Source organism: Leptodactylus fuscus, chromosome 4 (assembly GCF_031893055.1).
Source record: "Leptodactylus fuscus isolate aLepFus1 chromosome 4, aLepFus1.hap2, whole genome shotgun sequence".
NCBI classification, from domain to species: Eukaryota; Metazoa; Chordata; class Amphibia; order Anura; family Leptodactylidae; genus Leptodactylus; species Leptodactylus fuscus.
Genome location: NC_134268.1, coordinates 134,742,515 through 135,030,872, shown reverse-complemented (window position 1 = coordinate 135,030,872; position 288,358 = coordinate 134,742,515). Strand labels below are relative to the sequence as shown.

General features: G+C 41.3%; 3 protein-coding genes across 3 annotated transcripts; 2 read left to right on the top strand and 1 right to left on the bottom strand.

The window, feature by feature from the left end:
• Nucleotides 1–69,667: 69,667 nt before the first annotated feature.
• On the top strand, nt 69,668–153,947 carry NR4A3 (nuclear receptor subfamily 4 group A member 3). Its single transcript, XM_075271132.1, has 8 exons — nt 69,668–69,904; nt 72,295–72,441; nt 97,940–98,775; nt 126,965–127,094; nt 127,453–127,625; nt 135,954–136,156; nt 142,153–142,331; nt 150,461–153,947. Exons 3-8 carry the CDS (start codon nt 97,942–97,944, stop codon nt 150,712–150,714), a joined length of 1,773 nt encoding a protein of 590 aa, XP_075127233.1. The 5' UTR covers nt 69,668–69,904; nt 72,295–72,441; nt 97,940–97,941; the 3' UTR covers nt 150,715–153,947.
• Nucleotides 153,948–159,934: 5,987 nt separating this feature from the next.
• Nucleotides 159,935–215,038, top strand: STX17 (syntaxin 17). Its single transcript, XM_075271160.1, has 8 exons — nt 159,935–159,986; nt 168,050–168,206; nt 182,894–182,959; nt 200,046–200,241; nt 206,097–206,194; nt 206,650–206,700; nt 212,645–212,731; nt 213,618–215,038. The coding sequence occupies exons 2-8, from the start codon at nt 168,054–168,056 to the stop codon at nt 213,852–213,854; spliced, it is 888 nt and encodes a 295-aa protein (XP_075127261.1). The 5' UTR covers nt 159,935–159,986; nt 168,050–168,053; the 3' UTR covers nt 213,855–215,038.
• Nucleotides 215,039–229,566: 14,528 nt separating this feature from the next.
• On the bottom strand, nt 229,567–250,505 carry ERP44 (endoplasmic reticulum protein 44). Its single transcript, XM_075271145.1, has 12 exons — nt 250,328–250,505; nt 243,375–243,447; nt 242,202–242,241; nt 240,560–240,675; nt 239,746–239,930; nt 236,845–236,960; nt 236,659–236,716; nt 235,251–235,367; nt 234,588–234,699; nt 234,241–234,382; nt 231,361–231,463; nt 229,567–229,978 (listed from the first exon to the last, which is right to left on the bottom strand). The coding sequence occupies exons 1-12, from the start codon at nt 250,382–250,384 to the stop codon at nt 229,874–229,876; spliced, it is 1,224 nt and encodes a 407-aa protein (XP_075127246.1). The 5' UTR covers nt 250,385–250,505; the 3' UTR covers nt 229,567–229,873.
• Nucleotides 250,506–288,358: the final 37,853 nt, after the last annotated feature.

The following is a 288,358-nucleotide window of genomic DNA, read 5'->3' as shown; positions in this document are numbered from 1 at the left end:
TCTAACCAGCAGAGTTGTGGGAAAGCAGGGTGGAGGGAGCCTCTAACCAGCAGAGTTGGTGGAAATCAGGGTGGAAGGAGCCTCTAACCAGCAGAGTTGTGGGAAAGCAGGGTGGAGGGAGCCTCTAACCAGCAGAGTTGGTGGAAATCAGGGTGGAGGGAGCCTCTAACCAGCAGAGTTGTGGGAAAGCAGGGTGGAGGGAGCCTCTAACCAGCAGAGTTGTGGGAAAGCAGGGTGGAGGGAGCCTCTAACCAGCAGAGTTGTGGGAAAGCAGGGTGGAGGGAGCCTCTAACCAGCAGAGTTGGTGGAAATCAGGGTGGAGGGAGCCTCTAACCAGCAGAGTTGGGGGAAATCAGGGTGGAGGGAGCCTAGTATTAGCAGAATTGTGCAACGCTTATGGTGGATGAGTATGAGGATGCGGAGGAATTGGAGAGGTTGAGTACAGACATGGAGTTTCATGTTGGGGTGCTTTACACAGGTGGGCACAAAAATGAAGGCTCTATCCAGTGGTGGTTCATTTTTATCAAAGTGAGCCGGTCGGCACTCTCAGCTGACAGACGGGTGCGCTTGTCAGTGATGATGCCACCGGCTGCACTGAACACCCTCTCAGATAGGACGCTGGCGGCAGGACAGGACAGCACCTCCAAGGCATATAGGGCAAGTTCAAGCCACAGGTCCAACTTCGACACCCAATACGTGTAGGGCGCAGAGGGGTCAGAGAGGACAGGGCTGTGGTCGGAAAGGTATTCCCGCAACATGCGCCTATACTTCTCACGCCTGGTGACACTAGGACCCTCCGTGGCGGCACTTTGGCGAAGGGGTGCCATCAAGGTGTCCCAGACCTTAGACAGTGTGCCCCTCGTTTGTGTGGACCGGTGAGAACTTGGTTGCCTACTGGAGGAACTGCCCTCCCTGCTGCCAACGTCACATGCTGGAAACATCTCCATCATATTCTGCACCAATTGCCTGTGGCAAGCATTGATGCGATTGGCCCTCCCCTCTACCGGAATAAAAGACGAGATGTTGTTTTTATACCGGGGGTCAAGGATAGCAAAGATCCAGTACTGGTTGTCCTCCATGATTTTGACAATACGCTTGTCGGTTGTAAAGCACCCCAACATGAACTCAGCCAGGTCTGCCACAGTGTTAGTTGGCATGACTCCTCTGGCCCCACCGGAAAGTTCAATTTCCATTTCCTCCTCATCCTCCATGTCTACCCATCCGCGCTGCAACAATGGGACGATTCGAAGTTGCCCGGAAGCCTCCTGTATCACCATCACATCATCGGACAACTCTTCTTCCTCCTCCTCCTCCTCCATTAAACGCGATGAAGCGGACAGATGTGTGGACCTACTCTCCAGCTGTGACGGATCGGATGCTATCCCTGACTCCTCTGTGTGATCTGAGTTATCCCTGATGTCAATCAGGGATTCTCTCAGAACACACAAGAGCGGGATTGTAAGGCTCACCATCGCATCCTCAGAGCTCACCCTCCTTGTGGACTCCTCAAAGACCCGTAGGATGTCACAAAGGTCTCTCATCCATGGCCACTCATGGATGTGAAACTGAGGCAGCTGACTTCGTGGCACCCTAGGGTTTTGTAGCTGGTATTCCATCAAAGGTCTCTGCTGCTCAACCACTCTATTCAACATCTGAAACGTTGAGTTCCAGCGTGTGGGGACGTCGCACAAATGCCGGTGTTGTGGCACATGCAGACGTTGCTGGAGAGATTTTAAGCTAGCAGCGGCTACTGTCGACTTGCGAAAGTGGGCGCACATGCGCCGCACTTTCACCAGTAGCTCTGGAACATTGGGGTAGCTCTTTAGGAAACGTTGCACCACTAGGTTGAAGACGTGGGCCAAGCATGGAACATGTTGGAGTCCGGCAAGCTCCAGAGCTGCTACCAGGTTCCGGCCGTTATCACAAACGACCATGCCTGGGCCCAGGTGCAGCGGCTCAAACCATATTGCCGTCTCATCGAGGAGGGCATCCCTCACCTCGGAGGCAGTGTGCTGTCTGTCCCCCAAGCTGATCAGCTTCAGCACAGCCTGCAGACGTCTACCAACGCCAGTGCTGCAACGTTTCCAACTCGTAGCTGGGGTCAATCTAACAGTGGAGGAGGAGGCGGTGGCGGAGGAGGAGGCGGTGGCGGAGGAGGAGGCGGTGGAGGAGCAGGAGGAGGGGGGTGTTCTTCTCGTGTCCCTGCCAGGAATGTTAGGCGGGGAGACGAGGTACACCGGGCCAGTTTGGGAAGCAGTCCCAGCCTCAACTACATTCACCCAGTGTGCCGTCAGTGAAATGTAGCGTCCCTGTCCGCATGCACTTGTCCACGCGTCGGTGGTCAAGTGGACCTTTGTGCAAAGCGCGGAACTAAGGGCCCGCCTGATGTTGAGTGACACGTGCTGGTGCAAGGCGGGGACGGCACACCGGGAGAAGTAGTGACGGCTAGGGACGGCATAGCGAGGTGCCGCAGTTGCCATCAGGTCCAGGAAGGCGGGAGTTTCAACAAGCCGGAACGCCAACATCTCCTGGGCCAGCAGTTTAGCGATGTTGGCGTTCAAGGCTTGCGCGTGTGGGTGGTTAGCAGTGTATTTCTGCCGCCGCTCCAATGTCTGAGAGATGGTGGGTTGTTGTAAAGAAGCGCCTGATGGTGCCTTTGATGGTGCAGGAGAAGGAGATAAGACAGGAACAGGGGAGGATGAGGAAGAAGTCAACAAAGTGGCGGAGGCAGATGAAGTGGTGTCCTGGCTCGTCCTCTGGAGTGCATCGCCAGCACAGTCAGCAGTGGCAGTGGCAGAGGCAGAGGCAGTGGCAGTGGCGTGAACGGCAGGCGGCCTTTGTCCTGCCGTTGCTGCCTGCCACTGATTCCAGTGCTTGGATTCCAAATGACGGCGCATTGAAGTGGTGGACAGGTTGCTCTTCTCAGAGCCCCTAATCAATTTCGAGAGGCAAATTGTGCAGACAACACTATATCTGTCCTCGGCGCATTCCTTGAAAAAACTCCACACCTTCGAGAAACGTGCCCTCGAGGTGGGAGTTTTTCGGGGCTGGGTACGAACTGGAACATCTTGGGAGATTCCGGGTGTGGCCTGGCTTCGCATAAGCTGCTGACCTCTGCCTCTGCCTCTAGCTACCCTTTTTGGTGCTGCACCTGCCTCAACATCCACACTACTTTCCCCGCTTGACATCCCCCCTGTCCAGGTCGGGTCAGTGTCCTCATCATCCACCACTTCCTCTTCCAACTCCTGTCTCATCTCCTCCTCCCGCACAATGCGCCGGTCAACTGGATGCCCTGACGGCAACTGCGTCACATCATCGTCGATGAGGGTGGGTTGCTGGTCATCCACCACCAAATCGAACGGAGATGGAGGAGACTCTAGTGTTTGAGCATCTGGACACAGATGCTCCTCTGTTAGGTTCGTGGAATCGTGACGTGGAGGGGCAGGTTGAGGGACAATGAAAGGAGCGGAGAACAGCTCTGGGGAGCAGGGACAGTTGGGGTTATTGTTCTGTGAAGCTTGGGAATTTTGGGAGGAAGGAGGACAAGACTGTTGGGTAATAGGAGGAGAGGAGGCAGAGTCTGACTGGCTGCTGGACAATGTGCTGTAAGCGTTCTCTGACAGCCATTGCAAGACCTGTTCCTGGTTCTCGGGCCTACTAAGGTTTGTACCCTGCAGTTTAGTTAATGTGGCAAGCAACCCTGGCACTGTGGAGTGGCGCAATGCTTGCTGCCCCACAGGAGTAGGCACGGGACGCCCTGTGGCTTCACTGCTACCTTGCTCCCCAGAACCATTCCCCCGACCTTGCCCACGGCCTCGTCCACGTCCCTTTCCGGGAGCCTTGCGCATTTTGAATTCCCAGTTAGAAATTGGCACTATATACCAGTAGCAAAAATTGTGGGTGCACGTAACCCCAATATATTCTTTGAATTACCAGTCAGAAACTGGCACTATATGGCAGTAGCAAGAAATGAGGGTAATTGTAACCCCAATATATTCTTTGAATTCCCAGTCAGACAATGGCACTATATACCAGTAGCAAGAAATGAGGGTATTTATAACCCCAATATATTCTTTGAATTACCAGTCAGAAACTGGCACTATATACCAGTAGCAAGAAATGAGGGTATTTATAACCCCAATATATTCTTTGAATTACCAGTCAGAAACTGGCACTATATGGCAGTAGCAAGAAATGAGGGTATTTATAACCCCAATATATTCTTTGAATTACCAGTCAGAAACTGGCACTATATGGCAGTAGCAAGAAATGAGGGTATTTGTAACCCCAATATATTCTTTGAATTCCCAGTCAGACAATGGCACTATATACCAGTAGCAAGAAATGAGGGTATTTATAACCCCAATATATGCTTTGAATTCCCAGTCAGACAATGGCACTATATGGCAGTAGCAAGAAATGAGGGTATTTGTAACCCCAATATATTCTTTGAATTCCCAGTCAGACAATGGCACTATATACCAGTAGCAAAAATTTTGGGTGCACGTAACCCCAATATATTCTTTGAATTACCAGTCAGAAACTGGCACTATATGGCAGTAGCAAGAAATGAGGGTATTTATAACCCCAATATATTCTTTGAATTACCAGTCAGAAACTGGCACTATATACCAGTAGCAAGAAATGAGGGTATTTGTAACCCCAATATATTCTTTGAATTCCCAGTCAGACAATGGCACTATATACCAGTAGCAAGAAATGAGGGTATTTGTAACCCCAATATATTCTTTGAATTCCCAGTCAGACAATGGCACTATATACCAGTAGCAAGAAATGAGGGTATTTGTAACCCCAATATATTCTTTGAATTCCCAGTCAGACAATGGCACTATATACCAGTAGCAAAAATTGTGGGTGCACATAACCCCAATATATTCTTTGAATTACCAGTCAGAAACTGGCACTATATGGCAGTAGCAAGAAATGAGGGTATATGTAACCCCAATATATTCTTTGAATTCCCAGTCAGACAATGGCACTATATACCAGTAGCAAGAAATGAGGGTATTTGTAACCCCAATATATTCTTTGAATTCCCAGTCAGACAATGGCACTATATACCAGTAGCAAAAATTGTGGGTGGACGTAACCCCAATATAGTCTTTGAATTACCAGTCAGAAACTGGCACTATATGGCAGTAGCAAGAAATGAGGGTATTTGTAACCCCAATATATTCTTTGAATTCCCAGTCAGACAATGGCACTATATACCAGTAGCAAGAAATGAGGGTAATTGTAACCCCAATATATTCTTTGAATTCCCAGTCAGACAATGGCACTATATACCAGTAGCAAGAAATGAGGGTATTTGTAACCCCAATATATTCTTTGAATTCCCAGTCAGACAATGGCACTATATACCAGTAGCAAAAATTGTGGGTGCACGTAACCCAAATATATTCTTTGAATTACCAGTCAGAAACTGGCACTATATGGCAGTAGCAAGAAATGAGGGTATTTGTAACCCCAATATATTCTTTGAATTCCCAGTCAGACAATGGCACTATATACCAGTAGCAAGAAATGAGGGTATTTGTAACCCCAATATATTCTTTGAATTCCCAGTCAGACAATGGCACTATATACCAGTAGCAAGAAATGAGGGTATTTATAACCCCAATATATTCTTTGAATTCCCAGTCAGAAACTGGCACTATATACCAGTAGCAAGAAATGAGGGTATTTGTAACCCCAATATATTCTTTGAATTCCCAGTCAGACAATGGCACTATATACCAGTAGCAAGAAATGAGGGTATTTATAACCCCAATATATTCTTTGAATTCCCAGTCAGACAATGGCACTATATACCAGTAGCAAGAAATGAGGGTATTTGTAACCCCAATATATTCTTTGAATTCCCAGTCAGACAATGGCACTATATACCAGTAGCAAGAAATGAGGGTATTTATAACCCCAATATATTCTTTGAATTCCCAGTCAGACAATGGCACTATATACCAGTAGCAAGAAATGAGGGTATTTGTAACCCCAATATATTCTTTGAATTCCCATTCAGACAATAACACTATATACCAGTAACAAAAATTGTGGGTGCACGTAACCCCAATATATTCTTTGAATTACCAGTCAGAAACTGGCACTATATGGCAGTAGCAAGAAATGAGGGTATTTGTAACCCCAATATATTCTTTGAATTCCCAGTCAGACAATGGCACTATATACCAGTAGCAAAAATTGTGGGTGCACGTAACCCCAATATATTCTTTGAATTACCAGTCAGAAACTGGCACTATATGGCAGTAGCAAGAAATGAGGGTATTTGTAACCCCAATATATTCTTTGAATTCCCAGTCAGACAATGGCACTATATACCAGTAGCAAGAAATGAGGGTATTTATAACCCCAATATATTCTTTGAATTCCCAGTCAGACAATGGCACTATATACCAGTAGCAAGAAATGAGGGTATTTGTAACCCCAATATATTCTTTGAATTCCCAGTCAGACAATGGCACTATATACCAGTAGCAAGAAATGAGGGTATTTATAACCCCAATATATTCTTTGAATTCAAAGTCAGACAATGGCACTATATACCAGTAGCAAGAAATGAGGGTATTTGTAACCCCAATATATTCTTTGAATTCCCAGTCAGACAATGGCACTATATACCAGTAGCAAAAATTGTGGGTGCACGTAACCTCAATATATTCTTTGAAATACCAGTCAGAAACTGGCACTATATGGCAGTAGCAAGAAATGAGGGTATTTGTAACCCCAATATATTCTTTGAATTCCCAGTCAGACAATGGCACTATATACCAGTAGCAAAAATTTTGGGTGCACGTAACCCCAATATATTCTTTGAATTACCAGTCAGAAACTGGCACTATATGGCAGTAGCAAGAAATGAGGGTATTTGTAACCCCAATATATTCTTTGAATTCCCACTCAGACAATGGCACTATATACCAGTAGCAAGAAATGAGGGTATTTGTAACCCCAATATATTCTTTGAATTCCCAGTCAGACAATGGTACTATATACCAGTAGCAAGAAATGAGGGTATTTGTAACCCCAATATATTCTTTGAATTCCCAGTCAGACAATGGCACTATATACCAGTAGCAAAAATTGTGGGTGCACGTAACCCCAATATATTCTTTGAATTACCAGTCAGAAACTGGCACTATATGGCAGTAGCAAGAAATGAGGGTATTTGTAACCCCAATATATTCTTTGAATTCCCAGTCAGACAATGGCACTATATACCAGTAGCAAGAAATGAGGGTATTTGTAACCCCAATATATTCTTTGAATTCCCAGTCAGACAATGGCACTATATACCAGTAGCAAAAATTGTGGGTGCACGTAACCCCAATATATTCTTTGAATTACCAGTCAGAAACTGGCACTATATGGCAGTAGCAAGAAATGAGGGTATTTGTAACCCCAATATATTCTTTGAATTACCAGTCAGAAACTGGCACTATATGGCAGTAGCAAGAAATGAGGGTATTTGTAACCCCAATATATTCTTTGAATTCCCAGTCAGACAATGGCACTATATACCAGTAGCAAGAAATGAGGGTATTTGTAACCCCAATATATTCTTTGAATTCCCAGTCAGACAATGGCACTATATACCAGTAGCAAGAAATGAGGGTATTTATAACCCCAATATATTCGTTGAATTCCCAGTCAGACAATGGCACTATATACCAGTAGCAAGAAATGAGGGTATTTATAACCCCAATATATTCTTTGAATTCCCAGTCAGACAATGGCACTATATACCAGTAGCAAGAAATGAGGGTATTTGTAACCCCAATATATTCTTTGAATTCCCAGTCAGACAATGGCACTATATACCAGTAGCAAGAAATGAGGGTATTTATAACCCCAATATATTCTTTGAATTCCCAGTCAAACAATGGCACTATATACCAGTAGCAAAAATTGTGGGTGCACGTAACCCCAATATATTCTTTGAATTACCAGTCAGAAACTGGCACTATATGGCAGTAGCAAGAAATGAGGGTATTTGTAACCCCAATATATTCTTTGAATTCCCAGTCAGACAATGGCACTATATACCAGTAGCAAGAAATGAGGGTATTTGTAACCCCAATATATTCTTTGAATTCCCAGTCAGACAATGGCACTATATACCAGTAGCAAAAATTGTGGGTGCACGTAACCCCAATATATTCTTTGAATTACCAGTCAGAAACTGGCACTATATGGCAGTAGCAAGAAATGAGGGTATTTGTAACCCCAATATATTCTTTGAATTACCAGTCAGAAACTGGCACTATATGGCAGTAGCAAGAAATGAGGGTATTTGTAACCCCAATATATTCTTTGAATTCCCAGTCAGACAATGGCACTATATACCAGTAGCAAGAAATGAGGGTATTTGTAACCCCAATATATTCTTTGAATTCCCAGTCAGACAATGGCACTATATACCAGTAGCAAGAAATGAGGGTATTTATAACCCCAATATATTCGTTGAATTCCCAGTCAGACAATGGCACTATATACCAGTAGCAAGAAATGAGGGTATTTATAACCCCAATATATTCTTTGAATTCCCAGTCAGACAATGGCACTATATACCAGTAGCAAGAAATGAGGGTATTTGTAACCCCAATATATTCTTTGAATTCCCAGTCAGACAATGGCACTATATACCAGTAGCAAGAAATGAGGGTATTTATAACCCCAATATATTCTTTGAATTCCCAGTCAGACAATGGCACTATATACCAGTAGCAAGAAATGAGGGTATTTGTAACCCCAATATATTCTTTGAATTCCCAGTCAGACAATGGCACTATATACCAGTAGCAAAAATTGTGGGTGCATGTAACCTCAATATATTCTTTGAATTACCAGTCAGAAACTGGCACTATATGGCAGTAGCAAGAAATGACGGTATTTGTAACCCCAATATATTCTTTGAATTCCCAGTCAGACAATGGCACTATATACCAGTAGCAAAAATTTTGGGTGCACGTAACCCCAATATATTCTTTGAATTACCAGTCAGAAACTGGCACTATATGGCAGTAGCAAGAAATGAGGGTATTTATAACCCCAATATATTCTTTGAATTACCAGTCAGAAACTGGCACTATATACCAGTAGCAAGAAATGAGGGTATTTGTAACCCCAATATATTCTTTGAATTCCCACTCAGACAATGGCACTATATACCAGTAGCAAGAAATGAGGGTATTTGTAACCCCAATATATTCTTTGAATTCCCACTCAGACAATGGCACTATATACCAGTAGCAAGAAATGAGGGTATTTGTAACCCCAATATATTCTTTGAATTCCCAGTCAGACAATGGCACTATATACCAGTAGCAAGAAATGAGGGTATTTATAACCCCAATATATTCTTTGAATTCCCAGTCAGACAATGGCACTATATACCAGTAGCAAGAAATGAGGGTATTTGTAACCCCAATATATTCTTTGAATTCCCAGTCAGACAATGGCACTATATACCAGTAGCAAGAAATGAGGGTATTTGTAACCCCAATATATTCTTTGAATTCCCAGTCAGACAATGGCACTATATACCAGTAGCAAGAAATGAGGGTATTTGTAACCCCAATATATTCTTTGAATTCCCAGTCAGACAATGGCACTATATACCAGTAGCAAGAAATGAGGGTATTTATAACCCCAATATATTCTTTGAATTCCCAGTCAGAAACTGGCACTATATACCAGTAGCAAGAAATGAAGGTATTTGTAACCCCAATATATTCTTTGAATTCCCAGTCAGACAATGGCACTATATACCAGTAGCAAGAAATGAGGGTATTTATAACCCCAATATATTCTTTGAATTCCCAGTCAGACAATGGCACTATATACAAGTAGCAAGAAATGAGGGTATTTGTAACCCCAATATATTCTTTGAATTCCCAGTCAGACAATGGCACTATATACCAGTAGCAAGAAATGAGGGTATTTATAACCCCAATATATTCTTTGAAATCCCAGTCAGACAATGGCACTATATACCAGTAGCAAGAAATGAGGGTATTTGTAACCCCAATATATTCTTTGAATTCCCAGTCAGACAATGGCACTATATACCAGTAGCAAGAAATGAGGGTATTTATAACCCCAATATATTCTTTGAATTCCCAGTCAGACAATGGCACTATATACCAGTAGCAAGAAATGAGGGTATTTGTAACCCCAATATATTCTTTGAATTCCCAGTCAGACAATGGCACTATATACCAGTAGCAAGAAATGAGGGTATTTGTAACCCCAATATATTCTTTGAATTCCCAGTCAGACAATGGCACTATATACCAGTAGCAAGAAATGAGGGTATTTATAACCCCAATATATTCTTTGAATTCCCAGTCAGAAACTGGCACTATATACCAGTAGCAAGAAATGAGGGTATTTGTAACCCCAATATATTCTTTGAATTCCCAGTCAGACAATGGCACTATATACCAGTAGCAAGAAATGAGGGTATTTATAACCCCAATATATTCTTTGAATTCCCAGTCAGACAATGGCACTATATACCAGTAGCAAGAAATGAGGGTATTTGTAACCCCAATATATTCTTTGAATTCCCAGTCAGACAATGGCACTATATACCAGTAGCAAGAAATGAGGGTATTTATAACCACAATATATTCTTTGAATTCCCAGTTAGACAATGGCACTATATACCAGTAGCAAGAAATGAGGGTATTTGTAACCCCAATATATTCTTTGAATTCCCAGTCAGACAATGGCACTATATACCAGTAGCAAAAATTGTGGGTGCACGTAACCTCAATATATTCTTTGAATTACCAGTCAGAAACTGGCACTATATGGCAGTAGCAAGAAATGACGGTATTTGTAACCCCAATATATTCTTTGAATTCCCAGTCAGACAATGGCACTATATACCAGTAGCAAGAAATGAGGGTATTTATAACCCCAATATATTCTTTGAATTCCCAGTCAGAAACTGGCACTATATACCAGTAGCAAGAAATGAGGGTATTTGTAACCCCAATATATTCTTTGAATTCCCAGTCAGACAATGGCACTATATACCAGTAGCAAGAAATGAGGGTATTTATAACCCCAATATATTCTTTGAATTCCCAGTCAGACAATGGCACTATATACCAGTAGCAAGAAATGAGGGTATTTGTAACCCCAATATATTCTTTGAATTCCCAGTCAGACAATGGCACTATATACCAGTAGCAAGAAATGAGGGTATTTATAACCCCAATATATTCTTTGAATTCCCAGTCAGACAATGGCACTATATACCAGTAGCAAGAAATGAGGGTATTTATAACCCCAATATATTCTTTGAATTCCCAGTCAGACAATGGCACTATATACCAGTAGCAAGAAATGAGGGTATTTGTAACCCCAATATATTCTTTGAATTCCCAGTCAGACAATGGCACTATATACCAGTAGCAAGAAATGAGGGTATTTATAACCCCAAAATATTCTTTGAATTCCCAGTCAGAAACTGGCACTATATACCAGTAGCAAGAAATGAGGGTATTTGTAACCCCAATATATTCTTTGAATTCCCAGTCAGACAATGGCACTATATACCAGTAGCAAGAAATGAGGGTATTTATAACCCCAATATATTCTTTGAATTCCCAGTCAGACAATGGCACTATATACCAGTAGCAAGAAATGAGGGTATTTGTAACCCCAATATATTCTTTGAATTCCCACTCAGACAATGGCACTATATACCAGTAGCAAGAAATGAGGGTATTTATAACCCCAATATATTCTTTGAATTCCCAGTCAGACAATGGCACTATATACCAGTAGCAAGAAATGAGGGTATTTGTAACCCCAATATATTCTTTGAATTCCCAGTCAGACAATGGCACTATATACCAGTAGCAAAAATTGTGGGTGCACGTAACCTCAATATATTCTTTGAATTACCAGTCAGAAACTGGCACTATATGGCAGTAGCAAGAAATGACGGTATTTGTAACCCCAATATATTCTTTGAATTCCCAGTCAGACAATGGCACTATATACCAGTAGCAAAAATTTTGGGTGCACGTAACCCCAATATATTCTTTGAATTACCAGTCAGAAACTGGCACTATATGGCAGTAGCAAGAAATGAGGGTATTTATAACCCCAATATATTCTTTGAATTACCAGTCAGAAACTGGCACTATATACCAGTAGCAAGAAATGAGGGTATTTGTAACCCCAATATATTCTTTGATATCCCACTCAGACAATGGCACTATATACCAGTAGCAAGAAATGAGGGTATTTGTAACCCCAATATATTCTTTGAATTCCCAGTCAGACAATGGTACTATATACCAGTAGCAAGAAATGAGGGTATTTGTAACCCCAATATATTCTTTGAATTCCCAGTCAGACAATGGCACTATATACCAGTAGCAAGAAATGAGGGTATTTATAACCCCAATATATGCTTTGAATTCCCAGTCAGACAATGGCACTATATGGCAGTAGCAAGAAATGAGGGTATTTGTAACCCCAATATATTCTTTGAATTCCCAGTCAGACAATGGCACTATATACCAGTAGCAAAAATTTTGGGTGCACGTAACCCCAATATATTCTTTGAATTACCAGTCAGAAACTGGCACTATATGGCAGTAGCAAGAAATGAGGGTATTTATAACCCCAATATATTCTTTGAATTACCAGTCAGAAACTGGCACTATATACCAGTAGCAAGAAATGAGGGTATTTGTAACCCCAATATATTCTTTGAATTCCCAGTCAGACAATGGCACTATATACCAGTAGCAAGAAATGAGGGTATTTGTAACCCCAATATATTCTTTGAATTCCCAGTCAGACAATGGCACTATATACCAGTAGCAAGAAATGAGGGTATTTGTAACCCCAATATATTCTTTGAATTCCCAGTCAGACAATGGCACTATATACCAGTAGCAAAAATTGTGGGTGCACATAACCCCAATATATTCTTTGAATTACCAGTCAGAAACTGGCACTATATGGCAGTAGCAAGAAATGAGGGTATATGTAACCCCAATATATTCTTTGAATTCCCAGTCAGACAATGGCACTATATACCAGTAGCAAGAAATGAGGGTATTTGTAACCCCAATATATTCTTTGAATTCCCAGTCAGACAATGGCACTATATACCAGTAGCAAAAATTGTGGGTGGACGTAACCCCAATATAGTCTTTGAATTACCAGTCAGAAACTGGCACTATATGGCAGTAGCAAGAAATGAGGGTATTTGTAACCCCAATATATTCTTTGAATTCCCAGTCAGACAATGGCACTATATACCAGTAGCAAGAAATGAGGGTAATTGTAACCCCAATATATTCTTTGAATTCCCAGTCAGACAATGGCACTATATACCAGTAGCAAGAAATGAGGGTATTTGTAACCCCAATATATTCTTTGAATTCCCAGTCAGACAATGGCACTATATACCAGTAGCAAAAATTGTGGGTGCACGTAACCCAAATATATTCTTTGAATTACCAGTCAGAAACTGGCACTATATGGCAGTAGCAAGAAATGAGGGTATTTGTAACCCCAATATATTCTTTGAATTCCCAGTCAGACAATGGCACTATATACCAGTAGCAAGAAATGAGGGTATTTGTAACCCCAATATATTCTTTGAATTCCCAGTCAGACAATGGCACTATATACCAGTAGCAAGAAATGAGGGTATTTATAACCCCAATATATTCTTTGAATTCCCAGTCAGAAACTGGCACTATATACCAGTAGCAAGAAATGAGGGTATTTGTAACCCCAATATATTCTTTGAATTCCCAGTCAGACAATGGCACTATATACCAGTAGCAAGAAATGAGGGTATTTATAACCCCAATATATTCTTTGAATTCCCAGTCAGACAATGGCACTATATACCAGTAGCAAGAAATGAGGGTATTTGTAACCCCAATATATTCTTTGAATTCCCAGTCAGACAATGGCACTATATACCAGTAGCAAGAAATGAGGGTATTTATAACCCCAATATATTCTTTGAATTCCCAGTCAGACAATGGCACTATATACCAGTAGCAAGAAATGAGGGTATTTGTAACCCCAATATATTCTTTGAATTCCCATTCAGACAATAACACTATATACCAGTAGCAAAAATTGTGGGTGCACGTAACCCCAATATATTCTTTGAATTACCAGTCAGAAACTGGCACTATATGGCAGTAGCAAGAAATGAGGGTATTTGTAACCCCAATATATTCTTTGAATTCCCAGTCAGACAATGGCACTATATACCAGTAGCAAAAATTGTGGGTGCACGTAACCCCAATATATTCTTTGAATTACCAGTCAGAAACTGGCACTATATGGCAGTAGCAAGAAATGAGGGTATTTGTAACCCCAATATATTCTTTGAATTCCCAGTCAGACAATGGCACTATATACCAGTAGCAAGAAATGAGGGTATTTATAACCCCAATATATTCTTTGAATTCCCAGTCAGACAATGTCACTATATACCAGTAGCAAGAAATGAGGGTATTTGTAACCCCAATATATTCTTTGAATTCCCAGTCAGACAATGGCACTATATACCAGTAGCAAGAAATGAGGGTATTTATAACCCCAATATATTCTTTGAATTCAAAGTCAGACAATGGCACTATATACCAGTAGCAAGAAATGAGGGTATTTGTAACCCCAATATATTCTTTGAATTCCCAGTCAGACAATGGCACTATATACCAGTAGCAAAAATTGTGGGTGCACGTAACCTCAATATATTCTTTGAAATACCAGTCAGAAACTGGCACTATATGGCAGTAGCAAGAAATGAGGGTATTTGTAACCCCAATATATTCTTTGAATTCCCAGTCAGACAATGGCACTATATACCAGTAGCAAAAATTTTGGGTGCACGTAACCCCAATATATTCTTTGAATTACCAGTCAGAAACTGGCACTATATGGCAGTAGCAAGAAATGAGGGTATTTATAACCCCAATATATTCTTTGAATTACCAGTCAGAAACTGGCACTATATACCAGTAGCAAGAAATGAGGGTATTTGTAACCCCAATATATTCTTTGAATTCCCACTCAGACAATGGCACTATATACCAGTAGCAAGAAATGAGGGTATTTGTAACCCCAATATATTCTTTGAATTCCCAGTCAGACAATGGTACTATATACCAGTAGCAAGAAATGAGGGTATTTGTAACCCCAATATATTCTTTGAATTCCCAGTCAGACAATGGCACTATATACCAGTAGCAAAAATTGTGGGTGCACGTAACCCCAATATATTCTTTGAATTACCAGTCAGAAACTGGCACTATATGGCAGTAGCAAGAAATGAGGGTATTTGTAACCCCAATATATTCTTTGAATTCCCAGTCAGACAATGGCACTATATACCAGTAGCAAGAAATGAGGGTATTTGTAACCCCAATATATTCTTTGAATTCCCAGTCAGACAATGGCACTATATACCAGTAGCAAAAATTGTGGGTGCACGTAACCCCAATATATTCTTTGAATTACCAGTCAGAAACTGGCACTATATGGCAGTAGCAAGAAATGAGGGTATTTGTAACCCCAATATATTCTTTGAATTACCAGTCAGAAACTGGCACTATATGGCAGTAGCAAGAAATGAGGGTATTTGTAACCCCAATATATTCTTTGAATTCCCAGTCAGACAATGGCACTATATACCAGTAGCAAGAAATGAGGGTATTTGTAACCCCAATATATTCTTTGAATTCCCAGTCAGACAATGGCACTATATACCAGTAGCAAGAAATGAGGGTATTTATAACCCCAATATATTCGTTGAATTCCCAGTCAGAAACTGGCACTATATACCAGTAGCAAGAAATGAGGGTATTTGTAACCCCAATATATTCTTTGAATTCCCAGTCAGACAATGGCACTATATACCAGTAGCAAGAAATGAGGGTATTTATAACCCCAATATATTCTTTGAATTCCCAGTCAGACAATGGCACTATATACCAGTAGCAAGAAATGAGGGTATTTATAACCCCAATATATTCTTTGAATTCCCAGTCAGACAATGGCACTATATACCAGTAGCAAGAAATGAGGGTATTTGTAACCCCAATATATTCTTTGAATTCCCAGTCAGACAATGGCACTATATACCAGTAGCAAGAAATGAGGGTATTTATAACCCCAATATATTCTTTGAATTCCCAGTCAGACAATGGCACTATATACCAGTAGCAAGAAATGAGGGTATTTGTAACCCCAATATATTCTTTGAATTCCCAGTCAGACAATGGCACTATATACCAGTAGCAAAAATTGTGGGTGCACGTAACCTCAATATATTCTTTGAATTACCAGTCAGAAACTGGCACTATATGGCAGTAGCAAGAAATGACGGTATTTGTAACCCCAATATATTCTTTGAATTCCCAGTCAGACAATGGCACTATATACCAGTAGCAAAAATTTTGGGTGCACGTAACCCCAATATATTCTTTGAATTACCAGTCAGAAACTGGCACTATATGGCAGTAGCAAGAAATGAGGGTATTTATAACCCCAATATATTCTTTGAATTACCAGTCAGAAACTGGCACTATATACCAGTAGCAAAAATTGTGGGTGCACATAACCCCAATATATTCTTTGAATTACCAGTCAGAAACTGGCACTATATGGCAGTAGCAAGAAATGAGGGTATATGTAACCCCAATATATTCTTTGAATTCCCAGTCAGACAATGGCACTATATACCAGTAGCAAGAAATGAGGGTATTTGTAACCCCAATATATTCTTTGAATTCCCAGTCAGACAATGGCACTATATACCAGTAGCAAAAATTGTGGGTGGACGTAACCCCAATATAGTCTTTGAATTACCAGTCAGAAACTGGCACTATATGGCAGTAGCAAGAAATGAGGGTATTTGTAACCCCAATATATTCTTTGAATTCCCAGTCAGACAATGGCACTATATACCAGTAGCAAGAAATGAGGGTAATTGTAACCCCAATATATTCTTTGAATTCCCAGTCAGACAATGGCACTATATACCAGTAGCAAGAAATGAGGGTATTTGTAACCCCAATATATTCTTTGAATTCCCAGTCAGACAATGGCACTATATACCAGTAGCAAAAATTGTGGGTGCACGTAACCCAAATATATTCTTTGAATTACCAGTCAGAAACTGGCACTATATGGCAGTAGCAAGAAATGAGGGTATTTGTAACCCCAATATATTCTTTGAATTCCCAGTCAGACAATGGCACTATATACCAGTAGCAAGAAATGAGGGTATTTGTAACCCCAATATATTCTTTGAATTCCCAGTCAGACAATGGCACTATATACCAGTAGCAAGAAATGAGGGTATTTATAACCCCAATATATTCTTTGAATTCCCAGTCAGAAACTGGCACTATATACCAGTAGCAAGAAATGAGGGTATTTGTAACCCCAATATATTCTTTGAATTCCCAGTCAGACAATGGCACTATATACCAGTAGCAAGAAATGAGGGTATTTATAACCCCAATATATTCTTTGAATTCCCAGTCAGACAATGGCACTATATACCAGTAGCAAGAAATGAGGGTATTTGTAACCCCAATATATTCTTTGAATTCCCAGTCAGACAATGGCACTATATACCAGTAGCAAGAAATGAGGGTATTTATAACCCCAATATATTCTTTGAATTCCCAGTCAGACAATGGCACTATATACCAGTAGCAAGAAATGAGGGTATTTGTAACCCCAATATATTCTTTGAATTCCCATTCAGACAATAACACTATATACCAGTAGCAAAAATTGTGGGTGCACGTAACCCCAATATATTCTTTGAATTACCAGTCAGAAACTGGCACTATATGGCAGTAGCAAGAAATGAGGGTATTTGTAACCCCAATATATTCTTTGAATTCCCAGTCAGACAATGGCACTATATACCAGTAGCAAAAATTGTGGGTGCACGTAACCCCAATATATTCTTTGAATTACCAGTCAGAAACTGGCACTATATGGCAGTAGCAAGAAATGAGGGTATTTGTAACCCCAATATATTCTTTGAATTCCCAGTCAGACAATGGCACTATATACCAGTAGCAAGAAATGAGGGTATTTATAACCCCAATATATTCTTTGAATTCCCAGTCAGACAATGGCACTATATACCAGTAGCAAGAAATGAGGGTATTTGTAACCCCAATATATTCTTTGAATTCCCAGTCAGACAATGGCACTATATACCAGTAGCAAGAAATGAGGGTATTTATAACCCCAATATATTCTTTGAATTCAAAGTCAGACAATGGCACTATATACCAGTAGCAAGAAATGAGGGTATTTGTAACCCCAATATATTCTTTGAATTCCCAGTCAGACAATGGCACTATATACCAGTAGCAAAAATTGTGGGTGCACGTAACCTCAATATATTCTTTGAAATACCAGTCAGAAACTGGCACTATATGGCAGTAGCAAGAAATGAGGGTATTTGTAACCCCAATATATTCTTTGAATTCCCAGTCAGACAATGGCACTATATACCAGTAGCAAAAATTTTGGGTGCACGTAACCCCAATATATTCTTTGAATTACCAGTCAGAAACTGGCACTATATGGCAGTAGCAAGAAATGAGGGTATTTATAACCCCAATATATTCTTTGAATTACCAGTCAGAAACTGGCACTATATACCAGTAGCAAGAAATGAGGGTATTTGTAACCCCAATATATTCTTTGAATTCCCACTCAGACAATGGCACTATATACCAGTAGCAAGAAATGAGGGTATTTGTAACCCCAATATATTCTTTGAATTCCCAGTCAGACAATGGTACTATATACCAGTAGCAAGAAATGAGGGTATTTGTAACCCCAATATATTCTTTGAATTCCCAGTCAGACAATGGCACTATATACCAGTAGCAAAAATTGTGGGTGCACGTAACCCCAATATATTCTTTGAATTACCAGTCAGAAACTGGCACTATATGGCAGTAGCAAGAAATGAGGGTATTTGTAACCCCAATATATTCTTTGAATTCCCAGTCAGACAATGGCACTATATACCAGTAGCAAGAAATGAGGGTATTTGTAACCCCAATATATTCTTTGAATTCCCAGTCAGACAATGGCACTATATACCAGTAGCAAAAATTGTGGGTGCACGTAACCCCAATATATTCTTTGAATTACCAGTCAGAAACTGGCACTATATGGCAGTAGCAAGAAATGAGGGTATTTGTAACCCCAATATATTCTTTGAATTACCAGTCAGAAACTGGCACTATATGGCAGTAGCAAGAAATGAGGGTATTTGTAACCCCAATATATTCTTTGAATTCCCAGTCAGACAATGGCACTATATACCAGTAGCAAGAAATGAGGGTATTTGTAACCCCAATATATTCTTTGAATTCCCAGTCAGACAATGGCACTATATACCAGTAGCAAGAAATGAGGGTATTTATAACCCCAATATATTCGTTGAATTCCCAGTCAGAAACTGGCACTATATACCAGTAGCAAGAAATGAGGGTATTTGTAACCCCAATATATTCTTTGAATTCCCAGTCAGACAATGGCACTATATACCAGTAGCAAGAAATGAGGGTATTTATAACCCCAATATATTCTTTGAATTCCCAGTCAGACAATGGCACTATATACCAGTAGCAAGAAATGAGGGTATTTATAACCCCAATATATTCTTTGAATTCCCAGTCAGACAATGGCACTATATACCAGTAGCAAGAAATGAGGGTATTTGTAACCCCAATATATTCTTTGAATTCCCAGTCAGACAATGGCACTATATACCAGTAGCAAGAAATGAGGGTATTTATAACCCCAATATATTCTTTGAATTCCCAGTCAGACAATGGCACTATATACCAGTAGCAAGAAATGAGGGTATTTGTAACCCCAATATATTCTTTGAATTCCCAGTCAGACAATGGCACTATATACCAGTAGCAAAAATTGTGGGTGCACGTAACCTCAATATATTCTTTGAATTACCAGTCAGAAACTGGCACTATATGGCAGTAGCAAGAAATGACGGTATTTGTAACCCCAATATATTCTTTGAATTCCCAGTCAGACAATGGCACTATATACCAGTAGCAAAAATTTTGGGTGCACGTAACCCCAATATATTCTTTGAATTACCAGTCAGAAACTGGCACTATATGGCAGTAGCAAGAAATGAGGGTATTTATAACCCCAATATATTCTTTGAATTACCAGTCAGAAACTGGCACTATATACCAGTAGCAAGAAATGAGGGTATTTGTAACCCCAATATATTCTTTGAATTCCCACTCAGACAATGGCACTATATACCAGTAGCAAGAAATGAGGGTATTTGTAACCCCAATATATTCTTTGAATTCCCACTCAGACAATGGCACTATATACCAGTAGCAAGAAATGAGGGTATTTGTAACCCCAATATATTCTTTGAATTCCCAGTCAGACAATGGCACTATATACCAGTAGCAAGAAATGAGGGTATTTATAACCCCAATATATTCTTTGAATTCCCAGTCAGACAATGGCACTATATACCAGTAGCAAGAAATGAGGGTATTTGTAACCCCAATATATTCTTTGAATTCCCAGTCAGACAATGGCACTATATACCAGTAGCAAGAAATGAGGGTATTTGTAACCCCAATATATTCTTTGAATTCCCAGTCAGACAATGGCACTATATACCAGTAGCAAGAAATGAGGGTATTTGTAACCCCAATATATTCTTTGAATTCCCAGTCAGACAATGGCACTATATACCAGTAGCAAGAAATGAGGGTATTTATAACCCCAATATATTCTTTGAATTCCCAGTCAGAAACTGGCACTATATACCAGTAGCAAGAAATGAGGGTATTTGTAACCCCAATATATTCTTTGAATTCCCAGTCAGACAATGGCACTATATACCAGTAGCAAGAAATGAGGGTATTTATAACCCCAATATATTCTTTAAATTCCCAGTCAGACAATGGCACTATATACAAGTAGCAAGAAATGAGGGTATTTGTAACCCCAATATATTCTTTGAATTCCCAGTCAGACAATGGCACTATATACCAGTAGCAAGAAATGAGGGTATTTATAACCCCAATATATTCTTTGAAATCCCAGTCAGACAATGGCACTATATACCAGTAGCAAGAAATGAGGGTATTTGTAACCCCAATATATTCTTTGAATTCCCAGTCAGACAATGGCACTATATACCAGTAGCAAGAAATGAGGGTATTTATAACCCCAATATATTCTTTGAATTCCCAGTCAGACAATGGCACTATATACCAGTAGCAAGAAATGAGGGTATTTGTAACCCCAATATATTCTTTGAATTCCCAGTCAGACAATGGCACTATATACCAGTAGCAAGAAATGAGGGTATTTGTAACCCCAATATATTCTTTGAATTCCCAGTCAGACAATGGCACTATATACCAGTAGCAAGAAATGAGGGTATTTATAACCCCAATATATTCTTTGAATTCCCAGTCAGAAACTGGCACTATATACCAGTAGCAAGAAATGAGGGTATTTGTAACCCCAATATATTCTTTGAATTCCCAGTCAGACAATGGCACTATATACCAGTAGCAAGAAATGAGGGTATTTATAACCCCAATATATTCTTTGAATTCCCAGTCAGACAATGGCACTATATACCAGTAGCAAGAAATGAGGGTATTTGTAACCCCAATATATTCTTTGAATTCCCAGTCAGACAATGGCACTATATACCAGTAGCAAGAAATGAGGGTATTTATAACCACAATATATTCTTTGAATTCCCAGTTAGACAATGGCACTATATACCAGTAGCAAGAAATGAGGGTATTTGTAACCCCAATATATTCTTTGAATTCCCAGTCAGACAATGGCACTATATACCAGTAGCAAAAATTGTGGGTGCACGTAACCTCAATATATTCTTTGAATTACCAGTCAGAAACTGGCACTATATGGCAGTAGCAAGAAATGACGGTATTTGTAACCCCAATATATTCTTTGAATTCCCAGTCAGACAATGGCACTATATACCAGTAGCAAGAAATGAGGGTATTTATAACCCCAATATATTCTTTGAATTCCCAGTCAGAAACTGGCACTATATACCAGTAGCAAGAAATGAGGGTATTTGTAACCCCAATATATTCTTTGAATTCCCAGTCAGACAATGGCACTATATACCAGTAGCAAGAAATGAGGGTATTTATAACCCCAATATATTCTTTGAATTCCCAGTCAGACAATGGCACTATATACCAGTAGCAAGAAATGAGGGTATTTGTAACCCCAATATATTCTTTGAATTCCCAGTCAGACAATGGCACTATATACCAGTAGCAAGAAATGAGGGTATTTATAACCCCAATATATTCTTTGAATTCCCAGTCAGACAATGGCACTATATACCAGTAGCAAGAAATGAGGGTATTTATAACCCCAATATATTCTTTGAATTCCCAGTCAGACAATGGCACTATATACCAGTAGCAAGAAATGAGGGTATTTGTAACCCCAATATATTCTTTGAATTCCCAGTCAGACAATGGCACTATATACCAGTAGCAAGAAATGAGGGTATTTATAACCCCAAAATATTCTTTGAATTCCCAGTCAGAAACTGGCACTATATACCAGTAGCAAGAAATGAGGGTATTTGTAACCCCAATATATTCTTTGAATTCCCAGTCAGACAATGGCACTATATACCAGTAGCAAGAAATGAGGGTATTTATAACCCCAATATATTCTTTGAATTCCCAGTCAGACAATGGCACTATATACCAGTAGCAAGAAATGAGGGTATTTGTAACCCCAATATATTCTTTGAATTCCCAGTCAGACAATGGCACTATATACCAGTAGCAAGAAATGAGGGTATTTATAACCCCAATATATTCTTTGAATTCCCAGTCAGACAATGGCACTATATACCAGTAGCAAGAAATGAGGGTATTTGTAACCCCAATATATTCTTTGAATTCCCAGTCAGACAATGGCACTATATACCAGTAGCAAAAATTGTGGGTGCACGTAACCTCAATATATTCTTTGAATTACCAGTCAGAAACTGGCACTATATGGCAGTAGCAAGAAATGACGGTATTTGTAACCCCAATATATTCTTTGAATTCCCAGTCAGACAATGGCACTATATACCAGTAGCAAAAATTTTGGGTGCACGTAACCCCAATATATTCTTTGAATTACCAGTCAGAAACTGGCACTATATGGCAGTAGCAAGAAATGAGGGTATTTATAACCCCAATATATTCTTTGAATTCCCAGTCAGAAACTGGCACTATATACCAGTAGCAAGAAATGAGGGTATTTGTAACCCCAATATATTCTTTGATATCCCACTCAGACAATGGCACTATATACCAGTAGCAAGAAATGAGGGTATTTGTAACCCCGATATATTCTTTGAATTCCCAGTCAGACAATGGTACTATATACCAGTAGCAAGAAATGAGGGTATTTGTAACCCCAATATATTCTTTGAATTCCCAGTCAGACAATGGCACTATATACCAGTAGCAAGAAATGAGGGTATTTATAACCCCAATATATGCTTTGAATTCCCAGTCAGACAATGGCACTATATGGCAGTAGCAAGAAATGAGGGTATTTGTAACCCCAATATATTCTTTGAATTCCCAGTCAGACAATGGCACTATATACCAGTAGCAAAAATTTTGGGTGCACGTAACCCCAATATATTCTTTGAATTACCAGTCAGAAACTGGCACTATATGGCAGTAGCAAGAAATGAGGGTATTTATAACCCCAATATATTCTTTGAATTACCAGTCAGAAACTGGCACTATATACCAGTAGCAAGAAATGAGGGTATTTGTAACCCCAATATATTCTTTGAATTCCCAGTCAGACAATGGCACTATATACCAGTAGCAAGAAATGAGGGTATTTGTAACCCCAATATATTCTTTGAATTCCCAGTCAGACAATGGCACTATATACCAGTAGCAAGAAATGAGGGTATTTGTAACCCCAATATATTCTTTGAATTCCCAGTCAGACAATGGCACTATATACCAGTAGCAAAAATTGTGGGTGCACATAACCCCAATATATTCTTTGAATTACCAGTCAGAAACTGGCACTATATGGCAGTAGCAAGAAATGAGGGTATATGTAACCCCAATATATTCTTTGAATTCCCAGTCAGACAATGGCACTATATACCAGTAGCAAGAAATGAGGGTATTTGTAACCCCAATATATTCTTTGAATTCCCAGTCAGACAATGGCACTATATACCAGTAGCAAAAATTGTGGGTGGACGTAACCCCAATATAGTCTTTGAATTACCAGTCAGAAACTGGCACTATATGGCAGTAGCAAGAAATGAGGGTATTTGTAACCCCAATATATTCTTTGAATTCCCAGTCAGACAATGGCACTATATACCAGTAGCAAGAAATGAGGGTAATTGTAACCCCAATATATTCTTTGAATTCCCAGTCAGACAATGGCACTATATACCAGTAGCAAGAAATGAGGGTATTTGTAACCCCAATATATTCTTTGAATTCCCAGTCAGACAATGGCACTATATACCAGTAGCAAAAATTGTGGGTGCACGTAACCCAAATATATTCTTTGAATTACCAGTCAGAAACTGGCACTATATGGCAGTAGCAAGAAATGAGGGTATTTGTAACCCCAATATATTCTTTGAATTCCCAGTCAGACAATGGCACTATATACCAGTAGCAAGAAATGAGGGTATTTGTAACCCCAATATATTCTTTGAATTCCCAGTCAGACAATGGCACTATATACCAGTAGCAAGAAATGAGGGTATTTATAACCCCAATATATTCTTTGAATTCCCAGTCAGAAACTGGCACTATATACCAGTAGCAAGAAATGAGGGTATTTGTAACCCCAATATATTCTTTGAATTCCCAGTCAGACAATGGCACTATATACCAGTAGCAAGAAATGAGGGTATTTATAACCCCAATATATTCTTTGAATTCCCAGTCAGACAATGGCACTATATACCAGTAGCAAGAAATGAGGGTATTTGTAACCCCAATATATTCTTTGAATTCCCAGTCAGACAATGGCACTATATACCAGTAGCAAGAAATGAGGGTATTTATAACCCCAATATATTCTTTGAATTCCCAGTCAGACAATGGCACTATATACCAGTAGCAAGAAATGAGGGTATTTGTAACCCCAATATATTCTTTGAATTCCCATTCAGACAATAACACTATATACCAGTAGCAAAAATTGTGGGTGCACGTAACCCCAATATATTCTTTGAATTACCAGTCAGAAACTGGCACTATATGGCAGTAGCAAGAAATGAGGGTATTTGTAACCCCAATATATTCTTTGAATTCCCAGTCAGACAATGGCACTATATACCAGTAGCAAAAATTTTGGGTGCACGTAACCCCAATATATTCTTTGAATTACCAGTCAGAAACTGGCACTATATGGCAGTAGCAAGAAATGAGGGTATTTATAACCCCAATATATTCTTTGAATTACCAGTCAGAAACTGGCACTATATACCAGTAGCAAGAAATGAGGGTATTTGTAACCCCAATATATTCTTTGATATCCCACTCAGACAATGGCACTATATACCAGTAGCAAGAAATGAGGGTATTTGTAACCCCAATATATTCTTTGAATTACCAGTCAGAAACTGGCACTATATACCAGTAGCAAGAAATGAGGGTATTTGTAACCCCAATATATTCTTTGATATCCCACTCAGACAATGGCACTATATACCAGTAGCAAGAAATGAGGGTATTTGTAACCCCAATATATTCTTTGAATTCCCAGTCAGACAATGGTACTATATACCAGTAGCAAGAAATGAGGGTATTTGTAACCCCAATATATTCTTTGAATTCCCAGTCAGACAATGGCACTATATACCAGTAGCAAGAAATGAGGGTATTTATAACCCCAATATATGCTTTGAATTCCCAGTCAGACAATGGCACTATATGGCAGTAGCAAGAAATGAGGGTATTTGTAACCCCAATATATTCTTTGAATTCCCAGTCAGACAATGGCACTATATACCAGTAGCAAAAATTTTGGGTGCACGTAACCCCAATATATTCTTTGAATTACCAGTCAGAAACTGGCACTATATGGCAGTAGCAAGAAATGAGGGTATTTATAACCCCAATATATTCTTTGAATTACCAGTCAGAAACTGGCACTATATACCAGTAGCAAGAAATGAGGGTATTTGTAACCCCAATATATTCTTTGAATTCCCAGTCAGACAATGGCACTATATACCAGTAGCAAGAAATGAGGGTATTTGTAACCCCAATATATTCTTTGAATTCCCAGTCAGACAATGGCACTATATACCAGTAGCAAGAAATGAGGGTATTTGTAACCCCAATATATTCTTTGAATTCCCAGTCAGACAATGGCACTATATACCAGTAGCAAAAATTGTGGGTGCACATAACCCCAATATATTCTTTGAATTACCAGTCAGAAACTGGCACTATATGGCAGTAGCAAGAAATGAGGGTATATGTAACCCCAATATATTCTTTGAATTCCCAGTCAGACAATGGCACTATATACCAGTAGCAAGAAATGAGGGTATTTGTAACCCCAATATATTCTTTGAATTCCCAGTCAGACAATGGCACTATATACCAGTAGCAAAAATTGTGGGTGGACGTAACCCCAATATAGTCTTTGAATTACCAGTCAGAAACTGGCACTATATGGCAGTAGCAAGAAATGAGGGTATTTGTAACCCCAATATATTCTTTGAATTCCCAGTCAGACAATGGCACTATATACCAGTAGCAAGAAATGAGGGTAATTGTAACCCCAATATATTCTTTGAATTCCCAGTCAGACAATGGCACTATATACCAGTAGCAAGAAATGAGGGTATTTGTAACCCCAATATATTCTTTGAATTCCCAGTCAGACAATGGCACTATATACCAGTAGCAAAAATTGTGGGTGCACGTAACCCAAATATATTCTTTGAATTACCAGTCAGAAACTGGCACTATATGGCAGTAGCAAGAAATGAGGGTATTTGTAACCCCAATATATTCTTTGAATTCCCAGTCAGACAATGGCACTATATACCAGTAGCAAGAAATGAGGGTATTTGTAACCCCAATATATTCTTTGAATTCCCAGTCAGACAATGGCACTATATACCAGTAGCAAGAAATGAGGGTATTTATAACCCCAATATATTCTTTGAATTCCCAGTCAGAAACTGGCACTATATACCAGTAGCAAGAAATGAGGGTATTTGTAACCCCAATATATTCTTTGAATTCCCAGTCAGACAATGGCACTATATACCAGTAGCAAGAAATGAGGGTATTTATAACCCCAATATATTCTTTGAATTCCCAGTCAGACAATGGCACTATATACCAGTAGCAAGAAATGAGGGTATTTGTAACCCCAATATATTCTTTGAATTCCCAGTCAGACAATGGCACTATATACCAGTAGCAAGAAATGAGGGTATTTATAACCCCAATATATTCTTTGAATTCCCAGTCAGACAATGGCACTATATACCAGTAGCAAGAAATGAGGGTATTTGTAACCCCAATATATTCTTTGAATTCCCATTCAGACAATAACACTATATACCAGTAGCAAAAATTGTGGGTGCACGTAACCCCAATATATTCTTTGAATTACCAGTCAGAAACTGGCACTATATGGCAGTAGCAAGAAATGAGGGTATTTGTAACCCCAATATATTCTTTGAATTCCCAGTCAGACAATGGCACTATATACCAGTAGCAAGAAATGAGGGTATTTATAACCCCAATATATTCTTTGAATTCCCAGTCAGACAATGGCACTATATACCAGTAGCAAGAAATGAGGGTATTTGTAACCCCAATATATTCTTTGAATTCCCAGTCAGACAATGGCACTATATACCAGTAGCAAGAAATGAGGGTATTTATAACCCCAATATATTCTTTGAATTCAAAGTCAGACAATGGCACTATATACCAGTAGCAAGAAATGAGGGTATTTGTAACCCCAATATATTCTTTGAATTCCCAGTCAGACAATGGCACTATATACCAGTAGCAAAAATTGTGGGTGCACGTAACCTCAATATATTCTTTGAAATACCAGTCAGAAACTGGCACTATATGGCAGTAGCAAGAAATGAGGGTATTTGTAACCCCAATATATTCTTTGAATTCCCAGTCAGACAATGGCACTATATACCAGTAGCAAAAATTTTGGGTGCACGTAACCCCAATATATTCTTTGAATTACCAGTCAGAAACTGGCACTATATGGCAGTAGCAAGAAATGAGGGTATTTATAACCCCAATATATTCTTTGAATTACCAGTCAGAAACTGGCACTATATACCAGTAGCAAGAAATGAGGGTATTTGTAACCCCAATATATTCTTTGAATTCCCACTCAGACAATGGCACTATATACCAGTAGCAAGAAATGAGGGTATTTGTAACCCCAATATATTCTTTGAATTCCCAGTCAGACAATGGTACTATATACCAGTAGCAAGAAATGAGGGTATTTGTAACCCCAATATATTCTTTGAATTCCCAGTCAGACAATGGCACTATATACCAGTAGCAAAAATTGTGGGTGCACGTAACCCCAATATATTCTTTGAATTACCAGTCAGAAACTGGCACTATATGGCAGTAGCAAGAAATGAGGGTATTTGTAACCCCAATATATTCTTTGAATTCCCAGTCAGACAATGGCACTATATACCAGTAGCAAGAAATGAGGGTATTTGTAACCCCAATATATTCTTTGAATTCCCAGTCAGACAATGGCACTATATACCAGTAGCAAAAATTGTGGGTGCACGTAACCCCAATATATTCTTTGAATTACCAGTCAGAAACTGGCACTATATGGCAGTAGCAAGAAATGAGGGTATTTGTAACCCCAATATATTCTTTGAATTACCAGTCAGAAACTGGCACTATATGGCAGTAGCAAGAAATGAGGGTATTTGTAACCCCAATATATTCTTTGAATTCCCAGTCAGACAATGGCACTATATACCAGTAGCAAGAAATGAGGGTATTTGTAACCCCAATATATTCTTTGAATTCCCAGTCAGACAATGGCACTATATACCAGTAGCAAGAAATGAGGGTATTTATAACCCCAATATATTCGTTGAATTCCCAGTCAGAAACTGGCACTATATACCAGTAGCAAGAAATGAGGGTATTTGTAACCCCAATATATTCTTTGAATTCCCAGTCAGACAATGGCACTATATACCAGTAGCAAGAAATGAGGGTATTTATAACCCCAATATATTCTTTGAATTCCCAGTCAGACAATGGCACTATATACCAGTAGCAAGAAATGAGGGTATTTATAACCCCAATATATTCTTTGAATTCCCAGTCAGACAATGGCACTATATACCAGTAGCAAGAAATGAGGGTATTTGTAACCCCAATATATTCTTTGAATTCCCAGTCAGACAATGGCACTATATACCAGTAGCAAGAAATGAGGGTATTTATAACCCCAATATATTCTTTGAATTCCCAGTCAGACAATGGCACTATATACCAGTAGCAAGAAATGAGGGTATTTGTAACCCCAATATATTCTTTGAATTCCCAGTCAGACAATGGCACTATATACCAGTAGCAAAAATTGTGGGTGCACGTAACCTCAATATATTCTTTGAATTACCAGTCAGAAACTGGCACTATATGGCAGTAGCAAGAAATGACGGTATTTGTAACCCCAATATATTCTTTGAATTCCCAGTCAGACAATGGCACTATATACCAGTAGCAAAAATTTTGGGTGCACGTAACCCCAATATATTCTTTGAATTACCAGTCAGAAACTGGCACTATATGGCAGTAGCAAGAAATGAGGGTATTTATAAACCCAATATATTCTTTGAATTACCAGTCAGAAACTGGCACTATATACCAGTAGCAAGAAATGAGGGTATTTGTAACCCCAATATATTCTTTGAATTCCCACTCAGACAATGGCACTATATACCAGTAGCAAGAAATGAGGGTATTTGTAACCCCAATATATTCTTTGAATTCCCACTCAGACAATGGCACTATATACCAGTAGCAAGAAATGAGGGTATTTGTAACCCCAATATATTCTTTGAATTCCCAGTCAGACAATGGCACTATATACCAGTAGCAAGAAATGAGGGTATTTATAACCCCAATATATTCTTTGAATTCCCAGTCAGACAATGGCACTATATACCAGTAGCAAGAAATGAGGGTATTTGTAACCCCAATATATTCTTTGAATTCCCAGTCAGACAATGGCACTATATACCAGTAGCAAGAAATGAGGGTATTTGTAACCCCAATATATTCTTTGAATTCCCAGTCAGACAATGGCACTATATACCAGTAGCAAGAAATGAGGGTATTTGTAACCCCAATATATTCTTTGAATTCCCAGTCAGACAATGGCACTATATACCAGTAGCAAGAAATGAGGGTATTTATAACCCCAATATATTCTTTGAATTCCCAGTCAGAAACTGGCACTATATACCAGTAGCAAGAAATGAGGGTATTTGTAACCCCAATATATTCTTTGAATTCCCAGTCAGACAATGGCACTATATACCAGTAGCAAGAAATGAGGGTATTTATAACCCCAATATATTCTTTGAATTCCCAGTCAGACAATGGCACTATATACAAGTAGCAAGAAATGAGGGTATTTGTAACCCCAATATATTCTTTGAATTCCCAGTCAGACAATGGCACTATATACCAGTAGCAAGAAATGAGGGTATTTATAACCCCAATATATTCTTTGAAATCCCAGTCAGACAATGGCACTATATACCAGTAGCAAGAAATGAGGGTATTTGTAACCCCAATATATTCTTTGAATTCCCAGTCAGACAATGGCACTATATACCAGTAGCAAGAAATGAGGGTATTTATAACCCCAATATATTCTTTGAATTCCCAGTCAGACAATGGCACTATATACCAGTAGCAAGAAATGAGGGTATTTGTAACCCCAAAATATTCTTTGAATTCCCAGTCAGACAATGGCACTATATACCAGTAGCAAGAAATGAGGGTATTTGTAACCCCAATATATTCTTTGAATTCCCAGTCAGACAATGGCACTATATACCAGTAGCAAGAAATGAGGGTATTTATAACCCCAATATATTCTTTGAATTCCCAGTCAGAAACTGGCACTATATACCAGTAGCAAGAAATGAGGGTATTTGTAACCCCAATATATTCTTTGAATTCCCAGTCAGACAATGGCACTATATACCAGTAGCAAGAAATGAGGGTATTTATAACCCCAATATATTCTTTGAATTCCCAGTCAGACAATGGCACTATATACCAGTAGCAAGAAATGAGGGTATTTGTAACCCCAATATATTCTTTGAATTCCCAGTCAGACAATGGCACTATATACCAGTAGCAAGAAATGAGGGTATTTATAACCACAATATATTCTTTGAATTCCCAGTTAGACAATGGCACTATATACCAGTAGCAAGAAATGAGGGTATTTGTAACCCCAATATATTCTTTGAATTCCCAGTCAGACAATGGCACTATATACCAGTAGCAAAAATTGTGGGTGCACGTAACCTCAATATATTCTTTGAATTACCAGTCAGAAACTGGCACTATATGGCAGTAGCAAGAAATGACGGTATTTGTAACCCCAATATATTCTTTGAATTCCCAGTCAGACAATGGCACTATATACCAGTAGCAAGAAATGAGGGTATTTATAACCCCAATATATTCTTTGAATTCCCAGTCAGAAACTGGCACTATATACCAGTAGCAAGAAATGAGGGTATTTGTAACCCCAATATATTCTTTGAATTCCCAGTCAGACAATGGCACTATATACCAGTAGCAAGAAATGAGGGTATTTATAACCCCAATATATTCTTTGAATTCCCAGTCAGACAATGGCACTATATACCAGTAGCAAGAAATGAGGGTATTTGTAACCCCAATATATTCTTTGAATTCCCAGTCAGACAATGGCACTATATACCAGTAGCAAGAAATGAGGGTATTTATAACCCCAATATATTCTTTGAATTCCCAGTCAGACAATGGCACTATATACCAGTAGCAAGAAATGAGGGTATTTATAACCCCAATATATTCTTTGAATTCCCAGTCAGACAATGGCACTATATACCAGTAGCAAGAAATGAGGGTATTTGTAACCCCAATATATTCTTTGAATTCCCAGTCAGACAATGGCACTATATACCAGTAGCAAGAAATGAGGGTATTTATAACCCCAAAATATTCTTTGAATTCCCAGTCAGAAACTGGCACTATATACCAGTAGCAAGAAATGAGGGTATTTGTAACCCCAATATATTCTTTGAATTCCCAGTCAGACAATGGCACTATATACCAGTAGCAAGAAATGAGGGTATTTATAACCCCAATATATTCTTTGAATTCCCAGTCAGACAATGGCACTATATACCAGTAGCAAGAAATGAGGGTATTTGTAACCCCAATATATTCTTTGAATTCCCAGTCAGACAATGGCACTATATACCAGTAGCAAGAAATGAGGGTATTTATAACCCCAATATATTCTTTGAATTCCCAGTCAGACAATGGCACTATATACCAGTAGCAAGAAATGAGGGTATTTGTAACCCCAATATATTCTTTGAATTCCCAGTCAGACAATGGCACTATATACCAGTAGCAAAAATTGTGGGTGCACGTAACCTCAATATATTCTTTGAATTACCAGTCAGAAACTGGCACTATATGGCAGTAGCAAGAAATGACGGTATTTGTAACCCCAATATATTCTTTGAATTCCCAGTCAGACAATGGCACTATATACCAGTAGCAAAAATTTTGGGTGCACGTAACCCCAATATATTCTTTGAATTACCAGTCAGAAACTGGCACTATATGGCAGTAGCAAGAAATGAGGGTATTTATAACCCCAATATATTCTTTGAATTACCAGTCAGAAACTGGCACTATATACCAGTAGCAAGAAATGAGGGTATTTGTAACCCCAATATATTCTTTGATATCCCACTCAGACAATGGCACTATATACCAGTAGCAAGAAATGAGGGTATTTGTAACCCCAATATATTCTTTGAATTCCCAGTCAGACAATGGTACTATATACCAGTAGCAAGAAATGAGGGTATTTGTAACCCCAATATATTCTTTGAATTCCCAGTCAGACAATGGCACTATATACCAGTAACAAAAATTGTGGGTGCACGTAACCCCAATATATTCTTTGAATTACCAGTCAGAAACTGGCACTATATGGCAGTAGCAAGAAATGAGGGTATTTGTAACCCCAATATATTCTTTGAATTCCCAGTCAGACAATGGCACTATATACCAGTAGCAAGAAATGAGGGTATTTGTAACCCCAATATATTCTTTGAATTCCCAGTCAGACAATAGCACTATATACCAGTAGCAAAAATTGTGGGTGCACGTAACCCCAATATATTCTTTGAATTACCAGTCAGAAACTGGCACTATATGGCAGTAGCAAGAAATGAGGGTATTTGTAACCCCAATATATTCTTTGAATTACCAGTCAGAAACTGGCACTATATGGCAGTAGCAAGAAATGAGGGTATTTGTAACCCCAATATATTCTTTGAATTCCCAGTCAGACAATGGCACTATATACCAGTAGCAAGAAATGAGGGTATTTGTAACCCCAATATATTCTTTGAATTCCCAGTCAGACAATGGCACTATATACCAGTAGCAAGAAATTAGGGTATTTATAACCCCAATATATTCTTTGAATTCCCAGTCAGAAACTGGCACTATATACCAGTAGCAAGAAATGAGGGTATTTGTAACCCCAATATATTCTTTGAATTCCCAGTCAGACAATGGCACTATATACCAGTAGCAAGAAATGAGGGTATTTATAACCCCAATATATTCTTTGAATTCCCAGTCAGACAATGGCACTATATACCAGTAGCAAGAAATGAGGGTATTTGTAACCCCAATATATTCTTTGAATTCCCAGTCAGACAATGGCACTATATACCAGTAGCAAGAAATGAGGGTATTTATAACCGCAATATATTCTTTGAATTCCCAGTCAGACAATGGCACTATATACCAGTAGCAAGAAATGAGGGTATTTGTAACCCCAATATATTCTTTGAATTCCCAGTCAGACAATGGCACTATATACCAGTAGCAAAAATTGTGGGTGCACGTAACCTCAATATATTCTTTGAATTACCAGTCAGAAACTGGCACTATATGGCAGTAGCAAGAAATGACGGTATTTGTAACCCCAATATATTCTTTGAATTCCCAGTCAGACAATGGCACTATATACCAGTAGCAAAAATTTTGGGTGCACGTAACCCCAATATATTCTTTGAATTACCAGTCAGAAACTGGCACTATATGGCAGTAGCAAGAAATGAGGGTATTTATAACCCCAATATATTCTTTGAATTACCAGTCAGAAACTGGCACTATATACCAGTAGCAAGAAATGAGGGTATTTGTAACCCCAATATATTCTTTGAATTCCCAGTCAGACAATGGCACTATATACCAGTAGCAAGAAATGAGGGTATTTATAACCCCAATATATTCTTTGAATTCCCAGTCAGACAATGGCACTATATACCAGTAGCAAGAAATGAGGGTATTTATAACCCCAATATATTCTTTGAATTCCCAGTCAGACAATGGCACTATATACCAGTAGCAAGAAATGAGGGTATTTGTAACCCCAATATATTCTTTGAATTCCCAGTCAGACAATGGCACTATATACCAGTAGCAAGAAATGAGGGTATTTATAACCCCAATATATTCTTTGAATTCCCAGTCAGACAATGGCACTATATACCAGTAGCAAGAAATGAGGGTATTTGTAACCCCAATATATTCTTTGAATTCCCAGTCAGACAATGGCACTATATACCAGTAGCAAAAATTGTGGGTGCACGTAACCTCAATATATTCTTTGAATTACCAGTCAGAAACTGGCACTATATGGCAGTAGCAAGAAATGACGGTATTTGTAACCCCAATATATTCTTTGAATTCCCAGTCAGTCAATGGCACTATATACCAGTAGCAAAAATTTTGGGTGCACGTAACCCCAATATATTCTTTGAATTACCAGTCAGAAACTGGCACTATATGGCAGTAGCAAGAAATGAGGGTATTTATAACCCCAATATATTCTTTGAATTACCAGTCAGAAACTGGCACTATATACCAGTAGCAAGAAATGAGGGTATTTGTAACCCCAATATATTCTTTGAATTCCCACTCAGACAATGGCACTATATACCAGTAGCAAGAAATGAGGGTATTTGTAACCCCAATATATTCTTTGAATTCCCACTCAGACAATGGCACTATATACCAGTAGCAAGAAATGAGGGTATTTGTAACCCCAATATATTCTTTGAATTCCCAGTCAGACAATGGCACTATATACCAGTAGCAAGAAATGAGGGTATTTATAACCCCAATATATTCTTTGAATTCCCAGTCAGACAATGGCACTATATACCAGTAGCAAGAAATGAGGGTATTTGTAACCCCAATATATTCTTTGAATTCCCAGTCAGACAATGGCACTATATACCAGTAGCAAGAAATGAGGGTATTTGTAACCCCAATATATTCTTTGAATTCCCAGTCAGACAATGGCACTATATACCAGTAGCAAGAAATGAGGGTATTTGTAACCCCAATATATTCTTTAAATTCCCAGTCAGACAATGGCACTATATACCAGTAGCAAGAAATGAGGGTATTTATAACCCCAATATATTCTTTGAATTCCCAGTCAGAAACTGGCACTATATACCAGTAGCAAGAAATGAGGGTATTTGTAACCCCAATATATTCTTTGAATTCCCAGTCAGACAATGGCACTATATACCAGTAGCAAGAAATGAGGGTATTTATAACCCCAATATATTCTTTGAATTCCCAGTCAGACAATGGCACTATATACAAGTAGCAAGAAATGAGGGTATTTGTAACCCCAATATATTCTTTGAATTCCCAGTCAGACAATGGCACTATATACCAGTAGCAAGAAATGAGGGTATTTATAACCCCAATATATTCTTTGAAATCCCAGTCAGACAATGGCACTATATACCAGTAGCAAGAAATGAGGGTATTTGTAACCCCAATATATTCTTTGAATTCCCAGTCAGACAATGGCACTATATACCAGTGGCAAGAAATGAGGGTATTTATAACCCCAATATATTCTTTGAATTCCCAGTCAGACAATGGCACTATATACCAGTAGCAAGAAATGAGGGTATTTGTAACCCCAATATATTCTTTGAATTCCCAGTCAGACAATGGCACTATATACCAGTAGCAAGAAATGAGGGTATTTGTAACCCCAATATATTCTTTGAATTCCCAGTCAGACAATGGCACTATATACCAGTAGCAAGAAATGAGGGTATTTATAACCCCAATATATTCTTTGAATTCCCAGTCAGAAACTGGCACTATATACCAGTAGCAAGAAATGAGGGTATTTGTAACCCCAATATATTCTTTGAATTCCCAGTCAGACAATGGCACTATATACCAGTAGCAAGAAATGAGGGTATTTATAACCCCAATATATTCTTTGAATTCCCAGTCAGACAATGGCACTATATACCAGTAGCAAGAAATGAGGGTATTTGTAACCCCAAAATATTCTTTGAATTCCCAGTCAGACAATGGCACTATATACCAGTAGCAAGAAATGAGGGTATTTATAACCCCAATATATTCTTTGAATTCCCAGTCAGACAATGGCACTATATACCAGTAGCAAGAAATGAGGGTATTTGTAACCCCAATATATTCTTTGAATTCCCAGTCAGACAATGGCACTATATACCAGTAGCAAAAATTGTGGGTGCACGTAACCTCAATATATTCTTTGAATTACCAGTCAGAAACTGGCACTATATGGCAGTAGCAAGAAATGACGGTATTTGTAACCCCAATATATTCTTTGAATTCCCAGTCAGACAATGGCACTGTATACCAGTAGCAAGAAATGAGGGTATTTATAACCCCAATATATTCTTTGAATTCCCAGTCAGAAACTGGCACTATATACCAGTAACAAGAAATGAGGGTATTTGTAACCCCAATATATTCTTTGAATTCCCAGTCAGACAATGGCACTATATACCAGTAGCAAGAAATGAGGGTATTTATAACCCCAATATATTCTTTGAATTCCCAGTCAGACAATGGCACTATATACCAGTAGCAAGAAATGAGGGTATTTGTAACCCCAATATATTCTTTGAATTCCCAGTCAGACAATGGCACTATATACCAGTAGCAAGAAATGAGGGTATTTATAACCCCAATATATTCTTTGAATTCCCAGTCAGACAATGGCACTATATACCAGTAGCAAGAAATGAGGGTATTTATAACCCCAATATATTCTTTGAATTCCCAGTCAGACAATGGCACTATATACCAGTAGCAAGAAATGAGGGTATTTGTAACCCCAATATATTCTTTGAATTCCCAGTCAGACAATGGCACTATATACCAGTAGCAAGAAATGAGGGTATTTATAACCCCAATATATTCTTTGAATTCCCAGTCAGAAACTGGCACTATATACCAGTAGCAAGAAATGAGGGTATTTGTAACCCCAATATATTCTTTGAATTCCCAGTCAGACAATGGCACTATATACCAGTAGCAAGAAATGAGGGTATTTATAACCCCAATATATTCTTTGAATTCCCAGTCAGACAATGGCACTATATACCAGTAGCAAGAAATGAGGGTATTTGTAACCCCAATATATTCTTTGAATTCCCAGTCAGACAATGGCACTATATACCAGTAGCAAGAAATGAGGGTATTTATAACCCCAATATATTCTTTGAATTCCCAGTCAGACAATGGCACTATATACCAGTAGCAAGAAATGAGGGTATTTGTAACCCCAATATATTCTTTGAATTCCCAGTCAGACAATGGCACTATATACCAGTAGCAAAAATTGTGGGTGCACGTAACCTCAATATATTCTTTGAATTACCAGTCAGAAACTGGCACTATATGGCAGTAGCAAGAAATGACGGTATTTGTAACCCCAATATATTCTTTGAATTCCCAGTCAGACAATGGCACTATATACCAGTAGCAAAAATTTTGGGTGCACGTAACCCCAATATATTCTTTGAATTACCAGTCAGAAACTGGCACTATATGGCAGTAGCAAGAAATGAGGGTATTTATAACCCCAATATATTCTTTGAATTACCAGTCAGAAACTGGCACTATATACCAGTAGCAAGAAATGAGGGTATTTGTAACCCCAATATATTCTTTGAATTCCCACTCAGACAATGGCACTATATACCAGTAGCAAGAAATGAGGGTATTTGTAACCCCAATATATTCTTTGAATTCCCAGTCAGACAATGGTACTATATACCAGTAGCAAGAAATGAGGGTATTTGTAACCCCAATATATTCTTTGAATTCCCAGTCAGACAATGGCACTATATACCAGTAACAAAAATTGTGGGTGCACGTAACCCCAATATATTCTTTGAATTACCAGTCAGAAACTGGCACTATATGGCAGTAGCAAGAAATGAGGGTATTTGTAACCCCAATATATTCTTTGAATTCCCAGTCAGACAATGGCACTATATACCAGTAGCAAGAAATGAGGGTATTTGTAACCCCAATATATTCTTTGAATTCCCAGTCAGACAATAGCACTATATACCAGTAGCAAAAATTGTGGGTGCACGTAACCCCAATATATTCTTTGAATTACCAGTCAGAAACTGGCACTATATGGCAGTAGCAAGAAATGAGGGTATTTGTAACCCCAATATATTCTTTGAATTACCAGTCAGAAACTGGCACTATATGGCAGTAGCAAGAAATGAGGGTATTTGTAACCCCAATATATTCTTTGAATTCCCAGTCAGACAATGGCACTATATACCAGTAGCAAGAAATGAGGGTATTTGTAACCCCAATATATTCTTTGAATTCCCAGTCAGACAATGGCACTATATACCAGTAGCAAGAAATTAGGGTATTTATAACCCCAATATATTCTTTGAATTCCCAGTCAGAAACTGGCACTATATACCAGTAGCAAGAAATGAGGGTATTTGTAACCCCAATATATTCTTTGAATTCCCAGTCAGACAATGGCACTATATACCAGTAGCAAGAAATGAGGGTATTTATAATCCCAATATATTCTTTGAATTCCCAGTCAGACAATGGCACTATATACCAGTAGCAAGAAATGAGGGTATTTGTAACCCCAATATATTCTTTGAATTCCCAGTCAGACAATGGCACTATATACCAGTAGCAAGAAATGAGGGTATTTATAACCCCAATATATTCTTTGAATTCCCAGTCAGACAATGGCACTATATACCAGTAGCAAGAAATGAGGGTATTTGTAACCCCAATATATTCTTTGAATTCCCAGTCAGACAATGGCACTATATACCAGTAGCAAAAATTGTGGGTGCACGTAACCTCAATATATTCTTTGAATTACCAGTCAGAAACTGGCACTATATGGCAGTAGCAAGAAATGACGGTATTTGTAACCCCAATATATTCTTTGAATTCCCAGTCAGACAATGGCACTATATACCAGTAGCAAAAATTTTGGGTGCACGTAACCCCAATATATTCTTTGAATTACCAGTCAGAAACTGGCACTATATGGCAGTAGCAAGAAATGAGGGTATTTATAACCCCAATATATTCTTTGAATTACCAGTCAGAAACTGGCACTATATACCAGTAGCAAGAAATGAGGGTATTTGTAACCCCAATATATTCTTTGAATTCCCACTCAGACAATGGCACTATATACCAGTAGCAAGAAATGAGGGTATTTGTAACCCCAATATATTCTTTGAATTCCCACTCAGACAATGGCACTATATACCAGTAGCAAGAAATGAGGGTATTTGTAACCCCAATATATTCTTTGAATTCCCAGTCAGACAATGGCACTATATACCAGTAGCAAGAAATGAGGGTATTTATAACCCCAATATATTCTTTGAATTCCCAGTCAGACAATGGCACTATATACCAGTAGCAAGAAATGAGGGTATTTGTAACCCCAATATATTCTTTGAATTCCCAGTCAGACAATGGCACTATATACCAGTAGCAAGAAATGAGGGTATTTGTAACCCCAATATATTCTTTGAATTCCCAGTCAGACAATGGCACTATATACCAGTAGCAAGAAATGAGGGTATTTGTAACCCCAATATATTCTTTGAATTCCCAGTCAGACAATGGCACTATATACCAGTAGCAAGAAATGAGGGTATTTATAACCCCAATATATTCTTTGAATTCCCAGTCAGAAACTGGCACTATATACCAGTAGCAAGAAATGAGGGTATTTGTAACCCCAATATATTCTTTGAATTCCCAGTCAGACAATGGCACTATATACCAGTAGCAAGAAATGAGGGTATTTATAACCCCAATATATTCTTTGAATTCCCAGTCAGACAATGGCACTATATACAAGTAGCAAGAAATGAGGGTATTTGTAACCCCAATATATTCTTTGAATTCCCAGTCAGACAATGGCACTATATACCAGTAGCAAGAAATGAGGGTATTTATAACCCCAATATATTCTTTGAATTCCCAGTCAGACAATGGCACTATATACCAGTAGCAAGAAATGAGGGTATTTGTAACCCCAATATATTCTTTGAATTCCCAATCAGACAATGGCACTATATACCAGTAGCAAAAATTGTGGGTGCACGTAACCCCAATATATTCTTTGAATTACCAGTCAGAAACTAGCACTATATGGCAGTAGCAAGAAATGAGGGTATTTGTAACCCCAAAATATTCTTTGAATTCGCAGTCAGACAATGGCACTATATACCAGTAGCAAAAATTGTGGGTGCACGTAACCCCAATATATTCTTTGAATTACCAGTCAGAAACTGGCACTATATGGCAGTAGCAAGAATTGAGGGTATTTGTAACCCCAATATATTCTTTGAATTCCCAGTCAGACAATGGCACTATATACCAGTAGCAAGAAATGAGGGTATTTATAACCCCAATATATTCTTTGAATTCCCAGTCAGAAACTGGCACTATATACCAGTAGCAAGAAATGAGGGTATTTGTAACCCCAATATATTCTTTGAATTCCCAGTCAGACAATGGCACTATATACCAGTAGCAAGAAATGAGGGTATTTATAACCCCAATATATTCTTTGAATTCCCAGTCAGAAACTGGCACTATATACCAGTAGCAAGAAATGAGGGTATTTGTAACCCCAATATATTCTTTGAATTCCCAGTCAGACAATGGCACTATATACCAGTAGCAAGAAATGAGGGTATTTATAACCCCAATATATTCTTTGAATTCCCAGTCAGACAATGGCACTATATACCAGTAGCAAGAAATGAGGGTATTTGTAACCCCAATATATTCTTTGAATTCCCAGTCAGACAATGGCACTATATACCAGTAGCAAGAAATGAGGGTATTTATAACCCCAATATATTCTTTGAATTCCCAGTCAGACAATGGCACTATATACCAGTAGCAAGAAATGAGGGTATTTGTAACCCCAATATATTCTTTGAATTCCCAGTCAGACAATGGCACTATATACCAGTAGCAAAAATTGTGGGTGCACGTAACCCCAATATATTCTTTGAATTACCAGTCAGAAACTGGCACTATATGGCAGTAGCAAGAAATGAGGGTATTTGTAACCCCAATATATTCTTTGAATTCCCAGTCAGACAATGGCACTATATACCAGTAGCAAAAATTTTGGGTGCACGTAACCCCAATATATTCTTTGAATTACCAGTCAGAAACTGGCACTATATACCAGTAGCAAGAAATGAGGGTATTTGTAACCCCAATATATTCTTTGAATTCCCACTCAGACAATGGCACTATATACCAGTAGCAAGAAATGAGGGTATTTGTAACCCCAATAAATTCTTTGAATTCCCAGTCAGACAATGGTACTATATACCAGAAGCAAGAAATGAGGGTATTTGTAACCCCAATATATTCTTTGAATTCCCAGTCAGACAATGGCACTATATACCAGTAGCAAAAATTGTGGGTGCACGTAACCCCAATATATTCTTTGAATTACCAGTCAGAAACTGGCACTATATGGCAGTAGCAAGAAATGAGGGTATTTGTAACCCCAATATATTCTTTGAATTCCCAGTCAGACAATGGCACTATATACCAGTAGCAAGAAATGAGGGTATTTGTAACCCCAATATATTCTTTGAATTCCCAGTCAGACAATGGCACTATATACCAGTAGCAAAAATTGTGGGTGCACGTAACCCCAATATATTCTTTGAATTACCAGTCAGAAACTGGCACTATATGGCAGTAGCAAGAAATGAGGGTATTTGTAACCCCAATATATTCTTTGAATTCCCAGTCAGACAATGGCACTATATACCAGTAGCAAGAAATGAGGGTATTTGTAACCCCAATATATTCTTTGAATTCCCAGTCAGACAATGGCACTATATACCAGTAGCAAAAATTGTGGGTGCACATAACCCCAATATATTCTTTGAATTACCAGTCAGAAACTGGCACTATATGGCAGTAGCAAGAAATGAGGGTATTTGTAACCCCAATATATTCTTTGAATTCCCAGTCAGACAATGGCACTATATACCAGTAGCAAGAAATGAGGGTATTTGTAACCCCAATATATTCTTTGAATTCCCAGTCAGACAATGGCACTATATACCAGTAGCAAGAAATGAGGGTATTTGTAACCCCAATATATTCTTTGAATTCCCAGTCAGACAATGGCACTATATACCAGTAGCAAAAATTTTGGGTGCATGTAACCCCAATATATTCTTTGAATTACCAGTCAGAAACTGGCACTATATGGCAGTAGCAAGAAATGAGGGTATTTGTAACCCCAATATATTCTTTGAATTCCCAGTCAGACAATGGCACTATATACCAGTAGCAAAAATTTTGGGTGCACGTAACCCCAATATATTCTTTGAATTACCAGTCAGAAACTGGCACTATATGGCAGTAGCAAGAAATGAGGGTATTTATAACCCCAATATATTCTTTGAATTACCAGTCAGAAACTGGCACTATATACCAGTAGCAAGAAATGAGAGTATTTGTAACCCCAATATATTCTTTGAATTCCCAGTCAGACAATGGCACTATATACCAGTAGCAAAAATTGTGGGTGCACGTAACCCCAATATATTCTTTGAATTACCAGTCAGAAACTGGCACTATATGGCAGTAGCAAGAAATGAGGGTATTTGTAACCCCAATATATTCTTTGAATTCCCAGTCAGACAATGGCACTATATACCAGTAGAAAAATTTTGGGTGCACGTAACCCCAATATATTCTTTGAATTACCAGTCAGAAACTGGCACTATATGGCAGTAGCAAGAAATGAGGGTATTTATAACCCCAATATATTCTTTGAATTACCAGTCAGAAACTGGCACTATATACCAGTAGCAAGAAATGAGGGTATTTGTAACCCCAATATATTCTTTGAATTCCCAGTCAGACAATGGCACTATATACCAGTAGCAAGAAATGAGGGTATTTGTAACCCCAATATATTCTTTGAATTCCCAGTCAGACAATGGCACTATATACCAGTAGCAAAAATTGTGGGTGCACGTAACCCCAATATATTCTTTGAATTACCAGTCAGAAACTGGCACTATATGGCAGTAGCAAGAAATGAGGGTATTTGTAACCCCAATATATTCTTTGAATTCCCAGTCAGACAATGGCACTATATACCAGTAGCAAGAAATGAGGGTATTTGTAACCCCAATATATTCTTTGAATTCCCAGTCAGACAATGGCACTATATACCAGTAGCAAGAAATGAGGGTATTTGTAACCCCAATATATTCTTTGAATTCCCAGTCAGACAATGGCACTATATACCAGTAGCAAAAATTTTGGGTGCATGTAACCCCAATATATTCTTTGAATTACCAGTCAGAAACTGGCACTATATGGCAGTAGCAAGAAATGAGGGTATTTGTAACCCCAATATATTCTTGGAATTCCCAGTCAGACAATGGCACTATATACCAGTAGCAAAAATTTTGGGTGCACGTAACCCCAATATATTCTTTGAATTACCAGTCAGAAACTGGCACTATATGGCAGTAGCAAGAAATGAGGGTATTTATAACCCCAATATATTCTTTGAATTACCAGTCAGAAACTGGCACTATATACCAGTAGCAAGAAATGAGGGTATTTGTAACCCCAATATATTCTTTGAATTCCCAGTCAGACAATGGCACTATATACCAGTAGCAAAAATTGTGGGTGCACGTAACCCCAATATATTCTTTGAATTACCAGTCAGAAACTGGCACTATATGGCAGTAGCAAGAAAAGAGGGTATTTGTAACCCCAATATATTCTTTGAATTCCCAGTCAGACAATGGCACTATATACCAGTAGCAAGAAATGAGGGTATTTGTAACCCCAATATATTCTTTGAATTCCCAGTCAGACAATGGCACTATATACCAGTAGCAAAAATTGTGGGTGCACGTAACCCCAATATATTCTTTGAATTACCAGTCAGAAACTGGCACTATATGGCAGTAGCAAGAAATGAGGGTATTTGTAACCCCAATATATTCTTTGAATTCCCAGTCAGACAATGGCACTATATACCAGTAGAAAAATTTTGGGTGCACGTAACCCCAATATATTCTTTGAATTACCAGTCAGAAACTGGCACTATATGGCAGTAGCAAGAAATGAGGGTATTTATAACCCCAATATATTCTTTGAATTACCAGTCAGAAACTGGCACTATATACCAGTAGCAAGAAATGAGGGTATTTGTAACCCCAATATATTCTTTGAATTCCCAGTCAGACAATGGCACTATATACCAGTAGCAAAAATTGTGGGTGCACGTAACCCCAATATATTCTTTGAATTACCAGTCAGAAACTGGCACTATATGGCAGTAGCAAGAAATGAGGGTATTTGTAACCCCAATATATTCTTTGAATTCCCAGTCAGACAATGGCACTATATATCAGTAGCAAAAATTTTGGGTGCACGTAACCCCAATATATTCTTTGAATTACCAGTCAGAAACTGGCACTATATGGCAGTAGCAAGAAATGAGGGTATTTATAACCCCAATATATTCTTTGAATTACCAGTCAGAAACTGGCACTATATACCAGTAGCAAGAAATGAGGGTATTTGTAACCCCAATATATTCTTTGAATTCCCAGTCAGACAATGGCACTATATACCAGTATCAAAAATTGTGGGTGCACGTAACCCCAATATATTCTTTGAATTACCAGTCAGATACTGGCACTATATGGCAGTAGCAAGAAATGAGGGTATTTGTAACCCCAATATATTCTTTGAATTCCCAGTCAGACAATGGCACTATATACCAGTAGCAAGAAATGAGGGTATTTGTAACCCCAATATATTCTTTGAATTCCCAGTCAGAAACTGGCACTATATACCAGTAGCAAGAAATGAGGGTATTTGTAACCCCAATATATTCTTTGAATTCCCAGTCAGACAATGGCACTATATACCAGTAGCAAGAAATGAGGATATTTGTAACCCCAATATATTCTTTGAATTCCCAGTCAGACAATGGCACTATATACCAGTAGCAAAAATTGTGGGTGCACGTAACCCCAATATATTCTTTGAATTACCAGTCAGAAACTGGCACTATATGGCAGTAGCAAGAAATGAGGGTATTTGTAACCCCAATATATTCTTTGAATTCCCAGTCAGACAATGGCACTATATACCAGTAGCAAAAATTTTGGGTGCACGTAACCCCAATATATTCTTTGAATTACCAGTCAGAAACTGGCACTATATGGCAGTAGCAAGAATTGAGGGTATTTGTAACCCCAATATATTCTTTGAATTCCCAGTCAGACAATGGCACTATATACCAGTAGCAAGAAATTTAGGTATTTATAACCCCAATATATTCTTTGAATTCCCAGTCAGACAATGGCACTATATGGCAGTAGCAAAAATAGTGGGTGTATATAGCCCCAATTCTATTGCTAGGGGACTTGCAGGGTATTTCTGGGGTGAAGGTGGGGGGGGCACACAGTTGGAACGGGGATTTGGGGTGTATATATGGGGTATACGGGAATACACTGTCAGTGTATTCCATTCAGGATCCTGGGAAAGCTGGGTTGCGGCGATTGAGCCTGTCAGTGCCACGTTACACTGACAAGCTTCTCCCTGGAATTTAGCTCTTATAAGAGCTGTTGCTTGTCTTCTCCTTCCTATCCTAGCCTGTCCCTGCCTACCCAGAATCTAACCCCTAGCTAACTGGACGGAAACCTCCGTCCCCGGTGAATTGCAAGCTCAGAATGACGCGAAGCTGGGCGTCGCTGTTCTTTTAAATTAGAGGTCACATGTTTTCGGCAGCCAATGGGTTTTGCCTACTTTTTTCAACGTCACCGGTGTCGTAGTTCCTGTCCCACCTACCCTGCGCTGTTATTGGAGCAAAAAAGGCGCCAGGGAAGGTGGGAGGGGAATCGAGTAATGGCGCACTTTATCACGCGGTGTTCGATTCGATTCGAACATGCCGAACAGCCTAATATCCGATCGAACATGAGTTCGATAGAACACTGTTCGCTCATCTCTAGTTATCAGCTGCTAAAATGTGTATACATTTTTTTGGGACACCCTGTATTTTTGGATCTGTGCCAGAAAGCTGCTATTGACTGATCAGTTTTGATCGGCCAATAGTAGTGATTGCCATTGCGGGGAAGGGAACACAATTTCCCTACAGACATGGTGCCTGGATTGTCTGCTGTCATGGACAGCCGCAATCCTTTACTGGGTACCGTGTCCATAACAGTACGTCGCTAGTCACTGAGGGGCTAAAATGTTTGGGTTCAAAACATTAATAGCAATCCATAACCATAATTCCAGCAATCAGGTTTATCAAGTGCTTGTGTGAGTATTGTATCGTCTTTGTTTATTTTGTTTTGGTTTACATCTGCATTTGGGATTCCATTCAGGGAGTCCACTTGGGGATTTCCGAATGGAAACCTATACGCATAGAAAAGCGGACACCTGGAAAAACACGCGGGGCCCCATAGACTATAATAGGGTCCGTGTGGTTTCTGCAAGAATCATGTGGAGAGAAAAGTGCCCCAAGCGGACTCCCCGAACAGAATCCCAAAGGCAGATGTGAACTGGGCCTTAATATGAGCAGTGCAGGATATTGGAGCTTTGCTCTCATCTAGTTCTTCTCACAGTGGGCAATAACGCCCCCTTGTGGGCACTGGAGGCCTACCAGGTGCGGTAAAGGGCCCAGAGAATATTGAAGGGTGTTGAAATGGTTTAGAGGAGTTATGGCTGATTTATGTTTTTCTAATATTTTAAAGTGAAATAAAAACCTACCTACTACACTACATCGATTATTTTATTATTTTATTTATTTACTTGAGTAAAGTTGAGCCTTTACATTAGATTAGTTTTAACCCCTTAACGACCGGCCCATAGTAAAATTACGTCGGCACTGACAGGTCCTTCCTGACTGCCCTATAGTAAAATTACGTCGGGCAGTCAGGGAAGGATTCCCTGTCAGTGCCGACGTAAATGGAGCGGATCTTAGCTGTACCTGACAGCTAAGACCCTTCTCCATTACCCCCCATCGGAGGGGTCTCCGATCGGGGTTTTTTAACCCCTTCAGTTCCATGATCAAACATGATCACGGAACTGAAGCGGTTCCGTGATGCTGCCAGTATGATCGGCACTCCCCGCGGCGAGATCGGGGGGTGCCGATATGAAAAACATGCAGTCTGGGGTCTGGCCAGTGACCCCAGACTGCTAAAGACCCCCAATACCTGGTTGATCCTGCCCGGGGTAAGAGGAAGTCAGACGCAGGCAGCCCCTGCGACTGACTTCCTCTAGACGCTGCAAGACACTGACAGCTGTGTCCTGCAGCGTCTAATAGAGAATTAGTGATGCTTTTATCAAAGCATCACTAATCCAAGTGTCCTAAAGGGACACATGAAAAAGTAAGAGAAAAAAAGTGAAAAATAAATAAATAAAGTTTATAATAAAAGTGAATAAAGTTATAAAGCCCCAAAAATGCCCTTTTTTATAGAAAATGAATTATATTAAAAAAAACCCTAAAAATTAATAAAAACAATGCATATTTGGTATCACCGCGTCCGTAACAATCTGTACAATAAAACTGAAGCAACATTTAATGTACACGGTGCACGTCGGAAAAAAAAAAAAGGAAAAAACCCGCCGAAAGTAGTGATTTTTCGAATCTTACCTTACAAAATATGCTATAAAAAGTGATCAAAAAGTCATATGCACCCCACAACAGTACCAATAAAAAGCACAGGTTGTCCCGCAAAAAATAAACCCCCAACCAACACTGTCAACTGAAAAATAAAAATGTTACGCCTCTCAGAAGATGGCGATGCAAAAATCACTGATTTATGTCCCCAAATGTGTTTTTATTCTACAGAATTAGTATCACATAAAAAAATAATACAAATGAGGTATCGCCATAACCGTACCGACCCGCAGAATAAAGGTCACATGTTACTTATACTGTACGCTGCATGGCGCAAAATTAAAAAGGTAAAATGCAATGCCAGAATTGATTTTTTCTTTTTTAAATCCAGCAAAAAAGGATTAATAAAATGTATTCGATAAGTTGTAGGCACCCAAAAATGGTGTCATTACAAAATGCATCTCATCCCGCAAACAGCAAGCCCTTATATGGCCATGTCACCATAAAAATAAAGAAAATATAGCATCTAGCAATGTGAAGGCAAAAAACCCCCAAAATCGCCAAATTATTAGAACACGACTGGCTGCATCAGGAAGGGAATATATAAGCTGTGCGAGCGGATATCAGGGGATACCCCAGATTTACAGCTTATGAGCGAAAAGACACCAGAAGTGACCCCCAAAGTGACCCCCAGAGTGACTCCACCAATCATAGGAGCTACTGGGACATAGTAGGCAATTTGGTGTCTGCAATGTCCTCCGCACCGCTTACATATTCCCTCTTCGCCATCCGCTGTGCAGTCACGTCTGGGATACTAATACTCACTACACCCCCTGAGAAATTCTTTGAGGGGTGCAGTTTTCAAAATGGGGTCACTCCTTTGGGGAATCCACTTTTCTGGTACCTTACAGGCTCTACAAACATGACATGGCGTCCAGATACCAAACATATGAATCTGTGCTCCAAAAGCCGCATCGTGCTCCTTCCCTTCTGCGCCCTGCTGTGCGCCCAAACTGCAGTTTATGCCACATGTATGACACATGTATGACACTGGTGTATCCGGGATAACGGACGTAATGTCATATGTGGGTATAAACTGATATTAGGGCACAGCTGGACACAGAAGGGAAGAAGGGTTATTGGGTTTTTGGAGCGCAGACGGTTTGGTTTTTGGATGCCATGACACTTTTGCAGAGCTGAAACACCAGTAAAGTGGAATCCCCTGATATGTGACCTTATTTTGGAAAGTACACCCCTGAAGGATTTATCCAGGGGTACAGAGAGCATTTTTAACCCCCAAGTGTTGCTATAACTTATTATCCATAAATGAATACGAAGCTGATTGTGAGAGGTGAAAATGACAATTTTTCCAGGAATCCGTCCTTTCAGTGCGTAATATATTGTGCCCGACTTGTATCAGAGATGAACGCTCTGAAAGCTGTTGTGCCCGGGATACCCACTTACCAGTTTTTGGAGTGTGGTCTAGTTTATAAAATGGGGTCATTTATTGGGGTTTTCAATTGTTTTGGTAACTCAAATCTTGTTTGAATGCGCAATGGGCCTAAAATATCTGCAAACAAAATTTGTGTCTTAAAATCCAGTTGGTGCTCCCTTCTTTTTGGGCCCTACCGTGCGTCCGTACATAGAATTAAGGCCACAAAGTGTACATTTTTGAACACAGGAGAAATGAGGTCATCTATTTTGGGGTGTTTTTCTTCATTTTCATGTGATATGTGCAAAAAAACTGCCTATAAAATGACACTTTTGTGTAAAAAAAATGTGAAATTTTTTTGTTTGATGCAAATTTTCTCAAAACTTATAGGGCTAAAGTACTCACTATACCCCTCAATGAATACCTTAAGGGGTCTAGTTTATAAAATGGGGTCATTTATGGGGGGTTTCAATTGCTTTGGTAACTCAAATCTTGTTGAAATGTGCAATGGGCCTAAAATATCTGCAAGCAAAATTTGTGTTTTGAAATCCATTTGGCCCTCTCTACCTCTTGGGCCCTGCTGTATGTGTGTACATAGGACGAAGGCCACAAAGTGTACATTTTTTAACACGGGAGAAGTGGGGCGATATATTTTGGGGTGTGTTTCTTCTTTTTGATGTGTTGTGTGCAAAAAAACTGGCTTTAAAATGACACATATTTGAAGAAAATGAAAATTTTATTTTTTTCATCATTTGTAATAATTCTTGCAAAACAATATTTGTTTGATCAAAATGCTCACTAAACCCCTCAAAGAATACCTGAAGGGGTCTAGTTTTACAAATTGGGTCATTTAATGGGGGTTTCTGTCATTATGCCACCTATTCCTGTCTGCAAACATCGCTTGGTACAGGAAAAAATCACAAACTCAAAATTTCCAAATTTTGCTTATAAACTTGATAAACTTCTAAATTGTCTAAATTACTCAAATATGTTAAAATTATTTCAAATATGCTTGAAACACAAGGAATATTTAGAAATATATAACTACTAACTTTTTTGCCCTGTATTATTGTGCATATGTGAGATATCGCAGCTGAAAATGGAAAACATTGAAAAATTTTAAAAATTTTCCGCATTTGCGAGTTTTTTAATAAATTTACGCAAGTTATATCAGTCTAATTGTACCTTCTCAGTAAAGTACAACATGTCACGAAAAAACAATATCAGAATCGCTTGGATGCGCTATACTGTTACAGAATTATTCACTGATAAAGTCACACAGGGCAAATTTCCAAAATGTGGCTTGGTCATTAAGGTCCAAAACAGGCTGGTCACTAAGGGGTTAAAATTTAAATTGAAATGTTTGTTTTAATTTGAATAAAAGTTTTTTAAATATTATTTATAAGGTTGTGTTTTATTGCTCTCATTAGAACAGTCTCATTTAAAATGTAATTTGAACTCAGAAACAGGATAAGACTCATATGGCACGCAATCATTAAATTAAAGTAATGATTGCGATTGTGATTTTTAAGATGTGGTAAAGATAAAAATTTTGGGGGGCTAGAAGATAATTGATTCTCAGAGTGGGCATAAATAATAATATGTCAGCATGGGATAACAAAATAAAAAACATTTCAAATTTACTGTATATGACAAATCTGCTTAGTCTTAGGGTTAACAATAACTAATGGATCTTTAAAAGGGGATTTATTAATGGTACAGGGAAATACACTAAAATGATACCTAACTAAGTGACAGGAACAGAGGGAAAGATACAGGTTAAAGGTAGGGTAGGGAGTACCTAAATGTGTATATGTCTTTATACTACTCACACAAACTGCCGTTGTCCATCACTGAAACACCTGCAAAATGCCAAAAGGGTCATTCCATGTCAAGTGGACCAGTGCTCCCCACTCGACCATCTCCGATATTGCTGAAAATTTATATGGATGTACATGTATGTTTGAAACGAGGTTCTGTAAATTTTTAGGGCCAGATATCAAATACCTGGGGCACTGTTGACCTTTCACTGGAGGTTCCACCAAGACCGCGGCTTCAGCTAAAAGGATTTTGCAAACTTTGGCACATAGCCATTAGAGTTCTATACTGGCTATGATGCTGAAATTTGACATACTAGCTCAACTTTTGCTGCTAAACACGATAAAATTATTACCGGCTATCACAAAACAATATATCAGCCGCAATTTTGTGTCAAAGTAGCTTGAAAATCACGCCGCATGACATTTATGCCAAACTTTGCCCAAATATAACTCAAGACCAAAAACCAATATTAACTGGTTCTTTGCCCTGTACACCAAACATCTACATGACTTCGCATTGCTGCAATATCATGGTCAAAGCATATGTATTTGAGGGCCTTTCATGGGGCACAGGCAGTTCTATATACTGCTGGAAAGCCGACAGTGTGCTGAATTCAGCACACTGTTGGCTTTCCCGATCTGTGCCCCAGGTAAAGAGCTTTCGGTCCCGGGACCGTAGCTCTTTACAGTCAGAAGGGCATTCCTGACAGTCAGTGAGGTACGTTCTTCTGCAAAAGCAGCGCCTATCACACTGTACAGTGTGAGCGGGGAGGAACGCTCCCTCCCTCTGCTCCATAGACGAGTATTATCAGGAGGGGAGGGGGCGTTCCTCCCCGCTCACACTGTACAGCGCGATAGGCGCTGCTTTTAAGAAGGACGTACCTGACTGACTGTCAGGAACGCCCTTCTGACTGTAAAGAGCTATGGTAACGGGACCAAAAGCTCTTTACCCGGGGCACAGATCGGGAAAGCCGACAATGCGCTGAATTCAACGCACTGTCGGCTTTCCAGCAGTATATAGAACTGCCTGTGCCCCAAACCATGAAAGGTCCTCTTTAAGTGCATTTGCCAGGTGGAGAATATTCCAGTTCTCCATGGCACTGATATTGGGCAAGCAGACATAGTAGCTGGGGGAAAAAAAGGGAGAATTGGTAATTGATAAATATTTTATCCCTAATTTATATTATGCGGCTATAGTTATGTAATAGTGGCCAATCCCATCAATGTTAACCTGCGTGCCAACATGAAATTACTTATCACTTTTTTTGGTTTTTGAAATAGTGTTTAGAATTATTTGCAGTATTCCAGGGGGCAGGGAGCATTATCCTGGTGAAATAGGCCACTGAAATTAGGGAATACTCAGAGTCAAACTGAGGTTCCTTGGGCAAACCAGATAAAATGTTTCTGGGGCGCACCCTCTAGGACAGGGGTAGGTTACCTTTTTTGCACTGCTTGCCAATTTAAATTAAAAACTCAAATATGAATTACTTGGTGTGCTACACAATAATTGTAACAAAAAATAAGAAGAAAACTCCTGACTTATGTTTCACCTTTTTCAACAAAGTCTTCGGGGTGCACGATCTTTCGCCTTCGGACTCTGAAGGCTGTATACATATAACAGATCAGTTCAAAAGAAGACTGTTCACTCTCCGAACTTGGATAAAATATAGCTTTTAATTCATCTTATTAAAAATTGCAGAAGACAGTACAAAGCAGTACAAAATATGTGAAAAAGTAGGAAAATACAGAAAAAAGTGTCTAAAACCTCGGGGTATATATATATATATATATATATATATATATATATCTACCACAAACCAGAACATAGACGTTCTACCATAAGATAATCTGGACACATATGTATGCTGCTATTTCCTGGTACACACTGTACTTTCCCATTAGAAGCAATGAAAGTTCATGTGCAGCCGCGAATTAGTGGTAAATGTATGCGTCAAGGAGCATCATATGGCAGCACCATTAGGGTGGTGACATATTAGGTATTTAGATGTAGCTATAGCACCATCCAGTCTTAGGCCATACTTTCATCTCAATGTAAAGCTGCATTTGTCATGCAAGTGCATTCTGCTGCAAATTCGGCCCCACCTTGGATGACACACTCATTGGAGTGCATGCAGCTTTGGTCATTTATTCATTTAAACCTCAGCTCATTTGTGTTTAGGAGTCCAGTGGGCGGTCCTAATCAGTAACTGAAAGTCTTCTCTGCATAGGTCCACTCATTGGATTCCTAAATCCATATAAGCAGCGGAACATCCATTGACGAGCGGAACATCAGCCGTCATTTGACACCCTTTCATATTGTAATGTCTTTTAGCTCACATCAGCTAGGTCTGAATGTGACAGTAACAGCTATCGGAGATTTTAAGTGGCTCGTGAACAACTGCTTCATAATTATATGTCACTGCCTTTAATAATAATTGTGGGGTTGACAAGTTCTGTATTCACTTCAAGCACAACTGACTTCCTGAAAAGCAGTTCCATGTAAAATCCCCTCCAAAGACAAGGGGCAGTCCCTGCATTTGGAGAAAATAAGGTTTAATCTCCAGGTGTGCCAAGTCCTCTTCATTGTAAGGACTAGCGTAGCTAGTAGAGATGAGATGAGCACCCATAGGAATGACTTTGCCGGTGGCCGTCCGCTTAACCCCCTGTGTGCCGTTGTGCCGCAGTGTCCATTCATTACTATGGGTGCGTGCTATTCGAAATGGGAGTCGACAGAGGTGAAGCCACCGAAGAAAGACGAAGAAAGAAGGGGAGGATCCAGCAGAAGATAGAGGCGGCGCAGGATCCTGTTCTCAGGCAGTGGTGGGGACGCCCTCATCGCATTTTCAGCGCTGGGGCCCGCCCCCATCGCTGCGAGATAACTAATTTACATACCGGTAAAATCGGTACTACTAAGGAACGGCGCGGCGGAGATCCCATCTAAAGGTCAGAGACGAATAGCCTTTCTAAAGGCTATTCCGACGTGTTAGCCACAGGAAAAAGATTTTTAATGGTAGAATCCCTTTAAGGAAGGACTGCGTTGGTTTTTGCAGGCGGAATCCGCCTGAAGGAAGCTATTTTTCCACTAGCGGAAAAAAAAGCTAGCGGAACCCATAGAACTCTGTGGGGAGGCGTTTTTTCCACGTGGATTCTGACACGGATTCAGCGCCAAAAAACTCAGTGTGAATGGACCCTAAGGGAGATCTGTGAATACAGGTCCCAGATGAATGCAAAATCGCAGTGAAAAGACAGACCATTTCATCTGTTTTTCATCGTGGCTTTTCCCGCTCCCATAGTGCTGTAGATGATTAATAGAAGCATAAAAATGATACTTTTCTTATGTTTCAGTGCCCCAGGGTTGCATAGAAAAAGTACTTTATTTAGATGAGGATCTTGGGGCAGAGGGGTTTTTTCTTCTATTAGGCTGGGGGGTTTTTGGTCCAGATTTTGACGTGGAGGCCACCTCAGAATCTGATCCAAAAAAACGGCTAGCTGCGACTAGATGCTGGTGCAGTGCATACAGTGCGGCATTCCATTACAGATTAGGCCCAAATGAATGGGACTAGTCAGGAGGGAGTCAGCGGCGGAATCCACCTCAAGAAAGGGCATTTCGCATTTTTTTTTCCGTGAGCGGGAACAAACTGCTTGCGGAAAAAGGAACCCACTGAATTCAATGGGAGGCAGGTTTTTGAGCCGGACTTTCACGTGGATTCCCGGACCGAAAACCCCTGTGTGAACCCAGCCCCACTGAGCATTATTGCATCATCACTAAACACATCCATCCTCCATTCAGTTCATCCTCCTGGGCAGTGTGAGTTAAAGGGATTGTCCAGGATGCTACTAATATTCTAAATGTGAAAGTTTGTGTGTTTGGATGTTCGTGTGTTTGTTACTCAATCACGCAAAAATGGCTGAACAGATTTGGATGAAATTTGGCACATACATAGATTGTAACCTCGATTAACACAAAGGCTACTTTTTATCCCGGTAAATGACATGGCTTCATGACTGTTATGAATTTATGTTCATGTACTATATTAAACTGCTCTTGCAGCAGCTTATCTCAGGTTCTGATAAAGCCAGTTCTGTTATCTCTATATGTAAACACTCAGCTAACCCTCAGTGTGTGTACATGCATTTGCATATTATCTGATCTGCTACAGGAAGTGCTGACACACTGGATAGGAAAACACCTTTAAACCAAATTGGCAGTTTGACAATTTTAAACATGCCGGGAAAAAGAAAATCTAATTTGTCACAAATGAGAGCTATGAAGGTAGCCAGAAGTCAACAAAGTTCTCCTCAAACAGAGCTGAGGGGGATCATCGATGCCAACAACACATTATATGGCATCCAAGCGAGCTGCTGAGATGCCGGAACAATCACAGGCAAGGTGGGGCCACAAGGTGGCTCAGTGGTTAGCACTGCAGCCTTGCAGCGCTGAGTCCTGGTGTTCAAATCCCGCCAAGGGCAAAAAACCATCTGCAAGGAGTTTGTATGTTCTCACAATCTACAAAAAAAAACAAAAAAACCCCAAACAATCACAGGCAAGGTGCAAAGAACAACTTCAGTGCCAAGCCAGCTTGAGAGCTACCAAAACGCAGGAGCATGCAGATCATCAACACCAACAATACGCTCAATATTACACATAGGTTCCCAGCAAGCTGCTGAGATGCCAGAACAATCACAGGCACAGCGTGAGGAAAGAGTTCAGCAGCAGGACAGATGGACAGCTGCTGAAGCAGGCGGATCATCAACGCCAACAATACACTCATTATATGATGTCCCAGCGACCTGCTGAGATGCCGGAATGATCACAGGCATGGTGCGAGAAACAAGTTCAGCGGCAGGCCAGCTTGAGAGCTGCTGAAACGCAGGAGCATTCGGATCATCAACGCTAACAACACGCTCATTATATGGCTACCCAACGAGCTGCTGACATGCCGGAACAATCACAGGCACAGTGTGAGGAACAAGGTCAGCAGCAGGCCAGCTTGAGAGCTGCCGAAATATAGCTGCTGAATATAGGCGGATCATCGATGCCAACAACACACAGATGAACTCACGGGCAGAGGTTAGTAATACAATATTTTTAAGCTAAGTTCCCCATGTCCCCCTCCAACTTTGTAATATAGTTTTGTCTAACATATTGTATATTTTGTCAGTAATATATTAAATTTTTAACCTTTCCACTAACGTAATGGGTCCTTGGTACAATCCATATCCCTGACCTGTTACATCATTCTAAAGGCCTCGCCAACCCCCCCCCCCCCCCTTCGTACTCACCTTATCCTGTGGACCTGGGAAGACACAACATCTTCGCAAAGCCCCCACCTTTCCTCTTCCGTGTGCCGCCCCACACGCACCCGCAATAGTGCCTTTGTGCTGGGAAGCCAGCACACTCTACCTCCCAGCTTGCACTTTTGAAAGTGAAGTCACACCCGGTACCACGAAAGACCGCCTATACTTTTGCGGGCATAGTGAAATACCGGCATGAGAGGGAAGGCTGGGGAGATGTTGGCCTGCACAAACGTGAGTAAACCACACTTTTGCATTAGCCAGATTCTCTTCCAGCCAGCAAGGAAGGGAAAGGGGGTGAGTGAGTGAGATGGAGTGAGGCATCATGGAACTTGAAACAATTAACAGGAAGACAGGGATGTAAACAAATGCAGAGAATGCAAGGAGCTCACAGAGAACCCCAGAAATCACTCAAAACACTGTTAAAGGTATTTGGTTGCACATATTAACTTATTAATAGCACTAACTAACCTTGCCCTGGGGAACAAGCTGAGGCCTGGTTCACATTTGCGTTCGGTATTCTATTTGGGGAGTCCGCTTGGGGACCCCCTTCCCAAACGGAATACCGAACGCATTGACAAGCGGTGAGCAATGAAAGCTCACAGACCCCATAAACTATAATGGGGTCCGTATGTTTTCTGCGCGGTGTCCACACGAGTCATGCGGAGAGGAAAGTAGTTCATGAAGTACTTTTCTCTCCGCATGTTCTGTGCGGACACCGCGCGGAAAACACACAGACCCTATTATAGTCTATGGCGTTCTTGTGCTTTTATAAGTTCACCCCTTGTCAATGCGATGGAATATTGAACGCAGATGTGAACCATGCCTAAATGCATCATGAGCTGTAGGACCAGACTGTGCATGAGGTATGTTTGTATGTTTTGCGGGGCTTTATTTTTATGCTGTGTTTTAATTTTTTTTTATATCCAGGAAAATATAAACAAAATAGGAGGGAAATTGTGTCTGGTTTTCAATTTATTTTATTTTTTTATTTAATAACACAAAGTGTCACTGAAAAACTTTATAATATAGTTTTTCCTCTCCTTTACGGTAATTTTTATTTTGTATGGTGTCGTCAGGGGTGGGGCTATAACCTTTAATAACGGCGTTTTATTAGCGTATTATTAATTTTTTTACTATTATTTTATTTACATTTTTTTAAACTTTTTTATTATATTTTTATTTTATATTTTTATCAGATTGTGTCCCCATAAGGTGATAAGAGACCTTTGGGGACATCTGATCACTTTTTTTGGTACTGGAGGCTGATTTCTCCTATAACTGGGGCTGCAACATTTAACCCCAGATGCAGGAGGAATCCAGCCTCCTGCACGCTGTATACACAGCTTACTGAGCTGATCTGGTCCTGTAGGACCCAGCAGCTCTTGCAAGATGCTGCTCCCGGCGGATCACGTGACCGCCGTGTCAGAGGGCAGCCGAATTATGGCAGCGTCCTTAGCTGTGTATACAGCGCTCATTGAGCGCTGTATACACAGCGATCGAGAAGGCAGGGGAGGTAATAAATCTTCCCTGCCATCTCTCTGGGAGCTCCAGCTGAAGTTACAGCCAGCTCCCAGCTTCAGTAGCTGCACAATCTCTGTGCAGCTACTGTGTTCTGACTGGACGTACAGGTACGTCCTGTCAGAACTAGGCAACCAATATCCGGACGTATATGCTCTATGGGCGGTCCGGAAGTGGTTAAAGTGATCCTATCACACAAACATATTTTTTTCTTAGTAACACATCGGAATGGCCTTAAGAAAGGCTATTCGTCTCCTACCTTTTGTTGTCTTCTTTGCGCCGCCGTTCCGTAGGAATCCCGGTTCTTGTCGGTATGCAAATGAGTTCTCTCGCAGCACTGGGGGCGTCCCCAATGCTGCCAGAGAACTCTATCCAGCGCCGCCTCCATCTTCGTCAGGAACGTCCTCTTCATCCGGCGCAGGTCTCAGACTTCTAGGCCTCGGGCAGAGCAGACTGCGCATGCCCACAGGCCACAAGAAAATGGCCACTTACAATACTGGGTAAGCGGCCATTTTCTTGTGGCCTGTGGGCATGCGCAGTCTTCTCTGCACAAGGCCCGAGGCTTAGCAGTCTGAAACCTGCGCCGGAAGAAGAGGACGTTCCTGACGAAGATGGAGGCGGCACTGGAGAGAGTTGTTTGAGCGCTGGGGCCCCAGTGCTGCGAGAGAACTCATTTGCATACAGACAAGAACCGGGATTCCTACGGAACGGCGGTGCAGAGAAGACAATGAAAGGTAGGAGAAGAATAGCCTTTCTTAAGGCTGTTCCATTGTGTTACTAAGAAAAAAATGTGTGTGTATGCTAGAATTCCTTTAATTATTACACCTGGAAAACCTGTTCCAGAAATAAATTTTATAGGCTAATATTGATATTCACAACATTATCTATTTTAGGTCTAAATCTTTAATTGTACAGGGTAGGTTCTCAATTGTGTTGGCTCTCCATTGTTCTGGTCAGTTGGAGGATCAGAACAACGGAGATGTGGACCGCTAAAATAGTGGTTGCATTAGGAGCCCGAAGGACCTCATGGACTATAATGGGATCTGTCATTTTAAAACTGAAACAAGTGGAAAATAAAAAAAAAACTCTTTGGCGCAGACATGAGCACAGCTTACATACACAGGGTGTATGCATACATGTGGTAGATACGTACAGAATATTTTGTTATAAATTGAATCCCACCACTGTATATTGGAAAGTGTACAAAAACCAGTTGGTAAAGGCAGAATAGTCTCTGTATAGAGAATAGAAATCTGAAGCCATATCTAAGCACTAGTCACATTGGTGGTTCCCCTGGTCGCATCTAAATAAAAGCTATGTATCCTTGTTACCACAAGTTCAGTCCCTGCAGTACATGTAATCACCTACCAGTGCAGTAAGGATGGGGCCACCATCACTCTCCTGCTCCAGGCCATGCCCTAGGTGTTCTGCTATTAGAGTAATCATTACATAACAGGACATTTCCTCTCAAACGAGGACTAGGAAACAGAAGACACATTGCCATCACTCTTGTCTTCACGCTCGTTCTATAAATACAGATGTACAACTATATTTGGTGTCCGGATCTCCCTCGGCCTCCCACAAATAGCCCCGCATGCCTTCTAGTGAATGATTCTGTGCTATCTCTAGCTCCAGTCAACTAAATTTAGCAGGGACAGCTGACGTCAGCACGTGCTTCCCTGCGTCACAGGCCGGCTCAGGCAGCCCCGCCCTTGGAAGAAATGACAATACAGGCCGTGTGAGGATTGGTCCTGTGACAGCAGCATGGTGTCACATGCTCGTGTCACTGATCGTTATTGGAGCTTTCGGACTGGAAATAACTTTCTGTTTCAGGTCGCCGCCGGTGCGGATTGTGTTAGCAGTGCTGCCGGCTCTGTGTGACTCTACAACTATTGCCGGTTCTGGGGCAGATTCTTCAACTCTTATAAATATTACGTCAGGGATTTGTTTGCCTTTCCATTACCACATTGAGCCTGTTGTTTCCGTGGACAGTGCCTAGATTCATGACGTCACAGCTTGAGTGTAAGCTCATCAGAATGGATATTGATGACGTCTCGATTTACCTCAGTATAGTAGTGTGTATTCCCTGAGGCTGAGGCTGTCATGTAGCAGGTAGAGCAGACATATTTGTGAACTAGAAGATTAGGTTAAAAGGCTTGACCAGGACATGAAGGGGTTTTCTGACCTCCAAATCGAGTTTTTTGCACTGATAATCTATCCACAGGATAGGTCATCATCATGGGATCCAGGGTCAGCTTGAGGTGCCTATGGCCCACCCAGCATCTTCCTGGTAATAGTCTATACCCAGGAGTGAAGCAACCTAGCCCCCCTGCTGCCGGAGGTCAACTACAGAAAGGCGAGCCCCCCCAACCCGGCTGGCTATCTTTGGCTGCGTGATGTGTCCACCCACCCACCACCACCATGGGCAGATCAAAAATGGCACAATGTTAATAATTTCTATGAAGCATCTGTCCAGTGACTGTTCCCATTGAAAACTTCCTTGTGGGGTGTATTTTCCAAACTGGGGTCACTTTTTCCGGTTTTCCACTATGAAGATGGTTTATCCCTTTCACTGCCAGGGCTCTCTGGAAATGTTGCACCTTCAGTAGCCAGAGCAATTTTTACAGTTTTGAGATGGACAAACAAAACCTAGATTGCAACATTAAAAAATCATGGTAACCCCCCCCCCCCCCCCATACCTATATGTTTTCTTAGGGTATGTTCACACTGAGTTTTTGGCAGGCGGATTTTGAGGCGGAATCCGCCTCAAAATCCATCTGCAAAAATGTCTCCCATTGACTTCAAGCTAGTAGCGGAAAAAAGAAGCGACATGACCTATCTTGTCGTGGATTCCACGGCTGAGTCAGCCGCAGCGTCCGGGGCTCAACACACGCTCCTATTTAGGCCTATTCATTCCACCATGTGAACGAGCCCTTACAGTAGACACCTGCAGCATAGTCAGAATGCCACTTGGTACTGTATACGAAACGACACATTCATGCATTTTTTATTTGAAGTCAATATTTTATAAAACAAAAAATGCAAATAAATGTAAATTAGTTGTTAAAAGTGAAAACAAAAAGTTATATGCACCAAATTTACTAAAAATAAGAGTTCAACATGTGAAGAGTTCATTTATATCACTGGAAGGAACAAAAATCCTCTTTGAGGCTGAGGCCTCACATTACGGAAATACAGCTTTTTTTGTTGCAGATTTTGTTACAGTTTTTTTGAGCCAAAGTCAAGAATGGCTACAAATGGAATGGGAGATATAGAGGAAGTTCTTACAGTTCTACCTTTTGCTCAATCTACTCTGGGTTTTGGCTCAGAAACCCGCAACAAAATACAACAACAAAAAAAAAGCTGCATTTCTGCAATGTGGAGCTTTAGCCTGAAGCTAGAAATGTTTAAAAAGTATCATTCTATAAAATGTAGGGATTACACACTGTGGAAAGCAAGTGAACCCCTAAACCCTATATATTTTTAGAAAGTAGACAACCTGAACATTATATATTTCTCAATAGGTTATCAATAGCCGCATCCACCTTCATGTAACTTTGAGACAAACGCAAATAATTTTTTGCACTATGACATATATTTGCACCTAAAACTCATATTCAATCTTACATACAGACACAAAATACATTAAAAAAAAGATCAAGGTGTACACAATTTATATGTACCACAAACATTACACTACAACAAGAGCTCGTAAAAAACACTGGTAGAGAAGACAAGCAAGATTTTGCTGTTATTCACTAAAATTTATACTGCACCTAAGCAAACTATGACTGTGATACCAAACTCTTACTTTTTTGAGATTACTCAGCATACTGTATATTAAAACCAAATTTAATATTTCCTATATACAACCACCTTCATGCAACTTTGCAGAAAACAGAGATTACAAACATAAATAGCACAACAATTTAAATTTGCCACTAAAGTGCTGGCTCATGCAATCCCTTTCTGCAAACAAAATGTGTAAATATTGATCAGAGTCTGGGTTACATGGTCTCGACTCATCTGTTCCACGATCTAGAGCAGTCTTTCTCAAAGTGGGCGATAACGCCCCCTTGTGGGCGCTGGAGGCCTATAGGGGGCAGTAAAGGGCACAGAGAAGATTGGGGGGCGTTGAAGCGGTTTAGGGGGGTGATGGCTAATTTAAAGGGGTGGTATCATAACAATGATTCTATCTATACTGCTTGATAATGTGGATGTAAGACTTTTCCTAAATGCACTTCAGCAAAACTGCTTTGTTTGTCCACTATCTTACTTTATTCACTTCATTATGGACACTAGCACCTGGCCCCCTGCTCATTGCTGAGGGAGCCACATGACGTAGCTCCCTGCTGTGTGGGGGCTGAGTGTACGGAGCCAGCCTGTGTCTGCACCACACATACACATCACCTAGCTCCCTGCTGTGAGATAGAGGGGGGGAATGAGTGCTGCTTTCTTATATAAAGCAGTCTAAATCCTACTGGGCTAAAGGACCTGGTCTCTCTGTTCACTAGGATAAAGCTTTATTATATAGAGCAGGCTGCTAGTGGGCAGAGGAGCCAGGTCCTTTAGGAAACTCCGTACAAGGTAAATCCAAGTCTACAGGACCTTTTGATGACATCACAGGCCCTTCAGTCATCCCATAGGATCACGCCATGTGGTGGGCGGAGCTACATGCTAATTTGGGGGGGGGGCTAATTGACGCGAGCAAACAGGAAGAAAAGATTTTTAGGCAGCTTAGAAGGCAGATCAAGCTTCATGAGGCTACCCCTTTAAAATTGTTTTTTTGCTTTTAACACAAACTTTACCGCTTTTACCACTTTACCGAATTTTGGCTACAAAAGCCAATCCCGCAATTGTACCCTGGATTGTGGCCCATCGTTCAACGATTTTTGATAGCATTCCCATCATTGTATTTGTGTGAACGTGAATTTAGTGCTGTGGCAACGTTGCTAACTAAAAAGAGAAATCGGTTGCAGATTACCGAACGCAGTGACTTACGGCTGTTTTTGAGTAAATTTGAACCTGATATTAACAAACTTGTTAAAAATCATCAAATTCATCCTTCACATTAGATTAGTTTTAAAATTAAAATGTTTGTTTTAATAACATGAATAAGAGTTTTCCTAATATTATAAAATGGTGTTTTACATTACCCTCATCAGAAAGTCTTATTTTCACATGACACACATAATTTAATTATTAACATAATGACTGCGATTGTGATTCTTAAGATGTAGTAATGTAAAAAAAAAATTATTTTTTTTGGGGGGGCGCTAGAAAATAATTAATTCTCGAAGTGGGCGGTAGACAAAATAAGTTTGAGAACCTCTGATCTAGAGTCTGGGTTACATGGTCTCGACTCATCTGTCCCAAAATCAGCAGTAGCTGTCAGTCTCATGAGGCACAACATTGCAATATTTTTTTCTTTCCTTCACAGGTTTGAGAGGACTGGCAGAATGGCAGTGTGAGTGTAAATTTTTCATTGGGCTTTTTTTCTTTTTTATGCTAAGTCAAATTTGCTGAAAAATTTCAATGATTAGTCTTGAGCACTGAAAATGAAAGAGTTATTCCTCAGCATGCAGACTGCTCCATTTTCAATGCTTGCAACTGCCACAGTACTTAAAGGGGTATTCCCATGTCGCATACTCACCAGTCTTCGTTGCTGTAAAATCTTGTCTTTCTGCTTTGTTGCATCATTGGTGGGCGGGGTTACATATGCAAAGCCAGTGGCGAGATGCCGCTGGCCCTGCGTGCACGCTCATAGATGGGTGAGACCAGTCTAGCCTTCACAATACCAATACAGACCCGGCATCCGCTGTAATAGAGAGGCGGATGCCGGGGAGTGTAGACGCCGGCACAGATGCCAGCAACATCGCTATGCTTCTGCCCTGCAGGAAGCCAGCAGCGGCAGGGGCGATGCTGTTATTTTTTAATTAAAGGCATGATACTATTTAAAGCTCACAAACGCACGTTGGAAATTCCGGTCTTTGGTAGGCATATTCATTATTATTTTTGCAATATATTGTGTTCAAAGTCTTTCATTTGTTAATCTTTGTGCCATGCCTCACTTGTAATGTCTTTTCAGCTTTGCACTCACCTCATTATTTAGCTACCATGCTTCCACTTGTGTATATGGCTACATGTGTGTATTCTCTTATGCACCTACACTGAGTTCTATCTCTATTTAGAGGTATTGCTACTATATTTATTTTTATTTTTTTTGCACATACTTTTCAGCTAGCTGACACATTATAATAATATTACTGTTTTATACACTTTGTTACACTTTTGTCTATTGTTGCCTGCCACTCACCGGATTTTTGTGGTGTGTTGGTCCTCCTATATTTAGCCAGTATTTTTGATATTTATATGAACAACAATTTTGGTGTTTTTTTATATTTGATTATTAAATACAATATTTTTATGGTGACCCTGTCTTTTGACAATTTTTCTTTACAGTGCTTTTGGCCCTTGGAGTGAGTAGAGCCTTTAAAATACAGTGCTTTTGGCCCTTGGAGTGGGTACAGCCTTTAAAAAGCAGTGTTTTATGCCCTTTTGGTGAATAGAGCCATGCAGCAGCAGTGTTTCATTTTTGGGCCCTTGGGGTGACTAGAGCCATGCAGCAGCAGTGTTTCATTTTTTGGCCCTTGGGCTGACCCCTAAAAAAATTATATTTAAGCCCCTTGGGGGTGAGCCCTAAAACATTGATTTTCAGGCCCTTGGGGTGAGCCCTAAAACATTAATTTTCAGGCCCTTGGGGGAGCACTAAAACATTAACTTTCAGGCCCTTGGGGGAGCCCTAAAACATTAATTTTCAGGCCCTTGGGGAGAGCCCTAAAACATTAATTTTCAGGCCCTTGGGGTGAGCCCTAAAACATTGATTTTCAGGCCCTTGGGGGAGCCCTAAAACATTAATTTTCAGGCCCTTGGGGGGAGCCCTAAAACATTAATTTTCAGGCCCTTGGGGGGAGCCCTAAAAAATTATTTTGCAGGCCCTTGGGCTGGAGCCGTAAAAAATTGAGTTGCAACCCCCTGGGGGGGGGGGGAGATAATGGAAATATATATATAATATATATGAAAAAAAAATTTTCACATGCAGAAATTTTGGAGTTGGAGGAGGAGGAGTATGAGGAGGAAGAGTAAATTGTTTGCTGACTGAATCTCTCCAGTACCTGGGCTCTGGAGTGGATACCCAGCTGGTTATCCACGTCCTCACCCATGTCCCCTGCTGCTGCTGGCAGCCCTTCTCCAGTACCTGGACTGTGGAGTGGATATACAGCTGGGTATCCACATCCTAGCCCATGTCCCCTGCTCATGATGACGAAGGACATTCATGGCATCCTCTCTACAGTAGCTGGACTGTGGACTAGACACCCATCTGGGTATGCACGTCCACGTCCTCTGCTGCTACTGACTAGAGGAAATGCTGGCAGCCCCTCTCCAGTACCTGGACTACACACCCAGCTGGGTATGTACGTCCACGTCCTCGCCCACATCCCCTGCTGCTACTGACAAGAGGCAATGCTGGCAGCCCCTGGAAAAAAGAAGCGACATGACCTATCTTGTCGTGGATAATAAGGATTACAATTTAAATTTTCAGAAGCAAAACAGTAACAATGCAGTTACATGGGCAGTACGGTAGCTCAGTGGTTAGCATTGCAGCGCCGGAGTCCTGGGTTCAAATCCCGCCCAGGAACAACATCTGCAAGGAGTTTGTATGTTCTCCCCGTGTTTGCGTGAGTTTCCTCCGGGTATTCTGGTTTCCTCCCACACATCAAAGACATACTGATAGGGAATTTAGATTGTGAGCCCTATATGGGACAGTGACTGTCAATGTCTGTAAAGCGCTGTGGAATATGATGGCGCTATTTAAGTAATAATAAATAAATAAAATGACAAGAATTTGTGTACGGGATGCATAGAGCGTTTTTTTTGCGGGGTCAGGAGTACTTTTTAGTTATACCATTTTGGGAAATGACTATAAATGGTTATAGACCATCCACAATAGTAACATTGCTATGACAGGCCTGGGAGCATTCAGTAGGCTCCCAGCTGTCATAGGAACACGTCAATTTTAAAGGTATGGGGCTGCTGGGGACTGGCCATGGGGGATATTTTAAAATTTTGGGGGTGAAAACTTTATGCCCAAGATCAGAGAACACTCTGATCGTGGGCGTTAGCTCCGATGTCTCTGCTGTATGTTACAGCGGAGACCAGGTTGCTATGGTGACCGCTCTTAAGTAGAACGGCCACCATTATCCTTATAGACCCGGCATCTGCAGTAATAGCACAGTGGATGCTGGGGAGGGTTTTAGCTGCCGGAACAAGTGCCGGAGCCCGCAGCATCTCCACACTCCTGCCGCTGTAGGAAACCAGCAGCGGCAGGAGCATGGCAATGTTTGCAGTTCCGCTCCTCCACCCCCCTTATAGTCTGAAAAATATGGTAAAGGTATACACATACATAAGTAATATACACTTATGTATCTGTACGGAAAATCCGTGGCAGGAACGCATTGCAGTTCCTCCCGCAGAGCTTTAAACAGAAAGTTTGCAGAGTCCTTTCCGGTTTTGGAAATTGCAGTTGGGCATGGGACATTTTCTTAGTCCCGGAAAACACCTTTAACCACTTCTGGGGTGCCCATTGGGTTTTTATATCCGCACAGTGGCTTCCTTGTTCTGCAAGGTACCAATACATCCGTGCAGTTTTCAGCAGCTGCATGAAATAGAAAAATAAAAAAATAAAAATTTAAATAAAGTAATTTAAAAAATTTATAAAATAATAGAACCTGTAATAACATGCCCCTATTACAGGTTCTAGCCACACCTCCATTGACACCATACAAAATAAAAATTACCGTAACGGATAGGAAAAGCTGTTTTAGGCCCCACGGGGTGTCCCACAGCAAAAAAGCAACACATTACAGTTCTTCCCGCAGTGCTTTAGATACTAAGTTCACAGAGGTTTCCTCAGCGGCTTTTCTGTTACAGTTATATCTATGGGGAAACCGCCAGCGTTTCAGTAGGCATAATTGACATTGTGTGATTTTTTTTTACCTCAAAGTGGACATGGGAATCGCTAGGATCCCATCCATTTTGCCCTAACTGTAAAACGCTGCAATTTTTCCCGCGGTGTTTCCACTGTGGGCAAATTGTGGCGTTTACATCCTGTGGGGCCTTATAAAGTTTTCTAGTACCACTTTATGCGATTAAGTAAAAAAAAAAATTAAAGTGAAAAACAGACTCTTTATCCCTCCTCTTTTGTTTATATTTTCCTGGATAAAAAAAAAAAATTAAAACACATGCAAAATTAAAAACAACATAAAAATAAAGTCCTATGTGTCACCCAAAAAGATTATATATATATATATATATATATATATATATATATATATATATTTGAAATTTGGTTTGTTTCTTATATTTAGTTTGTTTATGATAAAAACATACGCTGGTAAGTGTTGCCTCATGGGACCAGATTGTTTGATTGTGCTTTATAGACTTTCTCAGTCAATATATCTACACATGCATATTCTTATATCCTGTGCAAACGTGATTTGGGACAAAATGTAATACATTTTTGAATAAAAATGTGGCTGCATGCTGCCTGAAAAACCTAAAATTCCTGCCACTAGGTGCCTCCCTTCTAGCTAATTTGTGGTTCGTTCCATGTTGCTAGCCATGTCCATCCATAGATACAGTGGCATGCAAATATTGGACACCCCTGGTCAAAATGACTGTTATTGTGAACAGTTAAGGCTAGTTCACATGTAAATTATGTGTGGCTTAATTTGGTTTGGAAAAAAAAACGCTTCCTAATTAGGAAGCAGTTTTTGGACATAGACGAAAACGCTTCAGAAAACGCCATGGACGGTAAAAAAACATGTCGCGTTTTTTGGTCACGTTTTTAATAAAAAAATTAAAAAAATGCGCCAGAAACACAACGCTTTTTTTGCAAAAAACTGCAACGCGTTTTCCGCTTCCCATTCACTTCTAATGCTTTCCTCAGACAGAATCCGCCTGAAGAAAGGTCAAGTCGCTTCTTTTTCCGCTAGCGGCAAAAAACTGCTAGCGGAAAAACGAACGCTAGTGGTCTCCATAGACCACCATTGAGGCTCTGGGGCAAGCTTGGGGCCTACTTGAGTGACGTCACATGACCCGGCCTGCGTCGTTATGCGTTGCGACCAAAAATGCCCAGTCTACAACGTTATAAAAATATTTTTCCCATATGATGAACGCCAAAGTGGGAATATAAAATCAAAAGAGTCGAACTACTGTTTTTTTTTTGCTATTTTGCCTGTAATAAAAATGTGGGTAAAAAAGAATCAAAGCAATAGACATTCCCTAAAATGGTATAACTAAACTAAACTAAATGTGGCCCTGCACAATAAGACACCTTATTCATGCTCCTCCTACATGTCAATCATAGCATGGAGCAAGTGGGTGATGGAAAACAATAGTTCTTTGGTGCAATGTGCACATTGGTGACATAACCATTGCACCAGACATATCAGAGAGAGAAAGCTCATCAGAAAACAATGCATTTTATTCACATTCACCCCAACTCTCTGCCTGTGACTATAGTTCACTATGGTCTGTTGTTGATGAATGGCCACCATAAGGCAGCAACATCTTCTCTTAATCCCAAACCTATCAGAGTAAAGTGTAAACTATACAGGAGCATTGTAAAGCTAACATCAGTCATACACATATAGAGACAGTAGTACTGGGTACAATACACCAGGATAGCGCCGCCAGTGACTTAGCTGCAGTTACATAGCACTCATGTTATCTCTCCAAATGAAACATCCTCCCTCTTTCGGTTTGCCTAACTCTCCAGACAGCAATCTAGAGAATGACTTTTCTTGGCAGAGAATGGCAGTGTGGAGCAACAGCTACTGTATCTCAGCCCCTCGGCTGGCACACACTGACTGTATGATAAGGGAAGACTACCGCCCCTCACACACCGCTCCACGCGCGCGGGAAGGAGGAGGCCCGTGACGTCAGACTCCCATGTTGTCACTATTGACGTCTCGCATTCCTGCCCCTCCACGGGGAGACTTGGAGCTCCTCTCTTAAGAGATGCTCACACACACTGAGGGAAGTGTGTCCGTAGCGCCGGCTCAGCCTCGGCAGCGCCTCCATCTCCAGCACGGCATGAGCCTCTTATACACCTCACTCTTCTGACTATGGCAAGCAGTCTGCCGCACAATATGACTCGTCCATCATAGAAAAGCCGGGACGCTCGTTCTGTTCATTGGAGACAAGCTATTTCTTTCCACAAGCCTTCTCCAGAGTGTTGTAAAGACGGACTCTTCACAGCAACCAAGTAAGTATTAGGTGTGCGGCACCAACTCATTTATTAGCCTGAGGAACTTGTGCAGCCCCACTTTCTGGGAGAAGATGGGAGTGAAGGTGATGCCAACACGCTGCGGTTGCTATGGTAATGATACTGCTGTACTGATGTGTGGCAGCCTGCTATTATAGGCTATGTGCCTGCATGTGTGCGGACTGCCAGTGACAGCTGATGGCTAGAGCTGGACCTGAGTATATAGCTGTGTGTGTGAGAGAGTAGAGTGTATATGAAGCTGGGTGTGTGTGAGAGTACACAATATATATGAAGCTGGACCTGAGCATATATCTATGTGTGTGAGAGTAGAGTATATATGAAGCTGGACTTGAGTATATATCTATATATGTGTGTGAGAGAGTAAAGTATATATGAAGCTGGGTGTGTGTGAGAGTACAGTATATACATATGAAGCTGGACTTGAGTATATATCTATATATGTGTGTGAGAGAGTAAAGTATATATGAAGCTGGGTGTGTGTGAGAGTACAGTATATACATATGAAGCTGGACTTGAGTATATATCTATATATGTGTGTGAGAGAGTAAAGTATATATGAAGCTGGGTGTGTGTGAGAGTACAGTATATATATGAAGCTGGACTTGAGTATATATATATGTGTGTGTGAGAGAGTAGAGTATATATGAAGCTGGGTGTGTGTGAGAGTACAGTATATACATATGAAGCTGGACTTGAGTATATATCTATGTGTGTGAGAGTAGAGTATATATGAAGCTGGGTGTGTGTGAGAGTACAGTATATATATGAAGCTGGACTTGAGTATATATATATATATATATATATATATATATATGCGTGTGAGAGAGAGAGTAGAGTATATATGAAACTGTGTGCGAGTACAGTATATATATAAAGCTGGACTTGAGTATATACTTATTTGTGTGAGAGTACACAGTATATATGAAGCTGGACTTGAGTATATAGAGTATATATCTATGTGTGTGAGAGTACAGAGTATATATTAAGCTGGATGTGTGTGAGAGTACACAGTAGATATGAAGCTGGACTTGAGTATATATCTATATGTGTGTGAGAAAGTACAAAGTATATATGAAGCTGGACTTCAGTATATATCTGTGTGTGTGTGAGAGAGTACGTCATAGATTGTAAGCTCTTGCGAGCAGGGCCCTCAGTCCCATTGTGTGAAATGACTTTCTTTGTTATGTATCTTTCTGTCTGTATTTGAACCCTACAAATTGTACAGCGCTGCGGAATATGTTGGTGCTATATAAATAACATTTTTTATTATTATTATTATTATTATTATTATTAGAGTACACAGTATATATGAAGCTGGACTTGAGTATCCATATGTGTGTCAGAGTACAGAGTATATATGAAGCTGGATGTGTGTGAGAGTACAGAGTATATATGAAGCTGGACTTGAGTATATATCTATGTGTGTGAGAGAGTACAGAGTACCGTATATATGAAGCTGGATGTGTGTGAGAGTACAGAGTATATATGAAGCTGGATATGTGTGAGACTACATAGTATATATGAAGCTGGTCTTGAGTATATATATCTATATGTGTGTGAGGGAGTACAGAGTGTATATGAAGCTGGACTTGAGTATATATCTATGTATATGAGAGTAAATAGTATATATGAAGCTGGACTTGAGTATATATCTATGTGTGTGAGAGAGAGAGTACAGTGTATATATGAAGCTGGATATGTGTGAGAGTACACAGTATATATGAAACTGAACTTGAGTATATAGAGTATATATCTATGTGTGTGAGCGTACAGTGTATATATGAAGCTGGACTTGAGTATATATATGTGTGTGTATGTTTGTGTGTACAGTGTATATGGAAAGCTGGGCACTTGGCACCGGGGTAGGACGGCAGTATATCACTGATATATATGATATATAGATGTTATTTAGCACCTCATGACCCTACAGTATCACGTGTATAGACTCCGTTGTAATTCTAGCTGAGGTGACCGCGGCTCAGAGCTCCACAGGCGATGGCGCGGAGTGTGACACCTGCCCCTCGCTTAGCCCTCAGCCACGCTGTAACTAGGAGTATGGCTAAAGTCTCCATGACGGTTCCTTTGGTAACCAGAGGATTTCATGGCGGCTTCTTTGAAGGAAGAGAAACAACTGGTTAAGTTTAAGGATCAGCGTGGTGTCCAAGTAAATGCCGCACATGTAATGTGTCTAAGCAGAATGACATTTAGAGCTGCGTCTTCTACTGACTTGAACATAAGATGACAATGGATTCTACATAGAAATTCTAGCTAGTTATACTGATGTAGTAAGCTAGAAACTGCTAAAGGTAACAGCTGTGGTATATGGTGGACCTTAGAACTCCATTGAAGTGTGACATTTGTTTCTAAAGCCTGCAGGTCCAAGGAGCGGCCATCACACAGCTCTGCTGTATCCATTCCTGAAGCAGGTCCTTCAGATCTAGAGCTCCCTGAAGGTGATTTTCTAGCCAGTCAGCCAAGTACTTCTTCCACCATTCAGCACCAAAGATACCATCCAGGTAACTGCTATTCCAGTATTCCTAATCTCTAGTATTCTAGTATCTCTAGTATTCCTAATCTTGAGCAGGCGTAAGAGAGTTTTCTGATGGTGTGTTCATCATTTATACCTCATCTTATACCTGAATACATACATACATGCATCTATCTGTCTGTCTATGCATAAGCTTCTATCTATATATACAAATATATATACTGTACATATTTATATGTAGAGTGTCAGCATTAGGAAATTTTAAATGATCATATATTTGCTAGGCATTATGTATTAAGCAAGAATTGTGAATTATTTTGTTAAATATACATTTATTTGTGTTTTAGAGTATTCATTTGACTAGTATGAGCATATGCTGATATTATTATTTGTAACTGTAAGAGATGCAGATCTACCAGGCATGGAATATATCCAATGTTATACCATAGTTATTAAAACTTTCCAAATACTGTGAAGTAAATATTATCATATACACTATGAATTATTACTCATTTAAGTTTGTATATTTACCTTGGCAGTTTGGCATAATTTTGGCCGTTCTTTCAGCTCCACATCTCTTGGAATCTAGTGTCAGGAAATGATAAAGGCAGATATTTAATACATCATACATGCACTTGGTTTAGCACCTTGGACAGAGACTTTTTGGGTGAATTCACATGTGGCAGATTTGTTGAATATTTTGTTCAACTGATCAATTCCATTCATCTGAATGTTTTCTGTAAGCCCCATTAGAATGTATGGTACAGTCACGTCAACATCTGCAAAATAACAACTGCTGTGTTTGAATTCACCCTTTTTAGTTCCACATTCAGTAAGTAAGAGGTATTGGTTAATCTGTTATAAATTGAGCTTTGTTTCTTAATTAGCTATCTTTAGAAGGTTAAAGAAAAACATCTTTCAAAACCATTGAAAGATGGAAAATTGGAACTGCAGTTAACTAAAAATCCCAGAGCTCTGTTATACTCATGGTGGAGAAGTATAATCACACCTGAACTTTCCGGTTTTGTAACATCCCATGTAGGGTTATAAAATCTCTTCATTTATGAAAATTTGAAAATGGAAATAACGAACAGGTCTCCATTATTGTATATAAAATACAAATGAATGTTTAAGTATATCAAAGTATAAAATTTATATTGTCCATGCCACTGTTATGTATTCTCTCATAAGGTAAAGTTTTGCTTTTCAAGCATACTTTACAAATACAGTATATTTTTCAGATATTATATGTATATTCTGTGCCAAACTAAATATTTCACACTATAAAAAAATAAGTCAAATTAACTGTAAAGAAAAATCCATTACTAAATATACTAGTAAATGTGTGTGGAGGGTGGGGAATGTAGAATGCTTAACCCTTTCCCGACATTCGTCATAATAGTATGGTGTATGTCAACTATTTAAATATGGCGGCTTCTCAGGAGCTTAGTGGCCTGCACTGATTACGGACATACAAATGGTGATATTTGCAATGCATTAGCATTGTAATGCATTGCATTAGTGATCGGACCCCTGGGGATCAAGACCGCTAAAGGGTCTAATAAATGCAATATACAGTGTGTGTGTATATTTTATATATATATATATATATATATTTTTAAAAAGTCAGAATAAACACAAAGAGGTAAAAATTCAAATGATTGCCGCTTTCTCTAGAATACATATAAGAGTTAATATAAACTGTGAAACACATCCACATTAGGTATCCCTGTTCCGAAAACACCTGGTCTACAAACTTAAAAATGTTTTTCCTGTATGGTGAATGCTGTAGCCGGTGAAAAAAATAAAAAATGCAGAACCACAGTTTTTTTTGCTGTTTCACCTCTGATAAAAATTTGAAATAAAAGGGATCAATGCATTAGACATTTCACAGTTGTCCTAATATGGCAACTTTAAGAAAAATTTTTTTTTGCAAAGTTTTGGATTTTTGTTAAGAGGTCCAAAGTAAATAAAACCATATAAATTTCGTATCCCCAGAATCTTACTGAAACATAGAAAACAGGTAACACCTCATTTTGGCTGCACAGTGAACGCTGTGAAAATGAAGCCTGTAAGAAAGTTGCACAAATGCACTTTTTCTCCAATTCCACCCCATTCAGAATTTTTTTTCCAGTTTCCCAGTACATTGTACAGAATAATAAATGGTGCAATTATGAACAAATTTTTTTCCATAAACTTTAAGCCCCATATGGCTCTGCAAATGAAAAGATAAAAATTATGGGGTTTGGAAGAAGGGGAGTCTTCCCCAAATCAAAAAAAGGAAAATGTCACTAGCGGGGCGTTAAAGGGGTTAAAGAAGATATGTGGCACTAAGCATTTTGTACTTGGTGTCAGATTTTCTTTAAAGAGGATGTAACTTTACTTTCTTTATTAAAAACTAGATACTAAATACTAACAGATTTCTGATTTGTTTATATTATTGTTTTATTGGTATATTTTTATATTATATTTTTGTATTCTATTTGTACATGGGGCATAGAAAAGTAAAAAAATAAAATAACCAAGAATTCTTTAAAAATAAGTTTAGGATTCATTAAAGGGGCTCTATCACTAGGAAAAGTCATTTTTAACTAATCACACCTTTGCATAGCCTTTAGAAAGGCTATTCCACACCTACCTATAGTATGTAGATTGCCTCAGTGGTTTCTGAATAAGTCCGTTTTTATTCATATGCTAATTAGACTGGTGCACGATAGATCGTGCACACCTCTCCCTATTGTTTTCTATGGGAGACTGCTGCTGCTGATGATGATGACTCAGCTTCCTGTTTGCCTCACACACATAGGAGATAATAGGAGAGAGGAGGCTGCTGGGAACTTCCTGAACTGGCTGGAGGCTCATTAGCATATGAATAAAAACGGACTTATTCAGAGACCACTGAGGCAATTTACATACTAAAGGTAGGTGTGAAGTAGCATTTCTAAAGCCTATGCAAGCATGTGATTAGTTAAAAGTGACTTTTCCTAGTGATAGAGCCCCTTTAACATAAAAGCTTTGATTAAAGCGTACCTCCAATTCTAAACAATTTTGCATAAATTAATAGTTCAGTTGAATATAAGAAACTTTGCAATATATCTTATCAAAAAAATGTTTCCTCTCCACGTTTCCAGTTTTTATGTTCTACATGTCTAGGAAGAGGGGAGGAGTAGGTTAAGGTTGCTGGAAAAGACGCTCAAATAATTACTGCTGCTACGCTCTGCCTCTTTGTGCTGTTTTGACACTGCTACACTAGATAACAGCCTATCAGTGCACAGAATGAGACAATGAATCAATGAACCTACTAGCAGCAGCTTCCTACTGTACCTCTCCCTTCTCCATAGAGGTCTGTATTAGCAGTGAGATTGAGGGACACTAAACCCAGAAAAACAAGAACGAAACAGAAAGCAGCATACATAGTTTATCTCTAGTTATCTGTTCTGAACAGTTTAGCAGAAATCTTGCAGACATAGATTGGTCGGGCAGTGTTTCCTGCCTCTCTGCACTGCCATTACCACCTACAAGCATTGGCATCACATCACAAGAAATTCATGAGGTGTGGGGCTTATCATGATGGGGGGCATGGCTTAGCACCCATTAGTCTAATGTTGTAATGGAGTACATTTGATTGTAATGGAGACACTGCAGCTCCAGGACATGAATTACAAGTAGAGTGGAGGATTACGTGTGTGGTTCCCAGCTTTGTCAGATTCCTGAAAGGCAATGATAGCTAGCTGTGTCATAGCTTAGGTAGATTTTTCTTCAGCAGCAGTTTGTAGTACAGCACTGACTGATATGTTACCAGATTTCTTGTAACCCTAAAAGACACATCTGTCAAGTTAAGGAACAATTATGGAGCAAAGAGGAGGGTTTTTTTAGCTATATTTAGTACTCTGCAGTCTTTAATACAGCGTCACTTAGTATGCTACCCAGCTTTCCCAGGGCCTTGAAAAGCACATCTGATATTAAAACGGTACAATTATATGGAAAGGATGATTTAGATAAATGTAGTATTTCCTATCACAGCTCCACATGCTATACACAGCTTTCCCAGAACCCTGAAATGCAAATCTAGCAAGCTTTGGCATGATTTGGGAGCAAACAGGGGGATGTTTAGGTATATTTAGTATTCAGCAGTCTATATTACTACATTACTTAGCATGGTACCCAGCTTTCCCAGAACCCTGAAAGGGTTATTCTGACAAGCTAAGGTACGATTATAACACAAGAACATAGATGGTATGTAGGGAAGACAGCATATAACATTCCTTATTACAGCTCCACATGCTATGTTACCTAGCTTTCCCAGGTGTCTGAAAGGCAAATCTGGTAAGCTCTGTATCAAGGAGATTTTTTTTTTATTATAACACTTTATTTATTGCTTAGGAATCCATATTATAGCAATACCTGGTATGCTACTCGACTTGGTATTCAGAATATGCATTGGTTGTTACTCAGCTTTCTAAAGCTACTGAAAGATAAATATACATAATATTGCATGGATATAGTAAAGAGGGGTATTATCAAAGCATAACTACAATTTTTTGGAATTCAGCAGTTTGGGAAAGTTAGGTGACCTTCTCTGTGGAGCTGTACTGGGTTGTATTGTTGTGACTGTGTGTTTGTGAGGTACAGCCAGCTGGTGTAACTGTACGCTACTGCTGTCACCATTACTGCTGGTACTAGTAGTTCTATTGTTTGTATCTATTTCTTACTGACAGTTTTTGGGGGGATTTCCTTCAGCAAAATAGCCATACTCACTGTATAGACAAAAAGTGTGCAGCCTAAACCCCGCCCTCTCCTAAATTTCCTGACTTGTGTGCGCTAGCATTACAGGGGAGAAGGAGGGGCCAAAACATGACCGCTGCCATAGATACAAAAACACAGCTTTTCTTATTTATTCTTCACGCTGTGTAATTATAATACAAAAGAAAAGAAGAGGAAGAAATCAGATAATGTGACGAGTCATATTCTGAAATATTTCTTTTTTATTTGTTTGGATTCTGGGTTAGTACTCCTTTAATCGGAGATGAAAACAGATCTTAATAAGATATATTATAAAGTTTTTTTATGTTCAAATGCGCTATTCATGTATGAAAAGTTGTTTATAACCTGAGGTTTGCTTTAAACCTTTTGCTGCCCGCGGTTTTGGGATATTCTGCACCTCTGGTAGCCAGGACAATTTTTGAGTGTTGAGATGGACAAATAAAACCTAAATTGTAACATTAAAAAATTACTAAATCACCCATTACCTGTATATTTCTAACAAGTAGACAACTTTAGCATTGTCAAAATGTCATTTGGTACTGTATACGAACAGGCACCTACATGCAATTTTGATTTAAAGTGTATGTTTTATAAAAAAAAAAAAAATGCAAATACATTTACATGGGTTACTAAAATTGGAAACCAAATAGAACATGTGCAAAGTTAATTCATATCGCTAAAGCCTACACCTGCTTGCACATATCTTCATAAAATCACCAGAGCTGAATGGAACAAAAATCTACTTTGAGGCTAAGGCCCCACATTGCAGAAAGGCTGCCTTCACACGGAGTTTACGCTCTGCTCATTCAGACACATAAACATGTGAGAAAGTGACCACTGTAAAACAGAATCCCATAGACTTCAATGTGTGCCGGTCTTACGCGCGCTACACATTGAAATCAATGGGAGGCTTTTAAACCCATTGATTTCAATGTGTAGCGGGCATAAGACCGGCACACATTGAAGTCTATGGAATTCTGTTTTACAGCGGTCACTTTGACACGTGTTTACGTGTCTGAATGACCGGAGTGTAAACTCAGTGTGAAGGCAGCCAAACACAGGGTTTTTTTGTTGCAGATTTTCCTGTGTTTTTTTTTGTTTGTTTTTTTAAGCCAAAGCCAAGAATGGCTACTAAAGGAATGAGAAACATATAGGAAGTACTGCTTCTGCTCAATCTATTCCTGGCTTTGGCTCAAAAAAACACAGTAAAATCTGCAACAAAGAAGCCGCATTTCCACAACATTGGGCTTCAGCCTGAATCTGGAAATGTTAAAAAAAAAAAAAAAAAAAAAGTATCTTCCTGTAAAATGTAGGGTGTATGGATAACACACATTGAAAAGCAAGTGCACCCCTAAACCCTATATATTTCTTGAAAGTAGACAACATGAAGATTACATGTGTCTCAATAGGTTATCAATAGCCTTATCTGAAACGTAACTTTGTGACAAACAATTTTTTGAAAAAAATGCACCATAAGAAATATATGAGCTAAAATTCACACACAAAACATATATGAAATAATAGATCAAGGTCTACACGATTTCTATACACTGCAAACATCAAGTACAAGAGCTGGTATGCTCAAAAAAACTGATGAACAACAACAAAAGCAAACAAAGGCTTAGATAAAGGTGAAAACCCAATTGCTGATAAGGAAAAATTGTCAAAAGACAGGATCACCATAAAAACATTGTATTTATTAATAATCAAATATAAAAAAAAAAAAACCAAAATTGTAGTTCATATAAATATCAAAAATACTGGTTAAATATAGGAGGACCAACACACCACAACATCCGGTGAGTGGCAGGCAACAATGAACAGTAAAATATAAACATGCAAAAGTGTGACAAAGTGTATAAAACAGTAATAATATTATAATGTCAGCTAGCTGAAAAGTATATGCACAAACAAACAAAAAAAATATATATAGTAGCAATACCCCTAAATAGAGATAGAACTCAGTGTACTGTAGGTGCATAAGAGAATACACACATGTAGCCATATACACAAGTGGAAGCATGGTAGCTAAATAATGAAGTGAGTGCGAGGCTGAAAATACATTACAAGTGAGGCATGGCACAAAGATTAACAAATGAAAGACTTTGAACACAATATATTGCAAAAATAATATTGAATATGCCTACCAAAGACCTGAGTGTGGCTGTATTTAGCCATTATTTTTGATATTTATATGAACTACAATTTTGGTGTTTTTTTTTATATTTGATTATTAATAAATGCAATATTTTTATGGTGACCCTGTCTTTTGACAATTTTTCCTTATCAAAAAAAAAACTGATACAGAAGACAAGTAATACTTTGCTGTCATTCACTGATGTGTTAAAAATCTATACTGCACATATGAAAATATGACCATAATACCAAAATCTAACTTTTTTGAGATTGCACAACATGCTGTATATAAAACACAATATTTCCTATATACAGCCACCTTTAAGCAACTTTACAGCAAACAGAGATTACAAGCAAAAATTGCACAAAAATTCAAATTTGCCACTAAAGTGCATGCTCAAGCAATCCTTTCTGGAAACAAAATGTACTTTCCAAAAAGCTGCAAGATATGAGGAATTCATACATTATATATACATACATCTATTTTATTTATTTATTTATTTATTTATTTATAGTTGCAGGTGTTAAAGAAACACCAAAAATCGCAGAAATGCGGCAACCGAGTGCATGCAAATTAAATAGGGGCTTACATAAAAATGCAATTTTCCATCCCTCTATAAAAACTGTAACTCTAAGGGCTTGTTCACATCTGCGCCTGGGAGTCCGTTTTGCAGGTTTCTGTTTCCTGCACAAAACAGAGCAGGAGACTGAAACCTGCAGGACTCTTTCAAACGCATTCATTTGAATGGGTTTGAAAGGTGTCCGTCCGTGAGCGCCAGTGAGCGTTTTATGCTCTCAGCGGCGAAACAGTTTTTTTTTAAACGGACACAGAGTCGGACATACAGTACTCTGTGCCGGGTTTAAAAAAAACGGTTTCACCGCGGAGAGCATAAAACGCTCACTGGCGCTCACGGCCAGACTCGGCATGACAGGTTTCCGTCTTCTGCATGCAGAAGACAGAAACCTGAGAACGGACTGCCGAACGCTAGTGTGAACCCAGCGTAATGAATAATTATAATCTCTATACATAACTAAGGTAATAACTAGGGCTGGTTACAGATTGGTGTAACATGGCCGCTTTATTGCTCACATATTATGGACACATATTTCTAGGCCTGATGATCCAGTGGAAGTCAAGGTGTTTCATTTGTACTCTGGGTGCAAACAAAAAAACACCCACTATTATACTCATCTGAAAGCTGCCAAAACTGGGATTTTATATGGTGAAATTCAATGGGTAAAAATGTGTTATCTGACTGATGGAACTTTCCCACCTGTCACCCACATGTTTTATACATTCATCTAGTAATAATCGTTATTGCTAATATTTTAGCGTGTAACAGATATCGCTAGAGAGGCGATCAGCGTATTTTACTCTATAAAGATCTGATATGGACAGGACAGGGACAGTGTCAAATGTAAACTTTATTGATGACTTTGTATATGTATTGTTTAAGTCTTTGCCACAACTCTTTTAGCGTTGCTATCTGTATGGTGGTAAATGTCTGGGCACAGTGCCAATAAACTTAATGGTTATGTTCAGAGGTATTACAGAAGAATACTCCTCTGATTAGGCTCAGAGGGGTATTACATTATCTGTCTATGTGACAATCATAGACCAAAAGTACAGTATGTTCTGTGGTTGATAGGAGAGGGGATAACATGGACAAAAGTCCCTGTTACTCCTCCCTCTGGGGTCACAGGCAGGTTATGCACAGACAGTGATGATTTATCATTGTCTCTGCCACCATTAAGTAAGGCTCCTGTTTACTGGCCCCCACAGCGTGACATTAGGTCACTACTGACTACTGGATTATTCTAGCAGTAAAGATAAAAAATTCACTTACCCATCCCCACTCCTGCCTACAACCGACTTTGGAGCCTGTTGCTGTCTAATACGTCCAGATACTGTACATTGTCAGTAACATCCAGACGTTGTTCAGCATCGGGACATAATGTGGAGCGCCCCCTGGAAGCTGAAATGGAAGTGGCCATGTGCAGGAGTGAATATCGGCTGTTACCTGCTGGAGTAAAGAAAACAACAGGTGGCCAGGCCTCCTAATCTTATACACCTCATAGGATCATAGCATTGGCTACCATATTAGTTCTGCCACTGATCCTAAGGATAGGTCATTAAAAGGAGTCTATCATTGGATTAACACATTTTTCATTAAGCCTTTAAAAAGGCTATTTTAGGAACGTACTGTGCCTGTGTGGGATTTGGATCTTGCAGAAAATTCTTGTGAGATCCAAATCCTGGGCAGGCATAGTACTCCAAAGAATTACAAGAGTGTACTGCGCCTGTGCAGGATTGGGATCTTCACAGAACATACGTGTTGCTGGTGATGCAGTGAAGAGGTTGAAGAAGATGACTCTTTGTTGAAATAAGGGGGTGTCTCTGAAAGCAGGAGGAAGCGGAATTCTGCCAATGACAGTGCTGTGCTCGGAGCACAGAGGTAACACCACCTGTGCTCTGAGCACAGAATTTGCATAGCAGAAAAAACACCTTACAAAAAAAGGAGAAGAAAGGTAAAACTAGAATATCCTTTCTAAAGGCTATTCCGACATATGCTTAGTGAAAAATATGTTAATCCAATGATATAGTGGCTGCACTCCCTATGAAGACTCCCTAAGAGGGATGACATTGCGCATCCTTGCTTGCCAAGCGGCATATTCTAATTGACTTGCTTTACTGGGAAAAAGCGAATGAATGGACCATTCTTCATATGCTCTCTGCTATTGCTGACCCAGCAATTACATGCTATTTTTTTTTTAATATAGATTATGAGCACTACATAGAGCTCATAATGTACATTTTTTCCCTATCAGCATGTCTTTTTTTTTTTTTTTTTTTTGGAATATGGGATGGAAATCCATACAAACACGGGGAGAACATACAAATGCCTTGCAGATGGTTTTTTGCCCTTGGTGGGATTTGAACACCAGGACTCCAGCGCTGCAAGGCTACAGTGATAAACACTGAACCACCATGTGCCCCCCCCCCCCCAATTACATACTAATTGACCAATTTGGCAAGTCGTGTGGACTTCAACTGTCTATTGGGACTGCTTTACAAATATCTGTATCATATGCGTCTTATGTGCCTGATGAAGGGGTTCACCTGAAACGTTGTACTGTACTAATAAAGAAATGATCAACTGAAGCATTACCACGGTCTGGAGTGAACAGATTTGGATGAAATTTGGCACATAGATAGTTTGTAACCTCGATTAACACATAGGCTACTTTTTATCCCGGTAAATGACATGGCTTCATGACTGTTATGAATTTTTGTTCTCCTACTATATTAAACTGCTCTTGGCAGCAGGCTGATGAAGCCAGGTCTGTTATCTCTCTGTGTAAATACACAACTAATCCTGAGTCCATTGTGTACATGCATTTGCATATTATCTGATCTGCTCCAGGCTGTATGCTGACACACTGGATGGGAAAACACCTTTGATCCAAATTAGCAGTTTGCCAATTTTAACCCCTTAAGGACGCAGGGTACTTTGGGCCTTGAGGCTCAGACCCTGTTTTTCAAATATTGTCTTTTACTTTATGTGAGGATAGCTTCATAATGCGTTTACCTATCCAGGTGATTCCAAGATTGTTTTTTCGTGACACTTTGTACTTTATGTTGGTGGTAAATTTGGTCATTATACTTTGCGTTTGTTTGTTAAAAAAAGACAATGTACTGCAAATTTCATAAAATTATCAATTTTGAAAGTTTCTGTTATTCTCGTGAAAACACAGACAGTCCTATCACACAAAATTCTTCCTAATTAACATTTCCCATATGACTACTTTATATTGGCATTGTTTCTTCAATGTCCTTTTACTTTTCTAGGAAGTTAGAAGGCTTATAACTTTAGTAGCAAATTGTCAGATTTCAAGAAAATTTCAAGATTTTGTATTCTAGGGACCTATTTAGTTGTGAAGTGACTTTGAGGGGCCTATATAATAGAAAACACCAATAAATGACCCCATTTTTGAAACGGTAGTCTTCAAACTATTCAAAATTGTATATAGGAACTTTATTAACCCTTTAGGTGTTCCACAGGAATTAATGCAAAATGAAGGTGAAATTTCCAAAAGTCACTTTTTTATGCACATTTTCCATTTCAAACCACATTTTTCCGTAACAATGAAGGGGTTAACAGCAAAACATACCATAATATTTATTTCTCTGATTCTGCAGTTTGTAGAAATATCCTATATGTGGCCCTTCTGTGCAATGTGACTCAATACGTGTCCTCAGAAATCAAAGAGCACCTTTAGGGATTTCGGGCAGCAATTTCATTAGGATGGTTTTTAGATACCATGTTGCATTTACAGAGCCCTAGAAGTACCACAATAGCGGAAACCTCCAAAAGTGACCCCATTTTGGAAACTGCACCCCTCAAAGAATTTATCAGGGGGTGTAGTGAGTATTAGTATCCAGACGTGAATGCACAGCGGATGGTGAAGAGGTAATATATAAGCTGTGCGGAGGACATTGGGAGCACCAAATTCCCTACTATGTCCCAGTAGCTCCTGTGATTGGGGGGGGGGGGTCACTTTGGGAGTCTCTTCTATTGTTTTTTTTCTTGTAAGCTGCAAAACTGGTCTGTACCCTGATATACGGTCGCACCGCTTATATATTCCCCTCCTGACGCATTTGGCGATTTAGTTTTTTTGTTGTCTTCACATTATTCAAGCTATATTTTTTTATTTTTGTGTTGATGTGGCCATATGAGTGCTTTTATTTTTCCGGGATATGATGCATTTTGTAATGACACCATTTTTGGGTGCCTATAGCTTATTGGCTATTTTTTATTAACTCTTTTTTTGCTGGATAAAAAAAAAATCAATCAATTCTGGCATTGCATTTTACTTTTTAAATATTTTTCCACATGGTGTACAGCATAAGTATCATGTGAACTTTATTCTGCGGGTCGGTACGGTTACGGCGATACCTCATTTATAGTTTTTTTTATTCGTTCGTAATTTTGCCGAACAAAAACCCATCTGGGGACATAAATCAATGTTTTTTGCATCGCCATCTTCTGAGATGCGTAACATTTTTATTTTTCGATTGACAGAGTTGGTTGAGGGCTTATTTTTTGCGAGACAACCTTTGCTTTTCATTGGTACTATTTTGGTGTACATATGACTTTTTGATCACTTTTTATAGCATATTTTTTAAGGTGAGATGGCAAAAAATCATTATTTCTGGCGTTTTTTCCCCGTTTTTTTTCTCGACATTTACCATATAGGTGAAATAATGTTTTAGTTTTATGGTACAGGTTGTTACAGACGCGGCGATACCAAATATGCATTGTTTTTATTATTTTTTAGGTGTTTTTTTTTTAAATAATTCATTTGCTATAGAAAAAGGGAATTTTGGGGCTTTATTAATTAATTTATTTATTTCACACACTTTATTTATTTTTTACACTTTTTTCACATTTTTTATTTGTCCTATTAGTGTACTTGAACCAGCAATACTCTGGTGGTCCAGTACTATAGCCTGCAATACACATGTATTGCAGGCTATGTAGGAAGTGTGTCTCTGCAGACGCAGAGACACCCTTCCGGGCATCACGGCAGGATCACCAGGTAAGTGGGGGTCCTAGCAGCCCGGGGTCACTAACCAGACCCCGGGCTACATAAAATTCATCAGGGCACCCCCCGATCTCGCTGCGGGGGGTGCCCAGGGGGGGTGATGTGACAGAACACGCTCTCGATGTCGTGGACATGTGTCTGCGGCATCGGAAGGGTTAATACCGCCGATCGGAGCGGAGCTCCGACCGGCAGTTCACATGGGCAGCTCGTCCTGGCCCTCGGCTGTGTAATGCAGCCGAGTGCCGGGTGTAATGGCGCAGGTACAGCTTCTGTGCCGGCGCCATTACTGGTCAGTAATAGTACGCGAACGTGCTACTTGCCAGGACGTACTATTACTGACCAGAGCGTTAAGGGGTTAAACATGCTGGGAAAAAGAAAATCTAATTTGTCACAAAATTCTAAAATAACGAGAACTATGAAGGTAGCCAGAAGTCAACAGATTTCTCCTAAAGTGGAGTTCAGGTGGATTATCAACGCCAACAACACAATCATTATATGGTGTCCCAGTGAGCTGCTGAGATGCCAGAACAATTACAGGCACTGTGTGAAGAACAAGTTCAGTGGCAGGTCAGCTTGAGAGCTGCCGAATTGCCATGGACGCCAACAACACGCTCATGTGGCATCCCAGCGAGCTGCTGAGATGCCGGAACAATCATGGCACAGCACAAAAAACAAGTTCAGCAGCAGGCCAGCTTGAGAGCTGCTGAAATGCTGGAGCAGACGGATCATCCACGTCAACAACATGCTCATTATATGGCGTCCCAGCAAGTTGCGGAGATGCCGGAACAATAACTGGCACGACATGAGGAACAAGTTCAGCAGCAGGACAGCTTGAGAACTGCCAAAATGCCGGAGCAGCCACATCATCAACGGCAGCAATTTGCTGAATATAGGTGGATCACTGACGTCAACAAAATGCAGACAAAGTCGCAGGCAAAGGCTAGTGTTATATAAATTGAAGTCAAGATAGATTACCAATATCTTAGTCCAGGAAAACTCCTGTGAGAGGAAACCTAGCACCATGAAAATGCTGTGTAATCTGCAGGCATTATGCTAGAGAGCAGGTGAAGCTGATGACACTGATATAATTTTTGGGGGAGGAAGGGCCTCAGACTAGTATAACTTGTCATTTATCTATTTATTTCTTTGTCTTGTTTCTTAGAAGGCATATTGGAGTCCTATCTGAAGTATGATCGATATGTTGCTGAGGTTCAGCAACATATCGATCATACTTCAGATAGACTTCGAGCCAGTTGTAATTGCACTTGAGAAAGGGCCTCTGCCCGAAACGCGTTGTGCTAAATAAAGTTATTGAAGATCTTTTGCAACCTGTTTGGTTTGTGCGTGCTCCAACTCACTCCTCATCACCCGATTGGTCCAGAACCCTGAGGGATTCTTGTTGTTTGATGTTTGCGCAACCTCGGTTAGCGTAAGGGGAAAAGCTGCTGCCGCCACTGTTCAGTTAACTAGATGTCTATATGGTGTTGTGACTTATCACAACACCTGGAGGTAAGAGGCCAATTGTTAACTCATCTTACTTCACATCACTATTGTTGAATACTACACCATATCGGTGCTCGGTGTCTCTCCTTTTTATTTTGTACATTGCACTTCATGTCAGTAGAGAATTTTGTTTAGGAAATTTTGAAAAGATAACAATTTTCAAAATGTGAAACGTTCTTCTTTTTAGTCAAATGGTCATACCACCCAAATTAGGTAATACATATTGTCTATCATATGTTTTGTGCTGAGATTGTCTGTTAATCACCCATGATTTTATTTTGGATGCTAGAATGCTTACAAGTCTAACATTAGAACCCCCCCTCCTTCCCATAAATCACACCATTTTTACAGTGGCACCCCCTCAAATTATTGAAAACAACATAGTGAAGGGAAGGAGTACCACTGAGCTTTTGAAGAGATTCTTCTGGAATAGTTTTCAGGTGCCATGTACCATTTGCAGAGGTCCTAAAGTATTAGTACAACACTGGTGTAGCTCTACGACTCCTTCCCTGATGGAGTGGCTCTAGGAGTTCCTCCTTATCAGGAGGATGGAGGGCCTGGTCATGGAAGACTCTCCCGATCCGTCCAAGTTTGTTGCCCTCTGGCGGCCATGGGTTGTGTTTCAGGATTCATCGGAGTTCTCCTCACTTTTTGTGTGAACTTCCGAACCTCGGATCACCCTGCCCTGGTGCTCTGGGGCTCTGCCCTCTCCCCCTTTCCTGCAGCCTGTTCTTTGTTTCTTGTTGCATCTCTTGTGCCTTGTCTTCCCCAGTCCTGTGTTTTCCCCATGTTCATGGTGTTGTTTCCTCCCCTCCTGGTTTTCCCCCGGGTCTTCTTGACTTTACTGTCTTCACTCTTTCCTTTTTATTTCCTGTTTGGTACAGTCTGGGGGGCTCCCTGGCTGATTGGTTTTGTGACAACCCTGTCGGGGCTTTAGCAGCTTTTGTGTGGGCATTTTTTTTAACAATAAAAGGTACAACAGGTTTGATAACCAGCATCATTTTTTTTAAAAAAAGAAAACAAACAAAAAAAAGAGAGCACACCACCAGGGGTACAGTGCAAATGTGATAATGAAATCAACACAGTTCATCAAAACAAACAAAAACACATTGCACAATCAGAAAGACAAGGGGGACACCAGTAGACAAAGACAGGACAAGAAAGGAGACAGAGTGAGAACACCTGTAAGGAAAGATTGGGAGAGTTCAATAGACCATTGATTCAAATAGTCTGAGTTGCCCAGAAAGCGTCCCACAGATTCCAAATGATGTGAAACTGCTCCTCCTCATTATTAAGGACAGCGGTTAAGTATTTCAGAGAGTGCATATTCCTGATCCTGCAGTATAGTTCTTCTAGGGATGGCATTTTGCCTTCTATTGTTATGTTTTGTTTTATTTATTGTAAAAATTCAATAAAAATTGATTACCCCTAAGGTATTAGTACAATGGAAACCCCCAAACATGGCCCCATTTTGGAAACTACATCCATCAAGGAACTTTTCAAAGAGTGTTATTTGTATTTAAACCCCAGCTGTTATACAGATTTTATTAACATTGGGACATGAATAAATGCTTTCTTTCCCAATAAAACTTCAATTTAGCCACAAATTTTTCGTTTTCACAAGGGGTAAAATGTGGTCCACTGTTTAAAGGGGTTGTCCAGGATAAGATAAGAATTAACCCCTACACTAACCCCCCTCCTTCCCCCGCCTAACTTGTAATTTACTTCAATTAAAAAAATCTATAACTACCGATATCCCTGTATTGTCCCAAGGACACTTTCTGATCTGTTTCACCGCTTCTGAAATGGAACGTCCCATCAATACTTACCAAGCCTTCCTGTGTCTGGGAACAGCTCCTTCCCTCTTCCTTTTTGCTAGTAGTGGGCAAAATAGTTTAGCTAGGGAGACGGGGCAGGGTGGGGGGGACTATTAATGGACGGGATAGCTAAGATAGGGAGACGGGGGGGAGGGACGAGTAGTGGGCGGGATAGTTTAGCTAGTGAGATAAGAAGGGGGAATGTAATGGAGTGAGAGAGGAGGTTGCGGCTGAGTGAGAGGGAACTAGTGTAGATGCTACATAGGAAGCTGCACAGCAGGAAGCTACACCAAGTAAACAAATGCAGAGGATGCCAGCAGCAACCAGAGACACCCAGAAATCGCTCCAAACACTGTTAAAGGTATATGCGTGTACTTATTAACCCATTACTAGCACTAACAGACCTTTCAAAAAGAAATGTGCAGCAAACTGTTACATAGTTAGTATGAAAAAAGTCATACCATATATACTCGAGTATAAGCTGACCCGAATATAAGCCGAGGCCAGTAATTTTACCACAAAATACTGGGAAAACTTATTGACTCGAGTATAAGCCGAGGGGTGGAAATGCAGCAGCTACTGGAAAATTTCAAAAATTAAAATGGTCGGAGTTTTTGGGTGCAGTAGTTGCTGGGGAAGGGGAGGGGATGTTTTAGTTGTCTGTCTGCCCCTTCCCTGAGCTTGAGGACTGTTTTTTTCCCCCCAGTTGGAATTCAGCCTGGCTGAATATAGGGTATCTGCAGTGCTCCTATTAACCCCTTCCTGACGGAATGGGAGCACTGCAGATACCCTATATTCAGTAGACCGGGCACTGTCAGACACAGGGATACCTAATGTGTATGCGTTTCACAGTCATTTTCTACTCTTATATGTATTCTAAGGAAAGGAGTGATATAGAACTTTTATTTATTTTATTTTTTATTATAGTTTTTAAAGCTTCTTCTTTTCACTATTTTATGGGAGATTCTATACATTACTATTGCGGCTGGTCATAGTTCCCCCCACCACCAAAAAAAATTAATTATATATATATATTTATTTAATTATTTTTTTTTTGCTTGACTCGAGGAGGGCTTTTTCAGCACAAAAACTGTGCTGCAAAACTCTGCTTATACTCGAGTATATACGGTAAGTCCATCAAGTTTAACCAGAGGTGGGGAAGGGCATGACATTCTATACATTTCTATAGGCATCAATGTAAAATGAAAATTGACATTTTCAATATTACAGTGCCAAATATGTTCATGCTCAGCTTGTGGTACTGTGAAAAATCAGCAATCCATTTATTATGCTCAGTTTCTTTCTTTTTATAGAAACACCCAAATTGGTTATTTACAATGCATTGGCTAGCATTTACAGAGGAACTGAGATAAGAATAAATAATTGACCTCCAAAATATGACCCCATTTTAGACACTATACCTTCAAGGGTTATTTCTCAAGGGGAGTTATCATCATTTTGAGTCCAAGAGAGCAAATTGAAATTGAATATGTTGTGTCTCCTCCTAAAACTTTATTAAGTCAAAGTCAGGAGTGGCATGAAAAGGAAGGGAAAAAATGTAGGCGTTTTTTCTTAGACATTTCCCTTCTATTAAATCCACTCCTGATTTTGGCTTAAACAACCGTAGCAAAATCTGCACCAAAAAACGCTTTGTTTCTGCAACGTAGAGCCTTAGTCTAAAGCAGCGATTCCCAAAGTGATCCACGGGAGACTCGATGGGGGTCTACGTTGGCATGAAAAAAAAAATGGGGGGGATTCACAAGTTGTAAGTGGGGTCAACGAAAATTTACCTAGTTTCGATAGTAAAAAACAAAAATGTTGGCTTGGCTTTACCTATCAATGTAGGCAGATAATACACTACTCAAAAAAATTAAGGAAGCAAAAAATAATTCCAAAATTTTGGGTGATTTTTGACAGGCTGTATTTCGGTGAAAAATGGTCCTTTTGAGACTTAAAAAAAAAAAAGCATTTTGAAGCTTTAAAATTCTAATTTTCATTTTTGTTTTGGTTAAAAACTTGTAGGAGCTACGGTTCTCTTGTAATCCTTACAGATAACACAAAAAGCTAATTTTGCAATTTTTTTACTTTTTTTTTTTTTTTTTTGGTCCACGGGCTTGAAAATTTTTTTTTTTCAGTTAGGACGTCCTATGGATCAGATAGCCTGTTTATTTAGCTTTCATTTCCTTTTTTTAAAAATCTCCCTTAATTTTATGAAAAGAACACAAGAAAGTATGCTATTTTTCTTTTTACCACTCTGAATTTAGGTTTTGAAAATCACAGCATGTCAATTATATCTAAGGAAACACTGGCGGGTTCCCCGTAGATATAATTGTAACAGAAAGTCCACGGTGGAAAACTCAGTGAACTTTTTGTTCAAAGCGCTGCAGGAAGAACCGCAATGTATTCAACCTGTGGTCGTTCCCGCAGCGCTTTAGCGCGGTGGTTCCTGCCCATGGGGCCTTAGCCTTTGTCTCAACCAAGCAAAACAGTGAGTTTTTGTCTGTAGATTTTGATGCTTTTCCGTGGCGTTTCTGCGGAGTTTCTGCAACACATTTATCATGCTGCGTTTTTACTGCGGTTTTCACACTCTCCATAGAAATCTATGGAGGGAAAAACTCAGTGTTTCCGCAACTATAATTGACATGCTGTGTTTTTCAAAAACGCAAGCGTTTTTTTTTCCTCAGTGTGGGGCTAGGATTAGATAAAATTGCATTCACTATGCTGTTACTGTAAAACGCAGCGTTTTTTTCTGCTGCGTTTCCGCAATGCCCCAAAACGCTGCGTTTCCACCCAGTGGGGCCTTCGCCTAATGGTACCTTTTTGAGATGCTGTACACTTTTAGATGTGATTAGCTTTCCTCAGCAGTTGTAGGTAGTTGGGCTGTGGTCAAGTAGGAAGATGCACTCCTTATCCAGTATTTAGAAGTGATGCTGACGTGTAAATTAAAAATGTACTTTAAAGAGGACCTATTACCATTGAGTATACTAACCTATATTCCAGTGGTGGGGGTATACTTACACTGTGGTCCAAATTATTATCCTAGTTAAATATTTGTAAGATTTCAGTAAACAGCATTTACATTTTAGTTAAAGTGCTTTTTCCACATTATTAAGCAAGTTACAGATTTCTTGCTGTATGGGGAGGCAAGAAAGGCCTTTCTGAAGATGAAAGGTGTCAAATAGTACAATTAATATTTTATAGAAACTGAAGTGAGATGAAGAACTGTTGGAAGATATTTGAGTTATTTACAGTACAGATGGATTCAATGTGATAAAGAAAGTTTTTGTCAGACAAAAGGGCAGCTGCAAAAAAATGCCACTGATGGGCATCCCATGGGTATGGGTAGCCCATGAACATTTGAAACTGCTGGTGTTTCCAGAGTGTGTGCTGGATCCTTCCTTCATAGTCTGGCAGTTGTGCATAAACCCATAGTTCAACCAAGCTTGATTACATGAGGCGGTGGACTGATGTTTTGTTCCAAATAAGGGGAAGTGAGAGGATATGTCTCTTTGGGGTTGCCAAGGGTGTCAAAATGAACTCTGAATGTTATATGGAGCTTCTAACAGCATTTCCTGTCATGGTCTAAAAACAAGAATAAGCCTACTGAAATCAGATAATTTTTATGCAAGACAATGCAACATCCAGTGCTGCAAAAAAAACGACAAACCTTTGACTCCACAGTTTCTATGGGTAGGAAAGGAAATAAAATCTGCTATGCACTGCATGACAGCAGTTTGAGCCTCTTGTCAGCAGCAGCGTTGTCATTGTTGCTCCATGGGTATGTTCACTATGGCTTGCCATTGAATTTGAGGCAGTACTGTTAGGGTGCATTCACACAGAGTTTTGTGGCACTGATTTTGCCACAATAACTCGAGTAAAGAATCAGCACTGAAAAAAAGACTTCCATTGACTTCAATGGGTTCTATTTTACGCGCGTTAACATTTAAAGCGATCCACACCCTGTCCCCTCCATATATCTCTGACCTCATCTCCCGCTACCTGCCCACACGTAACCTCAGATCCTCCAACAACCTCCTACTCCGCTCTGCTCTCATCCGCTCCTCACACAACCGCCTCCAAGATTTCTCCCGTGCATCTCCCATACTCTGGAACTCCCTACCAAGACACATAAGACTGATCCCCACCATCACAGGCTTCAAGAAGGCCCTGAAGACTCACCTATTCAGGAAGGCCTACAACCTCCAATAACACTATCACCACACCACCATCTGAACTGTCTCCCCCCTCTCCTTCTGTCTCTACTCCCTTCCCCCATAGATTGTAAGCCCTCACGGGCAGGGCCCTCTACCCCACTGTGCCAGTCGGTCAGTGTTAGTATTATATCTACCTGTATATTTTGTGTATTGTATGTAAACCCCCAAATGTAACGCATCATGGAATTAATGGTGCTATATAAATAAACAATAATAATAATAATCTGCAGTGCTCCTCTTCCGTCGGAAAGGGGTTAATAGGAGCACTGCAGATACCCTATATTCAGCCAGACTGAATTCCAAGTGGGGGAAGAAAAAACAGTCCTCAAGCTCAGGTAAGGGGCAGAGAAACAGACAACCAAAACACCCCCTCCCCTTTCCCAGTATCTACTGCACCCAAAAACTCTGACCATTTTAATTTTTTAAATTTTCCAGTAGCTGCTGCATTTCCACCCCTAGGCTTATACTCGAGTCAATAAGTTTTCCCCGTTTTTTGTGGTAAAATTAGGGGCCTCAGCTTATATTTGGGTCAGCTTATACTCAAGTATATACAGTAGTAAACACAATTAAGAAATAAAGGTGGTACATTTGCTTTAACCTGCTAGGAGTATCAACATTTATTTATTTTTCCCCTTGCTTTTAAGAGTCATAATTTTTCAATTTTTTCCATCATACTAGTCATATGAGGGAATGCTGCTGTGGGACAAGTTGAATGTTTTAATGACACGATTGAATTTTACATATAAATGAGATGGCAAAAAAAATCTAGATGTATAATGGGAAAAAATTACAAATCTGCCATTGTTTCTTTGGGTTTTGTTCTTACACATTTCACTATGCAGTAAAAATAACATGTTATCTTAATTCCATGGGTTGGTACAATTACAATGATTAAAAAAAATGAAAAAAGATTTGCTTTGCATCACCTACAGCTTTTTAATTCTTCTTTGTAAGGGCTCTATGTTTGCAGTTGTATTGGTAACACTATGAGATATTTACAGCTTATATAAGTACAGTACATAACATAAGTACAGTATATAAGTAGCCTTGGCATGTTCCTACACAGTGACGCTGATCAATTAACCCCTTAGCGACCTTTGACGTACTATTACGTCATGGACGCGAGATACTTCGCGCACCATGAAGTAATAGTACGTCATGGTGATTCCGCCCGCAAACATGACCACCGCAAACAAAGGGTGCCGCGATCTCTCCCCCCCCCCCCCCGGCACCCCCCGCGGTGAGATCGGGGGGTGCCGGTATCTGTAATATGTAGTCTGGGGTCTGGTTAGTGACCCCAGACAGCCCTGAGCCCTCACTTATCTGGTGATGCTCCCGGCGTCTTCTGGAAGTGAGTCTGTGCTGTCCGCACAGCTCACTTCCTGTTTCTAGAGTGAGACACGTGCAGGCTGTCACTGCAGCCTGTGTCTCAGTCTATAGTAGAGGATCAGTGATGCAATCATCACTGATTCAAGTGTCTCTTAGGGACACAAGAACAAGTAAAAAAAAAAGTGTAAAAAAAAAATAAAGTATTTGAAAACAATTAATAAATTTATAAAGTCCCAAAAATCCCTTTTTTCTATAAAAAATGAATTATGTAAAAAAAAACACAAAAAATTAATAAAAACAATACATATTTGGTATTGTCGCGTCCGTAACAACCTGTACAACAAAACTGAAACAATATTTAATGTACACAGTGAACGGCGGGAAAAAATAACGGAAAAAACCCGCCGGAAGTAGTGATTTTTCGCCATCTCACCTTACAAAATGTGCTATAAAAAGTGATCAAAAAGTCATATGCACCCCAAAATAGTACCAATAAAATGCACAGGTTGTCCCGCAAAAAATAAGCCCTCAACCAACACTGTCAAGCGAAAAATAAAAATGTTACGCCTCTCAGAAGATGGTGATGCAAAAATCACTGATTTATGTCCCCAAATGTGTTTTTGTTCTGCAGACTTAGTATCGCATAAAAAAATAACATAAATGAGGTATCGCCGTAACCGTACCGACCCGCAGAATAAAGGTCACATGTTACTTATACTGTACGCTGCATGGCGCAAAATGTAAAAGGTAAAACTCAATACCAGAATTAATTTTTTTTCTTTTAAATCCAGCAAAAAAAAAGAGTTAATAAAATGTAATCAGTAAGTTGTAGGCACCCAAGATGGTGTCATTACAAAATACACCTCATCCCGCAAACAACAAGCCCTTATATGGCCACGTCAGCAGAAAAATAAAGAAAATATAGCCTCTACCAATGTGAAGACAAAATCCCGCAAAATCGCCAAATTATTAGAACACAACTGGCTGCCGCAGGAAGGGAATATATAAGCTGTGCGAGCGAATATCAGGGGACACCCCAGATTTACAGCTTACGAGGGAAAATATACCAGAAGTGACCCCCAAAGTGACCCCAGTGTGACTCCCCCAATCATAGGAGCTACTGGGACATAGTAGGGAATCTGGAGTTTGCAATGTACTCCACAAAATTTACACATTCCCTCTTCGCCATCCGCTGTGCAGTCACGTCTGGGATACTAATACTCACTACACCCCCTGATAAATTCTCTGAGGGGTGCAGTTTTCAAACTGCGGTCACTCCTTTGGGGAATCCACTTTTCTGGTACCTTACAGGCTCTACAAACATGACATGGCGTCTAGATACCAAACATCAGAATCTGTACTCCAAAAGCCGCATCGCGCTCCTTCCCTTCTGCGCCCTGCTGTGCGCCCAAACTGCAGTGTATGACACATGTATGACACATGTATGACACTGGTGTAACCAGGGTAATGTCATATGTGAGTATAAACTGATATTAGGGCACATATATGACACTGGTGTACCCCGGATAACGTACGTAATGTCATATGTGGGTATAAACTGATATTAGGGCCCAGCCGGACACAGAAGGGAAGAAGGTTATTTGGTTTTTGGAGCACAGACTTAGACGGTTTGGTTTTTGGATGCCATGGCACTTTTGCAGAGACTCTAAAATTTCCCCTACAAAATGGGGTCACTTCTTGGGGAATTCCAGTTTACTGGCACCTCCAGGGCTCTGCAAAAACAACATGGCACCCAGAAAGTCCCTCTAAATCTGTACCCCAAAAGCTAAAAAGCACAGTGCTCCTTCCCTTCTGAGCAGCAGGCTGTGCCCGAGCAGCAGTTTATACCCACATATATAATTTTTTTGTCCCTCGGGATGGCCCACTTAATAGTTTTAGAAGTGCAGGTCTCTGACAACACAAAGTGGGTGCAATGTATTGGACACCAAAATGGCATATTTCTTTAAAAATTTCAATTTTTGGGAAGCATTTTTAGTCTCAAAATCATAATACCACTTGATACATTCCTTGACGGGTGTAGTTTCTAAAATGGGGTCACTTTTGAGGGGTTTCTATTGTATTGATACTTTAGGGGCTCAGCAAATGCGACATGGCACCTCAAAACTATTCCAGCAATATATGCCCTCCAAAATCCAAATAGCGCTCTTTCCATTCTGAGCCCCAACATGTACCCATGTAACTACTTGCAAAAATTAAAAATATGGCGCTAAATGGACGATTTATTGGAAAAAAAAGTAATTTTTTCATTTTCACATCTCAGTGGTAAAAAAATCTGTGAAACACCTGTAGGGTCTAAGTGCTCACTAAACCCCTTGATAAATTCCTTGAGGGGTCTAGTTTTCAAAATGGGGTCGTTTTGGGGGGTTTCCACTGTTCTAGCACTTCAGGGGCTCTCCAAATGCAACATGGTGCCTGAAACAGATTTCAGCTAAATTTGCCCTCCAAAATCCCAATAGCGATCCTTCAGCTCTGGACTTTACAGTGTGCCCATACATCACTTTACATCCACATGTGGGGCATTTCTGTAGTTGGGGCAAAGTGCTTGACAATTTGTGGGGTGCATTTTCTCTTTTAACACCTTGTGGAAATGCATAATTTGGGGTTAAAGCTACATTTTATATCAAAAAATGTCACTTTTCCTTTTGTTGGGCCTATTCTGTTACACTCCTGTAGGGTCAAAGGGCTCACTAAACCCCTTGGTAAATTCCTTGAGGGGTCTAGTTTCCAAAATGGGGTCACATTTTGGGGGTTTCCACTGTTTTGGCACATTGGGGGCTCTGCAAAAGGGACATGGTGCCTGAAAAGTATTCTAGCAAAATCTGGCCTACAAAATCCAATTAGCGCTCTATCCGTTCTGAGAGCGACCGTGTGCCCGTACATTAGGGTACCAGCACATATGGGGTATTGTCGTGTTCAGGAGAAATTGTGTAACAAAATGTGGGGTGCAGTTTCTCCTTTAACCCTTTGTGAAGATGGAAAATTTGGGGCTACAGTGACATTTTATTATAAAAAAAGTAATTTTTCATTTTCACATCTCAATGGTAAAAAAATCTGTGAAACACACGTAGGGTCAAAGTGCTCACTATACCCCTTGATAAATTCCTTGAGGGGTCTAGTTTCCAAAATGGGGTCACATTTTGGGGTTTTCCACTGTTTTGGCACCTTGGGGGCTTTCAATCGGGGCATGGCGCCTGAAAAATATTCTAGCAAAATCTGGCCTACAAAATCCAATTAGCGCTCCATCTGTTCTGAGAGCGACTGTGTGCCCGTACATTAGGGTACCAGCACATATGGGGTATTGTCGTGTTCGGGAGAAATTGTGTAACAAAATGTGGGGTGCAGTTTCTCCTTTAACCCTTAGTAAATTTGTAAGTTCTAGGGCTAAATGAATATATTAGTGACAGAAATTGAAAAATGTAAATTTGACCTCCATTTTGTTTTAATTGTTGTGAAATGCTGAAAGGGTTAAGAAACTTTCTAACTGCTGTTTTGGATTCTTTCAGGAGTGCAGTTTTTAGAATGGGGTGACTTTTGGGGGGTTTTATTAGAGAGGCCTTTCAAGTTCCCTTCAGAACTGAACTGGTCCCTTGAAAAATGTGTTTTGGAAATTTTCTTGAAAATTTGGAAAATTACTGCTTGACTTGTAAGCCTTATAATATCTGAAAAAATGAAAGGGTGATTAAAATTTGATTGCTACATAAATCAGAGACATTGTTAATTATATTTATGAAAAAATTCGGGTAGTATGACTTTCTGTTTGAAAGGCTTGCAATTTCAAAGTTTGAAAACTGCATTTTTTTCAAAATTTTCACCAAATTTCCTATTTTTTCATAATTAAAGACAAAACATATCGACGAAAATTTACTACTGACATGAAGTACAATGTGTTACGAAAAAACAATCTCAGAATCACTTGTGTAAGTTAAAGCGTCTCAAAGTTATCGCCATTTAAAGTGACACATGTCAGGTTTGAAAAAAGAGGCCTGGTCCTTAAGTCACTTTTGGGCTGTGTCTCTAAGGGGTTAAAGATTGTGCTGCCCTGTCTTTAGTTCAATACATATCTGTGTAGGATGTATGTTTACAACTTTATTTTACTGGCTATTTGTATTTACTGGCTATTTTTATTTTTCTACAGATATGACCTGTGTACAGTATAATCCTACTCCACCTGGCTCTACATATGTGACCCAGATTTTTGGTCATGCTTCTGAATTCAGTGTAGACATGACAAGCTCTTCAGCTACAAAATGTAACATTGAATTAAGCAGCTCCGAGATTACAGCTTCAGCAACAACATCTTTGCCAAGTTTTAGCACTTTTATTGAGGGATATTCTGGAAGCTACGAACTCAAGCCCTCCTGTCTGTACCAAATGCAAACACCTGGGCAGCGGCCACTGATAAAAATGGAAAGTAGCCATTTGGCCAGCTACCAAAGTTCAATTTCTCCACAAACACAAGATGTTATGCCTAGCACTTCAATGTATTTCAAATCATCACCTCCATCATCTGGATTTTCAACTCACCAATCACCCCAATGGGAAGAAGCACTCACCTTGTCAGGTACACATTCATGTATGACACCCAGCCACTTGATGGATGCCTCACATAAAACTGTTTCTCCTCGATTTCCAGTTTTTCATTTCAAGAATTCTACTTCACATACACCACTTCCTAACCCCTCAATGTGCTATGATTCTTCTAATAATATGTCAGGAAGTTCTCAAGGAGATGCAGCTCAAATACCAGTGGAATCCATACCGTTCAGTTTGCCAATCACAAAAGTGTCAAGTCTTGTGTTTTCCCCACTTTCAACTGGTCAAGCTATGAACATGGTAGGAGAGGGAAGTATTCCATCACCATCTAGTAGAAGTTCATCATCTGGGGAGGGAACTTGTGCAGTATGTGGAGATAATGCTGCCTGTCAACACTATGGTGTTAGAACGTGTGAAGGATGTAAAGGTTTCTTTAAGGTAAGATAACGTTTTATACTATGCATGCATTAGAAAGCTTGTATTGATACAATTGGGGGTGTGTATAGATAGATAGATAGATAGATAGATAGATAGATAGATAGATAGATAGATAGATAGATTACAACTAACTATTTAGTGTAAAATAGTTAATTCAGTCAAATACAAACATGTAGTATCTTTTTGACCTGAAACCTACAGAAATCGTGCCAAGATTGGAGGTTAGTTCATCTGGTGAAGACTCCATTGGCAATGACTTATGTGAGTTGAAAGCAATACGTAGCAACAAATCAGGGAATAGAACTGATAGTTAATCAGAAAAAACTTAAGGGCTGGCAGAGTTCATGCAATACAATAAACTAAGTAGAAAGGATCAAAGGCATGCAGCAGACAGATGTGTGCATTCTAAAATGGATAAAGCAATGGGCTCCTCTATTATAATATGTGGATGTGTCTAAGTAATCGTAAATGAATAATATGAAAAGGTTTCCGCCGTGTGAACAAAACCTTTCTTTAGTACATTACTTTCCGCTACTGATAGCTAATAGTTTGATAAATTAATAATCTGTAAATTATCTGTTGTTAGATTATAAGATTGTGCCATGGAGCCATTCCAAGGGTCCGTAAGTGGTAAACTTTGCACCTTCTTTTGTATGGATTGTTGGATAGTAGCCCCCAGTGGCGTAGTGTGTGTATTCTTAGGTTTAAGCCTTCTCCAAATTGTCCGCCATCTGTATCACTGGTCTCCAATAAAAAATCAATAGTACTGGAATCCTTAATAGAGATGAGCGAACACTAAAATGTTCGAGGTTCGAAATTCGATTCGAACAGCCGCTCACTGTTCGAGTGTTCGAATGGGTTTCGAACCCCATTATAGTCTATGGGGAACATAAACTCGTTAAGGGGGAAACCCAAATTCGTGTCTGGAGGGTCACCAAGTCCACTATGACACCCCAGGAAATGATACCAACACCCTGGAATGACACTGGGACAGCAGGGGAAGCATGTCTGGGGGCATAAAAGTCACTTTATTTCATGGAAATCCCTGTCAGTTTGCGATTTTCGCAAGCTAACTTTTCCCCATAGAAATGCATTGGCCAGTGCTGATTGGCCAGAGTACGGAACTCGACCAATCAGCGCTGGCTCTGCTGGAGGAGGCGGAGTCTAAGATAGCTCCACACCAGTCTCCATTCAGGTCCGACCTTAGACTCCGCCTCCTCCGGCAGAGCCAGCGCTGATTGGCCGAAGGCTGGCCAATGCATTCCTATGCGAATGCAGACTTAGCAGTGCTGAGTCAGTTTTGCTCAACTACACATCTGATGCACACTCGGCACTGCTACATCAGATGTAGCAATCTGATGTAGCAGAGCCGAGGGTGCACTAGAACCCCTGTGCAAACTCAGTTCACGCTAATAGAATGCATTGGCCAGCGCTGATTGGCCAATGCATTCTATTAGCCCGATGAAGTAGAGCTGAATGTGTGTGCTAAGCACACACATTCAGCACTGCTTCATCAAGCCAATACAATGCATTAGCCAGTGCTGATTGGCCAGAGTACGGAATTCGGCCAATCAGCGCTGGCCAATGCATTCTATTAGCCCGATGAAGTAGAGCTGAATGTGTGTGCTAAGCACACACATTCAGCACTGCTTCATCAAGCCAATACAATGCATTAGCCAGTGCTGATTGGCCAGAGTACGGAATTCGGCCAATCAGCGCTGGCTCTGCTGGAGGAGGCGGAGTCTAAGGTCGCTCCACACCAGTCTCCATTCAGGTCCGACCTTAGACTCCGCCTCCTCCGGCAGAGCCAGCGCTGATTGGCCGAAGGCTGGCCAATGCATTCCTATGCGAATGCAGACTTAGCAGTGCTGAGTCAGTTTTGCTCAACTACACATCTGATGCACACTCGGCACTGCTACATCAGATGTAGCAATCTGATGTAGCAGAGCCGAGGGTGCACTAGAACCCCTGTGCAAACTCAGTTCACGCTAATAGAATGCATTGGCCAGCGCTGATTGGCCAATGCATTCTATTAGCCCGATGAAGTAGAGCTGAATGTGTGTGCTAAGCACACACATTCAGCACTGCTTCATCAAGCCAATACAATGCATTAGCCAGTGCTGATTGGCCAGAGTACGGAATTCGGCCAATCAGCGCTGGCCAATGCATTCTATTAGCCCGATGAAGTAGAGCTGAATGTGTGTGCTAAGCACACACATTCAGCACTGCTTCATCAAGCCAATACAATGCATTAGCCAGTGCTGATTGGCCAGAGTACGGAATTCGGCCAATCAGCGCTGGCTCTGCTGGAGGAGGCGGAGTCTAAGGTCGCTCCACACCAGTCTCCATTCAGGTCCGACCTTAGACTCCGCCTCCTCCGGCAGAGCCAGCGCTGATTGGCCGAAGGCTGGCCAATGCATTCCTATGCGAATGCAGACTTAGCAGTGCTGAGTCAGTTTTGCTCAACTACACATCTGATGCACACTCGGCACTGCTACATCAGATGTAGCAATCTGATGTAGCAGAGCCGAGGGTGCACTAGAACCCCTGTGCAAACTCAGTTCACGCTAATAGAATGCATTGGCCAGCGCTGATTGGCCAATGCATTCTATTAGCCCGATGAAGTAGAGCTGAATGTGTGTGCTAAGCACACACATTCAGCACTGCTTCATCAAGCCAATACAATGCATTAGCCAGTGCTGATTGGCCAGAGTACGGAATTCGGCCAATCAGCGCTGGCCAATGCATTCTATTAGCCCGATGAAGTAGAGCTGAATGTGTGTGCTAAGCACACACATTCAGCTCTACTTCATCGGGCTAATAGAATGCATTGGCCAGCGCTGATTGGCCAGAGTACGGAACTCGACCAATCAGCGCTGGCTCTGCTGGAGGAGGCGGAGTCTAAGGTCGGACCTGAATGGAGACTGGTGTGGAGCGATCTTAGACTCCGCCTCCTCCAGCAGAGCCAGCGCTGATTGGCCGAATTCCGTACTCTGGCCAATCAGCACTGGCTAATGCATTGTATTGGCGTGATGAAGCAGTGCTGAATGTGTGTGCTTAGCACACACATTCAGCTCTACTTCATCGGGCTAATAGAATGCATTGGCCAGCGCTGATTGGCCGAATTCCGTACTCTGGCCAATCAGTGCTGGCCAATGCATTCTATTAGCTTGATGAAGCAGAGTGTGCACAAGGGTTCAAGCGCACCCTCGGCTCTGATGTAGGAGAGCCGAGGGTGCACTTGAACCCTTGTGCACCCTCAGCTCTGCTACATCAGAGCCGAGGGTGCGCTTGAACCCTTGTGCACACTCTGCTTCATCAAGCTAATAGAATGCATTGGCCAGCGCTGATTGGCCAATGTATTCTATTAGCCTGATGAAGTAGAGCTGAATGTGTGTGCTAAGCACACACATTCAGCTCTACTTCATCGGGCTAATAGAATGCATTGGCCAGCGCTGATTGGCCAGAGTACGGAACTCGACCAATCAGCGCTGGCTCTGCTGGAGGAGGCGGAGTCTAAGATCGCTCCACACCAGTCTCCATTCAGGTCCGACCTTAGACTCCGCCTCCTCCAGCAGAGCCAGCGCTGATTGGCCGAATTCCGTACTCTGGCCAATCAGCACTGGCTAATGCATTGTATTGGCTTGATGAAGCAGTGCTGAATGTGTGTGCTTAGCACACACATTCAGCTCTACTTCATCGGGCTAATAGAATGCATTGGCCAATCAGCGCTGGCCAATGCATTCTATTAGCGTGAACTGAGTTTGCACAGGGGTTCTAGTGCACCCTCGGCTCTGCTACATCAGATTGCTACATCTGATGTAGCAGTGCCGAGTGTGCATCAGATGTGTAGTTGAGCAAAACTGACTCAGCACTGCTAAGTCTCTGCATTCGCATAGGAATGCATTGGCCAGCCTTCGGCCAATCAGCGCTGGCTCTGCCGGAGGAGGCGGAGTCTAAGGTCGGACCTGAATGGAGACTGGTGTGGAGCGATCTTAGACTCCGCCTCCTCCAGCAGAGCCAGCGCTGATTGGTCGAGTTCCGTACTCTGGCCAATCAGCGCTGGCCAATGCATTCTATTAGCCCGATGAAGTAGAGCTGAATGTGTGTGCTTAGCACACACATTCAGCTCTACTTCATCAGGCTAATAGAATACATTGGCCAATCAGCGCTGGCCAATGCATTCTATTAGCTTGATGAAGCAGAGTGTGCACAAGGGTTCAAGCGCACCCTCGGCTCTGATGTAGCAGAGCTGAGGGTGCACAAGGGTTCAAGTGCACCCTCGGCTCTCCTACATCAGAGCCGAGGGTGCGCTTGAACCCTTGTGCAGCCTCGGCTCTGCTACATCAGAGCCGAGGGTGCGCTTGAACCCTTGTGCACACTCTGCTTCATCAAGCTAATAGAATGCATTGGCCAGCACTGATTGGCCAGAGTACGGAATTCGGCCAATCAGCGCTGGCCAATGCATCCCTATGGGAAAAAGTTTATCTCACAAAAATCACAATTACACACCCGATAGAGCCCCAAAAAGTTATTTTTAATAACATTCCCCCCTAAATAAAGGTTATCCCTAGCTATCCCTGCCTGTACAGCTATCCCTGTCTCATAGTCACAAAGTTCACATTCTCATATGACCCGGATTTGAAATCCACTATTCGTCTAAAATGGAGGTCACCTGATTTCGGCAGCCAATGACTTTTTCCAATTTTTTTCAATGCCCCCAGTGTCGTAGTTCCTGTCCCACCTCCCCTGCGCTGTTATTGGTGCAAAAAAGGCGCCAGGGAAGGTGGGAGGGGAATCGAATTTTGGCGCACTTTACCACGTGGTGTTCGATTCGATTCGAACATGGCGAACACCCTGATATCCGATCGAACATGTGTTCGATAGAACACTGTTCGCTCATCTCTAATCCTTAACTGTAAGCTGTTGCTTTGTTTGGGGCCTTGTTTAGACGGAGTACGTCTACGTGTATTGCCACTATGTTCCACTTATAGGCTTGTTTCTTGTCATAATCCTGTCTATCCCATTGAAATTTTTGTCTCTTTTTATTGATAATTTCAGTTTCATATTTATTTAGTATGTCTTTCAGTTTGTGCTGAATTGGTTTGACTAATTTATTTTTGGTTAAAAGAATTCAGTTAACTTGCCATATTTTTAATATGTTCCTTTGTGTGGATTAACAGTTTTTTATCGTGTTTAAGCCACTTATTAATGATAATGCTAGAGCATTGTGTCAGGTTTGCCTCCCAAATCTTTTTGAAGTTTGCATCTACTTCCCAGGCTGGAAATATTTGTACCCTTAACCCTCTAGAAAAAATAGATAATGTAGTATATTCTTCCAGACTTCTCTTTGTGTTGTTCTATTTTGCTTTTAGATTAGAAAACTTGGTATTTGAGATTGGGCTAAAGAGAACATGTCAGAACATTTAGTGGTCCATGTTTGCGGCTAACGTAGTAGAATCTGTGAATAGAGTTGGCAGAGCTGACATAGTAGGTGGAGAATGTGACAGCACCTCCTTCTCCCGCTTTTGCCTTCATTTCTAATGGTCATTAATAAGTTTACAATAAGGTGAAGAGCATTATTCTCTTCAGGTTTTCAGAATGTTGCCTCTAAAAGAAAAACATTTTTCCAGTCCAAAAGTGAAGAAACTTCTCCGCAGTATTTTTTTGTTTGTTTTTTTTTAATATGAAATGGCTTCACATAAAAAAGAACTTGTTTCTCGTCAGATCATTAAGACATCAGAGACAGTGGAGATGACCGCTGTAAAGCCAGAGAATAAAAGATTAGGTAGGGGAACCTCTAGGTGTTGCCTGTACACATAATGAACGGTGATGCTTTATTGGACTCTCCTTTAGAATTATTTTAGGAGAACTCACCCCGTTGTAGTAAACTTAACCAATTGTTCTTGAAAGTGGAAACAGAATTTCTAACTTTATTGATGTGATCAACCTGCGCTTTGGATAATTTGCCAGAATTCAGCTGTAAACTGCACAACACTGTCCAAGATGATATGTCTGTAGATCGTGTAGGCAAAAAATCCTATTAATATTATAAAGGTGAAAGTTTGTGAGTTTGGATGTTTGTGGGTTTGTGTGTTTGGATGTTTGGTTGTTTAGATGTTTGTTCCTCAATCACGCAAAACCCGCTCCACCGATTTGGCTGAAATTTTCCACAAACATAGTCACTACACTCGATTGCGCAATAGGCTACTTTTCATCACAATAGCGCACATACTTTTTTCCCAGGACCCCCACAAAACCCAAACTCACATCACTATTTCTGCAATCTCACACACTTTGCACCATAGCAAGCCACAAAATTCATATTACCCTCTACAGCAGAGGTCAGCAACCCCTGGCACACATGCCAAGAGTGGCACTCCTGCCATATTTCACTGGCACACCAGCAGCACAGGACCTGCAAGAGTTAAATGAAGTCCGTGCTCTGCTAGAGTTCAAGCATAAGGACACTCCCCTTTGAGAGGGGTGCAGGAAACCCAGGGGGTGGAGCTTAATCGCTCAGCAGGTCTCTGCCTGCTATAGTTGTCTGCATCCTGCAAACATTCCCCGAGGAGGAAAGGAAGCTGCGAGCAAAGTGAAACTGAAAAACACACAGGTACATAGGATTACTGTTCTCATTAATGTCAGGCATTTGGAGTTATTAGTTTAGTCTTAGTAACTCCATGTGCCTCACATTAATAGGAATAAACCCCATCATGTCCCTCATATTAACCCCTGTGTGCCCCATATAAGGGTTACTAATATGTGAGACATATGGAGGTACTAATAAAAAACCTCAATAATGAAGATACTTAACTATTACCTCCAAGTCTCTCACATATCAGTAACTCTTACACAAGGGTTAATGTGAGGGACATGATGGGGTTAATTGCTATTAATAAGAGGCACATGGCGTTACTAAACTGTCATGCACAGGGCCAGACTTTATGTGGCTGCTCAAGAGTATCCTGTGCCCAAAACGTACATGTACTGGCGGAAAATAACAAATCATACAATGTCGTATATTGAAGTATATTAACCTGAAATACCTCTGTCCCAAAGACACTATGTACAGTTTATACCAACACCGTATAACAGCTGAAATACAAATTATTCAACACAAAAGTCTCATGTGCTCTCAGAATTACAGCAAAAACAAGATACACAAGTTACATTTCATATCCCATACCTTATACACAGTACGAAAACCTTACCCGCGCCTGTATTTACCCACTTCTACAATCACCCCGGACGAAGTCGCGGGTACCAGCTAGTGTTGTATAAAAAGAACAATTGGACTACAAAGAGGAGACCTCAAAGAGGAACAAAGTGCCATTGCGGAAAAGTGGTATACTACTAAAAATATGGTAGTATTGTTATAAAGTGCATAGTGATAAGTCCAAGGGTAATCTGAGACTAGTACTCACTGAGCAAAATGGTAACAATGTTTTGAACTTTTGACTTTCAGGCTAAATATCTCACCATCCACTACAGCTTGAATTGTGAGACTACTATCATTATTTAGACAATCATCTTGGCTATCTCACACATAAATTTGACTGTCAATTATTTAGCATATGATTAGTTATGCAGAATCCTGTCATGTAACTGCATTGTTACTCTTAAAAATCTTAACTTTTATTATTTAACACTGCCTGAATATTTCTGGGCATGCTCTCGATCAGATTGAATCATATGTCAACCGAAATATGATCCCAGGTCTCTACATGTTCCCAATGATGGTGCATACTGGTTAACTCACTTGGGTATGATTACTGCTTTTTCATCAACTCTACCTACAAGTATTTAATTGTGTTGAGGTATGGGGACTAATCCAACACCTTTATTTTTTGTGATTCAGCCATTTCTTTGCTAATCTCTAGGTATGCTTTGGGTCCTGCTGGATCACTATGTCATCCTTATACCCATAGTGCTCAAGTGTACAAAGTAACTCATCTTAGAGGATACTCGCATATAGCTCAGCATTGAGACCACCATTGGTCCTGGTCAAGTTTCCAACTCCTTTGGCTTTGAAACAACCCCATATCTTTAGGCTTCATCCACCAAGGCAGTTCCTTCAATTCCTCAATCCGTTAGCCCCCTTTTCCCTTCTAGAACCATTTTCTCCCATCAGAGCCTAGTCTATTGACTTTCGTCCCATCACTCCAAGTCACTTGTTTCCAATCTTCTACTGATCACTTCTTTGCAAATTCGAGCCGACACTTCTTATAACAATATTGTAATTGAGGCTTCACCTTTTTTCTGACCATCATTCCAGACTTGTGTAACATGCGTTGCATAGTGCTCCACAGCCATGACTCCAATATTTTGCCTGGATGTCTTGGCTCTTGAATGGATGGACTTTATTTTGTATTCTTCCAACTGTCATGGTACTCGTGTTATGCAGTTTGGCAATTTTCTTGGCCAGGAGACCGCTATCGATGAGCTAGATGATGTTGTTTCTCTTTCATGAGAAATCTTCATGATTAAGGCCCCGTTACCACGGAGTAACGCGCCGCTCATTTGGACATGTATACACGTGTCAGAGCGAGGCGCTTCAAAACAGATCCCATTGACTTCAATGGGTGCCGGCTTACGCACGCTACACATTGTAATCAATGGGAGGCTTTATAACCCATTGATTTCAATGTGTAGTGCGCGTAAGACCAGCACCCATTGAAGTCAATGGGATCTGTTTTGAAGGCCCCCGCTCTGACACGTGTATACGTATCTAAATGAGCGACATGTTACTCCGTGGGAACAGAGCTTAATTCTTTATTTGAACCAGTGACCTTTCGCTTGGGAATCACAATAACACACTGAGCTATTCGGGAATGTGAGAGTAGGTTGCAATTTGTAGTATAGAAGAAGAAAAAGACTTCTCCACCACCAGCGGCAAAACAGTAACAATGCAGTTACATGACAGGAATCTCCATAACCAATAATATGCTAAATAGTTGCAAGTTACATTTATGTATATGATAGCCAAGATAATTGTCTTTAAAATTATGGTAGTCTTGCGCATCTATTGTTCATCACTGTAAGTTGCAATATTCCATGAGTTTTCTGATTCTCTTGTTCTGTGCACAATTAGAGCAAACTACCACAAAGTATTTCACATTGCAAGCCAAGAACGGCTACCAATAATGGTGGGAAACACAATACAGGAAGCATTAGATTGCCTATATACCATGAGGTCAGGGCCAATTGAGTACAGAAGATTCTTCGCTCCATTTGCACTTCCTTGTTAGATATAACTTATCCTTGACAGGTCAGTTCAGTCTTCTCAAAATTAATTTTCTTCAACATAGCATAGAGGTAACATGTATCCAGTGAATTGTAAGTCAGGAGAAAACATCAAAATATCATCCACACAAACATGGAAAATCTCAAGCTATTTCATCAATAAACTGCTGAAAGATAATTAAGGTGTTAAACTGAAACTGGAAGGGCATCACTCAATACCAAAAATGTCTATCATGAATATTAAAAGAAGGTTTGCATTAATTGCTCCTATGTTTGTTTTATTAAATTGTAAGTCACTCTGAGCTTCAATTTAATGAAGATATTTAGCCCTCAGATCCTATCCTATCCTAAAGTATAGGAATCAGAGGAAGTGGGTACTTATTTGTGGGTTTATTCATACCCAGTAGTCACTATATGGACACAGTGATCTATCTTTGTTCTCAACAAAGAAAAACTCCGCTTCTAAAGAAGATTTACAAATAAAGTTAGAATAAAACCTGCCATAAGGAGGAAAAAAGCAGTGGGGCAGTCATAACATTAATGTGGAGGTAAAGTTTGCTGCTTGTATACTGAAACCATCAATATAGTCAAAATATGGTTAGGCAATCCAGACAAACCTTGTACTACAGGCTATGAGGTGGATGGATTCCTGGCAAGCAAAATGTGGTCACAGTGTTTTCCCTTGCAGGTAATATGACTGGTGTTCTACTCCATGACCAGTGCAACTTCTGTAGCAATGGTAGTTCTAATAGAAGACCTTTGCAGAACATAGAAAGCAGGGTTGTGGAATCGGGACCACTTTTGGAAGACTTCAACTTTAAAATAAAATTAATACCATAATTATTTTTTATTTATTTATATATATATATATATATATTTATTATAATTATATTATACATTTTTTTTAATTCTGTAAATTAATTAGGTAGATTGTTGCATATTCAATCAACAGCTTTTTAATGCTGCTCTGGTTATAGATTCAGAATTTGAGCAGGAGTCGGACTCAGGCTGGAAAAATAGAGAATTTGGAGTTAATGCTTTGGCCTACCCACTCCACAGTCCGGATACCCTGTTTCTCCATAAACAAGCCCTAGTTTGATTTTGCAGGGTTTTTGGAGTAGTCTTGAAATATAAGCCCAACTCCAAATATAAGCTCTAGTTACAGTCAGTGCCTCATGCATTAGGATACAGAGGCGGAGAATAGGCATACCGTAGCTCCCAACCGTTCTTTACAAGTGTCCCACTACCTCCCGTTATGTCAGGTGCAAAATCTGCTTACCTGCTCCTGAGTTCCGCTCCCAAGTCCCACTTCCTGCATCCCGAGTGCCGCTTCATGGCTGATGCTATGCTGTGACCAAACGGCAGGTGTCACCCCTGCTGCTCCCACAGATGCAGTCACTCCACTACAGCACTTCCTCCTTAGCGTAAAGGAGAGCATAAAGGAAAGGAGATAGAGAGTGCACTGTGCCACTGCCACACAAAGTGTTTAGTGAGATTTTGTGTAAGACCCATTGACAATGCAGCATCAATTGTGAATGCAAGATAGGGTTATGGTTACTAACCCTAACTATTTTCCAAGATTTGCTTGGAGCGGATCAGAAAAGATTCTAATTCGATCTGGTGCCTGAAAAATAATACGTATCCTGAAAATAAGCCCTAGCCTTTTTTTCAGAGAAAAAAACATTATAAGAACCTGTCTTATTTTTGGAGAAGCACAGTAGAAAAAAAATCTACTCTTTGTGGTTTGTTTCTACATGTGGGTTAGAGGAACAAAGCAGAAGGCAGGGATAGCTGTGCCATTAACAGAAGCATTGAAGACAGGTCTTTCCAAAGGAGCTATTGGTATTGGTGATACTTAACCCCTTATGGACCAGGCCATTTTTTGGTTTCGCATTTTCGTTTTTCCCTCCTCACATTTCAAGAGCCATAACTTTTTCATTTTTCAGTTCACAGAGTCACATGATAGCTTATTGTTTGCGGGACAAATTGTACTTTGTAATGACACCATTCAATATGCTGTGCAATGTACTGGGAAGCTGGAAAAAAATTCAGAATGAGGCGCAATTGGAGAAAAAATGCATTTGCGCCATTTTCTTATGGGTTTAATTTTTACAGCATTCACTGTTTGGTACAAATGACATGTTACCTGTGTTCTACGTGTCAGTACAAACGCGGTGATACCAAATTTATATAGTATTTGAAATTTTTTGATACTTTTAAAAAAATGATAAACTTTGCAAAATAGAAAAAAAAATTTGTGTCATCATGTTCTAACACCTGTAACTTTTTCATATTTCCATGTATGGAGCTGGTTGTGGTGTCTTTTTATGCGGGACAAGATGACGTTTCTATTGATACCATTTGGGGAAAGATCCGATGGTTTGATCACTTTTTATTCAATTTTTTATAGGAGGCAAAGTGTTGAAAAAAACGCTTTTTGGCTGTTTTTATTTTTTTTGCCGCTACGCCGTTCGCAGTACGGGATAAATGTTTTAATATTCTAATAGTTCAGGCATTTTGGAGCGCAGGGATACCTAATATGTTTATGTTTAATGTTCTTTAATTACTTTTATAGCTGATCTAGGGAAAGGGGGGTGATTTGAACTTTTATATTTTTTTTATTTTTTTAATACTTTTAAAAACTTTTTTTTTTCTTCTGTTACATTTATGATCAGACCCCTTAGGTACCTTGAAACCTAGGGAGTCTGATCGCTCATACTATTCACTGCAATACTACAGTATTGCAGTGAATAGGAAAATCGCAGCACTTCTATTAGACGATGCCTCTGGCATCGTCTAATAGATCTAGTGCAGAGACAAGCCTGGAAGCCTTCAATAGGCTTCCGGCTGTCATAGCAACCGATCACCGCCCTCTTGTGACGTTCAGGAGGGCGGCGATCGGGGAAACATGGCGGCGCCCATGCCGCCGGCGCCGTTTACACACTGCGGTCACTTTTGACCGCAGTGTGTAAAGGGTTAACAGCAGCGATCGGCTCGGGCACCGACCGCTGCTGTTAGTGGCAGGTCCTGGCTGTATTATACAGCCGGCATCTGCCGTGTATGGAGCGAGCTCAGCGTGTGAGCTCGCTCCATACATCCCCATGCGACCCATGACGTACAGTTACGTCAAGGGTCGCTAAGGGGTTAAAGACTAAATACTGATTCAAAAAATTCCCAGCAGATCCAGAATCCGGGTTCAGGAAAACCTCAGGTAACAGGAATCAAGAATTTTTTTAGGTGGAATAGTTTTCGCCTAAGAAAGCTCCTACTAGCCTTAGATGCTGGAGTTTCCCCAGTTTATAGAACAGTCAGAGGGAAAGTGAGACCTTTCTAAAAAAAAAAAAAAAAAAAAAAAAAAAATTCTGCCCTGAAAACCCTGTTAAGGGTGCATTCACACTAAGTATACGCTGAGCTGATTCTGAACGTAAAACAGGTTCAGAATCAGCGTGTACAAAGATCCCATTCATTTCAATGGGAGCCGGCATATGTGCGCACCCCATTGAAATGATTGGGCTGCTTTTTTCCCTATGGTTTCAATGTGATACGATCGTATCACATTGAAACCAATAGGGAAAAAAGCACGTATGCCGGCTCCCATTGAAATGAATGGGATCTGCTTTGTACGCGCTGATTCTGAACGTGTTTTACGTTCAGAATCAGCTCAACGTATACTTGGTGTGAATGCACCTTTAGACAGGGGCCCCACGTGACGTAAACGCCGCGATTTGCCCGCAGCAGAGACGCTGCAGGAGAAATCGCGGTGTTCTACAGTGCAGGCAAAGTGGATGGGATTCATGTGAATCCCATCCCCACTTTGCGGAAAAGATCGCAGCGCGGACGCCAGCGGCTTTCCCGTAGATATAATGTTAAGAGAAAATCTGCAGAGGAAAACTCTGTGAACTTTCTCTTAAAAGTGCTGCGGAAAGAACCGCAATGCGTTCACGCAGTGTTTTCTGGCTTCTTAGTTAGTTATCCTGGGTACATTAATTTAGTTTCAAGCTGTGCAAAGTATATTGGGTACTTCTCCTAGGATTGGGGGTATTTTGGGGATCCAGTTCTGGTTGAATTTTCCCTTGTAAATTGTAAGCCTGCGGTGTAATCTATTGTACACTCAGACAGCTTGTACAGTTCCCTTCCCAGAGATGTAGTGCTTTGTGGAGGGGTTGTGTCACATTGTACAAGGTGTAATTTTTGTAATTTGGTGATGTAATCAAGGCTTATTTTTTGCGGAATGAGATGCATTTTTACAAAATTTTATTAACTCTTTATAGAGAGGATAAAAAACATCAATACTGGTATTGCTTTTTAACATTTAAAATGTTTTGCTGTTCATCATACAGTATAAGTAATGTTATCTTTATTCTATTGGCCGGTGCAATTTCGAAAATAACTAATTTAGTTTTGTTATGTGTTACTAGTTTTGAAGAATTAAAACTCATTTGGGTAAAAAAATCTGCTGTATTTGGTTCACCGTGACTTTTTGATCATTTGTTTATTCCATATTTTGTGAGATAGCAAAAAAGCCTCTGTTCCATACCGCATTTAACCATATTGGATAAATAATGGTTCAGTTTTATTATACTGTTTGTTACGAATACTACAAAAGCAAATATGTATATTTTATTATTTTTTATTTTTTGAACATGGATTCAGGACTTTTTCTTCTAATTACAAAAGTAAACAAACTTGTTGGAAGATGGCGTCCATCATTTTGTTCACATTAGTGTCAATGGAAATGGACACAGACTCAGTTTCTTCTCTGCAACAGTTGATGTAATTTGACTTACTCCGCAGTGTTTGCGCATGCATAGTTTTGTAACCAGTTGCTATTTTAATATCAGTCCTCTTTGATGTACATGCAGGTTTGTTTTTCTTCTTATCTTTTTTTGTTGACACTTTAGGAACAAGGTTTTGGTTAATTTAGTATATTTAGGGGAGTGCTATATTTAATTTTATTGTTTTCCGCATGCATGGTTTATACTAGGTTTGCTCTTTCTCTGGGCCTGTGTTCAGCACGCATCTTCTATACGACCCCAATGGAAATATATGCGCATCTTTTCAGAATTTTGCCCACTTCCTGCCCCTGGGCTTATGATGCAGAATACTTGTATATTACATGTGATCCTGATGCTCTATTGTAATTGGATTCTGAATTACTGTTGCTTGCAAAATTAATACCCCTTGACCTTTTTCACATTTTGTAACCTTACAATCAAAAACTTAAATGTATTTTCATGATAGACAATACCCAAAGTAGCAGATAATTGTGAAGTGGAACGAAAATGATACATAGTTTTCTCTCCTTGCTCGATCTGTCAGTTTAGGTGGATGGCCATATCTTGGTAGGTTTGCAGTTGTAGAATTCTTTTTCCATTTTTGGATGATGGATTGAACAGTTTTTCTTGGGATGCTCAAAGCTTGGGCTATGCTTTTATAAAATATACCTGCTTTAACCACTTCGGGACCGCCCATAGACTATAAACGTCCAGGAAGTGGTTGCCTAGTTCTGACAGGACGTACCGTACGTCCAATCAGAACACAGCAGCTGCATGGAGATCGTGCAGCTACTGAAGCTGGGAGCCGGCTGTAACTTCAGACGGAGCTCCCAGAGAGATGGCAGGGAAGGTTTATTCCCTTCCCTGCCTTCTTGATCTCAATGAGCGCTGTATACACGGCTATTGGCACCGCCATGATGCGGTCGCCCTCTGACCTGGAGGTCACGTGATCCACCGGGCTCAGTGCCTTACAAGAGCTGCTGGGTCCTACAGGACCCAGATCAGCTCTGTAAGTGTAAAGAACAGTGTGCAGGAGACTCCTGCAACTGAGGCCAAATGTAGCAGCCTCAGTTATAGGGGAAATCAGCCTCCCTAACAAAAAAAAAAAAGTGATCAGATGTCCCCAAAGGTCTCTTATGACCTTATGGGGACACAATCTGAAAAAAAATGAAAATAAAATATAATAAAAAAGTTAAAAAAAAGAAAAGAAAATAATTTTTAAAAAATAAAATATTATGCTAATAAAATGCCTTTGTTAAAGGTTGTAGCCCCACCCACGACGACACCATACAAAATAAAAATTACCGTAACGGAGAGGAAAAACTATTTTATAAAGTTTTTCAGTAGCACTTTGTGTTATTAAATAAAAAAAATAATAATAACGTGAAAACCAGACATAATTTCCCTCCTAACAAGCCACTGAGGCTTTCATGGAAGAGATGTATTTATTTAGAGACTAAATTACACACAGCTGAACTCTATTAACTAATTAAATGACTTCTGAAGTGCGAAAATCCAGTGCGATTGTGCGCACTGGATTTTATTTAGGGGTATCAGTGTATAGAGGGATGAATACTTTTGCACATCACAATTTTCAGATTTTCGTTTGATTAAAATTTTGAAAAATATGTATAATTTTCATTCCATTTCACAATTATGTGCTACTTTGTGTTGATCTATCACTTAAAAGTTAAGTTTGTGGTTTTAAGGTGACAAAATGTGAAAAAGTTCAAGGAGTATGCATACACACACTTCTGACACTTCTTCCTGACGAAGCCGTTGTGGCGAAACGTTTGTTGGGGCACTCTCATTGTGATTGGTCAGTATCTCACTATATTAAGTTATGTATTTATTTTACGTGGTTTTGAGAGTCTGTCTGGGCACTTTAGGCATTCACCTCATTGCATGTTTGTTTGGCAGCTTACATACAGTCCTATGAAAAAGTTTGGGCACCCCTATTAATCTTAATCATTTTTTGTTCTAAATATTTTGGTGTTTGCAACAGCCATTTCAGTTTGATATATCTAATAACTGATGGACACAGTAATATTTCAGGATTGAAATGAGGTTTATTGTACTAACAGAAAATGTGCAATATGCATGAAACCAAAATTTGACCGGTGCAAAAGTATGGGCACCCTTATCATTTTATTGATTTGAATTCCCCTAACTACTTTTTACTGACTTACTGAAGCACAAAATTGGTTTTGTAACCTCAGTGAGCTTTGAACTTCATAGCCAGATGTATCCAACCATAAGAAAAGGTATTTAAGGTGGCCAATTGCAAGTTGATCTCCTATTTGAATCTCCTCTGAAGAGTGGCATCATGGGCTACTCAAAACAACTCTCAAATGATCTGAAAACAAAGATTGTTCAACATAGTTGTTCAGGGGAAGGATACAAAAAGTTGTCTCAGAGATTTAACCTGTCAGTTTCCACTGTGAGGAACATAGTAAGGAAATGGAAGACCACAGGGACAGTTCTTGTTAAGCCCAGAAGTGGCAGGCCAAGAAAAATATCAGAAAGGCAGAGAAGAAGAATGGTGAGAACAGTCAAGGACAATCCACAGACCACCTCCAAAGAGCTGCAGCATCATCTTGCTGCAGATGGTGTCACTGTGCATCGGTCAACTATACAGCGCACTTTGCACAAATAGAAGCTGTATGGGAGAGTGATGAGAAAGAAGCCGTTTCTGCACGTACGCCACAAATAGAGTTGCCTGAGGTATGAAAAAGCACATTTGGACAAGGCAGCTTCATTTTGGAAACAAAAATTGAGTTGTTTGGTTATAAAAAAAAGGCGTTATGCATGGCGTCCAAAAAGAAACAGCATTCCAAGAAAAACACATGCTACCCACTGTAAAATTTGGTGGTGGTTCCATCATGCTTTGGGGCTGTGTGGCCAATGCCGGCATCGGGAATCTTGTTAAAGTTGAGAGTCGCATGGATTCCACTCAGTATCAGCAGATTCTTGAGAATAATGTTCAAGAATCAGTGACAAAGTTGAAGTTACGCCGGGGATGGATATTTCAGCAAGACAATGATCCAAAACACCGCTCCAAATCCTCAGGCATTCATGCAGAGGAACAATTACAATGTTCTGGAATGGCCATCCCAGTCCCCAGACCGGAATATCATTGAACATCTGTGGGATGATTTGAAGCGGGCTGTCCATGCTCGGCGACCATCTAACTTAACTGAACTTGAATTGTTTGTCCAAAATACCTTTATCCAGGATCCAGGAACTGATTAAAAGCTACAGGAAGCGACTAGAGGCTGTTATCTCTGCAAAAGGAGGATCCACTAAATATTAATGTCACTTTTCTGTTGAGGTGCCCATAATTTTGCACCGGTCAAATTTTGGTTTAATGCATATTGCACATTTTCTGTTAGTACAATAAACCTCATTTCAATCCTGAAATATTACTGTGTCCATCAGTTATTAGATATATCAAACTGAAATGGCTGTTATAAACACCAAAATATTTAGAACTAAAAATGATTAAGATTAATAGGGGTGCCCAAACTTTTTCATAGGACTGTATATTTGTTCACGTATATTGGGGGAATAGGTATATAATGAATGAAAAAAAATAATTCCAAAGTGCTTCTTTAAGTCTGCTGGTCCCCTTTCTGATAAGCTGCCATGTTTTTCCCCCCTCCAATTCTAGTGCACATAAGCCAGAAAGTTTAGGAAGACAGAGTTGGGTTTAGACTGCAGTTTTTGTTTGTACGGTGAGTGGGGCTATTTTGTTCAAAGAAATCCCTTTAGTAAAGACAACAAATAAATGAAATAGATACGATAACAGTGTCAATAGTAGTACCAGCAGTAATAACAGTGCCAGCATTTGTAGTACCAATAGCGCCAAGAGTAGCATTAATGGTAATGAACTGTTGTGTATACACAGTGACACCAGATGGCTGTATTTACTAATTTACAGTGAAAACAATACAGACCAGTACAGCTCCATTAACTTTTGCCAAACTGCTGAATAGCAAATATATGTAGATATGCTTATGCCAACATATTCTGTAGCACAGTCACTGTCCCATATATGGCTCCCAATCCTAATTTCATATCAGTATGTCTTTGAAGTGTGGGAGAAAACTAGAGTAAATGGAGAAAACCCACCGAAACTCCTTACAGATTTTGTCCTTGGTAGGACTCTAGCGCTGCATGGCAACAGTGCTAAATGAACCAGCATCCTGCATTACTACCGTGTTTCTCCGAAAATAAGACCGTGTCTTATATTATTTTTTTTCTCTGAAAAAAAGGGCTAGGACTTATTTTCAGGGTAGGTCTTATTTTGCAGGCACCAGGGCAAATCACAATCTTTTCTGATTCCGTCCAGACGACTCTAGTAAAATGGTTAGGGTTAGTTCACAATTGATTGTGCGGTGTCAGTGGAAACGAGCAAGAGTAGCACATGATGTCTGGTCACATACATCAGTGTCATCACATGACATAACCTAGTGCTTGAGGGGCTGACTATACCTAGGGCTTATTTTTGGAGTAGAACTTATATTTTAAGCCTACTCCAACAATCCTGCAAAAAAAGGTAGAGCTTTTATATATATATATATATATCATACCATATTTGCTTTTCAGGGTCAGATAATGTTGTAATAGGAACTACTGAATAATAAATGAAGTAGCTGGGTAATTACCAAGTAAAGCAGTAATATGGAATGCTGATACTAAATATACTATATAAATTCCTCTGTCTACTCCCAAATCATGCCAAAGCTTGTTAGATTTGCCTTTCAGGCTGCGATAGGGAATACTGAATACTATATCTATATAAATCTCACCCCTTTGCTATATAATTGTCCCATACCATGTCAGATCTGTTTGTTAGGGTCCGGTGAAAGCTGCAAAGCATACATGGTAATGCTATAATAGGAACTGCTGAATACTAAGTATAGTAATAAAAAAAATCTTCCTTATTGTTCCAAAATAGTGCCAGAGTTTGCCAGATCTGCCTTTCAGAGTCCTGGAAAGGTGGGTGACATACCATATGGAGCTGTGATAGTGATGCTCAATACTAAATGTACTTAAATATATCCTCCTGCTGGTTACCAAAGCTTGCTAGATTTACCTTTCAGGGTTCTGGGAAAGCCGGGTCACTTACCAGACAATTATGTAATAGAGGCTGCCAAGTACTTAATATACCTAATAAGTTCTAGCTCCATAATTGTTCAATACATTTCTAGACATTCCTTTCTAGTTCCCAAGAAAGCTGGATAACTGGCTATGGTAAGTGTAATAGAGACCACTTATTCAAAATTTACCTAAATAAACCCCCACCCTCTATTGTGCTGTGTCATTTTAAATTTCCTTTTCAGGATCCTTGGAAAGCTTGGTAGTATATGACATATTGCTGTTATAGGGACTGTTGACAAAAAGATACATTACAGAGAAATAGTCACTTCACACAATGGGACTGAGAGCCCTGCTCGCAAGAGCTTACAATCTATGAGGTAGAGGGGGTGACACAAGAGGTAGCAGGGGCAGCACCAGAGGTAGCATTGCTTATGCAGTGATTGGACAATTTTGTAATAGAGGTTACTGTCATTACACAAACATAAAACTGTATGAACCATCACTAGTCATGTCCTTTAACCCCTTAACAACCGGCCCATAGTAAAATTACGTCGGCACTGACAGGTCCTTCCTGACTGCCCTATTGTAAAATTACGTTGGGCAGTCAGGGAAAGATTCCCCGTCAGTGTCGACGTATTGGGAGCAGATCTTACCTGTATCTGACAGCTAAGACCTGCTCCATAACACCCCCATTGGAGGGGTCTCCGATGGTTTTTTTTTAACCCCTTCAGTTCCGTGATCAAACATGATCACGGAACTGAAGCGGTTCCGTAATGGTGCCTGCATTATCGGCACCCCCTGCGGCGATATGCAAAACATGCAGTCTGGAGTCTGGCCAGTGACCCCAGGCTGCCTGAGTCCCCCGTTACCTGGTTGATCCTGCCGGGTACTAAAGGAAGCCAAGCGATGCCTCTGCATCGCTTGGCTTCCTGTTACAGACTGGAGACACGTGCAGCCTGTGTCTCCAGCCTGAAACATTGATTCAGAAATGAAATCATTGCTGAATCAAGTGTCCTAAAAGGGACACATAAAAAAGTGGAAAAAAAAGTGAAAAATAAATTAATAAAGTGTTTGAAAAAAATGAATAAAGTTATAAAGCCCCAAAAATCCCCTTTTTTCTATAGAAAATGAGTTATGTAAAAAAAAAAAAAAAAAAAACCCTAAAAATTAATAAAAATCGCCGCGCCTGTAATAATCTGTACAATAAAACTGAAATAATATTTAATGTATATGGTGAACGTTGGGAAAAAAGCTGGAAAAAACCCGCCAGAACTAGTGATTTTTCGCCATCTCATCTTAGAAAATATATTCCATAAAAAGTGATCAAAAAGTCAAATACACCCCACAACAGTACCAATAAAAAGCACAGGTTGTCCCGCAAAAAATAAACCCCCAACCAATACTGTCAAGTGAAAAATAAAAATGTTACGCCTCTCAGAAGATGGCGATGCAAAAAACACTGATTTATGTCCCCAAATGTGTTTTTGTTCTGTAGAATTAGTATTGCATAAGAAATAATATAAATGAGGTATCGCCGTAACCGTACCGACCCGCAGAATAAAGGTCACATGTTACTTATACTGTATGCTGCATGGCGAAAAATTTAAAAGGTAAAACTCAATGCCAGATTTTATTTTATTTTTTTTTAAATCCAGCAAATAAAGAGCTAATAAAATGTATTCAATAAATTGTAGGCACCCAAAGATGGTGTCATTACAAAATACTTCGCATCCCACAAACAGCAAGCCCTTATATGGCCACGTCACCAGAAAAATAAAGAAAATATAGCATCTAGCAATGTGAAGACAAAATCCCGCAAAAATCGCCAAATTATTAGAATACAACTGGCTGCGGCAGGAAGGGAATGTATAAGCTGTGCGAGCGGATATCGGGGACAAGCCAGATTTAGAGCTTATGAGGGAACAGACACCAGAAATGACCCCCAAAGTGACTCCCCCAATCATAGGAGCTACTGGAACATAGTATGGAATTTGGTGTTTGCAATGTCTTCCGCAACGCTTATATATTCCCTCTTCGCCATCTGCTGTGCAGTCACGTCTGGGATACTAATACTCATTACACCACCTGAGAAATTCTTTGAGGGGTGCAGTTTTCAAAATGGGGTCACTCCTTTGGGGAATCCACTTTTCTGGTACTTTACAGGCTCTACAAACATGACATGGCATCCAGACATCTGAATCTGTACTCCAAAAGCCGCATAGTGCTCCTTCCCTTTTGTGCCCTGCTGTGCGCCCAAACTGCAGTTTATGCCACATGTATGACACATGTATGACACTGGTGTACCCAGGATAACATAGGTAATGTCATATTGGGTTTTTGGAGCACAGACGGTTTGTTTTTTGGATACCATGACACTTTTGCAGAGCTGAAACGCCAGTAAAGTGTAATCCCCTGATATGAGACCTTATTTTGGAAACTACACCCCTGAAGGATTTATCCAGGGGTACAGAGAGCATTTTTAACCCCCAAGTGTTGCTATAACTTATTATCCATAAATGAATATGAAGCTGATTGTGAAAGATGAAAATGACCATTTTTCCAGGAATATGTCATTTCTGTGCGTAATATGTTGTGCCCGCCTTGTATCAGAGATGAACGCTCTCAAAGCTGTTGTGCCCGGGATACCCGCTTAACAGTTTTTGGAGTGTGTATCTCTGCTGACATAAGTTGGGCACAACATATCGGGCACTAAAATGGCGAATCTCTGGAAAAATTTAATTTTTAACTTCTCATTACCAGCTGCGATTTCATTTCTGGAAACTAAATAAATGCAACACTCAGGGGTTAAAAACGCTCGCTACACCACCTGATAAATCCCATCTGTGGCCTAGTGTCCAAAATGCGGTGACATGTTTGCGGATTCCACTTTATTGGCAATTCAGGGGCTTTGCAAAAGTGACGTCCAAACGCCAAACTGCGCTCCAAAAATCAAAATAGTGCTCCTACCCTTCTGTGCCTGGCTGTGCCCAAACAGCTGATTCTACCCACATATGGCATTAAGTCCGTTATCCAGGGTACACCAGTGTCATACATGTGGGCATACACCGCCTTTTGGGTACACAGCAGGGCGCAGTTGTGAAGGAGCGATATGTGCTTTTGGAGTGCAGATTTAGATTGTTGATGATTGGACACCATGTCACATTTGCAGAGACCCTAAAATTGCCTCTACAAAATGGGGTCACTTCTTGGCGAATTCCAGTTTACTGGCACCTCCAGGGCTCTGCAAAAACATCATGGCGCCCAGAGGGTCCCTCTAAATCTGTACCCCAAAAGCTAAAAAGCGCAGTGTGCCCAAGCAGCAGTTTACACCCAAATACATAATTTTTTGCCCCTCGGGATGGCCCCTTAATAGTTTTAGGAGTGCAGGTCTCTGCCAACACAAAGTTGGTGCAACGTATTGGGCACCGAAACAGCATATTCCTTTAAAAGTTTAAATTTTAATTTCGTACATTAATTTTTGGGAAGCATTTTTAGGCTCAAAATGATAATACGCCTTGATACATTCTTTGATGGGTGTAGTTTTTAAAAAGGGGTCACATTTGAGGGGTTTCCATTGTATTGATACTTTTGGAGCTCAGCTAATGCGACATGGCATCTGAAAACTATTCCAGCAAAATCCACCCTCCAAAACCCAAATAGCGCTCTTTCATTCTGAGCCCCACCATGTTCCCATACAGCAGATTTTGACCACATATGGGGTATTGCCGTGTTCAGGAGAAATTGTGTAACAAACTGTGGGGGGGGGGGACCTTTTTCTCTTTTAGCCCCTTGTGAAAATGAAAACTTTGGGGATAAAGTGAAATTTTTGTAATTTTTAACCTACACATCCCAAGGTTAGTAAAATCTGTGAAACAGCTATATAGGGTCAAAATACTCACTATACCCCTCAATGAATACCTTAAGGGGTCTAGTTTATATAATTGTGTCATTTATGGGGGTTTTCAATTGTTTTGGTAACTCAAATCTTGTTTGAATGTGCAATGGGCCTAAAATATATGCAAGCAAAATTTGTGTCTTGAAATCCAGTTGGCCCTCCCTACCTCTTGGGCCCTACTGTATGTGCGTACATAGGACTAAGGCCACAAAGTGTACAGTTTTTAACACGGAAGAAGTGGGGTGATATATTTTGGGGTGCGTTTCTTCTTTTTGATGTGTTGTGTGCAAAATGACTTGTGTCCTTTAAAATGACACATATTTGAAGAAAATGAAAATGTAATTTTTTTCATCAGTTGTAATGATTCTTGAAAAACAATATTTGTTTGAGCAAAATGCTCACTAAACCCCTCAAAGATACCTGAAGGGGTCTAGTTTTACAAATCTGGTCATTTAATGAGAGTTTCTGTCATTATGCCACCTATTCCTGTCTGCAGACATAGCTTGGTACAGAAAAAAAATCACATACTCAAAATTTCCTAAATTTGCTTATAAACTTGATAAACTTGTAAATTGTCTAAGTTACTCAAATATGCTAAAATTATTTCAAATATGCTTGAAACACAAAAGGAACATTTGGAAATATATAACTACTAACTTTATTGCCCTGTATTATTGTGTATATGTGAGATATCGCAGCTAAAAATGGAAAACATTGAAAAATTTTCAATATTTTCAGCATTTGCGAGTTTTTTAATAAATTTACACAAGTTATATCAGTCTAATTTTACTTTCTCAATAAATTACAACATGTCACGAAAAAACAATATCAGAATCGCTTGCATGCATAATACTGTTACAGAATTATTCACTGATAAAGTCACACAGTGCAAATTTCCAAAATTTGGCTTGGTCATTAAGGTCCAAAACAGGCCAGTCTCTAAGGGGTTAACATGCAGATGGTACCTGGACATATAAAGTTAGTTAAAAAACGGCATCATATCGTGTGGGTGAATGTGGGAGCGTGAACAGAGAAGGGTTAATTTTAGGGATTCTAGTTACAGTACAGAAGGGTTTACATTAGGAATTGTGATAGGCCTGTCTGAAAAGATGTGTCTTTAATTTGCACTTGAAGCTGTAGAAATTGGGAATTAATCTGATTGTCCGGGATAGAGCATTCCAGAGAAGTGGTGCAACTCGGGAAAAGTCTTGTATACAAACGTGGAAGGTTCTGATAATAGAGGATGTTAGTCTAGATATACCGAAAAAAAGCCCCCTCCTTGCTCTGTAATTGTTCCTTAATGTGACAGATGTACATTTTTGGGTACTGGAAAAGCTGGATAACATACCAGTTAGTGCTGTAATAGGGACTGCTGAATACTAAATATACTCAGGTAAACCCTACTCCTTGCTGCATAATCATTCCTTAACTAGACAGATGTATGTTTCAGGGTTCCAGGAAAGCTGGGCAACATACCAGTTAGTGTTATACCAAATTAAAATCTGCCTTTATAAACCCTATTTTGTTATTATAAAGCTAGCTAGTTTTGTCCTTCATGAATCTGGGAAATCTGGGTGGTTTGCACAAAATAGATGAGAACAACAAAGCTTAGCATAGACAGATTTGAAGTTCTTCTTGATACTGCAAGAGAAATTAATACTGGCTGTCATGTTCCCTTGATGATTACGGCTCTTGGGGTCCCACTAGCCAGACATCCTGATCAACTCTTTGGGATCTTTCCAATCTTTCAGCTCCACCTTAAAACATCCACTTGACAGTAGGGAAACTATTTAATATATCAGGCACCAGAAAATTAACAACATTGATTTCTTGAGTGGTGTGGGGCAAGATTTTTGTCTCTGTACTGTCAAGTAGGTGGAGCAAAACTGGAGCAGGCAAAGGGGTGTGTTTCAGGATTCCTTGTAGTTTTTAGCATCTGTTAATAGACAACCCTCAACTGACTCCAGAATGGGAATTTTTGATCTTGCCCCTACCCTTCTGAAGAAACATAGTTAGTTTTGGTGTTTGATATGTTATGTAAATGAAGTCTGTCAACAGGAAAAGTGGTATTAGTGGTAGACTAATGACAGCACCTTGTAGGGTGGCTTCCACTCTTTCCAAAGATGCCTTTCTTATCCTGCATTGCATCTTCATTTTCATGAAAATCAGTGTTTTATTCTCATCCAGAGTAGTTGAAAAGGGCTTTAGGGGCGTGTCTTCTGCTTAGGCTTCACTCTCTGCTGCAGATACTGTGTTTCCCCAAAAGTAGGTCATGCCCTGAAAGTAAGGCATGGGGGGGGGGTGTTGAATTGAATTGAATAATATAAGGCACCCCAAAAAAATAAGGCATGCCCAAAAATCATTGCAGCCGGCTGAACACTGTGCGATGTGCTCCGTGTGCACAGGAAAGTCGGCTGCTGCCTCTGCTGTTGTATCCATTGTCCCTGCTGCTATAGGATGAGCTGGGAGATGCCTGCTGTGCATATTCTGTGAGGAATCAGCTCTCCCAGCTCATCCCAGAGGCAGCAGCCGGCATACAGCAGAAGCAACCGCCGGAAGCTTCGCTAAGCCACACCCACCGCTGACGAACAGCAGCACCAGCGTTACTATGAAGATGGGGAAGGTAAGTAGTATACCTCTCCCCCTCCCCTACACTACCTACAACCGGCAGTCATGCCGACGCTCCGCTAAGGAAGTGCCGGCATGACTGACGGTTGTTATAAGACGTCCCCCGAAAATAAGACAGGTCCTATATTTAGGACGACAATATAATATAAGACACTGTCTTATTTTCTGGGAAACACGGTAACCAGCCTTGGCAGGAAAGGACACGCCCTAAAGCCCCTTTTAACTAATTTGCATAAGAATAAAATGCTGCTTTTCATGAAAATGAAGCTGCTTAGAAGAATTAGAAAGGCATCTTTGGAAAGTGTAGAAGCCGCCCTACAAGGTACTGTCATTAGTTTCATACAGACGTAGTTGCTTACAGACTCCCTTTAATTTCTGTAATGTCAGACGGGCAGTGTCAGGCAGGGGCCATGATTCAGAGCTCCAATTAGAGGCAACCATTGTCAGTGCTCAGAAACACACCCTTTGTCTGCTGCAGCCTGACATCGCCCTCTTGACAAAGAAGAGCCTAAATAGTAGATCAGGCACCAAAAATAACAGAATTAATTGCTTGGAAACAGTTTCAGGCTGAAGAAAAAAAGTCCAACTATGCTAGAATCAGTATAGCAGCACCTATTAAAGACGTAAAGAGCTGGACTTTTAGAAGGTGGTGAAGGTCCTTTTTAAGATAAATTATTTAGAATTTGAGCTAAGGCCCCACGTAGCGTCCTGCAGCAAAAAAGCGCTGCAGGAAAAACCACGGCAGCAACGCGTTGCCTTTTTTCCCATAGCGCTTTTCACAAAAAGTGAAACTTCCTGTTTCAATTATACCTATAGAAAAACCGCCAGAGTTTCCATAGGTATAATTGACATGCTACCATCTCCAAAACCATAATGATTATGGAAATCGCAGCATGTTTGCTGTGTGTATTTTTCCACAAAGGGAGGATGGGATTTTCTAGAATCCCATCCACTTTACTGTGACTGTAAAATGCTGCGTTTTTTTTTTTTTTTTTTTTTTTTTTTTTTTTGCTGTATTTATGCCTTTCGGGGCCCCGGCCTTAAAGATGAAATTAAGACTTCAATGTTAATTTCCAGAGGAAAGTTCCAGAACTGAGTGTTTGTGTGATCAACTCATGAACATTACATATTTGTATATTCTGAAAGGAAACAAGGAAGATTCCATTTTAAGTGACTAGATATTATAAAAGCTGTAATAGACTGAAATACAGAATATAATACATTTTATAACTTTTCACTGTACAATGGATACGATTTGGTTGCTGAAATTAGAATGCCCCTAACAAAAAATGAAACAGAAACAGAGATGTCACTGGAAAAGCTACTGCCTGTCAATTTACCATCACAAAATAAAGAAGCAGCAGGGTGCAGTATTCCAGGAGCAGAAAACAAAATCATAGCTTCACATAGGATGAATTGTAAAACTTTTTGCATTTCAGTGTTTTATTTTTGTTCACATCTGTATTCGGTATTTCGTTTGGGAAATCCTCTTAGGGCTAGTTCACACGGGGCTCCACGTGTATATATTATGTCGCAAATTAGGTCCAAATGTATGGACCGGAACCTTGTGCCGCAGACGCCGCGGCTGATTCAGTCGCATAATCCGCGGCAAGATAGGGCGGCTCACTTCTTTTTTCCGCTAAAAGTTAGCGGAAAAAAGAAGCGAGCGGCTCCCATTAAAGTCAATGGGAGCAGCGTATTTTGAGGCGGAGTCCACGTCAAAATCAACTGCCAACTTGCCCTGTCTACAGTAGTTGATGCCTTTTTTAATGGCTAACTTAAAAAAAAAATTGATGACATATTTCGAGCTTTCGGGACTACTATAAAAAAAAAAAAAAAAATCATATCCACTGGCTAACACGGTACAAGGATATTTTTTCTTATACAACTTGCCCTATGTGAACTAGCCCTTAGGAACCTCCCGAAAGGAAACCTATACGCTTTAAGACGCGGTTAGCTAAGAAACCCCCCATAGAAACCCCATAGACTATATTGGGGTCCGTGTGTTTTCCACTTGGTGTCCGTAGGAATCATGCGGAGAGAAAAGTACTGCAAGCAGTACTGTGCTGTTTAATGTTAGAATTTCAAAATAATAATAAAATTACAAAGAAAGTATAGTGAGTAGATCTTTCTTTGCCTTTATTGTCTATATAATAGAAATTTGTATAGGCATTGCATAATTTATGCATTTATGTGTGAAATATTTGTTGATATACTGTTCTCATGCCACTTTGCCAATTTTATGCTCAAAGGAAAGGTTTGTAGGATTAGAATTTCAAATGTTATCATAGAGTGTGTGATCATTTCATGTATTAAATTTGTTGTTCCAATGACTTCAAACTCATTCTTGATAATTTCAATGACAGCCGCTAGGCCTGATACATTTTATCTTCCTCCAGGCTACTGTGTTGGGAAATTAATTTTATCTAATAATACAAATTGCATTGCTTGCTTATTAAGTTGTAAATTGCATGCCTTGTTTTGTTAGTGTCTTCTGCTTCTACTTCAATTAGAAAAGCATTGTGTTTTCTATATTTCTCAGAGGACAGTACAAAAAAATGCTAAATATGTGTGTTTGGCAAATAAAAGCTGCCCTGTGGACAAAAGACGAAGAAATCGTTGTCAGTACTGCAGATTCCAGAAATGTCTCAATGTTGGAATGGTTAAGGAAGGTAAGGGTTCCCTGAAATTTTATTCAGCTAATTGCAGAACTCTATTTATAATGTTTACCATTATCTTCCTAATTCAATATCTTTATATTGCATTTACGTAGCTTTCAAAAATAATAGTTCTTTTTACAAAAATAAGTAAAACACAGTATAGCTACATTACAAGTATTATAAACTTTGTTTTCTACATACTAAAGACATAGCAATATGTGTATCAGAATCTTAATGTAACATTACTATTAGCATAAATGTATCCATTATTTATGAAGTGCTGACATATACGTGTATTTACCTTTTAGTAAGCTAGTGTATCATATTTAAAGGTCTTGATAGCACTTGTTTTTTTCATGTATTCGTTCAGTGGTAAGAACAGACAGCCTTAAAGGTAGAAGAGGAAGACTGCCTTCTAAACCAAAAAGTCCTTGCCATCAAGAATTAACACAACCAAATCTACCCTCTGTCCCAGTCAGCATGATGGATGCATTGGTTCAAGCGATAGTAGATTCTACTCCAAGTGAACTTGACTACTCCACAGTAAGAAATCTTTCACTATTACAATGTGGTAAAATGATAAATTGTGAACCACATTCAGGAGGGGGTTCAGGGTATAAATGGGTAGTTAAAAATCTGTTGTTGATTGTGATGTGGACACATTTATCAGGAGTATGTCACATATTGCTGAGGCATAACTGCTTTTCTGTGAATAGTACTGGATTATTTTAATGTTTCAGCTCTTAATGAGGTAAAAGCTTAGTAACATATGTTCAATTTACATACATAAATAGACTTGAGGCTCTTATTTCTTTGCCAACAACTTCTTAAAGAGAGTCTGTCAGCAGAATAGTCTTTGATAGCTGGAGTTCTTGTTCACAAATGGCTTTTTCTGCTTTCTGATCATTGCCACCACTGCTGAGATATTAGCTTTTCTTCTGATATGCTAAGGAGTGGTATGGTGCAACAAAGGTATCACCAATGCTCTCAGTTATTTCCTGCACCCAGTGCCTCCCTGCTATAATATACACTGCCTGGCCCTGTCAATTATAGGTGGAAGGTAGTTCTTACTTGCGAAATAGTAGCATATCAATAAAAAACTGATATCTCAGGAACAGAGGAACTGTTCAGGGAGCAGAAAAAAGCATTTTATTCATGTGAACTTCAGCTATCTGAGGGACTGTTCTGCGACAGCATAGGTCACAATAACTCCTCAACAGGCATCATAGAAAGGCCATTTTGGGCTTTAAATATTTCATGCATGTTACTACTCATTAGACTTTTCCTTGCACTTGCTGACATTAACAATTGACACAACTAGACCCAGCATCAATGCCTGAGATATCTCTGATTGCAGGCACTTTAACTCCTTTGATGCTGTGGTCAGATGTGACCAAGTCAAAGGGGTTAAGTAGACTTGATCTGAACCACTGGCTACAACCCGGAGATATCTCCAGAGCCTTTTACTTGCCATGGCCGCTAGGAGTCTTCTAAAGGTTCCCGGACCTGCCATACCAATATTACTATTGAGGCCACACATTAGTAATACAAGGATTGTACCGTAGACAGCAATACAAAAAATTTTTTAGAAAAAAAATTAAAAATAATACATACAAAAATTTACATAAACACTAGGCATCTTCATGTTACAAAAGTCCCAAACTATTAAAATAGAAAATTATTTATCCCATACAGTAAATGCCCTGGCTGAATAAAAATTGTAATGCCCAAATTGTTATTTTTATACTAAATTACATGGGTTATCCAATTCATTTTTATTGATGGCCTATCCTCAAAATAGTTAATCAATTCAAGATCAGTGTGGTCCAACATCCAGGACCCCCACTGATCAACCTCTTGAAGGGGCTGTGACTGCTATGACCTCTTCACTCCATATATGGAAACTGCAGAATTACTTCTGCAAGATGCTGTGATTAGCATTATAACCAATTTACTGCTGACAGGTAAATGTAGATACTAGTAGTGATATAATGGTGTAGAGTCACATACACATTAAAAGGGTTGGCCACTTTCAGACCAATATTGAGAGTCAAATATTATAGATTATATAATAAAAAGCTATACAATTCTTCCATACACTTTATCAATTCCTCATGGTTTTCGACATCTCTGCTTGCTGTCATTCTTTCTCTTACTTCTAGTGGATAACAGTCTGACCATGGTCATGTGATTTATGGTCCATGGTCATGTGATGGATATACAGACAGACAGATGTCTGATTACTGTGCTGTGACTATAACGAGTGGCACCTGTGTGTTCATCACATGACCATGGACTTGTATAACATGACCATGGTCAGAGTTATATCCTCTAGAGCAGGGCTCAGGAACCCCTGCCATGTGTGGCATATTTTGCTGGTAATTAAATGAAGAGGGAGTGTCTCTTTAATGCTCTACTACAGCAGTGGTATAGGACACTCCCCCTTCTCTTGTTGCCCTCTTGGCCCACCAATGAGAGCGGGGAGGAAAGTCCAGGAGGCAGAACTCATTACTGTACAGCACAAGGACCCTGCCTGCTACAGTGATGAGCTCCTGCGGTGTGCATCTTTGCAAAGAAGAAGAGGAGAGCTCCCTCCAGAATAGTGAAAGTAAAAAAAAAAAAAAACAGGTACATTCTGGAGTTACTATTCCAATTAATGTCAGACATTTGGGGTTATTAATTTAGTTTTAGCAACTCCATGTGCCTCACATTAATAGCAATTAACCCATCGTGTCCTTCCCGTTAACCCCTGTGTGCCTCACATAAGGGTTACTAATATGTGGGGGTACTAATTAAGGACCTCAATAATAAAGTTGCTTAATTAGAACCTCCATGTCTCAATGCACAGAGAGGTTAATGTGAGGGACATAAAGGGGTTAATTGCTATTAATATAAGACACATGAAGTTACTAAATTGTAATGCTCATCACCGTACTTTTTATATGCAATTGTGGATAGAAGTACAGACCCATACATTTCAATGGGCCAATACACATAGACATCATTTTTGCAGCAGTGTATCTTTGTCAAATTGAAGAGCTGCTAAATATAGAGCAGGTCATATCTCTGTCTGCATTTGTAGCCCTGTCAAATCATTTTTAATGTATAAGTGAGTGAAAACCACATCCATTCCATTTGTGTGCTGGAGGCCTAAAGGTTTTTCTTTTCGGGTGGTGACACACTCTGTATCTAGATGTGACTAAAGTCAAATTCAGTCCACAGATGCCAGTGCTTTCACTTTTGAGGTACGTGTGACACTCATTCATTCTTGGCTGCGGTTTTGCTGTTACTACACTTCCAGGAATCAAATGTAGCTGAAATTAATCCATGTTTCACTTACAGAAAAGTCAAAGTACCAGCGACCAGGTAATGGATGCAGCATCCAGGTACATTGTGTGTCTCCCCCCTACAGGTGTTACCTCACTCTGCTACCAGTCACATACATTTACCACTAATTGTAGTTACACATGTACTTACATTGCTTCTAATGGGAAAGTACAGGTGCACAGTATGACAGCACCCCTGTGTTATGGTTTGTGCTCAGGGCCGGCTCCAGGTTTTTATGGGCCCTTGGGCGACAGAGCCTCAGTGGGCCCCCTTGTAAAGGAGGCGGGGGAGTCGAGACACTGTGCGTTGCAGATGAAGCAAGTGATGTCACGCAGGAGTGTGGCGTCACCAACGCCATACCTCCCAACTTTTAAAGAATAGAAAGAGGGGAAAAATGTGCGGCACGCTCTGCGCGCCGCGGCAAGTTTGGCTCCACCCACTTTTATGTTGACTCCGCCCACTCATTCATTTATCATGTGCTCCCACACAGTGTAATCCTCCTACAGTCACCCGTAAATTATATGCCTCCCCTCCATCTCTCCCCCAGTTTCATATACACCCTTCCTCTGCCCCCAGTTTCATGTCCCCCCTCCACCTCTGTCCCCAGTTTCATCACGTTCTCCCCCTTCATCTGCCCACAGTTTCTTGTCCCCCGTCTCTGCCCCAGTGTCATGCTGTTCCACCCCCCCATCTGCCCCAGTGTCATGCCGTTCCCCCCCCTCCCCTTCATTTGCCCCCCAGTTTCATTCGGCCCCCTCCATCTCTGTCTCCAGTTTCATGCTGTTCTCTCCCCACCCCCTTCATCTTCCCCAGTTTCAAACTCATGCCGTTCCCCCTCCCCTTCATTTGCCCCCCCCCAGTTTCATTGGGCCCCCTCCATCTCTGTCCCCAGTGTCATGCCATTCCCCCCTCCCCTTCATTTGCCCCCTCAGTTTCATTGGGCCCCATCCATCTCTTTCCCCAGTGTCATGCCATTCCCCCCCTCCATTTGCCCCCCCAGTTTCATTGGGCCCCCTCCATTTCTGTCCCCAGTGTCATGCCGTTCCCCTTCTCCTCTTCATTTGCCCCCCCAGTTTCATTGGGCCCCCTCCATCTCTGTCCCCAGTGTCATGCCATTCCCCCCTCCCCTTCATTTGCCCCCCCAGTTTCATTGGGCCCCCTCCATCTCTGTCCCCAGTTTCATGCCGTTCTCTCCCCACCCCTTCATCTTCCCCAGTGCCATGCCGTTCCCTCCCCTTCATTTGCCCCCCAATTTCATGGGCCCCCTTCATTATGTTCCACCTTAATATAATACAAAACAAACACTTACACTCACCTTCCATCGCTCCCCCGACGCTCCTCTCTCCGCTCTTACTCCATTCACATAGGCGATTAAAGCAGGAGCTGTGAGCGCAGCTCCTGCTTTAAAGCCGCGGCCCGGCTTGCGTGTGTAGGCGCGATGTGATGACGTCATCGCGCCTACACACGCAAGCCGGGCCGCGGCTTTAAAGCAGGAGCTGCACTCATAGCTCCTGCTTTGATCGTCTATGTATTCAGCTCATCGGCGTCAGTCGGACGCCGATGAGCTGAAATTGGGACAGGCAAGTGCTGGGGCGGGCAAGTGCCGGGGGGCCCCCAGAGGCTCTGTGGGCCCCGGCACTTGCCCGACTATGCCGTGCGCTGACGCCGGCCCTGTTTGTGCTATATGACTTTAGTATAGGGGTTGTCAGCCTTGTAATTATTGCCCAGCACTCCGAGGACCTCATTTTTGATTTTTTAATTTATTTAATTGTCATGCCAAGCTAAAAAGGTTGCCTACCCTTACACTAGAGGTCAGTAGAATAAATGACAGCAGGCAGAGATCTAGAAAACTGTGAGGAATTGAAACAGAAAGTATATTGGAAAATTTTACAGCTTTTTATTACAGAAAACAATGACATTTGTCTCTCAATATTGCTCTGAAAGTGGCCAACCCCTTTAACCTCGTAAATTAATGGCTAATCCTTATGACTGCAACCCACTAATTTATAGAAAATCTGTCACCAAGAAGAAAATGCTAAACGTATACATCATTTGATTCTTGTTGTGCCCCTAAACATTCTGGTGCTTTGTTTTTTAAAATCTGTTCACCCATTCAAATGATATGGTCCTTGGAACAAAGCATAAGCTTACCACCCATTTGGAGAATCAGAACTATAACCTTCCATGGATCAAAAGGAAAACACCAAACTGATTAGGTTGATAGATGATGTATTAAATGATCTTTTATTGTGACATTATTATGACATTTATTATCATATTTAGCATTTTGTACTTGGTAACAGATTCTCTTTAAGAGCTGTCATAAAACTGCACATTGCTGTCCTATTCTGTCCTGCATCTCTCAACAGTCAATGCTGCTGCCAGCCTTACTACTGAGAGAAGACATATTGACTTGATGCTGCTTGTAACGTTGTGTCTCCTTCCTGTCTGTGACATGCTTCTAGCACAGGGGTAGGTAACCTTTTTTGTTCGGCGTGCCGATTTAAATTTAAAAAATCAAAGATGAGGTTCTTGAGTGCTGCGCAATAATTTTTAGGCTGATGACACCTACAGTAAAGTCATATAGAACAAACCGTAACATAGGGGTGCTCTCATACTGCTCTCCCAGTCACATACGTTTATTGTTATTTGCCTGTACTTTTCCATTAGAAGTGATGTAAGTACATGTGTAATCTACAACTAGTGATAACGTATGTGACTGGTAGCAGAGTGAGTTAACACCAGTAGAGCGGTGACACACTATGTACCTGGAGGCTGCATCCCCGGTCGCCAGTACCTGCACTTTTCTGTAAGTGAAATGTGGATTAATTTCAGCCACTTTTAATTCCTAGTGGCGCAGTAACAGCTAAACCACATCCAGGAATTAATGGGTGTAACACACCAAAATAACAGTGCTGGTGCCCAGGAACACCTGGGTAAATGGTGTCACTACCCAAAAAGAAATACCCTAAGGATGAGACACTGCATTACGGAAATGCAGGGTTTTTTTGTTGCGTAATTTGCTGTGGTTTTTTTTAGCTCCCTTGAGAACAAGGGAGACATATAAGAAGCTTCCTAAATATTTCCCATTCCTTTTGTAGCCATTCTTGACTTTTGCTCAAAAAAACCGCAGCAAAATTTGCAACAAAAATGCTGTTTTTCTGCAACGTGGGGCTTCAACTTTAGGCCTCCTGCACACAAATGACACGGATGTGGTTTTTACTGATCTATGGATTAAAAATGAATTGACAGGGCTGCAAATGCAGACAGCTATATGACAGGTATATGACAGGTGTGGGAAAGGTATAGGACAAATATAGGACCTGCTCTATATTTACAGCTCTCCAATTAGGCTCAGACACGCAGCCGCAAAAACAGCATCTATGTGTATGGGCCCATTGAAATATACAGGTCCATACTTTAATCCACAATTGTGGATAAAAAAACACAGGTACATGCTGGAGTTTTATGTCTATTAATGTCAGGCATTTGGGGTGATTAATTTAGTGTTAGTAACTCCATGTGCCTCACATTAATGGCAATTAACCCCATCATGTCCCTCACATTAACCCCTGTGTGCCCTATATGAGGGTTACTAATATGTGATTTCTGTTGGGGTTGTACCCCTTACCTCTCATTTTGCGTTGCGGCCCTGCGTGGCCCGCTTGTTGTTGTTTGGGATGTGTTGTCCCCTTTATTTGTTTGTTCTTCCTGCTTATGTCTATTACATTGTTATATTTAAAACCTTTAATAAAAATTGATTACACCTAAACTATATTTTGGCCCTCCAATGGTCCGAGGGACAGTGAACTGGCCCACTGTTTAAAAAGTTTGAGGACCCCTGAGCTACAGAGTCAGAGAAAACTTTATATGTCAACATGACAACTTGAAAGCAAGAATAGCAAGTGGTATTGCAGTGCGACAAATACACACCAGGAATCCTAACAATACCATACTGATGAAAAGACAAATCAAAACTATGGTTTTATCATCAGAGCGGAACAATAGTTTCTGACTAGGGTTAGACACAGACACAAGTTTGGCTGAGGCCTGATATAAAAATATGTAGGTTGGGATCTTTAGGGGAGGTCTGAGGGGCTGGAAAGAGAAAAGCTATTAGAGGTCTAGAAATAAATGTGGATGGAAGATCTGGAGAGAAATGTTTAGATGATTGGTGATGGTGAATATATATTAATGCTTTCTCAGTATTGAATTCTTATTATTATTGTTACTATGTGGGCTTGTTAATGTCGGGGTTTGTTGTGACATTTATTGGTGGGTATTGAGGATATTGCTATGTGGCTTATGGCTTTCTTATTTTTCTAGTCATTGTTTTATTTGTGGTTATGAAGTTATTAGGTTTTGTCTCAACTCCTCACTAAACAATTCATTCTGTCTATAATATACTGTCACTTTATACACATTGTTGGAATGATTTCTTTGCTGAACATGTCCCTAAAACCCACTTGAGGATTTTGTTGTTGTTCAATATTACAATTATCAATATTGCCAATAATAATATTTCTTATACAATGCAATGTGCATAGTGAAAAGTTTGTTGTGTTTGTCTAATGTGATAAAAACAGTGGGGCAGACTTACTATTATTGTTTTGGCACATTTTGTTGCACACATTTGTACATACTAAAGGGGTTGTTCCATGAGGTAAAGTGAAAAGGAACTCTTGTGCACTCCATATTCAACCTGAACTCAGCTTCAATGGGAGCACCAGAGATAGCCAAGTGCTGTACTTCGGTTATATTCGGAGATCCCATTTGCTTCCGCCGAGTGTTTTGCTTTTGCTGCCTCCAGTTCTAACATTGACATCCCGTCCAGTCCTGCCGACATTCAGTCTGACTATGGTCAGGTTGAATGTGGAGCGCAATAAAGGTCTTTTTCACTTTAATTTGTGCGCCACACATCCTTTCCCATTAAGCTACACCAGTAGGTCATGCAAGGATCAAAAACATGCCTTGACATGGTGCAATAGAACTGATGACAGGCCTGGGAGCCTTCACTAGGATTCCAGTTACCATGACAACAGAACAACACCCAACACCTATTAATTTGCATGAGTATAAAGCAGTTTAAGTCTAAGGCTCCATGTAGTGAAACGGAGCAAAAAAAAAAAAATGCTGCGGGAAAAAAATGCTGCATTTTCATTGCATTTTTGCAGAGTTTACCTCAGCGGACTTTCTGTCCTTACTATACCCATATAAAAAACGCTAGTGTTTCAGACTCACAGGTTATAATTTTCTAGAAAGCAATAAAAAATGTATGTTTATTGATGTACACTTTCTTGGTGTATGCTTGCCACAATGTAAATGCCAGGGATTTTTCAAGCTGAAAATAGTATATAATGTTGAGCACTTTGATTGAAGTTGATATCACATGCACACAAAAGCTAACATAAATGAAAATGGTTAGTCATAGGTGTTTATATAAGGTTTTCCTATAAAATTTAGTAATGTGTTATCAATTATCATAATATACTTAATTACACACTGTGCAAATCACTAAATATGAATTTATATTTTTGCATATAGTTCTCTGCTGATAGTGACCAAGCTGCCTCAAGCACTGATGTAGAACACGTGCACCAATTCTATAGTCACCTTACTGTCTCCATTGAAGTTTCCAAAAAATGGGCACAAAAGCTTCCTGGATTTTCAGAACTTTCAAAAGATGACCAGATATTATTGATTGAAACAACATTTCTGGAACTTTTTGTACTGAGACTTTCTATAAGGTAATCTACATTAATTGTTTAAATATTGTATAAATAGGCACTGCTATTCCAATAAATGTTATATAAATGAATAGTACAGAAACTTTGTAATATATCTTATCAGACAGTTTCCCTACACCCTCTCCTAAGTTAACTTTCATTATGACTAAATATCTATGGAGAGGGGAGTTCCTTAGTCTGATGCTAATGCTATATAGACACTTTCTATCGCATTCAAAGCACTTTACTCAGATCCTGAGTCCTCTCCATACTTTCCCATATTACCAATGGCGTACTATTAGGGTCCATTTACATGGAGGAAAATGGTGAGGAATTTGGTGTGGAATTTCAGCACTGAAAAAAAAAAGCCTCCCATTGGGAGCCTTCACACGGAGTTTACACTCCGCTCATTCAGACGCGTAAACACGTGTCAAAGTGACCGCTGTAAAACACAATCCCATAGACTTCAATGTGTGCTGTTTTACACGCGCTACACATTGAAATTAATGGGAGGCTTTTAAACCCATTGATTTCAATTTGTAGCGCGCGTGACTTCAATGGGTTCCTTTTTCTGCTAGCTAGAGTTGCCTCTCAGTACAGTATAATGTCCCTTAGTGGTCCCTCCATACAGTACAATGTCCCATAGTAGCCTCCATACAGTATAATGGGCCTGAGTGGCCCCGCCATGCAGTATAATGTCCTTGAGTGGCCCCTCCATGCAGTTTAAAATCCCAAATGCATATGGATTTTCTTACAATATCAGGTTGGGCCGAATCTGCATTTGTCTGGGGTTCAGCCAAACCCGATGTTTTAGGGGGTTTGTAACACACAAATTACAGTTATACTTTGAGTTATACCTTCAGTTACACCTTCAGAGTATAATTAGCAGAGGCCATAGTGCGGTAATCAAACATAAAAACAGTGTTACGCTTGATTCACATCTGCGTTTCGTAATCTGTTCGGGGAGTCCGCATGGGGAACTCCCAAATGGAATACCAAACGCATTGGCAAGCGGTGTGCAGTGAAAGCACACAGACCCCATAGACTATAATGGGGTCCGTGTGCTCTCCGCTCGGTGTCCGCACGGAACATGCGGACAGAAAAGTATTTTGTGATGTTCTTTCATGATTGCACGATTCGTGCAGGCAGCATGCAGAGAGCACATGGACCCCATTATAGTCTATGGGATCCATGTGCTTTCACTGCACACCGCTTGCCAGTGCATTTGGTAGTCGGTTCAGGGGGTCCCCATGTGGACTTCCCGAACAGATTACGAAACGCAGATGTGAACAAGGCATTACCTGTTCTGGGCTCTGAAACTTCTCCCTATGCTGCTCCAGCCTACAGTATAGCCACACGTATAGTTTATTATTACTGTTTAATTAGTTGCTCAGATGAGCAGGATTTTAGTTTTTTATTATTCTGCCTGAAGTTAAGGCTGCATTCTGTTTTGCTCATTTTGTGTCTGAAGTCAAGTTTTATTTACCTACCTGTTTTTTTTCTAAATAAACCTGTTTCCTGCAAGATTTGTGTCCCTGTCTCTGACTGGTTGGGTCTGCACCACTGCTTCTACCAAGCCACCTGTCCCCACAGTTTATATATTTCACTTTTTTAAGGTGCAAGGTGACTTACATAAATATAAGGCTCCAAAGCAATAATAAAAGAGGCATATTTGTAAACTAGAGCCTGCAGAAGAGAAAACTGTGAAACATTGCAGAATTACAGAAGACAACAAAAAAACAATGAAAAATTATTGAACAATGTTTTTCCAATGACTTTTCACAGTTTTTTTCTTGTCCTTTATAATACCATATGACATTGCAGCAGTTTAAAGTTTGGTTAGATCTGCTTCTGCACTATTGTAAGGTAATTTACACTTTGAACTTTTTTTTTTTCCTGTGTGCCAATTTTGCTCAAAGTGAAATCCTGCACCTGAGAAATTCATGTTTTATTCCGTATTCAAAGGAACTGTTCATTGCACTTGGCTTATGGCCACATTTGCTGGAGCACCTATTTTCTTTTCTGGTTGCTCTCAGTTTTGCCCGTAAACAAATTTGGTTTCTAATATAGCCCTGCATGACAGTACCACAGGAGGCTGTATCTCCACTCACTATTTGGGACAAGAAAAACACACAAGAGGTTTAATAGCCCCTTCCTCCCACTTCAGTATATTCCAAACGACCACTATTAGTACCGTATATACTCGAATATAAGCCAATTTTTTCAGCTCAGTATTCGGCTTATACTCGAGTCAAACAAAAAATTTTTTTTTTTTTTTTTTTGGGGGGGGACAAGGGGTCTATGACCAGCCACAATAGTAATGTATAGAATCTCCCATAAAATAGTGAAAAAAAAGAAACTTTTAAAAAAATATAATAAAAAAATAAAGTAAATAAAAGTTCTAAATCACTCCTTTCCCTAGAATACGTATAAAAGTAGAAAATGACTGTGAAACACAAACACATTAGGTATCCCTGTGTCTGATAGTGCCCGGTCTACTGAATATAGAGTATCTGCAGTGCTCCTGTTCCGTTGGAAAAGGGTTAATAGGAGCACTGCAGATACCCTATATTCAGCCAGGCTGAATTCCAAGTGGGGAAAAAAAAACTCAGTCCTCAAGCTCAGAGAAGGGGCAGACACACAACCAAAACACCCCTCCCCTTCCCCAGCATCCAGCAACTACTGCACCCAAAAACTCAGACAATTTTAATTTTTTTAAATTTTTCAGTAGCTGCTGCATTTCTTCCACTCGGCTTATACTCGAGTCAATAAGTTTTACCAGTTTTTTTGTGGTAAAATTAGAGGCCTCGGCTTATATTCGGGTCGGCTTATACTTGAGTATATACCGTATATTCTAAACCAAATATAGTCTAAATAAAGGGAGGGATTCAGAGTGCTGTCATGAAGGGCTATACTAGAAACTGATAGTACTGGTAGATAGAGTGGGTAAATTTTTCCCCCTTGGCCTGGAAGGTTTGAATAACCAACTCAGACAGTTCTCTTGATTTAAAAATGGAGATTTCAGGAGCCAGGCTGCTAACTGGAGTTTTTGAGGCTCTGGATGAAATATTGAACCCTGAAGTAGAAGGTCTGGGACTAATGGAAGCAGCATCCAATCTGCTATTTTAAGATTGTTTAGAATGCACAAACCATGCTTTTTTAAGCCATACTATTAGAATGATCTTCAGAATCCCCAGTTGATCTTTAGTAGAACCCTTGGAGGTAAAGGAATCGGAGGGAAAGCATATGCCAGGATGAACGCCAGTTGTGGGAAAGAGCATCTACCCCTAGACAAGATTCTCTTGAGTGAAAAGAACTGAGGAACTTTTCTATTTCAACAATTGGCAAATAGTTCCACTTCTGGAGTCCCCTAGATCTGACAACCTGTCAAGATTTCTGTCTTTAGAGTTCAATTTTCTGGATTTAGATGTATCCTACTCAGAAAATCTGCTTGGCAGTTTGAAGATCCCTTTAGATTGAGAGCCAAAATGGATTGTAGGTGTCTCTCTGCCCAGAAGAATATTTGTGCTGAGAGAGCTTGAAGATTCCACCATCAAGTATCTCATTGGTGGCACAGACATTCTACTGCAGTCATTTTGTCAGACAATAATTCTGACATGAGAGACTTTTATCAATGGTCTGGTTGCTTATAACGCCTCTCATACTGCCCTTAGCTCCAGAAAATTTGAGGAATGGCTGCAGAGAGCTGAAGGCCATACCTCCATAATGTTTTCTGAGAGAGGATTGCTCCCCAACCCGATCAGCATGCATCTGTAGTCATTTGAATTACTGGAGACGGGGTTCCAAGGGATTCCCTGTTGGAGATTTGAGCTCTCCTTCCACCATTTAATGGAGGCTTTCACATTGTGAAATGCATATATCTTCTTATCTAATGACAGCTGATTCTTGTCCCAATTTGATTGTATCAGGGATTGGAGATCTCTTGAAAGAGCTTGAGCCCAGGTTGTTGCCTGGATACAAGAGGTCATAGATCCCAGTACTGACATTTCTTCTCTTATGGATACTTTTGTCTCCCTCTGAAAGACCGTGGCTTTGGATATTAGAGCCACTATCTTGTCTGGAGGTAGAAAAGACTTCTGCACACGGGAATCGAGCAGGATACCCAGAAATATTTTGAAATACCTTAGGACTATGTTGGATTTCTCCCAATTGATCCATCCTATTTTTGTAGAGTCTGACACACTATCTGAAACTGATTTTGGAGAAGAGAATAAGACTGGGCTACCACTAAAAGATCGTCTAGATAAGGGACCACTAGCAGATTTTGTTTCCTTAGGAAGGATACTAATTCTGCCATAAACTTCGTAAATATCCTTGGGGCACATGATATTCCAAAGCGGAGGGCCTGAACCTGGAAATGGAGTGTTTCCCCCCAGGCTGGACCTCAAATCTTAAAGTTTTTTGGTAGAGAGAATGATTAGGGATGTGATAGTATGCATACTGAAGATCGATGGTGGCCATGAAATGATTCTGCCCTACCAGAGGAATTGTGGATTGTATCAATTCCATCTTGAATCGACGATAAACTATATACTTGTTTAATGGTTTTACGTTAATAATTATTCTGTATGGCCCATTTCTTTTTTTTTTATCATAAACAGATGGGAATAATGGCCTTTCCTTATCTCTAAGGGGCTAACAGAATAAATTACTTCCATGTCCAGAAGTTTCTGGACACCCTCCGTCAGAGCCAGGAGAAGACTAGGAAATGGAATGGAAGTAATCACTACTCTTTCAGGGAGATAGCCTGAAAATTCTATTTTGAAGAAATTTGTTATAGAATTCAGGATGTACAGGTTGGATGTTATTTCTTTCCAGGTTACTTCATACCTGGACAACCTGCCCATGACCTTCCTGGTGTCATTGTTTGTCTTGGGATATTTTATTGGGGTTAAATTAGATATTTCTTCCTATGCCCTCCAAGGGTAACTACAGCTCCCTGTTTTACCCTTGGTATAATATTCAGGATTATATCCTTGAAAGGGATGAAATGATTGTTTTTTGTTAGGCGGATATCGTCACTCCATAGGGAGAGAACCACAATTTAGGTGTGTGGAGTCTTATTAAGCCATGAGCGCTCCACTGTGCAAAGGAACATGGGAAGAATATGCAAATCTGACTTCCATGATGTAATTAGGAAGCCAGTGCCTCAAGAATGCACACCAATAGAGGGCGCTCACTGAGAATGTGCAAGTCTATCTTCCATGATATAATTAGGAAGACAGAGTCTCAGTCAAGCAAACCAATAGAGGGCGCTCTCTTTAACATCATGCCGACCTTCTCAGAAGCCTTTGTTTGCAATGATGTTGGGATTATACCAGGTACAGTCTCTCAGCCAATGACAGCTGTTTCAATGTGTTGCATCTCATCAGCTTGGCGCAGAGAGAACTGATCTGGCAGAGGTGAGAGGCTTAGACAGGGTTGGGGGGATATCGTCACTCCATAGGGAGAGAACCACCATTTAGGTGTGTGGAGTCTTATTAAGCCATGAGCGCTCCACTTTGCAAAGGAACATGGGAAGAATATGCAAATCTGACTTCCATTTTGAAAACGCCGCTTTTCTGCTGCAGATCTTTTTCTGCAATGTGAGGATAGGATTAGAATCCCATACACTTGGCAGGTACTATAAAACACAGTGTTTTTTGCTGCAGCGTTTCCTCTATGGAAAAAACACTGCATTTTCGCAACGTTGGGCTTCAGCCATTTCATCTCAGTAATTTTGACTTCAATGATAAGTAAGGCTCAGTTCACATTGGCATTTTGTGTTTTTCTTTCCATAATACGTCATTGTTTTTCTATTAATTTGTAATGGGTCTACTAGGGTTTTCTGTAAGGTGTCTATTGTCTATTTATGGAGAAAAAAAAACATACTTGTCACAGAGAAATAGAAGAAACTCAGTGCAAAATTAAAATGTAACCTTCCACTTAATGCTTTTCTGAAGGGAGATTTTTATCCATGTATTAATTGATTTATTCATTCATCCATTTACAAACAGGTCAAATATTACTGCCGATGAATTTGTGTTTTGTAATGGACTAGTACTTCATAGACTTCAGTGCCTTCGTGGATTCGGAGAATGGCTGGAAGCGATTCGAAATTTTGCATTACATTTGCAGAGCCTTAACCTTGATATTTCAACCTTGGCTTGCCTATCAGCTATATGTCTTATTTCTGGTAAGTACAGAAGTTAAATGTGCTTACTACAAAAGGTCATTAAAAGGTCCTTCATGGAGGATCTAAAATATTTATTTGCACAATTACCTTTACTTGTTTGTAGCCTAAGGCTGGAGATGTTGCACACAGACCGGAAGTAACTGTGAGGCCTGCGCAGTAGAGATGGATTGCCATCTCTACTGCACATGTCTTACAGTCACCTCCAGACTGCACAAGCGCGAGAGAGTAATGGTGACGTTCCGTTTCGGAAGCGGAAAAACGGAACATCACCGGATTATCAGAATGTGTCCCTGAGGCAGTCACATGACCGCCCCATTGATATAGGTAATTATGCATTTTTTTTAATACAAGTAAATTAGAAGTTAGGCAAGGGGAGGGGGTTTAGTATAGGGGAAGAATTTGAGTTTTTCCCAGACAACCCCTTTAAACCTGACCTAGTTCAAGTTAGGGGGCATTCACACTTGCACCCCTGTGCACCCTGTATCATTCTGCCGGGTTTCGGTCCTAAGCCCTGGAGAAACTGGGATTTGAATGGATTTTAAAGGGGCTCTATCACTAGGAAAAGTCATTTTTAACTAATCACATCCTTGCATAGCCTTTAGAAAGTCTATTTCACACCTACCTTTAGTATGTAAATTGCCTCAGTGGTTTCTGAATAAGTCCGTTTTTATTCATATGCTAATTAGACTGGTGCACGATAGATCGTGCACACCTCTCCCTGTTGTTTTCTATGGGAGACTGCTGCTGCTGATGACTCAGCTTCCTGTTTGCCTCACACACATAGGAGATAATAGGAGAGAGGAGGCTACTGGGAACTTCCTGAGCTGGCTGGAAGCTCTTTAGCATATGAATAAAAACGGACTTATTCAGAAACCACTGAGGCAATCTACATACAAAAGGTAAGTGTGGAATAGACTTTCTAAAGCCTATGCAAGGATGTGATTAGTTAAAAATGACTTTTCCCAGTGATAGAGCCGCTTTAACCTTTTCGCTGACAAGGGACTCTGGAAATTTTGCACCTCCAGTAGCCAGAGCAATTTTCACAGTTTTGAGATGGACAAATCAAACCTAAATTGCAACATTAAAAAAGCATCCAACCCCCCCATACCTATATATTTTCTTAAAGTAGACACCTGCAGCATTGTCAGATGCCACTTGGTACTGTATACGAACAGGCACCTTCATGCAATTTTGATTTAAAGTGAATGTTTTATGAAAAAATGCAAATAAATGTATATTAGTTGTTAAAAGCGGAAACCAAACAAAAAATTAAATGCACCAAACCTCCTAAAAATAAGAGTTCAACATGTGCAGAGTTCATACATATCACTATGGCCTGAACCCACATGCACGTGTCTTCAGAAAATCGCTAGAACTGGAAGGAACAAAAATCTGCTTTGAAGCTGGAAATGTTAAAAAAGTATCATCCTATAAAATGTAGGGATTACACACCATGAAAAGGAAGTGAACCCCTAAACCCTATATATTTTTTGAAAGTAGACAACCTGAAGATTACAAATGTCTTAATGGGTCATCGATAGCCACATCCACCTTCATGCAACTTTGCGACCAACACAAATAATTTTTTGAAAAAATACGCTAAAACACATATTTGCACCTAAAACTCATGTTCAATCTCACATTCATATACAAAATACTTTTAAAATAATAGCTTATGGTGTATACAATGTGTAAATATACTACCGCAAACATCAACTACAACAAGAGCTCGGACTCCCAAAAACACGAATACAGAAGACAAGCAGGATTTTGCTGTAGTTCACTAATATGTTAAAAAGCTATACTGCACCTACCAAACTGTGACTGTGATACCAAAATCTAACTTTTTTCAGAGTACACAGCATACCGTATATAAAAACACAATTTGATAGTTTATATATACAACCACCTTCATTCAACTTTGCCGCAAACAGAGATTGCTAGCAAAAATTGCGCAAAAATTCAAATTTGCTACTAAAGTGCGGCTCAAGAAATCCCTTTCTGCAAACACAATGTACTGTCCATAAAACTGCAATATGTGAGGAGTTCATACATACCACACATGTATATATTTACAGGGGCGGGTGTTAAAGAATCGCCAAAATTTCAGAAATGCGCCATCCCATTTTGTGCATGCAAATTAAATAGGACTTTACATAAAAATGTTATTTTCCATCCCCCTATAAAAATTTTAGCAATCTATACGTTCATCTCTAGTGATAATCGTTATTACTATTATTTTAGTGTGTAACGGACATCACTAGAGACGTATTTTACTGTAGAAAGCTCAGGTATAGACAGGACAAGGATTGGGTGAAATGTAAACTTTATTTGCGACTTTATGTATATGTTGTTTAAGTGTTTGGTGCGACTTTTCTTTTTGGCGCTGCGACCTGGACAATGGTAAACATCTGGGTCACAGCGCCAATAAACTTCCTGGTTATGTTCAGGAGGAATAACATAAGAATACCCCACTAGTAAAGCTCAGGGGGGAATTACATTATAACTGTATGTGACAATAAGAGACAAATGTATAGTATACGCTCTGATTGGCAGGAGAAGGGTTAATAGGGACAATAGAGTCCCTGCCACCCCTCTCCTGCTGTCACATACAGGGTATGTACAGAGTCTGTATCTCTCTCTCTTCTGAACTGCTCGTGTCCCTCTCCCTTTCCTGTTATAGATCGCAAATTGCTTGCTTAGACGGGGGGGGGGGGGGGGACACTTTGGAGCTCTATATCTTTGGACTGCATCAACATATCTTGATACTTTCAATTGCATTTTAAAGAGGAGAATCTCATCTTTAAAATGATATCAAGAACTCGATGATTGGATATACAATTTTGGAGCAATTCACTGTTGAAACGCTGTCGGGAATTGAGATCTGCAGTTGGATCTCAATGCCAAATAGTGTTTTCAACAGTGAATGGCTCCAAGACAGTAAGTAAAATCATCAAGTCCCTGGTATCATTTTAAACATGAGAGTCTCTTCTTTAAAATGCATTTTAAAGCATCAAGATATGTTGATGCAGTCCAGAGATATGGGCATTAGTAGGGAGGACATAGTAACTACGTCCTCCGCTACTGAAGTGCCACCTTGGGAGCACGTATAGCTACGTGCCTGGCAGCGAAAGGGTTAAAAGCAAGCCGCCGGTGTCCACCTGCAGCCTCTACTCTAGAACCTGCTATTAATATGTGAAGATATGTAAAGATAAGAACCGATTTGTTATGACGTGTTCAGCACAAATATTCCAAATTGTTAGGTTTTTGATGACACCAAACAAATGCTGATTAGTCTCAGACAAACTAAAATGGCACATGTATTGCAGTGTAAAGATACATAAGATATGTGTGTCTTGTGAGTCAGATTGACGTTCTAGCACCACCTGACACCAGTTGACAGCTTCTCAGCCATTAGACAGTGGTAGGTGCTTACAGCACCTCACACTGAGTTTTTTAGTCAGGAATTTGGTCAGGAAAAATCTGCTTCAGGAAAATTCATTCAGGCGTTTTTTGAAGTGTTTTTCAGGTGTTTCTGCCTGAAAAAATCAATGCAAGTCAATGGGAGGTGGAAAATCCGCCTGGCATTTTTTGAGGCAGTTTTTGTCAAAAACGCCTCAAAAAACACCTCAGGAAATGCCTCAGAAAAAATGGTAGCGGTTTTTCCGCCTCCCATTGACTTGCATTGAATTTTTCAGGCGGAAAGCGCCTGAAGAATGGAAATGTCGCTTCTTTTTTTCCGCTAGCAGAAAATCCACTAGTTGAGAAAAATCAGGTTACATAGGAATGTATGGTGAGGCGTTTTTTTGGAGGAGGGTTTTGAGGCGGATTCCCGACCAAAAAACTCTGTGTGAATGCATCCTTACAGTGATAAAAGTCACATAAAGTCAAGAGGCATGATCAAGAGGCATTTGCAGTAATGATGGATATAGGGAAGGATCTTTGATTTATCTCACTGTGTCATACAGAGCACTCAGTTCTGAAAAGCTTACAATTGCAAACAATATATTTAGAGAATCTTAGATTTTAGAGATGAGCGAGTACTGTTCGGATCAGCCGATCCGAACAGCACGCTCGCATAGAAATGAATGGATGTAGCCGGCACGCGGGGGGTTAAGCGGCCGGCCGCCGTCAAAGCGGAAGTACCAGGTGCATCCATTCATTTCTATGGAGCGTGCTGTTCGGATCGGCTGATCCAAACAGTACTCGCTCATCTCTATTAGATTTAGTCGATTTCAGGCAGATTAGTGATAGAATCATAGATATCAGAAGTGAGGGAGAATATGTGTGCTACTGTTGTTAGCCTGACAGCAGTAGTGCTGTCATAATACATAGACAAAGGACAGTTAACCCTTTAATTGCCAATATACTAATTTTGTCTCAAGTCTGTTTCATCTGTGAAAAATCTTTTATTAACGAGGACCTTTCATGTCCTCGGGCACATGCGGCTCAAACGTACTGGAGAGTCTGCATGAGCAGCAGAAAACAGTGAACGATTATTGTATGCAGCAGACCACAGACATGATGTGTTAATTCGAGATAGGTCATTGGCGGCTCATGAGGGACAGAATAAGAGAAACATTTTTCTTCTCTTAGTCAACATCATCATCTTCCTGGATTGATGAAGGAGAATGAGAATTTGGGTCAGGGTCATTATGAAGGAGGAATTGGGACTTTTTGACTGGAAGAGGAGGAGCTAGATTCTACTTTGAATGCAATCTCTGTTAATATCAGCTATGAGAGGTATTTAATATGTTAGACAGCTGTATACTTTCTGTTTCAGAAGTAGGGATAAGCAAACACGAGTGGCACAGTGTGTTCTGATGAAACAATACAAGCAGATTAGTTGAGATCTAACCTACCCAGTCCCTGTGTCTTCTGATGACATTGGGGTATGTTTCGACAATCTCCATCAACATGATTGAATTGGTGTGATTCATATCCTATGTCTGTGGCCTGCTGTAAACATCTACACAAATATGGACAGATTGTCAATGGACACCAAGAGTGTTGGATACAAATATAAATCTTTAAATTGACAGAATCTACCAATTTGTTTCTCATGTTAAATAATAAATTGGTTTTAATTTATACATCTTTATACCAGGCTTTCAGTATAGATAGAGAGGATAGAGATAAAGTATCTGGTACAGTAATAGAAAATCTTCTATATTTCATCTTTTATTAAATTACAATTCTTTGTCAAATTATATTAAATAAGGTGAGTATAAAGAGCTGAGTTTCTACTGGAGTGTGTGTAAATTGCTTGTGCTACATGAGTAGCAGCCCTGACAAGATTGGCGAGCTATATTGATCTTTACTTGAATTCACTGAATAAATAATGGTTGCCATGGTAATTGAGCCATCTTGACAAGTAGAGAAGCAGAAAGAAATCCAGAGCACCTCATGTGTCATTTTTGTCACAGAGTAACTATTCGGAATTTGTTTAGATTTTATTTTTAAAATAGAAGAATATATTTAATGTATTACAATAGCTTATATTGAATAGTGAACATTTTTCAGAGAAAACATTGGCATTATACTATTCATATTAAGGGTCAATTGCATCGGCTTAGTAGATCCATGAAACAGATGCAAAAAAAAACCTGATGCATATGGATGGCCATTCATTTAGGTAGCGGTCAAAGGAAAAAAAAAAAGTTAAATGAAATTGTGTCTATCCATAAAAATGCTCGAAAAAAACACAAGGTCACACCGAGCAGACCAATGATAGTGTAGCAATTTTTGGTGACAGTTTGGTATATAGAAAAGAGGTAGTTCATAAACCAAATGGCCTCTCACCTGTTTGGGTTGTGACAAGAACGTTCACAACCAATGTGTAGAGTTTTTGCCACATCGGGCAGACAAAGCAGGTGGAGGGAGCAGCACGCCTTACATCCACTGGTTAGCCAATAGGAATCCAGGCGTCACAAGGAGGAAAAAAATATTGAGTGTTGATGGCGCTCTCTGGTCAAAAATGGATGATCTTTATTGGAGGGTAACAGGCACAATGCTAGATGTGTGCAGTATGGCTCACCTGTGGGGTGCAAGAGACGTGTAGTATGGCTCACCTCTGGGTTGCAAGAGACGTGTAGTATGGCTCACCTCTGGGTTGCAAGAGACGTGTAGTATGGCTCACCTCTGGGGTTCAAGAGACGTGTGTTAATGCACTTGAGAAAGCGCTGAGTGAAGCCCGAAACGCTTTGGTGTTGTACTAGCGTTGTGCCTGTTACCCTCCAATAAAGATCATCCATTTTTGACCAGAGAGCGCCGTCAACACTCAATATTTTTATCCATAAATATCGAAAGAAATAGATTCATTGTTTTTAAATTGAATGAATGGCCGTCCATTTCAGCTCCATTTTTTGCAACAGGTGAAAAAAATGCAATGTGAATGTAGCCTACCGTAAATTGAAAAAAAATCAAAAAACAAACAAACGACTTCTTCTGCCTTCTGTCTCTTTCCTTCTTCCTTCATATATTGTAAGCCCTTGCAGGCAGGACCCTCTGTGCACTGTGCCAGTCGGTCACTGTTAGTATTATATTTGTTCTGTATATTTTGTGTACTGTACGTGAATCTTCTAATGTAGGGTATGTTTACACAGAGTTTTTTGCAGGCAGATTTTGACGCTGAGTCAGTTGCGACATCTGCGGCTGAGTTGTCTGCAACTTGACACGTGCTCTTATTTAGGCCCATTCATTTGGGCCTAATCAGGAGTGGCTAGCCACGCAGCTAGCAGCTAGCCACGCAGAAAGTTCACAAGGCAGAAAAGGTTTCCACCTCCTTTTCCGATGTGTGAACAGCACCATGGAATTAATGGTACTATATAAACAATAATAATAACAAAACTTAAGGGGATTCTAGCAAATCCCATCTACACATTGCATAAAAATACACACAGTGGAAATGCTGTGATTTCTGAAACCGTTGCATTGCACTGTTATACAGTAATAGTGCCCCCCACACATAATAGTATCCAGCCATGACTAGGGTGCCTACTTATGAAACTTACTGCAAACAGTTTTTTTTCATAAGGGAAGTATATGTCTGTGAAGGATACCGCTGTACCAAGCTGCCTGAAACACCTGGCGATCACCCTTCTTTATTACTTTCCACTCACACCCTGAGTCTTATAGGATAATGCGAAATGAGCTGTATAAATTTTATATATTTATTAACCCGAGAGGCTCAGTACTAGCCACTAACATATATAGAAATACATATCGGTGGATGACAAGTAAATACAGATAAAAGCACAATACATAAAATAAAATGGGAATAAAAGTAGTTGATTCTCTGGGCCTCACTTCCAGGCCTCAGGGTGCAAGCTTTAGTCAGTAAGAGAACCTCAGTCTCTTCACATGGTTTCCAGAATTAGAACTACCTCTGTCTCCTCAGGGGGAACCATTTAACTCTCCCTAGTCTCTTCCCAGGTTTTAAAAATAAAACAAGGACACCATGCGCACTAAGTGTAATATTAAAGGTTTGAAGATGGATTTGTAAAAACCAGGTAAGTATTAACATAGACCAGATGGCCTCTCACCTTATATGGTTGTGGACCACCACAACACTTGAGGAACGTGATAAGGTGAGGGTGGCAGCGGTTCAGTCCATCACCAGTGAACCGGGGAGATACTAGAGAGGGGTAAAGGACCAAGGGTCCGCTGGGGAAGAACTGCGCTCACTGGTGCGTGCAAGAAGAAGGTGAACCAGAATCCAGATAAAAACAATTTATTGAACGTTAAGAATACAGCACGTGGCCACAGAGGAAGTAGGATAGAAGTCACAGATTTTGTTAACAGACATAAATGCCATACTGTTTATGCGAGGTCTGAACAGGTGATAACTCACCAAATCAAAATACATAATTGTAAAATACATAGCTGGGAGTCTCTTATCACAATGTCCAAAATAATTTAATATTAATTTTGCTATATAGAATTATCTGCACAGATAAGCATTTTTACATTCACATCCATCATAGCAGTTCATTAAGTACATTTTGTTATGTATATATTTTTTTTTAATGTGTCAGCTGTTGGTCACTTTAAATGTTATCCTTAAAAAGTATATACAGTACAAATATTTTATATGTTCTATACTAATGCCTTTTTTTTTTTCTTCAAAGAGCGACATGGTCTAAAAGAACCTAAGAAAGTGAATGAACTACGAAACAGAATCATCTCTTGCTTAAAAGAGCACTTGGATTTAGAAGGCCAAAACAAAGGACATCTAGAAGTTGCAGCAGTATTAAGCCTCCTTACAGATCTTCGAGCTCTGTGTACATTAGGACTACAGCGTATATTTTACCTAAAGCTTGAAGATTTAGTGCCACCCCCTCCTGTGATTGACAAACTGTTTCTAGATACATTGCCGTACTAAGCAGATTCAGTAATACAATATTTCTGTTACTAACACCATCTCCAACAACAGGTTGTCTTAAAGTAGTACTTTGCATTCACTATATCTAAGCAATTTGAATAATTTTATCTAAGTGTTTTAGCCTTTGTTGTCATTTTAAAATAATACATTTTTAGAACTAGCCAGATATCTTATATGTTTAAATTAATTAAAAATATTTAAGAAGTAATGTGTAGAAATAACATAGGGCTTAATCTATGAAGACATGTTAACTACTCTGCCTTACAAGACACTTTATAGTCTCACAATATGAGTAAATAAAGCCACAAGCATTCTACATTACTTTTATATTGTAAATGTCGACAGAAGTAGCACCGTACAAATGTTTGTGCTTTTTGTTACCATTGTCGTTATAACAGATAAGCATATTTTTTATGAAAACTGTCTTTTATTGTGTTCCCTCTATGCTGTGTTTTCACTTATTTATAAGATACTCACAAAAATAATAATAATAATGAAGAATTTCGGGTGCCCGTACACATTCCGGGTTTGTTTAGGCCTTTTGAAGGAGTGTTTAAAGCCAAAACCGCTTTGTCTTATTTTTTTCCATTAAAAAATGGAAGGCTAACAGTAGGGACCTTAGCATAAAGCAGATCACAGCATAAAATTGTTAATATCACTGTCACAGAATAACCGTATGGGTATTTATTGTATGCACTAAACATCACTAATACAGAAATCTTTTAGGTATATTAGTCAGTACTAAACAATTTGTGTGTGTGTGTATGTGTATGTATATATATATATATATATATATATATATATATATATATATATATATATATAACTTGAATCTGACAATTCTATGAAAATGAACAAATGAAGGTCAGACATTGTTTTTCAACCATGCTTCGACAGAATTTTAATTTTTTTTAAATATAACTCATGAAACAGGACTGGACAGAAATGGTGTTACCCCTGAAAATAATGTGACCTAAGGGCCATGTTACATCAAGGTGTGTCCACTAATTAGCATCACAGGTGTCTACAGTCTTGTAATCAGGCAGTGGCCTGTATATAGGGCTACAGATACTCACTGTGTGAGTATTGGGGACATGGTGTGTACTACACTCAACATGGACCAGAGGAAGGGAAGGAAAGAGTTGTCTCAGCTTAGAAAGAAAATTATAGACAAGCGTGTTAAAGGTAAAGATAAGACCATCTCCAAGCAGCTTGATGTTTCTGTGACTACAGTTGTACATATTATTCTGAAATTTAAGATCCATGAGACGGTAGCCAACCTCTCTGGACGTGGAAAATTAATGACAAATCAAAGAGACAGATAATACAAATGGTAACAAAAGAGCCCAGAAAAACTTCTAAAGAGATTAAAGGTGAACATCAAGCTCAAGGAACATCAGTGTCAGATCGCACCATCCATCGTTGTTTGAGCCAAAGTGGACTTCATGGGAGACTACCAAAGAGGACACTTTTGTTGAAAACAAATCATAAAAAAGCCAGACTGGAATTTGCCAAACTATTGGTACTGCGGTAGAAGGTCCTATGGACAGATGAGACAAAAGTCAAGATGTTCACAGATGGAAAAATGAAGCATGTCTTAAAAAGAACACTGTCCCTACTGTGAAACATGAAAGAGGCTCTGTTATGTTCTGGGGCTGCTTTGCTGCATCTGGCACTGGGTGTCTTGAATCTTTGCAGGGTGCAATGAAATCTCAAGACTATCATGAAATTCTAGAGAGAAATGTGCTGCCCATTGTGTTTTTTTTTTTTTTAATTCTCTTGAAGCATGGTTGAAAAGCCATGTCTGACTTTCATTTGTTTATTTTCATAGAATTTTTTTTTATGTATTATTACTTTTGTCAGATTCAAGTTATTTCTAAGACCATTGTGGGTTTTTCTTTCATTAAACGAGGAAAACCAACAATTTTGTCCACGTGTGTAGATAGACAGACAGACAGACACACACACACACATACACACACACACACACACAGAGTACATGGACAAGAGTATTGTGACACACCTACTAATGGTTGAATACAGTGTTTCATATATTGCCAAAGGTGTATAAAAACAAGGATCTTTCCACGCAGTCTGCCTTTACTAACATTTATAAAAGAATCGCTCATTCTAAAGAGCTCACTGAATTTGAACATGGTACTTTACTAGAATGCCAGCACTGCAACAAGTAAGTTTGTGAAATTTCTTCCTTCCTAGATATTTCTCAATGAAACGTGAGTGACATTATCAAAAGTGAAAGTATTTAGGCACCACAGCAAATCGGCTACTAAGTGTCAGGAAAACCATTAAAAAATTATGCCAACCATTTGGTTGAGGAGAGATAATGCTATGGTATTGTTTTTCATAGTTTGGCCTAGACCCCTCAGTTCCAGTCAAAGTAAATCTAAATGTTTCAGCAAACCAAGACAGAGTGGGGAAGGCTGAGGCCCCGCATTGAGGAAATGCAACTTTTTTGTTGCAAATTTTACTGCGGTTTTATGAGCCCAAGCAGGAGTGGATTGAGCAGAAGGTAGAAGTATAAGTATTTACTAGATATTTACAAAATCTGCAACAAAAAAAAAGCTGCTTTTCCACAAAGTGGGGCCTTAGCCTTACTCTTCCAGCGTTGTGTTCCAGGGGGATGAAGTAGGACAAAGATTGTGAGCCAGGTCTTCTCTACCAACATCAGTATTTCACCTCACAAATAATCTTCCGGATAAATGGGTAAACTGTACCACCAAAATTTTGTAGAATGCCTTCCCAGAAGAGAGGGAGCTGATTTAGTTTCAAAAGTGGGCCATATTAATGCCTATGGATTTAAAGTGGGATGTCGTAAAAGCTGTTGTAGGTGTTCCAATACTTTTGTCCATATAGTGTGTGTAAGAATATATATTTTAAATGCTATGGTCCAAGGTCTCAGGACCCTACTTATGCATGTGTTGTATATTGTATATTCCCTAATCATGTCATACACTGGTTATTTCATATGATTACCCTATGATTTATTTTATAGTGAATGCTAGTGCACTTATTTATGTATCTGATACATCTCTTATTTTTGTTATATTTGATACTTGTGAATTTTAGAGAAAAATGGTTTTGCACATGCACTAAATGTTTCATGGGAATTTTTTTTAAAGAAAATTTTGAATGTTAAACTAATATTTGTGTGATTCTTCTTAGATTTGTAACGTTTAGAATTTTTGGATATTTTTTAACAATTCTACTTTTAACATTAAATTATATGCAATTTCAAAAACAATATGTAGTGTTTAATGCAAAATTCAGGTTTTGCAGATATGAATCTTTATCAAATAGGTATTAAACTATTTTTTATAGCTTTCATGTGTTTTTGTAACTTTATTTACAGGAAAATATTGTATGATATATCAATTATTCACGTCTTCTGAGTGGTTACTTTTCACTACTACGATTGGTAATGGGGCGGCTTCTCACATCGCAATTGTGTGATGTAACTAGTGAAGTGTGCCTGCAGCAAGCTGTAATAGTTACATAGGGAATCTGCCATAGACTGCAATTCAGTAGTATCTTGGTCTATGGCACAAGTGACCGCTAGATTGCATGATCATGCCCCCTTAGGGTGCATGCACACTACGTAACGCCGGGCGTGTATGAGAGCCGTAGACGCCGGCGTTACAGCAGGGCTGCCGAACACTTCCCATTCACTTCAATGGGAGCGCTCGTAAACGCCGCTGTTACGAGCGCTCCCATTGAAGTGAATGGGAAGTGTTCGGCAGTCTGCCGTAATGCCGGCGTGTACGGCTCTCATACACGCCCAGCGTTACGTAGTGTGCATGCACCCTTAGGCATGAAAAATGTAAAAAACCTAAAAGTTTAAATCAACCACAGTTTGGTAGATAGCATATAAATATAATTAAATAAAAGTATACATAAACACATTAGGAATTCCTAAGTATGCAAACACCCAAACTATTAAAATTGAAAAATATTTGTTCCATGTGGTAAACGCCATAGAAAAGAATGCAAATGGCTGAATTTTTTTTTATCATTTTCCCTCTCAAAAAAAAGTTGTTTCTCTTGTGTCCCACCAGCAATATTTTTATTAAAATACAAACAAATAGTTAAATTAAAGAATCTATCCTTTGCCAATATAAGGAGGAAGAAACACTCTCCCAAATGTGTTTTTTTTTCTGTCCTGCTCTGTGGGAGACCACCTCTTCATTCCTGATGGACTTTTTGGAGTCTTCATGGTCTTCTTCCTAGGGACTTCGGTCTTGTAGGCTTAAATAGACATTTTTATTTTTTCACCTGAGTAGATGTTTCCCTGCTTAGGTCTATACTACAGGCTTATTAAAATTTTCTGCTGTATCACTCTTCTGCTGACTTCTGTCAGCCTTGTTTGAGCCTGGCTCCTGCCTCTGTTTGTTCTGTGGCAGTGCAGGTTCCCTGTGGCTGCTACCGCTTTAACTCTATGTCCCCCTCCCCCCCGTAAGGGTATGTTCACACAGAGGAATTTGCCATGGATTTGGGGGCGGATTTTGCACCCGAATACGGAGCAGATATCTCCCGGAATCCGCCTCTCATTGTTTTCAATGGAAGGCAGAGATCGCAGCAGGACGCGGTAAAAAGAAGCGTCCTTCTCTATTTCGCCACGGATTCTGCTAGTGAGGTTCGCATCTTGAGACTCCCTCTTGATTAGGCCCATTCATCTGTGCCTAATTAGGAGAGGGATGCCGTAATGGAATGCTGATGCACTACACTGGCATCCAGTCGCGGCTAAACCGCGGTGAAAATACCGGCAGCGGAAAATGAAGAGGACTTCCTCTTCATTTTCTGCCATGTGAACACCCTTTAAGTCATCCTGTTCCAGCTCTGTGAGGGGAGGTGGGAGAGGTAGTTGCCCTTACATCTATGAGCTTCCTCTCCTTCAGGATCTTAGTTTTATATTCTCCTCAACTTGGAAGCCAGTGTTTAACTTTTGTAAATCATTATAGATTACATACACACGGGCTTGTAGACTTCTGCTTTTGGCCGTACCATATTGAATTTTGTTCTTCAAAAGGGCCCTCCCTAGGGGTTCTTCTTACTAGATCCCCAATATTGTGCTGCTGGTGGGACATAAGGGAAGCATTGATTATGATGTTAATCTGTTCTCCATTAATCCCAAAAGCAGCACAAGGCTCCCTCCCTAGAGGGAGAAGTGTGTGGCAGTCTCCTGGAACACAACTAGCCTGATAAGCTGCCAGAGCCTCCAGGGACGTTGCACTGTCTGAATGACAAGCTGGACTGAACATTGGTGAGGAGCACTAAAGTTGAAGTGTTTCTGCGCATCTGAAGTTAAGGACTTTTTATATTACCTTTTGTTCTGCTGAAGTAAGCTGTTTTAGTTGCCGTGTGTGAACTGTGCCCAATTAACCTGGACATTTTAACCGGTACTTATGCTTATGTGTACCTGTCTTCTGTGGCAACATAACTAACCATAGGGTCCCACATTTACAATATATAAAATTGAGGGACAAGCTGGACTGCTTGGAAGCCGGGCAGCTGCCATAGCCGCTGCGTATCTACTGTTTTATACAGTAGTGTATCTACCGGGTGTCTACTGTTTTATACAGTAGACACCCAGCACTAATACCCACTAACCCCTCCAGCGCCTCGGTCAAAGATGACCAAGGTGCCATTTTCCTGGCAGCGCGTGGGATCCTGTTGCCATGACAGTGGGGAGCCTTGTGAAGGCAACCATGATGCTGCCATTCAAATCACCCCCCTTTTCCTAGAACACATATAAAAGTAGTTATATACTGTGAAACACATATATGTTAGTTATCCCTGTGTCTGAAAACGCCTGCTCTACAAATCTAGAAAAATATTTTTCCTGTACGGTAAACGCCATAGCGGGAAAGAAAAAGTCAAAAGTGCCAAACCGCCATTTTTTCACAGTTTTGCCTCTGATAAAAATTTGAATAAAAAATGATCAAAGCAATAGTAATTCCCCAAAATGGTAGAACTAAAAAGTACACCTGGCTCTGCAACAAAAGACACCCTATGCATCCCCGTACATGGAAGTATAAAAAAGTTACAGGTGTCAGAATATGGTGACTTTTAGAAAAAAAAAATTGGCACAGTTTTGGATTTTTATTAAGGGGTTAAAATGCAAATAAAAGCATATAAATTTGGTATCCCCAGAATCGTAACGAAACACAGAATACAGGTGACATGTCATTTTGGCTGCACAGTGAACGCCGTAAAAAGGAATCCCATAAGAAAATCACACAAATGCAGTTTTTCTTCAAATCTGATTTTTTTTTTCCCAGCTTCCGGAGGAGCGGAATAACAGCATCGCCCCTGCCGCTGCTGGCTTCATGCAGGGCAGAAGCATAGCGATGTTGCAGGCATCTGTGCCGCCGTCTACACTCCCCAGCATCCGCCTCTCTATTACAGCGGATGCCGGGTCTGTATTCACATATGCACAGCGAGCGGCGAGATGCCGCTGCCCCTGCGTGCACACTCATAGACCAGTCTAGCCTTCACAATGCGAATACAGACCCGGCATCCGCTGTAATAGAGAGAGGCGGATGTCGGGTCTGTATTCGCATTGTGAAGGCTAGACTGGTCTATGAGCGTGCACGCAGGGCCAGCGGCATCTCGCCGCTTGGCTTTGCATATGTGACCCCGCCCACCAATGACACAACTAAGGGTATGTTCACACATCAGTATGCCATCCGTCCGTTTGAATTCAGTTTGACACTTCAAAACGGACTGATGCACTGATGCACCCATTCATTTGAATGGGTGAGAAAGCTGTCCGGCCGTGAGCAGCGGTGAGCGTTTTATGCTCTCCGCCGCGAAACCGGGTTTTATAATCCAGACACAGAGTCGGACATGCAGTACTCTGTGTCCGGATTTAAAAAAACGGTTTCGCGGCGGAGAGCATAAAACACTCACCACCGCTCACAGCCGGACCCGGTCTAGGTTTCCGTCTTCTGGCATGCAGAAGACGGAAACCATAGAACGGAGACCCTGAACGCAGGTGTGAACCTAGCATCAGTATGCAATCAGTATCAGTCCGTTTTGAAGTGTCAAACTGAATTCAAACGGACGGATGGCATACTGATGTGTGAACACAGCAAAAGCCGGGAGACAGAAGATTTTACAGCAACAAAGACTGGTGAGTATGTGACATGTGAATACCCCTTTAATGTCAAGTAAATACATGGTCACACATAGACGATGGCAATGGTAATAACTCCCACTAAATAAGGAAACCAAAACCAGATATAATTCAACTCATTCCTAAACTCGCAAAAAATGTACATATAAATGTACATGTCGGGTTTTGCTGTCTTCTTGAAAAGTCGGACATCTTTGGGAACGGACAGTTAAAGACAGACAAGGACTGTAAAAGAACGCACCCGATGTCCATTTAAGTGAATGCAAAATGTCGCAAACACAGCTAGTGTCCGATGCTAATATCCGCACAAGATTTTGAACGGACATTAGCAGCGGACACTAGCTGTCGGACATCGACGGTAGTGTGAACACCCCCTTATCTGTCCTCTAGGGGCTGGACAGCGTTTGCTATCAGCATAAAAAGCTGTCAGTATACAATCAATATGTGCATCAGTCCGTTTTTAGTCTCAAGCTAAATTCAAACGGACGGATGGCATACTGATGTGTGAACCAAGCCTTTCTGCTCCTAGGACTACTCATCTGATAGTAGAGATCACAATTATGCTGAAATTAACAGAAATGATTGCTTGTGAATAGTTGGGGCTAGAGAATTCTAACAGCGCCGGAATCAATGTAACGCCTATTAAAGGATGCCAAGAGATGGAATTGTCGAATAGTCCTAACACTCTGCAGGAAATTATCCTTAGGCCACATTTCACCTCTCCCCACCAAATTCCCCCTCTAAACTATTCATCTGTATAAATACAACAAATGGGCTAATATCAATATGTACACCATTAAGTAAAGGTGCTATGGTAACTTAAACATTAGAGTTACAAAAACCAAACACCAAAAAAATAAAGCCTAAAAATCTATAATTTATTGAAATATATTGATAAAATTACAAAAGAATTGTTAACGCAGTACAATCAGCAAGACCACATAAAATAACAATCATTCCCAACCTCCTCTAAATTATAGAGGACATTGACATTGATAAAAAAAAAATGGCGTGGGTGCTACTGCGCATGCACCTGCGCCATTTTTTATCAATGTCAGTTCGCGAGTTAGACGGGACCCGAGGACATCGCTGGAAGAAGAGGCGTGGCTAAATATGACGTTGGACCCTGAATGCCCGCCCACCATGCACGTTCGGTAAGATGAACATATTCTGTTTTAGGGTTTTATTTTAAAATGGGGGGGGGGGTAGTTTAATATAACTTTAGCAGTGCCTGAATGGCCTTTTTAAAGGCTATTCACGCATATGTGGGGCTCTATCAGCATGATTTTGCTGATAGAGCCCCTTTAAAGGCTATGCTCACATTTGTGCACGAGTCTTCCAATATCCACACAGCTTTTTTGCCTGCTGCTTTCAGTTTAAAAGAAAAAGGACAATCAACGCCATTTTCATCATTGAGGACCATTGGGCTCCATATGTAATTGCTATTTTAGTGATCCGTCTGACCATTGTTCTGGTCCACAAATTACTTTGGCCCTGTTCACATCTGTGCTCAGGTTTCCATTAATGGAGTCCGCTTGGAGATCCCCAATTGGAAACCTATCTGCATTGAAAAAAGCGGTTACCTAAAGTAAACAAGCGGACCCCATAGACTATAATGGGGTCCATGTGGTTTCTGCACGAAACATGTGGAGAGAAAAGTGCTGCTTGTAGGACTTTTGTCTCTGCATGTTTTGTGCGGAAACCACACGGACCCCATTATAATCTATGGGGTCCGCGGGTTTCCCAGGTAACCGCTTTTTAACGCATATAGGTTTCCGTTAGAAGGGTCCACAAGTGGACTCCCTGAACACAGACGTGAATAGGCCCTCAGACATGAACACTTCATAGGGTTCACTGGCTATGTAATCAGATTACATAGAGAATACTGCTACATACATATCAATGTCAAGACCTTTACTGTCTGTATGTGCAACACGTGTATAAAAGAAGCTCCAATCCGTCTCACAATCCAGAACGATTATGGCACAACGATCTACAACAACCTAAAACAATGAGAACTCAGCCCTCAGTATAGCTCCTCCCATGTGCACGGTCACATGTACATGACGTCATCGAAGGTCCTGCAGCTGGTTTATTCTTCGGTGATTTGAGCAGAGAGGTAAGGCTCTAGTATGAGCCGGTGCGGAGGTTTCCTGGCTCGGGTTAGGTCTGCTGTAAGAAGAGCTCTGTAGTCTAAGCAGTATCGGGCACTGTCCTGTCTGTGAAGTCTCCGCTTCAGGAGACAAGTAGCCGACTGAAGTTCTGATGGCAGTGGCTGTGTCACCTAAGCAAGTTTCTAAGGAACTATACTGTATATAGCAGTGGAGGGAGGGGCTTCGATCTTGTACACAGTATCTGTGGAGGAGGAGCGCTATCTATTTACATCACGTGGGTGGGCCTGAGGCGTAGTTCTGACGGGTCTTATTGCTCCCTGGAACATTTGGGCTCATAATGCTTTGGGGTCATTGTTCTCAGCAGCTGGTCAGTTGCCGGAAGTTAACGGAAATTTTGGTAACATGAATTGGTGACATGCCACCAGAATTTATCTGCTATTTCTATATATGTGTATATATACATATATGCTACTGTTTATAACTACATGATACATTGTTACATATTCTGTTAGGCTTCCTGGTCTATTACCTTGGGCGCTTTGTGTTTCCCTAGACCAGTGATGGCGAATCTTTTTGTGACTGAGTGCCCAAACTGCAACCCAAAACCTACTAAATTATCACAAAGTGTCAACACAGCAATTTAACCTTAATACTCTGCGGATCCACAATTGTGGACCCACAAATTACAGTCGTTTGAATGGGGCTTTACAGAGCTTGTACTGAAAGGTAAAGGTCTCTGCATTTGGTGCTTTTGAACAATTAATGTTCACCATTTACACAGCACAGAATCTGTTTTATACTGACCGTGCAATGTTGTTATATCCTGTACTACTATCAAGTCTGCTATAAAACATATACTGTGTGATATAAATAGTGAGGGGACCCCACACAGTACAATCTTCCCCACAGTGCCCCCCACACAGTACATTCTGCCCCACAGTGACCCCCCACACACAATAAAATCTGGCCCACAATAGCCCCTACACACAGTACAATCTGCCCCGCAGTGTCCCCCACAAAGGATTATACCCGATAACTCCACAGTAGTTCCCCTCTCCACACAGCATGAAATGGTCTACAGTAGCCCCCTCCCACACAGCCTGAAAGGTCCACAGTAATCCCCTCCCACACAGCATGAAAGGTCCACAGTAGCCCCCTCCCCACACAACATGAAATGGTCCACAGTAGCCCCCTCCCCACACAACATGAAATGGTCCACAGTAGCCCCTTCCCCACACAACATGAAATAGTCCACAGTAGCCCCCTCCCCAGACAGTACACACACAAATATACTTACCTGAAGAGCTGCCGGGTGTCCTCTCTCTTGTTCGCTGTGGGCGCTGATGACTTACGTCATCCCGCACACGCCAGTGCAAAGGTCATACTCTGTAGTCAGTGTAGGCCTCAGAATAGCATGCATGGCTACAGAAATCACAGAACTGAGACATCCATAAATCCACTCTGTGAACTGATAAGAACCTGGGAACTGGGGAATTGTTTGTGTGTACATACCAATAAACCTCTCCCCCCCCCCCCCCCTCCTAAAATTTTATTCCTAGTGTCCTATTGTACATAAATATGCAGGCTTCAGAAATTGTTTTTAGATACATCTGAAGAAGAAGCCGAGAGCTTCAAAACGTTATAATCTGTCATCATTATGAGTTAGCCATTAAAAAGGGTATCAACTACTGAAGACTTTCAAGTTTTTTGTTTTTTATACAACCAGCTGAAGGCAGCGATTGCTTACGAACGGGGAATCCTGTACCAGATTCCCCGTTAGTGAGCGATCCGGGCGACCACACGCATGCCAGCAGAGCACGCAGAGCCCTCTCTGGCACGCGTGTCATAGATTCGCCATCACTGCCCTAGAAAATGTCCCATATGCTAAAGTAGAGCGCTTCTAAGGCCTGGTTCACAACTGTGTTCAGTATTCGTTTGGGAAGTCCACTTGGGGACTCACCTGAATGGAATACCGAACGCATTGACAAGTGGTGAGCTTATGAAAGCACATGGACCCCATAGACTATAATGAGGTCTGTGTGTTTTCTGCGCCGTGTCCGCATGAGTTATGCAGAGAGGAAAGTAGTTCATTAAGTACTTTTCTCTCCACCTGTTCCGTGCAGACACCACGCATTATAGTCTATGGGGTCTGTGTGCTCTCATAAGCTCACCTCTTGTCAATGCGTTCAGTTGGGGGGGGGGGGGTCCTCAAGCGGAATTCCGAACGCAGATGTGAACAGGGTCTTAGATGAAACCTACAGTGTTGGCCAAAAGTATTGGCACCCCTGCAATTCTGTCAGATAATACTCGTGTTCTTCCAGAAAATGATTGCAAGCACAAACTCTTTGGTATTAATATCTTCATTTATTTTGCTTGCAATGAGAAAACACAAAAGAGAATGAAAAAAAAGTCAAATCATTGATCATTTTACACAAAACTCCAAAAATGGGCCAGACAAAAGTATTGGCACCCTCAGCCTAATACTTGGTAGCACAACCTTTAGACAAAATAACTGCGAACAACTGCTTCCGGTAACCATCAATGAGTTTTTTACAATGCTCTGCTGGAATTTTAGACCATTCTTCTTTGGCAAACTGCTCCAGGTCCCTGAGATGTGAAGGGGGCCTTCTCCAAACTGCCATTTTGAGATCTCTCCACAGGTGTTCTATGGGATTCAGGTCTGGACTCATTGCTGGCCACTTTAGACGTCTCCAGTGCTTTCCCTCAAACCATTTTCTAGTGCTTTATGAAGTGTGTTTTGGGTCATTGTCCTGCTGGAAGACCCATGACTTCTTAGGGAGACCCAGCTTTCTCACACTGGACCCTACATTATGCTGCAAAATTTGTTGGTAGTCTTCAGACTTCATAATGCCATGCACACGGTCAAGCAGTCCAGTGCCAGAGGCAGCAAAGCAACCCCAAAACATCAGGGAACCTCCCCCATGTTTGACTGTAGGGACCATGTTCTTTTCTTTGAAGGCCTCTTTTTTTCCTGTAAACTCTATGTTGATGCCTTTTCCCAAAAAGCTCTACTTTTGTCTCATCTGACCAGAGAAAATTCTTCCAAAACGTTTTTGGCTTTCTCAGGAAAGTTTGGGCAAACTCCAGCCTGGCTTTTTTGTGTCTCTGGGTAAGAAGTGGGGTCTTCCTGGGTATCCTACCATACAGTCCCTTTTCATTCAGATGCCGACAGATAGTACGGGTTGACGCAGCTTGAATTTGTTTGGATGTTGAAGTTCTTTATCCACCATCCGCACAATCTTGTGTTGAAATTTCTCGTCAATTTTTATTTTCCGTCCACATCTAGGGAGATTAGCCACAGTGCCATGGGCTTTAAACTTCTTGATGACACTGCACACGGTAGACACAGGAACATTCAGGTCTTTGGAGATGGACTTGTAGCCTTGAGATTGCTCATGCTTCCTCACAATTTTGCTTCTCAAGTCCTCAGACAGTTCTTTGGTCTTCTTTCTGTTCTCCATGCTCAATGTGGTACACACAAGGACACAGGACAGAGGTTGAGTCAACTGTAATCCATTTCAACTGGCTGCAAGTGTGATTTAGTTATTGCCACCACCTGTTAGGTGCCTCAGGTAAGTAACAGGTGCTGTTAATTACACAAATTAGAGAAGCATCACATGATTTTTCAAACAGTGCCAATACTTTTGTCCACCCCCTTTTTTATGTTTGGTGTGGAATCCAATTTGGCTTTTTGACAATTGTTTTCGTGGTTTTCCATTGAAGACAAATTAAATGAAGATAATAATACCAAAGAATTTGTGATTGCAATCATTTTCTGGCCAATACTTTTGGCCAACACTGTATGTATAAATGAGTGCCATATTGACAATGTATTTCCTTAACAAGCATTAAAACCTATTGTTTGAAAATATGCAAGAGGCTCTAGAAACACTACCCCCCTTATGCTAGGTTTACACTAGTGCTTACTGTCTGACGTTTGAATCCATCGGAGAACCTGAATGATGGAGAGGTGGACCACTAGAACAGTGGTTAAACATAGAGGCCGTTGAATCCCATTGACTATAATGGATCCGTTCAGTGTCTGTTGTTTTTAAACTGGGTCTAGCGTCTATGAAGGACTTTTTTTCCGCCAATTTTCAACAGAGACTCAAGCGCAGATGAGAACGTAGCATAATATGATCACTTCTTTAACTTTTTAGAAGCCAATAAAATAATATACCAAAACATGACAGGAGATGTAGACTCCCTTCAGGGTGTTGAGTAGTGTTTAGGGCCGATACAGACAACCATAGTATTGTGCCTCTTGTTGTACCCTTTATAGAAGTGGAAATATTATTACCCTCTCCTGTCAGTCAATGACAAAATTATAATGAATGACAATATCCTGCTGGTCTTAGAAGCAGATGATTGACATTGCATGCTGTCATTCAATCTATGATCTACGGGGACACCCAGGTCCTTCTCTACCAGTGGCTCTCCCAGCTTCAGGTTACATGCACACAAATGTGTACATGTAGCCGGTCTGTAATTGAACTGCATGTGGATGACTTATCTTTTATCCATAGGACCTGTACTGAATTTTCCCTGAGCTCACTGCCACAAACATGGGCCTGTGATAATACACACGCCTATGTATTTATGCATAGAAGTAAATGTGTCAGTATGCTAGATGTGAAAAACATGGCTAGCATACTAACAAAGCACATATTTCTGCTGAATATGGATCTATTTTTACGGACAGTAAAAACCACTATGGTCGTGTACATGCAGCCATAGCCTTATCTCAGTAGATCTATTGTCCTATTCGTCCTAATTTTAATATAAATGTGAAAGTTTGTGTGTTTGGATGTTTGTTCCTCGAACACGCAAAAACGGCTGAATGGATATGGATGAAATTTGGCACATAGTGTGTAACCTCGATTAACACATAGGCTACTTTTTATCCCGGTAAATTACATGGCTTCACAACTGTTATGAATTTATGTTCATATATTATGTTAAACTGCAGATTTCAGCTATTTGCACTTTGTGCTAATAAAGCCTGGTCTGTTATCTCTCTATGTAAACACACAGATAACCCTGATCATTCTCTGATCTGCAGAAGTCTTCTGTGTCCTGTTCAGCCAGAGGGAGGAGGGGATAGACATATACAGGAAGTGAGGAGCAGACAGTCGAGGCAGCATGTTCAGTCACTAAGCTTGGAAAACCCCGTTAATCCAAATTGCCAGTTTCCCAATTTTAAACATGCCGGGAAAATAAAAATAGAGTTTGGTGCAACATTCACGAAAAACTAGAGCTATCAAAGTAGCCAGAAGTCAACTGACTTTTCCTCAATTGGAGCTGAGGAGGATTGAGCAAGATAGGTGTCAAGCAGCTCTTAGAGCAGCTAAAACATCGGAGCAGGCGAATCATCGACGCCAACATCATTATATGGTGCTCATTATATGGTGTCTCAGCGAGCTGCTGAGATGCCGGAACAATCACTGGCACGGCACGAGGAACAAATTCAGCAGCAGGCCAGCTTGAGAGCTGCTAAAACGGCACAGCAGGAGGATTATCGTCGCCAACAACACACTCATTATATGGTGTCCCAGCAAGCTGCTGAGATGCTGGAATAATCACAAGCACGGCGTGCCAACTGTCACACACAGCTATACTCCAAATTTCCATAACAACCCCACCATTTTTATACACTTTACCTGTAGCAGGGCCATGTAGGTATGCAGAAATGTAGCAGAGCTGGGTACGCTGTGTGTATGAAAAAATGTAGCAAATCTGTGTGTGCTGTGCATATGCAGCGATGTAGCAGAGGTGGGTATTCTGTGCCTATGCAGAGATGTAGCAGAGGTGGGTATGCTGTGCCTATGCAGAGATGTAGCATAAATTGGTATGCTGTGCCTATGCAGAAATATAGCAGAGCTGGGTGTGCTATGCCTATGCAGAGATGTAGCAGAACTGGGTATGCTGTGCCTATGCAGAGATCTAGCAGAGCTGGATATCCTGTGCCTATGCAGGGATGTAGAAGAGGTGGGTATGCTGTACCTATGCAGACATGTAACTGATATGGATATGCTGTGCCTTTGCAGAGATGTAGCAGAGGTGGGTATGCTGTGCCTATGCAGAGATGTAGCAGAATTCAGCGCACTGTCTGCTTTCATGATCTGTGCCCTGGGTGAAAATCATCAGACCGCCCCCTCCCCTCCTGATAGTACTCGTCCATAGACGAGCACTGGAAGAGGCATTCCTCCCTGCTCTCACAGTACACCGCTATAGGTGCTGCTGTGAAGAAGGGCATTCCTGACAGACTGTCAGAAACACCCTTCTGATGGTGAAGAGCTACGGTACCGGTGCCGATAGGTCTTCCCCCAGGGCACAATCGTGAATTCAGCACACTGTCGGCTTTTTAGTGGAATATAAAACCGCATGTGCCCCAATTGATGAAAGGTTCTCTTTAAAAATCCAAAACTTTGAAAAAACATTTCTTGGAGTTGCTATATTCTGACACTAGTAACTTTTTATATTTCCATATACAGAGCTGATTACGATGTCTTTTTTTTGTGGGGCCAGTTGTACTTTTTATTTATACCATTTTTGGGAAGGTCTGATGTTTTGATTGCCAAATGTTTTGGGAGGTGAAATGATGAAAAAACGGCGGTTCAGCTCTTTTGATCTTTTGTTCCACTACAGCCAAAGCTGTTAGGTGGTGGTGGTGGAGAGGTAAATTGAGCAACTGCCCAGGGCCCCCTTCCCCAAGAGGGCCCCCAAAGATCCAGACTTTTAAACTGGTACTCTGGATGCCCAGTTTCAACTATATCCATGTCCTGATAAAAACATGGTACTTTTAAAACCTACCAACCATCAGCATCCTGGGGGTGTAATGACATCATTACATAACTCCGCCCATGCTCTGAAGTTGTTTTGCATTAGAAGCCCTACACCTCAGGGGTCCCTGGTTAGGTAAGTAGTACTCTATTTTATTTAAAAAAAGGGGGCCCTGTCTGGCTATGGGGTCAATCAAAGGAGCATTATTTTACTGCTTAGGGGTTGCATTCTGATTATAAAAGAGCACTTTGCTATCGTAAAGGGAGCACTTTCTGGCTAGAAGGGCCACTACAATGCTATTATGGGGCATTATTTGACTACGGAGGCATTATTTGGCAGTTAAGGAAGGGACTGCTTGGCTATTATAAGACACTGTCTGACTGTTAAGAGGTACTGTCTGCCTACTAAAGAGGCTACTAGGAACACTATTTGATGGATGGGACAGTGCCTGACTCTTAGGGGCACAAAATTGAGATAAACTATTCACAGTACCTTGTAGAGCTTTACATTCTTGTAAAAAATCGTCCCTTTATCTTTATGCAAATGAGCAGAAAAGGAATTTAGGGGCGTTACTTTCCATCAATGGGCTTCACTATAAGCTGCCACTCAGCTCCACCCCCACTGACATAAGAGATACATAATTGTCAACTCTGCTGACCACCATACAAGTTACAAGAGCTCCTTAGTCATAGCATGTTGCAGGCACTTTCTTTTTTTTCTCATTCTTATTCATTATATTATTATTATTTTATTATTATATATTTTTATTTAGGAAAATATCAGGAAAATCTTTAGTTTGCACTAATGGTGAAATTTTTTAGTTTTATATCTTGTTTTATGTTTGTATTTTATTTATTTTTGTACCTTACTGATATATGATTCACAGTAGTCAGTGAGAATCAGAGTACAAGCTTTAAAAACAATAAAACTTTATTTCTGCAGGGGTAAGGGAAAGAAATAGAAGAAATAGTTAAATCTTTAAAATTTTCAAGAGATGGTTAGGGCACTGATTGTAGCCTAAAATTTATTATTTACGTTGCAGACAAGTTACCTTTTTTGTTTGTTTCAGATTTTGGTTAAATTTTTACAGCCAAATCCAAACTTGGGACCGTAGCTTAAAGGTTACCTAGATTTTTCATTCATTTCAGCTGCTGTGATGAAACTGTCTATTAAAAATTTGCACTTTGTTAATAATTATATCTTGAATATAATCTGTACAAAATTGCCATTTTATATTTTTAACTTTTTTTTACTTAATTTTTAGTTGAATGTCTGAAAAATTTGCAACTTGTAATGACATGTTGGAAAATGAACAAAAAGTGCCATATAGCCGTCTTGAAGCTGCAGCACAGAAGTTTGCAAAGGTGGTTATTCCAACAGATTTGGAAAGATTGAAGAACCATCAGATAAATATGGAAAAGGTTAGTTTTGTTTTGTTTTGCTTTATTTAACTGCTTTAATTTTTGTGAATGACTTCTTCCACATACAGGCATAATAGATATTGAATGTGTAGGACTTTTGTTATCTTTTATTGTGTATAGCACTTTCTGATTGATAGGGGATCAACAGTTGTGACAATGAAGTTGTCATAGTAAGATTTGAATGCAGTGGCTTTTTTTTTGGCGCTGATTTTGACGCTGAATCCGCCTCAATCAGCCTCTAAAAAAAAGCCTCCCAATAGAACTCTAGGCTAATTTTGAAGCAGATTCAGCGTCAAAATCAGCGCCAGAAAACTCCATGTGCACTGACCCTAAGAAGGATCTTGTTAAGCAGGAATCTTAAATACAGACTTATGAAGGATAAGGCTTGTAAGTCTCCCAGTCCCTTTGCAGATGTAACAGTTTCTAAGAAGACTACCTTACAGGATAGCCGCTTTAGCTCTTGAATTGGTTCAAACAGATGAGATGTCAAAATGTTGAGGACAACATATAAATCCCAAGCAGGCACTGAAGGTTTTACTTCTGGTCTCAAACTTTTAATTGCTTCTAATAATCTGGAAACTAGTGAATAGCCAGAAAATTTACCATCAGTCATGGTGTTCATGACATACCTGTATGTACCTTGATTGTATTAGCTTTGAGACCTTTTTGAAACCCATCTTGCAGGAACTGTAAGATACTAGAGATTTATACAGAATGAGACTATGCCAGGAAAAGAGTTTAGTCAAAATTGTATGGTCTTATTTGTAGAATTCTTACGAGCTACAAGCAAGGTATTGAGCATCACTGTGGATAAACCTCTATCCTGTTGTCTTGATCTTTCAAAAAACAAACTGAAGAGATGGAGATGGAGCTCTAAAAAAACCTTTCTGAATTAACAAATCTGGATATTGAAGAAAAGGCCAATGCTTGTTGTTCAAAATGTTAAACAATAGAAGAGACCAAGAACCCTGGGGCCAGAAAGGTGCTATTAATATCACTAATGGGCCCTCTGTCAGGATCTTCTGTAAGAGTTTCTGTATGATTTGGACTGTAGGAAAGATGTAAAGAAATTTGTATCTCCAGCTAAGGGAGAATGCATCCACTGCTTATGAGTGATCTTGAGCAGGGGTCCCCAACCGCCGGTCCGCGGACCAGTACCGGGCCACGGGGCATGCTGCAACGGTCCGCGTACCGGCGGCGAGGAGTCAGCAGCTCCATAACACTGATGCTCAGGGCCAGTATTAGGGGGGCCAAATACAATACAATTGCCCAGAGCCCCAGCCCTTGCTGGGGCCCACTGTCGGTGGAATACTTTCCCATTTAAAATAGGGAAAGTATATGTCGCAAGGGCACTGTGTAGCTGCAGCATCGGCTAATACCAGCCAGCGCAGGAGCTGCAGCTATGATAGAGGAAGCTCCATTCAGCGCGCTTAGGAGCCTTCACCCCCCCCCCCTTCTCTGGCTGTCCTCTGCCCACCAATGAGAGGGTGAGGAGAGCCCAGGAGGTGGGGCTTATCCCTATACAGAAGATGGACCCTGCCGAGCTCCAGCCATTGCATCCTTCACAGGAGAGAAGGAGGAAAGGAGAGCTCATCAAAGTGAAATTAAAAAAAAGAAACCACCAGGTACATGAGATTACTCTGCCTATTAATGTCAGGCATTTGGGGTTATTAATTTAGTTTTAGTAACTCCATGTGCCTCACATTAATGGCAGTTAACCCCATCATGCTCTCATATTAACTCTTGTATGCTTCACATAACGGTTACTGATGTGTGAGATATATGGGGGTAATAATAATGAATATACTTTTTATTACCTCCATGTCTCTCACATATCCGTAACTCTTATGTGAAGTACACAGGGGGTTAAATGTGAGGGACATGATGGAGTTAACTGCTATTACTATGAGGCACATGGAGTTACTAAGCTGTAATGCACATGACTGTACTTTTTATCCTCAATTGTGGATAAAATTATGGACTATTATATTTCAATGGTCCTGTACATATGGCCGTTGTTTTTGCGGCTGTGTGTCCAGGCCAAATTGAAGAACTGCAAGTTATGGAGCAGGTCCCATAGCTGTCCTATACATAGACCTTTCATGTCTTCAGTGATGTGTGGTATTATATACCACTAGAAAGATGCAGTGCACTGCCAGCTTTCACTGTATGTGCCCCTGTGCTGGAGATATTGGTGCTATTGATTTCAGCAACAATATCTCTCAACTGTCAGAAGAGCAGGTCTTATAGATCAGTGTTATTCCTGGGCTGTGAGGAACGCCCTCCTCACTGTACTCTTCCATAGCCTTGTACTGTCAGAGGGGCGTTTTCTAATGCCCAGTGATGCCGCCAGGCTAGAAGGCTCACCTTTCCAACAGTGGAAAGATATTGTGCTGAAACTAACTGCACCAATATCTCCATCATGGCGAATACCGGCAAAGTTGGCACAGTACTGAATTCAGTCAGCTTTCTAGCAGTATATAGTACCGCACATCTCTGAGGACATGAAAGGTTCTCTTTAAAGTGATTCTTCCATTAAAAATCATATTTTTCTAGTTCACACGTCGGAATAGCCTTAAGAAAGGCTATTCGCCTCCTACTTTTATAAGTCGGGAAGGGGAACATTATACAGTAAAAACAGCTATTTGTGGATTGTATTATGGGGGCAGAAGAGAATCTGGTAGTAAGTGGCTAATGTGACAGTATTTGGTCAGTGTGTGATGTGACAGTATTTAAGTTCTGGTATGGCGGTCAACGAGTGATGTGACAGTATTTGGTCCTGGTATAGCGGTCAGCGGGTGATATCACAGTATTTAGTCTTGGTATAGCGGTCAACGGGTGATGTGACAGTATTTAGTCCTGGTATAGTGGTCAATGTGGGATGTGATAGTATTTAGTCCTGGTATAGCTGTCAGTGGCTGATGTGACAGTATTTAGTCCTGGTATAGCTGTCAGTGGGTGATGTGACAGTATTTAGTCCTGGTATAGCTGTCAGTGGGTGATGTGACAGTATTTAGTCCTGGTATAGCGGTCAGTGGGTGATGTGATAGTATTTAGTCCTGGTATAGTGGTCAGCGGATGACGTGACCGTATTTAGTCCTGGTATAGCAGTCAGTGGGTGATGTGATAGTATTTAGTCCTGGTATAGTGGTCAGCGGATGACGTGACAGTATTTAGTCCTGGTATTGCGGTCAGAGGGCGACGTGACAGGATTTAGTCCTGGTATAATGGTCAGTGGCTGACGTAACAGTATTTGGTCCTGGTATAGCGGTCAGCGGGTGATGTCACATCATTTAGTCTTGGTATAGCGGTCAACGGGTGATGTGACAGTATTTAGTCCTGGTATAGTGGTCAGTGTGGGATGTGACAGTATTTAGTCCTGGTGTAGCGGTCAGTGGGAGATGAGATTGAGGGATGCAAGGCCCACAATGGGTAGGTGTAGACGTAGGGTCCCGACCCCGAGTATATCAATTAGAAATGGAACGTCACACTTGTAGATGTGCCAAAACAATTTATTTGAGTAGAGTAAAACGTTTTTCGATATTTCATATATCTTCTTCAGACTCTACATACAAAACAAAACAGAAATAAAGAAAACACAAACAAATGCATTTGCATTATTATGTGCACAAAAACATAAAAAAAGAACAAATTTCAAGAGCCAGTCTAAATAGTGCAAGTATCAGCGTGATCTCCAATATCAGGTGAGTATATTCAATGTCCATGTGAGAGCGGGGTAAGTCAGGTTGGAGGCTTCGAGTTATTGAATGGAAAGTTAAGAATAAACAACATCTCAATAATAATATAGTATATATGGTAATGTAGTATATACAATATAAGGGGGAGGATAGGAAGAGGACTAACTGGACACAAGGTCCTTACCTAATGAAATACCAAGTAAGATGCGGTAAAACAGAAAAAAAAATATATAAAATAGGAATACCTTCAAATTAAGTAATCACTTCCTAGTTTAGGATTCCTGGGTATAAATGACAGGTTCTGCAGATCATATCAAATGAGAGAAGCTAAATATCATGTAGGACAATATTGAACAAATAGTTAAAGTTTAGCAGGAAAAGTTCAATGGTCAGTATCCAATATCCAGATCATGGATAATATCCATGTATATCACAGTGTACAGACAATGTTGTTACATACATACACAGAACTGTCCAAGCTATATGATCATCTGTGTAGAGAAATACTAGGCACAGTATTTGCCAGGAAAATGCACAATAGATAGAGAACAGCTCGTTGTGTAGGTTATGGGATCTTACCTCCGCACGGTGGAGCCTGCAGGGTCCGCTGTAATATGCAAAAATAATAAGCAGTGGATGGTGAGTAGTCGCCAATAAGAAAATGCCGTCCGGCTGAGCAAAGGTGGCGTGCGGCCTAGTCCCGAGTGCCGGCTTATAAATAAAGCCGGAGGCCGTCACGTAAGTGCGCAACAACTGCGCATGCTCGGGTAGGAGGAGCCGTGACGAGCGGTCAAAATGACCGCAATACATGAGCGCATGCGCTCAAAATAAAGCGCGTCTGCGCATGACTGAAAAGGATGAAGCCGTGATGAACGGCTAGCTGATAAGCGCGCATGCGCTTCGGGCCGGGCTGCGATATGAATATCGCGAGACCTCGGCACACCGGAGTATCAGTTAGAGAATGAATAGTAGGTCAGGTATATAGCAGTGAATGAATGAATCTACGGAGAATGCTTGTGTGTACAGAACTGTTAATGGGACCAAATACCAAGCCACTAAGGGATAGAATCTATGCAGTGGTAAATAAGTAAAAGTTGAAAGTTAAGAATAGTCAAATAGGACTGATATGAAGAGAAAAAGTGTAGAATAGAAACCCAACAGATAACATGTGCGCAAATGGAAAAGAGTAAAACATAGATAAATACAAGTAAATAAATCTATCTGGAATGTAAGAACACCAATATAAGTGGCAGGAAACTAAAATGAAGGAACAAAAGGAAAAAATGAGATGAAAAATAAAAATCAAATCCAAAATTGAGAAAATGAAAAAAATAAAAATAAAAGTAAAAAATAAAAATAAACATAAAAAGATAAAAAATATAAAATATAAATGGGTGGCTTGAAAAGGATACTATGGATGAAAATTGCGGACCCTAGAGGTACAGTCGCGGCGGGGTGTCAACGAGCCTGTAAAGAATAATAAGACAAGTCAGTACATAATTAAATAAATGCATGTATATCATATTCGCGGTTCAGACCCTTAGGTTCGAGGGTCTGTAACCTATGGATCCAGTATGCCTCGCGCCTTTTCAAAATCAAAATACGATTACCACCCCTTCTCGGAATTTCGACATGTTCGAGAATCTGGAATCGAAGTTGCGTAATGCTGTGGTTTTTAGCCTCAAAATGTGCCGGTATAGGAATTAATAAATTTTTACATCTTATATTAGATTTATGTTGTTTAATGCGGTCACGGATACGCTGGGTGGTTTCCCCAACGTACCCGAGACCGCATGGGCACTTAATCAGATATACCACGTAATTTGATTCACACGTATAGTAATCATTAATTGGAATGGTCTGACCGTTCAGGGGATGGTAGATCATATCGCCTTTTTGTACATTAGAACATTGTTGACAATGTAAACAAGGGAAAGTACCCTTCCGCGGTGTATTCAAAAAGGTTTGCCGGGATAATTTGGTGGCTGAACCGATATCGGCCTTGACCAGGCGATCTCGAAGATTGCGTGGGCACTTGTAGCAAGGTAAGAAGGGTAGCTGGAACTCTGGAATCCCCGGATATGCTTTGTTAAGTATAGACCAATGGCCTCTAATGATGTTGTGTATTTTATGTGCAAAAGGGTGAAAATTGTGCACAAAAGGGATCCTATTGGTAGTGGCCCTGGTTGGTCTATTTGGAGGAGGAGAGATAGTGTCATGAAGCGCTTTATTCAATATCTTATTCGGATACCCACGTTGACTAAATTTGTTAAGCATCTCATTGTATCTAACTCTCCTCAAATTGGGATCATCTACAATGTGTGTAACCCTATTGAGTTGTGACTTGGGTAATGCTTTTTTAAGGGCAGGTGGGTGGCAGCTAGAAAAATGGAGGAGGCTGTTGCGATCCGTGGGCTTAGTGAATAGATCAGATTGTAAACTCCCCATTTCTGTAACTGAGACCCTGGTGTCCAGATAATTGATAGATTCGGCACTGAAGCTCAGTGTGAACTGCAGTTCAGGCCATATGCTGTTAAGGTAGTCAGTGAAGGTCTGCAGTGTCTCAATTGTGCCGGTCCAAATACAATATTGTACAATTTGTATTTGGACCGGCACAATTGAGACACTGCAGACCTTCACTGACTACCTTAACAGCATATGGCCTGAACTGCAGTTCACACTGAGCTTCAGTGCCGAATCTATCAATTATCTGGACACCAGGGTCTCAGTTACAGAAATGGGGAGTTTACAATCTGATCTATTCACTAAGCCCACGGATCGCAACAGCCTCCTCCATTTTTCTAGCTGCCACCCACCTGCCCTTAAAAAAACATTACCCAAGTCACAACTCAATAGGGTTACACACATTGTAGATGATCCCAATTTGAGGAGAGTTAGATACAATGAGATGCTTAACAAATTTAGTCAACGTGGGTATCCGAATAAGATATTGAATAAAGCGCTTCATGACACTATCTCTCCTCCTCCAAATAGACCAACCAGGGCCACTACCAATAGGATCCCTTTTGTGCACAATTTTCACCCTTTTGCACATAAAATACACAACATCATTAGAGGCCATTGGTCTATACTTAACAAAGCATATCCGGGGATTCCAGAGTTCCAGCTACCCTTCTTACCTTGCTACAAGCGCCCACGCAATCTTCGAGATCGCCTGGTCAAGGCCGATATCGGTTCAGCCACCAAATTATCCCGGCAAACCTTTTTGAATACACCGCGGAAGGGTACTTTCCCTTGTTTACATTTTTCAAAAATGTTCTAATGTACAAAAAGGCGATATGATCTACCATCCCCTGAACGGTCAGACCATTCCAATTAATGATTACTATACGTGTGAATCAAATTACGTGGTATATCTGATTAAGTGCCCATGCGGTCTCGGGTACGTTGGGGAAACCACCCAGCGTATCTGAGACCGCATTAAACAACATAAATCTAATATAAGATGTAAAAATTTATTTCTTCCTATACCGGCACGTTTTGAGGCTGAAAACCACAGCATTACGCAACTTCGATTCCAGATTCTCGAACATGTCGAAATTCCGAGAAGGGGTGGTAATCGTATTTTGATTTTGAAAAGGCGCGAGGCATACTGGATCCATAGGTTACAGACCCTCGAACCTAAGGGTCTGAACTGCGAATATGATATACATGCATTTATTTAATTATGTACTGACTTGTCTTATTATTCTTTACAGGCTCATTGACACCCCGCCGCGACTGTACCTCCAGGGTCCGCAATTTTCATCCATAGTATCCTTTTCAATCCACCCATTTATATTTTATATTTTTTATCTTTTTATGTTTATTTTTATTTTTTTTATTTTTTACTTTTTATTTTTATTTTTTCATTTTCTCAATTTTGGATTTGATTTTGATTTTTATTTTTCATCTCATTTTTTCCTTTTGTTCCTTCATTTTAGTTTCCTGCCACTTATATTGGTGTTCTTACGTTCCAGATAGATTTATTTACTTGTATTTATCTATGTTTTACTCTTTTCCATTTGCGCACATGTTATCTGTTGGGTTTCTATTCTACACTTTTTCTCTTCATATCAGTCCTATTTGACTATTCTTAACTTTCAACTTTTACTTATTTACCACTGCATAGATTCTATCCCTTAGTGGCTTGGTATTTGGTCCCATTAACAGTTCTGTACACACAAGCATTCTCAGTAGATTCATTCATTCACTGCTATATACCTGACCTACTATTCATTCTCTAACTGATACTCCGGTGTGCCGAGGTCTCGCGATATTCATATCGCAGCCCGGCCCGAAGCGCATGCGCGCTTATCAGCTAGCCGATCATCACGGCTTCATCCTTTTCAGTCATGCGCAGACGCGCTTTATTTTGAGCGCATGCGCTCATGTATTGCGGTCATTTTGACCGCTCGTCACGGCTCCTCCTACCCGAGCATGCGCAGTTGTTGCGCACTTACGTGACGGCCTCCGGCTTTATTTATAAGCCGGCACTCGGGACTAGGCCGCACGCCACCTTTGCTCAGCCGGACGGCATTTTCTTATTGGCGACTACTCACCATCCACTGCTTATTATTTTTGCATATTACAGCGGACCCTGCAGGCTCCACCGTGCGGAGGTAAGATCCCATAACCTACACAACGAGCTGTTCTCTACCTATTGTGCATTTTCCTGGCAAATACTGTGCCTAGTATTTCTCTACACAGATGATCATATAGCTTGGACAGTTCTGTGTATGTATGTAACAACATTGTCTGTACACTGTGATATACATGGATATTATCCATGATCTGGATATTGGATACTGACCATTGAACTTTTCCTGCTAAACTTTAACTATTTGTTCAATATTGTCCTACATGATATTTAGCTTCTCTCATTTGATATGATCTGCAGAACCTGTCATTTATACCCAGGAATCCTAAACTAGGAAGTGATTACTTAATTTGAAGGTATTCCTATTTTATATATTTTTTTTTCTGTTTTACCGCATCTTACTTGGTATTTCATTAGGTAAGGACCTTGTGTCCAGTTAGTCCTCTTCCTATCCTCCCCCTTATATTGTATATACTACATTACCATATATACTATATTATTATTGAGATGTTGTTTATTCTTAACTTTCCATTCAATAACTCGAGGCCTCCAACCTGACTTACCCCGCTCTCACATGGACATTGAATATACTCACCTGATATTGGAGATCACGCTGATACTTGCACTATTTAGACTGGCTCTTGAAATTTGTTCTTTTTTTATGTTTTTGTGCACATAATAATGCAAATGCATTTGTTTGTGTTTTCTTTATTTCTGTTTTGTTTTGTATGTAGAGTCTGAAGAAGATATATGAAATATCGAAAAACGTTTTACTCTACTCAAATAAATTGTTTTGGCACATCTACAAGTGTGACGTTCCATTTCTAATTGGTCAGTGGGAGATGTGACAGTATTTATTCCTGGTATAGCGGTCAGTGGGTGATGTGACAGTATTTAGTCCTGGTATAGCGGTCAGTGGGTGATGTGACAGTATTTAGTTCCGGTATAGCAGTCAGTGGGTGACGTGACAGTATTTAATCCTGGTATAGCGGTCAGTGGGTGACGTGACAGTATTTAGTCCTGGTATAGCGGTCAGTGGGTGATGTGACAGTATTTAGTCCTGGTATAGCGGTCAGTGGGTGATGTGACAGTATTTAGTCCTGGTATAGCAGTCAGTGGGTGATGTGACAGTATTTAGTCCTGGTATAGTGGTCAGTGGGTGACAGTATTTAGTCCTGGTATAGTGGTCAGCGGGTGATGTGATAGTATTTAGTCCTGGTATAGCGGTCAGTGGGTGATGTGACAGTATTTTGTCCTGGTATAGTGGTCAGTGTGGGATGTGACAGTATTTAGTCCTGGTGTAGTGGTCAGTTGGTGACAGTATTTAGTCCTGGTATAGTGGTCAGTTGGTCACAGTATTTAGTCCTGGTATAGTGGTCAGTGGGTGATGTGACAGTATTTCGTTCCGGTATAGTTTGCCTAGGCAAAAAACCTTACAAATTTACATTAAGAACATCCCTGTAAGTACCAGTGATAGGCACTGCGACACATTGAATTAACAGAATGTTAATGTGTGTACAAATGTTGTGTGTACGAATGGGGCCCCACTTTTAATTTTGCCCAGGGCCCCATTTTGTCTAAAACCGGCCCTGCTGATGCTTAATTGTTGCTCATCGGGATAAAGTGAGCAAAGTGCGATGTTGAGCTGGGACCCGCTGTATGTCCGGGATTCTAGTACTATGCAGGACATGCAGCGGGTCTTGACTCCACCCCGCACTCGCCTACCACACTTTGGGCAGATTCTGCCAGTTGAAAAATCTTCCTGCACTCTTCCATCTACATTCTCTTCTTTGTTCCCCTTTGCTTGTTTAGATAATATGCAATGGCCAAGTTCTCTGTCTAAATTAGGACAGATTTGCCCTGAATGAATGGTAAAATACAGGAGAGCCATCCTGACTGCTTTCATCGGAAGTTTGAAGACCAGACTCTGTCCTGTTTTACATCATATTCCTTGTGGCCAGGAGGGCAGTAGATGAGCTCCCCAGCCTCTCAGGGAAGCATCTATGGTTATGACTATCCATTCTGTGAACTGAAAACTCTTACCTTTTTCCAAGTTCTATGGAATGAGTCACCATTTTATGTCTATTCTTGGAGGGGGAAGCAAGACTGCGCCATTGTCTGGGAATAACAGTCCTGGCTGCCACGAGGAAGTGTCGCAGTAGATCACCCTTTCCCTTGGGATTAAAGAAAGTAGGGCTGTGATGGTGAACCTATGGCACGGGTGCCAGAGGAAGAACTCAGAGCCCTCTCTAGGGGCCACCTTGGAGCAAATTGTACTGCATGGGGACCACTGTGCAGCAGATTATACTGTGTGGGGGCCACTGTGAAGCAGATTGGACTGTGTGAGGGTCACAGTGGAGCAGAAAGCTGTATAAAGCCCCATTCGTATGACCATATTTTGCAGGTCTGTAAGTGTGTGCAATTGTGGATCCGCACATTATTAAGGTTAAATTTCCGTGTTGGCACTTTGTGATAAATTAGTGGGTTTGGGGTTGCATCTTGGGCACTCGGTTTCTAAAAGGTTCGCCATCACTGAAGTAGGGCAACTTTTCAGTGTGGTGGGATTAGGGGGCTGAATGGACGGCAAAGAAAGCTAATTTTATTCCAGCCGAGATAGAGAATGGCTCAGATTGGATGCTCTCAACTGATCAAAAGGGGGGAAGAGACCTCGACACAAGCACAGTCTGCAGCCAGACATCCCCAGGCATTTGATGGAATGGGGTTGCCTTTTGAAGGGGAACTGTGAGGTTAGGTGAGTGAGCTCAGCCAAGGGTAAGGTAACATTTAGAACCTCACTCTTGGAGAGGTTAATCTTTTAATTATTTGAGGTTGGGTAACCTAAAGGAGCAGATCTTCAGAGTATAAATCATGCCACTGGGCAAAACGTGTTTCGGGTGTTCAGCGCTAATCTTCCCCTGTGGTGTGCGTTTGTCTCCATATCCCATACATATACAACATCATGTCTCTGGGTATGTGTGTTTCTCCTATATTTGATTACTAATAAGTATTGGTTCTTTGCTAGTTTTCATATTGCATGATACATTTGTATTATTATTTGTTTTTTCAATAAATACATTTTATATTTTTGATATACTGTATATTTAAATTTGCCATTTCTTTTGTTTGTACATATGATATTCTTGTTTCTTATGGGATTTTTGTTATTTTTGAGGAAAGTATAGGGCTATGAGGCCACCTTAACATGCCAGCTTCCCATCTGGACATCGTGCACACTGTGATTGGCCTGCATGGCCGCTGTCAGATGTTCCATAACCAGGGCGTATAACAGGAGAGATAAAGGACCACCCTGTCTTGTCTCGTTCCGCTCTGGGAACGAATCAGAAAGTCATAGTCCCTGTATAGAGATAAAATCTTTCCTAGGAGGCCAGTGCCACTGCCCACTTGCTTGAGGTTAGCGTGCAGGAATCCCCAGTGGACACGATCGAACGCTTTTTTGACAGAAATAAGTCACATAAGTGAAGACACTGTGTGGGCCACTTAGATCACTTCTTAATATGGTATTACATGCTTTGCGACGAGAGATAAAACCAGTATGATCAGTGTAAACCAATCCTGGCATTAGCGGGAGAGGCGATTAGCTTGCATCTTGGAATTTAACATCAATATTGAGCAAATAAATTGGTTTATAACTGTTATATACAGTCAGATCCTTACTGGACTTAGGGATAACAGTGATCAGAGCGGAGAAGGACTGAGTGACAAACGGGTTGTCACCGTTAAGACTATTAAAAATTATTAAAGAAACGGAGATACAAGGATGTCATGAAAGAATTTATAAAACCATGAAGTAAACCCATTGTACCCCAGGGATTTACCAGAGGGGGACACAGAGATGACCTATATCTACTCCTCCGTGGAGCAGGGGAGAGTAGTTTCCTGAAGGTAGTCCTGCAGTTTATCCCGCAGGGACCCAGGGTCCATATCTACATATTGGCCCTGTATCTTATACAAATCATGGTAAAAACCCTGAACCATCCCTGCTTTGTTGACCAAGTTACGAACGTCTCGGCCTTTGTTATGGGGGATGAAGGAGAGGCAATGTGAAGGATATAGTAGAGGGACGAGTGAGGGTGCAAACGATGAGCCAAGGAGCGACATTGGTCAGCAAACTCAAAATAATGCTTGTGGGTCTTACTTCTTGAATGAACGTACATTTTATCAAGGTAGGTACAAAGCACCTCCTTCATATTGAGGAGCTCAATGTAGGTCGCACGATCCAAGGTCTTCATGGGCCGCTTCCAGTGAATAAATCCCTGCCAGTCGGATTGCACACTTTTTAGGGCCTCCCACTGTACTAGAAGAGGAGTTTGGTCTTGAGCATTATTGAACTCAAAGCAAATCATGGAGCTAATCTCTTCTCTATATGCAGCATCCTTGAGGTGCCACAAAAAGGAGCATGCGGACAGACCATCGATCATTATGGACAGGAACAGGAAGACTCGGGCATGGTAGAACCTATCCGGGCCTCTGGGACCAGGATAATGTGTAATGGCTTGTCAGGAAGTAGTCTGCACAGTTGAGAGGGAGAAGATGAAAGGGGAGGGGGGGAGGGGGGGGCAGGGCATAATCAGTATTCGGGTCTCAAACAAAAAGTTGTAATTTCCCCCAGAACCACTACCCCCTCACTAAAATGTGGGCACCGACTGCGGGAATTAGCACGGGCACTAGCGCTCTGGGCAGCTATGGTTGCCACCATAGTTGAACACCCAGAATCCGCCGCACTAGAACGGCGGATGTCGGGAAGAGGTAATCTTGATAAATTTAGTCAGATACCCTCTGTTCTTAAATTTACGTTCTATGTCATCCATTGTTCTACTGAAATCTAGGTAATCACTGACCACATTTGTTTCCCTCAAGAATTGGCAGCATGGTAATGAATTCACTATCGTTCTGGGGTATGTTGACTCAGACCTCAAAAACCGATTCTTGTCCGTAGGTTTACTAAACAAATTGCACCTAAATTTACCATTCTCTGCCTAAACTAACACTTCCAAAAATTGTATAGAGACATCCAAGGAATCAATGTAAATTTTACACTTGGATCTAGGGTATTGAGATAACCATCAAAACTATTTAACGCATTAGTGCACCCTGCCATAGAAGGAACATGTCTTCTATGTATCTTCGCCACTTCAATCCTTTAGAGAATAGGGGTGATATATAGATGAGATCATCCTCCATGACCGTCATGAAAATGTTGGCATAAGTAGGTGCCTTATTTACGCCCATGGCAGTGCCCTTCTTCTGAATGTAATATTGGTCCCCCATATAGAAAGTAATTATTATTCAATTCCAATTGCAGTTAACTCAACAAAAAAGCACGTTGCCTGTCATTAATCAGCTACATCATTTCTTCTCCACTTCCTGAAATCCTTTATAATTGTCAATTGATGTGTATAAAGATACATCGAAGGATTCCAATGTTATATGTATAACTCTATTTCAATTAATCTCCTGTAATCATCCAAAAAAAATCAGATGTGTCTTTAATGTAGGAACTCCAAGTGGTAGCAAAACCCCTCAAGGCCCTATCCCCCCAAGAAATAGATATGTTAGAAAAAACAGAACTGGTATCAGATACTATCGGTGCACCTGGTATTGACTGTAAGTTCTTATGAATCTTAGGTCACACATATATGACTGATGTAACTGGAGATTCTGTCTTTAGGAATATATATAAATCCTCTATAGGTTTTCTTTGCAATGCGGAATCCAGTACTGTTTGGATCTTCCTCTGTAAATTAAATCTCAGCTCACCAGCCAATATACCATATACATCAGTATGACCAACCTGGTGTTCAATCTCAGCCAAGTATGATGACAATGACAGCACCACCCTTATTAGTGGCCTTGTTGATAGAATCACCATCATGGGACAGCTCACACAAGACAAAGATCTCATCCTGTGTCATATTAGGATGTTCATCTCATGTTTTGTTTAGATGAACGTAATTTCAAGACATCCTGTTTAACCACATCAACAATGCTTCAGTTGCAGGGATTGTGGTAGGGAAAGTGAAAGCACTCTTATCCCACAATTGACAATTGTGAATTGTCAATTCAGTAGATTTAATAGATGTATTCTCAATATAATCCTGAGACAACAGCTGTGACAACCACAGGCACAGAACGATTTGTGTAAGACCAACACTTCCCAGAGCAGCGATAGGCAAAAGACAATTCTTGTGGTGGTAAATATTTCTTCTAAGGTCTTGATATGTGAACAAATATCTGTGTAATAAGGGGCTTACATTCTATCCCGTCTCTATGACCAATTGGTCTCAGGTTGAACTTGATGTTTTTTTAGGCCAATTAACTAGTCAAGTCACGTATATTGCAACCTGAATTATTTTCTTTTGCTGTTTTAGTATCGAAGGTGTAAATCATGGGAACAGTTGCATAAGGAGCATATCAATGCTGGACGTACAGTGCAGGTAAGTAAAATATTTAATGTTTGGTCAAATATTTGTACATATATTTGGAAAGTATAGGACTCAGCAACCTGACTAAACTTCCATTTCATTGTGATCCTTGTCCATGATGTTTTTGTTCACAGCTAATTCTTCTCAGGCAGATATGACGTTTGGCTTAACACAGAACTGAGTGTTCTGCAGTAAGCAAGCCTTGTGTGGGACATCCTCTGCCCTCACATAGCCTGATCTTTTTGTTGTATAAACCCATACAAATCTATCTAGCCACGTTCAAATGAACAAACCTGTACTTTAGTGTGTTTAGCTGCAATATGTTGCTTTACTTTGGCACTTGCTTCAAGGTACATAAATTAAATGCTCTCAGACTAAACTAGCTCATGGCCTAGCCACTAAGACACCTTGCCTCATGTCCTTCGACCTTAGTACTTCCTCCCCTCCGACTAGAGATGCCTACATATTTTAGGGAATGCTCCTACTATTTATAAGGAAACAAGGCCCGGAGTCGTGAAAGGGAAATCTGTATGGGCAGGGCCTCGGACTTAGTAGCATTAATTTTATACCTAGATTGAGAGTTACATGCAGATTAGTCAAGGTTAACAGGATATTATCCACAAAGAGGGAAAGCTTAAACTCTCTACCCTGTATCTTTTCCCCACTAATGTCAGGGTGTAATCAGCACCAGCTAAAGGTTCTCTGTGCATAACAAAGAGGAGTGGCGATAGAGGGCAGCCTTGACGAGTGCCATTATGTAGGGTAAACGTGCAGGAGGAGGCATGAAGAAGTTTTACGGTGGAGGTGGAGTAGAGGCCCCTGATTGCTGTTAGAAAGGACTACTGAGAACAAAGGTCTACAGTGTTGCAAACAAAGTGCCACGTGAGGCAATCAAAGACTTTTTCTGCATCCATACTGAGCTCTAGAGGTGAATATCTATCAGATCGATTGTTCATGGGCATTATCGCCACCCTGTCAGCAAGGCATGAAAACTACCTAATCCTTATGTATTGGAGAAGGGAAGACAAGGGTTGAGCTTAGAGGCCAGAATCTAGCTAAACAGTTTGAGGTCAGTGTTTAAAAGTGCAATTGGTGTAAAATTCTTACAATCTATGTGATCCCTCCCAGGTTTCGGAGATAAAGGGTGAGGAAGGAGTGTGACATATAGCCGTGGATAGGCGTTCCACACGTGAAAGCATTAAGGAAAGGGAGCAGACAGGATATAATCTGCAAATACTTTATGGTATAGGTGGTTAAAACTATTGGGGTCTGGCAATTTCCTATTGGGAAGGTCTTTTATGAGCTATTCCACCTCATCATTAAAGGGATTCTATCATTAGAATACTCTTTTTTTTTTTAACTAAATACACGTAGGAATAGCCTTAAGAAAGGCTATTCTTCTCTTGCCTTTATTATTCTTATCCGCACTGCCGTTCCTGAGAAATGGAGATCGGGAGAGGCCACAGGAAAATGGCCGACAAACATGAACAGTCGGCGCTTTTGGATGATTATGCGATGAGAGCATGAGAGAAGAGATGTTCCGGAGAAGAAGATAGAGGCATTGCTGGAGTGTTTTCAAGCAGCACAGTGGATGCCCCAGTACTGTTTGAGCGCAGGGGAATGCCCCAAGTGCTGCGAGAAAACTCATTTACATAACGATGAAAACCAGGAATATCTACCGAGAAGTCTTCTAAAGGTAGGAGAAGAATAGCCTTTCTTAAGGCTATTCCTATGTGTTTAGTAGTAAAATAATGGATTCTAATGATAGAATCCCTTTAAGTTCAAGAAGGATTTCAAATGGATTCGAAGTCACTCCTGTGTCTGCGCCCACCGAAGAAGGCCCTCATTAAGCAGCCAGTGACTCTAGTGGTCACATTGCAGATAGCCAGATCTCTCAGAACAGGAACAGGTGTGTGATCAGACGAGGTAATAGAATCCATGGAGGTCCCATGGAGGAGGCGCAAACCAGGAGCATTCTCAAAGAAAGATTCACGTGTGGACCTGATTAGGAGGAGAGAAGAACATATAGGATTTGTCAGATGGATGGTTTATCCGCCAGAGATCATATAAGGAATACCTTATAATAAGGCGGAAGAAGTCAGCTGATAAGTGTCAGGATACGGAGTCGCCGCGGTCTCCTTGCTGCGCGGCGTTTCCCTGGGAGACGTGTTAGGAGTTCTATTGGGTGTGCTTAGGTCATTAAGGGTTAATCTTTTCCTTGCCTTCAGTCTCCATGCCGTTTGCCATCAGGTGTGTTCTCTGCTGCTATTTAAACCCCACCCAAGCATGGATCCTTGCCAGCCATTCACTTTGGGTTTCCTGGTCCCCCTGCTCAGTCTTATTCCCTGTCTGTTTGTATTCCATATGTTTCTTGGTTTGTTTTTTTTTTGACCCGGCTTGTATTTTTGACTATCCCTTGTCTTTTGATTCGGTACCTTTATTATATCTCCTGGCTCGACCTCTTGCTCATCTGACCTCGCCTTCTCTTCTGTATCTTGCTGGGACTTGTGGTCCTCCCTGGTTCCATGCTGTTTAGTCTTTTGTTTTGCATTGCAGTTACACTGTGCTTTCTGTTTAGGTGTGACTCCAGACCCTAGGACTTTCAGGGCCTCCTCTCCCCTTATCCTAGCCGCCGGGATAGAAGCGTAAGGAGTCGTGGTAGGCGCACTTCAATTAGGAAGTGCATGGGTCTGCCTCATCTCAGATACTACAGCATAGTCATAGCCGCAGGGCCTACGACCCCTTTTGTCATTAGTTGCACAGTGTTGCTTTCCCAGCTGTGTCACTTTGCACTGCCTGACCCTGACTCCAATCCTTACATAATGGCTGGCCATTACCCTAGACAGGCCGCCCGGCGGTTTAGTATGGATGCCGAACACTCCGTAACTGACCGCCTGGACGAACTGTCAAGGCAGGTGCAGGGCATGGCTGGGATAATTAACCAAGTCTCGCAGCGTCTGGATGCTTTGCCTGATCCAGCATCAGCCGCTGCAGGTTCTTCTATTCAAACACCAGTTTTTCCCATATTGAATACCCGTCAGGATCCTAAAATGCTCTTGCCTGACCGTTTTGACTGTAAACCAGACAGATTCCGAACATTTCGGGAATCTTGCCATTTATTTTTTCGTTTTAATTTCCTTTCTTCTGAAGCAGAGCAGGTGGCGCTGGTGGTGTCCCTTCTACGAGGGTCACCACAAGACTGGGCCTTGGCTCTACCTGCTGGAGCTCCTGAATGGAATTCATTAAATAAGTTTTTTTCAAACATTAGGTCAGATTTATGATGACCCTAATAGAGTTGCCTTGGCCGAGTCCCATCTGTTGTCTATTCAGCAGGGAGTTAGAACTGCCGAGGACTATTGTACGGACTTTCGTCAGTGGAGCTCTCAGTCAGGGTGGACAGACAGGCCTTTGTTAACCCTTTTTAGACAAGGCTTATCTGATTCTGTAAAAGATGCTCTAGTAAGTAATCCAGTCCCTGAAAATCTAGGAGACTTTATGTCCTTGGCTATTTCTATTGATAGGAGGCTTAGGGAAAGGCGTAGAGAGAAATTAAGCAAACCTGGGTCCTCAGCTAAATCCTGGTCTGTCCTTTCGGAACCTATACCTCCTTCTGCTGTCCCTACCTCTTGTTCTATTCCTGAAGAAGAACCAATGATATTGGGGTCCACATCCGCCTCCAGGAGAAAGTATCGCCTAGAAAACGCTCTGTGTCTGTATTGCGGCAAGCCTGGACATATCCTGAGAAACTGTCCAACCAGACCTAAACCACCGCCGGGAAACGCCAATGCCTGAGTGATTTCTGGGGGGGTCACTCAGGCACACAGGTACCTCCTAATAATATTGAGAAATGTTTACTCCCTGCTATTCTTGTTAATGGTAATAAAACTTTTGCGTGTCAGGCGATGGTGGATTCAGGTGCCGCCATGAACTTCATCCATGAAGTGGTGGCGCAAGTTCTAGGAATTGAATTAATTCCCTTGCAACACCCATTTCAGGTATCTGGAGCAGATCTAACCCCTTTGTCTGAAGGGAAAATCTTAGCCCGTACTGCTGAGGTGCAGTTTTTTGTGGGCAGTTTACATGTTGAAAAAGTGTCATTTTTTGTTATGAAAAAACTGGCTGCAGACGTTATTCATGGTTTACCCTGGTTGCGTGTACATAATCCAGTCTTTAATTGGGAAACTTCGGAGTTGGTTAGATGGGGAGATTCCTGTACTTCTCATATTAATACTATTTGTACTATCAAAAATGATATCAAAATTCCGGAATTTATTACCGAGTTCAAAGACGTCTTTGACGAGCTCAGTGCGACCACATCCACATCGACCTTATGACTGCGCAATTGATTTGGTTCCTGGAGCTAAACTACCCAAAGGTCGCATTTTTAACCTTTCAGCTACAGAGCGCAAGTCCATGCGCCAGTACATTAAAGAGAGCCTATCTAAAGGACATATCCGACCTTCAGTTTCTCCTGTGGGGGCGGGGTTTTTCTTTGTTGAAAAAAAAAGAAGGTGGTCTCCGACCTTGTATTGACTACAGGGAATTGAATAAAATTACGGTCAAAGACCAACATCCTCTGCCATTCATCCCGGATCTTTTTAACCAGGTGGTGGGGGCTCGGTGGTTTTCTAAAATTGACCTCCGTGGAGCTTACAACTTGATTCGGATAAGAGACAGGGATGAGTGGAAAACCGCATTTAATACCCCGGAAGGTCATTTTGAATACCTAGTTATGCCTTTTGGTTTGAGCAATGCTCCGGCGGTATTTCAACGTTTTGTGAATGACATTTTTAGGGATCTGTTAGGTAGATATCTAGTAATTTATTTAGATGACATCCTCATATTCTCACCGGACTGGGAGTCACATCAGCAACATGTAAAAGAGGTTCTTCTTAGGCTACGTCAAAACCACCTCTGTGCTAAGTTATCCAAGTGTCAATTTGGAGTCCAGGAGATAGGTTTTTTGGGATACATCCTTACTCCTGGTACCATTGGTATGGATCCCAGAAAGGTATCTGCAGTACTTGAATGGGAGAAACCTACTACCTTAAAAGAAGTTCAGAGGTTTCTAGGTTTCGCCAACTATTACCGAAAATTTATCCGAAATTTTTCTTCCATTGTTAAACCTCTCACCGATTTGACCAAAAAGGGGGCGGATCCTGCCTCCTGGACACCAGAGACGGAGGTAGTGTTCGCCACCTTGAAACAACTCTTTACTTCTGCCCCAGTCCTGGTCCATCCTGATCCAGAATTGCCCTTTATTGTAGAGGTTGACGCTTCAGAAGTAGGTGTAGGAGCCGTCCTGTCTCAGGGCACTGAACCATTTACCAACCTCCAACCTATCGCCTACTTTTCCAGGAGGTTCTCCACTACTGAGGCCAATTATGATGTTGGCAATAGAGAGCTTCTGGCAATTAAGTGGGCCTTTGAAGAGTGGAGACACTTCCTGAAGGGGGCCAGACATAAAATTACTGTACTAACTGACCACAAAAACTTATTATATTTAGACAAGGCAAAAAGATTAAATCCCCGTCAAGCCAGGTGGGCTCTATTTTTCACTAGGTTTCACTTTGTAATTACCTACCGTCCCAGCTCAAAGAATACTAAAGCAGATGCCTTGTCCAGAAGTTTTGGTCTTAGTGGTAGTTCTGATGGGGAACCTGAAAATATACTTGCTCCTGGGTTGGTAGTGGCAGTTTTGACCTCGGATCTTGAAACCCGTATTCTCAACACTCAGGATGCTGCCCCTAGTGCGCTACCACCAGGTAAATTGTTTGTCCCTAGTCACCTCCGCTTGGAGCTCTTAGAGGAGATCCACTCCTCTGTTCTGGCAGGTCATCCAGGCATTGCTGGTACTGGGAATCTGTTATCACGAACGTATTGGTGGCCATCTTGGCAACGAGATGTTAAAAATTTTGTTCATTCTTGCGAGACCTGTGCCAGATCTAAGGTGCCCCATGAACTTCCAGCGGGTCTTTTACATCCACGCCCGCTACCCAATCGACCCTGGTCACACATCTCCATGGATTTTATTACCGATCTCCCGTCCTCTAAAGGGAAATCGGTAATTTGGGTTGTAGTAGATCGTTTTTCTAAGATGTCCCACTTTGTTGCCTTGAAAAAATTGCCTTCAGCTAAATTGTTGGCCTGGTTGTTTATCCGCCACATTTTACGTCTACATGGTATTCCTTCAAATGTGGTGTCGGACAGGGGCGTACAGTTTGTGTCCAGGTTTTGGAAAGCCTTTTGTAACAGGTTGGGAGTCTCTCTTTCTTTTTCCTCAGCCTTTCACCCAGAGACTAACGGTCAAACACAGAGATTGAATCAATCTTTGGAACAGTATTTGAGGTGCTTTGTGTCTGATTGCCAAGATAAATGGAGTGAATATTTGCCCATGGCTGAATTTGCACTAAATAATCATGTCAACTCCTCGACTCGGTCGTCTCCTTTCCACATTAACTATGGTTTTCACCCCAGATTCTCCTCCGGAACAGGCAATAAATTCGCCTTTTCCTCAGTAGAGGACGTTGCTAAATCTCTCTGTACTGTATGGGCTGAAAGCCTGGCATCACTGAGAAAAGCCCAGGCTAATCAAGTAAATTTCGCCAACAGAAAGCGCCGCCCTGGACCTGACTTTGTGGTGGGTGACAAGGTCTGGTTATCCACTAAAAATCTCCAACTTCGTGTTCCATCTACTAAATTTGCCCCGCGTTTTATTGGTCCATATCCCATTTCTGAAATAATCAACCCTGTGTCATTCAAATTATCACTTCCTAGGTCCCTCCATATTCACCCAGTTTTTCATAAGTCCCTACTCAAAAAGTATGTTCCGGCAATGGTCACTCGTTCCCCACCTGAACCAGTGATCGTTCAGGGGGAACTAGAGTATGAGGTGGAACGGGTCATTGATTCACGCAGAGTGCGGAATTCCCTTCAGTTCCTCATACATTGGAAGGGTATGGACCAGAGGAGCGTGTTTGGGTGGCAGCCAGAGACCTTCACGCTCCTAGATTGGTGGAGAAGTTTTACCGTTCTTACCCTACTAAGCCAGGGGGTCCTCTTGAGGGTCCGGAGGCCCCTCCTCAAAGGGGGGGTACTGTCAGGATACGGAGTCGCCGCGGTCTCCTTGCTGCGCGGCGTCTCCCTGGGAGACGTGTTAGGAGTTCTATTGGGTGTGCTTAGGTCATTAAGGGTTAATCTTTTCCTTGCCTTCAGTCTCCATGCCGTTTGCCATCAGGTGTGTTCTCTGCTGCTATTTAAACCCCACCCAAGCATGGATCCTTGCCAGCCATTCACTTTGGGTTTCCTGGTCCCCCTGCTCAGTCTTATTCCCTGTCTGTTTGTATTCCATATGTTTCTTGGGGTTTTTTTGACCCGGCTTGTATTTTTGACTATCCCTTGTCTTTTGATTCAGTACCTTTATTATATCTCCTGGCTCGACCTCTTGCTCGTCTGACCTCGCCTTCTCTTCTGTATCTTGCTGGGACTTGTGGTCCTCCCTGGTTCCATGCTGTTTAGTCTTTTGTTTTGCATTGCAGTTACACTGTGCTTTCTGTTTAGGTGTGACCCCTGTGACTCCAGACCCTAGGACTTTCAGGGCCTCCTCTCCCCTTATCCTACCTGCCGGGATAGAAGCGTAAGGAGTCGTGGTAGGCGCACTTCAATTAGGAAGTGCATGGGTCTGCCTCATCTCAGATACTACAGCATAGTCATAGCCGCAGGGCCTACGACCCCTTTTGTCATTAGTTGCACAGTGTTGCTTTCCCAGCTGTGTCACTTTGCACTGCCTGACCCTGACTCCAATCCTTACAATAAGCTTCTCTGCTGGATTCGACATAATGCAAAGACCTACGGTCCTACCTGTCCGAGAAATCCCTGTTAAAAATACCAGCCAGGATTATAAGTGTAGGGAGGAGTTTAGACACTTTATTAAGGATCCAGGCAAGGAAATCAGGTTCAGCGGTATTAGGGATATAAACATTATGCAAGGTAATAGGCATACCCTCTTACCATGGGGTGTAACAAATCTGCCACCAGGGTCTAGGATACCACCAATGGGCAAGAGAAGTAGACAAGGATAGCAGTTCTTGCTCTTTTCCTCAAATAAGTTCCATATTGCAAAATTAAAACAGCACAAGGGATCAAAATGGGTCTTTTGCAGAAAGACTATCTGCCTTCAGAGCACAAGATTTCTGCAATAGCCAGTCTATGCTTGGCATTGAAGTTGAAACCCTTCACCTTTAAAGAGACTATTTTATTTATTCCATGTGGAATAAATGTAAAAGAAGGATAGCAGACAGTCAGCTCACCTCGCAGATCGAAGCGATGAGGAGTCTCGAAGATCCCTGGAGGCAATCAACAGATCCCAGGAACTAGAGAAGCTTGAAGGCAAGATTAGAGTGCAGCAAGATGAGGAAAGAGATAGGGGAGGGAGTTAATAAGACACACACTAACATGAACAGCACAACAGTAAAACATTCTTTAAACTCAGCGAGTACATCTCCCGGCAAGGGTTAGGAAAAAAACAACAGTTAAGTGTGTAAATGAGCAACACAAGGCTTCTGTAAAAAGCACGGCTAAACACCCTCAAATAGCAGGGTACAAGGCCGTGGAAGACCAACAAAGAAGAATCAGGACCAACTGGCTCCAGTGATGCACCACTTCCAACGGTTCCCCCTGCAAGTAGCATATGGTAAACGTGCAAATAAAAGAACAGAGCTGGCAATATGAAAAAAAAAACATGTGAAAGAGAGAACTGTGAAACTGGTGAGAGCAGAAACAAGCTCCATAATCAGGAATACAGAATAGAAGTAGTGGGTACTCTCAAGATCCTGCGAAGGAAAGCATGATGTGGCGGGTGAGAAGGCCTGGGCGATGAAGCATAGACAATTGAAGGGATACATCTCTTTTTCTAGGCGACCAGTTGCCAGATAGGTGGAAGTGATGAAAAGGGGGCACAGGCCTCCCAATGCAGCAGGGGAGACTAAGGAATATGCAATGAGGAGAAAAAAAGTTGTATTTGAATGTCTACAAATGTTCTCAAAGTAGCTGAGCTACCATCTTTACAAACTGTGAGAGCAAATGGGAAGCCCCAGCGATAGAGTAGTTGGTGCTCCTGCAAAACAGGCATTAGAGGCTGCAAGGTTTTTTTCATTTCTGGAGTTTAATCAAGGAGAGATTCTGGCATAACTGGATAGGGACCATGTCAAAGTCCTGTTTGATGCATGCCTGGGCCTTCATGGCTTCCATGCAACAGATTACATAATGTGGGGTAGAAGTTAGTCCCTTTGGGTGAAGGACCCTATGCACTATAATTAGTTTACTGTAATGGCCAGGGGATTACCCCAGAATCACATTAAAGATGGCTCTCAGAGTGAGCTTTAAGTCCTCCTCCACAAATTTCCCTCCTTCTAAAGGATCTGTTGTGTCCGTGTTTGTTTTGTGTCTCACTTAAGTCTTTGCAGGATTGCTGTTCTCCGCATATTTCACCAAGCAATTAATCACTCCAATGGGCTTCAAGGGGCAAGGAGGTTATGTGCTGCTGTGACGTTACGTTACGTATGGTGGTTGAACTGCTCACAGGGGGAGGGTATTGAGCTTGCAAATGAAACATCACAGTTGTGGTTAATGCCTTGAAAGTAAATCAGAGAAACAGTGCTGAATTTAAACTAGATATATATGAGGAAGTGTTTTGCAGATATAAATTCTGTTATTTGCCTCATATTTTTTTTTAAACTGGATAACTCCGTTAAAGGTAACGTTAGGTTGATTTGGGACGCTAAACCACCCACAGGTCCTTATAGACGGGATGTAGTGGATGACCACCATGTCCCAACAATCAGCAACGTCAGCAAGGAGGTGGCAGAGTTATGTTTTGGGCTGAAATCATGGTGCATTAGCTGATCGGCCCCTTTAGGGTCCCTGAAGGTGTAAAAATTACTTCGGCTAAGTATATAGAGTTTCTAACTGACCACTTTCTTTTATGCTGCAAAAATAAGAACTGTGCCTTCCATAGAAAGACCATCTTCATAAGGCAAAGGATACTTCATTGCCACTATGGCCAGGAGAGAATCTCATGGTGTAGCCACCATCCTCCCTTAACCTGATCCTTAAGCAAAAGATCTATGAAGGTTGGAGGCAGATGAAGGTTATTCTTACATGGTGCAAAGAGATTTATGCAGAAACTATCCAAAAACTGACAAGTTGGTCTCGTTCCCCCCAGGTACGTGGTCATCGGCCTTTCGTGCGTGTCATACTTTCTCCATATCATGTAGGGCGCAGGAGACCAACTTTAAGATACTTTCCAGATGGTATAGGGTTCCGGCCCTCCTACATGATATTTATCCCTCCACCTCTGATAGATGCTGGAGATGTCTCTCCGACCGCGGCACGATGGCCCACATTTGGTGGGGTTGTCCTCTCCTTCGTCCCTTTTGGACTGGGGTCAGACAGGTTATTCGGCAGGTGACGGGGATTGATCTGGAAGATGACCCAGCCCCGCTGCTTCTTTCACTATTCTCCCGGATGTTCCGTAAACCCACCCGTAGACTTCTTGGATTTTTATTGGTGGCAGCTCGCTCTGTCATTCCCAGGCTATGGAAGTCCACGACCGCTCCCTCGCTCATTTGTTGGCTGAATGAGGTTCTTGCCTTGCAAACTATGGAAACCCTGGTGGCTGAGCTCCGTCAGGATGATACCACGCATCAACAAACCTGGCTCCTTTGGAACCATTTTTATTATTCTGCCGACTTCCGTTCCCTCTTTCCTTCTGTGTCCCCTGTGTAATGTCCCCCTGTGTGGTTTGTTTGTTAAATTCTTCCTTATTTCCTCTGTCTATTGTTATTCATATGTTCTAAGGTTCTATGGTTTGTTCCTCAGCTCTGCTGCGCCAGAGCGTTTATCTGTTTTGTGCCCATCTCCCTTCCCTCCCCTCCCCCTTCCCTCCCCCCTCTCCATCCCCTTCTTTTCCCCCAAGTTTTTCCATTATTTGATACTTCTGTACATTATTTCATTTTTATTTACATTTCTCACCAGAAAGTGCATACAATTCTTTGAACCACAGCATCAACACGGATTAGAAACACCAGGGTAAGACCTGTGGAGGAGAACAGGACAAAGGGTGTGTTCACACGGATTATTTTGCAGGCGGATTTTGACGCAGAATCCAACTCAAAATCCACCTGAATTCAGCGCACTGTCTACTCTCTACTGTCTACTCTCTAGTGGTATATAAAACCGCATGTGCCCAAGAACATGAAAGGTCCTCTTTAACTTTAAGGTGGTTTTTTGAACTCGGCTGTGTAATAAAGCCGAGACGTGGAAGTAATGCTCCTGTGCTTGTCACAGCTCTTGTGCCTGTGGCAGGCTCAGACTGCGCCACTATGATAACGGTGAATTGTTTGGTGAGCCCTTTCCTATTGGACCCCGCTGATTTTTTTTTATTTTTGTTTCAAAAGCAATGAGGGGTTTTGGTAACAGCCCCTATTTACTTGCCCCTATCAGCTCCTGCTCAATGCAGTCTTCCTCTTCAGCTTCCAGGAGGCCTCTGTGCGCGCACATTACTTCATTGCAACATGATGTGCGGTGCAGGACCCATTGAAGGCGAAAGAGGAAAGCAGAGGAGGTCACAGGCAGCAGCAGGGATTTCAAAATGAATACTTCAGTTCTTGTTAATTCAGGCATGCCTTGAACCAGTATTAAGACTGGTGTAGGAAAGGTCCAATACAGACCACCACAGATGATGATATGTCTCATTGACCTCTGCATATTTATCATTTTAATTAGTTGAGGAAATATTATCGCATGCGTCAGGAAACTTGTGCTTTACTCTCAGTAAGATGTAGCACTATTGAGGTTTTAAATTTTCTACTCAACAGCATTTTACACCAGTTACAGTCAGAACATAGTATCTGAATTAATTAACTAGGCATAATACTTAATTGGTTGTATTACATGTATTCTGTGCTTGCTGTAAGCTCTCTAAATGTTTGCCAAGGATTTATGTTCTATTTGTTTACAGAGAAAACAAATTAATTTTTGTGATATGAAATGTTCTTCTATGCACACTTTTGTTTGAAATGAGATGCTTGCAAATGCATTAGAAAGTCTTGAGTCAATATTTACTTGAAGCATTTAACTGAAGGTTTTAGACAAATATATGCAGTACCACTTAACTATTCTAATTACACAAGCATTGATTAGAAGTAATCAATTTTTATATTTACCCAAACTAATTACCCATATTTGTTATCATGCTAAGCATATTAAAATATAATTAAAATGTTTGAGATATTAAACTAGGGTATTTTGAATTTGATATTTTTGTAAAAATTTGTTACAAATAACCTAAAGGGCTGTTAAGATCATTATTATTTCAAGACTTGTTAAAGGGGTCTCTATTTTGAAAATATACTCTTAAAGGGGCTCTGTGAAGAATCCGGACCGCTTTGCCCAGCCGCTGGCCCCAATGTGAAACGATCTCGCCTCCACCCTAGCCACATGGCCTTGCCATGGGAAAACCTGCGATCACCTTCTTACCTTTACTGTCCACTCTCACCCTGAGAGTGACCGGGTCTCATATAGGATAATACAAAATGATCTTTATAAAGTTTTTACATTTATTAACCCAAGAGGGTCGATACTAGACACCATACGTAGAGACATATATTAGCAGGTTACAAGCTTGTATTGTTACAGAAAAGCATGGTACAGTATGATAAGAGAAAAAGAATAAAAGATTAGAAAAAAAAGAATAATACCCATTTGGGTCACTGGAGTTTCTCCTCATGAAATCCAGGGCACATTGCTTAAAGTCCTTAAGTAGTCCACAGGGACTTGAAGTTCCATTCCCTCCTCAGTTGAACAGTCCAGAGCACATGGTACTTCCACATCCAGTAAGGATTACAATCCAATACTATCCAGGATAGCGGAACACACAGCCCCATCACAGAACAGTTCAGGACAGGCCAGAGGGCATGGCTTCTTTAGTCCTAGCACATGGTATCCATAAGGCAAGAGATTACAGTCCAGAACAGGCCAGAGCACATGCTGCCTTTAGTCATCAGTCCATCAGAGTCCAATCAGCACATGGCTTCCAGTCCTTTTGTCCCCCTACCCCCTCAGGGGGGGAAGTCTGCCAGAGAGCACAACCTATTCACATGGTGTCCAAGATGGCAGAGCAGGAGAAAGAGAGAGAGAGCTTCCCTCCAGGCGAGACCATATATCTGCCCTGGTCTCCTCCCTGGAGTGATGTCATCAGGGCTATACACCCGCCCTCCATCCTTGCAACCAAATAACACGGTCATAGTTCCTCATCAGGTGAACATATTATCAAGCCAGGGGCATGACGGGGTTCACAGCGAGGTCTCCATCATGTAGACACCAAGGATGACAATCCCCTTTGGGTAATGAGTGTCTGGGCCCTCCCTTGGCCCCCAGCCGTACTGTTTTTGGCCTTGAAACGTGCGCCTTTCCACTGCGCACCTGAGGAATTTATCGTGATAATGGTAACATATTCTCCTGGAGCAATATCATCATAAAACCATAAATCTCTGAAGTGGAGAGTGGTGCCACATAGTCTGAGTGACTATTGGTAGAGGGGGCTCTGAATCCACAAATCCAGGATGCCCCCTGCCAAGAATAACAAAGTTAGCATATGCATGCTAATGGAGTTGGCCAGGGCAAAAAAAAAGAATGATCAAAGTTGTTCAGCCACTTCCAACAGTTAATTAGACTTGGACATTTGACACCTGCCCCCCACATCTTGTAACAGAATAACTAGCAAGGGTGAATAGACATGGCATGTGGCACTGTATATGAGATGGGCCCTGAAAATCCATAACTGCTGGGCTGTTCACCACACTGATACAATACATAGATACATCCATACATACATGGCTGAAAATATGGAATTGAGGGTCGGTTCATCACAGGCTCTATCATTGGAAAAAGTCATTTTTAACTAATTACATCCTTGCATAGCCTTTAGAAAGGCTATTCCAAGCCTACATTTTGTATGTAAATTGCCTCAGTAGTGTTTGAATAAGTCTGTTTTTATTCATATGCTAATTAGCTTCCCCGTGCACAGGAAGTTGTCAGCCAGCACTCCTCTCTATGCTGTGTGTTGTTTATTAGAGCAGGGAGGAGGAGTCAGCAGCAGCCTGTGCTGTATATACAGAATATGGTGCACGGTGAGACTTCCAGGGTGCACGAAGAAGCTAATTGGCATATGAATAAAAACAGACTTATTAAAAAACTACAGAGGCAATTTACATTCAAAAGGTAGGTGTGTAATAGCAATGACAGAGCCCCTTTAAAACTTTACAGCCTCTCTTTTTGCATAGATTTAAAGGGGTTTTCCCACAAAATATTTTTATGGCATATACACAGGATAAATGTGTCATAGATGCAGGTCTTACACCTATCTCTGAAGTGAACACCCTAGCCTCCATTCCCTGCTATTTACTTGGTCGATACCTAGCTAAGAAGACTTTCAGCTATGGTCTAGCTATACGGAAACCGCACAGGTCTGAACTGAAGAGAGACAAATAGAAGAATTAAAGCACTGCAGAGGGCAGTGTGTTGGCATGGACACTATAAGTTTATTGGGGCAGCAGACTGTCTAAGTGTAGAACCACAAAGTATGTCTAAGGGGACAGCAGACTACATATAAGAGCGAATCATATTTCTTGTAAGTTTAATCCCTTCCTGCCATAGTCTTCTTTAGATTTTAATTTTTACTCTCTTCCTTCCAAAAGACATAACATTTCATAACTGTATGAAAACTTATATTTTGGGGCGACTGTATTCTGATAATTTTTTTTTTGTATACGAGGCTACATAAGTAGAGATGAGCGAGTACTATTCGAAACTCCCGTTTCGAATAGCACGCACCCATAGGAATGAATGGACGCAGCCAACACGCAGGGGGTTAAGCAGCTGGCCGCCGGCAAAGTCTGCGGTCACCGCAAAATCCTTTATTTGTCTGCTTCATGTACTGTCCTCAGTCCGGGAGGCTGTGTCCGTGCACTCTGATGATCTGTTTTTGCATATTTGCCTAGAGCCGGCTGTGGACTTTGTAACTGTTCAAATAAATATTAGCATACGTGGGTGCCATGTTTGCGCCCCTAAACGGTCCCACATAGCTGAAGAATCAAATCCTTACCAAACAAGAAATAATTATTTGTGAGCCCCAGCTCAAGCAGAAAGAGAATAAATTCTGAAAATCACAATGTATAAGCAGAAACGTAATTTCTTCCCAACTGCTGCAAACCCATGTTCTTGGATGATTGAAGTGTAGAGTGAAATCACATCAAAGAACCCCAAATAGTATTCATCTGGGGAACTTATTGTAACTTCTCAAAATTTTAAAATGAAACTCATGGTATTATTTATATAAAAACTGCCCCCAACCGCAAAGAAGCTAAGTGTTTTATCAAAATAAGTAGCAATATTGGCTAACACAGACCCAGCACCAGACACAATAGTGAGTTAACAAGGCTCTTATGGATTTTGGGCAGAATATATCACCGATGTAATTGGATGTTCAATATTCAGAAAGAGTGACAGTTTCATATATCCAGTGGATTTCAAGATAGGAAGTGTATTATAATGCTGCATGCCTGCTCGATGTGATCGTGCATCTTTCCCCTTCCCGATAGGATATGGGAAATGTTACGTACTATTGTAGTTTATATATTTTTACATCTTTTAATTATTTTTTTTAGATATGTGACACCATGGGTATCTACACTACTGTGAGGTCATCAGCAGGAATCAGTCTATCGTCCTGATTATTATACCTTTTTTGATTTATAATAATAGATTTTTTTAGAAGGATATACATCTTTTTGCTTGCATGGTGTTGGAATTGTTGGGACAGATGACTATTTTTATATACATATGTGGGTGGTTTCTTGGCCATTGTACACACAGTACATTTTTCATAATAGCAGTTCACTCACTACAGTTATATATTGACATTAAAGAGGTGAAGTAGGGTAAAGCAATGTCCATGGCTATGGATATTGTTCCCTGTACACCCATATCCCTTCAGTGGCATCCCCATATGGGGTTTGCACCTGGTGACGTGTTTTTTTTTTTTTGGTTTTTTTTTAATTGTTGGTGATTACCAGAGTGAGTCTATAGTAATTCTCTCCTCTTGAGTAAGTTAGAGTATCTGTATATTTTTTGTACTAATATGGCCTGTGAGAAGGTGACAGGAAAAGTGCTGGAGTCCTGCTATATTAGCCCCAGATTTCTGACCTATGTGTGGCCCAGTGCGTGTCTGGAATAGGTTTCAGCCCCAGGTGTGGGTCCGAAGGCACTTCAGGGCAGACCCAGGAACAGAGGAAGTAGCTGGGTCTGTCCTATAACCCTGAGTCCGGTGAGACAAATATTGTGCTTATTTTTTCATGTAGCTGATAGTAAGCCACACATATAGTTAGGTTATTACTTCTATTTAGTTAGTTGCTTGGACGAGCAGGAATTTGTTTTATTTTTGCCTGAAGTTAAGGTTGTATTTTGTTTTTTGCTCATTTGTGCCTGAAGTGAAGATTTATTTATTTTTCTGTTTTTCTAAATAAAACAGTTTGCTGCACATTTTGTGTCCCTTCTTGACTGTTTGGGTCACACCACTGCTTCCACGAGAGCTACCTTCCCCACAGGCCGTATTAATCAATTATAAGATATATTTCTAATATTTTTTTGTCCTTCGTTTACTTCTATATTACTTATTATGGCACTTATTATGTTATGCCAGTATAAAATATAGTGATGTGCCTTATCCTTGGAGATCTGGATCCTCCTGCACATTTGTATTTGAATGTGGTCATGTGACTGCCATTAGGCTTGCCCTATAGTATCATGGAACTGTTAAATAGCTGAAATGTTCTGCACATGCCACCACTCCCACTTGCTCCAACACCACAGGTATGGGTAATCCGGTTGTATTATATGGATTCTCAGTATTTGACATATCTTTTTACACTGGTGAGCAGTATGCTGGACTCCAATTGGATGACCTTTATCACACAAATATATGCTGACTTGGGCTTATTTAGAAAATTAAATCTAAAAAATGTTTATTTTTCTTCATCAGCAACTTCGGGCCAATATGAAAGACATGGAATCGCTTTTTCTAAAAGTAAGGAAAGAAGATATCGAATCCTTGACAAAACTACTACAGCCAGTAAAAGATACAGCTTTAGCATCAATTAGTTATTTTTTGGAGAGTAACTCGAAATTTGAAGATTTACATGAAGAAGAATTTTCTAACGTGTCAAAAACAGCAAAAGGTAGTTTTCTTCTTTTATCAATTGTGAATAATCATCCATACTCAGGTAAAAAAAAATCTCCCACATCTGTGGTCACATGCTGCTGTGTCGTGTTGCATGCTGCACACAGGGGTGTGTGGGGGAGTAAGCTTGGAAACATTATGGCGGATGTGGAAGTAATTTACTACCTGTGATTTCATTGCAGGGGAGAGTGGAGAATGCAGAAGCACACTGAGTACACAGATAGGAAATGTAGTTTGTCATAATTTGTTAGTTGTAGTTTGCATGTAAATAACAATGAGACAAGGAACAAGAAGTAGAATAAAGCCAAGCAAAGGGTGCACAAGGGAACAATGGAAGATTATGAATGATAATCTGTTTTCCCTTAGCCCAAACAGCAGCACAACTGGGGTATTTCTGCCCCTGTGAGCTGTTAGGACAGGTGGAACTTTTAATTAACTAACAGCTTTAACCCCCTATAAGAGGCCGCAAGACCTCCTCCCCCCTGTGTTAGTACCAAAGTATACAAATTACAAAATATGCAATAACAAGGATTTGGGAGGGAGCCTTGTGCTGCTGTTTGGGCTAAGGGAAAACAGATTATCATTCATAATCTTCCATTCCCAACCAGCAGCACAACTGGGGATTTAGCAAGTATTGCTATTACCCTAGGGTGGGTGATCCTAGCAGGCTGAGGCCAAGACAGATTGTCCAAATGCTGTGGAATCCGCCGCACGCCAATCCAGCCTTTAGTGCCTGGCGAAGGTTAACTGTGTACTCCAGGAAGCAGCGGCACATATCTGTTCCAAAGAAAGGGAATGCCTTTCTGCCCAGGACGTCGCCACTGCTCTGGTGGCATGGGCACGGACAAACCCGGGTACCGGAAGGTCTTGAGCACGCAGGGAGCAGGTGATGGCCTCCTTGATCCATCTTGACAGAGTCACTTTCGATGCTTTGACACCTCTGTTGTGGCCAAACACATTGATCAGCAGATTTTCTGATCTCCGGAAGGAGGCTGTACGGTCTAGATAGATCCGCAGTGCTCTGACCAAGTCCAGCTTGTGCATCTTCTCTTCTCACTCGGAAGTGGGGGAGGGAAAAAGGCCAGTAAGGAAATTACCTGGTTGATATTCTGAAGTGTAGGTACCTTTGGCAAGAATCCCGGGACGAACCTCAGCTGTACCCTGTCCGGGAAAAAGGTTATAAAGCAGTGGTTCTCAACCTTTCTAATGTCTTGACCCCGCAATACAGTTCCTCATGTTGCGGTGACCCAATTCAGTTTGGAATGTGCGTCCATAATGGCGTGCGTTCCAGCTGAATAGTGTTGCTGCAGACCGTAACGCGGCTTCTGAGTGGCTAAATCCATCGGAAATATGTATTTTCTGATGGCTTTAGGCATACCTCCCAACTTTTGAAGATTAGAAAGAGGTGCGAAATATGCAGCGTGCGGCAAATTTAGCTCCGCCCACTTATGTTGACTCCGCCCATTCTCATTCATTTTCCATGTGCTCCCACACAGTATAATCCTCCTACAGTCACCTGTACATTATATGTCCCCTCGCCCTCTTTCCCCCAGTTTCATATAACCCCTTCAACTGCCCCCAGTGTCATGCCGTACCCCCCTTCATCTGCCCATAGTTTCATGTCCCCCCATCTCTTCCCCCAGTTTCATGTCCCCATCTGTTCCCCAGTTTCATGTTCCCCCATCTCTGCCCAGAGCTTCATGTCCCCCCATCTCTGCCCCCAGTGTCATGCCGTACCCCCCCTTCATCTGCCCACAGTTTCATGTCCCCCCATCTCTTCCCCCAGTTTCATGTCCCCATCTGTTCCCCAGTTTCATGTTCCCACATTTCTGCCCAGAGCTTCATGTCCCTCCATATCTGTCCCCAGTGTCATGCCGTCCGTCCCCCCCTTCATCTGCCCCTTCATTATGTTCCACTTTAATGTTTAAAACAAAAAAAAAACACTTATACTCACCTTCCAACGCTCCCCCACCGCTCTCTCCGCAGTCTCGCTCACTAGTTGTAGCCGCGATGTGACATCATCACATCGCGGCTACACATGTAGAAGTCGCAGCGCAGCATTAAAGCAGGACCTGGCTGTCACAGCTCCTGCTTTAATCGCCTGTGTGTTCAACTCATCGGCATTCTCCGAGCGCCGATAAGTTGAAACCGGGACATACCTCCCACCGACCAGGACGGTTGGGAGGTATGCTTTAGGCGACCCCTGTGTTTTGGTCGTTCGACCTCCGCCGGGGTCGCGACCCACAGGTTGAGAGCCACTGTTATAAAGGGTTCCGAGGCCGCTAAGGCCTGTAGTTCTCCAACCCTTTTGGCGGAGGTTATTGCCAACAGGAAGGTAACTTTGTATGACAGGTATTTCCAATCCACTTCAGATAAGGGTTTAAAGGGGGGAGCGCAAAGCCACTGTAGAACCGCAGCCAGGTCCCACGCGGGGACTGGAGGTTGTACCTGGGGCCTGAGCCTAACGGCCCCTCTTAGGAATTGCTTGATTAGAGGATCTTGTGATAGCCGAGTCTCCAGGAGAGCAGACAGAGCTGAAACTTGAACCTTCAGGGTGGCTCGTGATAGCCCCCTCTCCAGGCCGTCTTGTAGGAATTCCACGATTGAATTTCTATCAGAGTTGCGCTGGTTATCCGCACACCAATTTCAAAATATCCGGGCGATCCTCTGGTAGCTCTGGTTAGTTGACTCCGCTCTTGAATGGGCTAGCGTCCTTAGCGCTCCCTGGGACAATCCTCTATCTCCACATACGGTGCGGTTAACCTCCAGGCAGTGAGGTTGAACCTGTCCAGGTCCTGGCAGAGCTGACTGTTCAGAGTTACCAGGTTGTGGACTGATGGAAGCCTCCAGTAGTTCCCTCGACTCATCAGAATGAGGTGGGTAAACCATGCCCTTTTTGGCCAGAACGGCATGATAACTATCGCCAAAGTCTGGTCCTGCCTGAGTTTCGCCAATACCTTCGGAATCATCGGAATGGGAGGGAAGACGTATACCAATCTGAACCTCCAAGGTATTGAAAGGGCATCCACCGCCAAAGGGTTGTCTTCCCGGGACAGGGAGCAAAATCTTTCTACTTTGGCGTTCTATTGGGTGGCCATCAGATCCACCTCGGGGAGACCCCACATCTCGGTGAGATGGTGAAAGATGTCCGGATCCAGGGACCATTCGCCTGACGTCACTAGGCCTCTGCTGAGCTGATCCGCAAGGATGTTCAAGCGACCTCAGATATGAACTGCTGACAACTGGGACAGATTCTCTTCTGCCCAGGCAAATATTAGGTTGGTCACCTGCAGGAGAGAGGGGGATCTGGTTCCCCCTTGCTTGTTGATGTAATGGACTGCTGTTACGTTGTCCATCCTTATCTTCACAGCTTGTCCCTGCAGGTGGGGTCAAATGCCAGAAGTGCACGGTGAACTGCCGTAAGCTCGCGCCACTTGCAAAACGGAGGGAGAGGTGCCCCCTATAAGAGGTTGAAACACCTCTCCACCTGTCCTGTCCGCACAGGACAGAAAAAAACACAGGGGGGAGGAGGTCTTGCGGCCTCTTATAGGGGGTTAAAGCTGTTAGTTAATTGAAAGTTCCACCTGTCCCAACAGCTCACAGGTGCGTAAATACCGCAGTTGTGCTGCTGGTTGGGCGTAGGGGGAATGAGTATTTTGCACTGCTGTGAATGTATTTGCAGATCATTTTTGGAGGCTGGATAACACCTTTAACCTTTCCGGGCTGCAGCCATTTTTTGTTTTTTCATTATTGTTTTTTGCTCCCTATTAGAGATGAGCGAACACTATTCGAAACAGCTGTTTCGAATAGCACGCTCCCATAGAAATGAATGGACGTAGCCGGCACACGGGGGGTTAAGCGGCCGGCTGCCGGCAAAGTCTGCGTGCCGGCCGCTTCCATTCATTTCAATGGGAGTGTGCTATTCGAAATGGCTGTTTCAAATAGTGTTCGGTCATCTCTACTCCCTATATTAAAAAAAAATTCAATTTTTTTTTTCTTTTGTCCGTTAATACAACTGTATGAGGGCGAATTTTTATGGGACATATTGTACTTCGTAATGGCACTAATATTTTGGAAGATGTACTCAGAAGCTGGAAAATAAAATCAGACAGAATACAGTGGAACTTAAAAAAACTTTTCTTAAGGGTTATGCTTTTACAGTGTTCATGTTAAAGCCAAAATTACATATTCTCTATGTCCTGCAGGTTGGTAGAATTAGAATGACACCAAACTTACCTACTGTCTCCATCCCTCTTCACTCATAGACTGTAAGCCCTTGTGGGCAGGGCCTCAATCCCACTGTGCCAGTTAGTCACTGTTAGTATTGTACTTGTTTTGTATATTTTGTGTACCGTATGTAAACCCTCAAATGTACAACACCATGGAATTAATGGTGCTCTATAAGTAAAAAAAATACTATTAATTTTAAGCAGTTGAGCTGGTGGAAGTGGTGAAAGGTTGTCTTTAATGGAAATAAGCAAGGCTTATGTTAGATTTGGGAAGCCAAAAACCAGACACCTAATCCTCTTAAAAGTGGTTACTGCAGACCCCATGCACTATAATAGGGTCCAATGGGTTTCAGCTCCGTTTTCGCCTGAAAAGGGAAAAGCACTGCTTGCAGGACATTTCTCTCTGTATTTTTCAAGCAGATTTGGGACGAAAACCTTGAACGTAATCCAGGCGTAGGTGTAAGCTTAGCCTTAGGTATTTCCCTAAGACCTGTTGTAAATCAGTAGATCTTGATTGATTGGTTGCCTTTTTAGACTGTACAGCAGGGGTCTCAAACTCGCGGCCCTCGGGACAATAGTTTGCGGTTCCTGGTGGAAGCCGGGTGTTTAACTATGGCAGCTGCCCGAGAGTCGGGCAGCTGCCATAGCTGCCGGGTGTCTACTGTTTCACACAGTAGACAACCAACGCTAATGCCTCTAGTCAGTGCCCGTACCGATCGGAGGCATTAACCCCTCAAAGCGGACCGAGGCGCCATTTTCCCCGTGGTGCATGGATGCCGCCATTTTGCCAGTGATTGCCGACTCCCGGAGCATGCTTCAGGGCCGACGTCACGTTGGGATGACAGCCGGGAGCCTTGTAAAGGCTCCCGGGTGGTCTGCAGTGATTTTCTTTAGCAGACTGCTCTATGCAGCCTGCAAAAGTAATGACGATTTTTTGCAATGCATTAGCATTGTAATGCATTGCATTAGTGATCAGACCCCTTGGGGTTCAAGACCCCTAGGGGGTCTAATAAATGCAAAAAAATAAAAATAAAAAGTAAAAGAATTTTTAAAAATATTCCCCTTTCCCTAGAACACATATAAAAGTAGTTAAATACTGTGAAACACATACATGTTAGGTATCCCTGTGTCCGAAAAAGCCAACTCTACAAATCTATAACAATATTTTTCCCATACGGTAATCGCAGTAGTGGGAAAAAAAAGTCAGAAGTGCCAAACCAACGTTTTTTCACTGTTTTGCCTTTGATAAAAATTTTAATAAAAAAATTATCAAAGCAATACCAATTCCCCAAAATGGTATAACTAAAAAGTATACCTGGCCCTGCAAAAAAAAGACGCCCTATACATCCCCGTACACAGAAGTATAGAAAAGTTATGGGTGTCAGAATATGGCGAATTTTAGAAAAAAAAATTTGGGAAAACCTGATGCGACCCAGACTCTACCTCCAGCGGCCCCCGGGTAAATTGAGTTTGAGACCCCTGCTCTACAAGAAGCATTTTAAACATCTGAATCATTTAATAATGTTTTTGCTCAGTCTCAACTTATCATGATTTTCTTTTTATTTTATTATTGTGATCTTTATAGTCAAATCTGTTTTTTAACTTGAATTAAAATCATGTTTAGATCTTTCTCGCGAGAGTAATTCAGAAATCCAGATTGAAGCACAGTTCACTGAAATTCAAGACCCAAATGCCTTGGAATCTTGGAATACACTGGAAAAGGTACATTTCAGAGCATGTTTTGTTCTCAAATTGGCAACCGGTCAAGACAACAAGACTGTGACCAAAAGATATTTAGAGAAAACCTTTAAAACTCTGCAAAATGTTTAATTACTTATATTTGCAAAAATGTTTATTATCTACAAATTTAAAAATAATTATGTTCATGGGAAAACCCCTTTAAGGGCACATATCACCTTTTTAAAACTTTTATAACATTATTTTGGAATTGTTTACAGTAATCCAATTATCTACAACCTCTTGTTCATAAATTGAAAGATTATTCTGATAAACCATTCACCAGCTAGAGAAGCTTATAAAATAAAGCAAACAGTAGCAAATGTTTGTGTGAGAATATGATGGTGCCAGATACCTTTTCATAAATTGCCAACCCTTTATATAACTTTTTTAAATTTATGAAGGTAAAATGACAATATATTTTTTTTTCACTCTACCAGGATTTATTAGACTTGAATGAGATTATAAATGAATTTTCCCATCTGGTACATGTAAGTATATTATTTACATTATGGCATATACAGACCAGGAACAACTAAATCATATTTCTATAAATTTGATAAGATTCCCAACAAGTTCACAGTTGTTGTTTTTGCATTGAATTCCAATTTATTAAAGGGGGTTAGTCACTAGGATGAAGCATATTAAACCAGCAAAACAGTTACATAAATTATATACATAATATATTATTGAGCTTGGCCTAACTCCTTTAACCCCTGAAAATTCAAGCCTCTGTTGTCTAAATATTAATTTATTTCAGTATATGCAAATGAACAATCTAAGGCACTGAGGGAAGATCTGTTGCTCCACACTGCTCAAATATGACCTATTGAATGCCAGGGCCAGGAACCTATGCTGAAATTTCACCTGGTCTTATATTCACATGTTCACACCAGCATATTGAAGAAATGTGGGGTAAAGCAATTTGGAGCAATGAAGCATCCCTCTGTGCTCCAGGCTGCTTATTAGCATATTGTAAAATTAATGAATATATGAATAAGCTCAAATGATCTATAAACTAAACATATAAATTAGAGGTTCTTCATTGTATGTATTTGATCAAACAGTAAGAAGCCCTCCTTACCTTACAAGGCAACCTCATTAAGGTGGGACCTTACGCTAAATAAATATTCCTCTCTTGGACCCAGAATAGGCCTACAAATATGAATATAGGGCAAGTAAAATCCAGAGCCTTACGCTACTTAAAATAGTCTTAGGCAAATGGGAAACTTTAACAGTATTAGTGATGCAGTAATTGCGCAGCAACAGACACCAAATCAATCTGCTGCCTTGCATATTAGTTAACTTAGCATATTGTTATAAGCCATTTACTATTACACAAAAATAGGTGAAATTATGTTCGGTTTAAAAAAAAAGCAGGACTAGTTGTCAATAGAATTAATTTTTTAAGATGGAATTGAGACTTACATTTAACTAGAGAACTTAAAGGGGTTGTAGCATGTAAACAAGCAATCGCTGCTTGCAGTACTTTTCTCTCCGCATGTTTTGTGCGGAAACTGAGCAGAAACCACACGAACCCTATTATAGTCTATGGGGTCCACCTATTTCCCAAGTAACCACTTTTTAATGTGTATATGTTTTTGTACGGGGAGGTTACCAATCCGAACGCAGATGTGAATGGGGCCTGACAAGTCAATTTTTAATGAGATAAGTGCAGAAGTGTGTGTAGTGACCGGTATATGTGTATTGTGCACACTAGATAGAGTATAGAACATTGTACAATAGGACAGCACCAAGATGATAATTACAATAAATAAATTGTGAAAGAAAATAAATGTAAAAGAAAAAAATGCTAAAAAAAATAAAACAAAAATTACAAAAGGAAAAAATAAATACCGTATTTTACGGACTATAAGGCGCACTGGACTATAAGCCGCATTGCCCATGAGCGCCTTATAGTCCGTCTCGGTTCATATATAAGGCGCACCGGACTATAAGCCGCAGTCCGGTGCGCATTATATGTTGTTGAAAGCGGCGGCAGGCAGACTTTGCCAGTGGCCGCTTAACCCCCCGCGTGCCAGCCGCTTCTATTGGAAGCGCTCGGCAGGCGAGGAGGGGCTCTATCAGCAAAATCATGCTGATAGAGCCCAACCGTAAAAGTTACATTAAACTACCCCCCCGTTTTAAAATAAAAGCCTGAAACAGAATGTGAAACTTACCGAGCGGTGCAGGGCGGGCGGGCATTCAGGCCTCCTCTTCCTCCGATGTTCCGTCCTCCTCCTCCGCCGCTCGCTAGCTGATAATGGCCTGGGCACATGCGCAGTAGAAGCATTATGATATTGCGCATGCGCCCAGGCCATTATCAGTTCGCGAGCGCCAGAGGAAGTGGTCAGGACATCGGAGTAAGAGGAGGCCTGAATGCCCGCCCGCCCGCCCGCCCTGCACCGCTCGGTAAGTTTCACGTTCTGTTTCAGGCCGGCGTGACAGCAGGGCTGCCGGACACTTCCCATTCATTTCTATGGGAGCCGGCATGCGAGCGCTCCCCATAGAAATGAATGGACAGACACTTCCCATTCATTTCTGTGGGAGCCGGCATGCGAGCGCTCCCCATAGAAATGAATGGGAAGTGTCTGTCCATTCATTTCTATGGGGAGCGCTCGCATGCCGCCTCCCATAGAAATGAATAGGAAGTGTCCGGCAGCCCTGCTGTAACGCCGGCGTGTACGGCTGTGATACACGCCGGCGTTCCGTAGTGTGAATGCACCCTTACGGTGCCTTTTATGTATGTATGGAAGCGGCACGCAGACTTTGCCGCCGCTTCCATCCATATATAAGGCGCACCGGACTATAAGCCGCACTTACGATTTCTGAGGAAATCGTAGGTTTTTATGTGCGCCTTATAGTCTGGAAAATACGGTACATGGAAAAGTTGAATACATATGAAAATAATGGAGTGAAAAAAAATTGAAATGAAAAATGAAATAAATATGTTTTACTGGGAAAAAGTTTAAAAAAAATCTGTAACATAAGAAGTATATGTTAGTATATACAAATTCGACCCCCATCACTATTCAAACAGAATCTTTCCTCTAATCCACCTGACCACTCCACATGAAAAAAAAGAAAAGAAAAAAAAGACATAAAATATATACATACAAAATGTATAAACATTAGGAAATAGTAATGCAAAACATACATATATGTACCATATTTTTCAGACTATAAGACGCACCTAGGTTTTAGAGGAGGAAAATAGGGAAAAAAAATTTGAAGCACAAAATGGTACAATATTTAATATATGGGAGTTGTAGTTTTGCAACAGCTGCAAGGCCACATTAACAGGTGACCCTGCAGCTGTACGGGGACGCATGGAGCATTTTTCTGAGGGGTCAGATGTACTTTTTAGTTATACCATTTTGGGGAATGTCTATTGCTTAGATCACTTTTTATTTAAATCAGAGGCAAAACGGTGAAAAAAAATCCCGGCAGGTTTAGCACTTTTGATTTTGACGTTCACCGTACAGGAAAAATATTAGTATTATTTATTAGCCCTTTCCCCCCCCCCCCAGGGGACTTGAACCTGCAATCATTTGATTGCAAGTCCCATAGACGGCAATACACGTGTATTACCGTCTATGGGAGATTCTATACATTACTACTGTGGATGGTCATGGGGGGGGGGGAGTGGGAGGTTAAGTTTTTATGCCCGCAATTAGAATGCATTCTAATTGCGGGCATTAGCTGCAGGCCTCCGCGTATAGTGGAAACACGGTTGCTATGGCAGCCGCTCTGCAGCAGAGCGGCTGCCATTACAAACCCCGCATCCGCTGTAATAGAACGACGGATGTCGGGGAGAGTTTTACACGCCGACACAGGTGCCGGGGCCTGCGGCATCGCTACACTCCTGTCCTGCAGGACTCTAAGACGCATCCTCATTTTCCCAAAAAATTTTGGGGAAAAAAAGTGCGTCTTATAGTCCGAAAAATACGGTATATATGTGAATGCTTTTACCATTGAAATTTTCAGAGAAAAATGCCATTTTAGTCCTCAATATTTTCTGGCCACTTTGTGTCATGTGAGAAGCAAAATCCTAAAACTATTAAGTGAACTATCCCGGGTACAAAAAAGTAGTATATTTGGCCATAAACTGCGCTTGGGCACACAGTGTAACTCAGAAGGGAAAGAGCACTGTGCTATTTACAGGACTTTCTGGACGCCATATTGTTTTTGCAGAGCCCTGGAGGTGCCAATAATTTGGAATTCCCCAAGAAGTGATCCCATTTTCTAGGGACAATTTTAGGGTCTCTGCAAATGTGACATGGCGACCAAAAATAACAATCTAAATTTGTGCACCAAAAGCACATAGAGCTCCTTCACAACTGCATTCTGCTTTGTGTTGAATTGGCAGTTTATGCCTACATGTAAGAAAATGTTGTACCCATGATAACGTACTTAACAAAGTCATATGTGGTTTAGGGGAGGTAGGCTCAGCAGTAGCAGCAGCGGACACAGACAGTCAGAGGCAGACACCAAAATCAGACTCAGCAGGGTTTTTTTAGCCTGTGTGTTTATTTTGCAAAAAGGAACTGGCAGGAAAATAACCAAGCCTTCGCTTCAGGAAAAACCAGTAACTCAAATCCTGCTCATCTGAGCGGCAAACTAAACAAAGGTACTCTAACTGTACATGTGTATTGATGTCAGGCTGTAGGGACAGAACTTGGCTCCTCCACTCTCCCCCAGGAACTGCCCAGGACTGAGGTCTTGGCGGGTTTTATATGTCTATAATGAGGCCAAGCTCCCACCTGCGCTTGAAAGTTGCTTCTTGCTGTAGGATATGAAGAGGTTAAGCTCACAGGTGAGGTTTTGCTACAGCTATGTGACGACCTCACTCACCACTCATAAGTAAGGAACCTGGTGGAGATATAGCATCCTTCCAGAACTTTCCCTGTCACTTTCTCACAGTGGGTATAAACTGCTGTTTGGGCACAGATAGGAAGGAGTGCTATTTTGGTTTTTGGAGCACAGTTTGGTTTTTGAACATCATGCCCCTTTTGCAGAGCCCCTGAATTCTCAGTAAAGTGGAATTTGCAGACAAGTGAACCTATTCTGAAAACGACACAACTTAAGGGATTTATCAAGTAGTGTGGCGAATATTTTTACCCCTTTTCAGTTCTTGAGTGTTGCATTAATTTAATCTTCAGAAATGAATGTGTAGCTGAAAATGCCATTTCAGTGCTCGATATGATTTGCCCAGCTTGTGTCAACAGACATAAAATACACTTTAAAAACTGCTAAACGGGAATCCCAGGCACAACAACTTTTGGAGCAGTCAACTCTAATACAAGGCGGGCACAACATATTGCACACTAAAATGACATATTCCTGGAAAAATTGCCATTTTCACCTCTCACCATCAGCTGATGTTCATTTCTGGAAAATAAATGAATGTAACACTTGGGGATTCAAAATGCTCACTGCACCCTTGGTTAAATTCTTTCAGGGGTGTAGTCTCCAAAATGTGGTTTTTGCGAAGAGATGTATTTTGTATTGACACCATTTTTGGATGCCTATAATTCGCTGTTTATAAATCTCTGTTTTGGACCTTTTTTAGTTAACATATCTGGAGCGCAAGGCTTGATAAATTCTCACCAGATTGATATTTAGTTTTGTTGAAAAACTTTCTGTATATTAAAATTTCGCTAGTCTGTTATCTCGCTATGAAAACACACAGATAACACTGAGTCCATAGTGTACAAGCATCTGCATATTATCTGACATGCATAAATATTCTGTGTCCTGTTCAGCAAAAGGGAGGAGGTGGGAGAGAAATACAGCAAGTGAGAAGCAGACACTGCAGGCAGACTGCTGAGACACTGAGATAAGAAAACCCCTTTAATTGTAGTAGTTTAATGGACATAAATGGAGCCCCCTCTGTCTAGATCCATTGACTCTCATGTGTACATACTTTTGTAATGAAAGAAAAAGTCCAGTTTCAAGACTTTTACTACTGACATGTTGTTGTTTTTTTTTTACTTTGGGGTGAATGCAGGCAGACCTCTAACAGTGGGGTCTCCATCTGCATCTGCCATTTAATATCCATCACCCTTATCATGTGATGGATGAATAATAGTAGTGTGAACTCACCCTAACAGTGCTGATACTTTTATTACATTAATAATTGCCTGATCTGTATGCTTTTTCAGTATCAGACTAGTAATAGCTGTAGATGTAGTTCAGTCAACTTCTTGAAGGAAGACAGATGACTAATAGTTAAATCTTTAACTTTAATTTCTTTCCCCTTCCAGCACTGTTTATCAGGTGCTATTAGTGAACTGCCATTAACAGCTGTGCAGCTACACAGCAGCTACAGATGAAAGCTGCTGCAGGGTCCCTGATTACAAAAATTAAATAGTGTGTATTGGCTTTCTGCTGCTTCTCAGCAGGAAATCTCACTCATAATTCCTTTGCATCCAGACTCAGCAGGAGAAGATTGACAGCATTGAAGACCATGTCAACACTGCTGCTGTGAATGTTGAAGAGGGAACTAAGAACCTGGGGAAGGTAGGGATAAGCTCCTGCTGTTGAATCAATGGTACTGTGCCTACCAGCAATCTTCTGTATTAACCCAATTGATCCGCCGTCTTTAATGCTGAGGGAAACAGCAATTAAGGAAATAAGAAAGAAATGACACATGGGTAAGAAGGAGGGAGCAGTGAAGAAGAAATCAATCTCTGCTGTGATATGCTATCACATTCATTCTTTAAGCACTAAGAAGTAGACATCCTGCATTTTGCATCTAGTTCATTTCAGATACTTTTCAAACTTAACAGTTTACAATTAAGAATATACATTTTTCTTTACTACTTTTATTTAGATATTTGTTGCCATCTTGTAATATTTACTTGGTGTTTGCAAAGACTAAATGCAGCATATCCATAATTCTGATGGTGATCTCTAGCAGTGACAGAACTGTAATTTGGCTGTTAGGCCATGCTGGGGATTGTAGTTTTGCCATAGTCACTGAGCCACATGACTACTGCTATATAGAATAAGCCAATAGTATTGGATGCAACAATGAGCAGTTTTTCTACCTAAGGCCTCTTTCACACGGCAGAATATGTCCTTGGTTTTGGGGTGGATGTCGACCCAAAATCAGTTTAGGATTTTGCCTTAATTTAGTGCGATGGCCCACCAGTGTAGAAGCCATGAAAGAAACTGTTTAATGTGTTAAATCATTTATATTTGAAATTTAGCTTTTTTTTTTTTTTGTTTTAAATATTTTATTTTTTCTCTGGTTTATCTCGGAAGGTGTTACATATTTTCACAATATGATACTTTCACCTATGTAAAGTTGTTTTGTTTAGTCTTAATCTTAACTTTAACAATAAATTGGAGTGAATTTATTATTTGTACTAACAATGTTTTTTTGTATATATATTTTTACAAGGCATTGAAATACAAGCTGACACTGCTTCCTGCTGCAGGAGCTCTCATTGGTGGAATTGTTGGGGGCCCTATTGGCCTAATGGCAGGATTAAAAATGGGTGGCATTGCAACTGCAATTGGAGGTGGACTTCTAGGCTTTACAGGAGGAAAGGTTTTACAAAGAAAAAAAGAAAATGTGGAAAAAGAGACAGTACCGAGTATAGAATACCATCCACAAGAAGAGAAGAAATCCTCATGAAACATTTATGCACTTTAAAGTGATTGACCAAATCTTTCTCTTATGGGTGACCTATCACCAGGATATGACTTCAATAAGAGATCAGTGGACGTCCATCAACCAGAACTGCTGATCAGCTGTTTGAAATTTCCACAAGAGCTGTGACCTCTTCACTGTTTTAGATCACATTCTGTCATGCACTGAAATTACAGCCTCATCCCATAGAAGCAAATAGTTCAAGACTGTAATTACATTAGAGGTCTCAGCGCTCATGACCCCTTCAGACAGCTGAACAGCGGAAGTCCCGGCTGATGGATACCACTGATCTTTCCTTGATGACCTATCCTGATGACAGGTCAGCAATACAAATTTAGTTATTAATGGAAATCCTTGTCAAAGGTTTATCAATAACATTTGTATAGAAGCATGATTTGATACATTTTAATTAATGACTTGTTTCTTGTGTTGTTGCAGATGCATATAATGTTCCTCTTTTTACTTTTGTCTTTGTTATTTTGTTGAGTGTGTTGGTGCCAATTTTCGCCTGGGATACAGTAAAGGAAATAATTATTTGATCCCTTGCTGATTTTGTAAGTTCTATTGTTTATTATGTTATGCTTTTCATTTGTATGTATAAATATTTTTGGAAATTTAATAAAAATTACAGTTTTAAAAATAAATGGGTCGTGCCTGGGTTTTCCAGCAGGACAATAACCCAAAACATACAGCCAAGACACCAAAGGAGTGGCTCAAAAAGAAGCACTTTAAGGACATGGAGTGGCCTAGCCAGTCTCCAGACCTTAATCCCATAGAAAACTTATGGAGGGAGCTGAAGCTCCGAGTTGCCAAGCAACAGCCTCAAATTCTTAATGATTTAGAGCTGATCTGCAAAGCGGAGTGGACCAAAATTCCTCCTGACATGTGTGCAAACCTCATCATCAACTACAAAAACGTCTGACTGCTGTGCGCACCAACAAGGGTTTTGCCACCAAGTATTATGTCTTGTTTGCCAGAGGTATCAAATATTTATTTCTCTATACAAAATGCAAATAAATTTATAAAATTTATACAATGTGATTTTCTGGATTTTATTTTTGATATTCTCTCACTATTAACATTAACGTACCCTTAAAATTATAGACTGTTCATGTCTTTGTCAGTGGGAAAACTTACAAAGTCAGCAAAAGATCAAATTATTATTTCCTTCACTGTATATACCTGTGGCATATTGATATGTTTACATCTATGAAAAAGTATTAAACAACAGAATTGAAACACTTAGTGGTTTTTCTTTTTATTGATGTGATTGCATTTTTGTTTCTATCTTAATGTCTCTATAAAGGCTTTGATGTTTATCTCCACATTTTTTGGTTGAATGCTGAAACTACCACCATTTTGTTTCTTTGCCAGCACTTCCTGGACTCTTACTAATCCAGATCACTGATGTAAAGCAAACTGGTTATTTTCTAATATGGATGTGTCTACAGATTCAACCTTCACACTCAAAGGGGTATTCCCATAACCCTTGTTCACCAACCTGTAGGCTCTGTGCTCTGTTCACTTCCTGGTTTTGTCGGCACATTGGTGGGCGGGGTTTCACTTGCTCTGCTATCTGCTATGTTTGCAGTCAGTAATGAGGGATTGGTTGTAAATGCATTACCACAGTATGAACCTGATGTAGCAGAGCTGGATTTGAGTCATCTTGCATTACATACAGAGGTAACAGACTCCTTATCTCAGCCCTTATCAGCCAAATTCAATTAAACCAGAATCAGAAATGCCGGACCTCTCGCCTCCCCCTCCCCTATCTGAGGAGCTCTGTTATTTGTCAGACATACACAGCTCAGAGCTGCTGCTGAGCACTCAGCCCCTCCCTTCCCCCCTGAGAGCAGGGAGCTAAGTCACTTGGGAACTGAGCAGATAAGCCCAGTGGCCATAGAAACGCAGTGTCAACAGTGAAGTGAATACATTAAGATAGCGGCCAAACAAAGCAGTTTTGATAAAGCAATGTATTTAGGAAAAGTCTTAAATCCACATAAACTAGCATTTACTATGCTTTTCATGGGACAACCCCTTTAACATATCTTTTTAGGGATCTGGAAAGGTTTCATAGTAATCAACTTAGGGTGTGGTGGGATTCAGCCACCCTCCAGAATAATTTGGATAAGACCCATGAGGTCTCTGCATTAAAAAGAAAAAAAAAATCCCACTGTGCAATACAATAATTATTTCATACTTAATAATTGCCATTACATGTGATGAACATGTTGAAAGAATTTTATTAACCCCTTCCCAACATCTGCCGTACTACAACGGCAGATACTGCGTGTTTAAACATGGCAGGAGCCGGGCGGCCGTCATAGCCGCGGGGTGTCTACTGTTTTATATCAGTGCCTTCACCGATCGTGGGCATTAACCCGTTTGGTGCCTCGGTCAAAGCTGACCGAGGTGCCATTTTCCCAGCGGCACCCGGAGCAAGCTCCAGGTCTGGGATCATGTTGCCATGACAATGGGGAGCCTTGTGAAGGTTCACTGGCTTCTATTGCAGGCTACTCTATATATTTTGCAATGCATTAGCATCGTAATGCATTGCATTAGTGATAAGGACCCCTAGGGGTCTAATAAATGCATGAGGAAAAAAAAATAATAAAAATTCAAATCACCTCCCCTTTTCCTAGAACACATATAAAAGTGCTGAAATACTGTGAAACACATACATGTTAGGTATCCCTGTGTCCAAAAATGCCCGCTCCTACAAATCTATAAAAATATTTTTCCCATACGGTAATCGCAGTAGGAAAAAAAAGACAGAAGTGCCAAACCAACGTTTTTTCACTGTTTCGCCTCTGATAAAAGTTTGAATAAAAAGTGATCAAAGCAATAACAATTCCCCAAAATGGTAGAACTGAAAAGTACAACCGGCCCCTCAAAAAAGACATCCTATGCATCCCCGTACACAGGAGTATAAGAAAAATACGGGTGTCAGAATATGGCGACTTTTAGGAAAGAAAAATTTTGCCACAGTTTTGGATTTTTGTTAAAGGGTTAAAATGTAAATAAAACCATATATACTAGGCATCCCTGGAATTGTAACAAAACATAGAATACAGGTGACATGTCATTTTGGCTGGACAGTGAATGCCATGAAAACAAAGCCCGTAAGAAAATCGCACAAACACACTTTTTCTTCAAATCCCCACCATCCTGAATTTTTTTACCAACTTCCCAGTACATTGTACAGAATAATTAATGGCAGCATCATAAAGAAAAATTTGTCCCGCAAATATTAACACCTCATATGGCTCTGAGAGTGGAAAAATAAAAAAAGTTATAGAGTTTGGAAGGGGGGGGGGGGGGTAGTCAAAAATTAAAAATGAAAATCAAAAAATGCCGTTGGCGGGAAGGGGTTACTGTGCAGATGTTATCATATAACATATAAAGTTACAGTGTGATACAAAACATGAACCGCGTATTTGTTTTAGGGATTCTAACTGCAGAAAGGTTTGCATTATGAATTGTGAAAGACCTGTCAGAAAAGATGTGTCTTTAGTTTGCGTTTGAAGTTGTAGAAATGGGGAGTTAATCGGATTATCCAGGATAGTGCATTTCAGAAAAGTGGTACAATTTGGGAGAAGTCTTGGATACGAGAGAGGGAGGTTCTGATATTAGATGATGTTAGTCTTAGGTCATTGAGTGAACGGAGAGCACAGGTTGGGCGATAGACAGAGATGAGGGAGGAAACTTAGGCAGGTGCAGCATTATGGAGGAACTTGTAGATGAGGGTGATAAGTTTAGATGGTATTCTGTATTGAATAGGTAGCAAATGCAGTGACTAATACAGACTGGAGGCATCGCTGTAGCATCTAGACTGATAGATGAGCCTGGCTGCTGAATTCAGAATAGATTGTAGACGGGATAATTTAGTTAGGCGGAAGAACAATTAGTACGGAATTACAGAAGTAAAGTTGAGAGTGAATCAGGGCCACAATAAGGTTCTCTAATGTTTCCATGGTAAGGAAAGGCTAGATTCCTGAGATATTTTTGAAGTGGAGATGACATGAGCCTACAAGTGATTAGATATGGGGGAAGAGGTGAAGGAAAGTTCTAAGTCAAATATAACACTGAGGCAACAGGCATACTGGCTAGGCGTTATGGTAAGGCCGGTGTCAGGAAATTAATTTAATGGGTCTTGAATCCTTGATTGCCTGGCTATGGTCTGCTGCCTTGACCTTTCTGCCATTGTGAATCGAGGGTTATGTATGATAACCTGTTTCCCTTAGTCCAGACAGCAGCACAACCGATGGGGTATTCCTGCCCCTGCGTGCGGTTTAGGATAGGTGGAGTTAATTAAATTAAATGTAGTAATTAACCCCCCCCCCCCCTATAAGAAGGTAAGAGGAACCTCCTCCCCTTGTGTCAGTTATAAAGAAAATAATAATAATAATAGCAAATATAGGGAGGGAGTCTTGTGCTGCTGTTTGGACTAAGGGAAACAGGGTATCATACATAACCCCCGATTCCCCCACGTCCAAACCGCAGCAAAACAGATGGGGATGTAGCGAGATAACACCTAAGGAGGGCATACAGATGACAAAACATTTTGGCCGAAGGCAGTAGCCTCTGACCCTTGAAGGTCTAAACGGTAGTGTTTGATAAAAGTGGATTGAGACTGCCAGGTAGCAGCAGAACAAATATGTTCCAAGGGGACCAAGTGCTTTTCCGCCCAAGAGGTAGACATTGCCCTAGTAGAGTGGGCCTTAACTAATTCTGGGGAAGTAAGACTCTGATAAACAAAAGAGAGTCTTATCGCCTCCTTAATCCACCTGGCTAATGTGGGTTTTGAGACTTAAAACCCCTTGGATCGCCCTAGAAAAGAGACTAATAAGTTTTCCTCCTTCCTAAAAAAACTTAGTGCGTTCTAGGTAGATACACAAGCATCTCACTATAGCTAGAGAGTGCCATTTCTCCTGCTCAGGAGAGGAGGGGGAAGGAAAAAATACAGGCAAGAAAATAACCTGATTCAGGTTAGCATATGAAGGGACCTTAGGCAAAAATCTTAATTGAACCCGATCAGGGAAAAAAGTTTTATACGGCTCATGAGCTGACAGAGCCTGTAATTCACCTACACAGTTAGCTGATGTTATCGCTAAAGAAAAGCCATTTTAACAGACATAAATTTAGTAGAAAGGTCCCACTGGGTAATCGGAGATCTTATAGAAGGCCTCAACCTGGTTGCGCCTTTGAGAAACCAGAATATAAAGACATTCTGTGATAAGCGCCTGTTCAGACAGGCAGACAAGGCGAACACCTGAACCTTAAGTGTAGCAGGAGTGAGGCCTTTATCCACGCCGTCTTGCAAGAACTCCAACAGACACTGTGTGGATGGATTGTCATGAGACCTCTGTTTGTCCACACACCAGGACTTGAAGATATTAAAAACTCCAGGTAAGCCTGGTTGGTAGCAGGAGCTCTAGCATGGGCTATGGTGTTCTGGACAGCTGAGGATAATTCTTTTAGTCCCGGCTGTCATGTTGAACCTCTTGAGATCTTGGCATACTCTGGAACCTTGAGTGACCAGGTTGTGCACTGGGGGGAGCCTCCAATATATCGTTCGACTCATCTGAATGAGTTGGGTAAACCAAGCCCTCTGGCCAGAAAGGAATGATTGCTATTACTGATGCCTGCTCCTGACTTTCATCAATACCCTCGGTATCATGGAAAGTGGAGGGAAAATGTATGCCAGCCTGAACCTCCATGGAATCGACAGGGTATCTACTGCCAAGGGCTCGTCCTCCAGATAGAGGGAGTAAAACTTCTCCACCTTGGCATTGTACTTGGTGGTCATCAGATCCACCTCTGGAACTGCCCACATCACGGTAATTTTTTTAAAAATATAGATTGTGAGCCCCACCTAGAGCTCACAATGTACATTTTTCCTATCAGTATGCCTTTGGAATATGGGATGGAAATCCATGCAAACACGGGGAAAACATACAAACTCCTTGCAGATGGGTTTTTTTTGCCCTTGGCGGGATTTGAACACCAGGGCTCCAGCGCTGCAAGGCTGCAGTGCTAACCACTGAGCCACTGTGTGGCCCCTCACGTCTTGGTAATTTGGTGGAAAATTTGTTTGTTCAGAGACCATTCGTCTGACACAATCAGACCCCGACTTAACTGGTCTGCCAAGATGTTCAAGGACCCTTTAATGTGGACCACCATGATGTGGGTGAGGTTCTTCTCCGCCTAGGAGAAAATAAGATCTGTTTCCCTCAGGAGGGCAGGGGACCGGGTACCTCCCTGCTTGTTCAGGTAGAGGACTGCGGTAAGGTTGTCCAAACGTACCTTCACTACCTTGCCCCGACGTAAGGGGGAAAAATGTAGAAGCGCCAGGTAGATGGCTCTGATCTCGCGCCAATAAGATGACTTGGCTTTCTCCAACAAATTCCATGTCCCTCTTGTGTGCATCTCATCTAGATGGGCTCCCCAACCGGTAAGAGATGCATCCGTAGTCAACAGGGTCCAGACTGGCTGGACCGTGGACTGTCTGTCCTTTAGATGGGACCACCACCTGAGTGACAGACTGGTATTGAGGGATAGGTGGATCAATGAATCCAAAGATAGAGGGCTGCAGTTCCACAACTGTAGGACCTTGCTCTGGAGAGGGTGCATGTGCCCAAGGACCGGATCTGAAACCACTGACATGAGACCACGGACTTTCATGGTTGTTCAGATTGACACCCGGTGACTCTGGAGGAGATGATTGACCGCCGTCCTGATTTTTTTTTTCCTCTGAGGAGGAAGGGATACTGTCATCTGGAAGGTCTTCCTTGTGGAGGATACAACGTCTGACTTGTCCCACCCAAGGCTCTGGAGGAAGAAGGTGGTCACTTGTATTTGGCTTCTTAGTAGCTCCTCTGAGCGAGCTTTCAACAGCCAATCGTCCAGATATGGGACTATGAACAACCATTGCAGCCTGAGATAAGCAGCAATGGGTGCTATGACTTTTGTGAAGATATAAGGAGCTGAAGTGATGCCGAATGGCAGAGCCGTAAACTGGAGATGACATAATTGGCCATCTAATAGCACGGCTATTCTCAGAAATTTACTGTGGGGAGGAAAAATCGGGATGTGGAGATCCAAAGTGGCGAGAACACCGCCAGGTTGCAGGAAGGCGACCACTGACTTTATAGTTTCCATGCGGAAGTGCAGCATGCGGATGAAACGGTTTAGATACCTGAGGTCGATTATCATCCTCCATCCCCCTGATGCTTTTGGCACCAGGAAGACTAAAGAATACACACCTGTGCCTCTTTCGTCTAGGGGCAGTGGGTCCAGGGCCGCTTTTTCCAGATATGAAAGAAGAAAAACACGGCACCGAGCCGTTCCTGGTTTAGTACTTTCAGTATACGAAAAAACAAAAAGGACAACAGGTGACTGCTCACCTGATCAGGTTGTGTGGGACACAACAACCAATAGACGTATCGATCAAAGAGTTGAAGGTGGGCAGCTGCTAGTCTCCGTCGCAAGGACGTCTGAACAGATAGAAGAAATGGACTAGCCTCCAAGGGGATAGGCAAAAACCAGCGCTCACCCAAATAGACAGGTGCAAAAGGCAACTTTATTGAGCACTACCTGAGGTCTATTATCATCCTCCAGCTCCCTGATGCTTTTGGCACCAGGAAGACTGGAGAATACACGCCTGTGCCTCTTTCGTCTAGGGGCACTGGTTCCAGGGCTGTTTTTTCCAGATACTCTTGGATCATACCTTCCAGGCACACCTGTTTGTGATTGGAGAAAGAGTGGGTTGCGATATATCTGTCATGAGGTGGAGACACGAAATCTATGCGGTATCCGTGTTGAATTAGTTGGACGACCCAAGGGTCCTGGATGTTTCTTTGCCAGGCTGGAAGGTACTTTCTTAAGCGACCTCCGATAGGTGGAGAGCTCTCGACAGGAGGGATACAATAATTGTCAAAAAGACTTCTTTGGCTTCTCTTTAGAGAAACGACGGCCAGATCCTCTGGCCTGGAACCCGGGTCTTCTGGTATACTGCAGCCTGGATGAAGACTGTCGGTGAGAGCCTCTACCACGAGATGATGTCCCAGGCCTACTTCTGTAGGACTGAGGAAAGGACTTTCCTTTGCTGTCTGCCAGCCCCTCCATGATTTTGTCCAACTGTTTACCAAACATTCTGCTGGGTTCAAATGGAAGACCACAGATACTATATTTAGAGGCGTTGTCTGCCTTCTATAGTTTGAGCCACTGGGGCCGTCTAGCAGCAGCTGATAAGGCCATACCCTTGGCGGGTGCCTTTACCTGATCTGTAGAAGCTTCGGTTAGGAAATCCGTTGCCAAGAATAGACATGAGAAGGATGCCAGCAGGTCATCACGGATACTCCAGAACACCATCATCTATATCTCGCTGTAGTCTCGCCAGGTCTGACCGTAGCTTGTTAGAGACTTCGAGGGAGGCCACCCCAATGGAAGCTTGAGAGGCAGCTGCCAAGTGTATACGCCTAAGGACATTCTGCACGTCTATCCATGGCATCTGATAAGTTAGAGCCATCTTCAGATGGAACAACAGTACGCCTAGAAAGCTTGGCCACGGCGAAATTAACTTTCGGAGGAGGCATCCAGCCGATTCGTTCACTTCCTTCCAAAGGGAACATCAGCTTGAATTTTTTAGACTGAAAAAACGGCTTGTCTGGGCATTTCCACTCGGCTTCCATAGCCTTGGCCAGGGCTGGATCCACTTGGAAGGCCCTGGGCCTTCTATAAGTGGAATCTAAGGCTTCCTCATCGTCAACATCACGCCCACCCGGGCGGATGGACGTAGGTTTGCATTTCCTGTGGAAAAAATGCCGAAACTACTTAACAGCCACAGAATCTTCACCAGAAAAAGAGATTTCCACAGTATTAGATCCTTCCTTAGAAGGATACGATAACAGCCGCGACTCTCCACGAGGTCTTTTAGCGGCGTGGGAAAGAGTCTTTCATCACATGCATGGTGTCTGTGTCGAACTCCTTAACCCATGCGATCATATCACGCAGAGCGGGTTCTTCAGGGGAAGGGGCCCGACACTGACGGCATCTATTGAATTCATATCCATCAGGAAGCGGAATGTCACAACCTCTGCAGGCGTAGTGCCGCCGTTTGGACGTCCCCTTCTGTCTTGGAGCTTCGTCGCCTTTGGGAGAAGAAGACCTCTGCAAAAGAAAAAAATACTAAGTATTTAAAGACACGGGCACCATAGCCTAGCTAGGGTTAAAACAGTACCGCTACAGGAGCAGTGGAGCTTGGTCCTAAAAGCAGAGCAAGCACCATAGCTCTGACATGGCATGGTATATATAGCCAAAAGGAAGGGGAGGGTAATTTGTCTCCTCTCCAGGAAAAGAAAATATATATGGTAATATTAATAATATTATTACCAAGATTTAGGAACCTGGTTCAAACCCAGGCAAACTCTACTTTTCTTTCCCCCTCAAAGGGAAAAACAGCGGGGTAATGCCCCTCCCATTTGGGAGAGCCAGGAGGCCGCAGGGAAAAAAAAACCCCACCATAAGCTGCCTATTCAATATAGCCAGACTCAGGCTATGGCTCCTCTGCGCATGCAGAAGTGCGCACGAAGGAAGAGACTAGGAAGCAGCCAGGGAAGCAGTAGCCAGTAGGCTGGCGAAAACACCATCGGCCGTGCAGCAGAGGCAGCAGGGAGCGGGGGAATCGGTAAGACAAAGAAAAAACAAAGAACGAAGTAGGTAAGGAGGTAAGAGAAACCTCCTTCCACCTGTCCTGCACACAGGACAGAAAAAATCACAAGGGGAGGAAGTTCCTCTTACCTTCTTATAAGGGGGTTAATTACTACATTTAATTTAATTAAAACTCCACCTGTCCTAAACCACACACAGGGGCAGGAATACCCCATCTGTTGTGCTGCGGTTTGGATGTGAGGGAAAGTCTGTTTGTTCTGTGCCCTGCTTAAAGAGGACCTTTCATCGTCTGGGGCACAGGCAGTTCTATATACTGCTGGAAAGCCAACAGTGCGCTGAATTCAGTGTGAGCAAGGAGGAACGCCCCCCCGGTCTCAGAGCACAGCGCTATTGGTGCTGCATGTACAGAAGGACGTACCTGGGCCACAGATCAGGAAAGCCGACAATGCAGTGAATTAAGCGCACTGTCGGCTTTCCAACAGTATATAGAACTGCCTGTGACCCGGACCATGAAAGGTCCTCTTTAAGTCTGGTCTTTTACTTTGGAGCAATTGGCTTATGGATATCATCTGCTCTGTGGCCAATCACAGTTTAGCCAGTGCCATATAAACCCACAGTTTACTCCATTTTTGTGCCGGATTACTCTGACTGTTCCTGGTTTATGCTGAGCCTCACCACCACTTTACTGTTTCCTGTGTATGGAACTCTGCAAATGTAAATATTATCAGTTGAGTAGTCTGTCGATCACCATGTTGTGGTTGCAGAAGTTCACTTCAAGATGTTGAGCAGGCAAGTTTAGTGCCAATATGCACCCTAACCGCTGGGTCTGCACAAGCCTCTTCCCATTATCTAAAGTGTAAAATAATAATGTTCCCGCACACTCCCGTGTAGAAATGGAAGTGCAAGCAAAAATAGGGTCCTCCAACCCTGTTGATATCCAAAAAGAAAATTCTGCTGCACACTCCAATTTTTGTTGTATTTCACGGCAAAATTAATGTGCCATGGACATAAAGGCATACATGTGCAAAGTAGACAGATAGATCAATTGGTAATGGGACGTTTCGGTCATCCGACCTTCCTCATGCCTTATCTATGTAGGAAATGCCATGGGAGCACTTTGCTTTTCCTACATAGATCAGGCATGAGGAAGGTCAGATGACCGAAATGTCCCATTACCAATTGATCTATCTTTCTACTTTGCACATATATTGCCTTTATGTCCATGGTGCATCAATTTTTGTTGTATCTACAATAAAAGACTTCGTGTTTCACTGCCAAATTAGAGTGTGCAGCAGAATTTTCTTTTTGGTTCTCCACATAATCTGTCAGCCCAATCGTCAATACTTCAAACCTGAGCAACCAGTAAACAAACTGTTTGGAAGTCCTAGTCTTTGTGACAAATTGCCCCATCTGTACCTTTATTAATTACTAGAACCTATATGGCCTTTCCTATCCTCCCATTTCCCTTCTTACCCTCTGGAGTAGACATTCCCGTTGTTGCTAGAGGAAGTATCCTGCTGCTGCTGCGCTACCCTTGTCCTGACATCCCCCTTATTTGTCAACTTGACAAATTTATTGGTATGTTCCAGGCCTGGATTAGCCTTCCTGACAATATTCTATTCCCTCTGACCCTCTTCCTAACACCTACCCAGCTCTCTACCTGTCCATCCTGAACCTTAGTGCTTCCCTCCCCATTTCAATCAATCCCAGTGAATGTATGCTCAGTAAGCAGCAAACTCTTCTCCATGTTGTCAATTGCACACAGTGCTAAGAGTTGCTTATTGAGATCCAGAATCTGCAATTCTCTTGCGGCCTGCACAACAATATGAGCCCTCAAACTGCTGTTCCAGGAAAGCATGCACAAAATGTGTACTGAGTTATATTGGCACCAATGGATATATATACAGCTAAACAAGCAAGAAGACACAGACAGGCACTTCAAAAAGCTGCGCCACATGTAACCAACATGGCAGGGGATGCCTCACCAGACTGTCTTCTGCAAAACGCTCACCTTTCCTCCGACCACAGGAGTTGGGACAGTGAAAATAACCAAGACGTGGAGAATTGATCATAGGAAATTAGCCATTACCGTAGTGAAGCTAATTAGAGATGAGCGAGCAGCAAAATGTTCAATATTCGTTTTGATTAGCCGCTCAATATTCGACTATTCGAATGAATATCGAACCCCATTATAGTCTATGGAAGAAAATTCTTCGCTACAGGGGATCCCACCATTCGACTCAGGAGAGTCACCAAGTCCACTATCACCCCCTAGGAAATGATGCCAACACCCTGGAATGCAACTGGGACAGCTGGGGAAGCATGTTTGGGGGCATGAAGTACCTTTATTATGTCGATATCCCCGTCAGCTTGCGATATGCTGGAGCTGACTTTTTCCCATAAGAATGCATTTGACTAAATAAATAACATATGTCAGCTCACCCACAGATCTTCTGATTACCTTATGAAGGAAGGTGCTCGGAAAATTCGGCCTCTCAGCCCAAGGTGTAAGTGACTATGATTAAGGGGCTACAATAACGCCCCGAAACGCGTCAGTCAGACGTCATTTCATCTCTGCCATCATGCATACTTGTATTTGATTTTATGGAGCGGCTCATGCTCCGGAAAACTTTTTCATAATAAAAGTTACGTTTTATACAAAGGAATAGATGCTGGATTTTTTCAATTCATGGACGCTCATAAGAATGCATTGACCAGCGTTGATTGGCCAGTGTACAGCATTCGGCCAATCATTGCTGGTTCTGTCTGAGGAGGCAGTGTGGAGAAACAGCAGTTTCCATTCTGGTACGATTTTAGACTCCGCCTCCTCCGGCAGAAGCAGCGTTGATTGGCCGAATGCTGTCCACTGGCCAATCAACACTGGTCAATGCATTCCTATGGCGAGATGAAGCAGAGCTAGCCGTGCAATCAGCTCAGCTACTCTGGACATCGGAGATGAAGCAGAGCTCAGCTCTGCTACACCTAACCATCCCTTCAACTACTCCTCCTGTCACACACACAGCTCTGCACTACTTCCAACCATCCCTCCAGCCACACACATCTCTGGTGTAACAGAGCTCAGCACACACTCAGCTGTAGAGATGTAGTAGAGCTGAGTGTGTGCTGAGCTCTGCTACACACGAGAGGTGTGTGACAGGAGGAGTAGATTGAGGGCTGGTTGGGAGTAGTGCAGAGCTGCTACACCAGAGATGTAGCAGAGCTGGCCGATGTTAACAGTCCATGCGCTCAGCTCAACTCCGGAGTAGCTGAGCTGAGTCTGCAGTATCGGATCCCAGCTCTCCTACATTGGGCCGTATGCTCAGCTCAACTACTCCGGAGTAGTTGAGCTGAGTGTGCAGTATCGGATTAACCCCCTCCCCCCCCACCGGAGTCCGCTTACCTGCAGCTCCCTGTTCTTCTTGGTCCAGTCCTCTGTCTGCTCTTCAGAGCGCCCTGCCTCCCTCTCCCCCGATTAGTATTATAGAGAAGGCGGGGCTTAGGAGAGTGTGGGCATGTTAGTGGGCGGAGAGACATCTGTGAGAGTCAGAATCTATTAAAAAATAATAATCCAGAAAAATCACATTGCGTGATTTTCAAAATGATTAGTTTGCATTTTATTGCATGATATATTTAACTATCATCCAGCAAGAATTCTGGCTCTTACAGACCTGTTAGTTTTGCCTACTCTACATTCATTACCTGTATTAATTGCACCTGTTCGAACTCGTTACCTGTAAGACACCTGTCCACACACTCAATCACACTCCAACCTCTCCACCATGGCCAAGACCAAGGAGTTGTCTAAGATAACCAGGGACAAAATTGTAGACCTGCAAAATGTTGAGATAGGCTACAGGAAAATAGGCAAGCAGCCTGATGAGAGGGCAACAACTGTTGACGCAATTTTTAGAAAATGGGAGAAACACAAGATGACTGTCAATCTTCCTCAGTCTGGGACTCCATGCAAGATCTCACCTCGTGGGGTGAGGATGATTCTAATGCTTGGTTCACACATCAGTATGCCATCCTGAATTCAGCTTGAGATTAAAAACAGACTGATGCACATACAGATTGTATACTGACACCTTTTTATGCTGATAGCAAATGCTGTCAGTCCCCTACAGGAGAGATACGGGGATTAATATATTAAAATATATAATAAATGTCCTTAACTCTACTCTGTTTACAATTTTCTACTTTTAGTCCCCTTATCTGTCCTCTAAGGTTCACCTATCAGTCTAGACGCTACAGTGATGCCTCCGGTCTGTGCCAGTCGCTACATTGGCTGCCTATTCATTACAAAACACACTTATCACCCTCATCCACAAGGCTCTCCATAATCCTGGCCGCTTACCCCAGCTTACTGTGTAAACAGCCACAAGAAAATGGCCACTTACACTAGTTTACTGTGTAAGCAGCCAAAGGAAAATTGCCGTGGGCATTTGCAGTCGGCTCTGCCCAAGGCCCGACAGCAGAGCCAACTGTGCATGCCTAGAGGTTTAAAGCCAGCGTTGGAAGAAGACACGTGAAGAGGCTGTTCCAGAAGAAGATGGAGGCGGCGCTGGAATGTGTTCTCTCAGCGTTGGAGACCGCCCCCAGTGCTGCGAGAAAACTCATTTGCATAAAGAAAAAAAAACGGGATTTCTACCGAATGGCGGCAAGGAGAAGACATCTAAAGGTAGGGAAAACAAAACAACAAAACAAAACAACAACCTGTCTTAAGGCTATTCCTACGTGTTAGGGACAAATAAAAAATAGCATTTTAATGATAGAATCCCTTTAAAACTAAGTTATCTATGCAATACCTTTCACAGCCAGAACAAAATAGTTTTATGCCTATAAATTTCACAAATAAATCTTAAATGTTTTGTATCCCAAAACACATTCTACAGATATCTGGCTAGCTTTGTGCTGCTTTTTTCCCCCGTCAGGTGAGAGGAGCTTTCACCTCCTTTCGACGTGCGATATTATATAATGACAGAAAGCTGACAGTGCACCGAATTGGCGTTCCCAATATGTGCACCAGTGCTGGAGATATCAATGTCATGTTAATTTCAGCACAAACATCTCCTCAGTGTCAAAAGGCAGGCCTTACAGCTCAGCATCATTGACTATAGAAGAGTAAAAACTGCACAGTGTGAACTATAGACAAGCTGACTGATGTATATTTAAAAGCAAGGCGAGGAGTTTACTGACCCACACTACTTCAGAAACATATGCAATTTCAGAAGAACCACCATGATCTCATATAGAGGCAAAGATTCTTGTTGAAATGCCCAATCAAACTATCAAAAGTTGTGGATGATTGAGCTCCCCATACTGTTGGTAAGCCTACACTGGAAGGACATCTGCAAGACCTCTTGGCTTCTATAGGCATTTGCACTAGACGCTGTTCCTTTCTGCTGATGAATCCTTTGAGAATGCTTGTGGCCAAGTTCTTTAAGCTGTTCTACTCCTGCGATAGCTTTTCTGGGGCAGAATCAGGTTTTCCCTTGTAACTTGCAGGGTAAAGTGTTGGTTTGTGGAGCGGTGCTTTGATTCCACACTGTACAAGAATGTTGCTGGCTGCCCAGGGACTATGCAAAAACAAGCTATGATGAAAGCTGTCACACAGTCATCACTCCTCTTGTATGGTGGTTGTAGGCAGTAGGATAGGGTTAGAATAAGTGGGTACCATGCCATCTACTTAGGGAAAAGCTCATGAGTCTGGGCATGTTGACTGTCAGCCATGATCCCTCCAGACTTTGCTGTGGGATTTCTCAAGTCTTCTAACAATTATGCATTTAAGAATTAAACGTCACCAATGCTTTTGTACTCTCTACTGCTCAAAGTATCTACATAAACCTCAACAGGTGTCAAAATGTTATGTTAGAACAAGCTATACCAGTTTTGATTTAGATTAATACCGGTAAATACAGTAGAAAATTATGTTTTTTATATTTAAAAGATCCAGATATTTAGCACAACATTTATGTTTTGGCTAATCTGTTATGTGCATGTTAAATAAAGACGCAGACTTCACAGACAACATCCAAAAATCCAATTTAATAGGGGAGTTTAAGTTAACTTATGCATATTGTCATGACACCTTGGTAGTTATAAAACAGGACAACTGGTTTCCGAGATCTCAATTTTTGTATTTTCAGTTTAAAAGTCTGTACAGAAAGAAACCACTAAACACAGACATATTTACAAACAGCGGGAGCAAATAAAAATAATTATTGTTTTTGTATCCCAAATAAAAAATACAATTATGAAAATATAGGCTAAGTTTTTGTTTCACCGTACTCTGCTTGATCAAACGGTAAGGCTTCCATGGCAATTCTAGTTTACTAAAGCTCATCACGATCTCTTTTTAGTATAGTGTATCTATATTCACTTGGGGCCAGTTTTTGGAAAGAACTCTCAGGAGGACTACTTGCCACATCTTGAATTTGCTGGGGAGGGAAAAAAAAGTCAGGTCAATAAATATACAGGTTTCAAATTAAATCAAATCTAGAAAGTATTAGTTTATATCAAAGATGATCAGTAATGTGTCCATTAAACTGCTATGTATTGGGTGCACGCTACAGTAAGTTACTGTCTTTCAGATCTCATTCACAGCACATACAGCATCTACAACATGAATAAGGAAACAATCCACAACACTTTGTATAGAATTTTAACACTTTGCTGACTTTCATAATTTTGGATTTAAAATAAAGGAGCCTTATATAGAAGAAAAAAAAAAAAAAAAAAAAAAAAGAATGTGGCAGTGGCATCCACAGTAAGTCATTTAACTAACACATGTACATATTGATCCTTAAGAATAAGCCTTGTGCTATAGATATCCTGTGAGTGGGTACAATGGGAACAGAATACCAACAGTTCCTGGAATGTTCTCTTTAAAGCTAACATTCATACTTCTGCTATATTTTTATACTACAACTATTTCTTTGACCTTTTTTCACTATTAGCACACAGCTCTATCATAATTGTTTGCATTTTGTTTTTACAGCGTTCAGGCAAATGGCTGTCATACAAAAGGACCGCCAAGTTTCATTCTGGAGGATGGTGATCCACCCCAAAATGGGGATCCAACAGCTATGGTGGCTGCCCAGCTCCATACTTAAAATACCCAACAGCTGCTGTACTGTCGAGAATGTGTTAAAAATTTTGCTCACGTCATTTTTAAATCAGTGCAGTAGTTAGTCTGTCTCAAAAAAAAACCAAAACTTATGATCGGTAATTAGTTAGGAGTCCATAGGAATAGACCAAAATGGAACTAAACATGGTGTCTAATACCATGTTTTTCTTCAATTCTGTCAATACCCAGGCATGCATACACAGGACCAATTCATGGCTATACCATTTTACTGGGGGAAGAATTTTAAATGTGTGCATGTTTGTTAGAGAATTGGATGATATTCCGTTCTATAGACAAATTAATAAACTGTATACAATTTGAACCTTAGGCACATTGCTTAAGGGGATAGTAAATCCTCTCTTATGTCTTAAGATACCTCTGTTTCTATAGAGGGTGGCATCCAAAAAGGTTAAACAGACTCAGTCTGTATTTTGCCTCTTGTGGCTGGTGCAGCAGAGTGTTAACTGTATGGTAAAGGTTACAACTGTTACAGATGACACCAGCTCAGACTGAGCCAATGCAATCCCCATGCTATAGTGGTACAGCATTTTGTATTACCCACTAACACAATAGACCATCATGGGGTGGAAACAGGGTATAAAGAGTTTTGCTAGGTCCAATCCATTTCATGAAAAATCTGGGATGCAATTAGGCAGCTTTTATTACAGCAATTTATTCTAAAGTTCTACATACCTGTCCTGGAGCAACATCAGTAGGGTCAGGACCATGGTGAAATTCTCTATGCAATTTTCCAGAATGTAAGTCTAAAACAAACTGTTTTAGTTTACCAGGAACTCTGAAAAAAATTGTTAAATATTAAGTCTTACAATAAAGTTCACACAATGTTAATATCCAAGCAATAATGGTAATATTTAATCTGTGTCAACAAAGTTAGCAAGCTAGTAATTCAGAATTTCTTCAAGGAATTGGGAAGGGGAAATGGAGGATATTGTAAAACCTACAAACATTCAGTTGTACTTCTACAATACAAAATGCTCTCAATACTATAAGCACAACTTACATGTACCCTACCCTCAAGGTAGGGTACATGCGCTAGGGGCAAAATCCTCTTATTCACTAGTGCAGTCTTACGTGTTTTCCTTACCTAGAACTAATGAACTAATATATATTAGTTCATTAGTTCTAGGTAAGGAAAACACGTAAGACTGCACTAGTGAATAAGAGGATTTTGCCCCTAGCGCCACCTATTGGAGGTTTATTACTCTAATGAGATGTAAGCTGACAGATTTAAAATGAATAAAATTAATAAGAAGAGAGGCAAGTCATGGCTTACATCACACAAGCACCTACACTAGTACTGTAGCCGATAATAAAAGCTGTCCAATGCTTTCAAATAAGATCAATATCTAACATGATTATCTAGCCATATAACAATTAATAACAATGCCAGTTATGAGCAGAGTAATACAATGCATGGACAAATCAATCTGACCTAATGATGACGGAATGACAGCTACGACTTCCAACCTTCATCTCCTACATTTACTAATAGATGATGATGAATAATGTGGTGCATCTAGAATGTTTAATCCAAGTTTATACTACCATTTCTTGGCACATTTTATGCCATAGATTACCGATAACCACAATAGCATTGGTGGACAGTAAAAACCACTATGATTTTGTGCACATAGCCTAAGACAAAAGCAGATTTACGGATTCTCAAAAACGTATCCATGTTGTATTAGCAGATCACTTGCAATTATGGAATTTTTTTCTCTAGCCCCAACTGTTCCTGAGCAATAAGTGCAGTTAGTTTTGGTACCTGAGGTGCCATTTAAGCTCTGTAAAATCAGAAGGGCAGTGTCGGGGAGGGAGCGTGAATCAGAAACAGCCAGTGTCAGAGCTCAGAATCACACCCCTTGCCTGTTCCTGCCTGGCAGAATCTTTCTGATATTAGATAGCCCAATAGAATATTAGGTAATAAAACGAACTGCAATGATTGCTTGGGAATGGTGGGGCTAGACACAAAAAAAAAATAAAAAATAAAAATCTAGAATTAGTAGGACAGCAGTTAATGGATTTAAAGAGCTGAATTTGTTGGAAAAGTGGTGAAAGGTCCTTTTTAAACACATGGATTCAAATCACTTGCTTCTCAACACAGGCGGTTCACTCTCTGCTCTTAGATAATCGCCCCCAACTTCTTCCCATTTCTTCCCCTCACTGCATTTATTGACATCTCTGACTGTCTGGCAGGAAAATTACAGTCCCTAAAACACTTTACAGGTAGCTTTCAGAATAAAACATTGATTTTCATGAAAATGGGACTTCAGGGCATAATAAAGACATCTTTGGAAAGTGTAGACACAGCCCTACAAGGTACTGTCTTCGTCAGATACAGAATTTTCTTGCTGACAGACTCCTTTCAAATTCCTCTTCACTTTCTGCCACCTGAACTTAACGTTACAGTGCAACTGATTTTTCGTTTAGATTTTAGTTGCAAAATTCTGTGTCATTCGGAAGTGCAAAATGTGGGATGAACAAAAAGTCTTAATTAAAGGGGATCCAATCATTGGAATCCCATTTTTTCGCCTCAACAAGTAGGAATAGCCTTAAGAAAAGCCATTTTTCTCCTACTTTTAGACGTTTTCTCCTCGCTGCCGTTTGCATACAGAAAAAAACTGGGATTTCTACCAAACGAGTTCTCTCGCAGCACTGGGGGCGTCACCAATGCTGCAAGAGAACTAGTCAGCGACGCTTCTATCTTTGAAACACCTCTCTCTCCGCTTCAACCTTCTAGGCATGCGCAGTCAGCTCTGCCTGAAGCCTGATGGCAGAGCCGACTGCACATTCCCATAGTCTTTTTTTTTTTATGGCCACTTGCGCGAGCATACTGCGCATGTGCAGCATGCTTGTGTAGTTCTACGGAGTACAGAGCATACTCAGTATCTCTGTACCGGCATCCAACACTTATTTACATTGGACTGCTACAGAATGGAACCATCACATCTTTAGCTAAGATACAGGATTTGTTTAAGATCCAACAGTGGAAGGCTTTGGAGGATACAGGCCTTGTTGTGAGCACTTCAATGTGGAGCAAACCATTGCTGCAGCTACAGGGGAGATCCTCAAATGACAGCGTCATCCCTAGTAGTGACAAGCAATACGTAACATCCTGCAGCCACATATGTTGTCTCTAATGGTAGGGCTTCCAACTACCATTTTTCAGTAGGATACTGCTTGGCCACAAATCCCAAGTGTTACCAGAAATGTCTCTACTATATTGGAACAATTACTTGGCCTATCTGATCATCAGATTTAATCACCAATCAAGCATTTATATGTGTAGTGTGTACAGGTCCAGCTACAACACCTCTGGGCAAATGTGCCGCAGGATACCATACAGATCCATTAGGTCTCCGTGTGTAACTGCATGTCATCCTGTATCTAAGCTACAAGTGGTCTAACAGGTTCAACATCTCATAGCATTCACAACAACTGGGTGCATTTTTTTTTTTCTTGTAAAAGATTACATTTAATGTGAAAATGGAAAGAAGTTATTTAAAATGTAACAAATCTGTTTCAAAATAGGATAAGATAAAAGATACTTACGACAGATCTTTAAAATCTGAAAACACATACATGTGTCTAAAGCTATCAATGGCTATTACTGGGCAATCTGCAGGAGTTTTCTGAATGTGCAGAAGAGGGTGTCTGAATTTATCACAGTCAGCATGAAGAAAATTGATTGTTCCTGTATTAAAAAAAAAAAATTAAATAAAAATTGTTTTACTCATAGGAAAGATACACAAAACCTGTATAAGATTATAAAATAAGTTATAAAGGAAAAAAATAGTCATTGCACTTCTGTATACGCATGGCTATGTTGTCAAAATTTTACTTAAAAATGAAAACTGCACAATAAAGACTTCGTATAAAAAGTCATAAACCGAACATACCCTTTTCACTAATTAGCTGACGAGCTACTTCTTGTTGGAACTTTTCTAAACTTTCCATATCATCTTTCATATGGAAAAGAATGAGGAATGGAAGACCCTCCTCTGTCAGCTCCTGAAACAAAATTGCAGGGAACACACTGTAAGAAGTCAGGCTATAAGAAAAAAAAAAATATAAAATGATACATAAAGTTGAAATATTAGCAAACATTTTCCTTAATTAAACCCTACTGTTTACCCTATTAGTCACAAGGTTACAACAATGACACCATTCACACAATATGGTGGCAGTATGCCCGGACACAGGCCTCCACAACTGAAGCCACTGCACCACACCTGTCTGCGTTGTCTCCAAAATGTACTTAAAGGGCGTCAGGCGAATCCAAATGTCAATAACAGAGACTTGTAGGGGCAGAAACATACATCAGCAATGAAGCCCAATTTGCCTACTGACAGCCTTGATGTCACCAGAGCCTGAAAATTTCATTTCCGGTTTAGAATTGGCTTGGGAGGCATTTTAGGACTGACCATTTTCTTTATATATTTTAAGATATTATCTAATAAATGTACAAAACACATTCAAGTTCCTGTGAAAAAAATAAGACAACTAAATAAAAATTGCAAAGTGAGAAAGATAAAGTCGGGTAGAAAAAGTTTAATTTTTACCTCTCCGTTCTCAAATGTTATTTCCCGCACAAGAGGTACACATTTATCTTGTGTCCACGCAAAAGCCAAATCAAAGTTTGTGAGTGATCCCAAATACACCATATCTGGAGAATTTTCCTTTATGAAGAAATAAAAACAAAGTTTAGGTATTTTTAATTTTACATCCATGTGCATCATAATGTTATATATTTTATATAACTTTGTAGAAATTAGCATGAAAAATACAAAACACATTGCTTATCGTAGTATAGTAACATTTTAAAAATAGAACTGATTCGTAATAGTCGCTGAAAACTGTCGATCAGTAAGGGGGTGTTAATGCTACTGTTGGATGTCCGTTCCAATCGTGTCCTACACAAGCGCGCGCGCGTGTGTGTGTGTGTGTGTGTGTGTGTGTGTGTGTGTGTGTGTGTGTGTGTGTGTGTGTGTGTGTGTGTGTGTGTGTGTTCTTCACCGTCAGAAGGGATTTCCTGTCAGGCTAGCTGGGAATGACCCTCCTGACAATACTGTCTGTAACACTATATTGTCGTTCCTCACCGCTGACTACATCGCACTGTGCTATAATGTGTCCGTTTTTTTTTAAACTAATCCATTTAATGTATTAGTTAAAAATCTGATATATTAGCATCATTTCGTGTCAGTTACTGTCCATTTTTAACAGTAATAGACTGTATAATGAATGCACATTAGCCATAGACATTAATGTTTATTGACAAAAAAAAAAAAAAAAAGCCATCCGTTCATCACTGTGTCATTGAACGGACACAAGTCCTGCACCCCACGCTGTTGTGGCTGCAAAAAAAGAAAACCACAACATGTGACGATTTGGTGTAAACAGAGAAAAGATATATCCCATATATAACCCCTAAGGGTCTGTTCACAGCAGAAAAAGAGGAAATTCCTCTTCATTTTCCGCAATCTGTATTGTTGCACAGGCTAGCATGACAAGATGCCGATGTATTGCAGCATCCTCCTCCTGATTAGGCCCATTAAATCCTAATCCGGAGGGAGTCTCGAGCTGCAGACTCCACAGCAAGATAGAGCAGGACGCTTCTTTTTAACGCATCCTGCTGCAATCTCTGCCTCCCATTCAAAACCGCAACAGCTGGATATGGAAGGAATCTGCTCCAGATTCGGGAGTGGAATCTGCCCCCCAAATCTGTGGCAAATGCCTTCATGTGAACTGACCTTAAGAGAACGCTGGCAATTAATATCTCTCCTCCATTCACATTTCACTAATCAGGGAACGTTATGTACTGAGGCTGATCAGAACTAAATGTCAACAATAGATACTTTAAGTAAATAAAGTTTATGAAGCTCAAACTAGCCAAAAGGAAATATGGTATACAATGCATTTCATAAATCACACAAAAAGCTCCTGAATGGAATAAACTAAAATCAGACTTACTCCTATGGGCCTGTAGATAACATTGTCTCCACTAAACCTTTCTGGCTTCGACAACTCTCTAAAAAGAAGGGACGGGGGAAAGAGAAAAAAAATAAAATTTGTTCATAAGTTAGCATGGATAATAAATATTAATCTACACATTTCATCCATCTATATATTACACACAAATATATGTATATCACTTACCCCAAAGCAGCAAGAAACGTGCAATCGTCGTGCAAAATGTTTGCTACTTTTGCAAATGTTCGATAGTTGTCTGACTCGCTGGTTTCAAAAAAGCCAATTATTGTTCTTTTACTGCGCTGTAATAGAACACAAGATTAAGTAACAGTAATTTGCACAGAAAACATAGTAAGAGTATCAGATAAACTACACCCTCTCTAGCTGAACACCTCTTGGGGCTCATTTGATAGTTTTCCACGTTGTTTTAATGGCCAGCACCTAGCCTCATAGACTAATGGATTTAGTCCCACAACTGTTATTTTATTTTAATAGACCATGTGCCCAATCGGAAAAAAAAAAAAAAAAAAAAAAAAAAAAAACACATGAAATACCCCTCAGGTGTGCACAAACCCATGAAAAATGTACTTTCACAACTGCATGTAATGGTGTGCTGTGTAAATGTTGCCTTACATATAGAAATATTCTCAATATAAGGAAAAAAAAATAAAAATTCTACAATCTTTGTAAACAATATGTCAAGAGTTGTATAAAAAAAAAAAAAAAAAAAAAAAAAAAAAAAAAAACATGCAGAAGGGGCATTTCTGCTTAAAAATATTTTGAAAATCATAATTTGCATATTCTATGCGATTATCTAGCCATAGGCCTAATCATTTATTTTTCTGCTTTAACCATTATATCCCAGCAGTAGGTGATCGGATACATCTGCTAGACGTCTTTGATTTGTTCTGAAGCAAAATTAGCACTGCATACATTATAAGATAAAATCTTCAATATCATGGGACACGTTGCTTATACTAAAACAAATAGAAGAGGTTATTACAAAGTGTCAGGAGGGGTAGTCAATGTTCACTGAACAAATTTACAGTATCACAGTAATGCAATCTATAACATCATTACCAACACTATGACTGCTCAAGTCATTCAAAAGGCTAAGAGGAGTGGCAATCTGATCACTAAAAGTACCCAGTTCATGGTTTCAGGACTCCCACTTAGATAGCTCAGGTAGATACTCGTTGTGAAGGGGAGGAGAGTGATCACACACACACACACACTTTTTAAATACAGGACAAGTGGAACTTCTTGGTCCTCACAACCACACCTGGCATTAGTACCCCAACTACAGCCTGCTACAGACATTGACTGTGTTGGATGTCACCCATAAGGACTTCTCTGCAACCCCAAATTTTCAGTCTTCAACCGTCTGGTAATACGACAAATAGTTCTAATAAATGCCCCCCATATAAAATGCATAGAAACTAAAAGTGTGAAATAGGGGGAACTGTGGATTCCAGCTCCAGTAATGCAAACTTCGATATTGGAGAAAAGACATTAATGCTTCTTTGCAGTTCCCATTCTACAGGAACAACTACACCTTGCCTTTTCAAAATCTTGTAGAACAGGATTTTAGCAACAAGCCAACTAAAACCTTGGTGTGTCAAGTCTCCAGCTCATACACTCTCACCTTGAATATTACAAAATGATCTACTCCGGATCCTCCAAACACATTTTTGCACTTTCAATGCAATTACACAGGACGGAACATTTCCCTTGGCGCCACTAGGAAAGTACCTAGTACAATGTGCAAATTTTCACCCCATTTCACTGAAAATACCCCAGAGTATAATAGCAGCCCGTGAGTGGTCCACTATGTGGCATAGTATTGTGTGGAGGAGAAATTATACTGTCTGGAGACCGCTGTGTACAGTTTATATCCAGTTGGGGTCCCCTCTGGGAAGACCTCCTCCGTGCGGTTGTTTATAATGTTATACACACACATCTGCATTGACAAATTGGAGTCGCCATAGCCACTCATTTCTTCTTGTCTGCCCCCATTCATGTGTATTTTGCCGTCCCCCCCACCTTTCTATATTCTGCCATTGAATTAAATTTCCTCCCAATGGGTTTTATGGATTTTTGTTATCACAACATACTTAATGGTATTTTAATAGATATTAATAGGTTTGCAGAGCTATTGTCTGCAGGGTGGAGCTTGTTTAATTTCACACTGTAGTCATAGTAGATTTGCACCTTCCATTCATTTCTTTGTTAGGAAATGCTGACCAAACTGCCTTTTGCAACCAGTGTGACATCATTTACTGAGTTGTGTAAAGGCAGTTTCCACAAAACTGGTTTAGCTGGTTTTCAAAATTTTATACTGGCTTGAATGTACCAACCCAGTCTTACACTGGATTTACTAAACTTGTTTCAAAGGTTGTTCTGGCTATATGATACATGTATGATGTTCAAAAGGGACAGTTTTGTACATCAGATTGTTTAAGTAGACAGATGCCCTCATGTGCTTCCTAAATGTAAGTGGAAATTAAAAAAAAAAATAATAATAATAATAATAATAATAATAATAATAATAATAATAATAATAATGGGGTGGAAAGGTGTAAGTGGTTACTTGGAATCTTTAACAAAAAGGGTGAACAAGGGTAAATATATATAGACCCTGAAAGACATCTGAAACTATAATGCGGTATATGACATCCTTTATGTCCAGTAAACTGTGAGGTGCGGTCTCCAGAGACTGGATTATTCCATCACATCCCACAGATGCTTGGCCAGTCTGAATTCTGTTGAATTTAGAGGTCCCTGTAGTACATTCAGATGGGAAATTACATTTCATTACAGTTTCCATTTGTTTCAGATGGCTGTCTGGATCATTGTGAATCTGTGAGCCCATGCTTTCCTGACCTATATGGCCTAACAAATCTATAGGAGGCACTGAACGGATTTTTTTTTTTTAACCTTACTAAATTTACTGTAATAGTCCTATCTATGCTGGATTATCACACAAATTGTAATTTGGAAACACAGGCCTTAAAATTGCATGTGGAAAACATTAAATTATAATTACTGAAGGTAAAAGCAGATTAAAACCTTTAGCAAAATACTCACATCAATAGTTTTCAGCTCTTCAAGATCTCCAACGGTATGTATTGGATCACTTTTTTGTTGCCTAATGTAGTCTGCAATTGCGTTTACTGAGCGTTGACCTCTATACTCTCTTTTCATCATCATTCCATTTCGAAACAGTTTTAAAGTGGGATACTTGCTTATCCGATATCTTTGGGCTATGTCAGCTATATAAGAGGAATAGAATTAGAAAAGTTGCAAATATATAAAATACACTCAGATCTGACATACATTGTAAAAATACTTAAAGCTTTAAAAAAAAAAAAACACACACACACACACACACACACACACCAGAAGTAATGATTTTTCACCATCTCACCTACTTCAAAATAGTACCAGTAAAAAGCATGTTTCACTGCAAGAATATAAACCCTCAACTAACACGGTCAACCCAAAAATAAAAATGTTACGACTCTCAGAAGATGGCGATGAAAATATTGTTTTATGTCCTTAAGGCTAAGGTCCCTATAAAACGCTGCGGGAAAAACCGCGGCAGAAACGCATTGCTGTTCTTCCTGCAGCACTTTGAACAGATAGTTCGCAGAGTTTTCCTCCGCAGACTTTGTTACAATTATATCTACAGGAAAAAAGCCGGCATTTCCGTAGTTTTTTTCCGCAAGTTTTTTTTTTTTTTTTTTTTTTTTTTTTTATTCCACCCATAAAGTGTTAATATAATTTATTCAATAAGTTCTAGGCACCCAAACAAATGGAGACAAAAAATAAAAAATAGAAAATAGAGAATTATGTAATGTAATATAAATAAATATACTGAGAACTTAAATCTGTAACTTACAATGTTGATCACAGTCCACTCTTGCAAACACAACTTTATTTTTATCTGGATATTCTTCTTTAATGATATTTGAAGCTTCCTCAAATATAGGGTGCAGCATTTGACTGAATCTGCACCTATAATGAAAAATAAAACCACAATCTCAGTTTAATGTACAGAAAAAAAACTAAATTAAGTTTAAATTAAAACCACAGATATTTCTTCATCCAAAAACTACAAAAGACTAAAGCAAATGCAAATAATTTTCTAGCAAATCTTCACAATTATGCAATGTTCACACAGAGTATTTTGTCAATAAAAATTAATCTAGGAATGCTGCAGGATTTCAACTATGCAGCACGCCCTATCAGTTTCCTGAGGACTTCAACTGAGTGACAAATCAAATTTCAATATGGATTTTATAGCCAGTTCTATAGCATTTTCTGTATGATAGGTGCATGGCTTGCCCCAGACCTCATGCAGAGGGGCAGAAGACTGTAAAACAACTCATTAAAAGGTGGCTGTCCAGAAATTACAATTCTTGGCTAGGAGGCGGGGAAAAGTAATAAACCACACACTTGCCTGTGCATCAGCTGTCTGTCACTGCCCAGGGCTTGTTCCAGCGAAAGGCCTCGCTGCCACTGATTGGCGTCAGCGGTCACAGGGAAGGACTGCAACGTCACTGGTGACGTCCTAGGTCTTTTCCTGACCACTGAGGCCACTAGTCTAAGCAGTCATGTATAGTGAGGACTTCCGTTAAGCACCGTAGAACGGTGGCGGACATGGGAGGGCCGGGGAGAGGCAAGAAGTGAGGGTTTTTTTGTCTAATCTTTCCTGGCCTCCTGGTCCATTACTAGGAATTAGTAATTCCTAAACATTCCCTTTGCGTTTGGGACAAATTGAGTCCTATATGTAAACATGAAAAAACAGGCAATACAATGAAATATACTGAACTGCAAGGTTACCCTAGGCTAAGATGGTATAAATAATGCCCCTATTTGATTTAATTTGTGGCAATCTTACTGTAAAACAACAAACAGATGCTTGATCTGAAGTAAGCAATATGGACAAGACACATTGGATAGTACCATGTGTGGCTAGGAATCACAAAATGCAGCACATTCCCAAAGCTGGGAAAATAAACTAGTGATATATGGCAGCCCAGAGGTGGTACAAGGGAGAGAGGAGTCTAAAAGTGAATATTAAAAATTTATATTTTCTTGTGCCATTTTGATAAATCTCATATAACTTACAAAATTCAGTTGTCTGCTGCATCCTATTACAGTTTCTTCACTTGTACTCAATAGATACTTGGTAGCTATAAGTTATTGAGCAACCTAACATTGGTGCATTATTCTCCCCACTTATTGCAAAGTCTATAGAAAGTTTACTGAAGTTTCTGCAGCTGACTCCTACTATAAGTGGGATTTCCAGAAGTTCACACAAATGATGCAGAAATATCTCTTTTCACATACATGAATAAGTTTTGTTATAGAAATTTCTGCATCAAATCACCAGATGTGAACAGATCACAAAACAGAAACCAGTAACTCTTGTCTACCAAAATTATTTCGCTTTTTACTTTCTAATGCACAGTTTCAATTAAGTTTAAAAACTGAAAATAAAGAGAAAATAAAGGGAAGATGTAAATTGAGAAACATACCAGTCGGCATAAAAATTAACTAAAGCGACGTCTGCATTACCTGTAGTAAGCAAGAAAAAACACTTAGAAATTAAACTGAAGTTACATAACATGCACATTTATTCTAAGCATTCATCTACTCAGAAAACCACAGAACTTATCGAGTCTACGGACAAAGCTGCACCTGCTTTTACCTAAAGTTCCTCCAGGAAGAAATAGTTTATTAATCTTTCTGACAGAAAAGTCTGCCAGCTAAAACTTGAAAGATTCTGAGAAGTCCAAAATTCATCCCAAGCCAATGATAGTGCTTTGCAGGGTCATTTAATAGGAGACAAACATGATGAAGCAATGGAGAGAGCTTTATCAGATTTTCCTATGGACAGCAGAGATATCAGGACAAAAAGGTAGACACTGGACGCAAATTCCAGAGAACTCGAGCATTTGCAAGTGCCTATGGGCAAATTTACCAAACCTGGCCCACACCGGTGCAGTGGTAGGCTGATATATAGAAAAAGTTTATCACTGCAATGGATCATTGGTTTGTGAACACAAAGCTACGCTGGTTTACCCATTTTTTTTGGTTCAATATATTGTCCGAAAGACCATCCCCTCAACATTTATAATGGTCTACTATTGTCACAGTATCTTTCCATATTCTGCTTTTCAAGTAATTCAATAAATTATATGATCACAACGCGACTTCTTTATCTCTAGAATGGGTTGCTATGCAAACAGGAGGTCTCTCTCTGTTGCCTGCAGAGGATTTGAGGATTGTTGCCTCCCGTCTCCTCTACTGCCTGTCATATAATCTATTAGGTATAGCCAAACAATCTCACATATTGCCTAGAATTTCTCCATCCAGAGTCAGGTCATCATGTCTCCAGTACCTTGTTAGTGTTATAAGCAGACCTTTCTGCAGCTTCAAAAGGGTCATTGGCGACTTTATTCTCTCATTCCAATGCTCTAGAAGGTCAATTTACTATAGGTTTAATGTTTTTAAACATAGCTGGGCTTTTTGGGGGGTTTTTTTGCATCAAAGTGTTTAGGACTCTATCAAACTTCTGCAGGATCATTGCAGAAGTCAGTAAAAAAAAACAAAAAACCCACTCACACGAAACAACCTGTCCTGCCAACCAAAACTGCTGTGCAATGGTTTTAGAAGAGTAGAATAAATAAATAATAAATAATACTTACCTAAAATGTCATCTATATTGCCACTTTCTAAACTTACAATGTCACCTTTTGCTGGAGTGCAAGCCCATGCTGCCTGGAGAAAAAAAAAAAAAAAAAAGTTATGAACTGAAATGTTAGATATCCATTAAACTGTCTAACCTAGAGAAAATCATACCCTCTCCATCTGTGCCATATTTCTTATCAATCTCCAAAAATGAATTTGAGGGACGCATAATACAGGTAGATTTTTACCCATAATAAGGGATACTTGCGAAGCAAAATGCAGAATACGTCTCTAGCGATATCCATTACACATTAAAATAATAGTAATAACGATTATCACTGGAGATGAACGTATAGCTTGCTACAACTTTTTATAGGGGAATAGAACATTTTTATGTAAACTATTTAATTTGCATGCACATAATTGTTTGCCACACTTCTGCATTTTTTAACACCTGCAAATAAATTTGAAAAAAAAAAAATTGTAACACTAATTTATATATATATAATATATATATATATATACACATATACACACACACACACAAAAATGGCCAAGACTGCACGGTCCAGTATGAACAGGTGCTCACTGCGAAGCAATATACAAAAATTGCACGGCACTCTGCACACAGCACTAAGGCATATGCTATATAATATAGAGAAATATTTTATATGATATGTATGAACTCCTCACATACCACAGTTTTTCGGAAAGTACATAGTTTGCAGAAAGGAGTTGCTTCAGCATGTACTTTAGTAGCAAATTTGAATTTTGCCAAAAATTTATGAACTCAGCACGTTGAACTCTAATTTTTAAGAGGTTTGGTGCATATATTTATTATTTTTTTGGTTTGGTTACCACTTTTAGCAACTAATATACATTTATTTGCTTTTTTTTTTTTTTTTTTTTTTTTAATTATTCACTTTAAATCTAAATTGCATGAAGGTGGCTGTTCGTATACAGTACCAAGTGGCATTCTGACAATGCTGCAAGTGTCTACTTTAAGAAAATATATAGGTATGGGGGAAGTTGGATGATTTTTTTAATGTTGCAATTTAAGTTTGATTTGTCCATCTCAAAATTGCTCCAACTACTGGAGGTGCAAAATTTCCAGAGACCTTTGGCAGTGAAAGAGTTAAGAGAGGCTTAAGGCTACAGAATGCAGACACATTTATCATTGTGACATTTCTATAAAACATCAACTTGCAGAGTTTGTTAAATTTTTGACTATTTAACTTCACTAATTAAATCAGAAAAAAAAAAAAAAAAAAAAAAAAAAAAAAAAAGGATTAATCCTCTGAAAAAATTCATCTAAACTCATGTTAACTAACGTCTTTGGCACACCTAATAGCAAACTACATCCAAGTTGTCAATTATGAATTATTTATGCCTGAAAATCATTTTTAAAATTTTCTATAATCCAGATTGACACACTCTTCAACCCATGGATTTAACCCTATGGGATTCACAAAATGCTTTCATCACTTGGGTACTGTAGGCACTCTTCATTTCCAATCTGTAATTGAGTTTTAATTTGAATAACGCTGACAGGCAAGAGGAAACACATTAATAAGGATCACAGCTTTAGCCTTCTGGGATGAACATCACCAGTCAGTCTTAAGTTTATTTATATACATAATTCTACAGACACAATATTAGATTTCACCAGAATTTGCAAACATTTCACATGTTCTACCATTTCATTGAAAAAGCCTTCGAGAGATCCATGCAGATCGTCAAGATATTCATGTATCTGCCATTTGCTAATTACAGTTGACATGTATATCATTGACACAAACACACTATGCCACTTAAACTTTAATAAAAAAAAAGAAAACAAAAAACACACAGTGAAACCTCTTTAGGAAGATCACCACCTACTTAAAAAATAAAATTGGATTTTTGCACTTTCCATAAAATAGCTTTCTCATAATATTCATTGAGGAACAAAGCACCATGGGTATAGGCGCTGCCACTAAGAGGCTGACAGTATGAAATAAAAAAATGTTGACTACTGGGATACAACCTCTCCACAGATACTATGTAACTATGAAAACAAGTGAACACAGTAGTAGTGACGATCCGTTTCCGGAACTGGGGAAACGGGATTGTCACAGTATCATCTGAATATGTCCCCAGGGATATGGGTAACTACACATTTTTGATAATCAATGTTATTTAGAAAGTGGGGGAGGGGGGTAAATTGGTGTAGGGAGGGGGACTGCAGCAGCTGTTGGAAAATTTCAAAAATTAAAATGGTCGGAGTTTTGGGGTGCAGTAGATGCTGGGAAAGGGGAGGGGGTGTTTTGGTTGTCTGTCTGCCCCTTCCCTGAGCTTACGGACTGTTTTATTTTTTTTCCCCTCCACTTGGAATTCAGCCTGACGGAATATAGGGTATCTGCAGTGCTCCTATTAACCCCTTCCCGACAGAACAGGAGCACCGCAGGTGCCCTATATTCAGTAGACAGGGGACTTACCGTATGCGTTTCATAGTATTTTCTACTTTTATTTGTGTATATATATTTATTCATTTTTTTTCCCCTTCACTATTTTATGGGAGATTCTATACATTACTATTGCTTGACTCAAGTATAAGCTGGAGGGGGGGGGGACTTTTTCAGCAGAAAAACTGTGCTGAAAAACTCTGCCTATACTCGAGTATATATGGTACTTAAATAGTCCCGCCCTTGCTTTTATTTCACGACCGGCTGGTTGCAGCACAGTCATCTGCAACTGGCCTTAAGCCAACCATTTTCAGCAGTTTGTCTTGGACAGGTCTGTGACAGGGACATCCTGCAATGGACTAAATCCACGTGGCCTTGAAGGGAATGAATCACTAGAAAGTTACTGTTTAGCAAATTTTAGGAACTTTTGGGTCCTTTAAAATAAAATTAAAAAAAACACTCCCATTGACTTTAATGGGTTCCGTTTTCCACACGGAACCCATTAAAATCAATGGGGTTTTTTTCCCCATTGATTTCAATGGGTTCCGTGCGGAAAAAAGAACCCATTGAAGTCAATGGGAGTGGGTTTTTTAATTTTATTTTAAAGGACCCAAAAGTTCGATTCTGACACAGAGTCCGCAGCAGAATCAGCACAAACTTCCTCCGTTTGAATGCACCCTTAGAGTAAAGAATAAAAGTGCACAGCTAGCCGTACACACGAGCACTTCCCATTCACTTCAATGGGAGCGCTCGTAGTGAAAAAAAGCAGCCCATTCATTTCTATGGGGAGCGCTCGTATGCCGCCTCCCAAAGAAATGAATGGGAACTGCTTTATACGCCGCTGATTCTCAACGTGTTTTACGTTCAGAATAAGCTGGCGTATACTCAGTGTGAACTTACCCCAAGTCTGTTAAGATGGACTTCACCCAACTACTGAAGAACACCAAGTGATAGCCACTTTTGGTAACACCTACTTCCAAATCAACAACATACAGTACACAATAGCCATGTTATAGAGAAGCTGTCACCATGTACAAAACACTAAATTACATTATTTGTTTGCCACTGTGCCCATGATAGATTTGGTGCTGGTTGTTTTAAAAATCCTTCCTCCAGATTTGGCCCCTGGTAAGGTTATATGTGAATTAGCTCTGATTCTCCAAGTGGGCGGTTTGTCTCAGACAATAGAAGGTTAACACCCACTCGGACAATCAGTGCCAATTCACACATGGCCCTTGGAAGGAAGACACCAAATAAACCTGTATTTGGGTAAACCGACTTAAAGTTCCTGCCATGTTAAATTGGTATTTCATCTTATGTTATCGCATAGCATTATGCCAGACACCATGATATGAGGGCTTCTAACCGCTAAGACCTCCAATGATCTTGAAAATGAATGAACAAAGATCCCTTTGGCAATTTTTATGTATAGTAGTGCCAGAGAAGCTGCTGCACACCATGTACCATAAGAGTTGCTGGGCATGCCCTGTTCACAGGGTACACTCAGACATGTATGAATTCTACACTACAGATCTGCAACCCATTGTCAGCTCTTGCAAGCAGGGCGTCTATGATTTGTTAATCATTATGGTACACTATAGTGTCTGGTGTTTTCTGCTCATGTATCCTTTGATTTGTAATATGTTGGCACTATATATAAATAATTATGTATAGATGAGCTTTTAGAAACTGCATCTACATACTGTATATCAGAAGTTTTCCATAACTTGTTCATTCTATTGCGGCAGATTTTCACCAGCTTTATCTCTTCACTCTTCTCTTCTGACTTCAGGGTGAAGTCAGCAGTGGTCTGCAGCACAATCAGAATGTAGGAAATGCAGATTTTGTTGTAAAACCACTGCAGATTCACAGAGGAAAAATTCTACCATGCATGAACTTGGCCTAAGGGATTGAGCACAGAGACACGTCTACACAGTGTGCAGTGCTTCCGCGAGGCAACTTATTTGGTTTGATGAAGCATGTTGCCATTTTGTTTCTCAGGTGCATACTGTGACCTGGCTCAGGCTGGTCCACAAGGGAACAAGTGACTCCCCTGGCTCAGGGTAACTAGTGAGCCCCTTTCTTTGCAAGAGTGATACCTGCATATAGGTAGTATACTGCATGTCACATGGCCTGTACACCCATATAATAAACTGGTTAGAATATTTAGACTACAGATAGATAGATAAATAGACATTGGATGGCTGAGATGAAATTTAGGCACAGAGGCAGGTTGACCACTATTGTTCCTCCTGGGCCTCATCTCCTTTCTTGTAAGGGCCCCTTCACACGAATTATATGCTCTTATACGCGCCTACCACATTGAAAGCAATACGGCAAAAAAGCAGCCCATTCATTTCTATGGGGAGCGCATGTATGCCGGCTCCCATAGAAAGCAATGGGATCTGTTTTAGCGCCGCTGATTCGGAACCTGTTACCGTTCAGAATCAGCCAGCGTATCCTCCGTGTGAAGGGGCCTTTACTGTAGGGCCTCTATCACCAATCATCATGCTCATAGAGCTAAGCCTGGTTCAAACCTGTGTTCAGTATTACGTTTGCAGAGACCACCTGGAGACTCTCAGAACGCATTAAAAAGCGGTTAGCAGAGAAACCACACGGACCCCATATATTATAATGGGTTCTGTGTATTTTGCACAGGAATCATGTGGAGAGAAAAGTGCTGCTTGAAGTACTTTCCTCATGCATGATTCCTGCAGATACCACACGGACCCCATTATAGTCTATGGGGTCCGTGTGGCTTCTATGCTAGCCACTTTATAATGCATTCAGTATTGCGTTTGGGGGGGGGGGGGTCCCCAAGTGGACTCCTCTAATGGAATACCAAATGCAGATGTGAACCAGGCCATAAACAGCCCTAGTCTAAGTCAAGAGTGAGTCAGCCTACTGAAGGGGCCACAGCTTGGAAACAGTCTAATGTAAATAGATATGGGCAGCACAGTTTGCACTGGAATCCCAGGTTCAAGTTTGACTAAGGACATCATCTGCAGAGAATGTGTATGGTCTCCCTGTCTTCATGTGGGTTTCCTCCCACACTCTAAAGACAGACTGATAGGGAATGTAGATTGTGAGCTCTATATGGACGAGTGACAATTTGTAATTTGCTGCAGAATATGCTGGCTCTATACAAATAAGCAAAATGAATACATAACACTGAAGAAATAAAGTGAGTCAGCGCATACCTAGGAATTTGCAAATGAGACGCAGTTATTTGCATTCGGCTGTATAGTGGGCTCCCAGAATGAATTGTACCGGAGGGCCCTAGGCACCCCAATCCATAACAGATTGTACCTCCATATGAAGTCAGAGGAGACGGGGCACAGGCAGACGTACAAGCCACAAGAGAACAGACGGTGCCAGCACTGTGCCCAGGGGACCCTGGAAAATGAGGACCACTTCCTGCTACAGTGCACCAAATACTCAGCTGTGAGGGCCATCTACTTCCAAAGACTCTCTGCCCACATCCCGGATTTCAAATCTGTAGATGGGAAGAGGAAACTCTACATCCTACTGGGAGAAAAGGAGTCCAGAGTAGAGATCGCCGCCCAATAAGTGTCCACCTGCCATTACTGCCCCTTCTAATCGCCCATCCACCTCTGTACGTCCTAACCGAACACCACCACCCCACCCCCCCATACCCACCACCCTCTTTGCTTTGGCAACACCAAACGTATATTCAGACGTGCCAATAAAGATTTTTTATTTGATTTGTGTGACTAAACACGGAGTCCTATACACATGGAGGTGCAGATACTACATAATATGTATCTTCTGCGTATCATAAGGAGTTTATTTTACATTCTACCTTTGTTTCGGCTGCCCACCACACATGCCGCCCTACTAAAATAATTGTACTGCCTTTGATCTATTTATAGGGTCACACCCTATATGTCTTACATACAGGCCCTATACATTTAGCAATCTGCATGTAATCTTCCAATGCTCTGGGACAGTAAGAGTCCTGGCATTCAGCTGAATGGACAGGGGGACAAATGGCTGAACCAATGGTCAATGGGATGGAATGAACGAGAAGTTTCTAGCCTTCAGTATATTAGACAGGCAGTAACCCAGTATAGCCGCAGCCGCCCTGCTCTGCCCACACTCAGCACTACCCGAGCACAGAGCCGGTGCACACACAGTTCCGGGTTATCAGCCAATCACACGCAGACACAACACAAGACTCAAAGAACCGGCCTGTGGTTGGAGCAATGGAGGGAACTACTGTAATGTGAGACTAGAGGACCGGGCGATGCTGTGGGCCCGGGCTGTCTAGCTCTGATTTCAGCCATAAGATCCCACTGTATACGGGGCAGTAACAACCCACAGCAGCAAGCCCTGCAGCCAGAGAGGAGTGAGGGCTGCAGTAGCCCCAGTGCAGTGCAGTGCTGGGTGTGTAGTCAGGCTACACTGGAATGGGGAATGGACGCAGTCACACTAGCTGACAGGAGCAGGAACCGCACAGCTCTGACATAACTGCTGAAAATGAGGTCAAGGCTCCGGCCACTTACCAGGAGAACTAGAACACAGGCTGGGTCAGTGAGAGGCAGGAAGATGGCGTGTCTCATGGTCAGCGTGCCCGAAGAAGTGGCCAAGGCTCTGCAGTTCACACACTTGACACCATAGATTTCTCCAGCCTGCTAGATCGGTCACGGCCAGTTCCTATTGAGCTGAAGGATCTTGATGACATCATGGTCACGTGACAAGCTTGTGGGTGACGCCGCTTCCACTCTTGCCCGCCCATTTTTGAACAAGCAGTGTTTAGGGTTTGTAAGGTGTGTAGTGCGAGCGCCTGCTACTCATTCATGGTGATTCCTCAAGGAGGTCCACTAACCATGGCTACAGCCTTAATACTCATTCATGGTAATTCCTCAAGGAGGTCCACTAACCATGGCTACAGCCTTAATACTCATTCATGGTAATTCCTCAAGGAGGTCCACTAACCATGGCTACAGCCTTAATACTCATTCATGGTAATTCCTCAAGGAGGTCCACTAACCATGGCTACAGCCTTAATACTCCTTCATGGTAATGGTGTATTCCTCAAGGAGGTCCACTAACCATGGCTACATCCTTAATACTCCTTCATGGTAATGGTGTATTCCTCAAGGAGGTCCACTAACCATGGCTACATCCTTAATATTCCTTCATGGTAATCGTGTATTCCTCAAGGAGGTCCACTGACCATGGCTACATCCTTAATACTCATTCATGGTGGTGGTGTATTCCTCAAGGAGGTCCACTAGCTCTATCAGTAATACTCATTCACATGTCTACTTGCATTATAGTTTACAACATTGCATTGGGTATTTTTTTAATACAGATTATTGCAGATTATTTAATAAAAAATGCCCTGGAATTCTGGTGTATTATGCAAAAAAAAAACAACTGCCCATCATGTTTCATACTTTACCTTGGAAGTGTTTTAGGCTGAGTTCAGACGGTTTTTTGGTCGGAGGCCGCCTCAGATTCTGGACCAAAAAAACGGTAGCCGCACCGGCATCCAGTTGCGGATTAGGCCCAAATGAATGGCCTAGTCGGGAGGGAGTGTCTTCAGGGAGACGTCCGAGGCTGAACTGGCCGCAGCATCCACTTGAAGAATGAGCGTGTCGCTTCTTTTTTCCGGGAGCCGCAACAAACCGCTCACAGAAAAAAGAACTGACTGGCTCCCATTGATATCAATGGGAGACGTTTTTTTGGTCAGGATTTTGAAGTGGATTCCGCCTCAAATCCCTGACTGAAAAACTCTGTGAACTCAGCATTAGACACTTTCTAACAGTTTCTGCGCCTCGTTTGACAGGTAGGAAGGGCTTGAAAAGGGAACAGAGTTTGATATGCAACACTGTGTGCTGAAATTTTGGTGCATTCTGTTGGAACTAATCTAACTAGTAAATTGTAGCAGTGGCGTAACTAAAGTCTTGTGGGGTGGGCCCTGGTGCAAACTTTTGTCTGAGGCCCTCTAGCACCTCCCTACGGCAAATACATGATAGTAAGTGTTGCAGCGATATCCCAGATACTTGAAAGGGATACCATTTTGTGTTTGTTTTTTTTTAAACTGTAATTTTTATTAAATTTGAAAGGGATACAGCTTTAGTACCCACAATAGCAGTTATCGAGAATACGGGGAGTGATCAGCACCTAGCATATAAACAATACTGGGAGCAGCATGCTGTGGGAAACAGCTGATCTGAAGGGTGCTAACAGTCTTAAGAGATGTAAGAGATTAACCCCACACAGTATAATATACTCAGCAGTGGCCCCCACACAGTATAATGGGCTCCACAGTGGCCTCCACACAGTATATTGTGCTCCACAGTATCCCCACACAGTATAAAATGCTCCCAAGAACCTTCTTAGTACTGCTTCAGGTGAACGCCATGAAATTTGACAAATATTTGTGAAGTTCAGCCCTCCGTTTCAGTGCTAATATTATTGTACCCTGGGGTCTCCTCAGACTGCAGAGTATAATAATAAGAGGCCCAGGGGAAGTGAGGCAAGTACCTTGCCTCACTTCTGGGCACCTTTGCTCTATCTGGCTCTCTTTAGTATGTTGTCGGGGCTCTTCTGGCCTGTGACTGAGGTCATGCACCCCAGACGTCACTGTTGGGACTGGTGATTTGGCCTTAGTAGTTACATGAGGCAAGCTGATGTCACTACGCCCGCGCATAGTAACCTCAGTCACAGGCAGGAAGAGCCCTGGAGACAGTGGCGTAACTACCACGGAGGCAGCAGAGGCAGCTGCCACAGGGCCCGGGACATCAGGGGCCCGGTGACAGCTGCTACCGCTGCTATCATTATTCTCGGAGGTCTTTTCGGACCCCCGAGTATAATGATTGGGGCCCCCTGTTGGTGGAATACTTTCCACCAACAGGGGGCCCCGAAGCTCCAGCAACGGCTGACACACAGGAGCCGCAGGTCTGGCTCCTCTCAGTGCTTCAGGACGCTTCCCCTCTCTCCCCCCCTCCCTTTCTCTGTCTGTCCTCTGCCCACCAATGAGAGGGCTGAGGAGAGCCCAGGAGGCGGGGCTTATCCCTGCCGAGCTCCTGCCGTCCTGCACACAAGAGGAGAAGAGGAAGAAAGGAAGAAGGAAAATGAAACTAAAGAAAGAAAACAGGTAACAGGTACATACTGGGGTTACTATACTTATTAATATCAGGTACACAGGTACATACTGGGGTTACTATGCTTATTAATATCAGGCATTTGGGATGATTACTTTTGTTTTAGTAACTCAATGTGCATCATATTAATAGCAGTTAACCCTATAATGTCCCTCACATTAACCCCTGTGTGCCTCACCATAAGAGTTACTGATATGTGAGACATATGGGGGTAATAATAATGAAGATACTTTATTATTACCTCCATGTCTCTCACATATCAGTAACTCTTATGTGAGGTATGCAAGGGTTAATGTGAGGGACATGATGGGGTTAACTGCTATTAATATGAGGCATATGGATTTACTAAATTGTAACACACATAACCAGATTTTTTATCCACAATTGTCCTGGGATAGCGGTCAGCGGGTGACGTGACAGTATTTAGTCCTGTAGGGGCCACTATGGGGTATAATACTGTGTGAGGGGCCACTATGGGGCATAATACTGTGTGCAGGGGCCACTATTGGGTATAATACGGTGTGCAGGGGCCACTATGGGACATAATACTGTGTGCAGGGGCCTCTAAGGGACATAATACTGTGTGCAGGGCCCACTATGGGGCATAATACTGTGTGCAGGGGGCCACTATTGGTCATAATAGGGCACGCAGGAATGCGTAGGAGGGACTCGGTCGAGTTCTTTGGTGTTGGGGGGCCCCCATGTCAAAAGTTCGCCACGGGGCCCCGCCATTCCTAGTTACGCCACTGCCTGGAGAGGATGCCAGGAATTGTCAGAAGCCCAGGAGAAGTGAGTATTAGTAGTTCTTATTTTTATTCACATCCCCTGGGCAGGCTACCATGCTGCACCCCTTTCCGTTAACAATATCTATAATATCAATATCTATAATGTATGGGGCATTATAATTTGTGTCAGGTATTTCTAAGTAGTGGTGATGCGGAGGTTCACCAATGTGTTAAAATGGCCCTGACCTCAAGTTCTGGAGAGTTCTGAAGTGACTAGCAATGAGTCTGGATCTAAATCTCATTGAACACCTGCTGAGAGATCTTAAAATTGTTGTGAGGAGAAGGCAGCCTTCAAATATGAGAGACCTGGAGAAGTTTGCAAAAAGAAGAGCGGTCCAAAATTTCAGTTGAAAGGTGTAAGAAGCTTGTTGATAGTTATAGGAAGTTACTTTTTCCAAACAGTGTGTAGTCCCCTTACATATAACAGTTCCACCTTATAAATAATAGTTCACCCTTACAGTCAAAGTCACCCAGTTCCCCCACTAAAAATAATAGTTTGCCCCCTTATCAGATTCCCTTTCCATTTACATAAAACAAATCTTTTATTCACGTTACCATGATTCCACAATGAATGGGACAGCGATGTCTCTTTCTGTAGCACTGGCACAGGTGGCATGATGCAGTGACGCCCTGTGAGGTACTGTTGGTACTCTGTGGCAGAGCAGGGACTTTTCACCTCCTAAGGGGGCGTTCACACTACCGTCGGTGTCCGACAGGTAATGTCCGCTCCTAGTGTCCGCTCAAAATCTGGCACGGACATTAGGAGCGGACTCTAGCTGTGTCCGTGACACCTGTCATTCACTTAAATGGGCATCGGGTGCGTTCTTTTGCACTCCGTGCCCTTCCTTCCCTGTCCGCATGTAAAGATGTCCGACTTCTCAAGCGGACAGAAGAACCCTACATGTCGGGTTTTTCTGTCCGCTTGAGAAGTCGGACATCTTTACAAGCGGACAGGGAAGGAAGGGTACGGAGTGCAAAAGAACGCACCCGATCGCCATTTTAATAAATGACAGGTGTCACGGACACAGCTAGTGTCCGCTCCTAATGTCCGTGCCAGATTTTGAGCGGACACTAGGAGCGGACACTCCCTGTCGGACACCGACGATAGTGTGAACACCCCCTAACATAGGACTAATCAGTATCAACATGCACAGCACAGCATGCCGGATACAACTGTGGAGCTCCCAGGATTCAAGTCATCAGTCTGATGATCCACATCCTGGAGGCCCCTTTGGGGATGGGGCTGTAGCGCCCCACAGAGTGGGTCACTACAAATGTCATCTTATGTGATCTAAACTGTGTACTGTGAAGGTATAGTGAGATCCAGTCAACCTGTTAGCACACACAAAGTTCCACAGACATTGCCTCTTTAGGAAGAGGGGTGGAGCTACAGACTGGAGCCTCTTTTTGAGTTCCAGGTCAGAGTGCAGGAGAGAGCAGAGGTGTGTGGAGGGGCAGTGTGTGCTGCAGCGCATGGTGTACACAGCACAGGAGGCCGGAAACCTGCAGAGGTGAGACAAGACTTTGCAGGCGCGGAGCTGCAGTTATAGGACCATCAATTCCTAACTAGTGTGAGAAACACTTAGAAAATTGAGAAACTCAATGGACTGAGGCCTAGTGAATGCAAGTTTCCTGGAGGCTCACTAACATACAGAGTTGGGGTGAGTGTGTGCATCCAGCATCCCAAAGAACTCGCGTTACCTGCTGTCCGGAAGGGGGATCTACCCAGATGTACTTAACCTCTGACCTCCTAGAACCCCGGACCAGAGGAAATCTATTAGGGCTAGTTCACACGTGGGCAAAGGGGAGGTTTTTGACAGCGGAATTCGCTTCAAAAACCTCTCCTTTAACATGGTGGTCTATGTAGACCACTAGCTTTTTTTTTCCTCCTAGCGTTTTCCGCCTGAAGAAGCGACATGACCTTTCTTCAGGCGGAAAACGCCTGAAGAATTGCATAGAAGTGAATGGGAGGCGAAAACCGCGCGGTAAAAAACCGCGCGGTTTTTTGCACACAAAACCGCGCGGTTTTTTGCAAAAAACCGCGCGGTTTTCGCCTGCAGTTTCTATAGCACATATAGGAAAAAAAAACCCTAGCGAAAACCGCTAGCGAAAACCGCGTCAAAAACCTCGTCAAAAACCGCGTGGAATGCAAAAAACAGCGTCAAAAAAACTCCTCGAGGTTTTTTACCTCGCACAAATAAGCTAGGCGGTTTTCACGTGTGAACTGACCCTTAGAGAGTTTGAGTAGCAGTGGAAGGCTGAATCATACTAGTGGTAAAAAGGAAGACTGGCATCTCACTATACTGGAGCAAGGTGAATCCTCCTGTACAATCTGTTATCTCCTGCTGACTACAGAAGTAAACCATGTGTTTGGTTAACCCCCTGTCTGTACTGTATTCCTTTATTGGTCATCGCTCCTCTGTTACTCCTGGAAATCTCCCCTTCGTAACCTATATCATCTGGAAAAAGATAAGTGTATGCACACTGCCACTCACCATACAACCGGACTTGGAAGGGTGCACAACCTATGAATTCCCGGACTTCAAGGAACGATTTCCATAGAAAACAATCTGTACAAATGGTCTGCAGCACCTCGATCCGGTTAAAATATAACCTTTATTTTATCTTTAAAAATCCATAGCAAAAATGTGCCGACAAACAACAAGTGACATAGAACAAACGCATAAAAAACACCAACGCGTTTCGGAGCTTCTACTCCTTAGGCATGGCATGGCATGGCATTTTTAAAGACAAAATAAAGGTTATATTTTAACCGGATCGAGGTGCTGCGGACCATTTGTACAGATTGTTTTCTATATCATCTGGCCCTGGGACCTGCCCTGGTTGGAGAGGGTATAACATCTGGCACTACATCACCATCTATTCCCAGAGGCCCTGCCTACAGTGCCTGGCTTCACCTCAAGCCAAAACCCCAACTGGCATCACGACAAACTTTTATTTTTCTTTAATCCATTTTTGCTTAAAACTCCACTTTTTCAAGGCGCAGCCGCCCCCGCTGTCAGGCCTGCTCGCATTGTGAATCCACAGAGGCCGAGCCAGGGCGACGCAGGGCCCCCCAGGTAATTGTCCAATCTGCTGTCCAAGCTTGCCCTGCTTATGAGGAGAGTAGCATGGAAAGTTAAGACTCTGAATTTCTACCTGTTGAAGGCATACCTTAACTGCAACTTCAGATGTCCAGACATACCATCTCTTGAGCATTGGATTCAACTTATTAACAAATATGTTCCACTTTATCAGTTGTTATGTTGATGTATCTCTTGGTTGGGAGCAGGCAGGGGTGCAGGGTGGTATGAATGGTGACTAGAAGTTATTGTTTTTTTTGTTGATACTGTAGTGGCTGCCCCTCAGCTACTTACAGCCCGAAACGTGTCGTGCTGTTCTACTAATAAAAAGTTCGAGTAAAGTTCACCCGACTGTTGTGAGTTCTTACCAGCGAGTGCAGTGGTTCCATTCAAGGCCTCGGGCCTTCTCTCCTGCAGCTCCTTATACATCATTGTATTCTGCTGTACTTTTATATTTCTGACCTGTAGTTATTTTATTAGGATTGTTGAAAAGAATAAGTTAAACCTTTAAAAAAAACAAAAAAAAAACAATGTAAATTTAAAAAAAAAAAGTTAAACAGTCATTTTGCCACTTCACAACACCTGTAATGACAGTATAGTGTCTGCAAATCAGTTACGGATAATTTGGTCTCCAAAAGCCAGTTTGCACATTCTTCGTTGCAATCTCTGCTGTAGGCCCCAGCACGTAAGCAATACACCTACATTTGGTATCTATGAAAACGTCATATTGTTAAATATGTGTTTGGGGTTTTCATACTGTTTTGACACCTGTAAAGATAGTATGGTGTCAGCAAAGCTGCTATGAAAAACATACCTTCCGATGGCAGAGCCGATTGCACATGCATCCCATTTAAAGCCAGAAGAAGCTATCCGAAGAACACATCGTGGAGAGGGCGTTCCAGAGGAAGAAGAGGCCGTCACTGGAGTTTTCTCGCAGCACTACGGATGAAAAGCGGTATATCTACGGAACAGCGGCGCAGAGAAGACTTCTAAAAGTTCGAGAAGAATGTCTCCCTTCATCTTCCCCAGTTTAATTTTCCCCCTTATTTGCCCCACTTTAATGTCCCCTCTTCTTCTGCCTCCACTTTAATGTCTTCAGTTTTACATAATAAAACACTGATACCTCTCCTTGCTCCCCTTACGCTCTGTGAAGTCTCTTCTCTCGCACTATTCAGGGAGCTGCAGGCGCAGTGTGAGTGACATCCTTACATCACACAGATCCCACGGCCGTAGCAAATAGGGATGTGTTTCAAACAGAGTGGTGAAGCAGAAGCAGTCTATGGCCAGCTCCTGCTTCACCATTATATTTAACTCATCTGCATCCAGCAAGCACACAGAGGAGTTGATACCAGGACATACCTCCCGCTGTCCGGGACTATCCCGTTGAATCCGGGATGGTTGTGAGGTATGCAAAAGCCAGTTTGCACACAATTCGCTGCAAGCTCTGCTGTAGGACCACATGAAGGAGAAAATATTCAATTGTGGCATCTATACAAACAGCAAAAATAAAGAATATATTTTAGAACATATTTATAACATTTATTTTTTTTAGGTCATGTGCCTAACTATAAGGAAAAGAATGAAGCAAAAAGTTGAGAAAAAGAAGACCAATACTTGTAGGTTGGCACAGTAGTAGAAAAACTATTTGCAAGTAAACTGAAACATGGCTAAAACTTGAAAATCTGCCTGGTCTTAAAGAAGGTAAAGTTTCTGGTCTGGGAGTTTTATAACATTATTAAAAAAATTTATTATAACAAAAAAACATATACAACAGGTAAAATAAAGCATGGACAACAATTCATACTGCAGCTCACTTGGTTACAATTCTAGAACTATCTAGGCATGTAGGCATTGTGCAGTACACAATAATCTCTTACAACATTAGATAAATAGAAAGAAGGTGCGGATGCACAGCCCGGGCTGTGCATCCGCACCTTCTTTCTATTTATCTATTACTTACCTCGACAAGTCCCGAGGTTGGAATCGCGCACCCCGAAGAAACTTCTTTGATATGGTGAGTGGCAACTGACTTCTTTTTTCTAAGTAATCTTACAACATTACTTTTATTCAGTCCTATTAAAATGCAATAGATGTCCCAAATATACAAAATATCGGTGTATCGTTTACTGCACAGAGGTATCTGAACACCTAAGGGATCCAGCTGTATTAACCCCTGGTTCCTAGATATCAATCTGTGTTCTCACAATAGAATTTTCTAGACCAGACATTCCACAGTCGGCCTAGCACAGGTGCGGTAGTTGAGTCCTCTTTTCTGTAGACAGCTAGCTATATCAGCCTATACTGCAAACTGAGTCTTTTTTTCCCCTGTAGACAGCTGGCTATATCAGTCTATTCTGCAAACAGTCCTTTTTTCTATAGGCAGTTGGCTATATTAGTCTATACTGCTAACTGTAATCTAGAATCTATCACTATTTGATGAGCATTTATAATTTTCAGATTCTAGAGATCGGGAGCTACCCCAGATTTTAACGGGGTAGTACTGTTTCACTTTATGGTATTTACTGATCAATAAAGTAGGTGGAAGTGTAATGGTGGGAGACACTCAACACTAGCGGACTCCCCATGACCCATCCAATAAGTGGATAGGAACTACGTAAATATCAAGTATCAGGAGGAGAGGGAAAAATAAAAATAAATACATTTAAAAAAGAAAAAGTGGAGGGCATGGGCTGATAGCAGAGAGATTAGGAAGAAGTAAAGCTTGGGTGTCCCAGAGCCTACTGTGAGTCCAAAGCCAATCAAAGGGGATAGGAGGAAAGGCTCAGTAACTCCCTGTACCTAAGTGATGAGGAAAATGTGATCCAGTAGTGCCATATTTCCTCAAAACAAACCACACGCTCAGAAATGATGTTAAGAAGATTCTCCATGTGATGGATCTCGTTCACTCTATCCAACCATTGAAGGATCTTCAGGGGCTTGAGGGATCTCCACCTTACTGGGATACAGGCTTTCACCAACTTTAAGAGATGTCTAAGAAGAGATCGTTTGTATCTGCCAAGGATAACCTCATGGTGGTGGAGGAGTATCCAAGCAGGTTTGCCAACCAGCGACTAATCCGTGATGTCATTGACAATCGTCTATACCTCAGTCCAAATATATAACAGAGTTCCTTCCTCCAGCCAACACAGTGGAGATTTGTCAAGGAAGATTTTGTGTAGGAGGCGAGGTATCCCATATCACAGAGTTACAATTTTATAGTTTGTTTCTTGACAAGAGTTGCTAATGGAGTTTTTGGGAGTTAGTACGAGTATTTTTTCTGTCTCTAGTCTTTGGTGAGGGAGAGGCCTAAATCACATTACTAGAGATGAGCGAACACTAAAATGTTCGAGGTTCGAAATTCGATTCGAACAGCCGCTCAATGTTCGTGTGTTCGAATGGGTTTCGAACCCCATTATAGTCTATGGGGAACAGATACTCGTTAAGGGGGAAACCCAAATCCGTGTCTGGAGGGTCACCAAGTCCACTATGACACCCTAGGAAATGATGCCAACACCTCTGGAATGACACTGGGACAGCAGGGGAAGCATGTCTGGGGGCATCTAACACACCAAAGACCCTCTATTACCCCAACATCACAGCCTAACAACTACACACTTTACACACTCAATACCACATCTCTGACAGTAGGAAAACACCTTGAAACATGTGTATTTGGCACTTGCAGTGAGGAGAGCTTGTCACCAGCAGTGAATTTGGCCCTTGTAGTAAGTTGAGGTTGGCACCAACATTTGTTTTGAAAATCAGGGTGGATTGAGCCTCTAACCAGCAGAGTTTGGGCAAATTCATGGTGGAGGGAGCCTCTAAACACCCCAGTTTGGGCAAATTCATGGTGGAGGGAGCCTCTAACCAGCCCAGTGTGGGCAAATTCATGGTGGAGGGAGCCTCTAAAAAACCCAGTTTGGACCAATTCATGGTGGAGGGAGCCTCTAACCAGCCCAGTTTGGGCAAATTCATGGTGGAGGGAGCCTCTAAAAAACCCAGTTTGGACCAATTCATGGTGGAGGGAGCCTCTAACCAGCCCAGTTTGGGCAAATTCATGGTGGAGGGAGCCTCTAAAAAACCCAGTTTGGACCAATTCATGGTGGAGGGAGCCTCTAACCAGCCCAGTTTGGGCAAATTCATGGTGGAGGGAGCCTCTAAAAAACCCAGTTTGGACCAATTCATGGTGGAGGGAGCCTCTAACCAGCCCAGTTTGGGCAAATTCATGGTGGAGGGAGCCTCTAAACAGCCCAGTTTGGGCAAATTCATGGTGGAGGGAGCCTCTAACCAGCCCAGTTTGGACCAATTAATGGTGGAGGGAGCCTCTAACCAGCCCAGTTTGGACCAATTAATGGTGGAGGGAGCCTCTAACCAGCCCAGTTTGGACCAATTAATGGTGGAGGGAGCCTCTAACCAGCCCATTTTGGACCAATTAATGGTGGAGGGAGCCTCTAACCACCCCAGTTTGGACCAATTCATGGTGGAGGGAGCCTCTAAACAGCCAAGTTTGGACCAATTCATGGTGGAGGGAGCCTCTAAAAACCCCAGTTTGGACCAATTCATAGTGGAGGGAGCCTCTAACCAGCCCAGTTTGGGCAAATTCATGGTGGAGGGAGCCTCTAAACAGCCCAGTTTGGGCAAATTCATGGTGGAGGGAGCCTCTAACCAGCCCAGTTTGGACCAATTAATGGTGGAGGGAGCCGCTAAACAGCCCAGTTTGGACCAATTCATGGTGGAGGGAGCCTCTAAAAACCCCAGTTTGGACCAATTCATGGTGGAGGGAGCCTCTAAAAAACCCAGTTTGGACCAATTCATGGTGGAGGGAGCCTCTAACCAGCCCAGTTTGGACCAATTAATGGTGGAGGGAGCCTCTAAACAGCCAAGTTTGGACCAATTCATGGTGGAGGGAGCCTCTAAAAACCCCAGTTTGGACCAATTCATGGTGGAGGGAGCCTCTAACCAGCCCAGTTTGGGCAAATTCATGGTGGAGGGAGCCTCTAAACAGCCCAGTTTGGGCAAATTCATGGTGGAGGGAGCCTCTAAACAGCCCAGTTTGGGCAAATTCATGGTGGAGGGAGCCTCTAAAAACCCCAGTTTGGACCAATTCATGGTGGAGGGAGCCTCTAAAAACCCCAGTTTGGACCAATTCATGGTGGAGGGAGCCTCTAAAAAACCCAGTTTGGACCAATTCATGGTGGAGGGAGCCTCTAAACAGCCCAGTTTGGGCAAATTCATGGTGGAGGGAGCCTCTAAAAACCCCAGTTTGGACCAATTCATGGTGGAGGGAGCCTCTAAAAACCCCAGTTTGGACCAATTCATGGTGGAGGGAGCCTCTAAAAACCCCAGTTTGGACCAATTCATGGTGGAGGGAGCCTCTAAAAAACCCAGTTTGGACCAATTCATGGTGGAGGGAGCCTCTAACCAGCCCAGTTTGGACCAATTCATGGTGGAGGGAGCCTCTAAAAACCCCAGTTTGGACCAATTCATGGTGGAGGGAGCCTCTAAACAGCCCAGTTTGGACCAATTCATGGTGGAGGGAGCCTCTAAAAACCCCAATTTGGACCAATTCATGGTGGAGGGAGCCTCTAACCAGCCCAGTTTGGACCAATTCATGGTGGAGGGAGCCTCTAACCAGCCCAGTTTGGGCAAATTCATGGTGGAGGGAGCCTCTAAAAACCCCAATTTGGACCAATTCATGGTGGAGGGAGCCTCTAAACAGCCCAGTTTTGGCAAATTCATGGTGGAGGGAGCCTCTAAAAACCCCAGTTTGGACCAATTCATGGTGGAGGGAGCCTCTAACCAGCCCAGTTTGGGCAAATTCATGGTGGAGGGAGCCTCTAACCAGCAGAGGTGTGGGAAAGCAGGGTGGAGGGAGCCTCTAACCAGCAGAGTTGGTGGAAATCAGGGTGGAGGGAGCCTCTAACCAGCAGAGTTGGGGGAAATCATGTTGGAGGGAGCCTAGTATTAGCAGAATTGTGCAACGCTTATGGTGGATGAGTATGAGGATGCGGAGGAATTGGAGAGGTTGAGTACAGACATGGAGTTTCATGTTGGGGTGCTTTACACAGGTGGGCACAAAAATGAAGGCTCTATCCAGTGGTGGTTCATTTTTATCAAAGTGAGCCGGTCGGCACTCTCAGCTGACAGACGGGTGCGCTTGTCAGTGATGATGCCACCGGCTGCACTGAACACCCTCTCAGATAGGACGCTGGCGGCAGGACAGGACAGCACCTCCAAGGCATATAGGGCAAGTTCAAGCCACAGGTCCAACTTCGACACCCAATACGTGTAGGGCGCAGAGGGGTCGGAGAGGACAGGGCTGTGGTCGGAAAGGTATTCCCGCAACATGCGCCTATACTTCTCACGCCTGGTGACACTAGGACCCTCCGTGGCGGCACTTTGGCGAGGGGGTGCCATCAAGGTGTCCCAGACCTTAGACAGTGTGCCCCTTGTTTGTGTGGACCGGTGAGAACTTGGTTGCCTACTGGAGGAACTGCCCTCCCTGCCGCCAACGTCACATGCTGGAAACATCTCCATCATATTCTGCACCAATTGCCTGTGGCAAGCATTGATGCGATTGGCCCTCCCCTCTACCGGAATAAAAGACGAGATGTTGTTTTTATACCGGGGGTCAAGGATAGCAAAGATCCAGTACTGGTTGTCCTCCATGATTTTGACAATACGCTTGTCGGTTGTAAAGCACCCCAACATGAACTCAGCCATGTCTGCCACAGTGTTAGTTGGCATGACTCCTCTGGCCCCACCGGAAAGTTCAATCTCCATTTCCTCCTCATCCTCCATGTCTACCCATCCGCGCTGCAACAATGGGACGATTCGAAGTTGCCCGGAAGCCTCCTGTATCACCATTACATCATCGGACAACTCTTCTTCCTCCTCCTCCTCCTCCTCCATTAAACGCAGTGAAGCGGACAGATGTGTGGACCTACTCTCCAGCTGTGACGGATCGGATGCTATCCCTAACTCCTCTGTGTGATCTGAGTTATCCCTGATGTCAATCAGGGATTCTCTCAGAACACACAAGAGCGGGATTGTAAGGCTCACCATCGCATCCTCAGAGCTCACCCTCCTTGTGGACTCCTCAAAGACCCGTAGGATGTCACAAAGGTCTCTCATCCATGGCCACTCATGGATGTGAAACTGAGGCAGCTGACTTTGTGGCACCCTAGGGTTTTGTAGCTGGTATTCCATCAAAGGTCTCTGCTGCTCAACCACTCTATTCAACATCTGAAACGTTGAGTTCCAGCGTGTGGGGACGTCGCACAAAAGCCGGTGTTGTGGCACATGCAGGTGTTGCTGGAGAGATTGTAAGCTAGCAGCGGCTACTGTCGACTTGCGAAAGTGGGCGCACATGCGCCGCACTTTCACCAGTAGCTCTGGAACATTGGGGTAGCTCTTTAGGAAACGTTGCACCACTAGGTTGAAGACGTGGGCCAGGCATGGAACATGTTGGAGTCCGGCAAGCTCCAGAGCTGCTACCAGGTTCCGGCCGTTATCACAAACGACCATGCCTGGGCCCAGGTGCAGCGGCTCAAACCATATTGCCGTCTCATCGAGGAGGGCATCCCTCACCTCGGAGGCAGTGTGCTGTCTGTCCCCCAAGCTGATCAGCTTCAGCACAGCCTGCTGACGTCTACCAACGCCAGTGCTGCAACGTTTCCAACTCGTAGCTGGGGTCAATCTAACAGCGGAGGAGGAGGCGGTGGCGGAGGAGGAGGCGGTGGCGGAGGAGGAGGCGGTAGAGGAGGAGGAGGAGGGGGGTGTTCTTCTCGTGTCCCTGCCAGGAATGTTAGGCGGGGAGACGAGGTACACCGGGCCAGTTTGGGAAGCAGTCCCAGCCTCAACTACATTCACCCAGTGTGCCGTCAGTGAAATGTAGCGTCCCTGTCCGCATGCACTTGTCCACGCGTCGGTGGTCAAGTGGACCTTTGTGCAAAGCGCGGAACTAAGGGCCCGCCTGATGTTGAGTGACACGTGCTGGTGCAAGGCGGGGACGGCACACCGGGAGAAGTAGTGACGGCTAGGGACGGCATAGCGAGGTGCCGCAGTTGCCATCAGGTCCAGGAAGGCGGGAGTTTCAACAAGCCGGAACGCCAACATCTCCTGGGCCAGCAGTTTAGCGATGTTGGCGTTCAAGGCTTGCGCGTGTGGGTGGTTAGCAGTGTATTTCTGCCGCCGCTCCAATGTCTGAGAGATGGTGGGTTGTTGTAAAGAAACGCCTGATGGTGCCTTTGATGGTGCAGGAGAAGGAGATAAGACAGGACCAGGGGAGGATGAGGTAGAAGTCAACAAAGTGGCGGAGGCAGATGAAGTGGTGTCCTGGCTCGTCCTCTGGGGTGCATCGCCAGCACAGTCAGCAGTGGCAGTGGCAGAGGCAGTGGCAGAGGCAGTGGCAGTGGCGTGAACGGCAGGCGGCCTTTGTCCTGCCGTTGCTGCCTGCCACTGATTCCAGTGCTTGGATTCCAAATGACGGCGCATTGAAGTGGTGGACAGGTTGCTCTTCTCAGAGCCCCTAATCAATTTCGAGAGGCAAATTGTGCAGACAACACTATATCTGTCCTCGGCGCATTCCTTGAAAAAACTCCACACCTTCGAGAAACGTGCCCTCGAGGTGGGAGTTTTTCGGGGCTGGGTACGAACTGGAACATCTTGGGAGATTCCGGGTGTGGCCTGGCTTCGCCTAAGCTGCTGACCTCTGCCTCTGCCTCTAGCTACCCTTTTTGGTGCTGCACCTGCCTCAACATCCACACTACTTTCCCCGCTTGACATCCCCCCTGTCCAGGTCGGGTCAGTGTCCTCATCATCCACCACTTCCTCTTCCAACTCCTGTCTCATCTCCTCCTCCCGCACAATGCGCCGGTCAACTGGATGCCCTGACGGCAACTGCGTCACATCATCGTCGATGAGGGTGGGTTGCTGGTCATCCACCACCAAATCGAACGGAGATGGAGGAGACTCTAGTGTTTGAGCATCTGGACACAGATGCTCCTCTGTTAGGTTCGTGGAATCGTGACGTGGAGAGGCAGGTTGAGGGACAATGAAAGGAGCGGAGAACAGCTCTGGGGAGCAGGGACAGTTTGGGTTATTGTTCTGTAAAGCTTCGGAATTTTGGGAGGAAGGAAGACAAGACTGTTGGGTAATAGGAGGAGAGGAGGCAGAGTCTGACTGGCTGCTGGACAATGTGCTGTAAGCATTCTCTGACAGCCATTGCAAGACCTGTTCCTGGTTCTCGGGCCTACTAAGGTTTGTACCCTGCAGTTTAGTTAATGTGGCAAGCAACCCTGGCACTGTGGAGTGGCGCAATGCTTGCTGCCCCACAGGAGTAGGCACGGGACGCCCTGTGGCTTCACTGCTACCTTGCTCCCCAGAACCATTCCCCCGACCTCGCCCACGGCCTCGTCCACGTCCCTTTCCGGGAGCCTTGCGCATTTTGAATTCCTAGTTAGAAATTGGCACTGTATACCAGTAGTAAAAATTGTGGGTGCACGTAACCCCAATATATTCTTTGAATTACCAGTCAGAAACTGGCACTATATGGCAGTAGCAAGAAATGAGGGTATTTGTATTCCCAATATATTCTTTGAATTCCCAGTCAGACACTGGCACTATATGGCAGTAGCAAGAAATGAGGGTATTTGTATTCCCAATATATTCTTTGAATTCCCAGTCAGACAATGGCACTGTATACCAGTAGTAAAAATTGTGGGTGCACGTAACCCCAATATATTCTTTGAATTCCCAGTCAGACACTGGCACTATATGGCAGTAGCAAGAAATGAGGGTATTTGTATTCCCAATATATTCTTTGAATTCCCAGTCAGACAATGGCACTGTATACCAGTAGTAAAAATTGTGGGTGCACGTAACCCCAATATATTCTTTGAATTCCCAGTCAGACACTGGCACTATATGGCAGTAGCAAGAAATGAGGGTATTTGTATTCCCAATATATTCTTTGAATTCCCAGTCAGACAATGGCACTGTATACCAGTAGTAAAAATTGTGGGTGCACGTAACCCCAATATATTCTTTGAATTACCAGTCAGAAACTGGCACTATATGGCAGTAGCAAGAAATGAGGGTATTTGTATTCCCAATATATTCTTTGAATTCCCAGTCAGACAATGGCACTGTATACCAGTAGTAAAAATTGTGGGTGCACGTAACCCCAATATATTCTTTGAATTACCAGTCAGAAACTGGCACTATATGGCAGTAGCAAGAAATGAGGGTATTTGTATTCCCAATATATTCTTTGAATTCCCAGTCAGACAATGGCACTGTATACCAGTAGTAAAAATTGTGGGTGCACGTAACCCCAATATATTCTTTGAATTCCCAGTCAGACACTGGCACTATATGGCAGTAGCAAGAAATGAGGGTATTTGTATTCCCAATATATTCTTTGAATTCCCAGTCAGACAATGGCACTGTATACCAGTAGTAAAAATTGTGGGTGCACGTAACCACAATATATTCTTTGAATTACCAGTCAGACACTGGCACTATATGGCAGTAGCAAGAAATGAGGGTATTTGTATTCCCAATATATTCTTTGAATTCCCAGTCAGACAATGGCACTGTATACCAGTAGTAAAAATTGTGGGTGCACGTAACCCCAATATATTCTTTGAATTACCAGTCAGAAACTGGCACTATATGGCAGTAGCAAGAAATGAGGGTATTTGTATTCCCAATATATTCTTTGAATTCCCAGTCAGACAATGGCACTGTATACCAGTAGTAAAAATTGTGGGTGCACGTAACCCCAATATATTCTTTGAATTACCAGTCAGAAACTGGCACTATATGGCAGTAGCAAGAAATGAGGGTATTTGTATTCCCAATATATTCTTTGAATTCCCAGTCAGACAATGGCACTGTATACCAGTAGTAAAAATTGTGGGTGCACGTAACCCCAATATATTCTTTGAATTACCAGTCAGAAACTGGCACTATATGGCAGTAGCAAGAAATGAGGGTATTTGTATTCCCAATATATTCTTTGAATTCCCAGTCAGACAATGGCACTGTATACCAGTAGTAAAAATTGTGGGTGCACGTAACCCCAATATATTCTTTGAATTCCCAGTCAGACACTGGCACTATATGGCAGTAGCAAGAAATGAGGGTATTTGTATTCCCAATATATTCTTTGAATTCCCAGTCAGACAATGGCACTGTATACCAGTAGTAAAAATTGTGGGTGCACGTAACCACAATATATTCTTTGAATTACCAGTCAGAAACTGGCACTATATGGCAGTAGCAAGAAATTAGGGTATTTATAACCCCAATATATTCTTTGAATTCCCAGTCAGACAATGGCACTGTATACCAGTAGTAAAAATTGTGGGTGCACGTAACCCCAATATATTCTTTGAATTCCCAGTCAGACACTGGCACTATATGGCAGTAGCAAGAAATGAGGGTATTTGTATTCCCAATATATTCTTTGAATTCCCAGTCAGACAATGGCACTGTATACCAGTAGTAAAAATTGTGGGTGCACGTAACCCCAATATATTCTTTGAATTCCCAGTCAGACACTGGCACTATATGGCAGTAGCAAGAAATGAGGGTATTTGTATTCCCAATATATTCTTTGAATTCCCAGTCAGACAATGGCACTGTATACCAGTAGTAAAAATTGTGGGTGCACGTAACCCCAATATATTCTTTGAATTACCAGTCAGAAACTGGCACTATATGGCAGTAGCAAGAAATGAGGGTATTTGTATTCCCAATATATTCTTTGAATTCCCAGTCAGACAATGGCACTGTATACCAGTAGTAAAAATTGTGGGTGCACGTAACCCCAATATATTCTTTGAATTACCAGTCAGAAACTGGCACTATATGGCAGTAGCAAGAAATGAGGGTATTTGTATTCCCAATATATTCTTTGAATTCCCAGTCAGACAATGGCACTGTATACCAGTAGTAAAAATTGTGGGTGCACGTAACCCCAATATATTCTTTGAATTCCCAGTCAGACACTGGCACTATATGGCAGTAGCAAGAAATGAGGGTATTTGTATTCCCAATATATTCTTTGAATTCCCAGTCAGACAATGGCACTGTATACCAGTAGTAAAAATTGTGGGTGCACGTAACCACAATATATTCTTTGAATTACCAGTCAGAAACTGGCACTATATGGCAGTAGCAAGAAATGAGGGTATTTATAACCCCAATATATTCTTTGAATTCCCAGTCAGACAATGGCACTGTATACCAGTAGTAAAAATTGTGGGTGCACGTAACCCCAATATATTCTTTGAATTCCCAGTCAGACACTGGCACTATATGGCAGTAGCAAGAAATGAGGGTATTTGTATTCCCAATATATTCTTTGAATTCCCAGTCAGACAATGGCACTGTATACCAGTAGTAAAAATTGTGGGTGCACGTAACCCCAATATATTCTTTGAATTACCAGTCAGAAACTGGCACTATATGGCAGTAGCAAGAAATGAGGGTATTTGTATTCCCAATATATTCTTTGAATTCCCAGTCAGACAATGGCACTGTATACCAGTAGTAAAAATTGTGGGTGCACGTAACCCCAATATATTCTTTGAATTACCAGTCAGAAACTGGCACTATATGGCAGTAGCAAGAAATGAGGGTATTTGTATTCCCAATATATTCTTTGAATTCCCAGTCAGACAATGGCACTGTATACCAGTAGTAAAAATTGTGGGTGCACGTAACCCCAATATATTCTTTGAATTACCAGTCAGAAACTGGCACTATATGGCAGTAGCAAGAAATGAGGGTATTTGTATTCCCAATATATTCTTTGAATTCCCAGTCAGACAATGGCACTGTATACCAGTAGTAAAAATTGTGGGTGCACGTAACCCCAATATATTCTTTGAATTCCCAGTCAGACACTGGCACTATATGGCAGTAGCAAGAAATGAGGGTATTTGTATTCCCAATATATTCTTTGAATTCCCAGTCAGACAATGGCACTGTATACCAGTAGTAAAAATTGTGGGTGCACGTAACCCCAATATATTCTTTGAATTACCAGTCAGAAACTGGCACTATATGGCAGTAGCAAGAAATGAGGGTATTTATAACCCCAATATATTCTTTGAATTCCCAGTCAGACAATGGCACTGTATACCAGTAGTAAAAATTGTGGGTGCACGTAACCCCAATATATTCTTTGAATTCCCAGTCAGACACTGGCACTATATGGCAGTAGCAAGAAATGAGGGTATTTGTATTCCCAATATATTCTTTGAATTCCCAGTCAGACAATGGCACTGTATACCAGTAGTAAAAATTGTGGGTGCACGTAACCCCAATATATTCTTTGAATTACCAGTCAGAAACTGGCACTATATGGCAGCAGCAAGAAATGAGGGTATTTGTATTCCCAATATATTCTTTGAATTCCCAGTCAGACAATGGCACTGTATACCAGTAGTAAAAATTGTGGGTGCACGTAACTACAATATATTCTTTGAATTACCAGTCAGAAACTGGCACTATATGGCAGTAGCAAGAAATGAGGGTATTTATAACCCCAATATATTCTTTGAATTCCCAGTCAGACAATGGCACTGTATACCAGTAGTAAAAATTGTGGGTGCACGTAACCCCAATATATTCTTTGAATTCCCAGTCAGACACTGGCACTATATGGCAGTAGCAAGAAATGAGGGTATTTGTATTCCCAATATATTCTTTGAATTCCCAGTCAGACAATGGCACTGTATACCAGTAGTAAAAATTGTGGGTGCACGTAACCCCAATATATTCTTTGAATTACCAGTCAGAAACTGGCACTATATGGCAGTAGCAAGAAATGAGGGTATTTGTATTCCCAATATATTCTTTGAATTCCCAGTCAGACAATGGCACTGTATACCAGTAGTAAAAATTGTGGGTGCACGTAACCCCAATATATTCTTTGAATTCCCAGTCAGACACTGGCACTATATGGCAGTAGCAAGAAATGAGGGTATTTGTATTCCCAATATATTCTTTGAATTCCCAGTCAGACAATGGCACTGTATACCAGTAGTAAAAATTGTGGGTGCACGTAACCCCAATATATTCTTTGAATTACCAGTCAGACACTGGCACTATATGGCAGTAGCAAGAAATTAGGGTATTTATAACCCCAATATATTCTTTGAATTCCCAGTCAGACAATGGCACTGTATACCAGTAGTAAAAATTGTGGGTGCACGTAACCCCAATATATTCTTTGAATTACCAGTCAGAAACTGGCACTATATGGCAGTAGCAAGAAATGAGGGTATTTGTATTCCCAATATATTCTTTGAATTCCCAGTCAGACAATGGCACTGTATACCAGTAGTAAAAATTGTGGGTGCACGTAACCCCAATATATTCTTTGAATTCCCAGTCAGACACTGGCACTATATGGCAGTAGCAAGAAATGAGGGTATTTGTATTCCCAATATATTCTTTGAATTCCCAGTCAGACAATGGCACTGTATACCAGTAGTAAAAATTGTGGGTGCACGTAACCCCAATATATTCTTTGAATTCCCAGTCAGACACTGGCACTATATGGCAGTAGCAAGAAATGAGGGTATTTGTATTCCCAATATATTCTTTGAATTCCCAGTCAGACAATGGCACTGTATACCAGTAGTAAAAATTGTGGGTGCACGTAACCCCAATATATTCTTTGAATTCCCAGTCAGACACTGGCACTATATGGCAGTAGCAAGAAATGAGGGTATTTGTATTCCCAATATATTCTTTGAATTCCCAGTCAGACAATGGCACTGTATACCAGTAGTAAAAATTGTGGGTGCACGTAACCACAATATATTCTTTGAATTACCAGTCAGAATCTGGCACTATATGGCAGTAGCAAGAAATGAGGGTATTTATAACCCCAATATATTCTTTGAATTCCCAGTCAGACAATGGCACTGTATACCAGTAGTAAAAATTGTGGGTGTATATAGCCCCAATTCTATTGCTAGGGGACTTGCAGGGTATTTCTGGGGTGAAGGTGGGGGGGCACACCGTTGGAACGGGTATCGGGGTATATATCGGGTATACGGGAATACACTGACAGTGTATTCCATTCAGGATCCTGGGAAAGCTGGGTTGCGGCGATTGAGCCCGTCAGTGCCACGTTACACTGACAAGCTTCTCCCTGGAATTTAGCTCTTACAAGAGCTGTTGTGGTTGTCTTCTCCTTCCTATCCTAGCCTGTCCCTGCCTACCCAGAATCTAAGCCCTAGCTAGCTGGACGGAAACCTCCGTCCTCGGTGAATTGCAAGCTCAGAATGACGCGAACCTGGGCGGCGCTGTTCTTTTAAATTAGAGGTCACATGTTTTCGGCAGCCAATGGGTTTTGCCTACTTTTCTCAACGTCACCGATGTCGTAGTTCCTGTCCCACCTACCCTGCGCTGTTATTGGAGCAAAAAAGGCGCCAGGGAAGGTGGGAGGGGAATCGAGTAATGGCGCACTTTACCACGCGGTGTTCGATTCGATTCGAACATGCCGAACAGCCTAATATCCGATCGAACATGAGTTCGATAGAACACTGTTCGCTCATCTCTACACATTACCATTTCAACAGGAAAGGGGGAAGTTCATGATTACATGAAAGTGTGAAAGGGCAACCTGTGCCTATAACAGCTGCTCGAATGGCTTCATCAAGCAGTTGTATACCAACGGGGTGGGCCGGGAGGACAGGTAGTGACAGAGCTGCATTCATCCCACACGGTTAGATCAGTGTTGAAGCCCGAATCCTGATCACATAACTATACTTGCTCTCTATGAAAGTGAAAAAATAAGTTATTTAACTTATTTATTAATGATATAGGAGAAGGGATTAATAGTATGTCTCTATTTTTGCACATGACACCAAGCTATGCAGTAAGAGTACAGTCTATAGAGGTTCACTGGTGGAGAAGGACCTGGGTGTACCTGTGGACCTGTAGATTAAATTACAGCATACAATTTATTTATTTTTTTTCAAGATGTCACCATTGGAGTGGCAGGCCATTACTGCAGCTCGTGCTCAACTTCAGCTTTCTCTTCTTTTCCTTTCCCTTTTTTGTATTTTTGCATATGAATAACCATATGAGGACTTGGAGCTTGGCAGTACTTTTTGTTATGCTTTCACTGGAAGCTATTGTGTCTGGAGATCCTGCATGTAGTTAGGGTTTTTTTTTGTCTGCTCCAGGGGAGAGCTGCTGCAGTTCAAGAACACAGCAGGGCTGCATGCTACTAAACCAGACATCCCCTAGAAAATAAGGAAGAAAAAGAGAAGAGGTTGTAGAGTTTAAGCACTTTGGAGGACTAGGAGGAGATACCATAGACCTTTTCTACTCTCCATCATTATGGGCAATGTAAGATCTTTTGCGAATAAGATGGCAGCACTGACCAGGCATCATCAGGAGTTTTCAGAGTGCAGCATGATGCTGTTTACAGAGACTTAGCTTACCGAAGTTACTCCGGACACTCTTGCCTCCTTGGGTGACTTTAAACTGCTTTAGGTGGACAGGACAAAGAAGAGCAGTAATAGAAAAGAAGGACGGCTGGCGATATTTGTGAATGAAGGATAGTGTAACTCTAGGCACATTGTGATTAAGGAGCAAACTTGCTGTAACGATAGTGAACTATTCGCTGTGAGCATGCGGCTTTTCTTCTTACTGAGGGAAATAAAACATGTCATTGTGATAGCTTCATACAGTGTTGGCCAAAAGTATTGGCACCCCTGCAATTCTGTCAGATAATACTCATTTTCTTCCAGAAAATGATTGCAAGCACAAACTCTTTGGTATTAATATCTTCATTTATTTTGCTTGCAATGAAAAAAAACACAAAAGAGAATGAAAAAAAAAAAAGTAAAATCATTGATCATTTTACACAAAACTCCAAAAATGGGTCGGACAAAAGTATTGGCACCCTCAGCCTAATACTTGATAGCACAACCTTTAGACAAAATAACTGCGAACAACCGCTTCTGGTAACCATCAATGAGTTTCTTACAATGCTCTGCTGGAATTTTAGACCTTCTCCAAACTGCCATTTTGAGATCTCTCCACAGGTGTTCTATGGGATTCAGGTCTGGACTCATTGCTGGCCACTTTAGAAGTCTCCAGTGCTTTCTCTCAAACCATTTTCTAGTGCTTTTTGAAGTGTGTTTTGGGTCATTGTCCTGCTGGAAGACCCATGACCTCTGAGGGAACCCAGCTTTCTCACACTGGACCCTACATTATGCTGCATAATTTGTTGGTAGTCTTCAGACTTCATAATGCCATGCACACGGTCAAACAGTCCAGTGCCAGAGGCAGCAAAGCAACCCCAAAACATCAGGGAACCTCCGCCATGTTTGACTGTGGGGACCGTGTTCTTTTCTTTAAAGGCCTCCTTTTTTTCCCTGTAAACTCTATGTTTATGCCTTTTCCCAAAAAGCTCTACTTTTGTCTCATCTGACCAGAGAACATTCTTCCAAAATGTTTTTGGCTTTCTCAGATAAGTTTTGGCAAACTCCAGCCTGGCTTTTTTGTCTCAGGGTAAGAAGTGGGGTCTTCCTGGGTATCCTACCATACAGTTCCTTTTCATTCAGATGCCGACGGATAGTACGGGTTGACACTGTTGTACCCTCGGACTGCAGGGCAGCTTGAACTTGTTTGGATGTTAGTCGAGGTTCTTTATCCACCATCCGCACAATCTTGCGTTGAAATCTCTCGTCAATTTTTCTTTTCCATCCACATCTAGGGAGGTTAGCCACAGTGCCATGGGCTTTAAACTTCTTGATGACACTGCGCATGGTAGACACAGGAACATTCAGGTCTTTGGAGATGGACTTGTAGCCTTGAGATTGCTCATGCTTCCTCACAATTTTGCTTCACAAGACACAAGACTGAGGTTGAGTCAACTTTAATCCATTTCAACTGGCTGCAAGTGTGATTTAGTTATTGCCACCACCTGTTAGGTGCCTCAGGTAAGTAACAGGTGCCGTTATTTACACAAATTAGAGAAGCATCACATGATTTTTAAAACAGTGCCAATACTTTTGTCCACCCCCTTTTTTATGTTTGCTGTGGAATTATATCCAATTTGGCTTTTTGACAATTCTTTTTGTGGTTTTCCATTGAAGACAAATTAAATGAAGATAATAATACCAAAGAATTTGTGATTGCAATCATTTTCTGGAAGAAAATGAGTATTATCTGACAGAAATGCAGGGGTGCCAATACTTTTGGCCAACACTGTATAACCCTTCCTCTGTAAGAGCTGAAGCTGCTCGCAGCGGTGAGCCAGCTGCAGTCGTTACACCCCAGGCCTTCATTCTTGTGTATGGAGATCTCAACCATGTCTCTCCATCATCCACACTGCCCAGTTTCACACAGTATGTAACCTGCCACACAAGAGACAGCAAAACATTGGACTTGTTCTTTGCCAATGTAAGAGAGACAAATCAAATCAAACAGGTTTTATTGGAACATCCGAATAGATATTTGGCATTGCCAAAGCTAGTAAAGTGGGTGGGAGGGGAGTTGGAGTCGGGGGGGGGGGGGGGGGTAGTGGTGGGTATGGGGGGGGGGGGGTTGATTTGGGGTATAACAGTCCATGAGGTCTCATCTTCCTCTTGTTTGGTGACAGCTGGACACATATTGGGCAGCGATCTCCACAGTGGCCTCTTCTTCTCCCAGTAGGATGTACAGTTTCCTCTTCTCGTCTGCAGATATGAAGTCTGGGATGTGGGCAGAGAGTCCTTGGAAGTAGACGGCCCTCACAGCTGAGTATTTGGTGCAGTGTAGCAGGAAGTGGGTCTCGTCTTCTAGGGCCCCCTGGTCACAGTGCTGGCACAGTCTGTTCTCCCATGGCTTGTATGTCACCCCGTCTCCATCTCCAGGTTGTGGGTGCTCAGTCTGTACCAGCTCAGGGTCTCAGGTAGGTGGCCATGGTGTAGTCCCTTTGCAATGACTGGTACACAGTGAGTTTCTTGGAGTTATTTATTGTGCTTCTCCATTCCTCGATGTACCGCTCTTTGTCTCTTTCAATTACTTCTTTTATTTGAGTCTTGTTCAGGGCCTGTTGGGGGATTTGGCTTGGCAGATGGCTGATGCTTGGTTGGGGGGCATCAGGTTTTCTCAGGGCTCTGTGGTTCAGCCAGGCTTTGTGGTGGTAAGAGCCAGGGCTGCTACCCTGTATGTGTGTCCAGAATGATAGCCCCCCTCTTCTGCATGGTGATCCATAGGGGGAGTCTGCCTAGCTGCCTGTCCTGACATATAACTCATCAACCCTACCGCCCCTGGGAAGACCGGATCACAACTTGGTGTATCTGTAACCTGTGTACAAGCCACTTGGACGTAGAGAATCAGCTGTCACCCGCACAATGAGGATATGGTCCGAAGAGTATGATGAGGTTCTGAGGGATTGTTTTGACACAACTGCATGGGAATAGCTTCAGGGTTCCTATGGGGATGACATGGAAGGTCTCACACACTGCATAGAAGACTACATTAATTTTTGTATGGACAACACGTTACCCACAAATGTGGTGAGGTGTTTCTGTAACAACAAACCATGGATTAACCTTGATATAAAAGCTTTTTTCAACAAGAAAAAGATGGCATTTGGGTCTGGTGACCAGGAAACACTGAGGAGTGTGCAAAAAGAACGGAGGCGTCAAATCCGGGAGGGAAAAGCCCATTATAAAAGAAAGATGGAGCAGCAAATGAAACACAAAAACATCAGTAAAGTCTGGAATAGTCTTGAGGAAATATCTGGACACAGACTGCCTGTCTCCCAGGTAGAAGGAGAGAGTGGTAGAAGGCAAAGTGGCTTAACAAACTAAATCTATTCTTCAATAGATTTGATCACACACCAGTTCCTACGTCCTCAGCATATCATTCAATCCTCTCTCCCACACTGACCTCACGCCCTACCTCCAGACAAGTAAATCCAACAGTCAGTCATCTGGCTACAGACTGATCTTCACAAGTGCCCAAGTCAGAAAGGAACTCACAAAGATTAAGACAGCCAAGGCCATAGGGCCAGGTGGCATCAGTGCCAGGCTACTTAAGACTTGCAGGGACCAGCTGTGTGGTGTTATTACATATATGTTCAATATGCACCTGAAGCTGGAAATGGTACCACAACTGTGGAAATCATCTTGTGAGGTACCAGTTCCAAAGACGCCTCATCCGACAGACCTAAACGGCTACAGACCTGTAGCATTGACATCCCACTTGTTGAAGGTCTTAGAACTGTGGTTCTTAACCAGGGTTCGATCGAACCCTAGGCCATATGCACAGTTCATTTTGTGTACCAGTAAAAAAACATATACCTATGTCTTGAATTTGGAAATAAATCATATTTGATTTATCACTAAAGAAGGGTTCAGTGAATGTGCATATGAAACAGGTGGGTTCAGTACCTCAAACAAGGTTAAGAACCACTGTCTTAGAAAGATTGGTTCTCACACATCTCTGCCCTCGAGTGAGCTCAGCTATGGATCCTCTCCAGTTTGTTTATCAGCTGGGCATTGGGGTGGATGATGCCATCACCAACTTTGTACAGAGTCCTCTTTCTCACCTGGACTAACCAGGGAACACTGTGAGAATAATGTTCTTTGATTTCTCCAGTGCATTTAATCCCATATAGTAAGGGCTACTGAGGTACAAGCTGGCCCTTGTTGGAGTGGACCACCACCTCTCCAACTGGATTCTAGACTACCTCACAAACCGACCTCAGTATGTGAGAGCCCGTGGCTGTTTGTCAGACACCGTAATCTGTAATATGGGACCACCTCAAGGTACAGTTCTTGCCCCTTTCCTCTTCACACTGTACACTGCAGATTTTAGGTGCAACTTATCTACTGCTGCTTGCAGAAGTATTTGGATGACTCTGCAATAATAGGCTTCAACAGACAGAGTTGACAGGGAGTAAAAGAGAATTGAATTGGGATTTCGTGGATGGGTACCAGTGGAACCACCTCAGGATTAATGCTGGGAAGACCAGGCTGATGGTGATGGACTTTCACAAGTGCAGATATGCTCCAAAACCTGTGGACATCCAGGGGACGGACACTGAGACAGTCAACACATATAAGTACCTAAGTGTGCTCCTCAATAATAAGCTGGACTGGTCCAGTCACATGGATGCAGTGTACAGGAAGGGCCACAGCAGGCTCTACTTCACTGTAGTCAAAAAATAGAGATGTGATTTCTATATCAATAGATTCACTGAAGGAGGTGGACAAGCCTTCCTATAGAAATGCTAAAAATTAACTTTTATTATATTCCTTAAAACCATGCAAAAAGTAAAACCATGCTTCACCAAAAAGTTTTTTTTCCTCAGGTGAGAAGATATACTCAGGAGAACCTGTGTGTGAAATATCCAGAAAAATTCTGATAATATATTATTAATCTATTCAAACTTTTCAAAAGTTACCAAATGGAATAGAAATATTATAAAACATAACTTTTAATAAATATACATTAATGACAATCCTAAAAAGTAAGGGAAGGTAAATCATGAACCAATGTATACTGTGTAAACAATAAAAATCACACAGGCACGGCAGCCTACAAAACATTAAACCAATAACACTCACCACTCAACCAATGATGTTGCGTATAGTGATGGTGCAAAATAGGAGGTTACTCATAGTAACAAACTGGTACAAAATCAGATATTTCCAAGATAGAAGTAGCCCAGGGCGTATAGGTAACAGATAAAATAGCAGGCAACCATTAGGAGGGAGTAGGGATCACTGTTTAGCCCTATAAACCTAACTCAGAACCATTCCCCTATTGGTAAATGGCCTGACTGGAACCTTTCCCTATATGTATGGCCACCATAAGGAAATTCTAACACTCTTAAAAATTAAAACCATAGAGCATGACACCCGGCATGCATGTTTCATCAGGAGGATTTCACACTCAAAATCCTGAATCATCAGGGGTTAAAGATGCTCTAACATGCTAAAGATGCTCTAACATGCAGACATACCCTGTACAGGCAATTTGTCACACTGAGCCATACTCATACTCACTCATACAATTTCTAACCAAACATCCCATATGGTGCTGGGTGGTAGAAAAAAGATCAAGAGCCAGTATGAAAAGAGACTGCCATAGATATGCAGAATAGTGGTTTCCCACAGTCCCAGGAAAGAACCAACACCGCTCAGGTCTCAGACAGAGTGTTGCCCCACCTTACATTCAATATATAGAGTCGGGAAGCGCGCGCGTTCAAAACAAAAATTTGCGTATGTGCATTAGATACCCAACCCGTAAATGAGCCCCTGTGCGCAAGCACGAAAAGTCTGTAACTCGCGCATGCGCACAACAGCTCCCCAACCGGCTCAACAGTAAATACTCAGTAAAAACACTAGGAGAACCACTGGAACAGCTCAAAAATGAACAAACAAGCTGAAACTATGCATATGGAGGACAATGCCAAACTATTTATATATGAGAGAAACCACCCATCACTAGTTGAAACATATAGAGATATTTAAATGCCAGTACCTGACCCGGACTATAATTCACAATAACACAGGGATCAAAGAGCCAACAGACACAGACACAACGCATTGTGGGAAAATCATTCAAATAAATGAAGTAAAACTAAGTTGCTCATTTAGTCCCATAGGTTGGACTGTTTTTAGGCGAAGTATCCATTTAGTCTCTGCTTGAGTAACAAGACGATCCCAATCCCCCTTTCTAGCTGGGGGTTTGATGATATCAATGCCCATAAATTTGATGCAAGATGCATCACCTTGATGCACCAATCGAATATGGCGCGCAATTGGAGTATCACGATCATGTGCAATATCCAATAGATGTTCCCCCACCCTTCTCCTCAATTCTCGAATGGTTTTGCCAATGTACTCTAAGCCACACCTACAACTGGCTTTGTAAATTACTCCTTTGTACCGACAATTAATGAAGGAGCGGATTTGATAACATTGTCCGGTAACGTTGGAAACAAACTGCTTACCAGTCACCATTGAGGGACAAGCCACGCATCCACTACAGCGATGACACCCAACTACATTCAATGGAAGCCAACATTGATTGCCCAAAGGTTCAACAAAGTGACTGGACACAATGCGATCCCTAATATTCCTGCCCTGACGATATGTAATTTGTGGTGAAAAACCAACTAACGGGCGGATGTCGGGGTCCATTGTCAGTATACCCCAATGTTTAGCTATGATGTACGGACCTCACTCGCTAAGCCATCATAGGTGGCTTTCAACCGAATAACATTGTCCTGAGGATCTGGTTTTTTTGGAACTAACAATTGACTATGATTGCTCTGTAAAGCATGTTGAAAAGCCCTGCGTAAAAAAAAATCCGGATACCCTCATCATCCTGTTTCCTAAATTCAAGCTGTGGGTGTGCAATTCCGTCGGAGCCGCAAATTTGCCCCTTTGGAATGCCTTTTTTCAAGGACAGGGGATGGTGACTCTCCCACCACAATAAAGAGTTGGTAGCTGTGGGTTTGCGATAAACCGTAGTATGTAGTTCACCACCCCATGCCCTCGAAATTTCAAGATCCAAAAATGGCAAGGAACCAGACTCAACCTCAAAGGTAAAGTAAAGTCCAGTGTCATTGGTATTGAGAGATGTTACAAATTTCTCAAAGTCCAATCTGGATCCCTCCCAAATGACCATAATATCATCTATATAACGGGCCCAAACCTGGACCCGCTCCATAGAGACAGTTTCTCCCTCACCAGACCCCAGCGAGTGCTCCCACCAACCCAGGAACAAGTTGGCATAAGCCGATGCACAGTTGGTGGAAGACCCGCCGGTTAAACATAAAATAGTTTGTGGTGGGGGAGAATTCTAAGAGCTTAAGTACAAATTCACTATGAGCCCTTAGAGGAAGACCACGAGTCTGAAGGAAGGACCTAACAGCTGTAAGACCATAGCTGTGAGGAATTGACGAGTAGAGTGCCTCCACATCAATGGAGGCTAACAAACAGTTATCATCTACATGCAGGTCCTCCAATCTTTTAAGAAGGTCCATTGAATCCCTTACGTATGAAGGAAGGGAACAAACAAATGGAGAGAGTATCTTATCGATGTAAATCCCAATGTTTTGGCAGAGGGACCCCACCCCCGAGACAATTTTAAGAGTGTTATCAGAATTTCCTTAGGGTGGCCATACATACAGGGAAAGGTTCCAGTCAGGCCATTTACCAATAGGGGAATGGTTCTGAGTTAGGTTTATAGAGCTAAACAGTGATCCCTACTCCCTCCTAATGGTTGCCTGCTATTTTATCTGTTACCTATACACCCTAGGCTACTTCTATCTTGGAAATATCTGATTTTGTACCAGAAGGAAGCACTACTACGCAGGCACGGGATTGAAGCCATTATGCCAGAAGAAGAGGACGCTGAAGGGATGGAAGAGCCAGGACCAGTGGGTGTCGCTGCAAGAAGAAAGAAGAGGTAGGCGTGCCAGAAGATGACGTCAAATCGTGCACGACCGCCCATAGTGCACATTCAGGTATGATTTACATATATGTTTTTATAGTTTTATTTTAAATTGGGACGGGGGTTTAAAATAAGATTACAGGTGCCTGAATAGCCTTTTTAAAGGCTATTCACGCATATGTGGGGCTCTATCAGCAAAAGAGTGAAAAAAATGGAGGATTTCACAGAAATAATCCAAAGTTTAAGATTTTTAACAAAATTTATTAATGACAGAGCCAGAAAATCAAAAGTTTAGTTATGCTTTAAGTCTACATTTTAAAGGGATATAGGTCGGTAAATGGCACAAAGTGCTGGGTCCTTAGTGCTGAAAGGGTGTCAGGTGGGGGAGCTCCACTAAACCTCAATGCATTATAAGAAATAAAAAGAAAGAAAATATAGAAAAGGGGAAGACAGACTCAACAGGAAGGACTTATAGTATTGAATGGGAAACTTTCTGGGTTTAATCTCCGATATTGCCACCACCAATTGGTATGGTCAGCTCCTCCAAAGCAGCCCTGTCCTCAGACAATGCGAGTGTAGATCTTGATCAAGTTGGTACAGGGAAGTGTAGTACGTTTGGAATGATTTGGCTAGATCAGTGGGTAGGGTAAGTCTAGAGTTGGAGGGCATATTAATAGAAGGGACATAAGTGGAGGTATGTTGGACACTGCACATTCGCAAGGTACTTCTCCGGTGTTCATAGAACAATCACTGGAACTTGAGCAGAGTCTCCTTCGCTTTAAAGAGATAAAAGTTTCGGAGCTCGTCATACAGTGAGGTCTGAATGTGTTTATGTTTGTCTTCCATTTCCCTTACACACTTTAAAAACTCAGCCGCCTTTATCATTCACTCTCGTTTGGCTCGCACGCCCATCCTGATAAAGAATACTACTAATATAACACTTATGGGATTTCCACAGTGTGAGGGGTTAAAAACTGCTTTAATTCCTGGTCTATGTCTGTGGATTTGTGGGTGTTGCAACAAGGTATTATTAAGTTTCCAGTTACCCCTCCCTTCAGATGACTGAGCCAGGGAAAGGGTTATCGAGATGGGTGAGTGACCTGAGAGGTGAGAGGAGTGCATGTCAGCCTCTTTGACCTTATCCATGTGAAAGTGGCTGATAAAAAATATAGTCAAATCTGGAGAACATACTGTGAGTGGCTGAGTAATAGAGGTAGACATGAGATCTTGGCAGTGGCGTAACTAGGAATGGCAGGGCCCCGTGGCGAACTTTTGACATGCCCCCCCCCCCCAACCGACGACCTTGACCGACCCCCTCTTCCGCACTCTATTATGTCCCTTAGTAAGCCCTGCACACAGTATTATGTCCATTAGTGTCCCCTGCACACAGTATTATGTCCATTAGTGGCCCCTCCACACAGTATTATGTCCCTTAGTGGCCCCTCCACACAGTATTATGTCCCTTAGTGGCCCCTGCACACAATATTATGTCCCTTAGTGGCCCCTGCACACAGTATTATGTCCCTTAGTGGCCCCTGCACACAGTATTATCCCCAATAGTGACCCCTGCAAAAAGTATTATCCCCCATTGTGTCCCCTGCACACAGTATTATAGGCCATAGTGGACACCCATAAACAATTATTATACTCTGGGGTCTTTTCAGACCCCAGAGTATAATAATCGGAGACCTGGGGGAATAAAAACATAAAAAATTACTGTTTCTTACCTGTCCCCCGGCATCTACGCTATCTTCTCCGCTGCCGTCCTTCTATGACATCGGACGTCACATGAACCGGGACGCAGGCCGGGTTCATGTGACGTCAGAGACGTCAGACAACTAGGAAGGAGGCCTGGCAGGATCGTGGAGAGGTAAGTAACAGTGTTTTTTATGTGTCTTACCTCTCCCGGTCTGCCGATAATTATACTCGGGGGTCTGCAAAGACCCCCCGAGTATAATGATAGTATTTGTGGGGCCCGTGGTGTCAGTTACCAATCCCGGCCCAGCCAGAATCGTTAAGTAAATAGGGCCCGTAACGGCCTATTAAAAAAAAAACAAAAAAACGCAGCGCTAGCGGCTGTCACCGGGCCCCCTAATGGCCCGGGCCCTGCCTCCGCTGCCTCTGTGGTAGTTACGCCACTGGCTTGGGTATAAAGTCCTCCAGATCTATTAGTTGATTTGAGTGTAGGATGTCTCTAAGAGCATGGAGCAGGGAAGAGGAGACCCTGTGAGCACCCTGTGGAAGCCACCCTTCCCTGAAGATTAAATTAATAGACCATCCTGGAAGCCCTGTGCTGTCCCATATTAGGGAGGTACAGATTAGTAAATGTCACCTAGTGAAAAGAGATAGTCCCCATGGCAAACAAAAACCTACCATTCGAATCAGCCATGGCTGCCTCAAATGTCTATGGATCAAATCCACTAACAGAATACTGACAGCTTTGGAACAGGAGTCCTCCGAACAGCTGTCATAGCATGATGGAAACTGGCAGTTCGATAATTTCTGAACTGAACATTTCCTAAAGTGTATCTCTTGAAGAAACACTACTCGAACATGAAGTCATCCAAAAGTTAATGAGGGGGAAGGGGGACGAGAAAGTGAAGGGATGGGTAGAGAATAGGGATCAAATATAGTGCAGTGATCATGTGGATATATTGATACATGGGACATTCTACTTACTAGACAGAGACACAGCTGTCCCTGCCTTATTTTACCTTTAAAATAAAATATATGTCATCCACATATTCAAAAGATACAGTGGGTACGGGAAGTATTTAAGACCCCTTTAAATGTTTTACTCTGTTTCATTGCAGCCATTTGCTAAAATTAAAAAAAGTTCATTTTATTTCTCATTAATGTACACTCAGCACCCCATCTTGTCAGAAAAAACCCCCAAATAAAGATATTTTTGCAAATTTATTAAAAATGAAAAACTAAATGATCCCATGGTCATAAGTATTCAGACCCTATCCTCATTATTGAGTATTTGCACCCTTTTGAGCTAGTACAGCCATGAGTCTTCTTGGGAATGATGCAACAAGTTACATCTGGATTTGGGGATCCTCTCCAGTTCCGTCAGGTTGGATGGTGAACGTTGGTGGACAGCCATTTTCAGGTCTCTCCAGAGATTCTCAATTGGGTTTAGGTCAGGGCTCTGGCTGGGCCAGTCAAGAATGGTCACATAGTTGTTCGGAAGCCACTCCTTTGTTATTTTAGTTGTGTGCTTAGGGTCATTGTCTTTTTGGAAGGTGAACCTTTGGCTTAGTCTGAGGTCCAGAGCACTCTAGAAGAGGTTTTCTTCCAGGATATCTCTGTACTTGGCCACATTCATCTTTCCTTCAATTGCAACCAGCTTTCCTGTCCCTGCAGCTGAAAAACACCCCCATAGCATGATGCTGCCACTACCATATTTCACTGTTGGGATTGTATTGGGCAGGTGATGAGCAGTGCCTGGTTTACTCCACACATACTGATTAGAATTAACGCCAAAAAGTTCAATCTTCATCGCATCAGAACAGAGAATCTTATTTCTCATAGTCTGGGAGACCTTCATGTATTTTTTGGCAAACTCCATGCAGCCTTTCATATGTCTTGCTTCCTTTGGGCCACTCTGCCATAAAGCCCCGAAGGCTGGAGGGCTGTTGTGATAGTTGCCTTTTTGTAGCTTTCTCCCATCTCCCTACTGCATCTCTGGAGCTTAGCCACAGTGGCTTTTGGATCTTCTTTACCTCTCTCACCAAGGCTCTTCTCCCACAATTGCGCAGTTTGGCTGGATGGCCAGGTCTAGGAAGAGTTCTGGTTGTCCCAAACTTCTTCCATTTAAGGATTATTCCTTGTAAAAATTCTGTCTCTGAGCTCCTTGGGCAGTTCCTTTGACCTCATGTTTCTCATTTGCTCTGACTTGCACTGTGAGGTCTTACTGTATATAGACAGGTGTGTGCCTTTCCTAATCAAGTCCAATCAGTTTAATTAAACACTGCTGGACTCCAATGAAGGAGTAGAACCATTTCAAGGAGGATCAGAAGGAAGTGGACAGCATGTAAGTTAAAAAAAAAGAGTGTCACAGCAAAGAGTCTGAATACTTATGATCATGTGATATTTCAGTTTTTTTCTTTTTTGATAAATTTGCAATGATATCAACATTTATGGGGTTTTTTGTGTAAAGATGAGGTGCTGATTGTACATTAATAAGAAATAAAATTAACTTTTTATTTTATTTTAGCAAATGGCTGCAATGAAACAAAAAGTGAAAAATTTAAAGTGGTCTGAATACTTTCCATACCCACTGTATGGCCTTAATGATTTTGTATGTAAAATAACTCTTGTTCACCAAGTGGGAGGTAACCTTTTTCTTTGGAATAAGTACTAAAACGTGTATGGACTCACCGACCAGAATGTAAAATTACCAATTAACAAATTATTGGTGCGACCCCATCTAGAGTATGCAGTTCATTTCTGGGCAAGAGTACATAGAAAGGATGTCCTAGAGTTTGAAAAGGTTCAATGGAGGAACTCAGCTATGAGGAGATATTGAAGGGATTGAATATATATATATATATATATATATATATATATATATATATATATCATACTTTTTTTTTGGGGGGGGGAGGGGGAGTTTTGCATGTAAAACCCCCTCAAAAGACAAGGGGAAACTTCCTCTACCTGGAGAAAAAAGGTACTATTTGTCAGTTTATATCAGTTGAAAGGAAATAATTTAACATACAGATGGTTAACTAGCTTTCACAGAAAAATTTCTGCCAAGGGAAATAGACACTTAAAGGGGTTGTCCCATCACAAGGATCCTATCTATACTGCTTGTTAATGTGGATGTAAGACTTTTCCTAAATACACTGCTTCAGCAAAACTGCTTTGTTTGTCCACTATCTTACGTTATTCAATTCTTTGTGGCCACAGCCCTGACCTAGCTGCTCATGAGTCAAGTGATGTATCTGCCTGCTCTCAGGGGGGAGGGAGGAGGGGCTAAGTACAGGGAGCGAGCCTGTGTATCTAGCTATTCCTGTGTCTACACCACGTGACCTAGCTCCCTGCACTCATATAGAGGAGAGAAGCTGCTTTCATTTCTTCTGTTCTCCCAGTTATCAGGCTAGCTAATTCAATTGTGTTCATTATGGCAGAGACAGGCAGTCTCTGTATGTAACACAGAATGGAGTTGCTGCTGCCTGTACTTCATAGTCCAATATGGGTGGGCGGAGCTACACATGGATTTGGGGGCGGAGTTAAACGGCAGGTTGCATGTGAATCCCCGCCCACCAAATGATGCAAGAAACCAGGAAGAAAGAAGATTTTACAGCAGTAAAGACTGATGAGTATGTGAGGTGGGAATACCCCTTTAAAGGTGTATTCCCATGTCCCTTGCTCATCAGTCCTCGCTGCTGCAAAAACTTCTTTCTTCCTGGTTTTCGATGTCAATTGGTGGGCGGGATTTCATATGCAAAGCCATACTGTCTGACTACCTCCAATTTAGCTCCGCCCCCAAATTAGTGTGTCGCTCCACCCACCACATAGCGTGATCCTATGGGACGACTGAAGGGCCTGTGATGTCATCAAAGATCCTATAACACTTGGATTTAGCTTGTTCTATATAGAGTCGGCTAAATCCTAGTGGGCTAAGGAACCAGGTCCTTCTGCCCACTAGCTTTTAGCCTGCTCTATATAAGAATGCTAAATCCTAGTGAGCAGAGGGACCAGATCCTTTAGCCCACTAGGATTTAGACTGTTTTATATAAGAAAGCAGCACTCATTTCCCCCCTCCTTTATCTGAGAGCAGGAAGCTAGGTCACGTGTGGTGTAGACACAGGGACAGCTAAAGACACAGGTTCGCTCCCGTGCACTTAGCCCCTCCTCCCTCCCCCCTCAGAGCAGGCAGCTACTTCACTTGACATTTGAGCAGATAATAGAAACGCAGTGTCAACAATGAAGTGAATAAATATAGTGGACCAACAAATCAGTTTTGGTTAAGCAGTGTATTTAGGAAAAGTCTTAAATCCACATTAACAAGCAGTATAGATAGGATCCTTGTTATGGGACAACCCCTTTAATGCTTAACTCATTGAAGACACGGCCTATATTCACTTTAAGGACACAGGTTAATTTTTATCATATAGCAAGAGCTATAAAACTTTTTGATTTTTATGTTGACTTGGCCATATATGTGCTTGTGCTTTGTGGGATTATGTTTAACCAATGTTTATTGAAAGATGTTTTCAAATACAGCATGGATTAGGGAGCGTTTACACTACCGTCAGTGTCCGACAGCTAGTGTGAACACCCCCTTAGTACAGTAAACATTAGCTAATGGATCCAAAAGGTACAGGGCAAATAAAAAACAAAACAAACATAAGTAAACACACATGAAGAGTGACATACTGGTAACAAGATTATATAGAAACAGTACATATATAAAAGAAAGAAAAAAAAAAAAGAAAAGAAAAAGTATAGCCGAGGCATCAAAATACATGAGCAAAAAAACAGGAACTTAAACTCGGTAGGAAACTGCCGTTGTAAGCAGCCTCAGTGAGGAAATCTAAGAGATAAAAGCAAGCATCAGAGGACACTGAAGGACTGACAACAAATAGACTACAGTAGGAAGGGGAAGAAAGACATACAGGGAAACATAAAACAAAATGAGAAGGTAAAACTGGAGGTAAAGGATCCAGGAGGGGGTCCACTGAGGGCTCAGAGATTAGAGAACTCTGCAGACTTATTGGCAATTTATGGGCAAAAAAGTACCTGTACCAATCAGCAGGGGAAAGGCATCACTAAAGTTCATTCTCCAAGGAGTGAACATAAGGGGGTGTACCTGAGGATACCGCCCAGAGGAGAATACTTGAGAGTGCTGGTAGTGCTCTCCACTTCAATGAGGGTAGAAGAGAGCAATGGGACCAGGGAGAATTTCCAAAGGAAGTTTCATTTTTGGTCGTATTGCAGCCAGGACAAGTGCGCATCAGGGCTAGACGTGCTGCTCAAGAGAAGGAGAATATCCAAACGCACATCGTCTCGGTGGACAGCACACTCTGGCGGAAACATGGGATAACAAAATAAAGGGCTGAGGGGGCCCGGAATCCTAGCTATCAAGCTTCCACAGT

Coding starts and splice junctions, on each gene's coding strand:
- ERP44 (XM_075271145.1), bottom strand. CDS start 250,384: ATGAGACACGCCATCTTCCTGCCTCTCACTGACCCAGCCTGTGTTCTA. Junction 243,448..250,327: donor CCTGTGTTCTAGTTCTCCTG/GTAAGTGGCCGG, acceptor TTTTTTCTCCAG/GCAGCATGGGCTTGCACTCC. Junction 234,383..234,587: donor TCAGCTAATTAGTGAAAAGG/GTATGTTCGGTT, acceptor TTTTTAATACAG/GAACAATCAATTTTCTTCAT.
- STX17 (XM_075271160.1), top strand. CDS start 168,054: ATGTCTGAAAAATTTGCAACTTGTAATGACATGTTGGAAAATGAACAA. Junction 206,195..206,649: donor CTTGGAATACACTGGAAAAG/GTACATTTCAGA, acceptor TCACTCTACCAG/GATTTATTAGACTTGAATGA. Junction 212,732..213,617: donor GAACTAAGAACCTGGGGAAG/GTAGGGATAAGC, acceptor TATTTTTACAAG/GCATTGAAATACAAGCTGAC.
- NR4A3 (XM_075271132.1), top strand. CDS start 97,942: ATGACCTGTGTACAGTATAATCCTACTCCACCTGGCTCTACATATGTG. Junction 98,776..126,964: donor GATGTAAAGGTTTCTTTAAG/GTAAGATAACGT, acceptor TATATTTCTCAG/AGGACAGTACAAAAAAATGC. Junction 127,626..135,953: donor GTGAACTTGACTACTCCACA/GTAAGAAATCTT, acceptor TTTTGCATATAG/TTCTCTGCTGATAGTGACCA.